The sequence below is a fragment of the Bubalus bubalis genome, chromosome 14, assembly GCF_019923935.1.
Source record: "Bubalus bubalis isolate 160015118507 breed Murrah chromosome 14, NDDB_SH_1, whole genome shotgun sequence".
In the NCBI taxonomy this organism is placed as follows: Eukaryota; Metazoa; Chordata; class Mammalia; order Artiodactyla; family Bovidae; genus Bubalus; species Bubalus bubalis.
In genome coordinates this window covers 70,779,240-70,986,171 of record NC_059170.1, presented here as the reverse complement: position 1 = coordinate 70,986,171, position 206,932 = coordinate 70,779,240, and the positions used below count along the sequence as shown (strand labels likewise).

General features: G+C 44.5%; 2 protein-coding genes and 1 long non-coding RNA gene across 7 annotated transcripts; 2 read left to right on the top strand and 1 right to left on the bottom strand.

Annotated features, from left to right (window-relative positions):
* Positions 1-6,341: 6,341 nt before the first annotated feature.
* Positions 6,342-128,703, top strand: TAF3 (TATA-box binding protein associated factor 3). 4 transcript variants are annotated; one of them, XM_025264493.2, is made up of 7 exons: positions 6,342-6,695; positions 12,436-12,678; positions 93,910-95,735; positions 103,236-103,318; positions 122,521-122,776; positions 125,753-125,859; positions 126,789-128,703. In XM_025264493.2, exons 1-7 carry the CDS (start codon positions 6,530-6,532, stop codon positions 126,901-126,903), a joined length of 2,796 nt encoding a protein of 931 aa, XP_025120278.2. In that variant the 5' UTR covers positions 6,342-6,529; the 3' UTR covers positions 126,904-128,703. The 4 variants fall into 4 exon arrangements, with proteins under 4 accessions (XP_025120278.2, XP_006078121.2, XP_044784191.1 ...); XM_006078059.3 differs by having other exon boundaries at positions 6,343-6,695; positions 93,907-95,735; XM_044928255.2 differs by lacking the exon at positions 6,342-6,695 and adding an exon at positions 6,783-7,244 and having other exon boundaries at positions 93,907-95,735.
* A 31,634-nt stretch (positions 128,704-160,337) lies between these two features.
* LOC123329276 lies at positions 160,338-163,932 on the bottom strand. Its single transcript, XR_006544670.2, has 2 exons — positions 163,798-163,932; positions 160,338-163,402 (listed from the first exon to the last, which is right to left on the bottom strand). It is a non-coding gene; the product is annotated as an uncharacterized LOC123329276 (long non-coding RNA).
* A 1,247-nt stretch (positions 163,933-165,179) lies between these two features.
* On the top strand, positions 165,180-185,992 carry GATA3 (GATA binding protein 3). Of its 2 annotated transcripts, none has more exons than XM_006075170.4 (6): positions 165,180-165,517; positions 165,945-166,577; positions 168,917-169,453; positions 174,534-174,676; positions 178,981-179,106; positions 183,830-185,992. In XM_006075170.4, exons 2-6 carry the CDS (start codon positions 166,337-166,339, stop codon positions 184,112-184,114), a joined length of 1,332 nt encoding a protein of 443 aa, XP_006075232.1. In that variant the 5' UTR covers positions 165,180-165,517; positions 165,945-166,336; the 3' UTR covers positions 184,115-185,992. The 2 variants fall into 2 exon arrangements, with proteins under 2 accessions (XP_006075232.1, XP_006075230.1); XM_006075168.4 differs by having other exon boundaries at positions 165,184-165,517; positions 174,531-174,676.
* The last annotated feature ends 20,940 nt before the right edge of the window (positions 185,993-206,932 follow it).

Below are 206,932 nucleotides of genomic sequence, written 5' to 3'. Positions count from 1 at the left end.
TACAAAAGACTACATAACTATAAAAAATATACATAAAGCCCATCGTCAACACTTTATATTACTCTTAAAACCATTAAGAAGAAGGTTGCCAGAGGAAGGTAAACTGAACAGAATCTCAGTGTCATTTTCTAGCTTCCCTGAAGTGATTTAAGAGCCATTTTGATTTCTGAGTTTTTGTGACACTTGTTTTCCTCTGAAAACTTAGGTCTCTACCTGCGTTGCTCTGAAATGTTGCCACGATGATTGTTAATAAGCATCTTTGGGCAAGTCTCTGCACATTTGGATGAATACTTCTGTGTACTTAATTGATCAGTGACTCAGACTGTGTGTTGGGTTGGCCAAAAAAGTTCATTTGGGTTTTTCCATAAGCTCTTAACATGGAGCATAAACTTTGGGGCAAATTGGGTTAGAATCCTAGTTCAGCCCTTACCAGCTGTGTGACCTTGGGTGAGTTAATCTTTCAGTTTTATCATCTGTAAAATGATTAAAATAGGACTTATCTTATAGGGTTGTTATGAGGACTACATGAATCAATATTTGCAAAATACTTAGAATCTGACATGGGATGAGTGCTGTAGCTGTTTAAATGTTACCCGATACACTTAAGTGATCATCATGTTTACTGATCTTGTGTGTGTTGCTGCTGCTGCGTCGCTTCAGTCGTGTCTGACTCTGTGCAACCCCATAGACGGCAGCCTACCAGGCTCCTCCGTCCATGGGATTTTCTAGGCTTAAAAGTACTGGAGTGGGGTGCCATTGCCTTCTCAGCTTCTCTGTGTTAGCACTCTTAAATTCTGAAGATATAATAATTACAGTCCTCTATATGTCTGGTTCAAAGACATAATAAAAATGTAAGCCTTTTGGGTATAGTGAAAGTGTTTGTCACTCAGTCGTGTCCAACTCTCTGCAACCCCATGGACTATAGCCTGCCAGGCTCCTCTGTCCATGGAATTCTCCAGGCAAGAATATTGGAGTGGGTTGCCATTCCCTTTTCCAGGGGATCTTCCCAACCTAGGAATCGAACCCAGGTCTCCTTCATTGCAGGCAGATTCTTTACCGTCTGAGGCAGCAGGTAAAAAAATCCCCCAATGAGGAGGACTTGTCTGGCAGTCCAGAGGTTAAGACCTACATGGTTCCACTGCAGGGGACCACGGTTCCATACCTGGTTGGGGAACTAAGATCCCATATGTCCCATGGCAAAAAAAAAAAAATATATATATATATATAATTTTAAAAAGTCTTGACAATCGGGCTTTATTAAAATTATCGAAATACTGAGGGAAGACATTTGCAATACAAATAAAATTTGAATATAGTTGTATTTTTTTAAACATCCACAAATCAGACAAAACCCACTTTTAAAAGAATGAGGTGAAAAACCTTAGTTTACAGTAACTTAGATGAATGTCCAGGGAATTATGGTGGGAATTCTGAAAGGTACACTCTATGATTCCATGTATGTAGCATTTTTTTATATGACAAAACTTTAAAAGTGGAGAATAGACTAGTGGTTGTCAGAGATTAGAGACAGGGGAGCAACAGGAAGGCTGGGATGGGTATCAAAGGGCAGTGAGGAAGATCCTTGTATTAGACAAATAAAAGACTGGACATCCTATTAAGATAACTGTCCTGGACTTTGCAAAAAAGTAAACGTCATGAAAGACCAAACAAAAAACCAACAAGCAAAAGACAAACAACTGGTGGGATTGGCCTACCAAGAGAGGAAAACGAATTTGCTGGTGGGCCAGTGGTTAGGACTCCAGCGGCTTTCACTGCCTTGGAACTGGGTTTGATTCCTGCTTGGGACTGACTAACCTGTAAGGCGCTTGGCACAACCAAAAAAAAAAAAAAAAAAAAAACCTAAGTGCAATGAATGAGTCTTGAATAGGTCAGAGATTAAAAAAAAAAAAAAAAGCTATAAAAGACATTTGGGAACAATGGTAAAATTTAAGAATGCTACTTCACATTGGGTCAGGGTGACTGTTATCAATCTTGTGTTTGCTTTATGTGATTGTTTGGATGGTGGGGTAATGGAAGTTGAGATACACTTCAAGGATCCTCCCTTCAGCTGGACGGAAGGAAGTATTCCCTTAGCTTCCGAGAATTCTGGACGCACACAGCCCTCAGCTGACAAAGCTCATTGGAACTGCCTCAGCTGGAGACCACCTTGCCCACGGTCATGGCTCCACTCCTGGGCAGCCCACACCCATGGCCTGATCACCGTGGGAGTAAAGCCATGCCCCCTTGCCTGAGCTCAGGATAGTTCTAAAGCTCTCTGTGGGGTTTGCTGAGATCTTTCCTGAGGATGGGCTGCAGCTCAGCATCTCCCTCCCCAGCTGGACTCCTTCCCTTTATCCAGGCAGTGATCTCAAGAGCACCCCTTCGCTAGTCTCCATCTCAGACCCTGCGTCTGAGATCTGTCTCAGAACACACCTTGGGGGCGGGTCTGATTTGGGACGGTGCTCACAGGAAGGGTTTGAGGGAGTGGATGCTAGGACAGGACTTGGGAGCTGGCTCAGCCCCTCGGCCACTACAAAGACTGCCTTGGGAGTGGCAGATGGAATACAGAGCCCCAGGCATGAGGTGGATCCCGAACGTGCAGGTTGGTACAACCCCCACGCTGGTTCCCTGGCTTCTGGGTAAGAACTGTGGCAGTGGGAAGGCAGAGGACAACTTTTTCAGACTGGTTAAACTGACTTAACAGGGCTTCCCTGATGGCTCAGTTGGTAAAGAATCTGCCTGCAATGCAGGAGACTCCAGTTTGATTCCTGGGTTGAGAAAATGTGCCGGAGAAGGGATAGGCTACCCACTCCAGTATTCTCGGGCTTCCCTTGTGGTTCAGCTGGTAAAAGAATCAAGCTGGAATGTGGGAGACCTGGGTTTGATCCCTGGGTTGGGAAGATCCCCTGGAGAAGGGAAAGGCTACCCACTCCAGTATTCTGGCCTGGAGAATTCCATGGACTATACAGTCCATGGGGTTGCTAGGAGTCGGACATGACTGAACTTTCACTTCCATTGGGGGTCGGGGGAGGTAGAAGTCAGTGGTACACTTAAAGACTTAAAGAAGTTGGTGTGTGTGCACACTCAGTCGCTCACTTGTGTCCAACTCTGCCATCGCTTGGACAGTAGCCTGCCAGGCTTCTCTGTCCATGGCATTTCCTAGGCAAGAATACAGAAGTGGGTTGCCATTTCCTTCTCCAGGAAGGAAATTCAATCCCAACCCAGGGATTGAATCCGTGTCTCCTTTATCGGCAGGTGGGTTCTTTATCGCTGGGCCACCCGGGAAGCCCAGGGGTTGGGGGAGGGGCAAAATAGGGGAAAGGGATTCAGGGGGACAAACTGCTATTATGAAATAAAACACAAAGATGTGATACAAAGCACAGAGAATGCAGCCAATATTTTACAATAACTGATGCCCAGTGTGACGGTGTTATAAGGTGGGGACTTGGGGAAGGTCCGGAGAGTGTAGCCCTCATTAATGAGATTAATGCTGTAATAAAAGAGATCCAACAGAACTCCCCGGCTCCTCCCACCTTGTGAGGATACAACCTGAAAATTCTGTGCCCCAGGAGAGGGCCCTCACCAGACAATGCTGATCTCAGATTTCCAGCCTCCAGAACTGTGAGAAATAAATGTTGATAAATGACCCAGTCTGAGTTACAGCAGTCAGAAGGGACTAATACAGTACAGGCTATCTTAATGCACTGCCCACTCCCCTGAAGGACTGAAGGCTTCCATGTTCCCTGGAATTGTCTCATATCATACGCTCTCCTCAGGTAATGATTTGCTAAAATGGGAATATAAAGGTCCAGCCCCTTTGTTCCAACTCAGGACAGAGGTGAAGGGTCAATCCCGAGTTAGAGCTCCCTATGGGATTGCCTGAGGTCCCTCTGAAAAGTGCATTGGAAACCCCTTTCCTTGTACAGGCGTAGACCCTAGGAGCACTTGATAAACCTGCAGGTTAATCTCCACCTCAGAATTGGAGAACTGAAGCCATGACACACGGTTATGGAGGGGAATGTCCTTCTCTGGGGAGATAGATGCTGGAGTATTTCTGGGTTAAATGTCAAGATGTTTGCAATTTATTTTCAAACTTCTGAAAAAAAAGTTCTATATGTATGGATGTATATAGTAAATGTGGCAAAATATTTATAATTGGTGAATCTAGGTGATGTGTGTACCTGTGTTTGTACTTCTGTTTCAATGTTTCTGTAGGTTTGAAAATCTCCAAAATAAAAGATTAAGGGGTTGAAACACACAGAGAGGCGATATAAGAGATGTAAAAGGAATTTCCAGAAGTATTAACAGAACATAAGAGGGTGTCATGAGATCCAAGAGTTTCAAAATGAAGATGAGTGTTCAACATTATCAAATGGCTACAAAATGGTCAAGCTAGGATAGGACTGAAGTGTCCTAGAGATTTAGCACCCAGAAGGTCCTTGATAATCTTGGGGACAGAACTGTCAGTGGAGAAAAACAAAGGCAGCCTGCCGCCTACTAAATTGCTCATTGTCTGCAGCTTGTCATTTAGCTGCAGTATCATATTTTCCATTCTGTTGGTTTACTGGGACTTAAAAAAAATTGAATATTAGGTTCAAAGTTCTGGAATGGTCCCTATAAGGAGAAGGTAGAGTCATGGAGCAACTCACAATTTATTGGGGAGGCACATTAACTCAAATACTAAAGGCACTGTGACGGGTGCAAGAACAGAGGGACACAGCGTAGAGGAGGGGAGGGGAGGAAGCAGCACTCCAGAAGCTCTTAGAAGAAAACAGCAAAAACGGGTCAAGACGGAGTAAGTGAGTCAATACAGCCTGGCTTCCTATAGGCTGAATCTAGCTTAAATGTAGGACTAGTTTGGCTTGCAAATGTATTCCCAGGACTTCCCTGGTGGCATGTACAGTGAATAAGAATTTGCCTGCCAATGCAGAGGACAGGGGTTTGATCCCTGATTCAGGAAGATTCCAGATGCCAAAAAGCAACTGAGCCCATGAGGACAACTACTGAGCCCACTCTCTGGAGCCCTAGAGTCACAACAACCGAAGCCAGTGCACCTAGAGCTGTGCTCTGCAACAAGAGAAGCCACCTCAACGAGAAGCCCACACACCACAATCAAGACCCAGCTCGGCCAAATAAGTAAATAGAATAAAAAAAATTTTTTAATGTATTCTCAATAGTTAAAAATATTGATCGAGCTACTGATCACAAAACCCCGATTCCTGCAGCTCCTTAAGATCTGGTAGCCCTTACCTGGAGCAGGGAATCTAGGGCAGGCAACAGTTCTTCATACACCCAGCTGGATTTTAGGACTTTCACCTCCGTAGGCAACTGAGTCCTCTGTTCTTCTGACAGATCCTAGACGCTGGTGAGAAGACAATGGCACCCCACTCCAGTACTCTTGCCTGGAAAATCCCATGGACGGAGGAGCCTGGTAGGCTGCAGTCCATGGGGTCGCTAAGAGTCCGACACGACTGAGCGGCTTCACTTTCACTTTTCACTTTCATGCATTGGAGAAGGAAATGGCAACCCACTCCAGTGTTCTTGCCTGGAGAATCCCAGGGACGGGGGAAGCTGGTGGGCTGCCGTCTCTGGGGTCGCACAGAGTCGGACACGACTGAAGTGACTTAGCAGCAGCAGCAGACGCTGGTGAAGGGAACACTGGCAAACTCTCGCCCAGCAGCATGCCACCCGTTTTTGTAAATAACATTTTATTGGAACCAGGGCTGCGATTTGAAAGAGGTAACCCGAGACAGGAAAGGGGCAGGGTAGTAGCTCGGATTTTTAAATAACTGTGTTAAAATACTAGTAATTTTCATTACGTTTTCTGCTGTCCCCTTAAATTGAAACCGGTGGTCAGCGCCACACAGGCCACACCTTACACCCCGCCCTATTGTGAAGAGTTGCCAATGACATGATTAACAGCTTGGACCTGATTTAATCTATACACTGGTAAACAGATTTTTTTTTTTTTTAGCAGAGGCTTGATTAGATCCGCAACTGGAAGTTTCCACGCCCCTAAAGCCCACCCTTGCACTCACAGCCTCTCGGGTTCTCACTACTCTCTAACACCCACATCCTGGTTCCTTCTTCGGGCCCTGAACCACTGACGGTGCCCTCCCCGGTCCCCTCCGAGCGAGTACCCCAGGAGGCCCCAGGCACCTGCCTCTGGCGCATCCCTCACCTGCGCCCCGCGCCGCCGTTTCCTGCATCCTTCCAGGCCCCAGAGTCAACACCGGGACCATCGCTCTGCTACAACGGGGCGGAGCTTCCGCATCGGCCCGCTCCGCACTCGGCTAGTGCTGCCTCGCCCCGGCGACCATCCAGCGGGAGGCGGAGCAAGCCCAAAATGGCGGCTCTCAGGCTGGCGCGCTCCGTGCTGCTGAGGCTTTGAGGTGGTCGCCGGGGGTCGGGGGGGGACGATTTCCCCGCCGCGGAGGCCCTGGAGGATGAATCGGGGGCCCTGCTAAGACTAGGCGGCGGAGGTGGAGAGAAGTGGCGGCACGGACTGCGTTGGAGTCCACGGAGCGGGATGTGCGAGAGTTACTCCAGGTCGTTGTTGAGGGTCTCGGTGGCGCAGATCTGCCAGGCGCTGGGCTGGGACTCGGTGCAACTGAGCGCCTGCCACCTTCTCACGGACGTGCTGCAGCGTTACCTGCAGCAGCTGGGACGGGGCTGCCACCGGTACTCGGAGCTGTGTGAGTACCGGGCTGGGGACGGGAGGCTGCCTGGCCGGTCACGAGTGACACCTCCGCGCTCCCCTGTGCTCTCCCGGCGTCCGGGAGGTGTTAGTCCTTCGCCCTCACCCCGCGATCGGGTGTCTTCTCGGCCCCTGACGCTCCTCCGCTCCCACTGCCCCTGGAAACTCGAGTCATCCCTCTGCTGCCTCTTCGCCAGCCGCTAACTTATCCCGCGTGCAGCAGGAGCCGGGTCCCCGCTCCCAGCTCCACACCCTCTGCCCTCCTCTCTGATCTGAACATCGGCCTTAATCATCGTCTCCTTTGGCAGCGTGCAGAACCCCCTGCAGAACGCCTTACAGCCTCTGTTAGTTTGGTCCTTTCCCTCCCCTTGCCCGCAAACTACTACAACTAGTTGTCACAGGCGCTCCGTCTACCGGCCGTTTCTTACAAGCCTGGCCGTTCTTCAGCTCCTGACAACACAGACTCGTTGACAGCTCTGCTGCGTTAGGGACACTGCCTCTTCTTTCTGCTTCTGTTCGTTTCAGGGGCAGCATCTCTGCGAACTTGGTCAGTTTCACTTATGTTCACTTTCACTTACATCTCAATTGATTTCCTCCTCCCCTGTATTTTTATGTCAGTGGTTATCAGAGTGTGCAAGAGAGATCATAGGCAGTTTACAAGGTTACCCAGGTAGTCTGGGCTACAGCAGATGGTTTTTAAGTGAATATCTGGTAGTATCTGCTCTTCAGTGGCTAAGTCGTGTCTGACTCTTTTGCGACTCCACGGGCTGCATCCCACCAAACTCCCCTGTCCATGGGGTTTCCCGGGCAAGAAGACTGACGTGGTTTGCCATTTCCTTCTCCAGGGGATCTTCCCCGGCGCAGTGACAGTCTGGCAGTCTCCTGCCTTAGCTGGCGGATTCTTTACCACGGGGCCAGGAGTATCTATAGCTGGTGGCATTTACAAAGTTGGAATATTTAATAGATGCAACACATCATCTCATTGATGGGAAGTCTCTGTGTGGAGAGGGAACTGACCCTCATTGAAGTTTTAGGGCATTATTTTTCAAGTGGTAAGCTGGAGAACTGGGTGAAGTGTTTCATGGAACATTTTGTTTTGTTAAGGTGGTTACCTCACTGAAAAATTGACACCCATGGATACACTTTACTTCTTAGGTCCCAATTTCCATTCCAACTTCCATGCTGCTGCTGCTAAGTCGCTTCAGTCGTGTCCGACTCTGCGACCCCAGAGACAGCAGCCCACCAGGCTCCCCCGTCCCATAGTGCTATCAAAATGACCTGTCAGTCACGCTATAACACAAATCTGACTGTGTCATTCTTAAAAATATTCCACTTAGTTACAGGCTGGGAATCTGAGCTCTCCAGCAGCACGCGCTTGCCTTTGTGAGCTCACATTTTCTTACTCCAGTACTCTTCCCTGGAAAATCCCATGGACGGAGGAACCTGGTAGGCTGCAGTCCATGGGGTCGCTAGAGTTGGACACGACTGAGCGACTTCACTTTCACTTGTCACTTTCATGCATTGGAGAAGGAAATGGCAACCCACTCCAGTGTTCTTGCCTGGAGAACCCCAGGGACGGGGGAGCCTGGTGGGCTGCCGTCTATGGTGTCGCACAGAGTCGGACACGACTGAAGCGACTTAGCAGCAGCAGCAGCAGCTGTCCTGTCACCCTTAGTCTGCAGCCATGCTGCTTGCTTTTCCTGAAACGCTTTAAGCCTGCCCTTCCTGCCTGCGTGCTGTTTGCTGGCATGTCCTTCACCCCCTGCCCACGGATAGTATGACTTCTGTTTTGAGATTCACTTAGGAAACTCATAATATCTCTTCTCATAATTCTGTGCATATTTCTGCCATGTTAACTGAACATCTTGTTTGTTTTTTAAATATATTTATTTGGCTGTGCTGAGTCTTAGTGGTGGCACGCGGGGTCTTGGATCTTCATTGAGGCTTTTGGGACCTAGTTCCCTAATCAAGGATGGAACCTGGGCCCCCTGCATTAGGAGCTCGGAGTCTTAGTCACTGAACCACCAGGGAAGTCCCTGAATACCTTATTTTGTAATCATCTGTGTATGACTCTCACCATCTCCTCTTCCCTCCCCAGGAGACAAATGTATTATATTTGTATTCAGTAACCTAGTATAGTGCCATAATATCATAGGCAGCCAGGAGATACTTGTTGAATAAATAACCTAACTGATAAGCCACCACCATGATAACTATTTAGTCGTTTAACTTTTTGAGTTTTAAAAATGTGTATCTTTGGACCGCTTGATTCACAGCCGTGTCAGATCTGCACTTGAAGCTGCCGAGTGGCTCGTTCACGGTTGTCTTGCATGCGCACCACCAGCGCATTGCTCTCTGCTTTTGCTTCATTTTCCTCCCTCCTCCCTTCCTGGCCCTTGAGTGAGTTTACTGTTACAGTGTGCGTGCTCCCGGTTATATTTTTTGCTCCCAAATTCCCTAAATGAGGATGGCTGTTCTGTACCTTTAGGTCAAAATACCCACAGAATACATAGTTTCCTTTCCTGAGACACAGAAACAGATGGGTGCTGGCGCTGCACGCAGCCAGGCGTCCTGGAGTCATGGGCTGAGCCTTGTTTTGCCTGCATGTGAACCTCGTGTGTAATTGCCCAGTCTCTGTAATGATTGTCTTACTTTTAGTGAGAATAGGATGATCCGGTTCATTACTCCCCATTGTGATCTGGTGACTTTTCAAAAATGCTACTTCCTGGTATACTTAACTGGTTACAGACTTTTCTAGGTTTTTTTTTTTTCTCCACTATTCTTATTTCAGACTGGAATTAGGTCCCCACTATGCAATCTTGTCTTCTGTTTCTGTATTTCTTTTGTCTTTCTGACACAATGTTTATTGAGCACCACTTATATATGTGCTACCTGATGGAGACGTAGGATTACTTAGGCATAATCCCTGCCCATAAGATGTGTTCAAGGGTGTCGAAATGTCAGTAAAAACAAAAGGATGGTATTTGTTCCTTTTACAAAAGATGCTCTTTCAGTAAAGCAAGTATCGAAAGTTACCATTAATTCAACAAATAGTACCTTTAAAAATTTCCCAAAGGTAACAATTTACCAAAGCACTCAGGAGCAGAAGTTTCCCTATGCACTCTATTGTACATTAAACAATGTGTCAGTTCAGTTCAGTTGCTCAGTCGTGTCTGACTCTTTGCGACCCCATGAATTGCAGCACACCAGGCCTCCCTGTCCATCACCAACTCCCGGAGTTCACTCAGACTCACGTCCATCGAGTCTGTGATGCCATCCAGCCATCTCATCCTCTGTCGTCCCCTCGTCCTCCTGCCCCCAATCCCTCCCAGCATCAGAATCTTTTCCAATGAGTCAACTCTTCGCATGAGGTGGCCAAAGTACTGGAGTTTCAGCTTCAGCATCATTCCTTCCAAAGAAATCCCAGGACTGATCTCCTTCAGAATGGACTGGTTGGATCTCCCTGCAGTCCAAGGGACTCTCAAGTCTTCTCCAGCACCACAGTTCAAAAGCATCAATTCTTCGGCACTCAGTCTTCTTCACAGTCCAACTCTCACATCCATACATGACCACAGGAAAAACCATAGCCTTGACTAGACGGACCTTTGTTGGCAAAGGAATGTCTCTGCTTTTGAATATGCTATCTAGGTTGGTCATAACTTTCCTTCCAAGGAGTAAGCGTCTTTTAATTTCATGGCTGCAGTCACCATCTGCAGTGATTTTGGAGCCCAGAAAAATAAAGTCTGACACTGTTTCCACTGAAAGTAGTGCACGGTATCAGCAGTAACTGCAGAAGAAATACAGAGACGGAGAGACGCATGCGCAATCTGGGTTCCAGGGCCGGCTTCACACGGAAGACGAGATTTAAGTTGAAGCGTGACATACAGTGGTGCGAGGTGGGGAGCACGCCAGGTAGAAGAAAAGCATAACCTGAGATAACAAAGTGGGATTCAGTGAGGCGGCCAGCTTGGCATATGTAACCAGTTCATTTGGAAGGTGCTAGAGAGAAGTGTTCGGAGAAGGCAATGGCACTCCACTCCAGTACTCTTGCCTGGAAAATCCCATGGACGGAGGAGCCTGGTAGGCTGCAGTCCATGGGGTCGCTAGGAGTCGGACACAACTGAGCGCCTTCACTTTCACTTTTCACTTTCATGCATTGGAGAAGGAAATGGCAACTCACTCCAGTGTTCTTGCCTGGAGAACCCCAGGGACGGGGGAGCCTGGTGGGCTGCCGTCTCTGGGGTCGCACAGAGTCGGACACGACTGAAACGACTTAGCAGCAGCAGCAGCAGCAGCAGAGAGAAGTGTTAAATGGAGAAAAATCAGGTGAGGGAGGGACTTCACAGATAGAGGCAGGAAACACTGCACACTGTGCAGGGGGAGGATGCTGAAAGTGATACTTGAAGACAGTTGCGCTGTCGGTGAAATGCACTAGAGATGCACTGGGGAGGGCTTGAAGCTGTGATGAGACGGGAGAGTGGGGACGGAGTGAGAGGGGAAGTGCCGAAAGCCAGGGCCCACAAGGATGGTGCAGGGGGAAGGACTGGAAGGTCTTGGGCTGAAACTGCACAAATGTGGAGGAATTCAAGAGGATCACATTTTTTTAGAGTGAGAAAAGAATAGTGCTTTTAATAAGGATCAAAAAGTTGAAAATGCCTGCCTGTCATTAAGGGGAAGAACAAGTATTCATTTTATGTATTCTCTCTTTTTTATACATCATAAAAGTAACCTGTACTTGTACAGAAATTCAGACTACAACATTCTTGAAGTTAGATGCGAGTCTCATGCTTCAGTTCTTCGCTTCCCCGTCTGCTGCTTTCAGCTCTGTAACCTGTTATAGTTGAATGTGTATCTTTCCAGAAGTTTTCTGAGTGGGTGTTAGCAAACATGCCTAGTTTTTGCAAACTGTGTATTATTCTTTTCCATTTTACATCATGATTTAATTTCAGGTAAACTGAATTTGATATGATTATAGGAGATTATAGTAAAAAAAAAAATATCAGAAATCTGGAACTGGAATTTTCATAGAAGTTTTAAAAAATGTAGAGACCTTAAGTTCTGCTAAGAGCAGGCAGAGAAGGAACCTCCTTTTCTAAAGAGAATCTCACTATATCTAATGCTTTATCGGTTTATCTCTACCCATTTTATATAGTATCTTCTAAATACATTTAAAATGTATATTTAAATTGCCTGTATGGTCTAAGTCGTGTCAACACATTTTCTTAGATTTAAAAAAATTTGATTCAGTGGTATAATCATTCAGCAGATGTTTATGGAGTGCCAGCTGTATGCCAACCACTGTTGTAGTTTCCAGCATTGTATCACTAACAGAGAGAAAATGGAATGGACATTTACCTAGCTCAGCATTCTACATATTTGATAAAAAATTATAACAAACATTTACTTTGTGTCAGCCAGTGTTCCAGGTGCCCTTGACCATCTTGAGTTACTTTTGAATTTAGTTCTGTACTGGCTGGTTGTTAGTGTGAATTGTCTGTGGTGTTCTGGCTGGTCATCAGATTGTATTTAAATTGACTTTCAGAGTCAGCTTTCTAATATTTAAACAATATGATGTTCTGTTGAAACTCTATTCAACTCTTTCCAATAACTGAGTCCTAAGTATATAGTATATTTGTTTCTGAGCTGCATATTTACCTAATACTTTTTATCTTAATGCCTTAAAAGATATTCATGGAATTTTCTTAAAATTATTTGCTCTGCTTTTGACTTTGTTTCAGATGGCCGGACAGACCCAATTTTGGATGATGTTGGTGAAGCTTTCCAACTCATGGGGGTTAGTCTTCATGAACTAGAAGACTACATCCACAATATTGAACCTGTCACTTTCCCACACCAGATCCCTTCATTTCCTGTTAGCAAGAACAACGTCCTTCAGTTTCCTCAACCCGGAAGTAAAGATGCAGAGGAGAGAAAAGAGTACATCCCCGATTACATGCCACCCATTGTGTCTTCTCAAGAAGGTTTGTGGGGGGTTTTGTTTCTTGCTCATGTATTTGTAACTATTTTAATGGGTGTTTAATCTGCTTAGGTTTTCTAACTGAATTATATAAAACGTTATGCTAACATATAAATTCTGGAAATGCGATAAAAATATTTTAATATTACTTACAAATTGTTCTAACCTTTAAGGCAACAAACTTGCAGCCGGCCTCAGCAGGCAGAGACCTGGAATCATCAAGGCATTCATTTCCTTTGTAAACTTTAAGTAGGGGAAAACCAAAGGTGACCTCAGAGAGAAGCCTGTCAGGAGACATAGTAAATGAGAATGGGATATTCAGTAAATGAGAAAAGCTTTGAAGCATAAAATTGGGGTGGTTCTCCCCATTTACTGTAGACGTGAGTTGGATGATACTGGAAACAGTGTGTGAATGTTCACTAATATTATGTAGATTTATCTGTATCTTTATGATGAGTAGAAATATTTATGTTTGGTCACACAGAATTTTTATTGCAAAATAATACCTACTCAGGCATAGTCAATCCTTGAAGAGTTTCTTTTTTCCTGCATGATTTTACATGTTGATCTTCTAGTTTCACTAAGATTCTAAAGAGATACATATGTAATTTGTGGTCTGTAATGCAGGTACAAAACATTTTTTCTTGTTAAAAAATGGAAAAGTTGCAATTTTTTTATTTTTTAAAATTCTAAAACCATAGATGTGCTTCAGGATAATGCAAATGTTGGCAGAAATAGCTTTATAACTTTTTTTATTAATGTGCAGTTCAGTGGCTTTAAGTGCATCGACCTGTTATTGCACCGGCACCACTGTTCATCTCCAGAACGTTTTCGTCTCTAACGCTGTAACCACTGAACAGTAACTGCTCATTGCCCCCTCCCCTCAGCCCTTGGCAGCCACCATTCTATTTTCTGTCTACAAATTTGACTGCTCTAGGTATTTCATGTAAGTGGAATTCTGCATATCTTTATCTGGCTTGCTTCACTTGGCATAATGTCTTCAAGATTCATCCATGTTGTAGCAAGTGTCAAAATTTCCCTCCTTAATTTTAAAGGCTGAACTATACCTCATTGTGCATATGAAGCCACATTTGTTTTCCATCCATTTTTTGATGGCTGCTGGGGTTGTTTCTACCTTTTGGCTGTTGTGAATAATACTGCTATGAAGATTGCAAATACTTGATGCCCTGCTTTTCAGTTCTTTGGGGTCTATACTCAGAAGAGGAATTGCTGGATCATATGGCAATTCTATATTGTTTGAGGAACAGTTTAGACATGGAAAACTATCATAGCTTTCTGGTTTGAGTCCCTTGGAAAAAGACTCTACTTGACAGCTTAGCACTTGTCTACTTAAAGTTCTTAGAGATTCAGTCCTGACTGAAGGCAGCAGTCAGTTTCATCAGTAAAAGTGATACAAAGCATGCCTTCAGTAGGTGTTCTTGAACCAAGTTCAATTAAGCGTCGTTTGTAGGGTCTTGCCTATAGAAGTTCCTTGTTTGTCCTCCTTTCCTGACTAATGGTACATTAACAGCACGGCTTGGAAATCTTCACACTTGGAAATCAGTCATTCCCAGTGTTCCTCAGTAGCTGCTAAGAATCTGTCTCCTCCACACCTTTGAATTTATTTGTATTTGTAACCTTTATTACCTTGGAGGCTGTCTTACTGTTTGTAACCCCCTGTGTAAAGGCGTTCTGTTTAAACCCCTCATTCCCTAATGTCTGTGTTCTTGATCTTAGAAACTTACATTTGTTACAGCTTCTCTAAGCACATATTTATTTTAATAACAAATGAATTTCAGTATTAACATCATCAAAGGAGGGTTTCTTGGGCTGAGGCCTGGTACTAACTGTGTTGAAAAGAACCCCTCTTCATGAAAGTAGCATTAAGTTAGTCTGTGATGTGTCCTCTTGTACTTTAAGAATAGCCTTTGTATGGCTCTGAAATTTTTTTTAGATGAAATGCCACTTAGAAGTATACAAGTATGCTTAAAATGCTACTTAGAATACACAAAATTTGAAATTGTGCTCAGAAGACATGAATGGTCATCAAATAATGGGAGAAAACGGAAGGCATTACATAGGAGGAAGCTGAAGGGAAGACACTGTTGTGAGTCAGTGGCACATTAGTGATTCTCAGAGTGATTCGTGTATCATCAGGGAGTTAGACACTGGTCAAGTGTAACAGCAAGACTGTGTGTGTTATCAATTGGTATGTGTTTGAGCTGGAACTACTGTCTTCTCCATATAAAGAGTTATATAGTCCATTTTCTCTGTGTACTTTGGAGCTTTCTAAGTCTGTTTTGTAGTTTTCATATCATTTTGCCTCCCGTTCAACCTCCTGTTTAGTAGTTAGATTGTTTAAATTGTTTTCTTTTTTTTTTTTTAATTTGAATTCAGGTTCAATTAATCTCACTTCCTGGTTCACACACAGATTCCTCTCTGGTCATTGCATGGCCTGCATTTATTAATTTGGAGAGTTAATTATTTTTAATATTGTAATAAACCCTAATAAGCTCACTACTCAGAACCAAAGCTGCTGCTGCTAAGTCACTTCAGTCGTGTCCAACTCTGTGTGACCCCATAGACGTCAGCCCACCAGGCTCTCCCGCCCCTGGGGTTCCCCAGGCAAGAACACTGGAGTGGGTTGCCATTTCCTTCTCCAATGCATGAAAGTGAAAAGTGAAAGTGAAGGCGCTCAGTCAGTTCCGACTGTTAGCGACCCCATGGACTGCACCCTACCAGGCTCCTCCGTCCATGGGATTCTCCAGACAAGAGTACTGGAGTGGGGTGCCATTGCCTTCTAGGACTTTGATTATAGTCTGTGCTTACCTTCTTGTTTCGTTTTTATGACACTCAAATTATATACAATGAAATTCTCTCAAAGTGATATGGTTATCATGTTTAAATACTGCCAAGGAAATGTAGTTAAGATAGCAGATTTGTACTGGGTAGTGAAGGAGAGTGAAAAATGATTCAGTGGTTTTAGCTACTGACTGCTCTCTGAAATTACAATAGTAAATTTTTGAGTTTCTCTTCTGGATTATTTGAAGCAAATGAAGAATCTTATGTTATTTGAAGTTTCTGCAATAGAAATTATAAACATTCTAGGAGGAAAATAATGTAAGCCTTGACCACTTCTTTTTCCAGCTAACACTTGTGGATTTTCTAAGGAGCAGAAATATTGCTGATTCATATAATGTGCATATTACTCATAAGGATATAGTAATGATAGGCAGTACAATAAGGTGCTTATTTAAAACCTTTTATTCAGGGAAAAGAACATAAAATACAGTCTTGGTTACTCAGTTTTTAATACAGCCACACAAGTCAACTTAGTAAGTCATTTACAACCTGAAGTCTTTTTCTTCCACTGCACAGCACATTGGAAGGTATCTAGTATTCTGGTTAGTGGTGCACAGTGTGCTACAGATGTGAACAACTTTGATAATAACATCTGTTCACCAAGTTTTTTGTTTTATTTTCCTAAGAGCCACAGGTATGGTCAGACTTTGGTCATAAAATCTTACTAGCAAAGTTCTGTCATGGGGCTACCCTCTTATCAATCTTTCAACCTGCTTCATGTTAAAAAAAGAGTGTGGGGACTCCCTCTGGTGATCCAGTGGTTAAGACTTTGCCTTCCAATGCAGAGGGTGTGGGTTCAGTCCCTGGTTGGGGAACTGTAGAAGAAACCTGGGCTTCATGGAGCCATTTAGCTGTGATTCAGTTTGTTACTGAGTTTACAGTCTCACAAAGTCACTTTACCTTTCCCAATGTCATTTCCATCATCTGTAAGGCAGGTATATAATACCTGCCACGAGAGTGATGGTGAGGACTGAGGGAGAGATTCTGTAAGACATTTACATAAAATAGGACAGTGCGTAACACATAATAACGCATGTTGGTCCCCTTCCCATCTTGCTGCTTCACTCTTGAGGAATTTCCTTTTCCCTTGAAGGACAATATACATTTGAGGAAGTGACTCAACAATAAGAATAAATCTAAAACAGTGTTAAGCACATGCTTAGAGGCTAAGGAGACACAGACTTAATAGCTGGGTTGGGGTGTGTGCTTCATGGAGGAGCTCTCTGACTGTCAGCTGTGTGAAGATGGGGTGGGAGAAGATGAGAGACGAATTCCTACCTGTTATAACTGATTATGTGTTTACAAGTGAAACCTCTTTGAAAGGATATTATAAATGTACATCCTGCACACACTGTTACAGTTCTGATGGCCAGTACCCAGTGTGTTTTACCCAAGAACACTACCCACCTGCCAGCCCACCATATGTATTTTCAGATTCACAACAGTAACATATTTTTCTTTTCCTGTTTTATTTGCCAAGGAATGTGTGAAAAATAGCATTCTCTTTCAGAGTCATTGTTCGGTTCTCAAAAGTATGGTCAGTAAATCACTGGTCTTCTAGGTGATCTGTTGATTGGTACATAATATTTGAGAAGGAAAAAAGAAATAGAAACCATTTACTATGCTTTACTTATTGCAAGAAACTTAACCTCAAACTAGGAAACTTGGTCAAGATACTGTGATGTTGCTACTTTTAGGGCTTTAAAAAATTTTTAAGTTAACTTTCTTTGAATAGATTTAGATTTATAGGAAAATCCGGTACCCAGTTTCATGTAATATTAATATATTACTGTGGGATGTTTGTTATGGTTAATGAACCAACGTTGATACATTATTATTATGCATTATTAATGTCCATTATCTTTAGTTTTTACCTAATACCCTTTTTCTGTTCCATCTGTATCATATGCCGTGTCTTCTTAGGCTCTTGTTGACTCTGACAGATTTCAAACTTTCCGTTTCTGATGACCATGACAGTTTTGAGGAGTATTGGTCAGAGGTATATAGGTGCCCCTCTGTTGGAATTTGTCAGGCTTTTCTCATGATTGCACTGGAGTGGCAGGTTTTGGGTGAGGAAGACCACAGTTGTGAACTGCCATTTTCATTGTATTAATGGTACATCCTATCAACACGAGTGATCACAGTTGATGCTGACCTTGGTCGTGTGGCAGAGGTAGTGTTTCTCGGTATGTCCATTCTGAAGGTGCCCTCTTTTCTCTCTTCCCACATTGTCACCTTTGGAAAGAATCCCCTGTGCGTAGACCGCTGTTAAGGAGTAGGAAGTTATACTTTCCCCCTTTAAAGGTGGAGTATTTCCACAAATTAAACTCTTCTGCAGAAATTGTTTGAAATTCTTATGCATTTGTCTCTTCTCTCCCAGGGCTTATTTTATGAAGCACTTTCAAAAATAAACATTTATAGGTTCAGAATAATTTTTAAAAGTAACACAAGCATGTTGGGAAAAAAAAATACTGTCCAAGTATATTCAGTATAAAACGAAAGGTCTTCCTCATCTTCCTCATACTCTCATTCGCCAAGAGTAATGTGTTTAAGGTATGAATCCTTCTATGTCTCTTAATAGGAAATGTTGTGACTCAAGGGTATGTGTCCAGTTCAGTTCCTACCATTTGTCTCTCAAGCTGTTGCTATCTGACTTCCTCCATCCTTCTCATGAAGTCGCTCTCATTGAGATCACCAAGTACCACCTGACTGGTTGACTTAAAGGCAGTGTTTATCCTTATTTACTGATGTATTTTTTTTGAGGAGTGGGTATAGCTTAGTGAATTATTACAAAGCAAATACCTTTATAAAGGGCTTCCCTGGTGGCTCAGTGGTAAAGAATCTGCGTGCCAATTCAGGAGATGCAGGTTCGGTTGCTGGGTTGGGAAGATCCCCTGGAGAAGGGAGTGGCTACTCACTCTAGTATTCTTGCCTGGAGAATCCCATGGACAGAGGAGCCTGGCGGGCTATAGTCCATGGGGTCGCAAAGAGTCGGCTTAGTCAGCTTAGCAACTAAACAACAAGCAAATACCTTTTAACCACCTCCCATTTCAGTGCCCAGAACTTTACCAGCCACTCCAGAGCCCCGCCGTGTGCCCACCCCTCTCTTTTCCACTTTTCTCGCTTTATTATAGGGAATGCTGCTGCTGCTGCTGCTAAGTCGCTTCAGTTGTGTCCGACTCTGCGCGACCCCAGAGACGGCAGCCTACCAGGCTCCCCCGTCCCTGGGGTTCTCCAGGCAAGAACACTGGAGTGGGTTGCCATTTCCTTCTCCAATGCATGAAAGTGACAAGTGAAAGTGAAGGCGCTCAGTTGTGTCCGACTCTAGCGACCCCATGGACTGCAGCCTTCCAGGCTCCTCCGTCCATGGGATTTTCCAGGCAAAATTACTGGAGTGGGGTGCCATTGAATACTGCTTTGTTTTTCTTAATAGTTTTATCAGTCGAATGTGTATCCCTAGATGCTTTAATTTCCTTTCACATCCACCACGGTTTTTTTTTTTAACTTCTCGTATCTTTTAGGTTTCTTTTAATCTACAGGCCCACTTCTAATTCCCTGCCCCCGCCTACTCCCTTTTCCCCCTTACAATGTATTGTATTTGTTGAGGAGCCTGGAGTGTTGGACTTTAGGATTTCCCACGGTCTGGATTTGCTATGTACTCTGTACTATCAGTGGTGCAGTTCACTGTGTTCTTTGAAATTGGCAGCAAGGATCTATAAGGACTGATAAGACTTCGTTTCCCTGCCTCTGGCAAGACAGATGTGGGTTTGTATCTATAGTGTAAGTTTTTGAGTTAGAGTTTTAAAATACATGGGTGTCTCCAGCTTTGCATTCAGCCCTTAAGTAGAGGTACATATATTTCAGAGCGGAGAGTAGAGGTTCCAGCACACACAGCTGTGATGGACTCTACTTTACACTGGACCAGGCCAGGATTCTAACGGAGAAGGCAATGGCACCCCACTCCAGTACTCTTGCCTGGAAAATCCCATGGATGGAGGAGCCTGGTGGGCTGCAGTGTATGGGGTCGCTAGGAGTCGGACACGACTGAGTGACTTCACTTTCACTTTTCACTTTCATGCACTGGAGAAGGAAATGGCAACCCACTCCAGTGTTCTTGCCTGGAGAATCCCAGGGGTGGGGGAGCCTGGTGGGCTGCCGTCTATGGGGTCACACAGAGTCGGATATGACTGAAGCGACTTAGCAGCAGCAGCAGGCCAGGATTCTCTTCCTGGTTGGAATGTTTTTCCTTTAATCTTTCGGGATTTATGAAAGTAAGAGCACACTTGCAATGTTAAAGTAGTTTGTGTGCTTCTAAATAAGCAAAGTATCTAATGCCTTAGGAAAGTATCTAATTAAGTATTAATTAGATTCTTAATTAGAAAGTATCTAATTAAGTATCTAATTAAGCATTTGGTATTTTACATACCTTAACCACCACATTTGTCTGTTTCTCCCTTCCATGATAGAAAAATATTTTGTTGATTTTAATAAAATTTTAGAAATTTCAGAAGTTTCTAATATCCACAGTTAGATTTCTTGGAAAATTTCCCATACGTAGCAGAGGGAAAGCTTGAGAGGTGAATAGGGCAATAGATGTTACACGGCTGACTTGGACTAAGACCCCAGTGTGAGTGCTTTTGTTGTATATTAGGATTTATTCTCTCTTGCTTTGTTGAATTTGAATCTTATCTGGAACAGTGCAGTAATTGCATTTTATTTAACTAATTAGCTGCTATGGCTGCATGGAGCTTTTCTGTTTCAGATAGAATAATACCAAGTTATTTGCTTCACTTACAATGGTGGTGTATCGATCTTGTGCCATTGGTGCTAAAGAAAATTCAGAATCGTATTTTCATTTATTTATCAAATAGCTATGAAGAGCCTACTGTCTGCCAGGCACACTGGTTATTTCGGGAGATACAGGGGTGTGTCTCCAGAAAGGGCCAACTTTGCCTTCCTAGAGTTTCTAATCTAAGAGGGTGTGGGAGAAAGACTAGAGTAATATTTATGTATGATTTCAAATTATGATTTAAATTATGATTTCAAATTATGCTGTTAAGGAATGAAGGACTTGATGACTGTGTTTTAAGTGGCCAGGATACGGTGATGGTGAGGGCGGAGGGTGGCTTTGAGAGAGAAGAGTCTGGGTGGAACTTGGTCATCCAAGGGGGAAGTGATGGGGCCTGGATTCTGACTGGTGACTCCATCAGAGGAAGGACCATTTTATTTCTGGTGGAGACTTTAAACTCTGCAGTCTAAATAAGAATATTGATTTCTTTTTTCCTGTGAAAGGGATTACAGTTCAGTAGGTGGCACTCTTTCCTTTTCTGTAAGTGTTTGATATCCAATTAAATGCCCCCCAAAGTTTTTAAAGTCTTAAGAAAAAGCATATAACTTAAACCATAGGTGGCTTGTTTTAGAAAGAAAGACAATAGCATTGTTAATAATTTATTGTCTCTGGAACTTTGTTAGAGCAGTTATACATTAATATATTTACTATTTGTTTTCTTTAAGGAAACTTTTGTATTTGGCCAACATTCCTTTTTATCATTTAGCAAAGACCTATATTATCCTTCCTGAAACTCCAGCTTTTCTTTTCAAAAATTTTAAATTATCTGTATCTATCTACCTTTCCTTCTGTTTTGATTTTTAAACATCTTCAAAGTCCCATTAGTAGATACTTTTAGTGTGGGCTTATTTTCCCCATTTTCACTTTCCCCTGATGTGTCCACCCATTTTCCATTTATGAAGAGAAGTTTTGGTTAATTGACATAGTTAATACAATTTGTATCCTACTGTGGTTTGAAAATTGTATAAATCTTAATTATGTTGAATTGGTTCACAGTGCTTTTCAGGTTTACTGTATGCTTCTACTTCTCTATATATTCATTCTGTTAATTTTGGAAGTTTGATATTAAAACTCCAACTAAAAATCTTAATTTATGTACTTAAAAATAATTGTTAATATAGAGTGGAACTATATGTAACCTTGTTCTGTATTTTCCAAGTCTCCTGTAAATGTGTTATCATACTTTCATAATTTAAAAAAATAAAAATTAAAGCTCTCTAATAGAGACCTGAAAAAAACTTCTTAATTCAACATTATTTATATTCTGCTTTTAAACTTAACATTCTGTTATCTTTTTTCCTAGTTCCTATTTTTATATTTACTTTTTTTTTTTTAAAGAATGTACCATAATTTACTCAACCAATCTCTTTAATTTTAGAGACTTTTACTGTTTTTAAGTATTATAATTTTGTCTCAAGTGTCTTTGTACATATTTTTCTTGTATATTATTTTTTATGATAAATTCCCAAGGGAGGAGTTCTTAGATCAAAGGTATGCACACATGTATGGCTTTTGGTATTGCACACTGCTTTCCAAAAGAAGTTACCATTTTATGATACTTTTATGATCATCATTTTATGATGATTTTTGTGGTTTGACCATACCAGTATGCTAGACGTCTCACTGGAATTGAATTTCAAAGTCTATTTTTAGAAATCTAGATTAAAATACATTTGTATTAATATATTTAAAATGGTGGGGAACACTTCTGTTTTTAGGTAAAAATTGGGAACTAAAAAAAATAGTCTCGGACTGGAGCGTGGCTATGTAACATGTTACCAACTGTCACTGTGATGGAGTCCTCCAAGTGTGTGTGTGTGTTTACCTGTGCCATTTAACGTAGCTTAATTACAGCACGAAGTTTTATATACTGTCCTTTCTCATTTAATAATTCACCTACTATGTGCTAGCCATCCAATAGTTTTTATTTGGAAACGGTGGCAGATGTCGGCGTGAACAGGAAATGTATACGATAGATTCAGAGGACTTGGTGTGGGTTTGTCATTCTGTCGTTGTGTTAGAAGGATGGGGGTGTGGAGATGCTGCGGGTTTGTTAGAGATTTTGATTTGTGGTGCTTACTTGGTGAATATCTTTGAGTATCTGCCCCATAGCAGTTATCTGTTCAGCTGTAGAGTGATGGTTGAGAGGTCTCGTCTGAGATGAAAGATGAAGAGTATTACTTATTCCATGTTGCTGGATAGTCTTTATAACCATCATTTTATTTTATTTATAAATTTTTTTGGCTGCACCACAGGCTTGTGGGATTTTTAGTTCCCCAACCAGAGATCGAACCCAGGCCCTACTCGGTAAGGGCGTGGAGCCCTAACCACTGGACCACCTGGGAGTTCCCTTTAACTGTCATTTTAAGTGACTGTGTGATGGGACACCCCTTAGTCTTGAAGATTCAGGCCTCTTCTAAGTTTTAACTTACATGAATATCACTGTAATACATGGTTTTATTCATACAGTTTTCGCAGTATTTCAGATTATTTCTGATTGACTTTTGAAAATTTGATTACTGAGTTAAGACTACGAAGTTAAAAAATTTTGATGAAATTCCTCTAAAAATATTGTATTAATTTACAGTACTACTAGTAATATGAAATATCCATTTTATTCCATCTTTCATTTAAAACAGTGTTTCTAACTTAATAGGTGATATTATTTACATTTAAAATTTTAAATTATTCTGGTATTAACATTTAACACAATTTGAGAAAAAGTGTTCTTAACCTTTGGGGTATTTTTAGAATTGATTAGCTCCAATTTTTGGTTTTGAATTTTGAGCAGTTCTTTTTATTTGCAAGGATTGGCATTTCATGGTTTTTATTCTTTCTTAGAGGTTGTCAAAAGCACAAAGAGAAAATTTATTTAATTTTTTAGTTGAATAAAACGCCTTCTGCCTTGCCATTACCATATGGGTCCATTGCACCCTTATATAAATTTAAGTTACAATATGGGATCTTATGGATCATATTTTCTGTATCTTGAAACATCTTGCTATTTAGTCATCATAGGTATTATTTTTTATGACTCATCATTACTCATCAGTTATTCCAAAATATGCTTAAAAATGGAGGAATATGAAATGCAAATATGCGAGTAAAATGGAAGAATGATGAAATCACCTAGATAAGGATGATCCAATAGTGAAATAAGTTGTCACTTTTCATTTTTCTAATTTTGGGGCCATTTTCTAATTCTGTATTCTGTTTCAAGAATGTGATTAAGAAGACTGGAAGCATCGTTCTAGCCGACTTTCAGGTTTAATTGAACACAGTTCAAAGTGCAAAATTTTTCATTTTCCATTTGGAAAAGAAGAAACTAACATTTCATAATTATTAGACAAATCAGAAATAAATGCAGGGCTAGCAACATTTTTTGCCTTGTTTTCGTTCTCCTTTTACTTATATTTCTGCAAATTATGTATAAAATGGCTTAAAAATATGAAGGTTCCACTGAGCCAAGATGTCAAATGGTAATTGTTATTTTTCCTGCTATCCTGAGGGTGAAAGTAAGAAACATTTGTCGGATTTAATGGTGCTATTATATTTGAACACTTCTCTTTAGTGTACGGCCCTAATTATGTCTTGACAGACACAATTGGGAATAGTTAGAAGGAACCAGTAGTTCTGGGCCAATCAGCAATGGAAAGGAAATCTCAGGAAGTCCCAGGGCCACAGTAGAGGAGAAAACTCACTTTTCATTTCCTCTCCTGTACAGCGTGTTCAGATTAACTTTAAAGGGGCCTGAGCTGTAGGTGGGAAGATTCTGTCCGCAGTCGAGTGTTACCTGTGTGTTGGGGCCCCTCTCAGCAGGCATCGAGTCGTCAGTGCACAGACCTTGCCAGGTCCCCTGAGAACTGCTTCATATCCTATTGCATTCAGTATGAAACAGGGATACACTTAGTTTTGCATTTAAAGGGTTTCTGAAAGTTCAACCTCCAGTGAAGGCTGGCAGTGAATTCATTATTATTAAAGCTGCTTTGTTGGGAAGAAAAGGATTGTTTAGAACTGTCCTCTTTGGTGTTACCAAAAATGCTCTGGGAAATTTTTTTTTTTAATGGCAAAGAATTCTGTATCTTTACATGTCTATATGGTACACATCGTATGTCTTCTTACAAATACTGTGCAATTGTTGCACCCACCAAAGTGGTGTTTAACCCGCCATGGCCGCGGAACTATCAGTATACACGTGTTTATAGTTTAACAATGGAGAAGGCAATGGCACCCCACTCCAGTACTCTTGCCTGGAAAATCCCATGGATGGAGGAGCCTGGAGGGCTGCAGTCCATGGGGTCGCTGAGGGTCGGACACGACTGAGCGACTTCACTTTCACTTTTCACTTTCATGTATTGGAGAAGGAAATGGCAACCCACTCCAGTGTTCTTGCCTGGAGAATCCCAGGGATGGGGAAGCCTAGTGGGCTGCCGTCTATGGGGTCGCACAGAGTTGGACACGACTGAGGTGACTTAGCAGCATAGTTTAACAAATGTTCAAGGTTTCCACAGATGTTCATGGCAGGGATTGTTCTTTCTTGAGACCTTTTTTTTCAACCTTGTCTTTCTAAATTTTAGTAGCAAAAAGGTGAAACACATGGTGAGTTTATATCAGACTTTGAAGGACAAGGGCCTGAAGGCTGGATTTGATGGAACTTGGCGAGAAACAGCAGCACTTAGATGCCCTGAGTGAGGTGCCACACACTCTTCTGAGGATCTTCCACATACTGCCTTACTTCATCCTCATCATAGCCCTGCCTGAGGATTAAGAGCTGGTGTTGGTCCTTCTTCTGCAGACGAGCAAACCGAGGTATAAGGGTGGTAGGGAACTTTTAAGATCACACACTAGCAACTGGGGGATCCAAAGTCTGACTCCAAAGGACTAGTTTTTTGTTTGTTTCTTTAAGTTATTTGAGCTCATTTTTTTATGCTTAAATTGTATTACTGTGATGTTCCCATTTATAAGGTTCAAATATCCATAATGAAGCTTTTGGTTACTTTATGCCACTGATTTAACCCTGTTGATTGTGGACTTCTGGGAAGACTTGAGGTTATTGTCTGAGTTGCCTGAAGCATCCTATGTAGGCTAAGTAAAAGAACTTATATGAACATATAATGTAACTCTATTTCTAGTGTGTAGAACAGTTGTTGTGGTTAATAGCATACAATTTCATTTAGTTCATAGTCTTTTATTATTATGTCCCTAAGTGGGCTCTCCAGGTGGCTCAGTGGTTTAGAATCTACCTGCAGTGCAGGAGATGTAGGAAATGTAAGTTCAATCCCTGGATTGGGAAGATGCCCTGGAGTAGGAATAGTAACCCGCTCCAGTATTCCTGCCTGGAGAATCCCATGGACAGGAGCCTGGTGGGCCACAGTCCACGGGGTTGCAGAGAGGCAGACACGACTGAACACGTATGCAAGTATTTCCCTAAGTAGTGTATGCTAACATTACAGCTATGTTGTTGTGGGCATTCATGATACCTTTGTTGTTAAAAAGGAGGGCGTTATTTAGACATGATTGGGAACCATCAAGCGACTGCCTTCAGGATCCACATCTCCTGATGAGTCCTGCCTGGGCCAGGGTGAATTGCTTAGCTGACAGTGAAACCGGGTGTTATTTTCTGTTTGCAGGGATGTACCTGTAGATTACATCTTTACAATGTTTTAGTTGAGAAGTACACCTGATGGTTACTACTCCTTTCATTGATTTGCTCTCATGAATGAGAACATTCATTATATTTGGGAATTGTAGGGCAACTCATGCTATTAATTTAGGGAAATCACGTTGGAGGCAATATCCATACCAGACATTAATTTAAAGTTAAAAATGGATACTATTTAAAATATTGACCTTGTAATACATATTCACTTATTGAATTCATTCAGCATGTACTTAGTGATTGTGTGTGCCAGTGAACAAAGAAAATACATATGAGCAGAACAGACAGCAGTTTTCGTCCTTGTAGATTTTATACTTTCAGTTCAGTCCAGTCGCTCAGCTGTGTCCGACTGTTTGCTACCCCATGGACTGCAGCACGCCAGGCCTCCCTGTCCATCACCAACTCCCGGAGCTTACTCAAACTCATGTCCATTGAGTCGGTGATGCCATCCAATCATCTCATCTTCTGTCATCCCCTTCTCCTCCCTCCTTCAATCTTTCCCAGCATCAGGGTATTTTCAAATGAGTCGGTTCTTCGCATCAGTTTTCAGCTTCAACATCAGTCCTTCCAGTGAACACCCAGGACTGATTTCCTTTAGGATTGACTGCTTTGATCTTCTTGCAGTCCAAGGGACCTCTCAAGAGTCTTCTCCAACACCACTGTTCAAAAGCATCAATTATTCCACGCTCAGCTTTCTTTATAGTCCAATTCTCATATCCATACATGACTACTGGAAAAACCAGAGCCTTAACTAAATGGACCTTAGTTGGCAAAGTAATGTCTCTGCTTTTTAATACGCTGCCTAGGTTGTTCATAACTTTTCTCCTGAGGAGCAAACGTCTTTTAATTTCATGGCTGCAGTCACCATCTGCAGTGATTTTGGAGCCCCCAAAAATAAAGTCTGTCACTGTTTCCCCATCTATTTGCCATAAAGTGATGGGACCAGATACCATGATCTTAGTTTTCTCAATGTTGAGCTTTAAGCCAACTTTTTCACTCTTCATCTTTTACTTTCACCAACAGGCTCTTTAGTTCTTTGCTTTCTGCCATGAGGATGGTGTCATCTGCACATCTGAGGTTATTGATATTTCTTCCAGCAATCTTGATTCCAGCTTGTGCTTCCTCCAGCCCAGCATTTCTCATGATGTACTCTGCGTATAAGTTAAATAAGCATGGTGACCATATACAGCCTTGAGGTACTCCTTTCCCAATTTGGAACCAGTCTGTTGTTCCATGTCTAGTTCTAACTGTTGCTTCCTGACCTGCATACAGGTTTCTCAGGATGCAGGTCAGGTGGTCTGGTATTCCCATCTCTTGAAGAATTTTCCACAGTTTGTTGTGATCCACACAGTCAGAGTTTTTGGCATAGTCAATAAAGCAGAAATAGATGTTTTTCTGGAACTCTCTTGGGTTTTCAGTGATCCAGCAGATGTTGGCAATTTGATCCCTGGTTCCTTAGCCTTTTCTAAATCCAGCTTGAACATCTGGAAGTTCATGGTTCATGTACTGTTGAAGCCTAGCTTGGGGAATTTTGAGTTTTACTTGACTAGCATTTGAAATGAGTGCAATTGTGTGGTAGTTTGAGCATTCTTTGGCATTGCCTTTTTTGGGACTGGAATGAAAACTGACCTTTTCCAGTCTTGTGGCCACTGCTGAGTTTTCCAAATTTGCTGGCATATTGAGTACGGCACTTTCATAGCATCATCTTTTAGGATTTGAAATAGCTCAACTGGAATTCCATCACTTCCACTAGCTTTGTTCGTAGTGATGCTTTCTAAGGCCCACTTGACTTCGCATTCCAGGATGTCTGGCTCTAGGTGAATGATCATACCATCATGATTATCTGGATCATGAAGATCTGTTTTGTACAGTTTTTCTGTGTATTCTTGCCACCTCTTCTTAATATCTTCTGCTTCTGTTAGGTCCATACCATTTCTGTCCTTTATTGAGCCCATCTTTGCATGAAATGTTCCCTTGGTATCTCTGATTTTCTTGAAGAGATCTCTAGTCTTTCCCATTCTATTGTTTTCCTCTATTTCTTTGCCCTGATCACTTAGGAAGGCTTTCTTATCTATCCTTGCTATTCTTTGGAACTCTGCATTCAAATGGGTATATGTTTCCTTTTCTCCTTTGCTTTTTGCTTCTCTTCTATTCACAGCTATTTCTAAGGCCTCCTCAGACAGCCATTTTGCTTTTTTGCATGTCTTTTTCTTGGGGATGGTCTTGATCCCTGTCTCCTGTACAATGTCATGAACCTCTGTCTGTAGTTCATCAGGCACTCTGTCTGTCAGAGCTAATCCCTTGAATCTATTTCTCACTTCCACTGTATAATCATAAGGGATTTGATTTTATACTTTAGTGGATAGAATAGAGAGGAAATAAGAAAAACAAATTATATAGTATTCTTGAAAGGGGATAAGTACTATGAGAGAAAAATAGGGCATTATGACGAGTAATGAAAATGACAGGGCTGGGAAGACAGTTGCAAGTGAAACTATGGTAGCCAGGTAGACATCACTGAGAAAGGGACATCGGAGCAAAAATGTTAAAGAAGCGAGGGAGGTAGCTGTGCAGGACATCTGGGGAAAGAGCCTTCAGCAGAGAATTAGTGCAAAGCCCTCCAAGGAGTGCATGTCTGGTGGGTTTGCCCTGGCAGTGAGTATGACTGGTATGGAATGGTGATGGAGGGGTAGAGGCAGGGAGAGGAGGTTGGGTAGGGAACTCTGGAAAGGAGCATCCTGGGAGGCTTCTGGTGGAGTCTCTGAAAGCCAGCCAGGGTGCTTCAGATAAATGGGTATTTCTGAGTCTGGGGCAGTAAGTCTACAGAGCAGCCTGGAACATTATATAGTTGGCAACAAGTTCTCAAAGATGGCTGGAATTAGAAGGGCTCAGAGGCCAGCTTAGAGACGGTCCCACTAACTGGTGTTCTGGTAGATGTTTCATAACCTCTTCCAAAAACAGAAAGGAAGGAAGGAAGAGGAAAAGAAAAGAATGCATATATATGCGTTCACAGATTTATCATACATTTTCCTAACATAAAAATGTGTAGTACACCATTTGCAAATAATAATAAAAAATAAGACTCTTAGTTGTAAGTTCTATATAATCATCTAGTTTTATAGAATGCTCTTGATTTTTGCTAAACTTTCATATCCATAACCAAGCTATGGGTGCAGCTGCCCAGTGGGTATAGTTCCAACACGCATGGTTGATGTTTTCCCTTATATTAACAAGGAAGACAAAAGTGAAGCAAATAATATGTGTTGAAACTTGGCTCATTTGTTAGTAACAGGAAAGACTCCTTTGCTGTTTTTATGCTGGTTTTTAAATGCTGGAAGAATATTTCCCCATTTGTTTGTGCTAATCTGCATTTTCAGCACTTTCTCCATCATCTTCCTTAGTCTAGACAATTAACAAAAATCCTTCTGTGTTTTATGATGTTTACCCATTTCCATGATGGAGACCTGGGTTTGATCCCTGGTTTAGAAAGATCCTCTGGAGAAGGGAACGGCTACCCACTCCAGTATTCTTGCCGGGAGAGTTCCATGGACAGAGGAGCCTGGCAGGCTACAGTCCATGGAGTTGCAAAGAGTCAGACACGACTGAGCAACTTTCACTTTCACACCTGATGTAAATACTCCCACCATGGCTGGGTTTCAAGCACTAAAGCGATGTGATGTTGGGAAAGAGAGCTGGTGACTAATGTTATTAATAATGTTTTCATCATGCAGGTGCAGTAGATGTAAATAACTCAAAGAACAACGTGATTCGGAGTGATGAATTTTAAGTCATTCATTACTTTTGTTTTTATATAATTTAATCAGTCACAAGTCTATATGATCTGATTTTAATTTAATTAATTTAATTTTCTCCCTTTTTCCAAGAGGTGTATATCTGGGAAAAAAATGTCACTCAAATTTTTAAAAATAGAATTTAAAATAAAGCCAGAATGTTTCCTACTTAAAGGATACTTGTCCCTAATCCTTTGTAAAGTGATAAATCCTTCTGAAAACCAAGTGACCATCTCACTTTCAGACTGAGAGACATTGATCTATATGTGTGTGTGTGTGTGTGTGTGTGTGTGTGTGTGTGTGTATATATATATGTATAAAATAAAGGCTCTAAAACCCAAAAGAACTCTTTTGAACTTTTATCTCCCTGGAAGGAAGATAGATCCTGCTTTGTATTTAGTATATTATGATAATGATATTATAGTTCCATCCCAAAAGGACTATGAGAACTAGAAATTCCCCTGTTAATGTTCTAAAATTTCTTTTGAATTTACTTCTTAATGGAATCAGATCCACTCCTCTTTCTCTTTGAGTAACAATCAGAGCAAGTAGGCACTTTGTTTCTAAGGTGGTATTATTTGGGTGGTCATGCTGGTGCCTAAAATAAGTAAATGTGGAAGAAAGGAAGGAAGATAAAGGGAAAAAAACAAACAAACAAGGATTAATGAAAATGTAGGCTCTTCAGCAAGCCGCCTAAACTCCCTTCTGAAATGGTGTCTCTCCTATCATGGGTACGTCACTTTATCCCATTAGCAGACTTGAGCTGCTTCTCACCACTGCTCTCACAGGCAGTGTATCAGGGAGCAGGTTCTGTGGAATCGGAGGAGAAGCTGGCAGGGTGCCTGCGGGGCAGCGCCGAGTACTCCCAGAGAGTCAGCGCCTTGGTGCCGGCGAGTCTTCGGGACGTCCAAGTGGACACTGGATAGGGTATCATTTGGGGGACCGTCACAGGACTCCACTCAGACTAGTTCTAGAGTTTTAAAAGGCATTTTGATTTTATGTTGCTTGAATTCTTCATCCTATTTGTGAGTTATTTCATGAAAGGGGAATTGTATTTTGATTTGAGGGGAATAATGACTTGTTTTTCTTTCACACGGGTATAAATATCATCCAAGGAAAGCTCTGAGCTTTCTCATAGCTTTTTTACACGACTGTTTACTTCAGCACCTTAAGCCATGTTTTGTTAAGGTTAAGAAAGAAAACCTAGGTGAAAATGAGAGAAATTACAAAACTACTATTAGTTTTCTAAATTCATTAGGGGAATATTCTGATTTTCAGCCATACTGCACCCCCGCGGCCTTTTCAGCATTTCTGAAATATGTTTTTTTTTTTTTTCCTACCAATCTTAGGGATTTTTCAGAAACTTTATCTACTTGTCAGTTGACTTATTTGAGGGGGAAGGTGGGAGTAGGGAAGAGTGGAATTTGAGGATTTATGGGGTTGACACGTTACAAATAGGTTTAAATGGCCTCAGTAGCGTATTAACTGTTGAGCTCTATTTTATTACAAATGAGGATGTGAGATAATATAACTGCCTTATATCCTGTCGCCTCATAGAAGAACTCCTCTTTCAATAGTAACTGACCTGGCTGTTAGAAGCAGTCTTTCCCCAGAGAATTTTAATGGTAGAATCGTGAACTCTTTATCTTTATCCTAAAGGTGCTGGTTTACAAATCATCAAAGAAATGAATGATATTACTAGAGATTTCCAGTAATTCTGTATAATTTGGACTTGGATTCTAGTTCTTTCACTGAGTTTACATTCAGTTTTTCTTCCTGGCACTTGGTACCTTAGACCCTCTCGCATAACCTAATCATTTATGTCAGATTTTCTGAGGACTTAAACCTGGAAAACAGCTTCTCTGATTGCTCTGAGCAACCTTTCCTAAGAGGTAAGGGAGGATCCAAGATATGTAGGTAATGCAGACATCAAAAGATGTCAATAAAGGAAACCAGACATCTCGAGTTCAGAGAAGGCAATGGCACCCCACTCCAGTACTCTTGGCCTAGAAAATCCCATGGCCAGAGGAGCCTGGTGGGCTATAGTCCACGGGGTCGCTAGGAGTCGGACACGACTGAACAACTTCACTTTCACTTTTCACTTTCATGCATTGGAGAAGGAAATGGCAACCCACTCTAGTGTTCTTGCTTGGAGAATCCCGGGGACGGGGGAGCCTGGTGGGCTGCCGTCTCTGGGGTCGCACAGAGTTGAACATGACTGAAGTGACTTAGCAGCAGCAGACATCTCAAGTTAATAAATTTAGTGCTTTTCTGTGTATGGGAAGGTGCGAGAGTCTGGGCTCTTTGAAATCATTCCTTTGAAGGTGCGCCTTGACTGTCTAGGGCCAGCATCCTGCTTTCTCCATCCTGAAGGATCACCTCGAGGTGCATGGTCAGGCCACCAGAGTGGCTGATGGCTTGGCAGCTGCAGCATCCTTGTTTTGCTGATGTGGCAGGTGACATTTTTTCTCCCACATCAGCTGGGCTACAGTTAATATCATTAACAACATTGATTTATTCTTGGATATATACTTAACTAGTTTTTCACAAGCTCTGGTCGTTCCTGACTATTTAGGATCACTCCAGACTTTCTTTTTCCAGTGTCTTGCAGACTGGAACATGGAACTAGGAGTCCGAAGGTTCTCACATGGGCTTCTTAATTCCTCACTGTGTTATGTTGAAAAGTCTTAGCTTATTAACTGAGTTCGGTCTTTTTGTTTCTTTTGACCCTCAGATACATCTTTTGTTAATAGAAGTTACTGTAGGGTTATTGTGAGTTTAATGCAGGTAACATAATGAGAATAGGGCTTAGAACCTAGTCAAGCACCCAGCTTTTTCGTTGTTTTAATATCAACATCATCATCCTCCTCCTCCTCAGATGCGCTGATACATTACAGCATTTCTTCATTTTTGTTTGTCTGTTGGCTTGATTAGATCATCCAAGATACAGCTTTGCTTGTAGGACAGAAAGTGGAAAAGCGTATGCGGAGTTACGGCCCTGGCTCTGCTGCTTGTCTGGAAGCAGTTCTCTTCAGGATGGAGAGAGGTGGAAAGCTGGGTGTCCTCAGATAGAAAGAGGTGAGCCCTGAGCAGCCTCTTCTCCGCCTCCCCAAACAACGAAAACAGGCTGCAGTTACTGACTTCACAGAGAAGCAGATTTACCCCCTGCCTTCCTTGTGTCTTCTACTGAAAATACTGTCTGACCGACGGTGGCCGAAGCCTTCCAGCCCGCTTGTTTCGCGAGAGGTGACGGCAGAGCAGCAGCAGTCTCGTGGGCCTCACACAGTCGCTTGTGGTCTGTGGTAGTAAGACTCTGACCTGCTGGGCCTTCAGGCGCTTGAGCATGAGGCGTGGTCTCTCGGTTTCTGACCGAGGCAGCGTCACCTTGTTGCGGCACTGCTTTTTGTGTGTCTGCTTTGTGAGTGGAGCCGGAAGTCGAGCTTCTGTTGGACAGTTAGGAACCAGCCAGCTTGTTCTGAGCATCTGCTCTGTGTTCACGGTGCTCATCCCCTCAAATACAGCATCTATTTAATCCTCAGAGCCTCACTCTAAGGTAGGTCTTCAGTCCTCATTTTAGATGGAAAACTGAGGCCCAGAGAAGTTAGATCCTTTCTCAAGTGGCAGAGCCAAGTTTGAAAGCTGGGCTTACGGGACTCAGGATGTGTCTGTTTTTAACCGTCTCTTAATTAATCTCGTATCAAACAAGTGTACATGATTAGTCAGGGATGCAGAGGGATTCTGAAAGTCTGAAATTTGCCGTGCTTTCACTCCTGTTTAAAGTCAGTGACCTGAGGCTTGTCGGTGGGGATGACACCAGAGCCTTGCTATGTGTGTGTGTGTGAGTGTGTGTGACTGTGTGTGTATACGCGACTGTGTGTGTGTGTGTGTCCCACTCGCATCCTCACCTTCTTCAGTCTTCATTCACATGTCACCTCCGCAAGACTTTCTGGAACACCACGTTGAAAGTCAGAGCCCTTTTCCATCCACACACGTCCTGTCTTCAGGTCCTGCCGTGTGGTTTCTGGGTTCCGAGAGGGCAGCTGTGATTACGGGCTTTTCCTGCAGCCCCTCCCAGATTGGGCTGTGAGAATAATAGGACCCATATTCCGACTTCCCCACTTCCTGATCCCACGTCCGTGGTGAGACTGCCTGCTGTTCACCTCATTCATTCACTCATTCATTCCTCCTGCCATGCCTTTGCCCTTGAGAGAGACAGGAACTTATTAACGCCATCCTCAGTTGAGAATGAGGTAAGCAGACAGAAGGAAATTCATTTGCCACTTGTGTTTCATTCCATTTTTAAAATTTTTCTTGGTTGAAAGTAGAGTAGCATTTCAGATGCTTTATAGTACTCGACAGTAGACTTTCTTGCTTTCCCATATGAAATTCAGGACCAGCCTGTAAATTTCTACATGAAACACTGCTGAAATTTGTGTTGGGACTGCATCAGGTCTGTAGACCAGTTTGGAGAGAATCGAAACCTTAACCCTGTTGAGCTTTCTGATCAATGGACATGGGTTAGTTCTTCTTTTATTTAGACCTTCTTTAGTTTTTCTCAGTGGTGTTTTGTAGTTTTCAGTGTACAGCTCTTATACATATTTTGTAAACTTATGTTTATAAAAGTGAATAAGTATTTCACATATTTGATGCTGTTTTACACGGCCTTGGAAAAAAAAAAAAAGGCTTTGTTTTTTAAAACAGTTTTAGGTTCACAGTGAAATTGAGCAGAAAATAGAGTCCCCAGCTGTTACCTGGGGAAGTCTGGTCTGGCTCATGCTGTTTTGCCATTCCTGGAAGCTGAACTCCAATCAGCAGTTTTTCCCTTTGGAAATGATATTTCAGAACCATAGTCTGCGCACTGGAGTGCTCCTTGCTCTTCGTTAGCCTGTCAATTCTGGTCTTGTATTTTCCTTTTTAAAAATATTTTGTTCTTTTTACTTAGACACTCAAAGGATTTCTTTTTTTGTTGTTGTTTTTCTAAGAAGTCTCCCGATTTTATCAGAATATCTTGGCATTGGTTGTTCTGGTTGATGTTCTCAGGTACATCTTGTCCTCTTTAAATATGTAGTTAAAATCTTCAGGAAATTTTTCTTGAAGTATTGCCTTTCTGTTGTTTCTATTCCTTTAGTTTGGTTTTCTTTTTTAGGACTTACTGTTAGCTGTATGTTGGGGCTTTTTTGCCTTTCACCATTTTTTTTTTTTTTTTTCTTCTTAATTCTTTCTAACCTTTTAACTACTTGATTTTACAATTTTCCTTTTCACTTTCTATTTCTCTTCAGACATCAGAGTTTATTTGCTCTTCTTTTTTTTGGTCTTTATTTCTAAAATTTTTAAAAAATTTTGAAGTATCTATCATCTTGTTTCTGAATTTTTTCTAATTCTCCTTTATGTTTTTATTTTCATAGCTTATATAATTTTCCAAACAATCCTTAGCTTGTTTTTAAATAGTATGTTTCAGTGCTGAACCGGAGAAGGCAATGGCACCCCACTCCAGTACTCTTGACTGGAAATCCCATGGACAGAGGAGCCTGGTGGGCTGCAGTCCATGGGGTCGCTAAGAGTCGGACACGACTGAGCGACTTCACTTTCACTTTTCACTTTCATGCATCGGAGAAGGAAATGGCAACCCACTCCAGTGTTCTTGCCTGGAGAATCCCAGGGACAGGGGAGCCTGGTGGGCTGCCATCTCTGGGGTCGAACAGAGTCAGACACGACTGAAGCGACTTAGCAGCAGCAGCAGCAGTACTGAACTGTTTGTTTTTTTTCCGTATGTTTTCCAGTTTTTCTTTCATTTTCAATTGAGTGTTAATCTCTTTCTCCCTTTTCTGCCATAGTAGCTTTGCGTGGGTTTTGACCTTGGTACTTCTTGGATGCTCATTTTTGTTGAGGTTCGTTTTCTTAGGAGAGGGCTTGGTTCAGATGGCTTTTCTGTCTTCCCAGGGCGCCCTCTTTTGGTCTGTGCATGTAGTGTTCAGAAATACTGCAGCTTGACTTCTGAGCTCCCCTTGCTGCTTCTCCTTGTCCACTTTGTCTGACTTCGTCTTTCTTTCATCTCTGTTGTCCCTGTTCTGTTCCAGTTCTGGTACCAGCCCCAGGAGGTTCTCCTGATTTCAGGGCCCTGTGCTGGGAGGGTGCCCCGACCTTCGCCAGCCCTCGCGGACTTCACCGCAGGGCTCGGGGCCTGGTCTGGTCTGGAGTGACCAGCGCCCCTGCAGTTTTAGCCGCTGTTCTCAGCGCGGCCCCTGCACTTTCCCGCGAATGTGTGTTGGTTATTTCTCAGGTTAAGTCCAAGGCTCTGTTGCTTGCTTCTACTTTTTCCATAACATGCTGATGATAAATAGGTCTTGTGTTTCTTGTATTCTTGTCCACATCTGCTTGTATTTTGGAATTGTTGGGGATACCCCTTAGTTTTCTTGTAAATATTATTCATGGGTTTCTGATTTTGCTATCTCATGGTTCTGCTGTTCTCATGTGGAGGTTCAGAGAGATCCCAAAATTATGCTGCTACTGTGTATGACCATTTCCCCAGAGTTTTCAAGATAATTTTTTAAAAAATGCAAATCATCCCAGTAAGTTTCTTGTATCGCTTTGTAATTTCCTCCCTTCCTTCCAAACCCCACCCTAGCATCCCTCCCTACCGTCGCTGCCCTGTGTTCTAGTCCTGTGATTTTTCCTTTTCTAGAACATCATACATGGAATAGTGCACTGTGTAACCTTTTGGGTCTGTCTTCTTTTACTTGGCATAATGCTGTTGTGATTCATCCCTTTTATATTTACCAGTAGCCATATTTTTATTGCTGAGTTGTATTCCTTATAATGAATATGTCGCCATTTATTTATCCATTCACCAATTGACGGACCCTTTAGAAAAGGTTTTGGTAAGTATGAATAGAGCTGTTACAAACATCCGTGTGTAGGTTTTTGTGTAGGGACATGAACATTTTGGAGGACATATATTTTCTCTCAGCCTCTGTTTTGTCTTTTCATTTTATTAACCATGTCTGTCAGGGAGCAGGCATTTCAAATTTTGATGAAGTCCATCTTATCTTTTTTTGAAAAATGATTTGTACTTTTTCTGTCTTGTGAAGTCCTTGCCTATCTCAGATCTCAAAGATTTTTTCATGTTTCCTTCTACAGGTTTTATAGATTTAGGTTTTACTTTTAGGTTTATGATCCATTTTGAGTTAATTTTTGTGTGTAGAGTGAAAATAGGTTGAGATAGTTTGGTTTTGTTTTGTGGGGTTTTTTCCCCTGGGGCATATAGATATCCTATTTTATTGCATCATTTGTTGAAAAGTAACCCATTCTTTATTGAATTGCCTCAAGTGCTTTGTTGAAAATCAGCTGACCATGGATGTGTGGAGATAAGACCTTTGATAAGACTTCCCTCCCCTGTTACAGGAGGGTCTGGTAGAAACGCAGGGAGATTCCTAGGTCTGAAGAGGGGTTGGCGGGGAGGCCCCAGTCATGAGCTTCTGAGTGATGAGCAGAGACTGGAGGGTCGGGCGCAAGAGTCAGAAGGCAGAGCAGGGTGGAGGAGGTGTGACCAGTGGTTCAGAGAGGGAGAGCGGGCCGGCCAGAAGGCACGGCTCGGCGGCTGAGCTGGCGCCCGGCCTGGTTGGAGACTGGTGGTAGGATAGGCCTGCCTGCGCTGTCTCGCTTTCGCTGTGCCTCACAGTTCTGTTGCAAGTCCGTGGAAAGTGGCGACGCGGTTCACCTAGACTGAGGGCTTTTCACAGGCAAGAGTGAGAAACGAATAGAAAGGTTAGCAAAGGTGTTTGTCTTGAACAGGCGAGCCTTTCAGTTAGCTCAAAAATCAGAACGCAAGACAGCACACCCTGAGTAGGGCTCTCGGCTGGCTTCCTCTCCATTTCATTCCCTTCTGCTCGCTGTAGGGCCTCACTTTTATGTCTCTTCACAGCGCTTGTTTATGCAGATGAAAGCAACTGTGACACTGTTTACCCCCCCATTTCCTGCACAGGTGCTGCCTTCAGCGCCCACCACCCCGCGCCCTGCCTCGACTTTCCCTCACAGCACAGCCTCTCGCTCCTTCCCAGTTTCTAGCTCAGAACTCCTGAGTCCTCCTCGTGATGGACATGCCAAAATAGCAATAGCAGTTTTGTTTGGAATGTAAAATCATTTTTGAAATGTCCCTCTGTATTTTCTAAGTTCCTGCAGTGTGCATGCTGCTGCTGCTGCTGCTGCTTAGTCACTCAGACATGTCCAACTCCGTGCCACCCTGTGGACTGCAGCCTGCCAGGCTCCTCTGTCCATGGGATCCTCTAGGCAAACGAGCTTCCAGGGGATCTTCCCGACCCAGGGATCGAGCCCCGGTCTCCTGCATTGCAGGCAGATTCTTTATCACTGAGCCACCAGGGAAGCCCGCACTGTATATATGTCACGTTTACGATTAGTGAACTTGGAAAACTAAACATAGTTTTTTACCAGACATCTCCTCCACACCATCACCATGCTGAACACTGGGCATGTGGCAGCAAATGGAACAGGCGGAGGGTCCCACGTCCTGGTGCTGGGGTTCCACCTCATGTGTGCTGACAGCATGGGAAAAAAGAGGTGCAACGCACATGTTCTCTGTGCAGAGATTTAAAGGAAGAGGTGTGACTGAGGCACCCTGGGGTGTCGGGCGGCTTCCTCCATGTGGGGCACATCTCGGCTGATGGCTCCCTGGTGATGGTCAGGGAAGAAGGTGCAGGTAGGAGCAAGCTCATGCCAGAGGGCGGAAGTAAGACTGGGGTTGTTTTCCAGACCCAGGAATGAGGCCAGTGCCTCTGAGAGGGAGCAGGCTAGAACATGCGGCCAGGGTCAGTCCCAATGTGGTATGTGTGGAGAAGAAACAGGACTTTAACTGCAGTGGGAACCCATCAAAGAGTTCCAAGTTATTAGAAAGAAAGCAGAGCTATAGAGAAGGCTGGAGTTGACAGATGAGTTGGAGGAGAACCTGGAAAGCCCATTTGGAAGCGATTTTGAAGAAAACCCTGCAGCGTTCAAGGCAGCAGGCTGATGCCAAGGAGGAGGGCCAGAAAGTTATTAATTGTCTGCTGTAAGATGTAATCTGCCCAAGATGGGAACTCCAGATCTCAGAGATAAATTCGGGTTTAGATCAGTATACAGTCTAAATCCCAAAGAGAGGAATGCAGTTTAGAGATATGATTTCAAGTGTGCATTTAAAAGCTGTTTTATATTTTAGAGTAAGGAACTAGTTCTTAGTCCCTTCTTCAAGAATTATTCTGCTGATGCTAAGGCTGAAATCCAGTGTTTAAATTTGACCTTAAAAACAAGTATTTCTTGACTCATTTAAAAATCACACCCTTGTTCTGAATCAGCCGGGAAATGGATTTACCGTTACCAGATCCATGGTGTTCGAGAATACATAGAGAATTTGAAGAACATGCTCATTCCACTTGGAGGAGGAAGGGTGGCTACTGGAAGTTTAAAGGTCAGGGGTACGGTCTTGCACAGCTCTGAACAGGGGGGAAGTTTGGTGTGTTAGTCACAGCAAAGAGTTGGAGTTTTATTATATTGTTTGACAAGTGAACTATTCTGAAATAAAATAATAGGAAATGTCAGTTCAGCAGAAGGAGTAAAAACAGCAGTAGCACAGCTCGCGTGATGGGGGAGTGGAGGCACGCAACACGGGAGTTAAAACCATAAGCTTTGTAGGCACAAGTCTTGGGTTCAAATTCTAGAGCAGATCTTCATAGCCATTTCACTGGATGAGTTGCTTTAGTGTTCCAAGTCTCATTTCCTCATACGTGAAATACACATCACAAATAGTTCCTACCTCGCGGGAAGTGGAGAAGAGGAAATGATGTAGTCTGTGTAAAGGTCTTAGTGCCTAATGTAGTTAATAATCACTATAATTTTGTTATCTGTTTACTCATAATCCATAGTGTTAGTCGCTCAGTCGTGTCCAACTCTATGTGATCCCATGGACTCTAGTCCGCCAGGCTCCTCTGTCCGTGGAATTCTCTAGGCCAGAATACTGGAGCGGGTAGCCATTCCCTTCTCCCGGGGATCTTCCCAACTCAGGGGTCAAACCCAGGTCTCCTGCATCTCAGGCAGATTCTTTACCTTTTGAACTACCATGGAAGCCATAATAATAAAATCCATAAGGAAAGTATTAATATTCTTATTTTGCAGATGAAAAATAAACTTTGAGAACTTTAAGAAATTGTCCTAAGATCACACAGCTAGGAAATGCAGAGGTAGGATGTAAATCAAAGAAGATCTGAGTTCAGAATTCATGCATTTCAATCTTAACCCCGTATCATCTTCTGTAAAGATCCTTCCAAGATTAGAATTCAGAGCACTGGTTTTAGAGTATAAACCAGCACATCGTAGAATGACGCCCCTATTTTGTTTGTTAATCTGAAGATTTCACACACTACTCTAATGTCCTACTTGTATTTTAAAAATAAAAACTTTATTATATAAGAAAGACACTAATTTTAGAAAAAATTTAAAATCCACATAAGAAAAAGAGGCATCACTTACAATCACATTTCATGATGGGAGCGGCCTGGCTTTTCCCCCCGGGTGTGTGTATATATGTGTAGTCCTTCCTGGTTCCTTTTTCCCCAGAGTAGGATCGCACCATGTGTCCTGAGTTCTGATTCGGTTTCCCTCCCACTCTCTGACTTTATGAAGCACGTCTTTCCGTGTCTGTGGCTGTATTCTGGTGGCAGCTGACATTATTGCAGTATTGCCCAGTATAGGTGTGCCATCAGTCCTTGTGGTAACCCTTCTGTTGTTTAGGATTTTTCACCATCTTAACAGTGCTTTCAGGAACATCTTTGGTCATATATCTTGTCTGCACTTTCTAATAATTTCCTGAAGAGAAATTTCTAGAGCAGCATCCCTGGATCAATTAAAGGATTGCCACACTTTTAAGGATACATGTTCCAAATTGCCCTCCAGTGAGGTAACCCCAGTGTCTCCTCTTAGCACGGGTCCGCTTCTTCCCTGTCACGTGGCCTCCATCGTGGGAGTTACTTTTGCTCTTTGCCAGAGTGGTGAAAAATGGCTGTATCTTACATGCCTTTGATTAACAGTGGCTGTGTTTATGACCTGTTTGTCTTCTTTTCATCGTAAATTGCCTCTTTTTATCTGTGCCTGACTTCTGAGTTTTGGTCAGCTCAAAGAAATAATTTTCAGGAATTTAAATTCTTGGGTAGATGGTGTTTGACTGCACTTTACAAATGTTTAAATTTAGGGATTTCATATGCACATCCTTTTTTCTTTTTTAAAGATCATGGGGGAAAATGGCAGATAGTCTGTAGTATTATACACATAGTAATACAGGTATCAGAAAAGGGCAACTTGCTCTTTTCTCCTGCATGTTAAATGAGGCATAACTTTGAACTCAGGAGTAGGAACTGTAAAACTCTGATCCCAGGAATGATGGACTGGGTCCTTTCCTTTTTGTAACCCATATCTCTTTCTTTAACTGTGAAGGTCTTAGTAGTCATCACTGTACTGCTGTGCTTTAAGGACAGACAGTTCTGACTCTTTCAGGAAGTATATCCTTTAAAAAACCCTCAGATCCTTCAGGATATGCTCCATTTTCACATCTAATGTAAGTCTCTGCTGCTTTCATAATTATTTCTGTTTCTTCTTTTCCAGTAGTCAGTTTGAATACAGTTTCTTTCCTAATTGAACATACTTCCTGGTAGTTGATTATAAAAGCGATGCTTATAAAGTAAATTGTAGTTTTTCTGTTGACGACCATTATAAAATTCAAAATTAACTGCTGCTGAGACATGCGGGTCTTTTGTTGAAGAAGAGTCAGGATGGTAACTGGTTAAACCACCAACCAAACCCTTTTCACTTGGAGTTTTAACCCCTGTCCAGCAGCAGAACTTGACACATTTCTGCCTTTTCCTCCTTTCCTCCAAGTCTGTTTCTTGGACCTCTCAACCCTCCCTGCCGCCCCCACCAAAAGCTTTACCGCCACCTGCCAGTTTCCTGAGTGTAGCTGCCTCGTTCTGACCCTGCCTGTGTCCCGTCCCGCTGCTGGCCGAATTTAAGTTGCTGAAAGACTGTATCCTGGGCATCACCTTTCTTGAAGCTCAGAGTTTCGTGTTATGTAAAACAAGTCAGTTTCCTATACAGTTAGAAGTTCTTGCTTGAACTGCTTTTTAAAGTACAGTTTCCACAACTTAGATTGTATGTGTCTGTGATGGAAATAAGCTGTTTAAAAGGAAAGACAACAGGAAAGCTTCTTCAGTTCTAGACACAAGGGATAGTTTATTTCTGCTAGAGATTAAAGTTGTAATATTAATACACTTAGGCAGGTTGAATGTGCTTGTCCTTAAACTTTATTTTTTAAGGTTTTCTATCTTCCAAATGTAAGATTTGTAAAATCTTACATCTTATAAAATCTAAGATTCAAAAATTTTAAAGAACCGTGTAACTTTAAGTCTCATAATCTGGTTTCTTGGAAATCAGATTTCATACATGGTTGAGTTTTTACTTCAAACACAAGAACTGTAATAGTAACGATATTTTGTTATTGAGAGCCATGTGCTAAGTAAACATAGGTTGTTAATTGTTGCTGAAACCCAGGGTATTCTTACAGAAACAGTAGCTGGTTAAAAGAAATAACTATAAGAATAAATATTTTCTGACGATAAGTTTATTACATATAACTTATAAGTTTATGACAAATAAGTATTACAAATAATTATGCTATCTTGATATTACAACATTTTATCCTTGATGGACAGAGTTAGGTAAAATTTATACAGTTAATGAGTGAAAATTTAGTTTCTTTTACTAAATATACAAGTTTTACATTAAGAAATATTATTTATGAATGATCCAAATATTTTGTTTTGTTTTTTACTTTTATTTGGCTATGCTGAGTCTTACTTCCCCCGGCATGTGGAATCTAGTTCCCTGACCAGGGGTTGAACCCAGGCCCCCTACACTGGTAGAGCAGTCTTAACCACTGGATCAACAGAGAAGTCCCCACATATTTTTAATATTTATTCATCATTAAAAAAAAAAATTGTCTTTTACTCAAATGGTATCGTTGTAAACCATACTTCTTAAATTTAGTTATTTTAAAACTCTAAATCTCATTAAGAAGCTTTTAAAATATAAAGTTAAATATTGATGTGTCACAAATAGAACTTATTTATGTTAAAGCAGCAAAATTTTCAGGAATCAGTCTGTTCTCGTATGGCTTTAGTTTTTGAGTAAAATGTTTTTTTCTTTGCAAAGTTCAGCACATACCAGTAGAGGGCACTGTTGTACTGCAGTAGAGGTGTTTTATTGATTCACTAACTCCCCCATCTGCTTTTGCAGTTTGGAAAGTGTTTTTAAAAGCAATGTTCTCTGTGTAATTAAAATCAGTTCCCTGTATAATTAGCAATGGAGCCTTATTCTTTGTGGCAGAGTTTGCAGATGGTTTTTTTTTTTTTTTTAAAGTCTGTACTGTTCTATAAGCCAGTGCCAAAAACTGTCGCCTATTAAAACACAGAAAGTTGTATTGTGGTTTATCAGCACCAAGCAATATTGTAGATGGAAATATATAAAATCACAGTGTTGTATTTAGGTGCTCAGAGCAAATTGTTCGATAGGGAACGTTTAAAATTCCTGGTTCTGTCTTGAGAAATAGCAGAGTTAATGTGCCATAGTAATGATGTCTTAGGTTCAGGTGCTCTGAATAATAATAGAGGACAAGGAATTCTTACAGGGTTTTAAAAAATGTATCAGCATTACTGTACTACTTTAAGAAACCACTGATCTACTTAGCCAATTCTCTATGTAATTTCTTTTTCGTTCCTCCTTAAAATGAAACACTATTGATGTAGATATTTAGCTGGAAAAATAGTGAATATTAAAGCACAATTAAAGTTACTCCTCTCTTTCTTAAAGGAACATAAATGTTACATAAAATGATAGTAAGTGTGCATTTGCTGCCTGGCTGCCTATGGGGGCAGAGAGGTTAGAGGAAACCCAAGACTGAATTTGAAGTTGTGTCAGGGCTGTGATTCATAAAATCATAATTTATCCATAATCCTAAAGTTGCTTAAAAAGGGACCTTATTTGAAATCAAATTATAGATTACTAGAGGTATATTTTTCAGGAACTTAAAAAAGTAGTAAAAATTTCATGTGCTTGAAATTAATTTCATTCTATACTTTAATGTTTGTAAAAGGAAAGTATTTGAGAATTAGAAATCTTAACGGTTTAGTTTATTTTTAAGTCTCTAATTGGCAGCCATGTGATATTCTGGAATTAACTAGCATTTTTTTCAAGAAGTTTTTTTGTATTTTTTTAAGCTTTATGTAATACTCTAGTTAAGGGTGTAATCGACTGTTGAAATTGTGTTTAATCTCAAAACAGGCCTCTATTTTAAAAGGTGAAAAAGGACTTGCATTGGCTTACTTTGTGTATCACAGACTTTGAAAAACTGAGTAGGTGATTTAGTGTTGACTTAGGCATTCACCCTGACAGTAAAATTGCAGGGGTAAAATTTGAGAGAGGAGGAAGATGGTTGAGGGGAGCTACCATGTAATTAAAAAAAATTTAAAGATACGTTTTATTCATTGGTCACTGCATTAGAATTTTAGAATATTTTGGTGGAATTGGAATCAAGTGTGAGCTGAAAATTGAAATGCCCCTTGACCAGGCTCTCTGTCATTTCCCCTAAATTTCTCTGACATCATAGAAGTCGGCAGAGGAGGACTTTGTAGTTTTCTCCCTTCCTCCCATCAGTCCCAAGCTCTGTGCTTTAGGTGCGTCATGAGGCAGACTGGATCAGGTATTTTGAAAGAGCAGTCACATGATGGAAGAATATATAGAGACTGTACTAGATTCTTGCTAGGAAACTAAAATATGTCAAGTCAGTTAAAGAAAGTAACTCAGTGCTTAATTATTCGTAGATACAGAGCTATTGTTTTCTCATTTCTTAGGACCACAGTGAGAGTAAAGCAAGTTTGCATTTTGTGGAAGCGTTTGTATGGCGCGCTCGAAGCTCCGGTATCCTCTCGGTAATGATTATCGCTGTGTTTTCCCCCAGAGAGGCCATCACAGGTTTTAGTCGAGGCTATTTGTATTCAGCAAGGTCAAGATAAGTTTTATCTCTCCAGATAAGTCAAGTGCATTAGGATCAATATGTAATAGTAAAATGCTCTGAAAATATTATTGCCAAGCTCTTAATGAATTTTTAAAGCTTGTGAGCTTGTCATATAAAATATACCTCTTACTATTTTTATTTATTTGTATGGAGCTCAGGAGTGCAATTAATTTTATAGGCATTTTAAAGGAAAGAAACTGAGAACAGATTAATGTTTTTAGAAATCCTTAATTGCCCTACATTTAAACCTGTACTGATGAAGTTTTAGAGGCTAATTTTTTTTTTAAGAAATGCAAAAGAATAAATATTACAATCCATTTATAAACTATGAGTATTAATTGGGTTTACCTGTTAAGATAATCGTTTTTATGAAGTTATATGTACCTTACCCCTGGGCTTTCCTATATACATCAGATGTCTGGTTGCTTGGTGGTAGGGGAAAAAAAACCTTACCTTATCAAGAGGTGATGGTATTTCATGATTTTGACACTTCTTTTCACACCTGGATATGAGCTCACATGTTGAAAGACAAAAAGTATTATTTTGTTTTCTGTGTTACTCGGAGGAATAGTTTTATGTCATGTGTTCATGAATATATTAGAAAATGTAGGCTCTAAAAGGATATGTTTTGTCTTAATGCTTTTTTCAATTATTTTTCTGTGGAAACAGCACCACAGTGTTAGGAGAAATGCTGGTTGAGGTAGTTTTCTTCCAAGGTGCAGATTTCTCAAAAATTTCCCCCAGATTGCTTGCCTACAAATGCCCGATAACTGCTGAGGCCACACCTGCCAAAGAAGCTGTATAGACCGGGCTCTGGTTCGTCTTCCTCGTCAGTAACTGCCTGGGTTTCATAGGCTGGAATTACGCCGTTCCTGCTCGTGTTTATATTTCTTAGTTCTCCAAAATGCACTGTTTTTCCTTTAGCCCTCAATTAAAGGTACAGATTTGTAAGTATTCCTTGTTTTAAATGACGCTTGCTTATCTGAGCCGTTAATTGAAATAAGGAGACTGAAAACAGTCTTCCTGCTGGTTTTAGGTATTATTTATCCGTCGGTATTTACACGGTAGTAAATAAAACACGCTGCTGCTGTCATAATCAGCCCCGCTTACCTTTTCCCCCTTCTCCGTACTTCACACACTGTTTATTTATTTAACCATTTAAATTGAAGGTAATATAAACATCTGGCACCGTTTCTGGAAACTGTAACCGTTTTCTTTGAAAGTTCCTATAAATGATGGTCTTGAAGCTTCACGTGTATTAATCTCTCTAATATAGGTCTACATTTCCACCTACTTAGCCATTTCTCTTTCTGGCTGAAGAATGACACGTTTCCATCAACGGTAGGTCAATTTATTTTATTGCTGGCTGATGCAGATTGTGTTATAACAGAGAGAAGGCCCAGCCGAGTGGAGGGAGCTTTGGCCATCTCCACCGAGGGCTCGCTGGGAGGCTCGGTGGAAGCAGGACAGTGCTGGCGTTCAGGCTGGGAGTGGGGGCGGGGGCAGCACGTGAGATAGAAGTTGACGGCTCTTCAACAGTTACCTTTGTAGGGTGGTCCAAATGCATTATTAACAAAGTCAGAGCCTTAAGAAATAGAACAATGGTCCTTTTTAAATATATCTAATTTAGTGAATTTGCCCACTCTCCCCCCACCTCTGGTGTCTAATTACTCCAAACAGAAGAGAGAAAAGAAATCCTTATCTACTGGCAGAAAAGTGCACTGCAAAAAGCACAGGTTTTTACTTCTCTTCGTGGAGAACCCTGTGTGAATTCTGCTTTAATCAGGAGGCAGTAAAAGCAAACTTGGTTTTAAAAGCAAATAAATTCCCCTCCCCCATAGGACTGTTTTAGGGACAGAATATAGTCAAACTCCAAACAAGCAATAGTAATCTCCTATTCCTCTTAAACTTTCAAATCTGTATTTACAAATAGAAAGCATTCTTTCTTTCCCTTCCTTCTTATTTATGGTTTGTGTCTTCTGTATCACAAGGGAGACCCCTAATGACTAAAAGGTAAATGTTACACGTGTATAAGTTAGTTGGTGAAATGATTGATAGTTTTCTTTTCTTTGTTCCCTTATAGTCAAAACATAGAAAATTTCAATAAGAGAAAGAGGAGACTGTTGCTCAGGGTTAATTTTCCAAAATAATGTAAAGTGTTTTATTTCTAATTCAAAAAGATTGTTACCAAAAAAATGTGCCTTGCCTGCACTGTTCAGGGGTCTGCATGTTCCTGACTGTGGACTTCGTCGTCTCTAATTTAATCATAAACTGTCATCTAGAGGTATTTTACTTTTGAATGAAATGGGTATTTTAAAGTGCAGATCACTTTGGGAGAGTTTTCCTGTTGGTTTCATAAGGATTGTGTTTGAAGGAACAGCGTGTTTATGGTCACCGTCGCCTCTGAAATGCTGTTGCCAGAAGTGCGTTAATTGTGCCCTTGGGAGAGAGAAGCCAGTGAGGTCTCACACGTCCCTGTGTGTGGGGGCTGGGCACGAGGTCATGGGCATTATTAACTGTTACGTCACGTTCTGTGCAGTTAGTTTTAATTAGCTCATTTGTAAATATCAATGTATTGTCTTAAAAGTCATAGAGCCTGTTGGTTACTTTCTTTACCTTTAAAATATAGAGCCAAAATCGGTTATTTTACTGAAATCTTTATCCACGTTTTAACTTTTCTGCCACCTATTAAAACTATTTTTCTCACCTCCTTCATAGATGTTTAAACTTCAGAGTGTACCCAGTTCTTCGTCCAGACTTTTTCTTGTGCTAGAAATAGGACAGTGTGGCTCACCTATCACTTCTGCTTTGGCTTGCTTCCTTTATCTTTAGCAAATCTAAATAAAACTGTCACCCTGATTTTCAAATCTCTCTTTGAACTTCCTTTACCCAAATTGCTCACTTTCCTGTCTGCTCACTATGTTTTTGTTTTTTGTTTTTGTTTTTTTTTTATGGAGACTCCACATCTGATGTTTATTTTCTCCTCTTTTGCTATCTCTGTTGTTTTTTTTTTTACAGCTTACTGCTTGTTGTTCCCTTTTTGTAACTGCAAACTTTGTTGAGAATCTTGTAGAAAAATGAGAAAATTGTCAGTCTTTAAGAGTCTTTAGGAGTAATTAATACTGAATTTATAAATTTTTTAAAGACACCTGAATTTGTAACTTTAGAATTCATCAGTAGGGATTGAGTGGGTAGTAAGGGTATAGATATCTAGGAGGTCTTTTTCTTTTTTTCCACCTTGGAATGTTTTTTACATGATTAATTTCTTGATTTAAAAAACTTTCAGTACAGTTGGTAGACACACTTACTAGCCCAGAATTGTCAGCAAAAGTTTTTAAGTTGGAATTTCTTGCTCCGTTCTTTAGACACATAGAAAAAAATTAAACTGCTTGTTTACTTAATTCCTAAATATTCAGAATATGAATGAGAATACAATATTATACCATAATGTATTATTCAGTTCAGTTCAGTCGCTCAGTCATATCCTACTCTTTGCGACCCCATGAATCGCAGCATGCCAGGCCTCCCTGTCCATCAGCAACTCTCAGAGTCCACCCAAACCCGTGTCCATTGAGTTGGTGATGCCATCCAACCATCTCATCCTCTGTTGTCCCCTTCTCCTCAATCTTTATTAGAATTTTCAAATACTCTTTTAATTAAAAAATAGAAATATATTTCATTTATTCTTATTATCTTACAGTGAGCGTGTCTAAGAATCGTAGAGCTGAAGAGACTCTGAGATTATAGTCCTTCAATGTAAGAAAATAAGGTGGTTCAGGCCCATAGTAATGAAGTCTTAAAAGCTAGTGACAAATAGAGATAATAGAATGAGGTTTCGTGGTTCTTATTTCACTTTTTAAAACTACATGATAAATTCAGTGTCCCTCTCTCCCCTTCAGGTGCCTTTTATACACCGGGTATGTTGTTTGAGAAGGTACTAGCTAGAGAGGTAGTTCCCATAGTGTGCTGACAATTCAAATATGAAATTTATCTGAGCTAATGTTTTTGTCATCTTGTCACAGTTTCCCTTCAGTGACTTTTACTGTACTTTCCACTGTGGCATTTATTCAGTAGACATGCGTGCATACTACCTACCACTGGACTGCAAGACGGTAGGTCCCAGGTATCATGCTTCTGACTTTCCCAGGCTATCTGTTATTCTAAAACATTCCTTTTAAAAAGAATGTAAGACATTTCATCTTGTGGAGGTACCCAGGAGCAGATCTTGGTTTTGTGAAGCACAGGGCTTCTACAACTCTAGGAGTCTTCTATAAGAAAGTAATATAAAATAACAAATACAAAAAAGCAGATTCGAAGTCCTACTGGCAGGGAATGGATAAATATAGTGTGGAATATTATATAGCAATGAAAACGATCTCTAACTACACACAGTGTAGAAAGCTCTCTCAAGCAGAGAGGCCGTGAAAGAAGCCAGACCAAACACAGCACTGCTTCTGCTCTTAGAAGAGTGTGTGGTGGTGCCTCGTGGAGGCTGGGAGGAACTGAAGTGTAGGACGCTGGTCATGCCCTTCTCTTGATCTGAGTGTTGTGAAAATCCATCAAGCCATATGCTGTAATATGTGTATTTTGTGTATGCTTATTATATTTTAATAAAAAGTTTTAAAAAATTAGATACAGAAGCCTTAAAGTGAAGGTGAAGTCTGACTCTTTGTGACCCCATGAACTGTAGCCTACCGGGGTCTTCTGTCCATGGGATTTTCCAGGCAAGAATACTAGAGTGGGCTGCCATTTCCTTCTCCAGGGGATCTTCCCGACCCCAGGGATCGAACCCAGGTCTTCCGCATTGAGGGAAGATTCTTTACCATCTGAGCCACCAGGGAAGCCCTTAGAAGCCTTAGTGGAACCCCAAATATTTTTATATACAGATTGATTAGAAAATACTTATTTGGTGATAAAACTTGAACTTTACATCTTTTATATCAGATATTTGTTTATACATTTTATAAATAAAAAGAACAAGACAACGCCCAGTTACTAGAGAGGTCTTTCAAAGCATTACAGACTAACAACTGGGTGTTTAAATGTAAATGAAAAACTTATCCTCGAGGAAGCATTCCAGGGTCAGGTTGGCAGAGAGATGAGATACGGATGAGATATGGCAGAAGGAACTCTGACGTGGGCGCCTTAGGCTTGAGTTCTAGTTTGGGCTTTAAATCTAATTCACTGTGTAACTCCTCTGCCCTAGTTGACTACTTTTTTTGTTTGTTTTTAATTACAGAACAGCATTTTGTGATTCTTAAGCAGAAATAACATCACTAGGGACTGTATATATTAGATGTTGATAGTCTTTCCTATGGGCTGTTCCTGTAACTTAACAGGTGTGCCATAGGTTGAATAATGGAAAGAAATAGTGAGGTCAGTTGAACAGCCATCGATTGGGTAATTACAGTGTGCTCAAAACTGGAAATCAAGCAGGTTGATTAATCCCCAAGTTTTCACAGACACAGCTGTTTCCTAAAGCGGTTGTTTTTCAGTCACTAAGTCGTGTCCAACTGTTGTGACCCCATGGACTGCAGCACGCCAGGCTTCCCTGTTCTTCACCGTCTCCTGGAGTTTGCTCAAACTCATTGCGTCGGTCCATTGAGTCAGCGATGCTATGCTACCATCTCATCCTCTGTTGCTCCCTTCTCTTGCCCTCAATTTCTCCCAGCAGATCCTAAAGTGGTGGGTGCATTATATATTTTGCTGGGTTTCAGGGAAGCAATTAAACATTTAAAGGTGTTTTTGTATTTAGCTTTTGAAAAATTAGATACAGTTGGCATTGTGCAGAAATCTACTTACCAGAGCTTGTCAACCAACCATTGGTCTCAGCATGTTGGGTTTGATGGTTTGTCTGGTCCAACACGTGCATCACACTTACCACATGTCAGTGCCAGGCACACTGCACAGCCCTTGCTCTAAGAAATTCACAGTCTTGTGATAGGATCTGACACATCTAGTCCATCTACTTCATTTTGTAATAGAAGAAATAATATTATTAAAAGACTGAGAAAAAAATCTTCAGAAGCAAGAAAATGAGAGTAAGAAGTTTGGTCTTTACATGCTACCATTAAAGATGGTACCTAAAGATGGTAGAAAGCCTTTGAAATGATTTAGGGGAAAAAGATTGTAACCACAGGGAAAGGCACGTAGGTTTGAGGGGTGAAAAATACCCGGGGCATAGACTGTGTCTCAGTGTAAGGAGGAATTGTCTAACAGGTACAGTTGTCTGAAGAGGCAGTGGTTCATATCCCAGGCTGGTAGGAGGAGCAGGGGGCCACTGGTGGGTCCAGGAACTGCCCAAGAGAGCACTTGAGGTTCTTGCAAAAATATTAAGCAGCAGCTGATTCAATATGTGAGATGATTTTGTTTTACTTTCTGCTTGGAGATCATTTCAGACTTACAGAAACTTGTAAGAACAACACAAAGAATCCCTTGTATTCTTCACTCATATTCCTAAAACATTAACATCTTAGCTCATTTACTCCATCATTCTGTTTGTGCTGCGATTCATGGGGTCACAAAGAGTCGGACACGACTGAGTGACTGATCTGATCTGATACAAACACACACATACACGTCTTCTTTTGTCTTTTCCTGAACCATTTGAAAGTAGGGTGCCAACAAGATGCCCTTTTACCAGTAAATATTTTGGTGTGTATTTCCTAAAAAAAGAGGGGGTTTCTGATACGTAACCACAATTCAGTCATCAGAATCCAGAAATTAACATTGATATAATGATATCATCTGATTTATAGGCCATATATTAAAATTATATCACTTGTCCCAGCAATATCCCCTGTAGCAAAACGAAAGGAGAATGTCTGGTCCAGCATCCAGTTAGGAATCACGGTTTCCTTATGAGGTTCCAGTGATGTGTTTTTGTCTGGAATCCCATGGAAGTAGTGCTGTGTTCTTCTTGTGGGCCGTGTGAAAAGCCCAGCAGTGTTGATTCCATTTTGATTTTCCTTGATTTTCCAGGTCTCTCCACTGTCAAGTTATTAATTTTTTCTCCGTTGTCGCTAACACTCTTGTGGGGAGATGCTTTGAGATGATGCAGATATTCTATCCACCACTTCTGGTGCCCACTGATGATTTTCACCCGGACCAGTTATTACCGTCAGAGTTGCTAGATGGTAAATTTCTAATCCATCCTTCTACATTTATTAGTTGGCATTCTATGCTAAGGGAGATTTTTCCTTCTTTCCCACTTATTTATTCATGTATTTATATCAGTGTACACTTGTGAATTTCTATTTTAGTCAGTGGTTATTTATTTTGGTGCTTAAATCTTCCCTGGTTTGGCCCATGCAAGCCCCTCAAGCTGCCTTGGTGTTCTTTAATATGTTCCCATCATTCTCGGAGGACTTCCCTCATAGCTCAGTTGGTAAAGAATCTGCCTGCAATGCAGGAGACCTGGGTTCAATTCTTGAGTCGGGAAGATCCCCTGGAGGAGGAAATGGCAACCCTCTCCAGTATTGTTGCCTGGAAAATCCCATGGACAGAGGAGCCTGGCAGGCTACAGTCCATGGGGTGGTGAAGAGTCAGATGCAACTGAGTGATTTAGCACAGCTATATGAAAAACAGTCCTCCTAACTAGATTTCAATTTTCATTCACAATTACTTCACTTGTTTAATATTTCGTTTGAAGGTATATAGTCAAGAGTTTGTGTTCAGAAGTTCTTTGGAGGGGCTGGAGGGTTATTGTTTAGCAGCCACGGGGAGGCTCTTTGAGCTGAGCACCTTCATGGGCGCTGCCCCGGTGGTTGTATTTGATGACCTGTCATCGGGCTTTTAGCTTTGAAGAACCCCTTCTAGGCCAGATCTTCTGCGTGTTGGTGCTTTGGGACAAGTCGGCCACTTTCCATGCGACCAACCGTCCTTCCCACCCTACGCTGTCCGCTTCCCTCCCCATATCCTGGGGTCTTGGCGTCACCTGGAGCTCTGGTCTCTCTTCTGTTTCTCAAGTGGATTCTTTTCTTTCTCCTGCCTCTTTCCTTTATCACAACCTTCCGTAGAATCCTGTTAATTTTTGTTTTATCCTGAAAATAAATATTTCCTCACCATATGTCATAACCAAAGAAAAGTGTGGGCTTGGCACTTGGAGAGGTCTATGAGAATCCTGACCTGGCCCCTCAGTAGCTGGATGACTCTCTCAACCCCTGTGAACTCGTTTCCTTATCAGCAAGATGAGGGTCATCGGGTCTCAAGGGGTGGCCATAAAAGCGAAACGAGGCCTCACATCTCCACTGTAGCACACAGCAGACAGCCAGTAAGTGTTCATCCCCATCTTACCCCCAGTATTCTCTGTACTTCCAACACTTACAGCCTGCTCTCTGCTCTCAGTAACTTCTTCAATCAGGAAGCGAAACTTACATTCCTGACATGAATAGGAAAATAATATACAGACCGGAGTCATCTCACATTGAAATTATTTTAAATACCTTCTTTAGGAGCATCTTTAAATTTTGCCTGAAACGTTCTCTTTCGTGTCAGGAAGACAAGCTGGTGGAGGAAATGGTCAGGGGAACAGGATCTAAAGCCATTTCTGGACAGTTCCCGCTGTGAAGGGGGTGCTGGAAAAATGAAGGTCCCCTGGGACATGCTGTCCTGTGTCGGGCAGTGCAGCTCCGAGGCCGGCGTGGAACTGCGCTTACAAACTGTGGCAGGTGTGGAGAGAACTTTTTGTGATCGCGCAGAGTCAAGAAAGGCTTTCTCCTCATGGTGAAAAGACTGCGTGTATAGCTCTTCTTCCTCTTCCCGTCTCTCTTTTCTTTTTTCTTTCCCCACTTCTGCTGCTCATAGGGAAAGGAAGCAGGAGGATCAGAGAGCAGAGCAGATGAAAATGCAACCTAAGACTTTTCCTGGCGATGACTGTGAACTGTTTAGGAAGATGAATTGACTGCCTGGGACTGAAACAGATAAGAACCCCGGGAGTGTTTTGGTGCTGAATCATCTGAAGCCTGAGAACAAACCTCAAGAAAGGCTTTTCAGTCCACCCTAGAATTGGGGTGATAAACGTGGAGTTAAGGATTAGAGAGGAAGATACCTGATTGTACCTTTAGGTTATTAAGATTCTTTATAATTTTAATTGGCCATTTAAAACAGAATGCCAGAGGAAATGATCGAGTTGAAAACAGAGCTTTGAAGTCTTTCATGCAAGCTCTTGGCCAGTGGTTCCAACTCCATTCCACAGAGCAACAATAGAATAACTTGGGGAGCTTTTTAAACTAGAGGTTTCTAGGCCTCCGAGTCCATATTGTAGAATGCCCCTGCCGTCGCGGTGAACTGGCCCACCTGGCCAGCGTTGGGTCCATTGCTCTGCATCTCATCACCTTGTGTTTCTAGCTCCTTCTCACCCTGCTTCCCCTGCCTGCAGACATGCTCAGATCTCTCCCATTTTAAGACAGACATTTAAAGCCCTTCTTTAACTTCCTCCAGGCCAAGGAGCACACCCCTTCTTTCTGGGTCTCCCCACATGTCCATGCTTCAAGGGCCACCATCTTCTATCTCATTCCCCTGGTAGATGCCTGTGGGGTCCTCTGGCAACTTTTTTTTTTCACTGTTCTCATCACCTCTCTCTCTTGAATTCTTATCAGTTCAGCCTCCTCAACATTAAGTCCACATTCTTCTCTGACCCCAAGGGCCCAGTTCTGATTTCGCAGTTACCCTTCCTGCTTCCTCTGTCCACCATACTGGGCCCGAGCAGTATTTCTGTAACAGAGATCTAGTTACTGCTCTACTTACAGTTCTTCAGATTATTTTGCCTTCCTGATAAAAATCACAGGCTTGTCCACGGCAGGTAGGACCAGCCTTGCTCTCCGCACCCATCCTCTGCCCTTTACTTGCCAGCCTGCAATGCTCAGGGGTCTCTCACCTGCCCGCCTTGGTTTCTTATGCTTCAGAGACCGCCTCCTCTGCCTATCTGCCTGCTGAACTTCTATATCCTTTTTAGGATTTAACCCCTTTCAAGTTCTCTTTGACCTCTCCTTGCTGGCCAGGCCTGGCTGGGAGCTGGGAGCATCCTGTCCCCGTGTCTGTGCTGGTCCCTTATCGCTTGCAAGCGAGCTTCTGCGTCTGCACTCCTGGTCCCAGCTGAGCCTAGAGAAGCTCTTATCAGACCTCAGTTGGTCAGTTCATCACAGAAAAGAAGTCAAAGCGGAGAATTGTTTAAAAGACAAGATTGACATGTGAGAACCTTAGCACTCGATATTCAGCTGAGACATATAAATGTCCCTCCACCTGTCTCTCTCAGTGGGGGTCAAGGCTCATCGACTGTTGGTTTTCTGGTTGGAATTTAACATGTCTTTTTGTGCATCAAACCCCCTCTGGTACATCATCGGTGATCTCCACTGTCACTTTCTTTAAACTGAAGTTAGAACTTTAAAAACTTACAAAGTAATCTGTGTAGAATCCATCTAGATTTTTAACTTCTAATCCGTCCAGTTTATTTTTTAAATCTCTGCCCACACTTAAATCAACAGACATTTCCCCTCCAGTGGTGAGTCTATATTGAGTCTTTCTGAACCATTTTGATTTAATTTTCATTAGAAACATGTCACTTTTTTGCATTCATATCTCCTTGGTTAATATTTAATTAAGTAACCTAGCTGCAATAACAAGTATAACTGGTGGGCACTAGTTTGAGAACAGCACAACTGATTTTGATAAACACATAGGTCAGCTAGTGGGGGCTAATATTTGTAAACATTGTAAGTGACGGGTGGAGAGTAGCTCCAGGCTTTACTCGCTGCGTGCTCTCTGCAGACTGGGAGTGTCAGCGGATACAGTTTAGAGAAAAAAATGAAGAGCATTAGTTAATCTAGTGAGTCACTTAAATGAAGGTTGAAGACTTTTGATATGAACAGAGTGATCTTTCTTTGGTTGGTTGCTGGTCATAATTTGTGCTTTTTTAGCCGCTTTTATGGTTTTGCCTATTTTGATACATGGGAGTAATTTTTTGAATGAATTTTAAGCTTTCATCATTTATTTATTTATTATTTGTACCCCAAGTTATTTTCAGCCAAGATCGGAAGATGCTTATTGTAAAAGACACAGATACAGATTACATTTTGTACACGTAACGATTAAAAAATCAGCAAATTATATCAATTTCAAAAAACTTAGTATAAGTTTAGTTATTTCTGATTATCTGTGAGCTAACTGCCCCATGCTGTGAACTAACCAGTAAATGTATTGAAAGGCATTGTTGATTCTTATGGTATACTACTTACAGAAGTAGTTAGAAAAACAATTTTTTCCCCTAAAAATAGCAGTAAGCTTAAAAAAATATTTTCTTCCCCTCTTTTTTTCCTCTTCACCCTCTTCTCTGTATTTTTGTTAGAAAGTTTTCTCCTTAAGATATTTGATTATGGTATATGGCAGCTAATTCAAGCATCTGTTTATCACTGCCTGGCTAGACTGAATGTAAAATTTCAATTGAATTACCTCCCCAGAGGGCTTTGAGCTCTTAGGGTAAAACACATCATTTTCTCTTTTCTCCCTGGGGACTGTCAGCAGAAAGAATTCATCTAAATAGTTTACATGCATTTTGAAAATGTTGTATCTGCTGGACTTAGCTCTGTTGTTTGTGGAACATTGCCAATATAAATGGAATAGCTACTTTGCTTGTTAACTCAAGCACAATGGTGTTATGTGGTCTTACAGTATGCGTATAAATTGTAACAGTGAATGACTTTTGCTGATAGTTAACTTATAACCAATTTTCATATTAACAAAGAGATTTTCATCTTTCAACAATTTAATTTCAAAACCTGGATGTTTAATCATTCAGTCATTAAATATTTATTAAGCAATTTCCATGTTTACAACTTTATTTATTAACAACATTCAGATATACATTGTAAATGCTTATTTTGTCCCTTTTCTCTGGAAGAGTTTTGGGTTTTCTGTGGACCTTAATGTATTTTGTAAGGGCTTGCTTGGCTAAGAACTAATTAATTGAGCTGAACTAAATATATCAATAATCAAATTCAGCATATTCTGTCTGTAAGCATCTGTAGTACAGACAGTGTGTATCAGCTCCTGAGTTTTCAACTTGGACTTTTCACTCATTTTTCAGATACCACTTTTATAAGAAAACACTGTTAATTTTCTTTATTCTGCTGCTGCTGCTGCTGCTAAGTTGCTTCAGTCGTGTCCGACTCTGTGAGACCCCATAGGCGGCAGCCCACCAGGCTCCCCTGTCCCTGGGATTCTCCAGGCAAGAACACAGCAGTGGGTTGCCATTTCCTTCTCCAATGCACAAAAGTAAAAAGTGAAAGTGAAGTCACCCAGCCGTGTCTGACTCCCAGCGACCCCTTGGACTGCAGCCTACCAGGCTCCTCCGTCCATGGGACTCTCTTCTTTATTCTACTTGATTGCAAAAAATTTACAAATATAAAATAAGATGAAAAAAGCAGAAGAAAACTTAATTGCTTTAGTTTTTCTTCAGCTACAATAAAAAGTGATGTTTCTTTAAAAGCAGCACAAAATATTTCATAATTTTTAAAACTATGTTAAATATGTTAAAACATATAAAAAATATGTTAAAATATTAAATCTTGCTGCTGCTGCTGCTGCTAAGTCGCTTCAGTCATGTCCAACTCTGTGCGACCCCATAGACGGCAGCCCACCAGGCTCCTCTGTCCATGGGATTCTCCAGGCAAGAACACTGGAGTGGGTTGCCATTTCCTCCTCCAATGTATGAAAGTGAAAGGTCAAAGTGAAGTCGCTCAGTCCTGTCTGACTTTTAGCGACCCCATGGACTGCAGCCTACCAGGCTCCTCCGTCCATGGGGTTTTCCAGGCAAGAGTACTGGAGTGGGGTGCCACTGCCTTCTCCATATTAAATCTTAACATGGTAAAATAGAATATATTGTCAGATTATTAAAACAAAAAAATTTTCACCTGTAATTATCAGTTCTGCTATAAAATTTAGGTTCTTTTGAGAAGAATCCCAACAGCCTGTGTGTCTGTTGGGTGATCCTTCAGTTGGTCAGTTACCCATCTTTTCTTTGAAACATCTAAGAACCTAAAATGGAAATAATTCATCGTTATATTATTTCAATATATTAAATTTTATTTTATGAATAGGCTTTAAAATACAGTCTTGGAGCACCTGAGATGTATATTGAGAAAGTTGCTAATTACTTTCAGAGAAAAGCATTAAGGCCTAAATTACAGAAAGAAAGTTTTGTTGCTTAACACTGAAGGTGGTTCAGATGGTAAAGAATCTGCCTGCAATGCAGGAGACTCGACCCCTGGGCCAGGAAGATTCCCCTGGAGAAGGAAATGACAACCCACTCCAGTGTTCTTGCCTGGAGAATCCCATGGACACAGGAGCCTGGTGGACTACAGGCCATAGGGTCGCAAAGAGTCAGACACGACTGAGCGATTAACACTTCACTTCCATGGGGAGAAGTGTTTTATCTATAGCTTTGAATTTGTCACTTGAAAGGTCTGTGCTCTTTAAGACCTGATAAACGTGAGAAGTAGGGAGGAGCCACACGGTGTGTGGGTTGCCGCAGTGTCCTGTGAGGTGACCCATCAGAACCCCTACAGAGCCAGGACCTGGCTTTACTAGACCGAACTTTGACCTTCTCAGGTACCTTCCTCTGTGCTTTGGTATCTCATCTGGCTTTTGTGCCTCAGCTGCTTGTTTCTCTTCATATCATTGATTGCATTTGTCACTTCTTTCTCACTCCCGTGGCGACCTCTTTCCTGGTCATCTTCTGCTCCAGTTGCTGCCATTTCCTTCTCATCGATGCCCTGACTTCCAGCATCAGATCCAGCCTATCTGATGTGTGTATACAAGGTTATCTCCACCTCCTCCTCGTCCAGCTTCAGCTTCCTACCTCTCTTTTGCCCAGGTCAACTTTTTATCAGATAGTGTTACTCCTTAATAGGAGTTTTCTTATATAAATTCCTTCTCATAATTAAAATATCGCCTCTTTTAATATTTCTGTATACACCATATCTCTTTAATCATCCTTCTCAAAGAAACCCTTGAAGAAAAACAGAAGGAAGCAAGGGTTAGTCTTCCTCTATCTGTAACTGAATGCTATTGCCAGCCGAGTAGGTACTAAGCTCAAAATACATATCTTCTCTCCAGCCATAATCTCCTTGCCTGTATTACCAAAGGAATTGCACAGTTAATTTTACTAGGCCTAAAATCATCCTTTCCCTTTTCCATTTTTATGTTGTCTTGTAAACTCTCAATTGATGATTAGCTGTTCTAATGAAGGCAGTGGAATGCAATCCACAGCTGTGATTACTCTCGATATTTGACTTGGGAATGTTGCATATCTCACAAACTTCTTCTTCACCTAACCAGTATACACTGTTCAGTGTTATAAATAGTGTCCCTACTGTCCTTAGAGGCCTTAGCCCTCAAGGAATGTATTTGATCATAAGAGCAAAGAAGAAGAAAACAGCCACAATGGTAGAAAATGGTAGAAAATGACAAGACAGAAAAACAAAAACAACCGGGTCGTTGTTGCCTGTGTGTTGCATCTCAGTGCTGCCTGGTGTTGGATGTGGGAGAAGAGGTGTCCCGTCTCCCTAGCAGGAGCGGTGTGCTGGTCCCTGGATGGGCAGTGGACACTGAACTGGTGGCCATGGAGACACGGTTTGCTGTTGGTCAGTGTTTTACAGTGGAGTTCATTTCTTGGAAACCTGTTTTCTATTCATTTATTCAATCAGTTAATGTTTATTGAGCCTAATGAGCGTCCCTTGGACAGCAAGGAGATCAAACCAATCAATCCTAAAGGAAATCAACCCTGAATATTCACTGGAAGGACTGGTGCTGAAGCTCTAATACTTTGGCCATCTGATGCAAAGATTCAACTCTCTGGAAAAGACCCTGAAGCTGGGAAAGATTGAGGGCAGGAGGAGGAGGGGACAGACGATGAGATGGTTGGATGGCATCACCGATTCAATGGACAGGAGTTTGAGCAAACTCTGGGAGATAGCGGAGGACAGAGGAGCCTGGTGTACTGCAGTCCGTGGGGTCGGAAAGAGTCAGACACAACTCAGCGGCTGAACAACAGCAACAATTAGGATCAGTTCAGTTCAGTCGCTCAGTATAAATATGTCAAATTAATCTATGATTTTAATACCTTTGGTGGGGGCAGGAGAATTGGATATGGACAAAAATGAATCCCTCTTTAATTTTTCCATCTTGATTCAGAGATTCTGCCTTTGATTGTTCAGTCATGAGTGTTGATCTTGCTTCCACTGTAAAGCTCAGTTTTTTGTCACAGAGGACCAGGTTACAGCGTGGTTCCTTTCTAAGCCAACAAACGTAAATGTCTGTTCCATGTGCAGTAGTGTGCTAACTCTGGGGAGCCAGACTGGAGGGGCAATCTGTGGCCTCAGGATGCTCCCCAGTTCTGCTGATGTTGAACACTAAGAAACAGAGAGAAAAAATGGAGGGAGAACTAAACATCCAGTGGTAGGAACATGCTCTGGGCTGTAATGTTAAGTAAAAATAGTGTGCAAACTCTTTAGTATGATTTCAGTTAAATATGTGTAGAAAATAGTAAAAGAAAATGAAAACCCTAATTATATTAACAGTGATCGTTCCCCTGCCGGCAGATTGTGGAATTTTAGTTATTTTATTTTAAACTTTTTACTTTGTATAGGAGTGTACCTGTTTAACAATGTTGTGATAGTTTCACGTGGACAGCTAAGGCACCGAGCCATACATATTCGTAGATCCATTCTCCCCTAAGCTCCCCTCCCATCCAGGCTGCCACATAACACTGAGCAGAGTTCCATGTGCTGCACAAGAGGTCCTTGTTGGTTATCCATTTTAAAGATAGGAGTGTGTACATGTCCATCCCAAACTCCCTAACTATCCTTTCCCTCCATCTCTTCCCACTCCCCAGCAGCCATAAGCTCATTCTCGTAAGTCTGTGATTCTGTTTCTGTTTGTAGGTAAGGTCGTTTGTATCATATCTTTTTAGATGGAGTTTTGGTAATCTTAAAAGAAAAGTACCTATAATTAGGGTTGCCTTTTCCATTCATTTTCTTCAATTGACATAAAAACTAGCATCTACTTATATCACTGCTTCTTTGTTTGCCTCCCCATTAATTGTCTGTTGGAATATTTTGGAGAGAAGTAGATAGTATTTGCATAATGGTGTTAAGTTTATCGTTGTTTCGTCACTAAGTTGTTCCAACTCTTTGTGACCCTATGGACTGTAGCCCACCAGGCTCCTCTGTCCATGGGGATTCTCCAGGCAAGAATACTGGAGTGGGTTGCCATTTCCTTCTCAGGGGATCTTCCCGACCCAGGAATCTGACCCACATCTCCTGCGTGGGCAGACAGATTCTTTACTCCTGAGCCACTGGGGATGCCAGAGTAAAAAATCCACGGATGGGGTAACTTGGCTAATCATCTCTGCACTCTTACCTTTACCTAAGGGCTTTAATTTAGCCACTGCTTCCCGTTCCCCCCATTATTTCTAATGGCTAAAGTAAGCCTTCTAAGCTTTAAAAGAAAAAAAGCCCAGAAAACATGAAGAGTCCAATAGCTTCATATACAGGTGTTGATGGATTACACTTTTAATAGAGGTTTTTGTTTCGCAGTCATGTGAGTGACGAAATACCTAGAATACTGCATCATTTCTAGGGGTTTTGATTGATTTGGGGAGCTAGGATGTTACAGATAAGATGGATGACTGTTTTATATGCAACCACCCGGATGGCTGAACAGCGAGGTGGTCAGCCAGCTGCTCTTGTGTGACTCTTAAGAGGAACCAGGAAACAGGCACAAACATTACAGCGCTGGCACCTGAAAACGTGCTGTGTCGGCTGAGATTCCGTCTCAGAAAACAGAAACTTACGAAATGGTTCAGGTCCTTTGAGTTACTACAACAGAAAAACATTTTTGTAGAAATGGTCACGCATAGGATGTATTTAAGAAGCAGTGACCCCAATTTTTAGGGAGATTTCATAGGGAAGGTACATCTACTTGTCGTAGGGTCTTGTTTGTTTTTAACTTATTCTGTTTTTACAGAAGTTCTTTTTCTCTTCAGAATTAATATTAACAAAAAAAAGATTTTGATTGGGAGCATGTGAATTTTATCCTCAGTTAGGAAGAAATCATAATTTTTTAAATCATAGCAAATTCATCGCAAAATAATTCACATTTAGGATCCCTGTTAATCTTTAAAATGATTTCTTAAAGTCATGCTTCATAAAGTAGTAGTGTATATAAATATTTATAATTTCTTTCAGCAGGTTTATGGAAACTTTCCAGATGTTCACATTTTTTTTTTAAGACCCAGACCAATCATCCCCAAATGAATTTTTGGCTTGCACATTTAAAGTTACTAAGATTGTTACATTTGATTATAATTCACTTAAGAATGCCTCATATTCTAAAACCTGTTTTCTTTATGGGGATTTACTTAGGCGTGTACTGTCAGTGATATTATTAAAGCTATTTGTAATGGAGTCTGAATACTACACCAAATGTATAGCCTTAAGGTAAAGGAGAAAAAATACTAGAAGACGCAAAATTTTGAAAATAAACCATCCTTGGAGTGTTGCCACACTGAGGCATAGCCCATGCCTCAAAAGTGAGAAGTCTGTTTGAGTGAAGTTAATTACCCACAGGGTGCATGTTGGTCACTCTTTAAAATTCTTATAAAAACAAAGAAATTAATTATCCAGCATAAAAAACGAGCCATACTCTTTCTGGCAAACATTCAATTAACTTTTTAGTGCTTGCTACTTAATGTTGTTTTTGACCAGCCAACCATTGAGAACGACTTTCCTTTGAAATTGGGCTTGAGTGGAAAACAGCGTTGCGAGTAGCTGTTCAGATGGGAGGTATCACTGGCTCGTCAGCTTCTTTCCCATAATCTGTGCATTCAGGGGCTAAGGTTATATGTTAGCCTCACTGTGCCGTGTGCCTGGAGCCCAGTTATTTTGAGTGTTTAGTGTTTAACAGAGTTAACCTGTCAGATCTACTGGGAATAATCAGAAAAATTCCTAAATTAATATTTCATATTAGAACATTCCAAACATGTCATAGCTTGAAAAAATTTTCCACCTGATCAACTAAGGCTGGTAACAGTTACATTAAATTTTTTTTTTTTGGAAAGTAAGTACTTGCATTGCCTTTCTTCTTTTGTCAAATTCCTCTTTCCACTCAACTCTCCTTCAACTTTTCCTTCTGAAGTTACTGTTTCAGTGTCTTGTCTTTAATTTGCATATTGGGTGGTAACATTCCTCTCTATCATGGGCACATAACCCAGAGGTAGAACACACACAACATCCAATAATGCCCACGTTTAAAGAGAGCAGGCCTGGTTCAGTCGATATCCTTTCTGACAGAGCCGTCAGAGACAAGTTTAACCACGGCTACACGATTCCTGGTCAATGGGAGAACTTGATGTTTGCCCATTAAGATTACCACTCTGAAGCTCCCTTCTCCTTTCAGAGGTAAACTTTGAAAAAACCAGTAAAATGTTGAAGGATTTAGGAAGGTGGCTGTTTTGGGAAAACCTAAAGATTTCTGCTGCATTGCTGTTGATTTGCCGTGTGAAACCAGGGTGGCACCGACGAGGACATTGTATTCTTCTGTTGATCTCTTGTGGCTGTTTGCACCTCCAGCCTGACAGCGTGTTTCAAATCTGACACTGCTCATGTGCCATCCAGCCTTTCTGCGACTCTGGGCTTTTCTCCCATGCATATTGGGCTAGAGTTTAGGTGACTGTCTCTGGGCAGAAAAGTGCTCCTTGGGCCAATCGGCTTAGCCTTCTGTAGACTCGAATAGCTTGAGTAGCTGTTCGCAGTCTTTGTGCTCCCAACCCAGGCTCTGGCACACGGGGGTACCAGCGCATGTGAAAGCTCCGGGGATAAAGCGGTGGGAGGCATGTCCACATCTCTGGCTGTTGTGCTGTCGCCTTAGTGCTCGGGACACCAGAAGGCCCGGGGTCCTTCCGGAGTCTGTTGCTGGGACCCCACTTAGAGGACAGTTACCATGCTCCTGAGATTGCCTGAATCCAGTGCTTCAGAGTATGTGTGTACATCCCTGCTGGCAAGCGAGGTGATGTCAGGTGACAAATGAATGTTTAGGTTTTTTTTTTTTAATTTTAACACATACTACAAAAATAGTGGTATTGCCATTCTTCCCTGGAGAAGGAAATGGCAACCCACTCCAGTATTCTTGCCTGGAGAATCTCATGGACGGAGGAGCCTGGTAGGCTACAGTCCATGGGGTCGCAGAGTCAGACACGACTGAGCGACCTCACTTCACTTCACAAACATATAATTAACACAGGATTGGGTGATTTCACAGGTGTTATTGTTTATAACAAGGATAAAATGGGTACATAAGTTCGGGCACTACTGGTAAAGAACCCGCCTGCCAATGCAGGAGACGTGAGAGAGGCAGGTTCCACCACTGGGTCAGAAGATCTGCTGAAGAAGGGAATGACAACCCACTCACCCCAGTATTCTTGCCTGGAGAGTCCCGTGGATAGAAGAGCCTGGTAGGTTACAGTCCGTGGGGTCACAAAGAGTCGGACACAACTGAGCACACACACAAGTCAAATATTAGCCAAATTTTGAGAGAAATAAAGGGATAGTAATTCACGTGTCATACCAATACTATAGAAGAATTATAAAGGTAATGTACAAGTACCAGAAGTTTGGGAAATACTGACTCAGCTGAACCACAGGTAAAAAGAAAAAATGAAATGGTTTTCCCCAAGTCAGGTGGACAGTTTGTAGTATAACCCTGTAGTGTCTTATCCTGTGTGTTGGCTTTTATGAACTGATTGTGCCTCAGGGGGGAATGCAGTAAGCTCCTGGAGCTGCCCGCTCTCTTCCAGAGCTGCTGTTTCAGGTGGCTGCCAGGTCTCCTCTGCCTCTCTGCAGGGAGGGAATTCTGCTTTTCTGCTCCCCACACTTGCTCCATGTGGTTGGATTCTGCGTTGCTTTATGTTTTAAAATCAGAAAATAAATCGCAGTCAGCCTAACTCCTAGCTGGGAAGGAAACCCTGTGAGTATCTTTCTTCTACCAACTCCGTTTCCTTTTCCAGAATATTCAGCAGGTTAATTATTTTTGTGAGTTTGGGTATATGGGTGGGTTGTATTAGTGTTTTCTAACTTTGGGGATCATAGAATATTTTTTTTAGAACCTAGGACCTTGAGTTTATCATTGACTTGTTTTCTAAAAGGGTTGGAAGTCTATGTTAGAAAAAAAACACATATCAAATTGTATTCATTAAGGTTAAGCTGCAGTCATAAAAAGGCCAAATAAACAGTGGCTTAAATAAGACAGGAGTTCAGTCCCCGCCACTCCCAGCATGGCTGGTCTAGGCCCACAGGACAGCTGTCTTCCCCAAAATCCTTGGGGAACTTGGGTTCTTGCCACCGTGTCACTGGGTCATCTGCTAGGAGAAGTGCCCCAGTCCACAAGGCGGGGGAAGCTGGGTCACTGCCCTCGGGGTGTCCCCGAGTCCAGCGGGGCTGCTTTGACTCGGCAGTGACCCTGACGGTACCACCCTGCCATTCACACCACTCAGCCCTCCCCTCCACCCGGCTTCCCCAGAGGTTGTGAGGTGGCATCTCCAGCTGGACCACTGCAGGTGCCTGGGAAGAAGGTGAGAATGAAGTTGTAAGGGACAATTAGAGCTGTTCCACATGCATCCTTTTAATACATTTATCTCCCCGGTACACTTTCTCATCACAGAGACGGTTCTGAATCTTAGTGTGAAAGCAGATGTTGTAACAATGTGGAGCCGTGAAGGGTTTTGGGCAAGAAGGCAAAATGATGAGATTTGTGTTTTAGAAAGAGCGCTCTGAAGGCAGAGCAGAGGTTGGATTGAAGCTGGAAAAGATTGCAGGGAGGGAGCCAGTGAAGTGAGCTCTGTTGTAATCAGAAGTTGGAGGAGCACCTGCTAGAAGGCGAGGGCTCAGCAGATAGTTGGGGCTTAGCAAGGCCAGTGAGCCAGCGTCATCTGGATTTGCCCTGTGCCCGCACGTGTAGGTGAGTCCCTGTCAAAGCCTTTCCCCGTTTCCAGCCTTAATTCCACTCTTCCCTTTGCTTCGCCATCCCATAGCAATATACCTTTTTTCCCCAAAGCAGGTGCCACAGACTCCTGCCTTTCTGGACCAGGAGTTGAGGACTTGGGGAAGGAGCCTGTGGGTGGGGGGCAGGACCTTTGAACCCGAGGGTGCCTTTCCTGTCAAAGACAGTGGGCAGCCACTGCTCAGCCCAGCTGATTATCCTCAGGCAGGAATGCAAGCCCTGCATCGCCAAGTTTTTCAGTTTTAAAAACAGAAACCAGAAATGTCCTGGTTTTTAAGTGTTGGTAGCTTTCAATACTCTAAATTCTCACAATAGCTATTTCATGGGGTGGCCATGAAGATTAAATGGGTTCATAAATGAAAAGGTCTTTTAGAGTAGTACTTGATAAATGTCATCTGTACACCACAATTGTCTTCATCCCCAAATTCACGTCGACCTTCTTTTCTACTTCTGCATTGCCAAGAGCTACCGAAGGAAAATAGCCATGAAGCATCCAGACCTCACTGTGCTTCCAGAGTCACGGAGCACAGAACGAGACGGAAGCGAATATCAAACATTGTTCAAATCACAGGACCCTTTCTTCTGCGAACACTGACATGGAAACCTGAAATGTAAGAAGGATGAACTTGGAAGTATTCTGTTGGAAGTGGTTATAGGGAACTGAATAGAGCAGGGGTTCTTCCACTTTAGGTCAGAATCACTTAGAAGGCCTATTAGAGCTCAGATTTCTGGGGGCTAACCCCAGAGTTTATGAGTGAGTGGCTCTGGGATGGGCCCAAGAATTTTTGTTTCTAACAAGTTCACAGTGCTACTGGTACTGGGGTTGGGGAACCACAGCTGAGCCCTGTGCTTCGAGGTTACATTTTTACGTCACTTGTCTTGAATCTGAGCAGATGTGTTGTCAGTGCTTAGCCATGGCTGTGGGCTCCCCTCTTCCTCAGATGCCTGTTGTCTGGAATGTCCGGTGGTCTAGACAAAGCCTGGTCCACCTGCCAGCAGTAGCAGCATCACCTGGAGCTTTTTAGAAGTTCAAGTTCAAGGGCCTCCTTCCAGACCTACTGAACCAGAATCTCTTGGGAGTCCAGGATCTGTGCTTTTTAAAAGCGTTCTGATTACATGCTGAGGTTTGAGAACTGCTAGTCCTACTCAGGAGTTGAAGGTGGCTTACAAAAAGCCTGTGGGTAGAACTGTGTCCCACTTTCAGGACTTGGTCCCCCCCATTACTTCCCACCCCTTGGAGCCACAAATGAACAGCCGCAGATGGTAAATGAAAAGCTCTGGTTCCACCAGGAGCTTCCCTGGCCTTCAGTGTTCTGTCATTGGATAAACTGCTGCATTGGCTAACAAATGAATTTTAAAAATGATTAAAATTATGGGAAATGAGATGGGATGACAGTCCAGTTATATAGAAAGGGTGATGAATTAAATTTTAGAAATATTTGTGGTTGATGACTGCAAATTTAGGGCAAAAGGAAACTAGTATGATTTAATACTCTAGCATATGCCAGGTGCTTTATTGGGTCACATTTAATTCTCTTAACAGTAAAGAGAATTACCATTGCAAAGCAGGCGAGGATGTCCTCATTTGAGAAGAGGAATCAACTGGGAATGGGCAGAGGCAGGATTTGAACCTAGGTCTTTATGACACTGGGCTTCCCTGGTGGCTCAGTGGTAAAGAATCCGCCTGCCAATGCAGGAGACCGGGTTTGATCCTTGAATCAGAAAGGTCCCCTTGAAGAAGGAAATGGCAACTCACTCCAGTGTTCTTGCCTGGGCAATCCCATGGACAGAGGAGCCTGGCGGGCTACAGTCCATGGGGTCACGAGGTCGGACACAACTGAGTGACTAAGTCACAGCACCTTTAGGACACTAGAGCCTGTGCCCATTGCACTCTGTGATGGCAATCATTCCATTGAGCCCCCGGGGCCCTCATCTCCTCCTGATGCTGAGCATTTAGTTTGTACCCACTGAATTGTTTCTGCTTTACGTGGCAGAATGTATCTAATACAAAATATATATTGCATAGTATGACGTGCTGCAAATAGGTAGTAGTAACTACTGCAGCATAACAATGCCTGAATATCAGGAATTTTGAAATTCCTGCCATACTTGGTGAATTTTTAGCATGTTTCTGAGTATAATAACTCTGAGTATTAAGTTAAAATGACTTTTCAGGAACATTAACCTAACTACTAACCAAGAGCTAGAAATAATTTGGTGGATTCTGACCTGAATTTAAATATCTGTTTTTATGTGGAATCATGAGCCAGGTCAGAATTTTAAAAATATACCATCTGTAAGTTCAAACCAGGAATGATGCGTACTTTCTTAAGTGGGGCATAATTTTCATTCATCCCACAGATGTGTTTAGGTGGACTTACACGTATGTTTAAAAAATGTTTAAAAGTTATTTTCTTTTGTTGCCAACGTTTTTAAATTGGATAATTTTTTCCATACCACATAACTTTTTTTTAGATCTTTCCTTGAAGACTGGAAGATCAGAGCACATTGAGCTCCCATCCCAGGAAAGGCCACAGTTGCTCGCACTGTCACCCGTGAGTTCCTGTTAGGGTTTAGGATGACGACTTTTTAGGCTCCCGAAGTTCTGTGTCACCCTGAGTTTATGAATGCGGCGTAGCTTTTGAAGCCCCGGTCTCGTTGAGTGTCTGAGTACTGCTGTGTCAGAGTGAGTGACTAGTTCGTAAATCGTCCCAGTGGAGTCCTTTCACTTAACCCCAAAGTGTTTGGTCTGGACACTCCCCAGTAGGAACTTGTTAAAGCACCACACAGAATAGAAACCTGGCTCTCGGTCACCCAGCTATTAAAGTTTCCTCTGTTGATGGATTATTCCATGATGTCTTTTTCTTCAGGTAATTAAAGTAGATATTCCAGTCTTGACCATGTTTTTCAGTTGCATACACACAGAAACTAAGTGTGGAATATTCAAAAACTTTAAAAAGGTTTTCGTTATGGGAAGTTTCAAGTAGAATAGTGTAATTAATTAACCTCATGGAACCATCACTCAGCTTCAGCCCATTAGTTTCATACGTGGACTGTAGCTATAAAATGTAATAAAAAGAAGACATTAATTAATTTTAAGAATATGAGAACTGGATTAATTCTGAAAATCTAAGTATATGTGTTGATATATCTACATGTATCTCAGTTTAGGTAGTTTGTTTTAATAATGAACACTATGTCTGTTACATAATTTTCTATTTAAAGTAACCTGTAAGCCAGCTGAGCTGGTGAAAGGCATGTCTTTCATATCAGGTGAGATTTTGCAGTATGCTAATTTAATTTGTGAATCTAAGTTTAACTGCAGTTAAAGGAATCTTTTAAAAATTCAGTTTTACTCTTGTGTTTATACATTCAAACTGTCATGTATCTCGTAGTTTTAAACCAACTCACGAGTGTGTGTAGTTTTCTGTTTTTCAAAACTCCTGCTTTCTATTTTGTTTACTATTTGAGACATATCCTGTATCTTAAAACATAATACATAGTTCTGAAGTAAGTTGAGTGACAAAAAGTAAGTGAATCGGGTTTATACTTATTTGTCTAATTTTCTTGAGAAATACAGGCAGTATGTTGTATCCTAGGAAACTCTTAGGCTTCCGAATGATAGGAGCCTGGGCTCTCGGCCCCCCGACTGCTGACCAAGTGCACCAACTCAGCAGATGCTCGCTGCATCCCCACTGTGTGCTCCACTCACAGAGAAGTGCATCAGCGAACAAAACATACCAGGGTCATGCACTAGTTCTGCCGGCATTTTAGTTGGCGAGATGGACTATACTAAAGTAACTCAAGAGACATTTGACAGAATTTCAGATAGTAGTATGGAGAAAGAAAATAAATGAGGACTAAGCATGATGTGAACCCTAAAAAAAAAAAAGAAAATGGCAATCCGCACCAGTGTTCTTGCCTGGGAAATCTCATGGACAGAGGAGCCTGGCAGGCTACAGTCCATGGGGTTGCAAAGAGTCGGACACGACTGAGGGACTAAACACCACCAGATAGTAGTAAGTACTGTGAAAAGAATGAAGCAAGGAAGGAAAGAGGGTGAGGACGGGGAATCCGGAGAGGCGGCACTTTGAATGGAGCCGTCAGGGTGGCATCAGAGCAGACCTGAGCAGACAGTCCCGGTGGATGTCCCCTCTCCCACCGCGTGTGCATTTGAGGTATAACATTTCAAGCAGAGGGTGCAGCACGGGTGCTTGCTGTGGCCTCACAAGAGACGGGCTTCACGCCTTCTAGGATAATGCGGTAGCCTGTGGCAGCACAGGGCCTGCAGCGGCTGGTAGGAGCTGAGCGTGGAGAGGCTGGTAAGCCACCATCTAGAAGGGTTTACCCACGTGCTGAGTTGCATCTGACTCTTGCAGCCCCATGGACTGCCCACCAGACTCCTCTGTCCATGGGGCTTTCCAAGCAAGAATACTGGAGTGAGTCGCCATTTCCTCCTCCAAGGGAACTACGTGACGCGGGGATCAAAGCCTCATCTCCCGAGTCTAGTTGCAGGGACAGATGGATTCTTCCCCACTGAGCCACCTGGGAAGCTCACTGAGTAGCATAGTTATATGATTTACATTTGTTATCTTCTAATACAATTTTCCCTACATGAGACAGTTTTCTGGTAAAACTCAAAATTTAACTGCATATATTCCAAATACATTGACATATATTATTATACAGAAATATTGAGAATAGGAGCCTTGAAGTCTAGTTCCTTCGTATCCTTTGTGTGTGTGCTCAGTTGCTCAGTCCTGTCTGACTCTTTGTGACCTCATGGACTGTAGCCCGCCAGGCTCCTCTGTCCATGGGATTCTCCAGACAAGAATACAGGAGTGGGTTGCCATGCCTTCCTGCAGAGCATCTTCCTGACCCAGGATCGAACCCGAGTCTCCTGCAACTCCTGCATTGCAGGTGACTTCTCTACCGCTGAGCCACTGGGGAAGTCCCATGGAAGAGTCTGGATCTCTTCTAATCTAAAGGCAGTTTTGATCAAGGGAGGGGCATCATCTCATTTGTGCTTTGGTGAGATCACTCTGGCTGCTGTTAGGAGACTAGCAGGTGGGGTCAGATTAGGAGGCTGTTAGCAGGCAGCGGGAGAAGCAGTTGAGGTGGTGGAGTGGCCGGCTCATGGACTGAGTGAGGGTGTGAGGAGAAGACTCTGACGCCAAGGAGAAAAAAGGCATTTGGAAAGGACATACTTCTGAGAAATTACCTAAGATGAAAACTGAAAGTGGATCACTGGATTTGGCAGAACAGAGGCCATTGTTGGCCTTGACTAGAGTGGTTTGGGGGGAGGGGTGGGGATGAAAGTCTGATTGGAGGAGCTTGAAAAGCAGATGGGAGGTGAGTAGTAGAGAAGGCCAGCAGTGGGATTTCAAAGGGTGTAGACAGGACAGCAGACACATGGGAGGGGGCAGGCCCAAGGAAGGTCCTAATGTTAGTTTTATTTTGTGTTTCCGATTGGAGATGGCATAGTGTTTGCTCCTAGGAAAAATCTGCTGGAGAGAAGTCAGTTGGTGGTGGCAAGGGAGCGTAAGTGGAGGAGCGGAGTCTTGGAGCAAACCAGCTGGCTGGGGAAGAGGAGGTGCTGGTTGCTCCCCTAGCGACACAGCAGAGTGAGAGGCAGTGAGAGCCGGGGAGGGAGAAGGGGGATAGGGCAGTGTGAAGACACAGGCGAAGGCATGGCGCGCTCTCCAAGGCGGATGGGAGAGAGGGAGAGCTGGAGGAGTGTAGCAAGGCCAGGCAGTGCTGAGGGCCCATTTGCCACAAATGGGTCCATGTCCAGATAGAGTCCAGATGGAGCCAGCTGGTTAGAGGCTTGGGGTGAGTGAGGACCTGGGATGTAAGCAGGGATGGGGTTTGGCCAGGTGAGTGTGTTGATGGCAACGGGCGCGAGGGAGTCAAGAGCCTCAGGTGTGGTCTGAGGCGGCCGGCCTGGGAAGCAGGGATGGAGAGGGTTGGTGGGGGTTACTAGTGAATCACTAGTGGGTCAGACTCCACCATCGTCCTTGGGTTACAGTAGGGTTACAGACGAGGCTCCATGCAGTCGGGCAACAGCCCACCAGGATGGGGCGCACGGGGTGCCGCTCCTGTCATTCAGCCATTGAAACCATTACGTGGATGTTGCTTGGGTCACTTGAATAGAGGTGGAGATAATAAAGCAGGGACGAGACTCTCCCCAAAATGAGGAGGCCTAACTCCTTGGGCCGGAGATGAGCACTCTAGAAAGCGGTCATGATGCTGCCTGATGATGTTGCTCCGCGGGGAACGTGGCAGAGGGGGAGGATGGTGGGGAAGCAAGATGAGGAGAAGGGACCCAGCTCACCGGGGACAGCTGGCATGCGGTCCAGGGAGAGAAGACGGCACCAGTTGAAACTGCCATCATGGGCGTGGTGTCCCCTGAGATTCCACAGAAAGCTCGGGGAAGCCTTGGCAGAAGACCCTGGTCCCACAAGGGACTCTGCTCGTGACGCGGTGTGAGCCCAGAGCAGTCGGGGCAGATGGGGCCAGAGAGCCGCACGGGAGCGAGCAGCCAGGTGACGATGGATGGACATCCGGGGAGGCTCAGCTTCAGAGGTGAAAGGAGGCTGACATAATAGGGGTGTCCTGTGAGGTGTAAGCCATGCTTCCATCTGGAGCTGGGAGCCGATTGTCTTGCTTTACGACTACGGGCTCCTTATGGGGTTTGTCTCTTCTGCGCCCGGCCCCAGCGAGGTGGACGGTATTGAGTGTGGCGGCCGAGGGACGGCCCCACCAGGAACTCAGTGGTCCTGCTTCTGTCCCACAGAGTACGTGGACCTGCTGTTTCTTGGATTAACTGTACACGTGAGCAAGTCATAGGGCCTTCCCCAGCCTCAGTGTTTTCACCTGTAAAATGGGGATACGTCCAGGCTTGCCTGTACTTAAGATTTAGAGAGGATGCATACATAGAACCCGGCGGGGTTTGGAGTTAGAGCAGTGCTGCGTGACGTTTCCCCTGCATGTACAGAGAAAGGCATTGTAAGCATTGCTAGTCCTTGCTTGTACTTGATGATGGTTGGTTCATTTATTAACGTTATCCTAAATATATGCACATATTTAAATCATGTATATGCGTATATTCACACACACACACACACGCACACACGTATCTATGTAATACTTCGGTCATTTGTTGGGTTTGCCCCCGACCAGATGCATGCTGTGGGAATTGCATGATCCCAATCTCTGTTTACAATGTTGAGGTTTTCATGCTGTCCATTTTGTTCCGAGATATAAATGATAAAATGCATTCCTAGCCATCTTATCCCCAATAAAGTCATATTGATTTTTGTGTAGCGTATAATGAAATAGAAAATAATCTCCTGGTGTCTACTCTGTATTATTCACAGAAAAAATTTCTAAAGAACAAGTCTGCATTTGTACAATATAAATGCCTTATCTTGTTTACTTGACATAAACTGGCATTTTTGAAGGCAGAAGGGAGATAAAAATCACAGTTAATTGTTGTCCTTCTTTAACATAATACGGCTCAACCTGAAAAGCCTTTTGATTTGCAGGTAAAACATTTTTGAAATAAAGCTTATCGTTTCACCATATATTTTAAGGAAACACTGTGGCACTGAATCATAGTGCAACTGTTTTTGTCAATTTGGAAACTTAATAATTTTGTTAGCAGTGATTTATACTGTAGCTAAAAAGCTCTTGGTGGTTTCCCAAATCTTAAAGCTAACTGACCTTGCATTTGAACCCAGCTGTAATGTAAACATTTTCTTGAGATGGCAAGGGCTTGGGCCAGACAATCTGGAGGATATTAGTGGTATTCTGTTTGAGGGAAGTTGGAATCCCCAGATAATTCTCAGGAGCTCTTTTTTAGGTCAGAAGCTATCTTGGACATTCTGCATTTCTTCATTCTTTCTTGGTCTTGTTAATAATGCACACTGTTCCTCTTGGAAATCTAAACTAATAAAAGACATACCTTATTGAAGCAGGACAGTAAGTGTAGTTTTATTTATAAGGTAGTTTTTCTATCCTTTCCACATTACTTAGTTGCCTAAAATTAAGAGTATTCAGACTACCGCGCTTGAGGTTACTGCCCTACTGGCTTTAAAAATTCCCACTTAGTATTCTGTTACTTATCCAAAATATTCTGTTCAAAGCTAAAACCTACATCAATTCCCTTAGACACCAACCCCCTTTTAAAAAGCCTTTCTGAGACAAACTGAGCAGTTTTTCCAGCTTCAGGTCATGACTCATTAATGATTGTTAAGTTAGTTTAGTGGGTTGAAAACGCATTAAAATTTTTTATAGACTTCTGCACCCAGAGTGAGGGCAAGTATTGTCTCACGACACTTTTGCTGTACTTATACATAGATGTGTGTGTATAAGTGTGAAGATGTAGAATTTTTTTTACTGTGGCTTGCCATCAAAGCTTGGAAACTTACTACCAAGAAGATTTCAGGTAAAGGTTTCATAGTTCTTTTTTTTTTTTTTTTTGTAAGTTTACATTTCAAGATGAAAACATCTTGAGTTTTCAGTTCTATGGCCAATACTATTGTTAGTTGAATATTTTAGAAGTTTAAAAGACAGAGACATTTTCTGTTATTTTGAAAGTGATTTTTATTTTCTAATTTGGACATTATCCTATGGATCAAGAACTGAAATGCCAGAGCTAAGCAAAGACCATGCTTCTCTTAATTCAAGAAACATTTAAAGATCTCATACCAGGTGATAGATGTACTGAACTGTATAAAGTATAGTTTTCCATCTCCCAGGAAATCACAGTCAAATTTTCGTCAAGCCTATGTTGAAATATATTTGTGTTCATATATGTTTTATTTTTTTATCTTTAAAAATGGTGATCTGTTTACTTAGTAAGTTCAACTCTTCACTCAAACTCAAATTATTACAAGGAATATTTGTCCCTGGAACCTTGTCAGATTTCTCCAGGCTATAATTGAGTATTGATACTTATTCCTGCTTGAATTTTTGTTCTGCTTATTAAATATACTGTCATTGAATTAATGTTAATTGTTGAATGGTTTTGGACTAGATTTGAATTGGGGTCCCAATATGGTGGATGTATTTGCTGCTTTTTCTGGAATCAGATGAGGATGATTTGTGAATTTTAAACTTGTGCAATTTTTCAAGTGTGATAATTGTCCTATTTAATCTCATCCCTTAATTTCTCCAGACGTCTCTCCTCTTTAGGAGACAAGAGATGATAATCACGGAGAAGGCAGTGGCACCCCACTCCAGTACTCTTGCCTGGAAAATCCCATGGACGGAGGAGCCTGGTGGGCTGCAGTCCATGGGGTCGCGAAGAGTCGGACACGACTGAGCGACTTCACTTTCACTTTTCACTTTCATGCATTGGAGAAGGAAATGGCAACCCACTCCAGTGTTCTTGCCTGGAGAATCCCAGGGACGGCGGAGCCTGGTGGGCTGCCGTCTATGGGGTCGCACAGAGTTGGACACGACTGAAGCGACTTAGCAGCAGCAGCAGCAGGTGATAATCAAGTAGTACTCCAGATAGCAAACAGATGCCTCAGTGTCCAATTTAAAATAATATAATATGCAAATTGCCAAGACATTATAAATGACAGTGTAGCGATTAGTAATAGCCGGCTTGGTGTTTTTATGTCAAGTACTTTGCGGATAAAAGTACAACATAACTGAGGTAATGACTGTGCCAGGCAAGTAAGACTTGTTGGTTCAAAGCACTTGTTCTCTATCCTCCCTTAAATAATCGCTTTTTAAAGCAGATGACTAGCAATCCCCTGATCATGGTTTATTACTTAGTTATTCCTGTTTCAGTGTATATTTTGATTACTTACTGTCCATAGTGAAGGACAGGGAAGGCTGGTGTGCTGCAGTCCATGGGGTCGCAGAGTCGGACACGACCTAGTGACCAAACAACTGCCAGTTTTATATACTGGTACATAAGAGAAGTTCTATTTTAAAGCAGTATTCTGGAATAATACTACTACTCCTTGAAACATTAAGAAACCAGTTCATTTTGTCTCAGCCATATATCACTTTAGAGAAAACAAAAGCAGATTAAAATTCCTAATTGGAGCAGTGTATTGTTCTGTCATAAATAATAGGTTTATTAGGAAACTTGTATCTCCTAGCATATACATTTAAACCACTTAGTAACATTAGGTTCTTTTAATATGTGTAAATCTTCCATATAAGATTTCTCGTCAGCCTATCCAACAGTTATTTCCTGATACTACCTTTATTAAAAGTTTTTTCTTTCTATGTGAGTAAACCCAAATCATTAAAATGAGCGTCTTTGTCTAAATCCTATTATGATTATGACAGAAATCTCCAACAGCAAAACAGTTCAGGTTGAAGGCTGACATTTTATATCCTTGATTCACGCTGTATGAACCAAAATAAAGAGTCTGCAAGAGCAGAGTATCAGATGTAATTGAAAATTGCTTTGTGTCACATCTTAAGTAATAATATATGGTTTATGTGTCTGTTTATTAACCTCTTTGTCATGGGTTCTGAGTGTGTATGTCATGAAAACGGACTCCTGTGTACTTTGGAGGAGGGCTTTGTTTATTACTGTAATCTGTAATATTACTTGCATGAAAACTAATTTTAATTTTTCTCGTGTTTACCACATCTTTATGTTTAAAGCAATCTGAATGAGCTTCATTCATTATTTTCTTCTGACTTTCCTCTTATTTTTGGAGTTAGTATTACTGTGTTTTCTGTGTAGTAAAAACAAATCTTGTCTTTTTCTTCCACCTTTAGTTGTCACATTAGTCCCTGTTGACTTAATGTTCATCCTGAATTAAATACAGTAGTTGATGCATGATAGTATATATTTTTAAGGAGTACCTTCCTACTTTAAATATAAATAAAATGTGGACCCTCTTCCCCAGTTTTTTGGATTCACTATACAAATACTACTATAGTTGATAGTTCATTGTATTTGAATAATTGGGAGGAGAATTAAATTTTTGCACATGTGATTGGTTCTTTATACAAAAGTCAAGGTTAGATATCTCAAACAAGAAATCTATATAAAGTTGACATTTAATGTAGTGTAATAACAAACTGTTTATTTTCATTTTAAAAATAAAGGACCACTCCAAGGTATAAAGTATATGCCATACTTGAAGTTTATGAAGTTTGATAGAAACATTAAAACTAGGACAGTTGAACTATGCAGTTCACAATATTTAGCTATAATTTTATTTTAAAAATTCCTTTCTCTGTCAGTGTGAGGAAGTTTGAGTAGCTCATGCTTAGTGTTTATTAATTACTATTTTGTACTTCGTGCCAGGGTGTTTGAGAGGCGAGGAGGGATGGAGAAGCTAAAGCTGGTTTTCTTGTACATGAAGTTTGTTTCATTTTGTGCTGACTTGATGAGAAAATATTTGGTATAAAAACACTGAAGAAAGTGACACTCTTCTGCTAGCATGTTCTGATTTTAAAGTACATCCAAGCAGTCTTAAGCACTTTGTCCTGTCAGGAAACTGGTCTGCCTTCGTGTCTGTGCTTCGTTTATCATTCAGGAATTTGAAGTTCCCTTCCAGCCTCGGTCGTTAAGCCCAGTGACCTGCCTGTCAAACCATAACAAACATAGAAGTCAAGCTTGTGGGTCATTCACACAGCTTCATGGGACTATGTCCACTTCCTTTCTCTTTAACCTTTTTCAACACCAAAGTCATTTGTTTTGGTAGAAGTGAAGAGTGTACTCTCTTGGTGGTGACCCTGTAAGTGATGAAGTATTCTTTAAAAATCTATTCAGGTTATTTTTTTCTTTTTAAAAATGCACAGCATTAAAGAAAGATTGGAAGGTATAAAAGAAAAACACCCATAACCTTGTACCCCAGTGCAGCTGTCTATGCTTTTGGAGGGGGCAAAGGGTGAAGAGGAGGGAAATCAGAATTAAAACTTTGAGGAGAAATCCTAGTTTTCTAGTTGTCTCGTTAGTTTCATACTATCAAAGGACACGAGTATGTCCAAATCTCACCGAAAAGGTAGGCTGTTGAGAAATCATAGCTTGCTAAAGAGTCTGTTTTTTGAGTAATCATGCCGATTTAGTTCTCTGCTGCTTATCTTACTACTGTTTCACTCAGACTAGATAAATAATTTTTTTCAAAATTAACTTGTTTGAATGCACAGGGCACCCAGTTGTACCCCCGAGGAGACCACTGAGGTGTGAACTAATATTGGCAACCTAGCAAGCTTCCCGTGAACCTTGGGGTAAAGCACCTCTTATGTTGATTCATTTTAACTTCTTAAATGTATTATTAATTGCCGAGAATTGTAGTTCTTTATTGATCTTTGGAGGAATTGTGTTCTGCTCTCACAGTTGAACAGAGAAGTTCACATTTCCTCATGTATGACCCCGTGGGTCCCTGGCCAGTCAAGACTCCACGTGGTCCTTGACTTCTTTACAGGTCCCCAGCGCCTAGGATAGTGCCCTCCCAGGGTACAGGAAGCACTCAGTAGCTGTCAAATGAGCTAATTAAAACAGTTATACACAACAGAATTACCCTTGACCTGAATCTTAGGTATGGGGGGGGGCATCCATAAATGGATTTTCCATGAAATTTTACTTTTGTATCAGAAATGCCATTTGAATGCATCATGGACATTTCCAAATTGTATTATGCCTTGTATTAATTAATACTGGAGTACTCCATCCAAAATACTTCACCTGCTGACTCAAGGATGCCATTATGAATAATAATTGGTGTAATTCCTATGTGGGCAAGCAAAGCTTGTGGGACTGCCTTTGTGTTAATAACCGTGACTTAGAACAGATAAAAACTAATATTCTAATGGCTTTTGTAGATCTGCCTACCCACAGTTATCTGGGTAATAGCCCAAGACTGGCTCCCTTTCTCTTATCAGGAAATGCAAATGATCTTTTGGGCAGGTAGTTATTATTTAGTAGCTTTTGTTTTCAGGTTCAGAGAACTGTCTGGAAAATCTAGAAAATCAGGATTTTTCTTTCTTTCTTTCTTTTTTTTTTTTTTGGATGGTTGACCTCTAGAGAAGTAGGCATATTATAAAATAGGTTACACCATGTAATTGAAGGCTTATGATAAAATTTTCATCTCTAAAGGAGAATTGTTTTTCTAGAGTTTTCCATTTGTTTGCACTGTTTGCAGTGTTTAGTTATCATAAGCAGCCTTTAGTAACCATAAGCAAAATTCTCATAAACTTGAATTTAATGTAATAAAACTACATTTGTTCTGCAGTGCATAGTAAAGGGAGGCTTTTGGGGGGGGTTGCCTTTCAGATTTTTCTCTTTCTGCACTTTATTCCACTCAGAAGGAATTAATTTCTAAACATTAGAAGATGTTTTATACCAAGATAGGTCTTCCTGTAACTAGAACTACAAAAATGTCTTCATTTTCATTAATTGAGAGATGTAAGTTTTTTTCTGTTTTTGACCGCCTTCTTCTACAATCTCTTATTGATTGGAAAATGTTTTATATTGAAACAGGTCTTTCTGTAACTAGAACTACAAGAATCTCTTCATTTTCATTAATTGAGAGATGTAAATTTCTTCTCTATTTTTGATCACATTCTTCCACAGTCTCTATTATTGTTATCAGTTCAGTCCTTTCCAGTTCAGGATGACTGTGAATTCAGACGAGCACGAGGAAGTGGTTCCTCTGGGATTCAGGATTATGTGTGGCATTTTGTTTTGCTTTGTTTTGTTTTGATGTTCCACATTGCTTATCTGTGTTTTCTACTTTTCTGAAATAATAAGCCTATATTATTTAAACAATACATTACCAATACATAAGAGTATAGAATACTGTTTATATTCATTTAAGAGTTGGGCTTAATTTCATAGTGGTCTAAAATAATAAGATGCAAATTTAAAAAATGACAAGAAAAGGGAAAAATAAACCCAATGTAAAAATATCACCCAGCATGATAAACCCAAGTAAGAAATTAAATTTCTGTGTAAATATAAAGGATATAGCTTAAGAGAAATCCTAAAAGGCTAACAGTTATATAGGCAAGATTTTTAGGTAGGAGTCAGTAGATAGAAAAGGAAAAAAATGGGCAAATATGTACCTATTTGAATTATGTGTAACTGATTCTTGACCATCAGTGAATGGGTTGTGAAGGTCACGTATTCACTAAGAAACAAAGTTCGTCTAGAAAAGTAAGTTTGAATAATTAATTTTATAGTTAGTAATACTATAAGTGTGCATAATGCTGATATCCATTTTCTTAATACTGTACAATTAGCATAGGAAAATATGGGGGTTGTATTTTTGTAGCACATGTAATACGTTAATATCTCTACCGGGGAAAGAGGTCTTTATCTTTAGAAATCTCACAACTTTCTGTTTCCAGAACTGTGTCCACCAAACCCGTGGTAGCACTACAGATACATTAATAACATGGAGAACCTGATGTGTCCATCACCAGCTCATATTAACAGTAGCATCGCCTGGCTCTTCTGGTGGTTTTTGGTTTTCTTCTTTTTCTTTTTTTTTAAATTTAGGTGTTATGCTTGATTAATTCACCTAGTAACTCATGTAAGTTAAAAGGTATCAAGCATTTATTATGTATCATGCATTGTCTCATTTATTTTGCTTCTCACAGTAACTCATAGTTGGTTTTATTATCATTCCCATTTTACTGATGATGAACCAGAGCATGAAGAAGTCAGGTGCTGCTGCTAATCCGTGGCAGACTTGGGCCTCGATCCCCAAGAATTCTGTTCTTAATCACTATGCTGTTTATGTTTCTGTTGACTGTAAAGTTCATTTACGACAGAGTCCCCTTTCTCATCCTGGGAGAGACCTTCCGTGGATACTTGAAATTGTGATTCACCGTGGACTTGGGTCCAGGGAATTTCAGCTCCCAAGCTAAGTTCTCATAGACCATCAGAGCACACCCTCAGTTGTTCCACATTTCTAATTACAAGAAGACTTTATAAATAAACAGAACATGGATTATCATGGTGGTTCTAAAACATAAGATGTAATTATAACTTGAAGTCTTCAAAATGGAAGATTAAGAGCTCATGTTTTCAAATCTTAGATGATGACAACATTGTACATCCTGCAGTTTAATTTTGCCAACTGATCCTAGACCTTCAGGCACCAAGTCTAACACTGGATACTTATTTCCTTTGTTAACAAACCTTCACGGGCAGTTCGAGGTACAAGATACAGAGAGATTACTAGATAGTCCCCACCTTCTCAAAGAGGCTGCTAGATATAAATTAGTATTTGTTAAACTGAAGTTGAACTGAATATAACAAAAGAGAATTTCAGAAAAAAGGAAGCGTGATCAGCCTTTACTCATCTAGAGGGCAGGCAGGAAGAGGAGTCTTTGTAGTGAGAGGTGAGGAAGTTACAAGGAACCAGAGAAGGGCATTTCAGGCAAATGGTTGGGGCACTTAGGAAAGAGTTGAAGAGTAAATAAGTGGTGAACTGGAATAATCAGGGAAAAACTCCTTTTTTGGAGCGATTTGATGAAGGACTGGGCACCCTCTTCTGTACTCTGATGGTTCCCTAGCTGAGCTCTCATTTTCTTGTGTGTCTTCCCTGCTCGACTGAATTTCTTGGGGCTGGGAAATGCCGGTTGTCTGAGTTTTTGAGATCTTGGGTGTTTCGTCATCGAGAAGGATTGTGAATGTGTTTGTAAGCAGTGAAGAAGAAAGACAACAGTGTATGAGGAACGTGGCTCTGTGTTCCTGCTTTCTTAAACAACATTTAACTTTAGAACATTTTTTTGTTTTTAATAGGTCCATTTCAGTTACATCTTGTCACTTCCCCCAAAAGTGTCACATTGAGTATAGCTTCAAGGAGTCGGGAACATTTGTAGTGAGGTCAGTTTCTTCACACATGGGGTTGTGTCGTATGACTCCTCTTCAGTTATATTTCAAAAGGTGGCAGGTTGACATTTTTATTAAGTTCTGTGGTGTTCTATTAGTTACCTTCTTATAATTCATAATTCTGTTTTGGAAGAAATCCCTTTGAGAGTCAGAGAAAAGGAGTCAGCCTTAGACATCCATGGTGATACTACATTGCCTTTTATAGTTCTCTGTAGGGTTTCCCATATACAGTGAGTCAACAAATATTACTTATCTGAAGAGATACTTTAAGGTAAACATTTTATTATCAAATATATTTTTAATCCACTTGCTTTAATTGGATTTCATTGGCATATTTGTAAGACTCATCTCTGGGAGTTCAGGGATTTTTTTTCAGCCTAAAATTATAGCACTTATTTTTCAGCCAGAAACATTTTTTAGTGTATTTACGTGTTTGTATGATGTTGCTTCACATAGATAGCAGGACCATGTTGATGTGAACAGGATATTCATTTTGATGTGCCTATAAACCCTAAGCTTTGTCTTTCTTTAGTTAAACCAGGTTCTAGAGAAAACTTCAAGGATTCTAACCAAGTCCTAGGTTATACCACCAGAGACTATCTTGGGGGCCAGTCTGTTCCAGACTTCCCAGTGGGGGCTGCAGGTGGAGATCCCGAGAGGAGCTGGGGATATGGTGACCATGAAGTGGCCCCATGGGGATGAGGTTATAGTGGGTTATAGCCTCATGGGGATGAGGCTATAGGGCTCTAAATCTGATGTTTTTGGAAAGGCAGAACATTTAGATCTTTAGGTTTTTATTTTCTTGGCATTTCTGGATTCTCAAATCCTGGCAGCTAACTGGAAATATTTAGAAACATTACGCACCCCCTTCCGTTTGCTGCCCCTACCCCCGCAAAAGACACTTCTAGAATCTTCTTCTCTCAACAGGACTGTGACCACCTGTCATGGTCTCCATCACCTGACTCAGGCCCCAGTCATTCCCCCACCCCTGGGCCACCACGATTGCCACAGCTTTTCTCTGTGCCCCTGTTTCCCCCCGTCCCCACCAAGTCTGTTCTCAACACAGTGGCTCTTGGGGTTCTGCTGAGACCACGTGTCAGCTTTTGTTCTTTTTGTCCCACGAGCCTGCTGAGTACTGTGCCCAGGCTCTGGACTGTGGCTTTTCTAGGCTCCTGGAGCCAAAAACCAAATGTCAGGCTCACCTTCTGGTTCTTCTTCTGGATCGCAGTCTGACAAATACAGGCTTCCAAGTAACTCTCTGATGGCTTCAGAGAGATGGAGAGAGTGGGAGGTGGGAGAAGCAGGGCTGGCAGGCAGGTCTTCTCTGCACGGGCTCACCGGCTGCAGCCTTGGTGGCCACTGCCCCAAGCAGATCTCCTCCCTCTGATTTGCTCACGTTTACTTTCTGTTGGACAGTGCTGCTCTTACTGTTTGTTTCTGAGAGCCTTGGCACTCTGCTTAGTTTTTATTATTGCAAACTGTCTTATTTTAAATGATACATGTGTTTCCCTACTTGTAACTTTCCCATAGATGAGCATTTGGAAGGTCTTTTACTTCAGTCCTTAGCACTTGGTGCCCAGTGTATAGTAGGTACACAGCAGACTGGTGAATGGAAGCTCCCCTTTTGCTGAACTTTTCTACATGGCTTCCAAACCTTTCACCACTCTTCATGTCACCCAACACCCTGCTAGCTTACGGGGACATCTCTGAGCTGCCAAACTCAGACACTCTCCAGTTTTCTCTGAGCTCAAAGCTTGCAGATGGTAGGTGCTTGGTAAATTAAATGCATGATTTGTGCCTCTTGGGTTTTTTTTTTTTTTTTTTTTTTTTTTTTCCTGGTGCCTACTAGAGTTCTAGAAGAAACTGTTGCTAAGCTGCTGCTAAGTCGCTTCAGTCATGTCTGACTCTGTGCGACCCCATAGATGGCAGCCCACCAGGCTCCCCCGTCCCTGGGATTCTCCAGGCAAGAATACTGGAGTGGGTTGCCATTTCCTTCTCCAATGCATGAAAGTGAAAAGTGAAAGTGAAGTCACTCAGTTGTGTCCAACTCTTAGCGACCCCATGGACTGCAGCCTACCAGGCTCCTCCATCCATGGGATTTTCCAGGCAAGAGTACCGAAGTGGGGTGCCATTGCCTTAAAGTAAGCAAACATGAGCTCTTAGGGTTTTCAGCTTTCTTCAGGATGCATGTATTCCAAAGCAGTTTCTAGTGAATTTGGAATCACTGTCTCTATCATTCCCATCTGTTAGTAAGGGTAATCAAGAGCTGACGTAACTGATGTGCTTTATTTGGAGGATAAGCAATGAAAAAAGACATATTCCCCCTTTGTAGACTATGTTTGAGTCTGTTGACCATCCTCAGGTTCTTTGTACTTTGAAAATTGGGTGGATTTTCTTGTTCTGTCTGCAGTTGATACTAAGGGGAGAACACAAGACTGTGAATCTATTCATGAAATATGCTTTTAAAGTTATTCACTTTTTTTTTATGTTGCTGTATGTGAGAGAAAACAGAGGTAAAGAGAGAAACTAACTTATTTAGGCATGATTGTTAATTTTCTTTTTATTTTCTGTCTACTTATTGCTTTGGATAAATATACTGGAATACTGCCAAAAATTCAGGTGGCTGAATACTAATTTTGCTGAAATTAGATGGAACAGCCATCCCCTGCCAATTTTCTGTCTAAATTATGCAGAAATCTGACTCTTGCAAGACAGAAATCTGGTCAAAAATAGAGTCCTAATTTTCTATTTAGTCAGTAAGACCTTCAGCAGACTAATTGTTCTTGTTTAAGCTTTTCTTTTTCAGGTAGTGAAAGAAATCCAAGAAAAAGGAAATCCAGTCCAAGTTACTAGCCATTTCTCTCCTGTGACCCAAATGTAGATTTGTGGGGTTAAAGAACATGACATTCACAATTTGTCTGGTGCAGAGCAGCAGTGAGCCTCAGAAAACAATTAGTGCATCTTTCAGACATATGGTAGTTACTGAATAATTACTCAAATAATGGTCAGTAATGGAATACAAAGGGTTATCTCTTAGCTAATCCTCGAGTAATGGAATTGGTGTATCTCTGATTTTTCTCTTGGCCTTCCAGGGTTCAGAAGAATGAGACAAAAGTGATTATGGGAACTAGAGGGAGCCACTGGAGGCCGGCAAGGAAAAGGAGACCTTATCTGAAGCAATTAATCAAGAAACTCATATTGTGGGACAATTATTCAGAGCTAATTCTAAAATAGCTTCAGAGCCCCAGGTCTTGGGATATTTCTTCCAGAATTTTGTCAAGGTCATTTAGAGCACAGGGACAACCCTGCGTTAGAATAAAGGTTTGGTTAAAAGCATGTATACTCCCTGCCTAGAAGCCTGTGTGATGTAAAAGCATAGCGTCAATCATCAACTACTTAAATGTAGTTGTTGTTTTTTACTTTATTTTTATGGTGGCAAACTGCAAAATAGAATGAGGTACCATCCCAAGGGTAAACGTCCTTTCCTGATGCACTTGCTTTAAGTACGTTGGCCTCTGGCACGTGCCTGTTTGCTTCACCGTGTAAACTGGGAAAGGAGGGCTGATGTGCAAGTTCAGTGACTTCTTACATGTGTGTAATTTCATATAATAATTGATTTTCTATTGAGCGTGGTTGTGTTAAATCTGACTAGTCCTTTAGCATTTTTCCCTCGAGTGGCTAGAGAACTGTTATTTTCTCAGGAATCTGGTCTCAGCCAATATGTCACTTCCTCAGTGAATGTTTTGCCTAAAATAGCCCTTTCCCTCCCCAGACCTGTGATCCTGTTTTATGAACTTCTGAGCACCTAATCACTATGAAATATTGTTTATACTTATTAGTTGCCTATCCACTCTACCGACATGTAAAGTCTCTGGGAAGGGAAACCTCATCTTTTGTTTACTTAGGTCTGTGTGGCCTGCTGTATATTGATCATAATAAACATTTGCTGGGTAAAGGAAGGAAGGAATGAATGAATGAAATGGCCTTTATCTTGTGACACTCTCCTTACCCTACTGCCCTTCCGCTTTCACCTCCGCCACCACTGTTTTTTTGGCCATTCATGGGCAGGTGCATGGCTAGCAGGAAGGACATTTGGGTTGTGCATGTTTCTGAGTCCAAACATGGGGACACCCTGCCTTCTTATTTCAACTCAGACTGTCGACAGGTGTGCTTTATCAGTCTATTTCTTGCCATGCTTCTCGCATTTTTGGCTTGTTGTTGGTGATTCTGCTCTCCAAAGTGGCCCCCAGGCAGGATGCTGGCTGGCGATCCCGAATGCAAGAAGGCTGTGCTGTGCTATATGGTGAGAACAGAGCAGCTCCATGCAGTCGTGGTTACAGAGCCATTGGCAGTGAGCTCACTGTGAGTGAATCCACATATATATTAAATGAGATGCCTTTAGACAGAAACACACATGAAACAAGATTACATATTGATCTGCTGTCAGAAATGTGACCAGAGCCTCTGAGGAACCTAGCCTTGTATTTCCTCTGGGAAGAGTGGTTCAGTTTTCACTAATTTAGTATTTGCAGCCCCTTTGTAGAACATAACCACCATGGATCACACAAATCTACTGTTCGTGTGAACACATAGTTAACATGTTGCTATGTGGCAAGCTACCTCAGGGATCAGTGGCTTAAAATTACAACTGTTTACTCACTCACAATTCTGCGAGTTGGCATTTGGGGTTGGCTCAGCAGTGCGGTTCTTCTGCTGGGCATGGATATACTTTTGCCATCAGCTGGTGATCAGTGGCCTCCTTTGTATGTCTGACGAGTGTGACCGGGGCTCTGAGCGATGCGTTTCTCACCTCCCAGAGTCTAACCGAGGCTCATTCGCACTAGGGGTTTGCAGGTCTCCCAGGAGCAGCAGGAGGGCAGGCCCTAGTCTGCAAGTGGTTTTCAGTCCTCCACTTGTGTCACTGTTGCCAACTCTGATTCATCAGCCAGAGCAAGTCACGCAGCCACCCAGATCAAGTAGGCTCCACATCCTGCCAAGACCTAGAGTCACCCATAGAAAGGGCATTGGGGCAGGGAGGAAGGGGTCCCTCTGATACTCAGAAGCCAAAGAGGCAGTGCTGACTATTGCCTGGAGTGGGCAAGAAAGGAAACAGAAATTCAGAAAGACTAAGCAACCACACCACCAGTGGTGGGCAAAGGCAAGTCACACATGTCTGCATGATGGCAGAGTTTCTGTTCTCTATCTCTTCCCTTCTGATAGACCACTGGCTGATTTGCCTTGTTTGACTAGCTCTGGGGATGGAGAATCAGCAGTAAGATTAGCCTCATTGCTACAGGAGAGCAACAACTGCCGTCATCTTTCTTGGAAAGGATTCCATACCCTGTGCATAGTCTTACTGTTGTGAGTATAAGAATGTCCTGGTGGGAGTGACTTGTGAATGTGTGGGGCTCGATCTTGGATTTGATCTGCACGAAAGGCTTACATCCTGGGATATGGAATCTTAGTTGTAATAGAATTTATTCTGAAAGACTTAAAGGCAGATGATTAAAATATTAGAGATATTGACGTTGTCTGAAGAGATCTCCTTGTATTTATTTCTTTCAAAAAAAAATGCACAATATCGCCATAGCTAGGCCCTATTATGCTGTTGTAATCATAGCTGCACCAAGAAGGTGATTAACGATAGCAATTTATTGTATCTGAGGAGGAGAGAAAATAGGAGATGTTGTCGTTATCATAAATCATATCATAAATAACCCAGAAGAAGCACTCAGAGCGCCCGTGTGGTGTCAGCAGCCAGCCCTCTCAGGCATGCTCGCCCAGGGTGTAGCCATAGAAACCCCAAAGTCATACTGTTATCTTGGCCTCGCTGCAGTTATGTGATACAACACTATTAACATATAGATTAGGCCATTTATAATACCAGGTGTCATTTGAGGTTGGCCTGCTTATATAGCATTTTAGTTTTTTATTGTACCAAATGTTAGTGAAAAAAATGCTTTTCTGCAGGTCAGTGTATATATAGGTATTTGTAATGCATCAGCTTCACTCTGCTGTTAATTTATTGTGTTATTGATTGGTTGTACTGTATGAATTGTCATGGCCTAATTGTCTTGTCTTTGCTAGTAATTTCATTTCTTTTTCAGGTAAATAGCTTGGTTTTGAAAATACCTACCCACTCATACATGTTGAGCTGTGTTTTAAAGGGTCTAATTTCAGTCACGTTATAGATAAGACAATTTTTAAAGTATCTTGTGAAGAGACAGATGGGATGCAGAAAAATTTTTTGGCCTCATTTGGAACTAAGAGAGAAAATGTTGGCTGGACTGGGTGGTTTTAATGCTGCTGCTCTTCCTGCATTTCCAGGTGTCCCATGTCTGCCTGTCATTCTCCAGCTGCCCAAGGTCTTTGTCCTCGCCCCACAGCATCCTGCTAGAGCCTGGCCCTCCTCAGAGCACCCTGGGTACCAGACCCTCTCGATCCTCAGCATTCTATCAAATTGCTTCACTGAAGTTTCACTTACTCAGAGTCTCCTTACCTCAAAAAGTAGGGTAGACTCAATCATTTGTCAGGTTTACAGTCTTAAAAATATTCTGGCAGCAGCATTTTTAAAAATACAGCCCTTATCCAAGACATGAATCAAGTGGTCAGAATGCCAAGCTCTGAGGCATGTGATCAGAGAGATATTAGGAGCAGAAAGGGCTCTGTCCTGCCCTATAGAGCACCCCCCTGCATGTGGAGATGGCCCTAATATTAGAAATCTTCAGTTCTTCGAAGCAGGAGTCAGATGTCAATCTTATATTTTGCAGATGGGGAGACTCAGGTCTGAGAAAGTCAGTGGGCTGTGCTAGGTCAAGTTGTGGCTCTGGAAACAGGCCCCAGAGGCAGTTTCCATCAAGCTTCCTCTCTGGTGGGCCTTGGGGTTTCTGTTCCCATGTCCCTGGATGTGACAGCTTGTGTACCGTATGCCAGTGCCTGCCACGGCACTTGAATCAGTGGCCACACAATGTGGTGGCTTCTTCAGGATAGGAAGTCATGTCTCATTTGACTGTGTGTTCCTAGGGCCTAACATGCTCTACTGGTGTTTACAAGGCACTTGAAATGAATAAATGAGTGATGAGTAAGGAGTGAATGAATGAATGTAAGTAGTTTTAAGTCACTCCAACTGGTTGTAATAAACATAATATATAGAAAGATGTTTTCTGAAAAGCATCCATTTTAAATCTTTTCATATCTATTATGAAAACATTAGTATGCATAATCTAATTAGTGGGAAAGTTTCTGTCATTGTTGCTAGAAATTAATTTCTGCATGTACATTTCTGAAAAACTACATGAAATCTAGTTTTAAGTACATTTAGTTTTTGGTGAGATGGACAGGTAGCATTTTATTGTCCTTATAAAGTTCAGAAGCACAAGTATATTTTCTGCTTGAAATCATGCATCTGTATAGTTAATGAGATAAAAACCTTTCATGCCCATGCAAACAATTTCCTAACATCCATCATCTTTTAAGATTATAGTATTTCTTTAAAGGCATTTATTATTCTGGTTTAAAAGATTTTTCTTAAAAAAAAAAAAGATATTCTGAATCAATATTTTTAATAACTTAGAAGTGTGTTAGTCATTCAGTCATGTTAGGCTCTTGTGACTCTGTGGACTGTAGCCTGCCAGCCTCCTCTGCCCATGGAATTCCCAGGCAAGAATACTGAAGTGGGTAACCATGCCCTACTCCAGGGCATCTTCCCAAACCAGGGATGGAACCCTGGTCTCCTGCATTGGCAGGCGGGTTCTTTACCACTGAGTCACCTGGGGAGCAGGTACCCTTGCACATGTTAGACCAAAAAGGAGGCTGCAGAGAAGTTTGGTGGAGAAGCATGTTTTGCTCGTCACTCCCGTGGGAAATGTAGGAAGTGTGGATTATTTATTTGTGTCATCAGTGAAGGAAGTTGGAGTGGTATTTGTAGTGTCTCCCCGACTCCTCTTAATATCTATGGAATTTTTTAAACAATGGACATCAATATAGATCCATTTGTTTTCTTACATATCATTAAAAGAATCTGACAGTTGTTCTGCATTAGCAAAATATTGATTTGGTAAGTATGGGTAAAAGCTATTTGTGAGTAATTTGTAGCACTTAGAACTTTTCTATCAGTTTGAAATTATTTCAAGTTGAAAAATTTTCACTTGACTTGAGATCATTGATTGTTTAAAGAGATTAACTCCATCTTTTTCTGCATGTTGTAATCTTCTGCTACCAATTAAAAATATTTTAAGTGATATTTCTAACTGTGCAGATAAATTTGTGCTGAATCATTCATATGGTGCCTGCTGCTGCTGCTGCTAAGTCGCTTCAGTCGTGTCCGACTCTGTGCCACCCCACAGACGGCAGCCCACCAGGCTCCCCCGTCCCTGGGATTCTCCAGGCAAGAACACTGGAGTGGGTTGCCATTTCCTTCTCCAATGCATGAAAGTGAAAAGTGGAAGTGAAGTCCCTCAGTCATGTCCGACTCTAGCAATCCCATGGACTGCAGCCCACCAGGATCCTCCATCCATGGGATTTTCCGGTCAAGAGTACTGGAGTGGGGTGCCATTGCCTTCTCCATATGTTGCCTATTGTTCCCTTTTTGACAAATGAAAAAGTATTGTTATATATGGACAACGTTTGACAGAATGAGAAGTTACTTCTTAATATGTCAGGTTTTTACTTAGATTGGATTATAGTGTTCACACATTTTAGTGAATTTATATGAAGAGTAAGGTTCTTGGTAGAGTAGACATGAATCTCTCCCAGTAATTTAACATTAAAGAAAAAAATACGGGTTCCTACCCTGGTTTCTGCGTTGTTCTTCATATGTCATCTTTTTTAATGGCCTTTTTTTCCTCTTAGAAGTGTAGGACTTACATCATAATTTATGGGAGCCCTTGATGGATGACAGTGCTAGCAGTCAGTTATAACACACGTCGGCATTTTGAGTAAACCCTCTCACAGACAAGAATCCGATCAACAGTCATCACTGTTACCTTTAGCCAAATCTTAGCATAAGCAGGAAGGGAGACACCAGTTTTGTAAATAATTCTTAACCGTACCTTTGGCAGCATGACCGTAACACTTGTGCAGAACTAACCTCCTTGAGTAAAATTTCTGTTACCCTTCCAGAGTCTCCCCGGCAGCTCCAGACCGCTCTCACCGCAGGATAGTTGTTAGGGCAGATGGCTGCAGTGGTGGCCACTTGACCTGTAGCTGCTGACTCCAGCCGTGCCCTGTTACGTGGTCTTACAGAGATTATAGTGAGGAGAGCTGGTTTTTTTTAAATCTTCTCAAAAAGGATTGTAAAGTCAATTTTAAAAGGTATATCTCTATTATTGGTCATTGTTATTATTTAGTAGTTTGAATACTTACCCAACTCTAATTAGCAATTATTTTTCACTGTCCTCACAAGATAAGCAATACTAGGGTGTCCCCATCTTCTGGATCAAGGACCTGAAGCACTGAGAAGTCAAAAAGAACTTATTTTAAATGTCACAGTAATTTTCCTTGAACTGTTTCTTCCCCCCAATATTTGTTTGTCACATGAATACGGAAGAGTCTTTCCCTCTATTTTAAACATTTTTAAACAGTAGAAAGTGAGTTCTCAGTTCTCTGGAAATAATCTTTAAAATACTTCTCATATCAAGTAACATCACCTGTTTGACTTTAGAGCACAGCTTCTGTTCTTGTATCTATATTTGTGTTATATTAGAAAGAGTTGTGACTCAAATTTTTTATACTATTTTTTATACCTTTGTGTAGTAACATGTCAAAAGATCAGGTATCTTGTAATATTAAACTTCTGTTAACCGAATTATATGCTATTTTATAATACAGCTGTTTTCATGGATAAGTATAGGAAAATGCTAAAAACCACTTTTAGGGTATTTTCCAGATTTTTTGTGAATTGTGCTCATTACACTCATACACACAATGAGTACTTCATTGCCATTCACCTGTATTCAAGCCGAAATTAACCTGCAAGAGGGGGTTTGGGTGACAGTAGAGAATAAACCATTCAGTAGCTATTATATATTTATCTTATTCCAAACTCTTAGACCACAGAATTAAAATAACTCATGTAATAGAAAACCAGACACTAATTATGCAGAATCATCAGTTAAGTCTGTTTGAACAAGCATAAGCTAAATCAGTTGTATTCATTTGTTTGAACTTTGTAATATTTAAAAAATAAAATATATTTGCTCAAGTGGAAAACTTTCAATACCAGAAGAATGGATAAATAAGCATGGTACATTTTTACAACAGTGAAAATGAACTGACTACAGCTACCTGCATGGACATAAGAGATGCCCAGAAACATAATGTTAGGGGGGAAAAAAAGCTGAAAGGTATTGTAGTATGATACCACTTACATAAAGTTCAAAAACAAGTCACTGCATACAAAAGTGGTAAAACTGTACAGGAAACAAGGGAAGGATAGTAAAAAGAAGAGGAGTTACCTGGAATGGGGCGGAGAGGAGAGGGGAGAGCATCCATCAGAAAGTAACCAAGGGGCGTCTCGATGGCGCTGCTAGGGTTGTCTTCTTGAAGTTGGGTGGTGGTTTTACAGGTATTCATTCATCGTTATGCTTTATGCCTTGCATGCAGTCACACTCTCTGTTATGTATCTGTTTCTAATTCAGAAAACTGTTATAAATATTTTCACACTTTCCTGTTCTTATTAAAGCTTAAGTCTTTCTCTTCCAGCAAAATCCCCTCTTCCATTTTGATTAATTTTGATGCCACCATTGACGCTTTCTTATAAAATCTTTAAGCACAAAATATTTGTAAATTAAATTAATAAAAAGAAGCATTTGTGTTTTTAAGTATTTTTATAATTCATTTATATTCCTCTAAACCACATAAAACTTCTAGATGCATACAAGTTATTAGGGACTTGAAATAAAAAAAAAGAAAATTAAACATTAAAAATAAAATAACAGAACTGGAATGATCCTCTCTAGCTTGTGGAGACCCACTTTGGATCAAGCATTATGTTAAAAAATTTTTTTCACTTAAATGTAAGCAGCCATCATAAATTTTTCTAATACTTTCTGAGGTTCTTATACAGTTTCCTTGTGGCCCCCTCCATCTCTGTGTCATCTGTTCTTTCATCCTGTACTTCTCCATTCGCAGTCTCCAAATACCCAAAATGCTCCCTCATTCGTCAGGTCTTTTCCAGGTCTTTGACACGGAGGTAGTCTGTTTCTCCTTTGAGCTGCTATGAGGCTTTGTCTTATGGTCCTGATCACTTTCTACAGGCAGTCCACCTACATGGTGTCTCCTGCTGAACTGTAAGGGCTTTTAGGTCGTGGTTTATTCCTGACTTCCTCCAGCAGCCCTTTCAGCCTTTATCATCGTGCATGGTAAATGCTTGGTTAATATGTGCAGAAGGAAAGAATCTGACCCCACAACAACTTGGTCAGGTTGGCAGGGCAGGTGACATTAGCCCCTTTTGAGAGGTCAGAAAACAGCCTCCAAGAGGTTGAGAGACTGCCTCAGGCCCATTGCTCTGCGATGCCTGAATGCCTGTGGAAACACCGTATCTCTAAGGCCAAGCCAAGTGTCTTCCATATCGCCACACTACTTCTCAAAGTGGCTGTCCCTAAGTCAGCAGACGGGAGGAAGAAGTAGCATATGAACTATTAAAAAGTATTCTTTTCTGTCATTTCTGAGGTTAGTAGTTTACATGCTAGCCTATCTCTTGGTTTTTAGAAGGATGTGTGTTGGGGGGGCATGTACACAAGAGGAAGAGAACAAAAAGAGAAAGGGAAAAGTCAAGTTGGGAAAAGAATTAAGGAAGCAGAGGGCAAACAAGAAATCTTTAGCAGACTTCAGATCCTGCATTTAGGGCCACGTTGCTCAAAAGGAAAACAGTTCGTGTGTCTCCTGTCGCTGGTTGCCACTCCTCAAAGACGGCATGCGTGTTTGGAAGGTCCTAGAAAACTTAACAGCTCTACTCTCTAACAACTGTCAATAATTTCCTTTATTTCCTAGAAATCATGTTTGAAGCATTGGTTTTTTTCCCCCCTTAGGGTATTTTTTTAAATATATATATCCTAATAACACTTCTTTTTTCTTCCTTCCCCAGAAGAAGAAGAAGAGCAGGTGCCCACAGATGGAGGCACGTCAGCCGAAGCCATGCAGGTTCCCCTGGAAGAAGATGACGAGCTGGAGGAGGAGGAGATTATTAATGATGAGAACTTCTTGGGTAAGAGGCCTCTGGACAGTCCGGAAGCTGAAGAAATGCCCGCGATGAAGCGGCCACGCCTGCTAAGCACCAAGGGGGACGCCCTGGACGTGGTGTTACTGGAGGCTCGAGAGCCACTCAGCTCGCTGAACCCCCAGAAGATCCCTCCCATGCTGTCCCCCGTCCACACCCAGGACAGCACGGACCCAGCTCCTCCATCACCAGAGCCGCCAATGTTAGCTCCGGTGGCAAAATCACAGATGCCAACCACAAAACCATTGGAAGCAAAGTCGTTTACACCCAAAACAAAGACTAAAACCAGTTCTCCAGGACAGAAGACGAAATCACCCAAAATGATTCCGTCACCAGCCATGGTTGGAAGTCCTATTCGGTCTCCAAAAACCATATCCAAAGAAAAGAAATCTCCTGGACGTTCCAAGAGCCCCAAGAGCCCTAAGAGCCCCAAGGTCATGAGTCACATTCCCCAAGTACCTGTCAGACCTGACACACCCAACAGGACTCCTTCAGCCACAATAAGTGAGAAAATCAGTAAAGAGACTGTTCAGGTGAAACAGATACAGACACTGCCTGATGCTGGGAGACTGAACAGTGAGAGTCAGCTCAGAAAGGCTGTCGTCACCGACAAGACCATCGACGACTCCATTGATGCTGTGATCGCACGGGCTTGTGCGGAACGCGAGCCCGATCCTTTCGAGTTCTCTTCTGGGTCTGAATCAGAAGGAGACATTTTTACCAGCCCTAAGAGAATTTCAGGTTCAGACTCTGCTACCCCCAAAGCCTCCACCTCCTCCAATAATTTCCCCAAGTCTGGGTCCACCCCTCTGCCTCTTTCAGGCGGAACTTCAAGTTCGGACAATTCGTGGACAATGGACGCATCCATCGACGAGGTGGTTCGGAAGGCCAAGATGGGGACCCCTCCCAGCATGCCCCCCAGCTTCCCTTACATTTCCTCCCCTTCGGTCTCTCCTCCCACCCCCGAGCCCGCGCACAAGGTGTATGAGGAGAAACCCAAACCGCCGGCCTCCTTGGACGTTAAAAAGAAGTTGAAAAAGGAACTGAAGACGAAGATGAAGAAGAAAGAGAAGCAGCGAGATAAGGAGAGGGACCGGGACAAAAGCAAGGAGAAAAGCAAAGAGAAGGAGAAAGGGAAGGAGAAGGAGAAAGACAGGGAGGCCAGCAAAGAGGCCAAGTATCCCTGGAAGGACTTTCTCAAAGACGAAGAGGCCGATCCCTACAAGTTTAAGATAAAAGAGTTCGAAGATGTGGATCCAAAAGCCAGGTTGAAAGATGGGATTGTGAGGAAGGAAAAGGAGAAGCACAAAGACAAGAAAAAAGACCGAGAAAAGGGCAAAAAGGACAAAGAGAAGCGGGACAAAGAGAAAGTGAAAGAGAAAGGCCGCGAGGAGAAGCTGAAGGCCCCCCCAGCCCCGCTGGTCCTGCCCCCCAAGGACGTGGCGCTGCCCCTGTTCAGCCCCGCGGCCGCCATGCGCATCACGGCCGTGCTGCCCTCCCTGACGCCTGTGCTCCCCGAGAAGCTCTTTGAGGAGAAGGAGAAGCCCAAGGAGAAGGAGAGGAAGAAGGACAAAAAGGAGAAGAAGAAAAAGAAAGAGAAAGAAAAAGAGAAAGAGAAGAAGGAAAAGGAGAGGGAGAAAGAGAAGCGCGAGAGAGAGAAGAGGGAGAAGGAGAAGGAGAGACACAAGCATGAGAAAGTAAGCACTCTACCTTTGGGGCCCCGTTTGAACCCTGTCCTGGTGGAAAGTGCAGGTAGAGCCAGCAGCGGTCTGTCTGTTCTGGATGTAAATCACCCACGGCTTAACTGGAAGCTGGTCTGTAATGTGTTTACAAAATTTAATTTTAATTCTCAAACCCATAAACCTGTCATCAGCCTCCCCACTCCCCTGCCCTGCCCCCCATACACCAGAAAACGTTCAAAATTCATAAGCCTGAGAGGAATCTAATCCATAGGCCATCATATCTCTGTTAGCCACACTAATCTCTGGCCAGTTTAAAAAGATCCGTACTCGTCAATTGTAAATAGTATTTTTTTTTTTTTTTTGTAATTATCAAGTCTGCTGCATACCGATCTGTACCCAAATAGTAGATACCTGGGAAAAGCTGGACCTAGTTTTCTCAGAGCGGGCGAAACCATGGCCCTGCTCTCCTAAGAGGACAGCAAGGCCCACAGGTCCTCGCTCCCTGACACGGCTCTCTAGTTGGTGAGCCGTTTTGCAAGTATTTAAGGTCATGCCTGTCTTCTGCTTTCTGTAACATGTCTTATCCTTCTGTTTTCTGCTTTAATAAGATGAGGACACGTCTCTTGAGTATCTAGCTCATCTGACAGCCTGGTTAGTGGGGAGAAACTAATGCTGAATATTTTCCATGTAAGTAGCTCAGGCTTCCATAGAACACAGTCTAAGAAACCGATGTATCCATACATCCTGCAGTTTGTAGCGGGAAGGACCTCGAGCCCTGTGGCACAGGGTGTGACCTCTGCCTTGATAGCTTTGCTCTCGCCCCTCCATTCTTTGGATTACAGCGGTTGACTGGTTGATTAGACAATTTCTTTTAAACTTTCTTAAAAAGTGTCCAAGTATTCCTGCTGCCATACATGCAGACCCTCACAGATCCTCTCCCTGCCCTCTGGGAGCATCCCTCTTTGAGGCTGGCTACAAAATCATACCCAGTAATATTTCCCACATGGTAAAGTGTGCTGTATTTGACCTACAGCAGCTCCATAATCCATACTTTTGCACTGATTTTCATTTCAGACTTAACTGGGGAAATTAGTTTAGCTGCTGAGCTAACCAGAATAATCGCAAATTTTCCTGCCTAACTTTATTCTTTCTCTGTTCCCCTTGGCTATTATTCTAAGATATAAAGAAGTAGAGTGGAAATTCTGAAATTAATAACTGAACATCAGCAGGTTAACAAGACATAGAAATCCAACTCTTTTTTTGTCCATTTTTGAAATTGCTTTATTATTGCATTATTTTCCCATGGTACCTGGAAGTTTTAAAGCACTTCCACGTGCCTTAGTTTCTCCCCTGACACCCATGTGACATGGGTCCGGTGGGTATTGTTATAACATGTATGGATGAGACATAAACATGTCTCGTGTTTATGGATGTTTATGTTTATGGATGAGAAACAGCCTGAGTGACTTGTCCAGGATTGAGGTCACAGCCAGCAAGAACCAGGTCCTTTACACACAAACTTGACTTCCCATTTTGAAATGTTTACAGCAGTTAGCCGCTTGTCCGTTAGATACGTAGAAACTTGGCAGAAGAGCCCTTAGCAAATCAAGAGTATGGTTGCTTTCACCATCTCAAGCCTGGAAAGTCCATGGTGGGGGTTTCAGTGGCCACTGTGACTTGAGTAAAGCGCATCAGGTTAGCTGGTAAAACGACTCCTGCCTTTGGGAAGGACCAGTCCCTCAGACCATCGTGGTTGGAGACTCAGTTACAAGCCACACAGATTTCACCTAACAGAGGTAATCAGGCCCTTGTATCAGTTTTGATGGTTATGGAGCAGTTTTTAAAGATAAAAACTTATCAAAATCAGCCATCAGGGCTTTAAAATTAATAAACGTTGCTGTCTCTGGAGGTCAGCCCGAGTTCCCACCCTGACCTTTCCAGCCTGTGAGCTTGGGCGCCTGGGCACATGGGTGAGAGTAGCTCTCCTCACCACGTCCCCTGGGGCAGCCTGCTGCGCCTCACTAGTCGTCTTACTTCTGCGCACATATAAGACTGAGTGGGGCGAGAGTGGTCTCCCCGGTTCGAGCCTCTTGACAAAAGGTCCCAGGTGTCTTTCTTTTCTGTGTTAAGTATACTGTTGACTCATTTCCATCATGTTCTCATCAGCTTTGACAATGAACTAGTGAAATGAGGGGCTTTCAGTAAATAAAATCTAACCTCAGTAAGAAGGGGGGGAATATTCCCTTCCTGTTTCTTGTAACTGTCTGTTCCACAAAGAAACTAGTAACTTCATGTTAAATGAGTCTGGTTGAGTTTATAGACGCTTCCTCAAGCCCATGCCCAAGGCTCTTGAGGCAAGAACTGAACTCTTACTGAGAGCCCGAATCCTGTTTCACTCTCCCCACTGGATCCCACTCGTTATATACCTGACCACAACCGTAAATCTTCTGACCATCTGTTTAATAGTTTAAACAGTTTATCAGTGTTGGCTGGACTATGTTTCTGAATGGAAATAATGTAAAGACCTTCATTGTTAAGAAAGACAGCAGAGTGGTTGCCAGTTGGAATACTTGAGCATCTAAAATTTTAGGTTATTAAATTCAGCTTTCCACCAGTACTATTTGGGGTGTTTTTCTGATATATTAGCATAGATAGATATCTGAACCAGTGCTGGCTGAGCTTGCTGCCAGTGGCACACATATATAGGTGTGTGTGTGTGTGTGTTTAACGAAAGAAGTTTAACATTAAAAAAATAGAAAGTAAAAACTTGGCCAGATTATATTGACAAAGCTGCCCATTACCTTTGCAGAAAGTCCCTGTCAGAAGATAAACTTTAAAGCTGGAATGCATGAAAGAGTTCCAAGATAGAATTTAAATTTAAACTGATTCTTTATAGATAAGCTTTTTAAAAATCCACCTCTTTGCTTCAAGTCAGGATTTTAAAAATAAATTTCCCCTTTAAATCTCTTGAGCGATTTTCATTTTTTGCAAGGCCGCACTGCTGGTGTCCTGGAAAAATGGAGAGTTAGAGCTTTATCAGTTGGTGCCCTGAGGTATGTGGCAAAGAAGCTAAATCCTTGAAGATTAGCAAAAAAAATGCAGCACATGGCAATAAGGGGCTTATATGACGACTAGTATTAGTTCAGGTGAAAGAAGTATTGCTTATACATAAAACTGGACAAATCCACTGACAATGTATTTTTAGTTAGCTACAAAGGAGTCTTATATTACTGGACTTTGCTTCTTTAGTGAATTGGGAAGCTTAGTAATCCACTGTAAATGCTCTTCCACCCGCCCCAATTCTCAGCATCAACTAAAGTACTCTTCTTTTATTTTAACCCTTACAAGCTCCTCTTTCCCCTGGATTTTGGCTTCATGCCATTAAAAGATGGTGTCAGTCTAACTGTTCAAGAAATCGAAGCCATTGTCATCCAGTGTTGATTGCCACGGGATGGGCACATGAGAAGTCATTGCATGATTGTAGGAAACGTCCCTGTGTTTTTATCTGGGTGGCTGCTCAGATAAAGTCAGTGTGAACAAAGGTCTGGAGAGAAATTTTTATTTAGAAAGTGTGCTTTCTCTATCGACATTGTTAGCATCCTTACTAGTCTTTTTCTATGCTTGCTTGAATTTTATCTTTCAGTTAAATCTACTTTAAGAATGAAATGAAATTATTTAACTGTTTTTCAGTAGGGTTGCCATATGTCCTGGCTTGCCTGGGACAGTCCAGTTTACACCTGTTACATGGTGTAAATAACAGCTCCTGCTTTCGCTGTCAAAGCTCTTTCTGGATGGGGTAGTCACCCTAATTACAGGGAAAACTTTGAGCCGAGGTAACAGGTTCTGAGTCGTTCATTAATTCAGCAATTTTACTAAATATCTCTTGTCCTCAGGGCACATTTATACCATTTTTAATCTGACTTTTAAAATAGCCTGCATTTTTGTTTCCTTTTGCTTTTACATATTGTATCATTTAACTTTTTAAAATAGTAGGTTGTAAAAAGACCATGCCTTGATTCTTTTTGTCCTGCCAAGTCAATGCAGTCAGCCTCAAAAAGCCAGCAAGTTCAGTTGAATGGAGGTGAGGCCAACATTCATCTCAGTTTCCATGTAAGCTAGTTTGTTTTCCATAGGAGAAAAAACTGTATTTTACAGTCTACCCTAGCCATCTCACAAGTACGTGTCGCTCATCATAAAAGACATTGACAAAGAAACTGAATAGTTCCCTGTAGGATATCAGCATCACCAGAAGAAAAAGACCCAAACTATGTGGCAAAGAGTCACAAATAGTGTGGTGAAACAGAGGATGAATTTGGGGGCAGAGAACTGAATTTTGGTCATTTACTTACTATGTAACTCTGGCCAAACCACTCAATCTTTCTGAGCCCTCAGTTACATGTGAGTAATAATTCCATCCACACACCTTAGAGAGTTATGGAGATCACGTGGGATTGTGTGTATGAGACACACTTGGTGGAGTGCTGTGCAAGTAAGTTGGAATTATTGTGCAGTGTGGTAATAGGAATGGACCCGAGTAAAGTGAGAAGCATAATGATACTAAAGAAGATTTTTTAAAAGGGCAAACAGCTTTATTTTTTTAATAAAGCTTAAGGGGTTTTAATAATAGTATTGTGGGTTGAAGGAATATGGAATATTACTTCTAATACTAGCATCGCTTATGAGTGTATGTGTGAGACCCTAAAATATTTTAGAATTGAAGAAATTTAGGAACTTTATATAATTTTTCATTCTCTGAATTAAAAAAAAGAAAAACTGTATTCAGTCCTAGTTTTGCCGTTTTTGTGACCTTAAAATAGAAAAGGAAAAGGAAACAGAAAGAACGGGAAAATGGTTGCTTCACGTATGATCATTCTGTCTGTAAAATGGAAACCATAACACCTGCCCCACCTGTTTGTTAAAGAACCTGAATGAGAACATCTGAAAAAGAACCAGACGTAATGCCTGGCAAGCATTAAGTGTTTTAAAACTGTTTGTTTGCTTGGGACATACTTATTTTCCCAGAGGTAACAGAATGGTGAGAAAAATATAGAAACCTTAGTAGTTTACAAAATAGGCTAGACCATTGGTTCTCAGGTTTGGGTTAGATATAGACGTCTGTGTTCAAAGAATCAGAGAAAGTGAATTCAGAGGTTTTTCTGTGGGTCTCTCTCTGCCCCCGCCCCAGTGACCCTTGGTCCCCGAAACCTCGAGGAAACTACTGGATTAAGAATCGGCCAAAAGTGAGACCATTTAGAGGAGCAGGTTTTTGTGGGGAGACTGATAAGATTTAGATGTGGTGAAATCTTTATAGAGTATTTAGTTGAAAATGTCCAGCAGACAGCATTATATTCTGGTGTTACTTCCAGTCAGTGCTGGTCTAGAGAGGGTGATTTTGAAGACATGACATATTGAAAACTTTTACGACGGAATCCATGAATGTGAGTGAAGTTGGTGTCGGGTGACAAGAGGAGAGGACCCAGCGAGCAAAGAAGGACTTTGTTCGGGTCAGGGAAGGAGCATGGTGAAGATCTCAGTGGAGCAATAGGCAGGAACACTAGGGAAGAGTGAGTGTCTAGAAAGAGTGGCTTTAGTTGGGCCAGAAAGGAGAGTGAAGTTGGGTGAGGAGTGGATTTATGGAGGTGGTGAAGTCAAGACTAGAACATGTGAGAGGTCATCAGCTGGAGGGTAAAGGGGAGGTAAGTGTTTGAAATGAGAGTTGAGCCCATTAGAAAGCTGGAGGAAGGCAGAGATGCCGCAAATAAGGAGGAAGTTTCTTTCACAGACTGGAGGAGACGGACTCTAGTGTAATTGTGGGTGCAGACATTTGTAGGGAATGGAAGGAGTTGTGCCCAGTGGTTTCAGCATTTTTTTCCTGTGGGGTTTGATGAGCAGAAGGGGAAGGAAATACATGGGATGGGTCTTAAAAGCTGTAAATGTTTGAAATCATTGCTTCCGATCAATTCTTAAAATATATCTTAGGCACTTCTGTGTCAGACCCTACAACAGGCACTGGGAAATAGCAATGCACAGAGCAGGCATGGTCTCCACTCTTATCTAGTTTAGCAGAGAATCCAAATAGGCAGACAGTCTTAAAGGCACAGATGAAATTCGAGTTTTGATGGCAGAAGCTGGAGCAGTTTTACATTTTTTCTTTGGAATTAGTGCTCTGGGGAATGATTTCAGATTGGTCCTGGACAAATGGTGAAATGACTGAGAGGCAAGGAGTTGAGGGTGCTTGCAGGATAAGTGGGTCATTCAGCAGAGGTTGGTTGAGTACCTCCTGTGTGTCATGCACTGCTCAAGAGAATGAACGAAGTCATAGGTCTTGATGGGACCGTGGATTTACAGAAAACAAACAAAATTCAAGAAGGGGACAGGTTAAAACATACAAAAAATGGTAGATTTGATCAATGTGCAATATATTGGTTCTGTGAGATACTATTGGGTTGACCCAGAAGTTCCTTTGGGTTTTTCCTTAATATCGTAGGAAAAAAACCATGATGAACTTTTGGCCAAAGGCAATATATTGAGCACTGTGTTATAAACTCCTTCCCCTTTAGAACCATTGCACAATTTCTTTTCTTAATTTCTCTTGAGCTTGAATTACATAAATCAGAGGTTGGACCAGTTGTCGCAGTGACTAGCAGCGTCCTCCTGCCAAGCCAGGGATGTTGATGCCTGGCAGTGCCTGGGACATCTGCTCAACAACAAACCACCCCACTGAGAATGCCAGTGAAAACCCTGTCGAAAAACTGTGGTGCAGGTGATCATTTGAACTGCAGGGCTTTTTCTCATTTTGTTCATTTAAAACACTGATTTTACTATAGAGGATCTTCAAGTCAGAAATTGGGAAGAAGCCCTTTCAATACCATAGTTGATTTGTATGTTCCTTTTCTGATTATTAGCTCAACTATTTGAGCTGGTATCTTCAACTTACTCAGCAGTCACTGCCTTCACCATGAATCGTTTCTGAGTAAATATGTTTTGTCTCTTACAGTATTTTAGATCACTTTTCTACTAGCAGCCAAAAAATGAAGCAGTTCAGTGCTGTAATCACACTGGGTGGGTCAGTTCTCTTATATGGCATGATAAACGTAAGATGAGCTTAATGTTTTTCAAGACCCATAAATTTTATCTTATAATGAAGCTCTTTCTCCAGTTTTTTGCCATTATATATTAAGTCTGGCAGTCACATAAATGTTGCACTGAATGACCGAGGCAACAATTCTTATTTAAAAATTCTGACAATAAAATCCAAGAAATTAATCAAAATTAAGCAAATACAGAAATAGCTCCCATATTTAAAGTGTTTAAAATTGGGGGAATTTCTCATGATGCCTGAGTGTTTGAGAAATGAAAACTAAAGAGCCCCAGGTTAGCTTTACCTCTAGCACCTCAGCCACATTTGAAACTCAAAAGCCTATCAAGTTTGTGGGGATGAGGAAGTAGGGGAAAAGGGAGGTGGTACTTCTGTTGAGAAATGTGTAATTGACTCTAATGTACTGTCTTCGACAGATCAAAGTGGAGCCCGTGGTCCCAGCCCCAAGCCCCGTCATCCCCAGACTGACTCTCCGAGTTGGAGCCGGCCAGGACAAGATGTAAGTACTGGCGTTGCGGTGTAGAGGGCACGAGTTGGAACTTAACGTTCATTCCTCTTCCCTAACGGGTTAGAACTCTACGGATCTTTCCAATGTGAACATGTACAATCAGGCTTCATTCTGAGAAGTCTTCATTCTCAAATGTTTATTGGTTTCTTTCTCAGAGTAAATGCTTACTGCTTTATTCAACATATAGGAGCCTTTCTGCCCACCCCCCACACCCCCCCACCAAGCCCCTCACCCCAGTTCTTCTCTTCTTTTAAAGACTAATACAGGACATTGTTTCTGCTTAGTTTGTGAGGCCCCGATTATCTGAAAAATAAGAAACTGTATTGAATGGACTGACTGCCCACATTACATCCAGGTGGATGTAGTATTAAACCTTCTCAAACGTGTGTTCTCTGTCACCAGGACGAAGAATGAAGATTCTCTTCCTGCTCAGATGGCACATGGTTTTATTCTGTGTGTGCATATAAAACAAGGATAATGCCAAAAGCTTGGTCAAGCACTGTATCAGTGACAACTGAAGTCTGAATTATCCACCCTTTTTTTTTAAGAGAGAACTGGAAATGTAGACCTGGTGCTTACTGTTTTTTTTCTTGATTTCATGGAATCATCACATCGGCCTATCCTTCTTCAAAGTAAATTTGTTGGCTGTGTTTCTTTTATTCATTTTTGTGATATGAATTAAGGCTTACAATGCTCTTATGTGATCCTCATAAGGTGATGAACAAATTTACAACCGTATTTTTTACCAGTAAAGCCTAAAGATGGATTAGTTTACATCACAAGCAATCAAATGTTATATAGAAAATAGCTTACAAAGCATTTAACTTTCATTCAATTTTTAACCATAAAGATCAAAGTAGGAGCCATGAACTTATTTGTTTAGTAGGTAGAGTAGACAACAGCAAGTTTGCTTTGCATTCTCATCATTCGTTCCATCTTAGAGTTTGTGTGTTGGACAAGGCAATGGCACCCCACTCCAGTACTCTTGCCTGGAAAATCCCATGGACGGAGGGGCCTGGTGGGCTGCAGTCCATGGGGTCGTGAAGAGTTGGACACGGCTGAGTGTCATTTTCACTTTTCACTTTCATGCATTGGAGGAGGAAATGGCAACCCACTCCGGTGTTCTTGCCTGGAGAATCCCAGGGACGGGGGAGCCTGGTGGGCTGCCGTCTACGGGGTCGCACAGAGTCGGACACGACTGACGCGACTTAGCAGCAGCAGCAGAGTTTGTGTGTGGCGTGTATTTTATGCAGCCACTGCTTCTGTTAATTCCAAATGTAATACCGAGAAAAAGTCCAGCGTCATTCCTATGAATGATGGTGTAGGGCAAACATGGCCTTCTAGGAGAATGTGTATTCTTCTGAAGATTGAAAGAAGAAAATCTGGTTAGCGCTTTTCTTGCCTAAATTATCTACGTAATTTCCACATTGCTTGTTCTGGTTGTGCCAGCAGAGACCCAGACAGTAGGCTGTAGTATTACTGACAAGCTTAGAAAATGGACCAAAAGTACCATAGATTGAGCTCTTTTTAAACCAAATACTGTGCTGGTGCCCTGCTATCTTCCCTACAAAAATTGTAATCATGTCCTTATCCCTCAGCCATTAGCTAGTTAGCACAGGGACCCAACCAAAGTACCTGTACCTGCCATCTCCTTAGAAATCCTGTCTTGGGTTCATTTCTCTGAAGGAAAGATACTCTTACCTATCTCTGGACAAATACTCTTCTCTCCATTCATATTTTATTCCAGTTTTGTCCTAAATCACCATTACTTCACCTTTCCTTACACATACAAGTTCAGCTTGCTTATTCGTTTAGAGGAATAAGGTTTTTAGAAAGGCATTAATAGTAGTAATCTTCACATCTGCCGTTAAGCATCTTTCAGTTATTCGGTTGACTAATTCCTTTCCCTCACAATAAATCACTCATATACCTAAGGTATTGGAAGTTGTGAGAAATAGATCCTGTGACTCTGGAACAGAATGTCCAGTATTAGGGAAATTATAGTACCCAGACAGTCTAGACAAATTGTTCTTGAAAGTATAACATGTAATGTGAACTTTCTGATATTTAGGAAATAACTCCCATATCATATGAATAATCAATCATTTGACCAAAGTCAGACCCAAGGAAATATATACTTATAATAAACAAAGGACACGACTGAGCGACTTCACTTTGACTTTTCACTTTCATGCATTGGAGGAGGAAATGGCAACCCACTCCAGTGTTCTTGCCTGGAGAATCCCATGGACAGAGGAGCCTGGTGGGCTGCCGTCTATGGGGTCACACAGAGTCGGACACGACTGAAGTGACTTAGCAGCAATGAACAAAGGAATAAATTAAGTGGAATATATTACATTTTAAACTTGAAAGAAAAAGAGGCCCAAGTCACATATTGTTGTTCAGTTGCTATGTCCCGCCTGACTCTTTGTGACCCCTTGGACTGCAGCACACCAGGTTCCTCTGTCCTCCACTGTCTCCTGGAGTTTGCTCATGTTCTTGTTCATTGAGTCAATGATACAATCCAACCATCTCACCCTTTGCTTACCTCTTCTCCTTTTGCCTTCAATCTTTCTCAGCATCAGGGTCTTCCAGAGTCGATTCTCTGCATCAGGTGGCCAAAGTACTGGAGCTTCAGCTTCGGCATCAGTCCTTCCAGTGAATATTCAGGGTTGATCTCCTTGCAGTCCAAGGGACTCTTAAGTCTTCTCCAACACTGAAATTCGAAAGCATCAGTTCTTCAGCACTCAGCCTTCTTTATGGTCCAGCTCTCACATCCATACATGACTACAGGAAAAACCATACCTTTGACTCTATGGACCTTTGTCAGCAAAGTGAGGTTTCTGCTTTTGAATATGTTGTCTAGGTTTGTCACAGCTTTCCTTTCAAGGAGCAAGAGTCTTTTAATTTTATGGCTGCAGTGACCATCCGTGGTGATTTTGGAGGCCAAGAAAAGAAAATCTGTCACTGCTTCTATTTTTTCCCCTTCTATTTGCCCTGAAGTGATGGGATTGGATGCCATGATCTTAGTTTTTTGAATGTTGAGTTTCAAGCCATCTTTTTCACTTTCCTCTTTCACCCTCATCAAGAGGCTCTTTAGTTCCTCTTCGCTTTCTGCCATTAGAGTGGTATTATCTGCATATCTGAGGTTATTGATATTTCTGCCGGTAGTCTCAATTCCAGCTTGTGATTCATCAAGCCTGGCATTTCGTATGATGTACTCTGCATAGAAGTTAAATAAGCAGGGTGACAGTATACAGCCTTGATGTACTCCTTTCCCAATTTTGAACTACTCCATTGTTCCATGTAAGGTTCTAACTATTGTTTTCTGACCCACATACAAGTTTCTCATGAGACTGGTAAGGTTTTCTGGTATTTTCTTTTCTTTAAGAATTTCTACAGTTTTTTTGTGATCCACACAAAGACTTTGGCAGAGTCAGTGAAGTGTAGTCAGTTAAGCTAAAGTAGATGTTTTCCTGGAATCCCCTTGCTTTCTCCATGATCCAAAGAATGTTAACAATTTGATCTCTGGTTCCTCTGCCTTTCCTTTTTTTGTTTTTTTCATTTTTGGCATTTAGTTCAGAAGAAATTCAAAGAATCGAGTGTCCCTACTATAACAAATCACTTTTCATTTCTGTTTGCTTATTTATGTGAACAAGATTTCTCAGTGTTTCCATTCATCAATATTAGAAATAGAAATTGATATTGATAACACAACATTGTAAATAAACTATACCCTAATAAAAACATTTTGGGGGGTGGATTTTTATCTTTTTTAATTAATTTATTTTAATTGGAGGCTTGACTTTACAATATTGTAGTGATTTTTGCCATACATTGACATGAATCAACCATGGGTGTACATGTGTCCCCCATCCTGAACCCACCTCCCTCCCCACCCCATCCCTCAGGGTGATCCCAGTGCACCGGTCCTGAGCACCCTGTCTCATGCATCGAACCTGGACTGACGATCTATTTCACATATGGTAATATACATGGTTCAGTGCTGTTCTCCCAAATCATCCCACCCTCTCCCTCTCCCACAGAGTCCAAAAGTCTGTTCTTTATCTCTGTGTCTCTTTTGCTGTCTGGCATATAGTGTCATCATTACCATCTTTCTAAATTCCATATATATGCGTTAGTATACTGTATTGGTGTTTTTCTTTCTGGCTTACTTCACTCTGCATAATAGGCTCCAGTTTCATCCACCTCATTAGAACTGATTCAAATGCATTCTTTGTAATAGCTGAGTTAATGTTCCATTGTGTATATGTACCACAGCTTTCTTATCCATTTGTCTGCCGATGGACATCCATGTTGCTTCCATGTCCTAGCTATTGTAAATAGTGCTTCGATGAACATTGGGGTACACGTGTCTCTTTCACTTCTGGTTTCCTCGGTGTGTATGCCCAGCAGTGGGATTGCTGGGTTGTATGGTAGTTCTATTTCCAGTTTGTTAAGGAATCTCCACATTGTTCTCCGTAGTGGCTGTACTAGTTTGCATTCCCACCAACAGTGTAAGAGGGTTCCCTTTTCTCCACACCCTCTCCAGCATTTATTGTTTTTAGATTTTTTGATAGCAGCCATTCTGACCAGCGTGAGATGGTACCTCATTACGGTTTTGATTTGCATTTCTCTGATAATGAGTGATGTTGAGCATCTTTTCATGTGTTTGATAGCCATCTGTATGTCTTCTTTGGAGAAATGTCTGTTTAGTTCTTTGGCCCATTTTTTAACGGGTAGTTTATTTTTCTGCTATTGAGCTGCTTGAGCTGCTTATATATTTTTGAGATTAATTCTTTGTCAGTTGCTTCGCTTGCTTCTTCTGCCTTTTCTAAACCCAGCTTGTACATCTGGAGGGTCTCAGTTCACATACTGCTGAAGCATAGGCATAGCTTGAAGGATTTTGAGCATTACCTTGTGAAATGTGAAATTAGCATGTGAAATGAGTGCAGTCGTATGGTAGTTTGTACATTCTTTGGCATTGCCCTTCTTTGGGATTGGAATGAAAACTGACCTTTTGCAGGCTTGTGAGCACTGCTGAGTTTTCCAAATTTGCTCACATATTGAGGGCAATACCTTAACAACTTCAGCTTTTAGGATTTGAAATAGCTCATCTGGAATTCCATCACCTCCATTAACTTTGTTTGTAGTAATGCTTCCTAAGGCCCACTTGACTTCACACTCCAGGATGTCTGGCTCTAGGTGAGTGACCACACAATCATAGTTATCCTGGTCATTAAGATATATTTTTTGTATAGTTCTTCTGTGTATTCTCACCACCTCTTCTTAATCTCTTCTGCTTCTTGAAGAAATCTCTAATTTTTCACATTTTATTGATTTCCTCTATTTCTTTGCATTGTTCATTGAAGAAGGCCTCTTACCTCTCCTTGCTGTTCTCTGAAACTGTGTATCCAGTTGGTTAGCTCTTTCCCTTTCTCCCTTGCTTTTCACTTCTCTTCTTTCCTCAGCTATTTGTGAGGCTTCCTCAGTCAATCACTTTGCCTTCTTGCATTTCTTTTTCCTTGGGATGGTTTTGATCACTACCTCCTGTACAGTGTTACAAACCTCTGTCCATAGTTCTTCAGGCACTCTCTTTACCAGATGTAATCTCTTGAATCTATTTGTCACCCCCACTATATAATCATAAGGGATTTGATTTAGGTCATACCTGAATTGGCCTAGTGATTTTCCCTGCATTCTTCAATTTAAGCCTGAATTTTGCAATAAGGAGCTCATGATCTGAGCCACAGTCAGCCCCAGGTCTTATTTTTGCTAACTGTATAGAGCCTCCCCATCTTTGGCTGCAAAGATGCAAAATAATCCAGGGGTTGGTGATGGACAGGGAAGCCTGGTGTGCTGCAGTCCGTGGGGGTTGCAAAGAGTCGGACACAACTGAGTGACTGAACTGACTACTGATGCAGAATGATCAATCTGCTTTAACTATTGACCATCTGATGATGTTCATGTGTAAAGTAGTCTCTTGTGTTGTTGGAAGTTGTTTGCTATGACCAGGGTATTCTCTTGGCAAAATTGTTAGCCTTCGCTCTTCTTCATTTTGTATTCCAATGCCAAACTTGCCTGTTATTCCAGTTATCTCTTAACTTCCTACTTTTGCATTCCAGTCCCGTATGATGAAAAGGACATCTTAGAAGATCTTGTAGGTCTTCAGAGAACTGGTCTACTTGAGGTTCTTCAGCATCAGAGATTGGGGCACAGACTTGGATTACTATGTTGAATGGTTTGCCCTGGAAACAAACCAAGATCATTCTGTCACTTTTGAAATTGCACCCAGATACTGTATTTTGGACTCTTTGATGGACTATGAGGGTTACTCCATTTCTTTTAAGGGATTCTTGCCCACAGTAGTAGATATAATGGTCATCTGAATTAAATTCACCCATTCTCATCCATTTTAGTTCACAGATTCCTAAGATATGGATGTTCACTCTTGCCATCTCTTGCTTGACCATATCCAGCTTACCTTGATTCATGGGCCTAACATTCCAGGTTCCTCTGCAATATTGTTCTTTAAGGCATCAGACTTTACTTTCACCACCAGGCACATCCACAACTGGGCGTTGCTTCTGCTTTGGCCCAGCCTCTTCATTCTTTCTGGAGCTGTTAGTAATTGCCCTCCACTCTTCCCCATAGCATATTGAACGCCTTCCCACCTGGGGGTTCATCTTCCGGTGTCATATTTTTTGCCTTTTTATGCTGTCCACGCTACCCTCGAGGCAAGAATCCTGGAGCGGTTTGCCATTCCCTCCTCCAGAGGACCACGTTTTGTCAGAACTCTCCACTGTGACCTGTTTTGTGTGGCCCTACACGGCAAGGCTCATAGCTTCATTGAGTTATGCAAGCCCCATTGCTATGAGCAATAGGATTTTATATAAAATACAACATAATCAGTAAAGCAGGATCTTTTTGTTTGTTTTTTGTTTTTTTAAATCTAAATCCATGATCAACAACCTACAGCCATGGGTCAGTCCATCCCACTGTGTGTTTTTATGGCTCGGCTGAAAGAAATTAAAAGAAGGATAACACTTTATGACACTTGAAAATTATATGAAATTAAAAGTAATCTTTTATTATTGTAGTATAGGGATCATGGCTTATTCCTTGGCAGTTATGATGGAAAAGAGACAGTAGATTCATATAAACATGCCTTTATGTAGTTTGTATTCACCTGGGGCTGTAATGATGCTCTTTTGAAGTGGAATTAATGAGTAGACTAGGACTCAAAGAGGGGTTTGAATAGTCTAGGGGGAGGAGTTTATTTCTGAAGAACAGGCAGGGAGTAGAGTCTTTTGAAACCATAGGAAAAAGAAAACACTTTACAGGGTTCAAATTATACCCTCTTGTTGGAAGATCTCTAGGACAATATTTAGTTTCTAAATCTTATATAAAGAAATGATGCCTCTGACCCGTGATCCAGGAAAGTGCTTTGAGGTTGGACTGTTTCCTGTCTTCTCTGTTATTGTTCCTGGAAGCCAGACAGAGGGCCCTTGTCCCCCTTGATTGAACGTTCCTGCCGAGTGTGGTTTGAAGGGTCTGTGGGGATCCAGTGCCACCTCCTGATTGTGTTAAAGTTCAAGGTGACTCCAAGCACCTCAGATGCCTTTAACAGGTATCCCAGGAATGAGGACCCAGAGTTCCCCTTAGTCTATATTGAAGAGGAAACCAAAATACTGATCCTGAAGTTACAGACTCAGCATCTGTAGCTTGCAGGGGTGGTGTGAATGGGAAGAAAGAATGCATTCAAATAAATCAGTGAATAACTGGGTCTGGCCTGATGGCCAAGCTTTGCCGTGATGCCGAGAGAGCAGGTAGGTTTAGCTGGCCTGGGACCAGCGCCTAATGTCATATTGGTCAGGTCAATACGGATGCTTTTGAGGTCCCCCTGGACTTATGTGCCCGAAGGGACGGTGAGTGTCCCTTGTGATCAGAGGCGCTATGGGCTGGCCGAGTGGCAGCTCAGTCACCATGTTACTTATTGTCCCAGGCTTGTCATTTATGAGTCAGTTTATTTTGAGTAAGCCTAGGAAAATTGGGCTAACTTTTAGTGTCTGTGCATTTTGTCATTTCTGTGAAGGATATAAACAGAAGACAGTGGTGTAAGCCAGGGAGCATCTGAGGGGTGGGACTGCTGAGACAGGATTGTCAGAAGAGACATGCGGAGCATTAACTGTGTGGTTATATTTATAAAGCTTAAAATTCTATTAAAGGAGCATCTCATTTAAAAAGGCAACTTGAAGTATTGGTAGAGTATTAAGAGGAAAGGCCCTTGTATGTAGATTTGAGGATAACAGTGGTGGTTGGGGGTTACGGTCTTCCCCTCCTCACGTTTCTCCATGTCTCTTTAGGCTCTCCTCTTGCTGGCGCTGGGGAGGTGGGTCTGTCCTTTTCTCTGTCTGTCCTGTGGCTCTTTTGGTGGCGCGGGGCCGAGTGGCTGTCCTGCCACAGTATCATTTGGTCTGGTTGGTGGGGCTGCTATACTGGAGAATTTTGGAGCTGGTCCTGCTCTCAGGGCACTGCTGCCCTGGCTCAGAGAGCTCACCAGGGACGGGTAATGAGTTGGGCCCCTCCACACATCCAGCCGGCTTCCCAAGTGGTGCTAGTGGTAAAGAACCAATGCAGAAGACATAAGGGACACAGGTTCAATCCCTGGGTCAGGAAGATCCCTTGCAGGAGGAAATGGCAACCCACTCTAGTACTCTTGCCTAGAGAATCCCAAGGACAGAGGAGCCTGGTGGGCTACAGTCCAAAGGGTCGCAAGGCGTCGGACACAACTGAGTGACTTAGCATACACATATCTGGCCATGCTCAGTCATTGTTCCAGGTAATACCCGATACTGTATTTGGTCAAGTGACCCAGAATTGTTTTGTGTCACTTTCATGAAAACAATATCATTACCATTAATAATTCTAAATTTTCTTTTGGCTGAGAGGACACAATAGATACTCTCTGTTACAAGTTTAATCCTTTTCCCCAAATGCGCACACTTTGCCAAAGTACTTTTCATTGACCACTTTACTGCTGGCAACTAGAGTTTTCCTTCTGCAAATACTTTGTCACCATAGCCATGAGTATTATCAGATTTCTTACAATTCAGGAAATTCTTTCATTAATCAGACCTCTCTTAGCAGAGGTGCTGAACATTGGATGCTTTCCTTTTCCTGTAAGTAATTCAGTTTTTTGTTGCAGTTTATAGAGTTTAGTTTATGCCTGGGAGGAGGCTTCTTTTTAAAAAATTTATTTATTTTTAATTAAAGGATAATTGCTTTACAATATTGTGTTGGTTTCTGCCATACATCAACCTGAATCAGCCAAAGATACATATGTCCCCTTTCTCTTGAACTGAGGCTGCTTAATAGATGTAATTTCTAAATTATCTATATATACCATAAAAATGGAAGCTAAAACTTTTTGCTCATTAATCCTGAAAAATAAATGGTTAACCTTTAAAAATGTAAAGCAAGTATAGATATTTGCTGTCTTTTCTGTGATCCAAACTTTTCTGATTAACTCTTTTTGACAGTACAACCAGAAATAGAGGATAACTATGCACAATTACAAAAGTAACCATTTAAAATATTTTTAAAGAAGGTAAGCATTTTATGTTCTTATGTAACCAGATTTAACTGAAAGACATTTAATAGGTAAAATGTGTATAGTGGTATTTTAGTGGCAAGTTCTTTAGAAAAATAATAGCAAATTATTTTTATTTCACTTTCTGCATATTTTCCTACACTTAAAATGTTGTTTATTCGTATGTAGCTTTTTTCTAGTTTAAATAAATTTAAGAGTGACTTAGAGAACATAAAATAAAGATACTGGAAAATACAAGGAAACCAAGAACAAGGTAAGGAAAAAGAAAATTTGTACATCAGATATGATCACGACTTCCTAGCAATAAGGGCAGAGTGAGATATATTTTTTTAAAAAGAAGGTACCCCTTAGTTTCTCAGGAGAGAACATTTTTCAAGATGCTAAATTTGAAGTTTTATTTCCATAGGAACCTAATGGCAAAATAGCCGTCCTCCATAGCAGCTTTTACAGCAGATAAAAGGTGTTTTTTTCTTTGACTGTTTCTTAGACCAACCCCTAGTCCACGGATGTAGCCTCGGAGCACACGCAGTGCAGGTGCTTCATAAAGAGTCCTCCCTTCTCCAGCTGAAACACTTCTCATGCGTTCTATTAGTCAGGACTCTGGGCGCAGTAACAGAAACCCTAATCAAACTAGCTCAAACCATGGTTAAAGCGATTTATTTGACTTTAGGCAAGGTGACTTTAACCAAGGTTCAAAAAGTGTCATTAAGACTCTGCTCACTTTCTTTTTCTCTCTCTGGCTTCTGTGTGGAGGCAGAGATGGTCCCAGTTGCTCTTGGCCGGCGTGGTTGTTTCTGTACTCATAGGCTGAACCCCCCCAACTTGACAGCACCCCTTGTTGGGTCCCATCCTGGAGCCAGCCAGCCCCAGTGGGGGGGGGGGGGTGGAGCCCTGTTGGAGAGGGCTGGTAGGTTCCAGAAGCAGAGAAGGGCGCTCCCACTGGGATAAGGGGGAGGGGCAGGCAGAAACGATTGATATGCTTTACTTTTATGTAGAGAAAGGCAGGCAAGTTCATGTTTTAATAAAAGCATGCTGAAGAGGCAGAGCAAGGGAGCTTGTTGTTTAAAAAAAAAAAGATGATTCTTTAGAAATAAAGTTCAAGAACATTTCAGACCATCGTCCCGTCAGACTTGGAAGGCCTTTTGTTCTTCTATTTTTAATTTGTTTCCCTTGCAGTAAAACTGTCTGCTTTGATTTAAAAAAAAAAAAGACTGAAAAGTGTTGATAGTTTTCTTTGTTTTGCCTTGGTTAACTTGCCGCTGACACAGAAACATTTCATAGGTATTTTGCCTGTATGAGAAGCTATCTAACAAGAACAGTGACCCCCCAAAAAATTAATAAATAAGAACAAAAAACTTAAGAATGACTGTATTTAAAATCTATGGCAAATAACTTATTTTTAATGCTAGTGAAATATGGTACCATGACAAATGAAATTTCTTAGCCGCTGAACAATGAGAACACAAATTGTGGGTGGTAGCCATTATTCTTGCTACTTTTTGTACTTATATTGATAAATTCAACAGACCCAAACCCATATATCTCAGTTATAATTCCAAGAGGAAGCAGGTCATTAACATTTTTCTTGCTCGGGTCTTCAGCCCTTTTCTGATATTTTCCAGACTGGGAGGATCTTGACCTTCTTAGAGCACTCTCTCTTTTTTTACCCAGCTAATGTTTAGATGAAATCCCCAAGTTTGATTTCTTCCCCTGACACATGGTAGTTTGTCGACTATCGCCAAAGATACACTGTATCCAAGAGGAAAAAAAAATAGTATGCTGTCAGAAAAACTGGCTTCAGGTTTTGGGAAATGTTTTTACTACCCAGTAAAACAAGTGGAAAGATTATAATCAAAGCATTTCCATCTTACTTGTAAACAATTACAGCAGTCCTTACACGGATGCCACATTAGAAGACTGGGGAAAATTTACTGGATTCCATTCTAATGCAATTAGAGCTAATTTTGTTCTTTAAATGAATAAAAGGTCAGCTAGTAAATCTAGCTTATCTTGCGTCCAGACTTCAATAAATTGTTTTATTTAATTTGTTGTAAAAGATCTTATCCTTAATGGGTCTAGGTCTTATTTAGTTCACTTAGGTTTTAAAATATTTATGACCACCTTTTTAGATATGATTTGAATGATAGTTGGAAAGTTCCTCCCTGCCGTGTTATCAAGGCCCGGGATCACTAATTGAGTGAATATAGGAAGGTACTTAAGATTTGTTATCTAGAAAAAGCTGATGTGAGCTTCCAGAATTTAAATGTTCTTTAACCTGTGACAGGCAGAGGTAATTTAGCTATATCATGGTAACCTTTTGGATACTGTCTTACCTATAATTTCCCCTAAAGATCAAACTACTTGCACTTCTAGTGTTTAAGGAGAATGTATCCCTCCTAATGAGAACATTCTTATTATTACTGATGACAACACAGAAAATTTAAATCCTTCGCATCCTATCCTTCCTGTCGTTTTATAGGGCTGGCTCAGATGGTAAAAATCTGCCTGCTATGCAGACGAGTTTTGATCTGGGTTTGATCCCTGGGTTGGGAAAATCCCCCTGGACAAGGGAATGGCAACCCACTCCACAATTCTTGCCTGGAGAATCCCATGGACAGAGGATCCTGGCCGGCTACAGTCGTGGAGTTGCAAAGAGTTGGACACGACTGAGCAACTGAGACTTTCACTTCAATATTAAAATATTTCCGTAGGGACTTTAGGGGCACAGTGCGATGTTTCTTCCTCTCTGTCCCCGCCCTGGCCTCCTTGTGAGATGAACACTCGCGTCCCAGCCCGACCTCTGTGTCGGAGAACCCACACGGGTTGGGTTCAGGGACTTGTCCCTGCAGGGACTGACTGGCTGCATCACCCCTGTTTGGATTCACTCTTCCGGGTTCCGGAGCCCTTCCCCTCCCCGCCTCCCCCCCCCCCCCCCCCCCCGCCCCCGGCCTCCTTTGTTACCTCCTCCCCTCTGTATCTTCTTCTCTTCCCTTCTCCAGTCTTCCCTTGGGTTCTGCCATCCTGACCCTCACACACACACACGCCCACTAGCCTCCCCTCCAGGTGAGGGAAAAGTCATGTAGATGCCTCTTCTCATTTTCACTTTTCAAAACGTATTCCTTATATGGACTTTCTTCGAATTCCTCCCCTCCCTCCCCCACCCCCCAATTTTATTCCTCAACTCACCACATCCTGGTTTCTGCTCTGGAAACTTTCCTGAAGCTTCTCATTAAGATGATTAAATGCATCCTGAGACAAATGCCGCAGCCCTGAGACTTCATCCTTCTGTTCTTCCAATACCTTCTTCCCCCCACGCCCTTTTTGAAAACCTCTAGTCCTTGTTTTCCATGACAGGATGCTCTCTTTCTCCATCATTGCTTCTGTTTTTCTTTGATCACTTTCTCTTCTTGCCCTTGATCCACCACTGTGTTATTTCTCCCTAAATTTTCTTTTTTGTTCTTTTCAAAGTTAGGCGATGATGATTGCCAAATCTTTCCTTCCAGCTCAGATTTCTCCTTAAGATGCGGCCTAGTCTGCCCAGTTACCTGCTAAAAAGCCCAAGTGGGAGGACCAGAGAGGCATTTCAAACATGTGCTTAGAATCTTAATCAATCATTTCTGCTTCTTTAGCCCACAAAGGTGGAAGTATATATATATGTGTGTGTGTGTGTGTGTGTGTGTGTATTTATTTCTCTGGGCTTCCCTGCTGGCTCAGGCTAAAGAATCTGCCTGCCAAGCAAGAGATGTAGGTTTGATCCCTGGGTTAGGATGATCCCTGGAGGAGGAAATGGCAACCCACACAGTATTCTTACCGAGATAGTCCCATGGACAGAGGAGCCTGGTGGCTGCAGTCCATGGAGTCACAAAAGAGACATGACTTAGTGACTAAAACAGCAACAGCAGCATCTCCATATGTAGCACAAGCTATAAATGTATGTTTTTTTCATGCTGTTTACAGAGGAAGGTAAAAGTTCATGTAAAGCATGATCATTTTGGATAAAGACACAACAGCTGTTGTCAAAGTTTAATATATTTTAAAGTAGTATCGTTGGGTTTTCCAAGCACAACCTCAGTCATAACTGAATATTACAACACTACAGTGAGACACAGATCCTAATCACAACCTTATTCATTTTTCTAGTTCACTGAATATCATCTTCCTGCTTTTAATGTTTTCATATAACCGGGATGTTATTTAACCCTACAATGAATGAATGAACGAATGAATGGGTGCTTGCTCATCTTTTATAGTTAACTTGCATACTTTCATGTATAAGCACCTCATCCTCCTCTGTAGACTCCTGGCCCAGAAAGTATTAAAAGTGAGGTTTCATCAGTCCCGACTGTTCAGTTTCATTTGGTTTGGCTTTTTCTTATTGAAGGCACCCTTTCTTTGCTGGAGAGAAGCAGAAGCTTTTCTAACATCACAAAATCTTTTACAAGTTCTGACTCCGGGGAATTTGTTTTTTTCCAAAAGAACCCTGGCCTTGTCCTGGAAAACACCTTCATGGTCTTACATGTTTTAAAAATTATTTTGCATTTGAAAAATACTAATTTTGATTATATACATAGTAAAACTGTCAGAAATACACTTGTGCAAGCAGCAAATTTGGATCAGATGTTGTGTCTTCTCTCAGGAACATAGATATAAACAATCATAACAGAAGGTAGAAAGTGTGAAAGTCTGTAAGAGATACATCTCAACTGATCCAGATGTTCAAGTTGATTCCTTCCAGCCCAGAAGGCTCAGAAAAGACTTGGGTGGAGCTGAATTTGAGGAGAGTCTCAAGTGCTGTCCTCCTGAAGTCACCTGAAGTCAGTGTGTATGTGTGTGTGTGTGTGTGTGTGTGTGTGTGTGTGTGTGGCTGGTTGTGTCACCAACAAGATATACATTGAGGTTCATTCTTTTCTGTTTATTTTTTACTTGTAGGCAGTTTTATAACTTAAAATTTCTGGATGTGTAAGACATATCCTTGCCTCCAAAGTTGAGACTGTATAATAAGATGTATTCAGAGAAGTCTTGCTTTCCATCCTATCCCTCCGCTTTTATCCTCATGGCCCTACACCTTACCATTTTTGTTTCTTTTTTAAATTATCTTCTTGTCTATCTTTCTGAAAATACTGTGAAGAAGTATACATTTTTATTTATCTAAGCACTCTTGTCCTTCTAGGCCATTTTACAGATTTTGAACGTCTGACAATAGAAGTCTAATCACTTGGGGATCTCCTTTGGAAAGGAACACTCTACAGTGGCTATATTTTCCTCTAATTACTTCATGCAATCTGTTTCATTTTTCAAATAGGTCATGCCTGAATTAAAAGATAAAATGTTTGCCACTTGGTATGTACTTGGGCTATGACAAGATAAGATGATGTAAATATTCAAGAGGCAAGCCATGAGCTTGAGGAATTAACTGCATTTGCAGTTATGTGCTAATTATATGAGCACTCAGAGTTGAGCTGTAAGGATCAAGAAGAAGAAGGATAATGACTGATTTGAAGAATCAACATAACACCAATTCTCATAATTGTCTTTGAGTATTTGTTCCTTTTGATCACATGTGAAATATGGAAATGACTGTGTTACAGTTCGTTGTTTTAAGTCCTGATGCTCTCAAATATAATTTCTCCTAAATTCTAGGTACTTATTTTTGTTCCTAATTGAGATGAATTAAATACTAATTAAATACTTGGTATATTAATTTTCTATTTCCACATAACTAATGACCCCAAAACTTAACAGCTAAAGCCATAAACATGTATTACTTCCCAGTTTCCCGTGGGTCAGGAATTTGGGGTGGTTTTGACTCCAGTCTCCATCAAGCCACTGCCCTGGGCCTCGGTCACTGGGAGGCCTCCCCAGGGCTGGAGAATGGCCTGTGGGCTCACAGGGTGCTGTGGGCAGGAGGCCCCACTGGCCGGTCACATGGGCCTCTTCCTAAGGCAGATTCAGCATCGTCATGACTTAGCCTCGGGCTTCCCCAGAGCTCTTGATCCGAAAGAGAGCAAGACAGGCGCTGCAGTGTCTCTTGTGACCTAGGTGGACGTCACGTGTAGCTGTTTTACAAGAGCCCGTTAGCAGCCGTCCAAGTCAGAGCCCACCCAGGCTGTGAGGAGACTACCCCAGGGCGGGAGGGGCTGCTGCGGGCAGCCTACCGCTCTTGGGCCTAGTATTTCTGGGACTTTTAAAAGAAAAGTAAGAATGCAAAACTGTGATGTCTTATAACCACTGATGCAACAGCGCTGGTACGGCAACCACACTAATACACAGCGAAAGCTCAGGGGTCTCTTTTTGGTGAGGAGGCTTAGTTTACAGTACACCATGGGAATCTGTTTCATGTGTGTCCAAAAGATGCACAGAATTGCTGAGATTGATCAGAGGTTTCAATATGAAGAAGAAAAGCAAGTTAGAATCCCAGGGACGGGGGAGCCTGCTGGGCTGCCATCTATAGGGTCCCACAGAGTCGGACACGACTGAAGCGACTTAGCAGCAGCAGCAGCAGCTTTATCAAAGTGAGTTTTCTCCAAAACATCGAACAACTTCCCTGTTGAAAAACTGATGTAAAATTCACGGAGGCACTTACAGTAGATTTTACCTATGGCATCATTTTGTTGCCATTTTAAAATGGCTCTTGGCTTCTAAGGGCGAGTAAGTGAGCCATTGTGAGGGAACCTGTGAACTTCGAGCAGTGAGTAACCTCCTATTTGGACTTTGATTCTGATGGCTGGCCTCACAGTGTTTGTGCACAATTGCTGACTGGTGAGGATCTTTAAACTCCCCCTGGTAGAGTTCCGGGGTGGGAAGAACAGAGAAGGCAATGTCTGAAAGTAGGAAACAACAAAGGTTGACGGTGAAGACCAGTGGGAACCCAAAATTATTTTTACGATGATCAGATTAGGTTGAGGGATGACAGTTTCTGTTACAACTGAGGAGAAGTTATATCATGTGATACCGTTAGCTATTTTTTGATAATGTTCAAAACTAAAGCCATAATAAAAGAGTTGTTCTTAAAACTCTGCCTCCAGTTACCTCAAAAGTAATGGAGCAGCTGGAATCAACAATAGCTTTCAAATTCTCATCAGTTTTCTTGTGGATTTCAAAAGAGTTGGGAAAGGCAGGTCCCCTTAGAGCCTGTGTAACACCAGTCTGTATGCAGGTCAGGAAGCAACAGTTAGAACTGGACATGAAACAACAGACTGATTTCAAATAGGGAAAGGAATACATCAAGGCTGTATATTGTCACCCTGCTTATTTAACTTATATGCAGAGTACATCATGAGAAACGCTGGGCTGGGTGAAGCACCAGCTGGAATCAAGGTTGCCGGGAGAAATATCAATAACCTCACATACGCAGATGACACCACCCATGGCAAAAAGTGAAGAAGAACTAAAGAGCCTCTTGATGAAAGTGAAAGAGGAGAGTGAAAAAGTTGGCTTAAAACTCAGCATTCAGAAAACTAAGATCATAGCATCTGGTCCCATCACTTCATGGCAAATAGATAGGGAAACAGTGGAAAAAGTGAGAGACTTTATTTTCTTGGGCTGTAAAATCACTGCAGGTGGTGACTGCAGCCATGAAATTAAAAGATGCTTGCTCCTTGGAAGAAAGGTTATGACCAACCTAGACAGCATATTAAAAAGCAGAGGCATTACTTTGCCGACAAAGGTCTATCTACTCAAAGCTATGGTTCTTCCAGTAGTCATGCATGGATGTGAGAGTTGGATTATAAAGAAAGCTGAGTGGCAAATAATTGATGCTTTTAAACTGTAGTGTTGGAGAAGACTCTTGAGAGTCCTTTGGACTGCAAGGTGATCCAACCAATCCATCCTAAAGGAAATCAGTCCTGAATATTCATTGGAAGGACTGATGCTGAAGCTGAAACTCCAATACTTTGGCCACCTGATGCGAAGAACTGACTGATTTGAAAAGACCCTGATGCTGGAAAAGATTGAAGGTGGGCCGAGAAGGGGACGACAGAGGATGAGATGGTTGGATGGCATCACTGACTCAATGGACATGAGTTTGAGTAAACTCTGGGAGTTGGTGATGGACAGGGAGGCCTAGAGTGCTGCAGTCCATGGGGTCACAAAGAGTTGGACACAACTGAGCACCTGAACTGAACTCCAGTCTGCTCTCCTGGAGGCAAAAAATTAGTACATATTTTGTCTCATCAACACTGAGTACCCACTGTAGTGTTTTTTCTTTTGCTATTCAGAAAATTTGAATGAGAAATATATATATATATATATCTTTCTCAATATGTGCCATATTAAAGGAGTAATTAATTGAACTAGAATAATTCAATTGAATTGGAGGAACAGGCATTTGGAAGGATTATCTTTATTAGTTATTTTCATGAAAGTGCCATTTCTCTAAATTGGAAAATAAGCAGATTTATTCTGGTAGGTATTTCTGAGACCTCAGGTATTGCCCCATAAACTGATCAGCAGTCTGTTTACATCCATTGGCTTCACTGCTAATGCTAAACCATTTTCATGGGTACCATTCACAAGCCTTGAAGGTAAGGGAGACACTAGATCTTAACTCTCCTTTTCAGAAAAAAAGAAATGATAATTACATGACATGACGTGTTAAAGGTATTAGCTGAAGCCACGGCAGTAATCAGATTGGAATATACGAGTGTGTCAAACTGATGCATTGTGCAGTCAGACTTACATGAGGTGACCTGTTGATTGGATCTCAGTTACAAAAAACTGAGGAAAGCTTGTTACCAATGATAAATATAATGTGAATTGTTTATATACTTGAAATGCCTAAAACAGCAGTGGGGTGCACTGTTTATGGGTATCTGCAGAAAAAACTCAAAGAACAAAAACATGGAAACACACCTGCTAGCCGGGGGACAGTGGACCCTTCTGGAGGAGAGAAGGGGAGAGACCAGAAATAAATACACTTTCTCTATAGTTGATATATACTGCCCCCTGCCAAATAAAGGAACTTTGTATAGACAAAAGAAGAAGAAATAGTTTGAGGACCAAATGGGCAGGCCTCAGTTCAAAGCCTGCCACTCATTTGCCCAAACTCCTTTCTCTCTCTACTCCTGTTTCCTTGTTTATAAAACAAGGGTCACTGCAGCTTCTTTGAAGTTGCCCTGAGGACTGAATGGGGTAATGTGTGGGAAGTACCTAGTATAACACCTAACTGCTTAGAGGTGCTCAGCAGCTAGTGCTTTTAAATGACTTGCGTGAGGTCACACCCCAGCCTGTGGAAGACATAGGGTTTGACCTCAGACCTCCTGGTTCTGAGTCTAGTTCTTCTTCCCCGGCTTGGGTTCTCTGAAGAAGGCAGTGTTGATGCAGAAACAGAGCAGTGGGCAGCTCTGACCACGGAAAGGAGCTGGAGCCCCTGCCTGTTTCCCGCTGCCCAGCCTGTCTCCCTGCCCTGATCGTGGAGAAGCCGCTTGGGCAAGAGCCTTGCAGCCTGAGCTCAGCCTCTCTCTGAACTCTCTGAGACGTGTTTCGCTGCTAGAAGAATCAAGTGATTGTGCCATCGTGTTTGTAGCTACCTGGCTTGACTAAACTGTGTGTTTTGATTTTTCCGTTTCTCTCTTGTTGACAGTGTCATCAGCAAAGTGGTCCCAGCCCCCGAGGCTAAGCCGGCGCCTTCTCTGAACAGACCCAAGACGCCGCCACCCGCCCCAGCCCCCGCCCCGGCCCCCATGCACGTCACCCCTGCCCCGGTGCCTTTGCCCCTCCTGGCCCCGGCCAGCACGCCCCTCGCCGGGATGCCCGCCCCAGCCCCTGCTGCTTCGGGAGCCGCCAGCTCCAAAGCCCCCGTCCGCAGTGTGGTCACGGAGACGGTCAGCACTTACGTGGTGAGCTGCTTTCTGTTTTGGGGAGTATTTAAGAGAAAGTCACTTAAGACCTCACTCTTTGCTCATGAAAATGTTTCCAATTAAAAAAGCAGTGTCAGATGTATCATCATTGAATTTCAGAAGCAACTCTTCATGACTGGAAAGGCATGTTCATTGCATTTTCAAGCCTTTGGCTGAAAAGTATTGTGTTAGGATGTTTGCATAGTTAGTCTCCATAAATAATGTCAGAGCATTGTTTTTGTTACTCATCATTGTTTTGGAATATAACTATATATATATAGATATACACATACACACAAACATATATACAGCACAATCAGTGTATAAATATAGAGGTGAATAGTGACAGTCAAACTCCTCATTGACTTTCTTGATCAAGCAGTGATTCACTTCAGAGAATTAGCATGACATGCACACATCTCATGGGCCAGCCGCTCTTTCTGAGCAGGAGCACTAATTATAGTATCTCCCTGGCTGAGGTCCAGGACATATCAGGGCCTGCAGAGTGAATGAAAATGAACCTGTCAACCACAGAACTTCCTGAGTCCCAGGAAGTCTTCAGGTGGAAAAACTCACCTTGACAAATGTGTTCACACGGTTGTCATGAGGTCGTTTTCCCGTTTCATGCCTCCTCAGTACTGTCAGGTCTAAGTCAAGCCCTGGATTCAGCTGAGTAGTACAGAGGCTCTTTGGGCTCTGTAGTGCGGCGCGCACGGCGCACGGGCGCACGGGCGCATGGCGCACAGATTCAGGCGCGGGGCGGTCCTCAGTGAGCTGCCACCGCGAGACCACCGAGTGTGTGGCCTGAGATGCGTCCGCCTGGTGGTGGCGCAGATCTTCCAGAATAGATGTGCCTGGGAGGCGACAGGCTCGGACTCCTTCCGTTGTCGTTAAAAATCGTGCAAGTATTACATTTCTATACGGGCATTTTGAAAGGAAATTTCAATGAATCATTAAGTGTTTGAGGCACTATCATGATACAGAGGATAAGAAGAAAGTCTCAGAAGTCTTCAGAAAGGATATAAAGACATGAAATATTAAGGAGAAAATATTAAATTGGCAATTCAAGACAACAATGGAAGACATGATACAAGTATCTGCGGTCATTAAATCAGTGCATTCAAGGACCAGCTGCCACAGGTGTTTAATTGAGGCCACGTCACCCCAAGATGGGTAAATCGAGGAGGACTTTATGCTTGATCTCCTTGACCTCCATTTCTTCAGCTGTAACCAGGAATTGTTAGACTAGGTGATCGCTGTGGTGTGTTCTAGCTCTAAAATCTGATTCTCCAATGGATTTTTGAGTCAACTCCCTGGAGATAGATCAGACTTGCATAAACAGCGTAGACGAAAAGCCTCTGTCCCCTCAGAGACACTCTGTAGACAGAAGACAAACTGTGTGATTTGAAGGAAGGACACAGGCTGATTTTGTTGCTGCCCAAACTGTGACACTGGAACTGGCACTGACATTCCTTCAGCTCCAGTCTCCCCATTTCTAATCTACCCAAACATTGTTTTAGGAGGATGAAACCAAGTCAGGTGTTTTCAAAAGAGCCTAGTGAACTGCAAGGGGCTGGGCGCTGTAGCACATTTCTCATGTCGCAGGGTCACGGCCTCCTAACTTCAAGAGTCAGCAGCAGGACACGGCATGCATGGCAGCTTCAGGGTGCAGGGTACTGGGATGGCCTTCACCCCAGACAGCTGGCACAGGCCGACTGGTGGTCTCTCTGCTTGAAACTGGAGACGAGGCCCGAGTCGGGGATGTGGCTGCCCACAGATTTGTTCAGGAAACCTTTACAGCCTTGTCTGCTCTTGCAGAGACTTTCCAGAATGGCAGACCTTAAAATAGTTAGAATTCCGTGAGTTAGAATGAACCGTCTCTGCCCCCCATACACCCATCACACAAACACAAAAAACCGTTTTTCTTCTGCACATCCAGTCAGTGTTGTATCTGAATGTACCAGGAGAGACTACAGCTTGCAAAATCAACTGAATGAAATTATATGCTGTGTGATCAGCAAAACTTTAAAAAATTAACTCTTAGTTATTGCTGGCTTTGAAAGCCTGTCATAGAATTGTCTCTTCCAGATTGGTCTTGTTCATGTGGAATTAGAGGAGGTGGTTCAGTTGGGAATGCTGCTTATTTGGAACTGCTAAGTCAAGTCCAGAGCACAGCATATTTTTGCAAAATAATGTGAAAACGTGTGGCTCTTTGGCCTCCTGCGTCCCTTATTTCATTTGCCCTTTAGTTGATTGTACTTTGCTGAAAATGTCATAAAGGGAATGGAAAGTTACTTAGTAACAACTCTTTTATATCCTTGATCTTATCAGCCAGTTCAGGAGGAGGGTTTGGCTAATAAGTAATAAGGCGATATATGCACATCAGCCGTATTTATTAATCCCAGACCTGTGAATGCAGTGGAGGGAACAACACAGAGCTGAGCTAGGGAGCTTTCAGGAGTATCAGGCATTAGTAGTCATTCGGAACCTACGTGTTTGAGTATTTTTTTAGATAAAGGTGACTGTAGGTCACATGGCTCACAGAAATGATTATCAAATGTTTTGTTTTTATGACTTTCAAAAGACAGTTTAAAATAGCCATTAGAAATGTCTTGGGGGTTCCCTGACGGCCTAGTGATTAGGACTCGGCACTTCCGTTGCCAGGGCCCAGGTTCAATCCCTGGTCAGGGAACTAAGGTCTTGCAAGCCATGCAACATGGCAAAAAAAAAAAAAAGTAGAAGAAAGGTCTTATCATTGAACTCTTAGTAGCATTTTTTTTCCCATGTGATGCCAGGATAGTGAGGACCACGATCACAGCTTTAATAAATAGCTCCTGGGTTGTTCGGTCTGTTCATTTAGTCTGTCAATTTATTAGCTGCACAGGGTGCAGTAATCCTTGTAATGCCCTTTTTGGGATTTCTTTTTTCTCAATGCCTCTCTGGTTTCCTTCCCCCCCACCCCTACCCCCACCCCAGATCCGAGACGAGTGGGGAAACCAGATCTGGATCTGTCCCGGCTGCAACAAGCCCGACGATGGGAGCCCCATGATCGGCTGTGACGAATGTGATGACTGGTACCACTGGTGAGTCCCCTGCGGGACACGGGGGCAGAGGCTCAGCACACGTGTGGCCCCGGCCCGTGCAGGCTCTTGTCCCAGGGCAGCTCGTCTCCCAGGAAGAGCGTGTGGAGCAGAATCCCTGTGCCAAGAGAATGGCGTTCGTATTGTTTCCAAAAATTAGTCTTTAGACTGTGGCTCTTCAGCCTAAATTCAATGTGTCTCTTAGCGCACGTATTCTTTAGAAAGGGAAAAGGAGATACAGGGGGTTGGTTCCCTTCCCTTTCTTGTCAGTCATTTTCTGTAGCAGCTGCAGAAACACTGAGGAACCCCGTAAACACTGCCATAAAGTGCAGGGGTACAGGGGCAGCGTGGGTGGCTTCCCCGGCTCCTCAGCGCCCTCCCCAAACTGAAGGCGCAGCATCAGGACGCATGCAGACCTCGCTGTGTTATCTTGAAAATATCAGATATGAAAAGATAGGCATCCACTTAGTCACACGCTATACAATGTCTGAGATAAAAACAAAGCCATGGCTCAGAACAATTAGACTATTTCTGGATGAAAGGATGAATGAGCTAATTAATGTCTCCAGCAGGGCCTGGGGAAGGGGCTCGTGTAAGGTGATCACCCACATGCCCAGCAGGAGTGCAGCAGCGTCTGTCCGCCAGAGCTGGTGACTTGGGTGTCCGGTAAATGCACCTTGAAAGTGAAAGTCGCTCAGTCGTGTCCGACTCTTTGTGACCCCATGGACTATACAATCTGTGGAATTCTCCAAGCCAGAATACTGGAGTGGGTAGCGTTTCCCTCTTTTAGGGGATCTTCCCAGCCCAGGGATCGAAGCCATAAACCTAACAGATTACTGAATGATGTGAAATTCCTGAAGAATGTAGGACAGGAAGATGTGTGTCGCTGAAACCTGTTTGTCTGAAATGCCTTTTGCTTGGTTCCCGTGTAGGCCCTGCGTGGGGATCATGGCCGCCCCCCCGGAAGAGATGCAGTGGTTCTGCCCCAAGTGCTGCAACAGGAAGAAGGATAAAAAGCACAAGAAGCGGAAGCACCGGGCACACTGATGCCTGGAGCGGGGGTGCCCCCCCCACCACCCACCGCATCACCCCGGACGCTGAGCCCGGCCAGACTGAGGACAGAACACGCGCCCCCCCACCCCCGGGGGCTCTGCGAGGGCCCCCGCCGAGGGCCACGTGGTCGCCCCCGGACAAAGACTCTCATGCACGGGGCGGGGGGGGCCTCGCCTCCGTTTCCTATTACCAGTGACAAGTATTATTAATAAAAAGACTATAATCTTCCCTTTCGATTTTCCTCAATTCTCTCCAGGGCCTTTTCCTTAAAGGTGTTAGCTGAGAAGATGGCGTGTGGCCCGCCCTGACCGTGCCCGAGGGTGACGTGGGTCGGCTGTATGTGTCTCCAGCCTCCTCCCCTCTGTAGTCAGATAATCGTAATCACATGAAAGAAAACTCCAGGGGGAGTGTCAGTAAATATTTTTGTGATGAAAAATATATGAAGCTTTCCCCACCGCACCCCCTGTTTTTAGTACTAACATGTAAAATGTTCAGGCTTTTTGTGAAATACCTTATATTTTTTAAGAAAAAGGTTTCTATCATGTCCTGTTGGCTCTTCTGCGGTTTGTTTTTGTTGACTCTCCCACCTGTCCTCTCTCTCTGTCGTCCCCCAACTCTGCCCTTTCCTCCAAACTGCTGGTGGTCTTCTCATGGCTTACCCATCTCATCAGCTTGTAGGAAAACTCTGCACACCAGGAGATCTCCCCTAATGTAAATAATAAATATTTATGAAGTAGTTATTTTTAAAATTTTTTTATCGTGTTTAATTCTGGCTTTCTGTGAAACGCGCTGCTGTTTCAGCCCCGTCTGTAATTACTGCTGTACATAAGCAAAGAAGGCTGGAAAAAGCCATACGTACGTTCAAAGTTACCTACCTTGAGCTGAACCCTCGCAGAACACTGGGGGGAGGACCTGAGCAGTTGGAAGGAAAACAAGGCGATTTAAATCTATGGCTTATGATTTGAAATTGTTTTGTTATCTCTTCTATTTCTGTAAATTTCTTTGACTTCCTTTTGTTTCAAAGGACATGTAGATTCCCCGAAAGTAAAAAAAAAAAAAATACTGTAGCATTTTGTGTTTATATTGTTTTATTTCTGCAAATCTGTTCATTGATATTGTGGTTTAAGGCTGAAATGAAGTATATTATGCAATTTTTTTTTAAAAGAAAACTCATCAAATTTCAGGGTATCACAAAACTTTATTATATTACTATACTGCCCACTATTTATTATATGTTAATAGATGTCTGAGAGATAAACCAAATATTTTATTTTTAATGTAAAACATCAAATTTAATTTTATTAGCATATTTTAGCAACTTTTGAATAAATATGGACTTTTACTTGATTTTGAAATAACCCCAACTTGGGCCAGTGTTAATGGATATCTTGAATGCTAGAATATGGGCTTTGAACCTAATACAAATATATTAATAGAACTTGTGATTTTTTTTTCAAATGCCAAGTAAATTGATATTAGTGTATGAATTAATCATATTTTAAAACATATTATGTGGTTAGAGAAATGAGGTTTTCTGCTGTGAATGTTAAATTGCAGAGCGTCACCCTCTTGAGTGCAGTATCTCATTGCCCTCCTTGTTCTAGAAGCCAACATTTTTCTATGCCTACAAAGAAAGCATCTATGTTGAGATACGTGGTTTTGTTCTATTAATTTGAGATCATCCTAAATACTTTATACAATATTTTCACATGCACAGAATCTACCCCATTAGTGCTTTTTGGAGAGGGATGAGGGTGGGGAAGTGCAAAATAAAGGATTATTGGCTATTTCATAGTTTGCTTTTCCATTTTCTTTACTTAGGATTTAGTTCCTCAAGGCATGGTCAGTGGATCTGACCTTGCCACATCTAAGTGAGCTGGTCACGCCACTGAAATCAGAATGCAGTGCCGATATAGAACTTTCCCCCAGTCCCGCTGTCTGAGAGACCTCAGCCCACAGGACACTGAAGGAATTTCAATCAGTTCGTTGTCTTTTGCTATTTCATGGTTGCTTTCCTAAATCCAGTTCATGATTTTATAAATGGCCTTTGCAATAATAAAACCAAAGAATCACTTTCAGGGGGCCGAAGAGCTCGGGGGATTAGTAATGGAATACAGAGCCTTTCCCCTCTGGGCCAGTGAGCTGAATCCAGTCCAGGCCACCAGAGACTCGGAGTTGTTACCGTCTTCTGACTGTTCAGCGGCCTGTGTGAAATGGGCTGGTGGTCTCCGTCTCTACCAGATGGCTAGCCATACACCAACCAAAAGGGGTCCAAGAAACTGCAAAAGGAAATGTAGATTAGAGAATAAAACCCCGGTGTTCCGAAGCAGAGTTAGAAAGCTGGGCTGAATCACCCCGCATAAAGTTGCACTGAAGAAAGAGTTTTACGGACGTCACGAAGAAGATGGGGAGGAATTCACTCACCCTAATGCAGTCGAACTAAATAGGGAAATGAAAACCCTGTATTGGACGAGAGGAGAAGGGTTATGTTGGGAAAGATGATGGTTTTAATCAGAAAACCTTGAGGGGACCCATGCAGTACAGAGTGGGTTTTGAGGGGTGGGGCGGGGTGGGGGGGTTGGACTGGAAAATTCAAGGCATTTTGGGGGTCTTTTTTAAAAAAAAACTTTTTATTTTGTATTGGGGCATAGCTGATTAACAACGTAGTGGAAGTTTCAGGTGTACAGCAAAGGGACTCAGCCATACATATGCATGTACCCATTCTCCCCGGGCTTCCTCCCATCTGGGCTGCCACGTAGCACTGAGCAGAGTCCCCCGGGCTTTACAGTGAGTCCTCGTTGGCTACTCACCTTCAGTACAGCCGTGTGTGGCATGTCCATCCCAAACTCCCTAACCGGCCCTTTTCCCCCACCCTCTACAACCATAAGTTCATTCTCTGTGAGTCTCTGTTTCGTAAGTCCATTTGTATCATTTCTTTTTAGAGTCCACATATAAGGGATGTCATATGGTATTTCTCCCTCTCTGTTTGACTTACTTGACTCAGTATGACACTCACTAGGTCCATGCATGTTGCTGCAAATGACATTATTTCATTCTTTTTAATGGCTGAATAGTATTCCATTTCCATATATACATGAAATATATATATACATACACACCACGTCTTCTTTATCCATTCATCTACTGATGGACATTTAGGTTGCTTCCGTGTCCTGGCTGTTGTAAACAGTGCTGCATTGAACACTGGGCTGCAGGTATCCTTTCGGATCATGTTTTTCTCTGGATGTGTGCCCAGGAGTGCGATTGCAGTGTCATACGGTGGCTCTGTTTTTAGTGTGTTAAGGAGCCTCCCTACTGTTCTCCACAGTGGCTGTGCCGATTTACATTTCCACCCACAGTGGAGGAGGGTTGAAAGAGAGTGGGTTTTGACTTTTGAGGGATAAGAAGATCACAGAGCAGCAAGCATTGGAAAAACTGCCAGGACTGAGCAAATGTGATGCAAAAGCACAGAGGGTGTTTCCTGTGGGAGTGGGACACGTTCCCCTCCCCCACGGGGGTCAAGGAGCTCATTTCTCTGACTGGCAAGCTGCTTGTCTTCTGAAGGTGTCTGCACCAAAGCGCAGCGAGGAGCCCTACCCTCCAGATAACTTGTGGCTCCAAACGTCCTGCAGAAAATCAGAGGGCATCGGAGCACTCGGGCCCCGTCGGGCTTTTCGCAAAGATAAAACATAGTGCCTCGCTCCGCGGTATCACCTCAACCGCCTTTGTTCTCCCCTGAATAGGACGATTCAACAAAGACCCTGGTAACCAAATTAAAGTATAAAATGAACACTGAGATATGGAAACCTGGCCGGTGAGAATGCTAATGAATGAAGTCCACTAAAGACACGCGGGCTAAGTTTTCAATACAAATAGTTTTATGGCCAGTCTCTCCAGATTATAGCAGTCTTCTTTAGAAGTCCAAGTCTAGAAGTAGATAGTCGTCCCAACTGAAGAATGAAACAGATAATGCTCTGAATAACGTCTCTCCACAATAGTATCTGTCATTCTCTTAGGAAACTGTCTTTGTGAACCCTGCATTTGTCGTGGCCCAAAATATCTAAAGAAAGTATTAATCCCCAAGTGCCGGCCAGGAGGTGACACTGGGAATCAGATATTCCAGCGGATAGCTGAACCTTTTCTTCTTCCTATCAGGCAAACACAACATTTAGTTTACATGTGAGGTAGTCAAACAACCACTGGTTACCTTGTTTCATTCCAGACCACTCAGCTTGTAGGTTGATTTCTAGGACAGTTAGGAACACTTTGATTTGTTTGTTCAACGTTAGCTGGACACACTTCATGGAAACCGCAAACATGCAGAAGGGGGCAAATGTGTGTTAGACCCAAGTTCAGTTTTCCTCCACCATCAGGCCTCCACCGTTTTGTGCTTGTTCCCACAATATTCCATGTATTAACTTGCACTTCACGGACTCCCAAAGCCCCTTCTGTATTCTTTCTCTACTTCTCTCCACATCACCTTGCTATCATCTTAGACCACAGTGGCTTTTCATATGGATATGCTTTGAAATGTTTATATTTAGAATTTATACTTTGAAATGTTTATATTTAGAACAAAATATTGAAAAGCTTAGCGAACAGTTAACTATTCTGGGAACTAGCAGAGTTGACAAGATATGAAAAAATTCATTTCTTTGTGAAGAGATGGATGCCACAAGACATAAAGGTGTGGGGGTTTCAGAACTGAATCATTTTAGATATTTCCCCCTTAGCAATTATCTCCTACTCTATCCTTGGAACCTAGTCAAGATTTTGTTAATCTTTTGAAGTTTTGAGGGAGTTTGTTTTTTTTTTTTTTAGCTTGGTCTTATTTTTGATTGGTGAAACGTTTTAGAATGGAACTATCTTAAGCAAAACTACACAAAACTGAAGACTCGTTGGCCTTAATTAGTTAACTACTGCCAAATTCAATGATTTGAAGAAAATGTTTGTGCTGATTCTAGGGTCTCATTTAAATCTATGATAAAAGTAGTCATCAGTAGTCATTCAGTTACAGATCTAAACACAATTTGAAAAAAGACACATAAAGAAGATATAAATTTAATGCATGCAGCTCATCAACCAGCCTGTAAGCACTCCAATGGGGGGCCGTGGATATGGCCAATTCTATTCAATTTCTAAATTCAATTCCGTTTCTAAACATTGGTAAGAATATGGTAAGTCAAATATATTGTTATCATACTTCCAACAAAATTTGACTTGGGTTGTTCTTCTGGAAGTGAGCTTGATTCCTAGGAGTCAGGGAGGTAACCTGCCCATATCATAAGGAAGATCACCGTGTGGTCCACCTAAATGTTTTCAGATTCAGATTTTTACAGCTCTGTGCTATGCTCTGCCCAAAGTGAAAACAAAATACTAATAACCTCACCCATGGCCTGTTTCCACGTGGGGTGTTTGTGGAGAATGACATTGGAGAGGTTGTTAGCTGAGCTTCGGGAAAGTCGCGTTCCACACGTTCTGCGGCAGCTTCCTTGGGAAGCTCTGATTGCCTCCCTGAGTGTTCAAAGTTCAGGAAAAAAAGTTTTTCCTCATACTTTTTAAAAAACTATATAGGTGTTTATAAATGTTTTTTCCTCTCTTATCATACTTCCTTGGTGAGACCACATTGCTGCTGCTGCTGCTGCTAAGTCACTTCAGTCGTGTCTGACTCTGTGAGACCCCATAGACGGCAGCCCACCAGGCTCCGCTGTCCCTGGGATTCTCCAGGCAAGAACACTGGAGTGGGTTGCCATTTCCTTCTCCAATGCATGAAAGTGAAAAGTGAAAGTGAAGTCGCTCAGTCGTGTCTGACTCTTCGTGACCCCACAGACTGCAGCCTGCCAGGCTCCTCCATCCATGGGATTTTTCCAAGTAAGTGTACTGGAGTGGGAGACCATGTTAGTGCTCCTTTAAGCAAAACTTTTCTCTGGGCATTTAGCATGACAGGATGAACAAAAAGTTGATCTGCACATATTATATTAGGAATATATTTATACTCATTCTAATATATTCATTAGATTGATTTTTCTTGAAAGGTTCCATCGTTTGAGTTTATTCAATTTTAGATTTAATCTTTGTTCCTGCTGCTGCTAAGTCGTGTCAGTCGTGTCCGACTCTGTGCGACCCCATAGACGGCAGCCCACCAGGCTCCCCCATTCCTGGGACTCTCCAGGCAAGACCACTGGAGTGGCTTGCCATGGAGTGGGTTTCCATTTCCTTCTCCAATGCATCATAGTTCCTGGGAAGGTTGTAATTTTGTCAACTTACAGCTTTTTTTTTTCCAATTCAGATTTTTTTTTTCTTTAATTCTAGAGAGGAACAAGCACAATAATACTTAAAACTTATGTAGAGTTTTAACAAATGACAATAAAGTGGTGTCAGGATGACTACCTCCCAGATCAGGAATAAGGCTTTTACAGAGATTCAGGAGATGAGGGTTCGATCCCTGGGTTGGGAGGATTCCCTGGAGGAGGAAATGGCAACCCAGTCCAGTGTTCTAGCCTGGAGAATCCCATGGACAGAGGAGCCTGGTGGGCTACCGTCCGTGGGGTCACAGAGAGTTGGCCGTGACTGAGCTAAACAACAGTGCGGTACTTGAGGCACCTGAGTCTCTGCTGCCATTCCCACATCCACACCGCTCTCTCCTGACAGAGGAGCCACCATCCTTGGCTTTATCAGGGTCTCTCCTGACTCTCCCACCTTTGTGTTCATCCCATTTACTCGATGCCATTTTTCCTTTTTGAGGATTTTATATACAAGGACTCATGCTATACATAGTCCGATGTCTGTGTTGGTTTACAGCGTCTTATGGTATGATGTTCCTTGGTCTCGTGGACCTGAAATTGAAACTTGGTCAAACAGGAGTCAGGACTGGCCATCTTTCTGTGCACTGTGGCTTGGATCCATTTCTGAGGTGTGGAGCACGTCTCTAATGTAATTCTCTGTCGTCTCTCTCTGCAATGCTGGGGACACGTCTCAGGGCACGTCTCAGGGCATCTCTGTATTCACACAATACGGGGAGATACCTAATGGTGTTTTGGGGGATGTGTGTGGATGTGGCTACATGCAGGACATTCTGGGCCCCTTCTTAGTTTTTGTGAATGTTGACATTTGTTGTTGTTCAGTTACTAAGTTGTGTTTGACTCTTTGCAACCCCATGGACTGTATAGCCCATCAGGCTCCTCCATCCATGGTATTTCCCAGGCAAGAATACTGGAGTGGGTTGCCATTCCCTTCTCCAGGGGATCTTCCTGACCCAGGGATTGCCTGCATTTGGCAGGCAGGTTCTCTACCACTGAGCCACCAGGGAAGCCTGGATGTTGTAAATAGCCATGTCAGAAGTAACAGAATGAAGGAGAGAAGAGGAACTGGTCATTCAGAAACCTCCTTCTAGAGAATTCACTTTCTAAAAGCTAGAACCCAAACAGTGTATGAAAAGAAATAATCAAAATATAACCTGATGAAATTTTTGGAGGATTTGAACTCCTTCCACATGGTGAACTTCCTTGTAATACAGGCAGGTTACCTCCCTGACTCCCAGGAATCAAGCTCACTTCCAGGAAGAACAATCCAAGTCAAATATTGTTGGAAATATGATAACAATATTTTTGACTTACTGTATTTTTACCAATGTTTAGAAATGAAATTGAATTTAGAAATTGAATAGAATTGGCCAGACCTATGGCCCCCCAATTGGAGTGCTTATAGGATGGCTGATGAGCTGCATGCATTGAATTCATATTTTCTGCTTTATGTGTCTGTTTTCAAATTGTGTTTAGCCCTTTAACTGAATTTTAAGGAATCTAGGCAGCATGATGGTAGCCAAGAGCACATTTTTTTTTTTTTTTTTTTTTGGTCAGAACCTGGATCTGAATCCTGGCTGTGTTGCTCAACTGCTAAATGAACTAGAATAAAATATTTAATTTCTCTAAATCTCAGCTTCCTTCTCTGTCAAAGGAGAATGAGAATGTCTTCTTTTGATAATCGCAAAAATTGAACGAGATCTGATGCAAAGCATTTAACACATGGAAAGAGCTCAACAAATGGGGGCCATAGTATCTACTGTAGGAACTCTTTTTTAATCTGTTACTAGGTATTATCTTGCTCTTCCAGTAATTTTTCAGTGCTCTATGAATTCTGGATTTACTATGAGACTCAGATTCTGGATTTTGATATCCCATTAAAGCGTGGTCTTGGCCAGCAACCCCACTCCTGGGCATGTACCCTGTAAACATGAGGGCTTTAATTCAAAAAGATACATGCACCCCTGTGTTCACAGGAGCGCTGTTCACAACAGCCCAGACACAGAAGCAACCTAGACACCCATCAAGAGAGGAATAGATAAAGAGATATGGTACACATGTTCAGTCACTAAGTCGAGTCCAACTCTTTGGGACCCCACGGACTGCAGCACACCAGGCCTCCTTGTCCTTCACCACCTCCTGGAGCTTGCTCAAACTCATGTCCATTGAGTCGATGATGCCATCCACCCATCTCATCCTCTGACGTCCCCCTCTCCTCCGGCCTTCAATCTTTCCCAGCTTCAGGGTCTTTTCCAGTGAGTCCGTTTTTCGCATCAGGTGGCCAAAGTGTTGGAGCTTCAGTTTCAGCATCAGTCCTGCCAATGAATATTCAGGACTGATTTCCTTTAGGACAGACTGGTTGGATCTCCTTGCAGTCCAAGGGACTCTCAAGAGTCTTCTCCAACACCACAGTTCAAAAGTGTCAATTCTTCAGCACTCAGCTTTCTTTATGGTTCAACTCTCACATCCATACATGACCACTGGAAAAACCATAGCTTTGACTAGTGGACCTTTGTTGACAAAGTAATGTCTCTGCTTTTTAATATGCTATCTAGGTTGGTCATAGCTTTTCTTCCAAAGAGCAAGCGTCTTTTAACTTCATGGCTGCAGTCACCATCTGCAGTGATTTTGGAGCCCCAAAATATAATCTCTCACTCTTTCCATTGTTTCCCCATCTATTTGCCATGAAGTGATGGGACCGGATGCCTTGATCTTCGTTTTTTGAATGTTTAGTTTTAAGCCAACTTTTTCACTCTCTTCTTTCACTTTCAGCACGAGGCTCTTTAGTTCTTCTTCACTTTCTGCCTTAAGGGTGGTGTCACCTGCATATACAATGCAATATTACTCAGCCATAAAAGAAAGAATGAATAACGCTATTTCAAGCAACATGGTTGGACCCTGAGATGATCATACTAAGTGAAATAAGTCAGAGAAAGACAAGTATTATATGATATCACTTATGTGGAATCTAAAAATAGTACAAATGAACTTGTTTACAAAACAGAATCAGATTCACAGATAGAAAACAAACTTATGGCTACCAAAGGGGAAGGAAAGGGAAGACTAAAATAAGAATTTGGGATTAACATGTACACACAGTACTATATAAAAATTTATAAACAGCAAGAACCTACTGTATAGCACAGGGAATTCTACTCAATATCTTCTGATAAACTATAATCAGTTCAGTTCAGTCGCTCAGTCGTGTCCGACTCTTGGCGACCCCATGAATCGCAGCACGCCAGGCCTCCCTGTCCATCACCAATTCCCGGAGTTCACTCAAACTCACGTCCATCAAGTCAGTGATGCCATCCAGCCATCTCATCCTCTGTCGTCCCCTTCTCCTCCTGCCCCCAATCCCTCCCAGCATCAGAGTCTTTTCCAATGAGTCAACTCTTCGCATGAGGTGGCCAAAGTTAGAACTGGACATGGAAAAACAGACTGGTTCCAAATAGGAAAAGGAGTATGTCAAGACTGTATGCTGTCACCCTGCTTATTTAACTTATATGCAGAGTGTATCACAAGAAACGCTGGGCTGGAAGAAGCACAAGCTGGAATCAAGATTGCTGGGAGAAATATCAATAATTTCAGATACGCAGATGACACAACCCTTACCGCAGAAAGTGAAGAAGAACTAAAGAGCCTCTTGATGAAAGTGAAAGAGGAGAGTGAAAAAGCTGGCTTAAAAACTCAACATTCAAAAAATGAAGATCATGGCATCTGGTCCCATCACTTCATGGCAAATAGATGGGGAAACAATGAAAACAGTGTGAGACTTTACATTTTGGGGCTCCAAAATCAATGCAGATGGTGACAGTAGCCATGAAATTAAAAGACACTTGCTCCTTGGAAGAAAAGCTATGACCAACCTAGACAGCATATTAAAAAGCAGAGACATTACTTTACCAACAAAGGTCCATCTAGTCAAAGCCATGTTTTTTCCAGTGATCATGTATGGATGTGAGAGTTGAACCATTAAGGTGTGCGCTGAAGAACTGATGCTTCTGAACTGTGGTGTTGGAGAAGACTCTTGAGAGTCCCTTGGACTGCAAGGAGATCCAACCAGTTAATCCTAACGGAAATCAGCCCTGAATATTCATTGGAAGGACTGATGCTAAAGCTGAAGCTCCAACACTTTGGCCACCTGATTCGAAGAACGGACTCACTGGAAAAGACCCTGAAGTTGGGAAAGATTGAAGGCCGGAGGAGAAGGGGACGACAGAGGATGAGATGGCTGGATGGCATCACTGACTCAATGGACATGAGTTTGAGTAGGCTCGGGGAGTTGGTGATGGACAGGGAAGCCTGGCATGCTGCAGTACATGGGGTCGCAAAGAATTGGACAGGACTGAGCAACTGAACTGAACTGAAATTAAGGAAACCCAACTTTCTGTTAACCAAGAGGAATTTCTCAGCACCCTCTGAATGTGATCCAGACGGAAGAGTGTGCTGGTTTCTAGAGCACCCCCTAGTGGAGGATCTGCCATTGCACCCTTTCCCCATGTGGTTAGGAATCTCCCACACACAAGCGTTTCTGTTCTAGGGTCACTGCATTCAGCTCTCTGCTCAGACCGTGAAGATGGATACGTCTTTCTTTTCACTTCTGCTCTGTCCAATGTAGGGGCCACCGCACATGAGTTGTGGAGCATTTGAGACACAGCTACTGCAGCTAATAAACGGAATGTTTAATTTTGCTTAATTTTAAAATAACATTTATTTAGTAAAAATTTTGCTTATTTGTCTGAGCCGAGTCTTAGTTGTGGTGTGTGGGATTTTTAGTTGAGGCACGCACTTGGGATCTAGTTCCCCAACCAGGGATTGAACCCAGGCCCCCTGCTCTGAGAACACAAAGTCTTAGCCACTGACTGGACCACCAGGGAATCCCTAGTTTTAATTCTAACTAATTGAAATAAAATAGATATATTAATTTTAACAAAAAATGTTACAGTAATTTTTAAAGTAACATTTAAATTTTAAAGTAATTTTAGCCAGTTGAAATGTAGATGAGCACAGGCGGCCAGTCGCTAGCGCATCACTGCAGCTTTGGGACACGCATGACTGTGGGCGCTGTTGGCTCCTTCAACAGAGCTCTGACCGTCTACACAGCCAGGAAGCTCTGACATCATTGCCTCGTTTTCTGAGCGTGTGCCCAACTCTCCCCAGGGCCTCAGCCCCATCAATTTGAAACAAAGAGGTCCCATGAGATCTACCTGCTCCTTGTAGCTCTCACATTGGGCTCGAGACTTGAAATATTATAAATAAATTAGTTCCGTTTCAGAGGTAGTGATACATCAAATCTATCCACTGTCTGTTACAATGTCAGGTCCATACGTGTTGTATGCAAGGAACCCCATCAGAAACGCTGACTTGCCCTCAGCATTAAAAAAAAAAAAAGTATTTATTTATTTATTTGACTGCACTGGCTGTTAGTTGCGGCATATGGGATCCAGTACCCTCAGCATTTTAAAGTGTGGATTTATTTTAAAAAACATTAAAAAAAACATGGGCTTACAGTTAAAAAATTGAAATAAAACCAGGATACAAAAAATAAGCACTGTCTTCCAATTAAAAATAAATTTTAAAAAAGTAAAGCAATGATCCTCCAATTAAAAATAAATTAAAAAAATAAGCACATTGTTTTCAGGCTGTTTACGTCTCACAAGAGCACATTTTTAGGAAGAACAGCAGAGAGCATGTCTTTAGCAGGCATAACGGTTGTACAGCGGAGGGGTGGCAGAGTGCTACTGCCCGGGTGGGTATATTCCCTAACGTTTCCTGCACGGGAGGATATTCTTCAAGGTATAGAGGCATTTATGTAGCTTTACTGTCAATAGACGGGAAAAGGCAAGAAAACATAAAGAGTTTAATGTTTTCAACTTAGTAACAATTTCTCATTGAGTCCATACTTTATGTATCCAGGAGTCTTCTCCTATGTTCAAAATGGCAGTTCTCAGTGGTTTGTATAAGATTGAAGGGAACTTTTTCTACTACACTGATTCAACCATTAACAGGAACATAGCTGTTCATACGTGTACACTGAATCCATGGACGTGTGAACTGCTTCCATGTTGCCTCTAGCATCTTGAGGATAATACAGAACCTTTTAACAGTTACTTCATTTGTTGGATGGTTAGTTATTTGTTGGAATGTTTTTACAGACAAACCACTGTCACTGAATTTTCTTTCAAATCACTAAAAACAACAGAGAAGTTTTGCTTATCAATTACAAAATACTCAGCCCTCTTGGAGGGCTTCAAATTACCCAGACTGCCCAAACCAAGCTAGCCCATGTTTCAGTTCGTGGTCACAGACAATACAGCAATTTAATGCAGCAGAAATCCTGACCGAATTCAAAAGACAGTATTTCTGCCATAAGAAGTTTATTCACCTCCTTTCCCAAAGAACTGGCTAATGCTGAGAACACCCCACGTTGTCTCTCAGAGGTCTATGGATACAGACTCATCTGAAGGATGTTTATATAAAGATATATGGTGTGATTACAACCTACAGCTCACAACTCTTCCTACATCAACTTTCATGTGTAATTTTCAAAACTGTGGCGTTTACAGACACAAAAGTCACATCACATGGCCATCAATTTGAATATGCATCATGCAGTTGGAAATAAGAATCTGGCTTCATTAAGCTGTTACTCATGTTTTGCTGGTGCTCAAAGGTCAGAAAGAAAAGCAATAATTTGGGGAAATAGTAAGCGAAGGCCCAGGAGAGCTGTCTGGTGCAGGCACTGCTCAGGTGCAATGGCAGCTCGAGTCACTAAAACAAACTCAGCCCAACCATTTGATGGTCTTGGCTGGCACTGTCTGAATTTTTTTTTTTCCCACAAGAAAAGCTGGTCTTTCATATTAAGTAGAGTCATGTCAGAAACTGGGCAAACAATCTATTCAAAGTTCAAGTGGAGACGGTGCCCCTTAGGTAAAGAAGTGGCAGAAGTTTAAAAAAGTGTGCCATGGCTTCAGAAACTTGACTGTTGAAACTCAGGTGAGGGTACCATCACTTTGAGCCAGAAAGAAAGGAAGAAAGATTAATCATGTTGTACCTAAGCCAACCCACTAATCACGAATACAAAATAGAGTGCTAAGATATGAAGGCTCTATAGACCTGCCACTGAAAGCTGGATGTAACGGTAAACATTCAGAATTCCCTCCCCCTGTCTCACACCTAATCTGATGGAGCCACCCAATGGCTTTACACCAGGGTAAAGGGAGCCGGCTGCCTCGGAGTCTGGACAGGCTTTGAAACGGCCTTCTATTAGAAACCCGCGGGAAGTATCTCCTGGGATCGCTGGGGTGCTTAGTTGCTTCAGGACGGCTGCTTGCAGCCACCCTTCAGTGAACCCCATGGTAATGGAAAGCACCACGTGACCCTCAGGTCCACCCCGTCTCTGTTTTCAAGGTCTTTCCTGAAAGTTGGCCACACAGATAACCTGGTTTCCATGCTATTTATTGCCCAGGAAGGAGGAAGGGTTGAGCCCAAGCCCTTGGGGATGTGAACTCGCGGTTCCAGGGAGTCTAGGGCATCAAATCTGATGCTTTCAGGACCGAGCTGCCCCAGAGAGTGAGCCCAACCAGAGCTTTCTCTTAGAACCAAAAACGGGCCTGAATTACAATAGCTCTTTCTTATTTGTGACACATCAGGGGAAAAAAAAGACAGACAGAAAGCTTTCCCTAGTACCTTAGGACATATTTAACCTGTGGCTTTTGCAGTCATTTTTCTACATTAGAACAAATTCCACTTCATATTCTTTTTATTAAAAGAAACATCATTTCATCTGAGATCTCCATTTACTGGTGGCAAATTTGGGTCACTTTAGAGACCCAGAGTCGCTTCTTCCATCAAATTTGTTTAGTTTGCAGGTTGAGGAAGATTATTCAATCAGGTCAGACGCCTCACTCCTCCTAGCATTTTAGCAAAGATAAAACTCAAATGATGCTTTTTAGTAAAAAAAAAAAAAAAAAAAAGATTTCAAGAAAGGTAACAGTGGGATGATCATTTTTTCCAATAGCACACAAGTTTGGTCTCTTTGGAAGCAGGTTTATGAAATAGCTGCCTTCCACGCACTTGTAGGATTTCATTTGGGGTGAGTTCTGGACACAGCCTGACTTGGGGACCCATCGATCTCTGGGTCAGGAAGAGTCCCTGGAGGAAGAAATGGCAACCCACTCCAGTACTCTTTCCTGGAGAATCCCTTGGACAGAGGAGCCTGGTGGGTTACAGTCCATAGGGTCGCAAAGAGTCAGACACTAGGTAAAACATGACGTATCAAGACATCGTTTAAGACAGTGAGAAACCTACCTCTTTAGCTTTGAAAAATAAACCTTTATGCAGCCATCAGTTTTGGATAAGACTTTGCAACTTCCAATATGTTGACAGATGGGCCATCTCTGGCCACCATATTCCTAACAAATACTGAGGAATATTTTTGAAAATATTGAAGCATTTTCACCTGTTTGTAGCTGCTCCAAAAACATTTGCGTTGATTTCCCAAGGTTCTGCCACTTTTTGGTACTAGATTTCATTCTGTAAAATCCAGTTCCTCCCTCAGACCTGTTCCACTTGCGTGAGGTTGAAATACAGCAAACCCTGAAAAAGTATCAAAGGTCAACTTGGTTCAGGGGTTCAGCCGATGATTTAAATTATTTAGTGAAAATTGGGCACGGGTGTACTATCACATAGGTGGCCTCACACTCAGAAAATACTTCCTCTTCATTCAAAAGAGCTAAAAATGTAGGTCCCATTTCTGGCACTTTAAATAAAGTTCCCCGTCGCAGGATTATTTATCATGGTTAGCGGTTGCCATCAGTCATGAAAAGTTAACGAAGACCTATTGGGTTTATCTATAGGCAGCTAAACAAACATATCTTGCTCTCCTGTTATCTTCTTGTTAACAAAGCCCTATCAGGGTGTTCTCAACATCAGCATTTACTGCACAGGGGCCTTTATCTAGGATGATATATAGGGAGCCCATCAATTAGCGTGAGGGTTTGTAGATACCTGCCATATATTCATGAGGGCAGCGGCTTCCCCGTCTCTTGCCAACACAGTCACGGCGCAGCGTGGTGTTCCAGGCGGTGTCACCGCTTGCCTTCCGGGCTCTGGTTGATTTCTGTCGCGGCCGTGAAACTGTCAGAGTGCCTTTGGTCCAGGCAGGGATGTGCCTGCGTCGTAGCCAGCGACCAGAGCTGCTGCTCTCAACACGCTCACAAGAGCCCAGGGGACCAGGGTCCCTAGCAGCCATCGTGAGAAAATGCACAGAGACACAGGAGCCTTGGTGTAAGTGTTGCTTTTGCCTAAGCATTTGGGGGTGGGGGGAAGTATTACTCAGTTGCTGTATACAATTTGAAATTATTGAGGCAAACACTTTAGTTCCGGGCATGTGGCTGTGTCGGGGGTGGGCAGGGGGAGACCTGTCATCAGAATGGCACGTGGAATCTCTAACTCCATTCATTCTGATGTCGCTGCTCCTCTGCGTGAACCATCACTGGTTCCCCAGTGCCCACCAGATAAAGCCACTTAGCTGGACTCCACAGTTCACTGGCCTGAGTTTTGACCCTCCCACTCCTCCCCTGCTCACGTGTGTTAAGCTGATTCAGTTGTGTCTGGCTTTTTGCGACCCTATGGACTATAGTCTGCCAGGCCTCTCTGTCCAAGGGATTCACCAGGCAAGAATACTGGAGTGGGTTGCCATGCCCTCCTCCAGGGGATCTTCCTGATCCCAGAATCAAACCTGATCTCTTACGTCTCCTGCATTGACAGGCAGGTTCTTTACTGCAAGCGTCACCTGGGAACACCCCCCACCCAACACCTTTCTCATCCTTTCTCCAACCCTCCAGGCCCTTTCCCCACCCCCACCCCACTCCCATCCCAGTGCTATTGAACTTGCCTGTTTACTTCTGGAAAATCTCTTCCTTGCCCGCCCTGCACTGTGAGCATCCCAAGAGCCAGATCCAGCTTCCCAATTGGGTGAACATGTGGGGACACGCCCAAGCCTTCTGTCTTCTGTTCTCACACAGCAGGCTTTTTACAGACTGCTTATTGCATCTCAAGTGATGCATTTGCTTGTCCTTCCCCGTCCCTCTACCTGGGCACAGGGACAGTTTCCTCTGTCTCAGAGCTTAGCAGGGTGCCCACCAGGCAAACACAAGGTTACAGGAAGGAAGGATGAAGACACAGAAATACTCCAGTAACCCCACAGACATTCCCCAGCATACACTGAGGTCTCCTGGAAGAAATGAAGCCCCAGTGATGAGGGCTGGGGTCGTGACCAGACAGGCTGGGTCACCTGTGAAACGGGGATAAACCTATCTTACAGGGGGATCGGAGTTTAATAAGCATTATTTCATAACCGATGTATTTTACGATGGATGCAGATGCTGTTGTAACGTCTCCGGATTGCTGCGGCCTTTGGTGTAAGTGGCCCGGCTTCCTATAACCTGGAGGGCCCTTTCCTTAGAACAGTTTTGTCAGTTTGGTTTCCCCCGAGATAACTCAGGTGGGTGATGAGTTTGTGTGGCGTGCGGTGCCTTCCAACCCGCAGAGATCAGGTGGCCAGACCTAAAGCCAACCCCTCAGCCAAGACCCCCAGGGCCACCGAGCATGCTGGCACACTCGTCACCTCCATGACCAGCCTGAGTGCACTGGGGTCTAGCCCCCGAGGCCTGTGGACCTGCAGTCCTTCTCCTCCCCTTCCTCAGGTGCCTCGAGCCCGAGCCAACCCTCACCCAGACTCAGGCTTCTACCACCCTCCCGCCAACACCAGGCACAGTTCAGAGGGGGGACATGTGACCTGGCTGTGACCCTCGGAGCCCCGTGCGGAGCAGCCAGGACAGGAACTCTTTCTGCTTCCTCCTGGCTCCGATCCCAGCCCCCCAAAATGCACTTTCCGTGGCTGGGATCTCCTTGTAAAAAGTGAGACCAGCTGCCTACACACAGCCCACTTCCTGCAGGCTCCGCTGGGCCACTGCCGCCCACCCAGCCGCGTCTCAGTTCCCCAACCTGGCGCCCTCTGCCCGGGGCTCTAGATTCCGGGACCCCCACACCCCCTGGGAAGGCTGTGGCTGAGTTTCCCCTCTCCAGATGCCTTTACTGGGGAGGTCTGATCCAGGATGAGCCGGCTGACCCCCGGGGAAGGGTCCCTCCTCACCCCTTCCCCAGCACCCCCGTCCCGCCAGATCACAAGCCTGGTTCGGGCGCCCCCCACCCCAGCCAGGTGCATTCCCCACGGAACAGGTGATGTCACCTCTGAGGCTGAACAAAGCAATCCCTCTCTCTGGGGACAGAACGGAGTTGGGGGGCACCAGCGCAGATGGCATCCCCTCCAGCCTTCAGCATCGCCTATGGGATCTTGACAGAAGGTGGGCAACGCCGGGCTTGGGGAGGGACGTTGACCCTTGCAGCCCTCTGGAGGCCCTGCTGCATGCTGAGCTGGGAGCCGGCCCCCCAGACCTTTGCCTGCCTCCAGGTCTGTGCTCCCTGCTGGCGCCTTCAGTGCAGGGAGCCATCCCCCAGCCAGCCGGTCCTGGCGGGGGAGAAGGATAGGGACAGGCTCCAGGGGACAACCCCGGCTGTGGGTGAGGCAGGTGCATCCTCTGGGGGGACCTCAGGGAGCTGGGGTTCAGGTGGGGAAGGCAGTGAGGGGGCCTGGGGCTGGTGGAGGCCTGTTTCCTCCCATCAGGTAGAGACGCACTCCCTAGGGCCCCTGTGGGTCTACTCCCATAAAAAATAAAGACTGGGAGGGGCCAAAGGGAAGCAAAAGAAAGGGAGGGAGGAAGTGGGAGAAGATGCAAGCAGTGGCCACGGATCCAGGGCCCTCTCAGCTGCCCTGTGGCTCTGGGGAACTCCCGCACAAGGAAGACAGGTGTTTGCTGTGTTTGCCTTAACCCAGAAGGGGCTGGGGTAATAATGCTCTTGACTGACCGCACCAGACAGTCCGGGTCTTCCACTCCCCTCCCACCAGCCCCAACCCCCGGCCAGAAGTCTGGGGACCCAACCACTCCTGTTCCTGGCGCCCCCGACGTGCGGGGCCAGGCCGGAGCCTGGGCGCCTCGCCTGCCCTTTTCGTGGCCAGAATGGGTACAGAAACCCACGAACCTCCGGGCAGCTAGCTTTGGCGCCCCGGCAAGCCCAGGTCCCCAGGCGGGGAGGAGAAAGGGGATGTCGGCAAGGAGGGACTCCAAGAAAGGGGGGCGCCTGCATAGGAAGGCAGATGAAGTCCCGGCCTCCCCGGTGGAGGTCGTGCGGCCAGAGAGGCCGGTTCCGGCTGCACTGAGACGCTGCCCCTGCCTCTTCTTATCCCCGAGGTCCCAGAAGTGGCGTCAGAGAAGACTCAAAAGGCAGATGGGGAAGTAGGGGGACCTTTGACCCCCGCGCGGTGGTGGCGGGTGCTGAGTGTCCACGAGGGGCCCGCGCCCTCAAGAGCAGTGGCTGCCAACGCGGGGCCGGACAATGATACCTCACTCCCCCGTACAAGGGCAAACTAATTTCTGTGTTGGGGGGAAAAAAGAGAATAAAAGTTTAATAAACGTGTGTGCTGTGTTGTGAATGACTTTGCGACGACCTCTGTTGCAAATGGCCTATGCATGCGGAATAATGGTCTCCTTGCAGAGAGGGAAATAGCTTAGCGCTATCGTGGTTGCCTCGGTAACCATCAGAGTCCCCATCTAGCAAGAGAGAAATGAGTTATGAAAAGGCTTGAGTGAAGAAGGGATTAACACATGATCCCAGGGACAGTGTGTCAATCAAAATCAACTGAGAAATTACACTGCTCTATTGGAGAATTTCTCTCCACAACCCGAACGCTAGTGGAGTTGGGCGCGCATTTCTCTCTCTCTCTCTCTCTTTTTAATTTGAGAAAGAAGGGGGAAAGTAGCATCGCCATTAGTCTTCATGACTATCGCTGAGAATTACACCGAGGAGAGGGACTCACCAAGAGAAGGGTTATTTAAGTAGACAGCGCCACCCCTCCCCCGCCAGCCCACCCGGCACTTCCCGGCACCTCGCTCGTGGTTAGCCACTCCCCCACTACCCCGCGCACAGACCCCCAACCCTCAGGCACCGTACTGGACAGCCAGGGTCCAGGCGCTCGGCCTCGGACAGACCCCGAACTGCGCCCGAGGGGTGGGAGGTGGGGGTCTGGGGGAGTTGATGGGGTCGGGGGGTGAGGCCGAAAGGATAATGGAGACCTGGGTGCCAGTCCTGAAGCCTGAGCAGCCTCCGAAGCAACGTCTTGCCGCCTGCCTACTGTCTCCACCCGATATTCCACTCAGGGTTCGGGAAAGTAAATCATCAAATCATCAAGTCTGGTGCCCATACTCCCCGCCCCACCCCACCCCACCGCGGCCGCGGTCTCCTCCCCGTCCCCCCTTCGCAGCTTCGGAGCACAGGCTGCGACGCCCGCGCACAAAGATCGGCGCACGTGCAAACGTCCCCCCTCCCCCGCTTGCGCACGGAAACCCGGGTTTCAAAACTAAAGGGGAAAAAAAAAGACACCGTGAAATCCTAAGGAGCGGGCTTGGGTTAATCGATTACTAACCCGGCGCGCGGTGCAGCTGAAGACTGCGTCCGCTTGGACTTCCGCTCTGGCTCTGGAGTTGGGAACTTTGAAAGAAACCTCAATTCGCAACCACCCCCCCCCCCCCCCCACTCCGCCTTTCCTCCCCCCAAAGAGGATGCTCTCTTGCAAACACTCAAGAGGCGCAAGACTGCGCAGAGCGCGCCTAAGGTAGACAGAGGAAGGACGAGCCGGACTTCCCTAGACGGCGAGCCCGAGAATAATCGAATAATCGAGAACAAGTGCTGTTGCTCCAGGCGGCCAAGCTCGGGGTGGGAGTAGGGTGGAGGGGGGCACCCTGCAGTTGCACTGGGCGAGTCGCTGCTGGAAGTCTGTCTGGTTAGCGCCTGTGGCCCAGACTGGGGTGGGGGGCAGTGCTGGGGTCTCCAGGACGCATTGGGGTTGCGGATCTGATCCCCTTTCCCCGCACCCCCCCCCCCCCACCGCCATTAACCTCCCAGGGCCCGCAGCCTGCTTTTTCAAAGCAGGAAGAAGGGACCGTGACCATCCTCTGGTCTTGCCCCATCAATTTGGCAGACGGCGACCCTGAAGCCTTGAGGCAATACAATGATAGAAGGTACACGTTGAAGGGCCGGACAAGAGCCCGATGGCTTGGCTTCGCTTTAGAAAATTGGCCTCATTACACAAAAAAATTAAAGTTTTTTTAAGGAACTTTTCTCCAACCGAGAACGTTGCTTTTTGCCCTGCGGCGGAGAGGAAGTGCGTGGAGGCGCCCTCAGCCCCACGAGTGCCTGCGTGTCCTTTCCACTAAGTCTTCATTCACTCATCAAGTTCATCGTCATTCATTCATTCACCAGCCCTCCCTCCGCCTGTCTTACTCCCTCTGGAGTCCCATACAAGTTTCAAGTCCCGAGCGCCCCGCGCGGTTAACTAAATCGCCTTGACCCCGGCGCTATTTGATATTCGTCTCCTTGACACTCATTTGGGGGCTCGGAGCAGCGACGCAGACATTGGACAAGTCCAGCCTGAAACCGAAGCCTCACGGAAGGGGGGACGGAGAGAACCTGAGAGCTGGAAACTCGTTTCTCCAAAGGCTTTCGGGACATTTTAGCTCGGCTCCAGGTCCTCGGAGCGCCAGGGCGCCGCCAGTGCGGGTGTAAACGTTAAATGTTAGCTATTTGTTCCGATGATTGGCATGGAAATCGACTCTTTCTTGTCTTCTTTTTTACCCCCTCCGTCTGCCTCTTTCCTTTCCTTTCTCCCTCTCCCCTCCGGATTCCCACAAATACTAATTCAACCAGTGGCTCCTCTAATCCTCCCGCCCTCCCACCCTGCTGCCACCCAAGTCAGAAGACTCTTGGTTTGGGGGAAAAGAACACAGCAATGACTGCCCAGGCAAGGGGCCACTTTTCTGGTTTCGCTCCACTTCTGGAGTCGACGCTATTTAGTGCGACCGACTCCCCCCTCTCCTTAACCCCTTGTGTCATTTTTATTTTCATTTTCCCCCTTCTCTTAATTTTTTTTTTTTTTTTTTTTTTTTTTTTTGCTGGGCTTTCATTTCTTTTAAACAGCGCTGGAGGGAATGAAGTGTTAGTGGTGTATTAGAAATTCAGGAGTGCCCTGGTCTCTATTAACAGAGACAAACAGATGAGCAGATAAAGGTGTCGCCTGGTTTCAAAAGCTCCAGTTTCTGCTTGAAGGGAGCAACCCACCAGAGCGTCCTACTCGGACCCCGGATGGGCAGTGACTGGTTTCCCAGAAAGGGAGGAAGGGCCATACCCTTTGAGGCTGGATGCCAACCGCAGTCCCCTACCTATGTTCCAGATCTCAGCCCAGCCCCCAAACCGCACCCTTGCGTTCTCTAAATAAACCTATTCATTCCAGACTCCCCCATTTCCAGAGGCTCATCCTAACCCTCCCACCCACCCCCATGGTTCTCCGTTTCTCTCATTTGTTCTGTCAGTACCTATACCTTCTACCATCATAACCTTTTCCAACTGTGATTAGTGAGGCTTCATTTGCCCCACTCAGCCTTCTCCCTACACCCTCCCTCTGCACCACCCCCACCATCCTTCTTAAAAGATTTTGGAGCCCAGGAGATAAGATATGCAGTCCTCTATCGGGAATCCTATATTATTAAAGATCAAACGTAGCATCAATGGAAGACCAAATGCAGAGAGAAACAAAAGGAGGAGACTAGGAGATGCTCATCAGCTAATTACAGCTGCAAATATTATGCAAATTTATCTTGGCACAGAAACGGAGAAAGCGAGTTTAAGTGCGGAGATAATGCCGGAAAATTGAATGTTCATCTGGCCATGGGAATCGGCCCAGCAGGCTCCACTGGTCTGTTTCATCTAGGGAAGCACCATTTTTATACTCCTATCAGATTATCTGCTGTTCACTGGTTAGGGTCGAGAAATTAATATTACTTATAATTGATACTTGAAATTCTTGGAGTGATGTGTCCTAAAGAGAGGGAAAAGAGAGCAAAAGGAAGAGGGGGAAGGGATGAAGAGGGGGTCGGGAAGGAGAGAGAGGGGGGAAGGAGAGGCAATCCCAAAGTATTGGATACAGAATCCGGACCTAGTGGACCTAGTGCGGTCTAGGTCCACTGAACTAAGGCTGGCCGAGGTGAAGGGAAAGAGAAAATATCAGAAAGTCAGGTCTCTCTCTGGGACCACCTGCCTAAAACCTGAAATATCTTTATAATCAAGCTTCAAGCTTTTAATGATTTGAGTGTGTGGGGTCACGTTCAGGAATGGAGACTTGACTTCAGAGCTGAGAACCTAGCCTACATGACGAAGTGACACAGCAGGACACTTTGCAGATCCGAGCAGAGAAAGAGAAGTGGTTCTGGCTCCACAGACACTCACCCCTGCTTCTGCCCCAACTGTATCCCCATTTCCTCCATCTTTACCAGCCTGTCTTCAACTTTCTTCAATCTACTCAAGAACTGTCTAGGAAATTATATTCCCAAGAAACAAACTTCCATATCCTCACACTTCATAAGCAACTATTCTTAAGTGTAGGGTAGGAAGGGAGACAGCAGAAACTTCAGTGCACAGAAAAGAATTCTTAAGCCAGAAAGAAAAACACCAATACAGTATACTAACGCATATATATGGAATTTAGAAAGATGGTAACAATAACCCTGTGTACGAGACAGCAAAAGAGACACTGATGTATAGAACAGTCTTATGGACTCTGTGGGAGAGGGAGAGGGTGGGAAGATTTGGGAGAATGGCATTGAAACATGTAAAATATCATGTATGAAATGAGTTGCCAGTCCAGGTTCGATGCACGATACTGGATGCTTGGGGCTGGTGCACTGGGACGACCCAGAGGGATGGAATTGGGGAGGGAGGAGGGAGGAGGGTTCAGGATGGGGAACACATGTATACCTGTGGCGGATTCATTTTGATATTTGGCAAATCTAATACAGTTATGTTAAGTTTAAAAATAAAATAAAATTAAAAAAAAAAATCAATTCCTCCTCCCTGCCCCCCCCCCCCACTCCCAGCACAAAATCTAGTACAACCCAGAGCAAACGTGGAGAATGTCAGATGCGCATTATTCGGGTGCAAGCCATCCAATTACCAAGAAATTATGATCTGACGTCAGGAGGAACAATTGGAGAGCGAATATGTATGAATTGCCTTTCACTGGTTTGCATATTTGCAACGATTGTTTAATCCAAGCAACCAGAAAGTAATCAACAGGCACAAAAAGCTTAAAGAGCAAATTACTAGTGACTCCTGCCCCTTCTTACTTCCTGAAGCCAGGAGGTGGCTAGTGCTGTCTGGGGTAGGGAGGGGACGCTGGTGTAGCCTTGGATTCTGAAATCAGTCCTGAAAGAAGCACAGAGGAAAGCCTGTTGCGTTGGGATGGCTTTTGTTCCTTGGGCTAGGGCAAAAGACAAAAGAAACAAAAATGCCAATTATTGTAACTAATTAACCATTAAATGAGATAGATGTGTGTCCTCCTCTCTCTAACTCAAAAATGGAAGGAAGATGGTAAGGGTAGGTGGAAGAGAGAGCAGGCGATCCACCCAGCCCACTGCTCTGAGGAGGGAAGGAAGCCTGTAAAATTCTGCATGTGTTAACAGACAAAGCCAGAGGAGCTGACAATATATAAAAATATATACCCTTAAAAGAAAGATCAGTGAATACCAAAGAGGAATCTGGAGTTGATTTTTTTTTTTTCTTATTTACTAAGAATGGGGCTGGAGTGGCCAGAGGTCAGAGTGGGAGCTGAGTGGGGGCAGGAGATGGCAAGGAGTGAAGAAATCTCTGAAAAATTAACATTATTGGTATCTCTCTATATAAAGATGCAAATGGCATTTTATCTCAACTCGGCTCTGTGCTCTCCTCAGTGTTTATGATTAATTATCTCCTTTTTCATAAAAATAAATCATGTTAAAAATTAGGATCTAGGTGCTGGGGAGAAACTAAGCCCAGGTTTCAGGTCGATCTTGTTAATTTCAGCCTGAAATTGACACACTAATTAAAGAGCACCGTGGTAAAGCCGGAGCAGGCAAGATTATACCCAGCTCTTTTTTTTTTTTATCAGATCTACCTTATATTTTCCCAATTAAAAACTGCAAAAAGCAGTTTCATTGCCCCGGGATAAAAAATAAGGGCCCCCTTTCACAACGTCGGCCATCACTTTCTACCATCAGATTCATTGTGATGTATTAGATGCAATAAATTATCCCATGTAACAAAACATTGGGAGCTGAAAGGCAGATAATCTGGAAAGCAGAGATAAGGATTCATTATTCCAAATCATTATGAATCCAACGTTGCCTCTGACTTCTTTCTTAATCAGCTCCTCTGATCCTGGATATGTGAGCAGTACAGATAAGGAAAGAGTCGTTTATAATTCTCCACCTCGTCTAATATTTTAAAATAAAGTCAGAGGCAAGAAAACGCCATAAAACACTGGTGAGCAGGCAAGCGCCGAATGAAAAATCACTTCCATGTTATTATATCCACAGTAAGATTTAATTAAAATTCTCCACGTTCACGTGCTTTATTTTCAGATAGGATTTTTTCCCATCACGTAATAATTGATAGGAATTTGCAAACGGGGCTATTTATTTAGGGCGCCTGGGTGGAATAGTTCTTTTTTTTTTTTTTTTTTTAAAGATTTCCAGTCATTGCTTTGTGAAACTTTCATTTGAGACATCCATGTTCTATACCATCCAGGCCCCCACCACCTACTCACCCCCCAACCAGGCTGAGTTTTGGTCAAAGAACATAGGCAAAGTACCCGACCAGAAAGTTGAGTTTAATAAAAATGTTCTGTTGAAAAAGAAAAATGAAAGAACTGACTGTCCCCACGCTAGACATCTGTTTACTCCCTCCCAACACCCCACCGTACACATTTATAATAAAATAAATGTCAATGAATGGGCTTGAAAGAGTGGAACTTTTAAACCAAGGCTAATATTGAGTGTGTGTTTTCATCTGGCAGAGAGTGAACTTAGGTGAACTAAGCCAGTCTAAGGGTATACACAGGAAGGTAGACTAATGGAGAAGGGGAATGATGCTGTAGGCTGATAGGCAGGAGGAGAAAAGATTTTCTGTGTTTTAGGGAAAAGAAATGGGATGTGGGAAACCTGGAAGAATAAATATATGGTTCCTCCAGCCCTGCTCGGAACAACTCTAAGTGGTGGCACGTTCTTAGAAAGACTGGAGATTCTGCCAGCGATTATTTCTTCCTACGGGGTCTCCTTTTTCTTCATCCAACAGGTGAAGTTCCTATCTGTGCGGCCATCGCTGAGATCCGGGGACATAGTGTTTCCATTATCTGTTAGTCATTTACTGATCCATCTTCCACCGCCACATGCCCAGCGACTTCCCTTTATGTTTAAAATCCAATCAAATGCCTTAGCTTGTGGGGTTGTGGTCCAACCCACCACGGAATTGAAAGCAGTCGATGCTGGTGCCAATTAGAATGGCATGGTTGCCTCCAGGAAGAACCCCAGACCCAGCACAGTCCCCAGGCCCTGGAGCCACACAGAACACTTCTCCTCCTAGTTCAGCCTCTGAATGCCAACTCCAGGAAGGAGGATCACCTGCCCTGGGTTAACGGGCTAAAAGGCCGGTGGTATGTGCTGGGGGTGGATTGGGATGGTGAAGAGACAGGGGTGCAGGCACAGGTGAGCTGCCCCTGAGTGCCCTCTGTATGTGCCAGGGAGCTGGGTTCCTGCCTTCCAGTCCTGGGTACTCACCAAGCAAGGACATGTCAATAAAAAGGCTCATTTTTGAGTTCTGAAACCTTGGGAGGGAAGTCACTCTCTCTCCTTGGACTTGTTAAGATGGAGCCTCTCCCAAGCACCTGGGGATCCGAGGCCCCTCAGCTTTTAACACTGGCAGTTGCTCCTTGAATAAGGGAGGGTCTTTTTTTCTGTCTCTCATGAGCACAAGTATACACACACACACACACACACACAAGCACAGAGACCTGAACCACAAATCAGCAAGCCAGGGTGGCAGCTTTTAAAATTCAGAAAGTGACTTGTAGCTTCATTAAAGTCACATCTTTACCGTGTGCAGGGGCCAGTGTCCTCGAATCTCAAATTAATCTTTAGCCCCTCTGGATAAGTGACCAGCGTCTTTCCTTCACTTTGTTTACTTCTCAGGATAAATTGTACCCTTTCTTCACTGGCTGCCCACTCCCCCCAACATCAAATTTCACCCAGCCATCCTGGAATAATTCTCTCCTGGATTCCTAATTAGCAGCACTTTCCACTGCTAAGTCCATCAAGATGACAAGAAATGCCCAGCTGGTATTCTCAAAATCTTGCCCCTTACTGGACATTGAATTCAAAATCGGTTATATTTTAATTAAGTCCTTTGGATTTTTTTTTTTTTAAGCCCCAGTATCTTTGGTAGTCGAGTGTCCTTAAATTAAACCTTCTTTTGCTAAAGGTAGAATTGGGGCGACGGGGGTGATGTGTGCAAGCGGTCAGGTTTCTCCTTCCCTTAACCAGAGAGTCACTTTAAACCGGAGACGAGCAAGTGCCCGCGTCAGCAGAAAAGGAACGCGGGCAGGGGCCGTCAGACCGGCCGGAACCAGGCGGAGGGTGGCAGGCGCCCCCCAGGGACAGGGTGACGAGCGTGTGGGTGCTAGGGGTGACGGAGAGAGCGCGAGCCTGGGGTCGGCGGGGGCGTGGGTGGTGTTGCAGGGCGGGGATCCAGATGCTAAAGGTAAAAGGCTGGCAGGTTGGAGGTGACTCTGTGATGGGGAAGGGAGGAGATGAAGGGAGGAGACCCTCGAAAGGGCGCAGAAGTTAGAGGGGAGATGCAGAAACAGGCGAGATGGGGGGCACAGCTGACATCCAAGTCAAGGAGACAGATGTCGCCATCTGGGTGGCCGATGACCCTCCCGGGCCCGGGGGGGGGGGGGGGGGGCGGGTCTTGTTGCCCACAAGGCAGGAGTGAAGAGGAGCGAGTGGCCGGGGAACCCTGAAGGGCTCCACCCTCGGCCGCCCTCCGGGAACAGCCCGCGGTTCCCTGACTCCCGCCGGGGCAACAGGTTGGGGGAAGGAGTGACCTCTCCCTGACGCCCTCGAAAGGCGCAGCCGTGCCGACTCCGCGCCTCGGCGCCAGAGAACGTGGCTCTGCCGCTGGGTGGCGGCAGGCAGGAGGGCCAGGGCCGCCGGCGGGGGAGGGGCTGAGCCGTGACGCGAGGTGGACCTCGGAGCTTCCTCGGGGGCAGGGGGGCTCCCGGCTTGTCTCCTGGCCATCTGTGCAAACGATAAGACACCCCGCGCCCATCCCGCATGTGGCTTAAACCTGGACCCCGGAGGATGCTGAGCGAGGCGCAAAGCGGGGCGTGCTGTGTCCAGGTCCGGGGGCCTTGAGCGGCTGCAGGCAGGCTAGGATCCGAGGCGCAGGCAGTTGCCCTTCCCGGATCCGGCCGCCGGCCGCCGGGGCAGCGCTGGGCACCTGCCCGCCTCGGCGCCGCCCCACCTCTGCCCACTCATTCTGGCCCCGCTGACCAATGGCCTCGTCCTCGCCGTGGGGAACACTCACCCATGAACACTTGGAACCGTCACATCATGCCACTCCCTCCTACCGAACTGGTTCCAGCCCAAGAAACTTCTTGACTTCCTGGCCCAGCGGTGGACACATTTTCTTTTTTATTTCTCCCCAAAGATTGATTTATTTTTAAAGTCAGTCTCCATATTCCTGTTGTATAAATATTGTGAAGGGAAAACTCTACCTGTCAAAACAAATGGACGCTGACCTTTCTACCCCAATGTTTATGGAGTTTCGTTTTACTCTTGCAGAAATTTTATTCATGGCAGACTCCCTCTGTGGATTATTTTGATCTCCACCCCCCAGCCCCCTGCAGAAGTAGGGATGGTATAGGAGGGGGGCTCCTGAGGCTGAGGGCGGGAGCTTGTTCCCTCTGGTGGGTAGACGAATAAGATCATTTTCCTTCTAACATTTTATCTTCAGAGTGACCTCTGATTCTTGCTCCTTTGTCTCACTTTTCTAGAAGGTTAATTTCTCCCAGAAGTCTTTTTGGAAAGAGTTGGGACCCCTCGGGAGACTCTCCCCAAACTTTTACTTAGTGGGTGCACAAGTGCCGCTACTTCACATGTTTTATGGCCTCCATGAAGAGCTAAGTTGTAGCCAGCAAGCCCAGAGTGAAGTCACTGACCTTCCTGCTTTTCCTAACTTTCCCTGGCCAGCTGTGGCTAGAGGTAGTGGAAAGTGGATTGTATTCATTTTTGAAGCGTCAGCCTATACAGAGCCTGGTGGAACAGTCAGATGGAGGGGTGGCGGGTAGGGTCTGGGAGGCTGAGACCATGGCCTAAATGTGGCCATGAGGTTTACCTCCAGATGCTTTCTCTGGGTCTCCACTTCCAAAGTGGGAGGGAAACTCTTCAAAAGCTTTTCTATCTATGGTTGCTGGTGACCCAGTCCACACTCCTAGTGACATTTACAGTGTTAATTCCAGCCCCGCCAGAGACAGTGGACTTTGTAGGCACCAGGGGGCTGGTCACATTTCAAACAGTCTTTCCTCATTCCCCCAGCTCTGCCGGTGTCACTTACTCCTGATGTGCGGCGTGCCTGTTTGCAGAAGGGGGGTGAAATTCATTCCTCCCTCAGCCTCTCTCCCTCCCTTTCCCTCTTCGCAACCCGGAAGAGCTCTGCTCTCTACAGTGAGCAGGAGGCGGGGGGAGGGGGGTTCCTAGGAAGGATGCACATCACCCTGGTTTTAGTTCTCGCTGGAAGCCTGCGTGAGATGCCGTAAGCAGCTGGGGCGGCGAGGACCGCGGCAGCGACAACAGTGGTCAGGTCTGCCTATCATTTCTGCCTTCAGATCTCCAGCAAGTCAGGAAAAAAACAAAACAAAACAAAACAGCTGGCGGCGGAGAGCAAGCTACCCAGGTTAGTGAATATCACTATCTTCTGTCTCTCGCTCTGCATGGGCTTTCCTTGCTTCACGTGGAGAGAATTAACAGGCAGTCTCCGCTCCAGAAGAACAGCTGCCCCTTGAAGAAAATGAACTAGACCCCAGTCCTTGTTCTTTCTGGTCCCTGGAAATCTTTGACTTTCTGCAATGACCTTGGGAGAGTGTGGTGTGTGCATGTGTGCCTGTCCATGTTTGGAGGAAAGAGCCAGTAGAACTAGGCATGTGGAGAAAAAATTAAGCAGAAAAATAGGAGAGGATGGTAAGTCTCGGGAAGGGATGGATATGTTTTCCTCTTCAGGGAGGGCAGAGGGTTGAGGAAAGAACCAGTCTGAATGAGCAGCTCAGCCTTCTCCCCAAGGTGGCTGTGGAGTGTCAATTTCATGTTTATTTCCCTCTGCCCACAAGTGCCCCATTAGGCTCATTGTCTTTGAATACAATTAAAGAAACAGCTGTGGCTGTGGGTTGAAAGTTGGAACCCAGATGTGTGAGCATCTGACATCCCCTGGGGAGCTAGTGGCTGGCAGGCACCTTTGATTCCAGAAGCACCCTAAGGTGGGTGAGAAAACCGAAGCCTGGAGAGGGTGCTAGGGAACTGAAGAATGGCAGGGGCAGAGGGAACTAGGATTCTACTTTCTCCAGGGACATTGGACCAACAGACCTCCAAGAAGTCACTCGTTGGGAAGCAGTTCCCAGTGAAGACAGATAACGTTACAATGCAAGGGAAGTTGCATTCTCAGAAAGTATCTGAACAGGAGAGTATCTGAGCACAAGAGTTGCTTTTATTCACCTTTCTTTCCTCTCAGACACTGTGGGGTGCTTGGGAAGTGGACATGGGTAAGTCTGTCCTGAGCAGGGATGGAAAGGAGTCTAACCTTCAGGATCTCCGCTCCGCTGGGTTCCCAGTTCACCTGTGCTTTTTGTCTTCTTGCGTCACCCACATTAACTCGAGTGCTGGGGTTCTAGGTGGGGGTTGAGGAACTTTAAAGGGACAAATAATAATAAAGTAACATTTGTAGCCCTTTCATCCCTTAGTGCTTGTGGCAGAAAAGGTGCGGGGAGGGCGGCTGTCGGTTGCATGACAGGCTTGAGGTAGTGGGGTACCAGCCAGGCTGGTAGAGTCAATCCAGGAAGGGTCCTGGTTAGGAGATGCTTGCAGGACCAAATGGCTGGTCATGGGGAGTAGGCTCACCATTAAACCTTTAAAATGTGTGATCCTGAGGAAATGAATTGTTTGCTGCCCATCTGAATCTGGGGTGGGATTCAGCGCCCAGGGCAGACAAATCAAGACCCAGGTGGGTGTAGGGTCTTAGGGGCCCCCGTACCAATTTCCTGGGGCCAGGCAGGAGGCCCAGCCCTCAGCGTTGTCCCGCCAGGCCTCAGGTTCCTAGCTGGAGAAGTCAGCTGGGGTCTGAGAATCTGGCTGAATGGCTCTCTGGACACAAGCCCCACACCGCACCCCGCCCCTCCATGCACATCCTCCCATCTACACTAGAATCTCCACCAGTCCTGGGGAATCAGAATTGGGGTTGGTCTTTTCCTGCCAAAAGCCGGAGACTGGGAAGCTGCCTTTTGCTTTATTTGATGTGGCCATCCTGCCTTTTGCCAACGATATATGAGGTGTGGGTGAGTCCGGGGGTGCAGTAAAGAAAGGGGAGTGGGCGCCTCTAGGGCGCATCAGCGGAGCCTCTCTAAGGCGACGCCCAGCAGCGCAGGGCCACCCAGAGAGGTCGGGAATGCGGCAGGGAGCCGGGTGGCTGAGAGCCGCTTTCTCGGAGGTTAAGGCAGTACATGCCGGGAACCGCGGGAGGTCCTGAGAAGGCCGTGGGGCTGAGTCCGAAGGCCCAGCCCTGTCCCGCAGCAGGCTATTCTAACCATTTCTGGGCTGCGTTCAGGTGTGGACTCCTAGTCCGAAGGCTTTCGCGCAGAAAAGTGCATCCTTTTGTGGTACGTCTTTGTGTGCGGACCAAATATTTCTGATCAACTCTTTTTCTTAATGGTGGGAGTAACTAGTGATTGCTTTACCCACTGCAGGGAGCGGGCCAGGGGAGCCCCAGATTTGAAGTCCGGATCTCCCTTTTTGCTTCGGGCAGCTGGGACTAGAGGTGGTGGCGGGGATGCGGCTGTTGGAAGGACCAGAAAGAAACGTGGCCCAAGGCGCTGGAGCGGAGTTCTCCCTGGGTGTCCGTCGCTGCGGGTGTGCTGGTACACGTGTGCGGTTGCAGTTTTGTTTTATATAACAAATTGCTTGGGGTCCGCGAGGTGGGGGCAGCGGAGAGCCTAGCGCGAGCCGGGCCCGGAGGGGAGAGGCGGCGACTGGGTGAAGTGTGAACCCCTGAGAGCCGGGGAGCCCCCCAGATTTTACCCGGAGGTCTCTAGCGTGTCCAAGGAAGACGCGGACACTTGGTGCGTTTAGAAGCTCGCCTCTGCTGACTCCTGGTCGGCACAGATTACCTTTCTCCATTTCCCTGTCCGGGTCATGACGTCCCCAGCCCTCAAAGCGCACTGTCATTGTTCAGCAATCAACACCCCAGTTTTCTGGCAACTCTAGAAAAGTAAAAAACACAGCAGCCCCAAGAGAAAGCCCTCCTCTTCCTGAAATGTCAAAATGAAGTGGTCGGAGGAGAGTTGGCCGAGGCTAGCGCCGGGTTCGGGGCTGGCCCGGGGCTTCTAAAGGTGCGGGGCGGTGAGGCAGCTGCGACAAAGCGGGGACACTGGGAGGCGAAGGGAGATGGAGCCGGCGCCCCCCAAATGCGAGGGCCTGGAGTTGACGTGGGTGGATGCCTCACGCTGACTCCTTCCTCGCCTGCGGGGCGGCTGCTCCCTTCCCTGGGTGTCTCGAAGGCTTCAGCCGTAACCTGAGGACGCCACACCGTGAGAGCTTGGGTTTAGGCGCTGCGGGCGCTTTAGAAAGTCACTGGTGGTGCTGGGTGGGACACGCGGCCTGTGCCCGCGGACACACCGCGGGGACCTGCTGGAGCACCCCCCATCCTTTCCCTTCTCTCTTGGTTCCACCTGTCTTCTAGACCCCTAAAGCCAGGAGGGAGGGAGTGGTCGGAGGTGCCCCCTTCCTGCCGGGTGACTCGCAGGCCTTTCGATCCACCCCATCAAGGGGAAATCTTTCTCACCCATCCAGCCTGGGGGCTCCCCCCGTGGCCAACCCCTCTGACATGTGCATTGGTAAACTCGAAAAGAGAAATCCCCTCTCCTCCCCCCCTTTCCTCTACACCCCTACCCACCCAATTTTTATCTAGCTACCATCAGGGTTTTTCTCAACCGGGGAGAAAAGCGTAGCTTCACAAGGAGGGTCAGGATCCCTCGAAGCTGGAGGGCCCGGCCTGGCGCTGGGGGCGGGTTCTAGGGGGGCGGGTAATCTTCTGGCTTATCTTCTCTCGGACTTCTCTGGTAGCCCGTTCTGGCCCAGGCGGGTTTCTTTCGAGTTTTAAACGGTGATAGATGAATAAGCGAGGAAAAAAAAAAAAAAAGTAAATCTAAACCACATACCATCCCCAAAGGGCTGGCTCATTTTCCTGGGCTTCCTGGGCCTGGGCGGGTGGGCGTTGGAGCCGGGAGAAGCAATGCGCGAGCCGCGAGCGCTTTTCGCCTGCGTTCTCGCGGGTTTCCCCCTTGCTGCTTCTACTTCTAGCATCTTTCCTTTGCCAGTCTATTTTGGGATCCCCTTTATTCTGCGTCCCTGCTGGCTAGCTGTATTTCATTTGAACAGCACCGTCAGCACTGCCCACCGCCTGCTTCTCTCCATCATCCTGTGACCCCACTGTCCACTTTCTGCATTTCAGTTCATGCGGGAAAGAGAAAGGGGGCTTGAGAGGCGGCAGAGCTGGAGATGTCGTGTAATATGTGTTTAGCCTGCGCTGTCTCGGACGCGGCGCCCGAGCGGGCTCCCCCGCCGTTTCGCTCGCGCAGCCGGGCCTGGCGGTGGCGCCTTGAGCCGTGTCCCCCGCGTAACCCTCTTGCCCGGCAGCCGGCGAGCTGTTTATACAGCTTTACCTGTGCTATTCTCGTATCCAGTAGAAATCCTCGCTCGGCCACGGTAACCTAATCCGAGGGCCGAGGCAGGGAAGGGGGTGGCGAGGCGTGCTCGGTGAAGAGCGAGGTGTGTACGCGCGAGAAGGGGGTTCTCTCCTTTGCCCCTCCTTCCCCGATGGGGATGGAAACTGGGATGGTTCGGGTGATCGAGATGGGGGTCCGAGGGCTAAGAAGGAAGGAGGCCGTTTTCCACGTCCCTGTCCTGTTTGCTTTTCTCCCTCTAACAGGTAATCGGGGACCCAAGCCGGACGCGTGCTGCCTGTAGGCGCGGCGGTTCCGGGGGCGCCCCGCGGGGCTAGCGAGACCCGGGACGGGATCCTCCCAGTCCAGGACTAGGGTGAAAGCTCTCACTCCGCTTTCAACTTGCCCCTGGAGAACTCCCACATCTAAGGCTAGACTGGCAAGGCAGGGAGCCGGCACTTAACCAGATCTTCCCTGCAGGGCCAGCCACTTCTTCCAGAGCGCCGCAGCCGGCGCACGGAATCGAATTAAACGCCTCTTGGCGCTTATTGTCTCTCGCTAATTGCTCCAACAATGGCCACTATAAAAATGGAGACACCCAATTAAAGGCCTTGCCGGACCGCGCTGGGCTCCCGGCGACGAACTGGCCACCGGCCTGGGGCTTGCAGACCTCCTGGGCGCGAACGGGACTGGTGAGGGGCGCTGGCGCCAGCCTCGGCACCTCTGGCCTCCACTTCCTCCCCAGACGCACAACGATCGCGGTCGGTTCACACCATTTTTATTGACCGATCGCAGCCCAGGAAGATTGATCGAGCTGGAAGGGACTTCTCCTCCCCCAGCCCCAGCTCGCCAGGGCCTAGGGGCTGCACTGCAGTTTTTGGCCTTTGCTGTGGCTCTGCGCCCTCCCTGCCCCCCAGCCCCGCAGGTTCCCGGCCTCATTTCTGTCTTCAGCGGCGCGGCCGGGTCCGCCCAAGCCGGCGCCGCGGCTCCGGGGGGAGGGACGCGGCGGCGCGGCCGGGCTCCGCTTCTTTCTCTCGCTTGCAAATATTTGCTGCCTCGCTGGAAATCCGACTATATCGCGCGCGCTCCGCTTGCAAAGTCCTTAAGTAAACACGCTCAAATGACCGCCCCAGGCGGCCCGAGGCACGCTCACTCCCCCTGCACGGGATTAGTAACTTTATGACTTCGACCCCGAGGCTGGCTTTTCTGGTTACCCTCGGTGGGCCGCGCGCGGGCGCCCGGGGCCGCTCTCCAGACACCTCGGCCCCGCGGAGCTCGCCTGGACGCGCCTGTCGCCAGGCTCGGGTGGGTGACGCTGGCCACGTGGATCTCCGCTCTCTGGGTCCTGCGACCCCAGGGGTGAGCCTGGGGCGGGGGGCACGCTCCTCCTCTCTACGCTACGGGCTCTGGCTCCTTTGCGGGATTGGGTTCCCCACTTGGATCCGATGAGAGCGTCTGAGCTCCCGGGAGGGCGGGTGGGAGGGACCTCAGCTGGAGGGCATGTGTTTGGGAGTGTGTGTGTGTGTGTGTGTGTGTGTTGGGGGGGGGGGGTCCCAGCTTACCCCGACCGAGGAGAGAAAGGAAGGCTCCATTTCTTACCCTTTCCCCAAGAGGGCACACACACCCCGCTCAACTTGACGCCTGAAGCAGCCGCTTCGAGGCCTGGCGTTTCAGATAGGCCAACCGGCTCCCGCCGCCCCACGCTCAGCCCGGGTACCGGTTCCGGGCGACCGGGGATGGACGGTAGACGCGCGGTCGCCGTCTCGGCTCCGGGATGCTCGCCCTAGGGGTCCCAGGCATCCAGACCTCGGCCAGCCCCTTGCCCTGGAGAGGGAGGCCTAGCGCTCTGCAGGAGCCCAGGGCCCTGCTGCGGCGGCGGCGGCGGCGGCGGCGGCGGCGGCGGCGGCAGCATCCTTCTAGGTCTCCACCTCGCTTCCCTGACCCGAGCTCCGCCGGCCGCTCCCGGGGAGGAGAGGAGGGACGGGGGCTCTCTAGACCGGTCCGGGCCGGGGTCCTGGATAGGAGCCCGGGACGGGGAGCAGGGGGGGCTTCAGATCTGCAGGAGGGCGCTGAGGCGTTTCCGCAGGAGGCTGGGATTAGCTTTGCGGGCTAGGGCAGAGGGGGGCTCAGTACCACCTTTTCTTCCCTTCACCGGGCCTCGAGCCCCCACGCTCCCCCCGTCCGCCCTCAGAGGAGGAAGCCCGGCCTGCATTTGCCCGCGAGGCAGGTCAGGCAGGCGCCGGGCCTGGCCTAGACTCCCGCAGCCCGGCTCTCCGCCTCAGGCCACGCGCCGCAGCCTCTCTCCCGCCTGGCTCCCTTCCCCCTTCCTTCCGCGTGGGTCCTGGGGCCGACCTCGGCCCTCCCTGCTCGGTAGACCCCTCCTCTCCTTTTCCCTCCCCCCAGCTCTGTGCTCCTGGCTCTGGGGTTGGGCCCGTGACGTCAAACCCAGTGTGGCGTCGGCGAGACTGGCCGGCGCGGGCCATCAAAAGAGCAACGTCCTCTTTCCCAATTACCCACTGTCAGTCCGGGAACAGGGGCGGACCGGCTGGGAATTAAATGTTAAATACCCCCTACAGGCTGGCTCCATTACACCGGGCACCCAGCCGCAGGCCCCCACTCCTCTCTGCCAGCTCCAAACCACCCAGACCAAGAAGGGGCCTTCGAGATCTTTTATTTTTCCAAGGGTTGGGGGTGGCTCTTCAGGTCAGTGCAGCCAGACTTGGTGCTCGTGATTTAATTAAAATGAATAATACCTCCCCCCAAAGTTTGAGCATTATCAGAGGCGCCACTACACCGGAAGGCCTCCTTCTCAGGGATATTTTCTCTTTGTCTTTTAAAATCGGCTTTAGCCTCTGAAGTTAACGTTTTCAAGTCCTGGCGTCAGCAGCGTCTCTTTCCGAGGATGGGTCCCTTTTATTTCCTGGACTTTCAGGTCTTGGCGCAGAGGACCAAAGAGCTCCGTTTGGTATTTTCCGCGTCGCTTTGAACTGGGGTCCGGCTAGTGTCGGCGGGTCCTAGATCAACGCGCAAAGATGCCCTTTTCTTTTCTTTTTTTCCGCCTCTGCAGCCATCCTTAAGCTGAATCTCGGGACTTTTAGCAACAATGTGTATGAGTCCGTTGTCCTTGTTTATGGAGCGGTTTCCGGTGAATGTTAGAAACTAAATAATTAAAAGGTTTGGAGAGCGCGGTGAGCAGGAGAGGCTGCCAGCTTGACTGGCCCTAGAGAGACGTGGTCAGAATGAAGGAAAATCGATGCTCCTTTACTGGGCCGCCCTAATAAGCAGGGACTAAGTGGGCTCAGGAGAAACATGGGGAGGGGGGTTAATTTAGGGACTTTCTTACCGTTTCGTGTCTAGAAACTCAAGCTGATGTTTCTAACAAACATCTAACAAACGTCAGCTTTAAGAAAATGGAGACTCAAGAAAACTTCCACGTCAGGAAGAGCCACGTTTCCACTATTTCTTCCAAATGAAATTTGTTAGTCTTTCTACGAGGATTGTATATTAAAAGCAGGACAGCCCCCCCCCCCCACCCCCGCCCCATACACACACCGAGTTAAGGTTGAATATGGATGGTTTTCTTTCACCGCAAGGAAGGAATCCTCTAGCACTTACTTTCAGGGATGGTCTCTTCTATGTTGACTTTTTTAGGTGTATTTGTAGGGAATTGTCACGGGGTGGGGTAGAGAAGCGAAGAGGGAATAATGCCTTCCAATTGAACCCCAAATCAAACTGTCAGTACCGTCCGTGGGAAAGCCTGCGGGAGAACCCACGCTCTCTCCTTGCACACATTGCCCTGAGGGGAGCCGCGGGTGGAACCTTGAGACTTCGCTTCCCGCCCGACTCTAGCACACCCGGGCCGCTTTCTGGGGCCAGACGGCTGCAGCAGCCTGAGCGCCGCTAGGGGATGCAGTGGCTCAAAGCACCGAGACCGGCCGGGGAGGTTGCAGCCCGCGGGGCCGTCCAATCGCGGCCGCGCCGCAGCCTCGCGCGCTGATTGGCCCCTTCTCGGCCCCGCCCCGGGCGCCCCGCCCCTTCGCCGGGCTGTCTCTGATCTCTGCTGCCTCCGCCCGAGGCTGCGAGGCCGGACCCAGCGAGTCCCGCGAGCTGCGGGGCCCCGGGGAGGTCGCCGCAGTCCTGCCCGGCGGCCCGGGTGGGGGCCGCAGGAGGGGGCTGGGGAAAAACGCCGGGAGCGGGAGTAAATAGGGCTCTGGGCGGGGAAGAGGGAACAAGTTGGGTAACCGGAGCAAAGACCCGAGTGCTTGGGGAACCAGAGATTCTCGCCTCCCCCCCTTTTCATCCATCACTATTGTTACTCTGGTCAAAAGCACGCATTGATTACGAATATTAGGTCTGGAAGGGACAGCTGCAACAGCTGAGACATTCTTGCCAGGGGCTTGTGAACGCCAGAGGCTGGGCAATGTACACCACGACCACCAAAAAGTTGCCACCGACATTTCAATCAAAGTCACATTCCGCCCCGCCCCCGACCCTCCCTTGACCCCCCAACTCTCCCCCGCCCCCCCCCCCAGTTCCTCAATTTCTTAGGCAGTTCTCAAGAGACGCATATCTCCATGTATTCTGACATTACATTTTTTTTTTTCCTGACCACTTTTACTTGCAGAGACCTCACATCAATAAACGACCCAATACCTTGGAATGAATGCAAAAAAAATGTTTGCTCATTTAAAAAGTCCGAAAAAGAAGGGCCGTCTGTAGAATAAACTTCATGAATGGGGCAAACCGGTGTCCCCGGTACGGAATAATCCATCGAGCCGGAATGAATTGGCAGGAGCCGGAGCCACATTTAAAGGGCCAGAGCGCGTATTCCCTCCTGCCCGCCCCCTCCGCCCCGAACCCCCTGGCGCGCCTAGCCCACCCTCCCCGCGGCCCCTCCGCCCGGGCTGCCCTCCGCGGCGCCCCTTTCCGGTCAGTGGAGGGGCGGGAGGAGAGGTGGGGGTGGGGGGGTGAAGTCCTGAGCGGGTTTGGGTTGCAGTTTCCTTGTGCTGGGATCCTGTCCCCTCCTCGCCAGCGCCAGGCTCCTCCCCCGGCGGCGCGGATGACACTAGAACCTCCTTAAGTTCCGTCGCGCCACAGCTGTCTGCGAACACTGAGCTGCCTGGCGCCGTCTTGATACTTTCAGAAAGAATGCATTCCCTGTAAAAAAAAAAAAAAAAAAAAAAAAAAAAAAAAATAGAGAGGGAGAGAGAGAGGAAAAGAGAGAGAGAGGGACGGCGAGCGCGCGAGGCAGAGCGAGCCACGCAATCTGACCGGGCAGTTTCTGCTCTCCCGGTCGCACGCCTCCTTCTCTTCCTCTCTGCTCCTCGCTACCCAGGTTGGTACTGGCGACTTTTTTTTTTTTTTTTTTAAACTTTGATTTGTTTTCTCTCTCCATTTGGGAGAACTTTAAAGCACGGAAAACTCAACCCTCCTCTTTCGGGGAGTTTCTGGAGGCTGGAAAGTCGGTCCTGGGACCTGGGTCCCCGGAGGGAGGGAGCTGTCGTTCAAGTGGGAACCGCTCAGTCAGTCCCGGGATCCCGGGAGAGCCAGGCAGCTGGGGATGCGCTTGGGAGACGTCGGGTCCTTCGCTGCCTCCCGGTTTTCCGAGCTCCGGAGGGGGCGTGCGCGAGTGCGCGCGTGTTAGCGTGTCCCGGGGGCGCGGGCGCGGGGCAGGACGGCTTGGGGGGAGGAGATGCCACTTCATAAACTCAGGTGCTAAGTACTTAGGATCTCATCCAGGTCTCCCCTTCTCTCCTTTGCAGGTGGCCCAGAAAGACTCAGTCTTGGAGCCGCCGAGGAGCCCCCGGTGAACAGGAGCCTCACTTGCAGAATTCTAGCCAGTCCTCGCTCCCCTTTTACAATTTGGCCCGTTTTTGTCCTCCCGTACCTAATTTTGGGAATTTCTTTTTTTTTTTTTTTTCTTCCTCTTCTTCTCTTTGCTAAACTACCCCGCAAAGATTTATTTTTTAAAAAAAATCTCACTTACTCACCTTTCCTTCCCAGCTTTCCCATTCCCCCACTGAAAACAAATCCTTAAACGACCCCCGCCCCTCCGACGGCAGGAGCACCTGCGGAGCCTCGGAGCCCCCGACCGCCCTCTCTCTCCGCGCGCGGGTTCCGGGCCCGGCGAGAGGGCGCGAGCGCAGCCGGGGCCATGGAGGTGACGGCGGACCAGCCTCGCTGGGTGAGCCATCACCACCCCGCGGTCCTCAACGGGCAGCACCCGGACACTCACCACCCGGGCCTCGGCCACTCCTACATGGACCCGGCGCAGTACCCTCTGCCCGAGGAGGTGGATGTACTTTTTAACATCGACGGTCAAGGCAACCACGTCCCGTCCTACTACGGAAACTCGGTGAGGGCCACTGTGCAGAGGTATCCTCCGACCCACCATGGTGAGTGCGCCCTGAGTGCGAGGACCACCCCTCCCCCGACCGGCTGTCCCGGCTCCCCGGGTCGGGGAGACAGGGAGGGACCAGGGGGTGGGGAGAGCCGGCCAAAGCGCCCCCCAAGTGCCGCTGCTGCTCCATTTAAAAAACTGGGGCCCGGAAATGGGCGAGGAAGGCGTCTCGATCGTCGCTAGAGTCTGTTTTTCAAAACAGTCGCAGCAGGCGCCTTTGCGCGGCTGCGGCCCGGGGGCCTGGCGCTCACCTGGCGGGCGCCGCGCGGCAGCCCTCTCTCCCCGCGCGGCCGCGGCTTTTGGGGCCTGGGAGGTCCGGGGCGCCGGGAGAGCCGAACCTCCGCCTCCGCCGGTCACCGTTCCCCAGGCCGGGCCTCCGGCGCGGGCCAAACTTGGCTGGGGCTTAGTTCTTTCTAGGGGCTTCGCACCCCCATTTATCCAGTGGTTCTCTCTCGGGGGCTTCTGCCGGCGTGCCTCGGTGTGTTTCTCCAGCACATTTCCAGAAGGGCCCAAGGAATGTATTTATTCCCCTCGCTGTGTTTCGGCCTTTCCCTAAAACTAGTGCATTTGGTTTTTAGGCATATCTCCTGACTCCTAGGCTCCGAGGAAGGGGATTCTGGTGCTTGACCAGGTTTTGGTAGTAAAACTACCATTTTAAGTTTGAGATGTTTGGGATTTCCTAGATTCCCGCCTGCACAGAATTTTCCTGCGTCTATGCTTTTTGGTTGCCTCCTTGCCTGCTCCCGGCAACTCTTGCCTTTCTCTCTCCTCCTGCCTGCAACTGACCCATAGGGTCCCAAAGAAGATTTAGGATCCATCAGGGTTTCCTTCTATGAATGCAATTCCAGTATTTTCTTTTTTCTTTCTCTTTTCATCTTGAGAAGTTCGGGGGAATTCTGAAATGGTAAAGAGAAACCCAGCCCTATGTAGTTGAGGGGGAAAGCTTTCAAACTTTCCATCTGTAAGTGGGTTCCCAAAGAAAAAGTAAGAGCAACATTTTAGGTGGAGGAACTGTGCGTTGCTCTCCTGGAGATCCGCCCTGGCTGCCCTGCTTAGGTCGCAGGGCTGGGACTGATGACAGAGCCCCTGTGGGAGCCGGCGTTCTCACTCTGCTGTCACCAGGCTTTAAACAATTGTTTCTGCAGAGGGGGTGCTCTTTGCCCTCGTTCTGTGCACATCAGCAGTTAAGTGGAAATGAGGTAAATGCAGCCTTAATATTATTTACTATACGACTTCCTGCATAATGTGAAGCATGACCCTCAGTGTTCAGAGAACTCTCCTTCCCCCTCATCTCCCCTCCCCTTCCTCTCTCTGAAGATTTTAGTTTCAGTATTGTTCTTAATGGTTAAATAGAATGTCAAACGCTGAGACAGGTACTGGATTAAAAGATCAATAAGTGTGTGGATTTGCACTTGCCGTGTAGACTTACCCCTCTCAGAGTGTCTTTTGGTCTGAGTTAGGGCTGCCTTATGGCTCTGTATTTTAAAGGAGGGCTCAGTTTACTGCGTATGAGTGAAATAGACACAGAAACTGGAATTTTGTGTCTCTGGGGCTCAGGTGAAAATTCTTATATTACCCTGGTGGAATCACAACCTTAGGGTTGAGATGGGCCTGGTTGTTTTTTTTTTTCAGTAGGATTTGGGAGGGTGACAAAGGCAGACAAAAGTGCCATCCCAGGGTCTAGCCTTGGAAACTTTCTCCAAAAGCCTGAGCAATTAATTTTCCTGCAAATCTCATTTCAGGCCTGGTCATTTATAAGCCAGCAGTGAAGTAGGGGTACATGGAAGTCACCCTAAAATGGTCCTTCCCCTCTCTTCCAAGCCTTATCCTTCCTGCTCTGGGCCTGGGCGGCTGGGTCCGAGTGTCCTTCTGGTTTTGAGTGGTCCTGCAGCCAGGCTCACCCCTTTAGGCCTCATCCCTCACAGCCCACCCTCTTATCAAGCTGCCTGGGATTAGGTCTAGGCTAGGGGCCGCTGGGTCATTGAAGGAAACCAATAAATCAAGTCAGGTTCCAGAGAGGGACCTCGGGGCTGTGATTTAGAAAGTGTATCTGGAGAGGCCAAGAAAGCCAGGGCCCCTTCTTGCTCCATCGCAGCAGGTCTCAAGGGTCAGATGTAGGCCCTTGATTCCCTGGATCTGGTGGGACCTTGGTGTAGGAGACAGGGGTGAAAGGGGTGTGCTGGCCCAGGTACTGCTGGGGCCAGTCTGTGTTGAGGTTGTCCTGCTGCCGGGGTGAGGGGGGGGCAGGGGTGGAGGGCACGAACGCCCCCCAGTGCCTTTGGGGGCTGCTCTCACCTGCCTGTGTCTCTCTCTGGCCCCTTCCCTCCCCTACAGGGAGCCAGGTGTGCCGGCCCCCTCTGCTGCACGGATCCCTGCCCTGGCTGGATGGTGGCAAGGCCCTGGGCAGCCATCACACCGCTTCGCCCTGGAACCTCAGCCCCTTCTCCAAGACGTCCATCCACCACGGCTCCCCGGGGCCCCTGTCGGTCTACCCGCCGGCCTCGTCCTCCTCCCTGTCGGCGGGGCACTCCAGCCCACACCTCTTCACCTTCCCGCCCACCCCGCCGAAGGACGTCTCCCCAGATCCATCCCTGTCCACCCCGGGCTCCGCCGGCTCGGGCCGCCAGGACGAGAAGGAGTGCATCAAGTACCAGGTGCCGCTGCCCGACAGCATGAAGCTGGAGTCGGCGCACCCCCGAGGCAGCATGGCCACCCTGGGAGGGGCGGCGGCCTCGGCCCACCACCCCATCACCACCTACCCACCCTACGTCCCCGAGTACAGCTCTGGACTCTTCCCGCCCAGCAGCCTCCTTGGGGGCTCCCCCACTGGCTTCGGGTGCAAGTCGAGGCCCAAGGCGAGATCCAGCACAGGTAGGAACCTTCTCTCCCCCAGAGACCCTTCCCCCCTTGCCCCCCAGCCCCCTTCACAATCTGAAATCCCAGGCAGGGACGAGAGAGCCGCCTTCCCAGTTCTTCCATGGGGAGAGAAGGATGTGTGTCTTGTCTCGGTCCTGTCTTCAGAGCAGAGGGCAAGTGGGATCTGGTTGAAAAGGCCCCCTTAGAGCTGGAGAAGGAAAAAGATAAACAAAAACAAAGCCCCATCTCCTGCTTGTCCTGCGGGGGTACTGGTGGGTGCTGGCGGTAACCTGTAGTCAGTTTGCAAGCCCAAATGGAAGGCGAGGGAATAAATCTTTAGTGTTTAATGCTAAAACGAAACCTCCTGAAACCCAAACAAAACAGGTCCCTCCTCTGACCCCCCTGGCCTCTGTGTCCTGGCTCTCTCCCTCTGCTCAGCTCAGAGGGGGTCAGGCAGTCACCGGAGGACAGCCCTTGACACAGACATGTATAAATAAAGTATGTGTATATTTTTCGTCGGGGGCGGGACCCTGGCAAAAGCAGGACACACATTCTCTGCGTGGCAAAGGGGGCTCGAATCCTGACTTCTGGGTAGAGAGGGGAGCTCCGCCCTGGGGAAGCGGTTCAGTGACGATCAGAAGGACTTGTTACCTGCAGTGTCTTCGGCTACTACGGGGAGCCCATTACTAGGCAGGGGCAGGAAGGTGTCTGACGACCTACTCCCCGATTGATCTGAAGCCAGAGGGGTTAGGAAGGACGGAAAAAGATTCCCCAGGTGCCTGTCTCTGCTTTCTCTGCTCATCTGCTTACAGAAGAGCACCCTTCCCGCCGCCCCCCCTAAAATTGAGCTGCATGTGTGGTGTAGAGGCTGGCATGAAAGGAAATGCAAAGCCCACACAAAATATTTTTTTTTTTGTTTTAAAAATAAAATAATCCACTACCCATGTCGAAGTGGCTGAATCAGAGTTGGGGGTTCTTTGAGATGCCTTTTCAACGTATTCCTTTTTTTCCAAGATGGTTTTGGGAAGATTGGCGTGTCTCTTTGGGAAATATCCATTTCAGAGTAGGTGTCTGTCCTGGTCTGTCCTAACTGGCTACCCTCCCCAGCCAGTCTCTCTACAGACTCTGTAGACACTGAAGTGGTGGAAATCGCTTGTCTTTTCTGGATGAGACAACCAGTCTTGAAACAGAGCTTGCAAAACCCGGGTTTAGAAAACTTCCGAGCGCGAGGGCTATGGGCGCCCCAGTGACCATGAGATCAGTTTCCAGGGTTTTTTTTTCCAGGGTGACATTCACTCCGACTGCCTGGGCAGGACTGTCTCTATTTAGTTGATATGTTTCAGCTAATCCAATTATTTTCAGACTGCTGCACGCGACAGTTGCATTGTTTATCCCGAGCCAGGAACTTCACTAGAGCCCGGATGCGGTTAGGCTGACAGAAAAACTCAGACCTGCATGTTCAGTACATGAAAGTCGGCCGAGGGAGAGGGAGGCGGCGGGAGGAAGGGAGGACAGGCAGGAAAGCGGGGAGCGGAGGGTCCCCCGAAGCGCAGAGGGGGAGGTTGTTGATCAAGGCTGGACGGCTGCTGGCAATAAGAGCCAAACCTGTGCAGTTTTGAGGTCAGGGTGGGATTTTTTTTTTTAAAGTTCTCTTTTCTGGTAGGGCTGAAAAGTTGGGGGGAAGATCGTGGTCTCTGAGGCTGGGGTGGTGGTTTGTGTGGGGGGGAGGGGACAGAGTGACTTTTCCAAATGCCTTTGGTCCTCTGCCCTCATTTTGGAGTTTGATTCCCCACCCCCCCACCCCCCACTCTGTTGTGCGCACCTTGAGCCTGTCTTTGTCACTTTCCTGGAGACTTGGGACATTGGGGAGTGGTGGGGGAGAGGGTTGTGGTTTCCCTAAACCAGAACCAGGGGCACCTATATACCTATTTTCTTTTTTTGGGTTGGGGAGAGAGGAGAGGAGCCGATTTAAATTTGGCTTTTGACTTCCTCCTCCCTATTGCTTTCTCACAGTTTGAGAAAAAAAAAAAAATCCTGGGCCGCACACCTGGGCAGCGAGGGAGTTGGGACTTTCGGGAGTGTGGTGCATGCAGGGGAAGTTTCCAGACTCCTAAGGAGGGTAGAAGGGGTGGGAATTCCTGAGAAGGGGACTCTCTTGGTTTTTAGTGGTTGCTTTTTTTTTTTTTTTTTTAATTTAACCTCTTCTTCACAATCGCCTGAAGGAGGAGCCCAGAGAAGAGAGGGTTGTCGCATTTTGGAGAAACGGTTGAGCTGTGGTTTAGAGCACCTATTGCTTCTAACGCCCGGGCTGTCGGGCTGGGATGTGTCTTTGCAAACACGAGACTATAAGCCGTTTTTCTTCAGCAGGGGAGGGGGGGACCAATTCTTAGCTCTCCCCGGCTCCCCTCCATCATGGGGCGTGCCACTCCCCCCTTTTTCCTCTGCAATATCCGTACCACTTTCCATCTAACTCCAGGCTCAGGCTTACAGTCAGAGGCAGAGGGGTGTCTGAAAATGGCTGTTGAATGCTAAGAGGCCTGCGGTTGTCACCTTAGCGCGAGGTGTCTGTCTGAGCTGCTCACACTAGGCACTGAGCGCGGAGAAAGAGAGCAGGAGACAGTCAGGGCCTCCCTAAGGAAAACTGGTTGTTTGCTGAAGTCACAGATTAGAGGCAACAAGGAGAGAAGGAAAAAAAAAATAATAAGAGAAAACCAACACGAGGCAATCGCGAACTTGCCGAGTGAATCAAGACAGAAAATTGCTCTAGTGTGCAGAGCCTCGCTGGAGAGGCAACCGTTGCTGGCTTTCAAAGTCCCTCAGAAAAGGAAGCTGTCATCCTCCCTGCCGCCTGACAAAGGAAAGGAAATCAGACTGATGGTGTCAGGCGGGGACATCCCCAGCCCAGGTGGCCCAGGTGCCTGGGAGTGGGGCAGTCCAGCCCAAGCTAATGGTGATGGAGGAGGCTTGGGGTCCAGGAGACACCCCCAAAGGTCTGGGGGGTGAGACAGCAGGGAGCCTGAGGCCCCTGTCTTTGCAGGTGGGGGAGTCGGTATGGGCTGGATAGTGGGCATGGCTACCCCCAGGAGAGGCTGAGTTGGGCCGGTGGGCATGGCTGCCCCCAGGAGAGGCTGGGCCTGCCCCGGGGCAGGCAGAAGGGCTGGGGGGCCCCTGGCTGCCTGTGGCCACTCCTCGCCCACTCGCCCTTCCCTTCTTCCTCTGCGCCTCCGCACCTTCAGCGGCCGCATCCCTCCAGTTTTGACCCCAGAGCAGAGGCGTCTGCTTGTGACTCAGCCCAGAGCCTGCTGGGTGCCTTGCAAGCCCTCCTGGCCGCTTAGGGCCATGCTCGTGTGGATCATCATGGGGCTGCTTGGAAGGCTCTCTGTAGACTCCGCGTTAAGAACCTTTTTGGTAGGGGGAACAAAAAGTGAAATCTCGTTACTCCTTCACTTTTTTTTTTTTTGAGAAAAGCAAAGTGGATGAAACTCCTCAGAGTACCTCCAGCTTGTAAAAGGAGGCCACAGCCACTTTCATTTCCAAAAGTCCGTTTCCTTCCCCAGAGCCCGTTCCTGGAGAAGAGCCCAGGCTCTGGGGGTGTCCATTCCCTGCCACCCCTCATGCTGGGTCTGGGGCTTTCCTAAACCTGAGCAGGGCCCCGGGCCCTGGGCTGGCCTTGCCCTCCAGGGGCAGTTGGTTCCCTCCCCCACCCCCATCCCGTCTTCCTGGTAGTTTGGGGTCAGCTGATTAATCTTTAAAAACAACTGTTAGGGGCTCATCTTTCCCACCATCCCCAAGCCTCCCCCCAGCACCTGGGAGATCCTCCTGTTCTTGAAGGGACTGGCTCCGGTTGGCTCCGTCTGGGAGGGCTGTGAAGCTCGTGTGTCTTCCTCAGGGGAATGAGCCCCCTAGGAGTGGGGCAAGTTCTCCCAGAAACCTTCCTCGGCTTCCTCCCCCTGCAGAAGTTCAGAAGAGCTGGCAGGCAGCTCCTACAATAGCATCTGGAGGGCTTCCCTGTGGGGGCTTCCCCTCTGGGGGCTTCCCCTCCAAAGGTGGGCCCGGTCACTCTCCAACCCCTAGAGTGAGCGTTGTTCCAACCTGGCCTGGCCGGTTTTTTTGTTGATTTTGTTTGTTTGTTTTTTTGGAAAAAGAGCAACTGCAGGCAGGCCTTGGTTAATGAGCCGACGGAGGGCCTCCCTTCCCCCTCCCCAAACTGGCCCATCCTCCTGATCCACTCGTCACCTCTTAACACTTCCCTTGGTTCTGTCTCCCTTCCCCCATCTCCAGCTCCCTCGCCTTCAAGACGCCTCTGTGTGTCTCTCCAACCCTTCAGACTGGAGTCTCCGGGGCTGGAAACCCACAGAAAACCTGGGCCTTTTCTAGAAAGAGAGATGGTGGGGAAGGAGTGGGCCCTACGGGGTCTTCATCTTTTCCTTGCTAGCCAGGGACGTTTACAATTTCATTGGAAGTAAAACCTAAAGCCCTCACTGCTAAAAATCAGTCAGCCAATTGATCCATCTGTTCATCTGTTTATTATCTGTTTTCTCGATCTAGCCATTGATGAATCTTTCCTTTGGCCTCATCCTGATAGTCATTATTTAATCAATCTGTATAGACAGACCTGGTGATGAGAATGGATCATCTTTGTTTTCCTCTGAGGGAAATGAAAGGGGTAGTTAGCTTTTGCCATTGTCCGGGGCTCAGGATTTTCCCAGGGAACTGTTTCAAGTTGAAATCCGCCTTCCTCCTGGGCTCTGCTTCATCTTTCCCATCGAGTGGGGCCAGCCCTGGACAGGTGTCTGTTGCTTCTGATTCCCGTGTCACTTCTTGGGCCAGGGAGCTGTGTGTGTGTGTGTACGTGTGTGTGTACATGTGTGTGCCTGTGAGTACATACATGCATGTATGCATACATGGGGATGGTCAGGCCATGAGAGGGCTGAACAGTCATTCTTTTTCAAGGGAGCTGGAGGTGAGAAAGTTCCGCAAAAGAAGAAAAAGAGGAAAAAAAAAGTTGTCTATTTAGCTTTCTTTCCCTAATTCTGCTGGTAGCTTTTTCGTGTGTCTTCCGTAAGTGACTTATGTGTGATGTTGTTTTCAGAAGGCCGGGAGTGTGTGAACTGTGGGGCGACATCCACCCCGCTCTGGCGACGAGACGGAACCGGGCATTACCTGTGTAACGCCTGCGGGCTCTACCACAAGATGAACGGACAGAACCGGCCCCTCATCAAGCCCAAGCGAAGGCTGGTGAGTTGTCCCTGGGGCAGCCCTGACCTGACACTCTCCATTTTGTGTCTTTAATTTCCCCTCTTCAGGAACGAGAGCTTTCTGCAGGAAATTGGCAGGACGGCTCAAAATCGTGTCAGCTGGCTTGGGGTAGCTTTCCCCTTGTCTTTGTTTTTTCTTTTTTTCAAATTAAATATACAGGAAAGTGTTCTGTCTCTCTCTCTATCGCCCCCTCCATGGTTCTTAAGTCACTTACCACATTTTTAAGGATGCTGACTTCTGATTTATCCAATCTTAAATATCTTCGCTGATAGAATGGTTGCTTTAACGGGACCAGGGTGACGGATTGAAAGTGTGTTGATAGCCACAGTTTCACAGAGAAGGTTAGTAGGTGGGTGGAGGCTCCTAGGTGCCACCCAGAACTTGTTTTTGGAGTCACAGAAGGGGTCTCCCAGGAAGTGATGATGGTCTCAGTGCTGCCTTAGTGCCCCGGGTGAGATCTCATGTGGCCAGGGCTGTAAGATGAATGGGGCTCATTAACTGCATTGCACAAGCAGCAGCCAGTGGCCTTTGTGGAGTTTTTCTTCTTCCGTGGTCTGTAGAATTGAGGAATTGCCACAGGTAAACACAGGGGAAAACTGATTTCTGTCCTGCTCCCTGGTCTCTCCTAGCATCTAGTCTGATTTTCCCTTTGAACTCTCGCCAGCCCGGTGGCCGTTTCCTCTCTCCCCCTCTTTTTTCCCTTTCTTAAACCTCTTGACCCCTAGGGATACTTGAGAAAACCTGGCACAAGCAAGCACATATAAGGAAAACTAGCAGGAGAGGTTCGTTTGCAAACTTGTCTTTGGAACCTCAGGCCAGATTGAATAGCAAGTGTATGTAACAGACAAATAAAAGCAGGCTTGGCAAATGATAACTCTAACCACAGTCAAGAGATCAAAATGCTTTTTGTGGTGGTGACGTTCACCAGGTGGAGAGGGGAGGAGGGGAATTTCCCCTTGCCGATGAATGGATGAAGTAGCATCCCTCAGATTGTAAGGTGGACCCCTCCAAATCCTCTGCATTCTTTTAAAAGAATTATTTGTTTTCCTCATTAGATTTTAGTGCAAATCAACACCTTTCACATCCTCTTCAGAAGAATGAAAATCTTTCTAGGGATGGCCATGCCCACGTGACTTTAATTTTTGGCCATCTTAGGTCTCCAGGCTTTATTTTTTCTGATCTTTGCCCCCGTCTCCAGCTTTCTCAACCTTCCTCCGACTTGTCCCCATGCTCTTTGGTACTTTTTTTTTTTTTTCCTTTCTCTCATGTGCAAAGCTAACTTCCTAGGAAAAAGCTGCCGGATATCTGAGCTCTGGAGATAACTCATAAACAACAACTCAGCTTCCCTAACCTAAACATCAAGATGTTTGAACGTATCAGAACAAGACGTTGTTTGAAAAAAAAAAAAAAAAAAAAATGACTGGAGGTGTTGGTGCAGAATGAATATGATCACACCACAAAAGAATGTTCTGAATCACTCCAAACCTGGCCTTAGGAAAAAAAGAGAGAAGGGGGGGAAAAAAGAAAAGAAAAAAAGGAAAGAAAACTAACAACAAAAACTTTCTTTTTAAAATAAATCATGATATCATGATAATCAGGCTCTTTTTAAAAGGTAAAGAAGAAATAGAGAGCAGTAAAGTCTCAGACCCCGTGGTTGTTTGGTTGATGAGCAAGAATGCATTTGACATTTTCTCGAGGTTTCTTCTGTCTGAGGTGGATTGCCTAGGAGGGCTAGACTTGCTAAAATGTTATATAGTTTTGTCCTCATTCATCTTTCGTAAGAAATCTCTAGAACTCTGAGTAATAATCGCTTTTAATTGTAGAGTTCCTTTGCTGTCACATGTGAAGCTGTCTTTTCTTTCTTACTCATCTCTTCTGGGTGGTTTTATATTTTTAGTTCCATAGAATTCATATGCTCCAGAGAGACACTGGGGGCCCATTCAGGATATATATGCATATATTTTTAGTGCTTAGATGTATTTGACTTCTGAGTATCTAGAACTTCTTTTTTTCTTTCCTATATTTCCCTGTCTCTCCTTCCCGGCTCTGTCTCTCCAGTTTGCAGTTTCTGCTTTGCACTGAAGACCACTCCACCCCTTGGTAGATGCATATCTAACACCAAATAAACTCAGGCCATGCCGGAAATAGGAGAAGGGAAGACCCATAGAAATTTTTATTCCTAGTGGTGGAGGATTTTCATAAATCTCTAGCTTGCTTTATCAATACACTTTGTCTTCTGCTAGTGAACCAAACAGTGTGACTTTCAGAGCTTCCGTATAAATTCACTGAAAGTCTGAGCTTGCTTAGATTCATGATATCGTCAAGACACTACAAAGGACTATACCACGAGGCTCGTTACTCGGAACTCTTATTTTGTTGGCTGATGTTTTGTGCTTGAACCATCCCTTTCCAGTTGTTGGGCTGAGAAATCCGGTGCTTGAGTAGATATTAGTCTGTTGTATCCAAGTATTTCTTTTAAAGTGTAGAAAACCAGTCCAGGATGATAATAATCATCGGATGGTAATGTAATTGTCAAAATCCTTAAGCATCAATTTCATAACTTCATTTTCTTCCCAAAAGTGTACAAGAACACCAGTTAAGTCTTAAACGATCATGTTTCATAAAGGCGGGTGGACAGAGGCTTGTGGAATGAGAGACAGCACTTTTGGACTGGGGTGAATTATTTTCCAAATGGACTACTCAAAAGTAGAACTTTCTCAGTTACGAGGGAGAAGGGCTGTGTTTCCTTTTTAGTTCCACAGAACACAGAAACTAAGAATTACTGGGGGGGAAAAAAAAAGCAAAAAAAAGTGCCATAGCTCTGGTATTTAAACCTGTAGAAAAGGGGAGCATCTTTGGGACAATTTAGTAGCTTTGAAAGGAAAGGAATCACCCTGGTTCATTCAGAATTTCCTCCGGGTTTTCCGTATCTGGCCACTTTGAGTGTTTGGCTCAAGTTCTTGCTGGATAAAATATTGATGGAAAATCTCACCCTGATCCTTGTCATTTTGTTCCATGCTCTCATAACCATGCCAGAATTTTCTTGATCACAGATAAAGAGCAGCTAAATTCTTTCTCTTTCTCTTGCCTTTGATAATGTTTTTGAGTCCAGGGACAGAAATAATTTTCCAGTTGAAAATTTATTTTTATGTTACAGGGAGTAGTGAGGAGATGAGAGGGGTTACCAGGGACCCACCTTCATTTTCTTTCAAAAGTTTTTGAGCTTAAGTTTATTTTTTTTCTGAGTATGGGTGCAGGGAATAGTCCCCTGATGCATTTAAGTACGTCAAAAAGTGAAAGAAAAATCTCCCTTTTAAAGGAAATGAAGGCCGTGACACAATCAAATAATGAAAATTCAGCTTGGGACTGACATCTGACCTGTGACCATTTGGCTCTGTGAAGAGCGTATAGGAAACTTTCCAGGGAGTCAGATGAATTGAAGGCAGAAGTGGGGCCCATGTTCCTGGTGGACTGCAGAAGTTGTTGTTCTTCTTAGTTTGTCTCATTAACTGAAAACCACTTAAAGAGGATGAAGATGGCTGTCACCACGAGTTGGCCGAATCTGAAAGCCTGAGCCGTGCACATTTAGGATAGCTGCAGATGGGCTGGGTCTGGCTCACTTATGGTGTTCTGGTTTGGTGCTCTCTCTCTGGCCCGCCCCATGTGTGTCAGTCACATGTGCACAGACATTCTCTCACACTGTCAGCACCCTGCTCTCCTTATTATCTAGCAGTTCTTGATTTGGGATCTAGAAGGCACTTCTGATGCTTGGGTTTCCTCTTCCTTGGCTGTTAGTCTCTTGTGATGACCAGTATCCTTGTTGAGAGCTGTTTTTCTGGGGAGTCACTCTTCGAAAGGACCTCCTAGAGGCCGGGTGAAGAAAGCCACAGAGAGCTTGGTACCCAAACATGTCTGGTTAATTCCAAAAATTATTGCAACCCATAAAAATGAAACATCTGGTAGACTTTGTAGGAGGTGGGGATAGCTTGTGATTTAGAGAGGTAGGGTCAGCTTTCTGATCCTCCCAAATTCTTCACCCCGGGGGACAGCAGGCTACCTACTGACCACCAGCCCATGGTCTGATCTACTCCTAGGCCAGTGGGTCAGCTCTAATTTTCCTCTTGACACAGCTTTTGGGGATCTTTATTACTTTCATGTGGGCCACTTGCTAGTTTTGATTTCAGTGATAATTTTTTTCTTTTTTTAAGTTGGTCTCCGTGGTTCTGCAAACCCATTTAACATGTGTTTTGATTTTTATCCTCCCCTGTCTACCCCCTCCCCAGTCGGCAGCAAGAAGGGCAGGTACGTCCTGTGCAAACTGTCAAACCACAACTACGACTCTGTGGAGAAGAAATGCCAATGGAGACCCTGTCTGCAATGCCTGCGGGCTCTACTATAAGCTGCACAATGTAAGTGTCCGGGGGTCCCACCCCCCAGACAGTCTCCTTCGGTTGATGCACAGTGCATGGCATTCCCCTTCTTGATTTAAAAAAAAAAAATTTTATTGGCATGTAGTTGATGTGCAATGTTGTGTTAGTTTCACATATTCAGGAAAGTGATTCAGTTATACGGATACATGTATCTGTTCTCTTTCAGTTTCTTTACCTGTATGGGTTATTACAGAGTTGATTCATGGGGTTGCAAAGAGTCGGACACGACTGAGCGACTGAACTGAACTGAACTGAGTAGAGTTCCCTGTGCTCTACAGTAGGTCCTTGTTGATGATCCATTTGAATCACACAATGAGGAGCCTCAGAAAAATCATTGCAGGAGGATCCAGTGTGGGAAAGGACTGGGCACAGCGAAGCCTTGTCAAGACTGAAGGGTTTAAAATAGGTCGATCCAACCTCTTAGTTTGTATTGGAAACAGAATGCGTGGTGGACCTCGTCTGGGTTTTTAAGGGGGAAAAAAAAATCTTCCCCTTAGCAAACCAAAAAAAGTTGCCAGACATATTTTGATGTTTTCTTGCATTTTAAACTTTTTGCAAAAAAAAAAAAAAGAGTGTGCCAGAGAGTGGAAGAGAAAGGTAAATAGGATTGTGATGCACGATGCAGGAGTTCAGGGTGATTCAGTTACTGAGTGGTAGAGAGCTTGGCATAACCTGTGCTGTGAATTTTAAACGGATTCTCTGTATAAAAGAGACGAGATGAAATGGCTGAGATACTTCATCTGCTGAGTTTGTCCTCCCCGGGAGAACTCCTGCAAGGCAGCCTGCGGAAGTTATCCTTTCCAGGGAAAAGAATGCCTTTTTCCTTATAGATCATATTAGCAGAATGATAATTGCCAGTCAGTTACGTGGATTTGGCCATGTCAGTTTTGATCTTTCGATTTGGGGATCCTCCCATTTTGTAATATCTCTACCTTTAAAAAAAATTCAGCTATTTTTTTTTCCCCCTCGTACAACTCTGGCTGACAGGCTGTGACCCTAATGATGCCTGATGTTTATGTTAATCCCAGAGAAAGAATTTGTTCTCTCTCTCTGTCTTTGTCTGTCTCTCCCTGTCTCTCTCATATCATCTCTATGGTTCCGTCTGGTTTTCCTGAAGTCTCTTGGCCAGTCTGACTGGCAGAGTCTGGGAGTGAACTGGGGACAGGCAGAGGGGTTTGCTCAGAGCCATCCTGGCAGTCAGCGAGTCTTACCCAGAGACACTTGCGAATTGTGGAGGAAGATTTGCTGGTTAGAGTTTTTGAATCTCAGGAGAACTTCCCAGGGTAACCTTAGCAATCTAGTCCTTTGGTACCTCTTGGGAATGAGTTGATTCCTGGGGACCCTGTAATACACCCCCCTGCCAGCATGTCATCTCTGCTTGATACTCAGGGCTTGGAGCTGATGGAATGAGGGTCTTTTTACAATCCATCATTTCTCTCTCTTGCATCCCTAGATTGTGGTCTGTGTACATTTATCAGTGATGAAACCCCAGGCCTGTTTTTGCTTTGGGGAATTTCCTTGCTCACTGCCATGGAGAGAAGCAGATTTGTGATTAGAACCTGGAAGGTTTGGGGCCATAGAGTTCCTGTGCTCACCCAATGGTAGTCAACAAAATGATTTTGGGGGTGTGATGTATGGTTTGCAAAGAACTCCTGTTGTTTGACAACATCTGAGCCTCAAAGAGTCCCATGATGTAGACAGGGCAGAAATTATTCTGATTTTGTTTTACTTGAAAAAATGATGATTCAGAGAAACAAGGATGAGGGTGATGAATCAGAAGGGCCCAGATGGATTTCTGAATAGCGACAGACCTTCCAGGGAGATCAGGAGCTCAGGACCACTGGGGACAAGGGAAGAGTGAGCCCCTTCTTATTGTAGAATATACCAGAGATCTGTTGGGAGTAATGGCTTGTGTGTGTGTATGTACTTCTTTCTGATTTCCATAGAAGTATAGGAATTATGAGAAATGAACCAGCTATAAATTTCTTTGACTGCTCAGCCACAGTGAGATGTGATCTCAGTTGTATCTGATTGAAAAGCCATCTATTTCTGAAAGATATGCTTTTCTCATTAAATCCAAGAGAAGTCAAGGGCCCTTCTGCACTGCTTACTCCCACTCTATTCTTTTTCTTTTTAAAATATTTATTCATTTATGTGGCTGTGTTGGGTCTTAGTTACATCGTGGGAGATCTCTCATTGTGGCTCACAGGTTTAGTCGGTTAGTTCTCCAACCAGGGCTCAAACCTGTGTCCCTTGAATTTCAAGGTGGATTCTTAACCACTGGACTACCATGGAAGTGCCCTCACCCTGTCCTGGGCCCCAGTGTCTGGGAGATAGACGCGTGCTCATCCTCCAGAGTGGTTTTTCTGCCTTCTCTGGTTTAGTAAGAATTCACAGAAGGAGGCGGATTTGTTGTGTATTTAACAATAAGAGATACTAATCTATGAACATTCTCATCTTGTTGTGTTTTGTTCTGCCCATCGAGATACCAGGCATGCCCTAAGTTAGCTCCTGTCTCCTTATCTAGGTGTGTAGATAACTACCTCTCAGTATCAGTGCTGGGACTAGTTATCTGGCTTTGTGTGGCTATCTGTGTAACTAGATATTATATTTAGATACCTGGCCCTGTATATCTAGATATCATCATGAAGAGCATGTGTCTAGGTGATATCTCGGGGGAGATTTGATGTGACAGTAGATTCCTATCGCCTCTGTAGGCTGCATCTTTATCTTGATTATAACTTTGAGGAAGAAACCCTGAGATGTTCTCTGAGCAACAACCTTTCAAGTCCTCTGCCGTCACTCACTTGGCCTTCCTGTGCAAGGGGCAGAGCTGGGGTCAGCCCCACCCCGAGCAGGTCTGCACTCCTGTCCGGGTGACCAGCTCAGCCCCTAGAAGCCGTGAGTTTGCTGCTCCCAGAAGTGTTATCAGCAGCCTGGCCCTCTTGACTTCTGGGTTCTCACTTCCTTCACTATCTCTTTCTAGCTTTTGGAGCAAACAGGCAGATCTTTGAGTCGTGAAATCTTCTTTTCCTCCACTCTTGAGGACCCTGGAGGAGGAAGTGGTTTCTGCTCCAAGGAGTCAGGAATGACTAAGACCTTCCCCCCTTGAGTCCCTTTGCCCATTTCCCTGGAAATGGGACTGAATGTGTGGTTGGTTTGGTGTGTGGGGCAGGTGGCTGCTGTTGAGGTCTATCTGATTCTGACTCCTCGAGGGGAATGATCTTAGTTTGCTTTGTCAAGTTCCCCCACCCCCACCTTAAGCAAATGTGTATTCAAAACAAAACATGTGGGGCTTATCAGGAAGAGAGTGATGCTATGCTGCCCTGAAGACAAGAGCAGCGATCATGAGAGTAGGTGCTTGCCTTGGTCTTTTTCCTCAACTTCATGCTTGGTCTTTTTTTTTTTTTCTAAATCTTTTGTTTACCCTGGAATTGTATTTGTTTGTTTGTTTTTTTAGCCACTTGGAGTATGGGATGTTAGCTCCCCGCCCAGGGATCTAACTCTTACCCCCTGAATTGGAAGCTCAGAATCCTAACCACTGGACTGCCAGGGAAATCTTTCATGCCTAGGCTTTGCTTTTTAGGAGGAGAGTGCTTTCAGGCTAGCACAGGGCTTTGTACCCCCTAAGTGAATATTAAATTCTTGTGGACTGGTTGTTTCACTGCTCATCTAGTTAGAAGTGAGTCGTCAGGACCAGGTAGAAATTGCAACTTCATCATCACAGTTGCTATGGCGGGGGCAAGAGGTTCCCTTTTTCAAGACACGTTATGTTAAATTCCGGCCCCAGAATGTACAAATTTCAGGGGAAGATCTTTTTTTCCCCTGTGTTTAAAATGACTTAAAAAAATTTTATGTCTAATGGGAGGATAATTGCTTTACAGTGTTGTGTTGGTTTCTGCCATATAACGCCATGAATCAGCCATAAATACATACGCATGTCCGCTCCCTCTTGAACCGCTCTCCCACCTTCCGTCCCAGCCCGGGGTGGCCACAGAGCACTGGCTTGAGCTCTTTGTGCTATGCAGCAGCTTCCCACTTGCTGTCTATTTAGGGGGAGATTTTACATCACCTCTTGTTTCAAAAGGCCATTAGAAGACAGGCAAGCAAAAATTACTTTGAAGCAGTCTGGGCTTCTCAAGGCAGAGAGACAAAACCCTTAAGATCGATTGCCTAGTGGTGCCAGAGTTCTAAGTCAGATTTTGGACCAGTAGACCAGATATATTTCCCTCTTGAAAATCCCTCCCTTGCCTCTCTTCTCCTGAAATTGTGTAAGGCAATTCTAGGAAGAAGACAAGTTATTAGATTTTAGTGAAGCAGAGAAATACAGCCATCTTGGGTGGCTCAAGAGTATGGTCCTTGGGGACAGAAAGTTCCCTGAGACCAAATTTCCCCCCAGTGATTGGTGCAAATGAATAAAATGAATAAGCCCTGCTTGGAACATCTTACCTGGGGCCTCTTGGCTTTTGAAATTGATAGCAGCTGAGACCCGCCCCCCCCGCCCATCCCCCCATCGCAGAACCCTCACTTGCAGAACTCTGGGGTCTCTGGGAAGGAGTCAGGGGGTGTGGGGAGGAAGGGGCCCCCTGAAAGCAGATCCCTGATCTGGGGTGGTCAGAGGAACCTGTGCCTGGGTGTGGAAGTCTGCCCCCTCTCAGAGCCAGCCAAAAAAAAGTAAAAAAAAAAATTGATCTCTGTTTAGATTAACAGACCGCTGACTATGAAGAAGGAAGGGATCCAGACCAGAAACCGAAAAATGTCTAGCAAATCCAAAAAGTGCAAAAAGGTGCACGACGCGCTGGAGGACTTCCCCAAGAGCAGCTCTTTCAACCCCGCCGCCCTCTCCAGACACATGTCTTCGCTCAGTCACATCTCGCCCTTCAGCCACTCCAGCCACATGCTGACCACGCCCACGCCGATGCACCCGCCGTCCAGCCTCTCCTTCGGACCTCACCACCCTTCCAGTATGGTCACCGCCATGGGCTAGGGTCCCTGCTCGAGCACCACTCACAGGGTTCCAGGCGAGAGTCCCTCCGGCCCCCCTTCTACGTGCATTTTCGCAGGAGCAGTATCATGAAACCGAAACTCGATGGATCTGTGTGTTTTTGCAGGCATCAAGCAACCTGATGTTGTGGCCACTCGGACAACGCATCCTACCGTGGTGTCTGTGTTCTCACTCCCCGAATCTGGATCCCATTTGTGAATAAGCCATTCAGACTCACATTCCCTATTGAACAGGGTCTCTCTAGTGCTGTGAAAAAAAAAAAAAAAAAAAAAGTCACCGAACATTGCATATAACTTATATTGTAAGAAATACTGTGCATTGAAAGAAGAAGACTTGATTGCCTCTCGGTCGCTGTCAGGAAGGCACGGAGGACGCCATGCCTTTGAAGGACAATGGGGGGAAAATAAAGAGTGGCGATTAAGAAGAAACTAGGTCTGATATCCAAATGGACAAACTGCCAGTTTTGTTTCCTTTTCCTGGTTACAGTCGTTTGATGCATTAAAAGAAAAAAAAAAAAAGGAAAAAAAAAAGAAAAAATTTGTAGGCAAATCATTCGTTCAAAGCTGTGGGCCTCTGCGTAGGAAATTCTATTACTCTGGGCAACGTGTTCCACTCTCAGGTTGCCCTGGAGGGTTCAACTAGACTTTCCTGGGCCTTCATGCTTTGTGAACATGTCCCTGTAATTGTTGTTTGTATGTATAATTCAAAGCACCAAAATAAGAAAAGTTGTAGATTTATTTCATCATATTATACAGACTGAATTGTTGTATAAATTTATTTCCTGCTAGTGTTAAGTACTGCTTTTTTTTTTTTTTTTTTGGTTTTTTTGTTTCTATTTTAATATTTTCTTCTTCTCTCCATTTTTGGTTGAAAAAACTGGGTGACGTTCAGTTGACCTAAGGTGGTTGTGCTCCACGGGGCTGACTTTTTTTTTTTTTTCCATTTTGTTTCTCGATGATATTTATTAAATAGCTTCTAAGGGTACAAGAGCATATGTCCTTTGTCCTTCTCCCGCAGCCTGTGCTATGAGGGTAGCAGTGTATGAGCTACCCGCGTGCATGTCAGCGGCTCAGGCCCGCCAGCCCTGGGTCCTGAGAGCAGCCTGGCTGAATGTTAGCGCCCGTTGTGTTCTGTGTTAGTGATCACTGCCTTTCATGCAGTCTGTTGGAATAATAATATAAAGAAATGATAAAGTTAAAATATTTAAGAAACAACCAAATAACATCGTATTAAGAGTGGTGGCCAAGCTCTTCTAGAATCTGGTAGCTCTAGGTAATTGAAGCAAAAGGAGTTTAAACAAGATAACAGAGCCCACTTGTGTTCAGCTACACAGTGGGAGAGAATGCAAACCCCAGACAGGAACATCGATGTGTTTGGGAAACTGGGCATCTTGGGAGCTCGCGATGCAGCCCAGAGGAAGGCATCCCCCGGGGCTGGAGGAAGTTCTGTGGTCCGCTCTTGAGTTGCTCTTCCCTCCTCCTTGTCTGGCCTCGAGGAGATCTTGCCAGAGAAATGGGAGGATTTCCTTGTTGAGATTCTCAGGCGGGCAGGTTGCAGCTGAGATTCCTCATGGTTCTCTGCAAGATGGAGAGGAGCTGGGCTGGGTCTTGAGATTATGTCTGTTTTGCTTTTCTACTGTTGAATCACACCACAGTGAAGGGTGGATTGGAATGTTTGCGAAACATGAAATAACCGTTTTGTAACTTACGCTGTACAGTTTCCTTTGACTCTGTTGACAGAATGTGTAACCCTGGCACACATTTGAAGAATCTCTGTTAATTGCCTCTCTGCTTTCTTAGCAAATATTTCAAAGCTAAAGCTCAATGTTGAAATAAAGAAGTAGAGAATTACTGACACGCATGTGAGGATCTGCCTGGCTCCTAATTCGGACGTGGTTTCCCGTGACTCCTGAAGCACCCAAGGCCGTGGGCCGTGGCCGCCTGTTGCCCTCGTAAACTTGGGAGCAGTTGTGGCTGGAGAGTTCCAGTGTCTCAGGGTTTGCCACTTTTTCTCTCCGTACAGATTTGAGCTGATGCCCTTTCACCTTAAGAACAGGGAGTTCAAATTCTTGACATTCTTGGGGGTGGGAGAAGGGCAGGCGAGAGTGGGGGGCACACATAGAAAATTCCCAAACTCAACAATCGAGTTACATTTTGTTTTAGGTGCTGCAGCCATAAAGGCACATTGGTTCCTCTTCCTTTTTCAGAGAAACATCATTTTATCATTCAATACCTGGATTTAACATTCTAAGATAGTTCTGGAAGATGATGCAGAAGATTTAAAAAAACTATATTCTCCAGTTTCTTGATCAGAATGTTATCATATGTTTTCATAGTTTTTAATTATTTTGTTCTTTCTTTTTTTTCACTTAAAAAAGACACACTAGAACAGTGACCCTGAGAGGGGGTTTCTTCTAGAAAAACAGAACAAGATTGTAGATCTAAAATCCTGCTCCAATATTCTTGAGTAAACTGTGCCCCTGATTAATTTTCCATCTGTTTCTCCCTCTCTTTTGAAATAGTTGCACTTAGCTCATCCATGGGAATATATGGGCACGTTTGGATTATTTCTTGAAAACATTTTCAGAGCCAACACAATACAAAAAAGACAAACTGCGTAGTTATTGAAAGATTTTGCTATGTATGAACTCTTCAAACACTGGACGTTCATGATGTAAACATTTTGAATGGAAGTACTTCTTTCATTGATTCAGCAGATACCTATTGAAGATCTAGGTTGAAGTCCATTTAAGAGATATTAAAAAAAAAAAAAAAGCAGTGTAGGAAATAGAGAAACCAAGGCTCCAGTGTCTCAGCCTTATGACATTTACAGGTTATTCCCCTTTGAAACGAATGACGAGCTGTGGTGAGGTTCCTGGCTGGGCCTCGGTGTTGGTCGCCAGGCAGGTAGAAGGCGTGACGCAGTGGGAACACCCAGAGTCTGCTTGCTGAGAGCAGTGTCTGTTTTCTAAACCTTTGAAATTAGAATTATTTTTAGTTTAAAAATATTTTTAAAGCTAACTCCTCATCAGGGGACATCATTTTAGGATTTCTTAGGTCTAAAAACAGTTTGAAAGCAGCCAGTTTTCCCCAGGTAGAAAAGGACATCAGACCCAATTTCAGGAAAACACCTGTTCCTTAAACTGAAACTCAGAAACACCAGTGGCATCCATTCCTGGCTGTGACATCTTCCTCACAGTGGTGAAACTGTCCCGTTTACCTTCCAAAAATTTAGAAGCATCACAACTCCACATTCTCCTGCATTCCATCCTCTGTCCTCAACCCCGAATCCATCCCGAAATCCTCGAACCTTTTTGTGATCCTTCACAGACAAGCAGGCGTTACTAATACCCCTTCCATTTCCAAGCTGAGCAGAGATTAAAGTCTTTTTTTTTTAATTAACATTTTTAAAATCACAGAAAGGTGCAAAGAAAACGCCTGCGCAAGAGCATTTTATATTAGAGTTTTATCTGGAGAGCAGAAATGTTAACCAGGATCCAGAATAGCTGAGTAATAATACACCAACCCCTTCCTGCACTTTCAGATGAAATGAGCTTCTGAAAAACATTTTCATTTTCGCTTATTCCAGCTTACTCAACCGGTGTGAACACACCCTCAGATTGGGACTCGTCTGCTCTTCTTTGCAAAAACCCAGTAAAAGGAAAACCTCAGAATTCAGAGAAATTCACTGATGGTTTGAGACGTGTGACCAGCACACTCTTAGGAGTCTGGGAACTTGGGTTTCATTCCTGGCTGTGCCACTAACTATCAAGGTGACCTAAGGCTATTTGTTTGATTTCTTTGAAGCTGGGCTGTTTGTTTACATCATTAGAAGAGATGCTAAGACTCATATGAGAAGAAAAATGCCACGATTCCATTGGATTTTTAAAATATTTTGGAGAACATCCTTTACTAGGAAAGACATCCTCACACCCCCCAGTTAAAATCTTGAGCAGACTATCCTAAGAGCCTGCAGCGGGTACTGGTTCGTAGAAGTCCAGTTGGGTTGGGGGTCATTCCACTCCCATCTGTCCTTACTACTATCTTGCGAAACACAAATTAACTTGTATTTTGTGACTGTCACCCTGGGACAGGAGTTAGTGTCCCAGCCTGCAGATTCCCAGCTCTTTCTGAAATGTGTCCTGGCCCCTCTTGAGCGGAATACACAGGACTTGCTTGTCCAGCTGATGTTGGCAGCATGGTTCAGATTTCAGCCAATCCATTGTGTAAAGAAATTCTGCCTGAATAGCTTACAGCCTATTCTAGGGAGATAGCCAGCGCCTAGCCTTTCTTTTTCCTTGTGCTCTCTCTCTTTCTCCATCTCTCTCTTTCTCTTTGGAGAAGAGGATCAGCAGAGAAGATAGGTCAATATTCCCCCAAAGCTGCTCCTTTGGGGGTGCTCCGTCCAGCTTCTGCTTTCTCTGAGCGGTTCCCCCCTCACCCTTGGCCTTCTTTGCAGGGGATCCTGGTACATTAGCCACATTGTTTGGGGTGTGTTTTTACAATCCCCTGTCATGTCTGTGCGCACAGTTTGGCGTGGGGATTTGGAGAGTGGCCCCCTCCCCTGGCCTGCCCTACCCCATCCCACCTCCTCGGTCTCAGGCTAAACAAAAGACATGCAGTACGAAGCACTGGGCTGAGCTGCTGGGGCCCAGCAACAGCCCGGAGGCCTGCACCCACCTGGAGGGAGCCGCAGGTTCTGAACGACACTGGGCTGAGCTGCTGGGGCCCAGCAACAGCCCGGAGGCCTGCACCCACCGGGAGGGAGCCTCAGCTTCTGAACGAAGCAGCCCTGTGCCCAGCCTTGTGCAGTTTAGGCACGTGGCACGTGAAGACACACAGGGCCGCCAGCTCCTGGCCCCGGGTCCCAATTCGGCGTTGTCCCAAAGGGGCCCCCACTGCAGAAAGATGGTGTCAACTCCATGCCAAACTACCAGGGTGTGTTCAGTCGCTCAGTCGTGTCTGACTCTTTGTGACCCCATAGAGTGCAGACCGCCAGGCTCCTCTGTCCATGAGATTCTCCAGGCCAGAATACTAGAATGGGTGGCCATTTCCTTCTCCTGGCAATCTTCCTGACCCAGGGATCGAAACTGCATGTCCTGCATTGACAGGTGGGTTCTTTCCCACTGAGTCAACAGGGAAGCCCAAACTACCATCCCCTTTAAGAAATCAGCCAATTTGGCTTGACTTTTTTTTTTTTTTTGGAGGGGAGAGGCCAGTGTGCATAAGGAAATTCCAGAAAATTGAAGTTTTTTTTTTTTCCCTGACTACAGAATTGACCAAACTTGTAAAATATCCCTCAGATTTTTTGAATTAATTAAAAAAAATTTTTCCCCCAATTTTTTTTTTTTTTAAAGCAGAAGACACAGGATTTGGGATGCTGCTGTGTGAATGGGCCATGTGTGGTCTCTGGTCTTTGTAAGTTTTTTTTTTTTTTGGCATAGACCAATTTGAGATAGCATATTGAAAAGCAGAGACATTACTTTGCCAACAAAGGTCCGTCTAGTCAAGGCTATGGTTTTCCCAGTGGTCATATATGGATATGAGAGTTGGACTGTGAAGAAAGCTGAGCACCGAAGAATTGATGCTTTTGAACTGTGGTGTTGGAGAAGACTCTTGAGAGTCCCTTGGACTGCAAGGAGATCCAACCAGTCCATTCTGAAGGAGATCAGCCCTGGGATTTCTTCGGAAGGAATGATGCTAAAGCTGAAACTCCAGTACTTTGGCCACCTCATGTGAAGAGTTGACTCATTGGAAAAGACTCTGATGCTGGGAGGGATTGAGGGCAGGAGGAGAAGGGGATGACAGAGGATGAGATGGCTGGATGGCATCACTGACTGGATGGACATGAGTCTGAGTGAACTCTGGGAGTTGGTGATGGACAGGGAGGCCTGGCATGCTGCAATTCATGGGGTCGCCAAGAGTTGGACACGACTGAGCGACTGAACTGAACTGAAATGAACTGAATTTTAAAGTCTTTTTTGAATTTGTTAGAATATTTGCTTGTGTTTTATGTTTTGGTTTTTTAACCTTGAGGCATGTAGGATCTTAGCTCCCAGACCAGGAATAGAACATGAGCCTCCTGCATTGGAAGGCAAAGTCTTAACCCCTGGATTGTCCGGGAAGTCTGTGATCTGGTCTTTTGAATAGTTGGTCAGGAACCGATGTTGGAATCCAATGGACTGGGAGATGGGGCTGGATGGGGAGGGGGCTTGGGTAGAACCTGTGCTTTCTGAGGGTCATTACAACTCCATCTCATAAATTGGGAGGGGTTGTTGAGTAAAATCCACCTGGTTAATGCAGCCACTCCCTCCTCCCTGGAGGGCCCAGAGCAGACCTGTCTTCTATGAACTTGAGAGCTGAGTGCATGAAGCCCTCTGCCCTTCTCCTGGAACATTTCAGGGCTTCCTGGTGGCCTCAAGCTCAGTCTCTTCCAGAGAATTCCTCATATCCCAGTTGTCAACCCATGACGTTCACACTTCTAAAGACCCCAGGATCCCTGACAGTGGCCTGGAAACACGGGGGCCTTCTAGAAGGACAGGGGGCAGGTCACTGGTCCCATCTGGCTCTCGTGGCTCATGTAGACTGGATGATAAGAGGACTGAGAGTGAGAGCATGGCCTGGAGGCTGCTGTACTGTACACGTGGGCTCTCCAGCAACGCTTCAGTTCAGTTCAGTTCAGTCGCTCAGTCGTGTCCGACTCTTGGTGACTCCATGAATCGCAGCATGCCAGGCCTCCCTGTCCATCACCAACTCCTGGAGTTCACTCAGACTCAAGTCCATCCAGTCAGTGATGCCATCCAGCCATCTCATCCTCTGTCGTCCCCTTCTCTTCTTGCCCCCAATCCCTCCCAGCCTCAGAGTCTTTTCCAATGAGTCAACTCTTCATGAGGTGGCCAAAGTATTGGAATATCAGCTTTAGCATCATTCCTTCCAAAGAAATCCCAGGGCTGATCTCCTTCAGAATGGACTGGTTGGATCTCCTTGCAGTCCAAGGGACTCTCAAGAGTCTTCTCCAACACCACAGTTCAAAAGCATCAATTCTTCGGTGCTCAGCTTTCTTCACAGCCCAACTCTCACATCCATACATGACCACTGGAAAAACCATAGCCTTAACTAGACGGACCTTTGTTGGCAAAGTAATGTCTCTGCTTTTCAATATGCTATCTAGGTTGGTCATAACTTTTCACCGCCAAACTGCAGAGGGAAGATAGCCCAACTGTGAGTGAAGTCAACCCTCCTCTTCAGAGCTTTGCAGCCTCTTTGGGGAGCTGAGATGTGCCTGAGAACCATTACACTGGTTCACTGGCGGAGCAGGTTCAAAGGCTCAATTCTCTGCCTGTAACCAGGAGAAGAGAGGACTTCCCGTCTTAATTGGATCAGGGAGCCTGCAGCTGCCTCTAGGGCTCCTGCCCTGTGATGAGTGGTGGCCTGAAGGCCTGGAACTGGGAGCTTAATTCCCTGTATCCCTGATTCCATCCGAGGACTGATCATCCTGATTATTCTGATTATGAATCCACACTGATTATCCAGTCTGGGGATCAATCAGGCCCTTTCTGCAACATTTATTTAGAGAGATTGAAGAGCTAGCTTATTTCTCAGCCTGCCCACTGGAAAATGGGGAGGAGAAATGAAAACACGTCTGCCAGCCTGCCTGACTCGTCACCAGTAGCTCTGATGAAGGTACCAGTTTTCAGCCCCAGGTGAGGGCTGGGGATTAGGTGTCTGCTTTCTATTACCACAGATAGAAGAGCTGGCAGGATGTTCACCCTCAGAGCCAGCTGGCTGGACTGAGGTGAAAGGAGAGGAGGAAAGAAAGAGGCATGTATCAATCCACTTTTTCCATCTCTGAGGTCTTTGGAGGTACACAGTTGGCCCTGTTTCCTCGCCGTCATGACCTGGGAAACTGAAGATGGAGGGACATATCCGAGTTACCCAAAGATGCAGAGAAGCCTGTCCCCAAGGGCCAGTCCTGGGCTGTGGGGTGCTGGTGTGTCTGCTGTCAGACTTGACAGTAAATGACAGAAAAGTCCACACTCTTAAGTCTCAACACGTCAGGGAAATGCTGCTTCGATTTGCTTACTGCTGAGAAAACAATGTTTGATATCTAGACAAAAATACCCCTGTTGAAAGATGTCATTTTGATTTCACATCCTTTAAAAAAAAAAAAAAATCTACTTATGTATTTGGCTGCCCTGGATCTTAGTTGCAGCACTGGGAATCTTTGCTATGCCATGTAGGGTCTCTTAGTTGCTCCCAGTGGGGTCTAGTTCTCTGACCAGGGATCAAACCCGGGCCCCCTGCACTGGGAGCGTGGAGTCTTAACCACTGGACCACCAAGGAAGTCCCTTGACTTCACATCTTAAACAAAAATTCCCATTCCTGTCCAGGAACGTCTTAGCCTCATGCTCTGCTCCCATCAGCCACTGAATTTAATGTCAGTAACGTGTGACAAGAGGGAGTCCCGGTTTGATCCTTGGAATCTCCATGGAGTCTCACAGGAGACAGACAGCTGGAGTTCAGTGAGAAAAGATGCTCACTGTGGGCCCAAGTTTGCAAATCAATACAATGTGTTGGCTTGCTTGGAACTTCCCCATTTTGTTAAGGATTACGTTTCTACATGGTTTGCAGACTAGATGTTAATCAGTGGCTGTTGGCCAGAGAGGGCCAACCCCACCAGCAAATAAATGCATTTAAGATGTTGAGAGTGACCGTTGAGGAATATGTGCATGGAGACCTGGAGAATATGAAACCAGTTAAGAACTCAAAGGTCATTTTGTTCAGGGCAAAATTCTTGTGCATGGTGCTGACAGTTTGCCCTCTGGGTGTTTTCAGAGCTTAAAGGATCAAACTCGTCCACATGAAATATGGAATGTCTAATACAGAAGCCTCGTGCACGCCTTCAGCCCAACCTTTTGGCCCTGTAATTAACATGGCTTCAGCTTCCTGGTGGGTACCAGCCTGCCTACAGCTCTGCGTAGGTATGGCCTTGCGGAACTCACGGGCTGGTGCCTCCAGAGGAGGTTTAAAGAAGGCTCAGTTCCTACAGCAGCATGGCAAACTCCACCGTCTACAGCTTCCTTTGGGCTACAGGCAGGGGAGGGCCTCTTTTTCCACATCTGAGATTAGTTCCCAGAGACCAGGAGTCCCACCCAGGAGGGTCTGAGAATGGCACTGTCAGATGGACCTGCGAGCTAAGAGAGAGATCTCCTTAAAACTTAAACCAAGCACAAGATTCCCATGGGAATTCTAGGTTCCAGGGATCACAGAAAATTTGGGGGCAAAGGGGCTTTTTGATGTCTTTCACCACCTCAGGGCTATCTGTCGAATAATCCTATCAGCTAAGGCATGAAGTTGCCACCTCATCTGGAAAGGTAGCAATCATTTTAGTGCGTAAGGAAATCGCCATCAATAAACCAATGGTATATTCTTCCGTACTTCTATATTTGGGGGCCGCCCTAAGTGTTGAGCACTTAATGTATGCTTGATATATGTGCATTTGTGTGTTAAGTTGCTTCAGTCCCGTGCAACTCTTTGTGACCCTGTGGACTATAGCCCGCCAGGCTCCTCTGTCCTTGAGATTCTCCAGGCAAGAATACTGGAGTGGGTTGTTGTGCCCTCCTCCAGGGGATCTTCCTGACCCAGGGATTGAACCTGAGACTCTTAGATTTACCTGCACTGGCAGGCGTGATCTTTACCACCAGTACCACCTGGGAAGACTGCTTGACATATGCCTCTCATTTAATTATCCCAATGACCCTAGGCTGTAGGCTTACTCTTTATCATCCCCAGTTTACAAAGGAGGACAGAGCTCAGAGATGCTAAATAGGCCAGGAACACTCAGCTTGCCAGACTCTAGAGCCATTGCTGCTCTAGAGTCCCTGCTTCTCTGAGAGCCTCTCCTCCTCAACCGAAACCAGGAGCTGAAGAAAGGGCGCTGTGCTCCCATGTCCTCAGGCTTCGGCATTGTGGGGGAAGCATTTTCCATTGGTTTGTTTCTCTGGTGGCTCAGCCGGTAAAGAATCTGCCTGCAATGCAGAAGACTCGACCCCTGGGCCAGGAAGCTTTCCCTGGAGAAGGGAATGGCAACCCTCTCGAGTATTCTTGCCTGGAAAATCCTATGGACAGATGAGCCTGGTGGGTACAGTCCATGGGGTCACAAAGAGTTGGACATGACTGAGTGACTTTCACTTCATTTTCCATTGGTTCTTTAGGCTGAGCGATTCCTCTTACAGTTTTTCCCTTAAAAGGCAGCCTAACCATTTACCCTCTCTGCCTAGAGGTTGAGTCACTTGCCCAACATCTCACAGTGGACAAAGGTCAAAATGCAGGTGAAAACTCACAGGCGTGCACAGGGCCGGTGTCCCTCGGGGAATGTTCTGAACAGAGGTAGGTTCTGTTTAAATCCGGTTGCTTGTGGTCACTGGGGGTTTTGGCAGGAGCCCAGCATAATCTCAGCATGGAAGGTCTGGTTTTGGAATTGGTTTCAGAAGAGGAAAACTCAAATGGGAAAAGACATGTGCACCCCAGTGTTTGTAGCAGCACTACTACCAATAGTCAAGATGTGGAAACAAGCCAAGTGTCCACTGACAGAGGAATGGATGAAGAAGATGAGGGATATACAAACATACAACAGAAAACTGCTCAGCCATAAAAAATGAAACAAGGCCATTTGCAGCAATAGGGATGGACCTAGAGATGATCACACCAAGTTAAGTCAGACAAAGACAAATATTATATGGTGTCATTTATATGTGGAATCTAAAACAGTGAGCTTATTTACAAAATAGAAATGGACTTACATAGAAAACAAACTTATGATTACCAAAGGGGAAACAGGAGATGGGGGATAAGTTAGGAGTATGGGATGAACAGATGAATACTGCTATATATAAAACAGATAAGCAAAAAGACTTTCACTGTATAGTGTAGGGAGCTCTGGGGCTTCCCCAGTGGCTCAGAGGTAAAGAACCTGTCTGCAATGCAGGAGACCTGGGTTCGACCCTGGGTGGGGAAGATCCCCTGCAGGAGGGCATGGCATCCATTCCAGTATTCTTGCCTGGAGAATCCCATAGACAGAGGAGCCTGGCAGGCTGCAGTCCCTGGGGTCACAAAGAGTCCGACAAGACTGAGCATGTGTGCACACATGCTCAGGGACCTATATTCAATACCTTGTCCTAACATAAAATGGAAAAGAATCTGAAAAAGAACATCAGTTCAGTTCAGTTCAGTTCAGTCACTCAGTCGTGTCCGACTCTTGGCGACCCCATGAACTGCAGCACGCCAGCCCTCCCTGTCCATCACCAACTCCTGGAGTTCACTCAGATTCACGTCCATCGAGTCAGTGATGCCATCCAGCCATCTCATCCTCTGTCGTCCCCTTCTCCTCCTGCCCCCAATCCCTCCCAGCATCAGAGTCTTTTCCAATGAGTCAACTCTTCTCGGAAAAAGAACATACCTCTATCTATATCTGAATCACATTGCTATACACCTGAAACTAACACAATATTGTCAATCAACTATACTTCTATTTAAAAAAACTCCCCTTCAATGACCGAAAAAGGATGTGATTTCCCATTGGACGACCTGCAAAGCATGGTCACTGCCTTCAAAATTGCTGGCTTGCCCACAGACTGAATAGCGGGGTTTCAGTCCTACTTGGAGACCTGCCGCTCTTAATTATGTCTTGGAGGTAAAATGTAACCCAACTAATCACAAAACACTCAGTCCAATAAAATAATCCACTTTTTATAATGGAGAAATTAACCAGTGTTGAGCAGCAGGGCTTAAGGAAACTGCCATAAAATATAATTATGATAGTAATAATATAAAGAGTGGTACATGGAACATAACCTACTGCCTTTCATCCCAGATCTGAGGGTGACTGGCTAATGTTAATTAATACTACCTGACCAGTCAGAACCATGTGTGGGTCTAAGAAATAAAGCAGGACTTCTTGTTTGTTTGTTTGCTTTTATATAAGTGGCACACTTTGGCTTGGCCAAAATGAAGATGGAAATGCAACATAGGAACCTCTGTCTGAGGACCTGAGCACCTTTTAAAGTCTTGTATTGGAGCTTCTAGGACTGGGATCCCATACTCCCTGAAATTGTCAAGTCTTTTGTCACTGTATTCCTGCGACATTTGGGTCCTGAGGGGGATTGGAAGAGGATGGATTTAACATGGTTCCGGCTCCCTTTGGGGTTTTAACAGAATTATTTGAATGATACCTATCAGGGAATGGCAGAACAAATAGAAGCATTCATGACCGACCCAAACTAGATAGAAGCCCAATTGACTGGCCTTTCAGAGGTATCTAGGGGCCTTTTCCAAAAGCAGTGATTGAACAATGAAAGAACCTGCTGTCCCAAGGCAATGATAGGCATATAGAGGCTGCCAGTGACCAGAAACTGGCCAAAAAAGTCGAATTTCTAAATGCCTGTCTGTCTGACACATCCTTTAACATTATTTATTTATTTATTATTTAAAAAATTAAAAAAAAAAACACAACACATTTTATTGGAATTCGGCTTGTCTGAAACACCTTGAAAAAATCCCTAGAATTTTGAGGATTGGTGGAGCCATAGTAAGTACAATTCAGGTTTTCGTTTGTACATTTCTCTGTCAGTGTTGTAAAAAGGTAAGAACTAACATCATCAGGATGAAAAGAAATGAATATCTGCCCAAGGACTGGTTTGGATCCTTCAACTTCTCTTTTCTACCTCTTGGAACCATTTGGTTTATGACTGAAAGGGATGAAAAATGTCCAGAATTTTTGTTAGCATCTCAGCCTTGGTTGTAACTTTCACTTGTTACGTAAGCCCAGACAAGGGGCTTACTTTCCTTGTGCTAGTTTCTTCATTTCAAGACCATGGAATATCATGGTAATTACAGCTTATGAGTCCTTAGGTGAAGGGTGTATCAGTGGGAAAGCATTGGCAGCTCTGTCTTGGCCTATTTTGTTTTTCCCAAGGTTGTTAGTTTCGCCAAGGATGAGGTCAAGCTGTTGGACAATACTGAAAAGTACTAGAGTGCTGTGTGACGCTATGCTTTAACCCAACGTATAAAATACTCTTGGCATCAGGAGTATGATACTGGCAGTGTGGATACCAGCCTGGACGTCAGCCCTGAACGTATTCAGGAGGAGCCTCAGAAAAATAAGCGAATTAAAGCCAACATGATCAAGATGTTGGCCTCCAATTATAGGATCAGGTTCAAGTTGTGCAAAAGTAGATAGTCACAAAAGTAGGTGTTTGTGCTTGTGCCTCAGAGTGTGTGTGCCGACATGTTTGTCCATGGATGGGCAGGTGTTTGCATGTTTGTGTGCTTATCTTTACAGTCCCAAATATATAAATATAAATATAAATTCATGGAATTCTCCAGGCAATAAGACTGGAGTGGGTAGCCCCTTCTCCAGGGGATCTTCCTGATCCAGGGATTGAACCCAGGTCTCCTGAATTGCAGGCGGATTCTTTACCATCTGAGCCACCAGGGAAGCCCAAAATATAAATTGGTTTAGGTTTATTCATGATCTTGAACTGGCCATGTCTTTTTCCTCTTGCATCAGAGAAACTATCAGAAGCCCAATATTTAGGTAGGAAAGAGAACGAATTTCAGGGTTGCCTTCTCCTTAGGTAGGGCTAAGTTTTCTGCAGCAAAAAGCTGGCTCTGATTCCTTGGTGTTTGGATGGGGGCTGACATGTCAAGAGCTCTAAGAGCCGATTCTTTCTTGGGCAGACAGGCTTTGTTCTGGGTGTAGCTGCTGGCCTTGGGCTCCCGTGATGCTTCCTGTGGCCTCTGATGTGGCCTCTTATGGATCCTTTAAGGGTTAACCGATGATCTGACCTCTTATCTAAAGAGGTAAGAACTGTGGTCAGCCATCACATAGACCCAGGTCTCTGACTCTCCCAAATCTGAAAGACTCTCAGAGCCCTAGAGTGGATGAAGAGTCACATTCTTTCTCCATTGCATGATGGGAAGATGTGTTTCCATTTGAGCCAGGCAAACTTTGATGACACATCACAGCTGGGCATGCATAATCATTCAATTACATCCTAAAGGAAAAAAAAATTCAATGAAGGCATGAAGTATTCACTGTGTCGTAGACATTGGGCTATGCCTTTAGTGGAGATCTGATGGTTTGAAAGGTGCAAAACTTCAAAACTGAAAATGAAATGATTCAGACACATTAAGACAAACAGGTTTGACTGCTTCTCCTGCCCCTGGTATCGGATTGACTCGTGGCTGGAGCTGATTAATAGCAGTGGCAAGTTCCATATGAGTGGCTCTTCATAAAGAGAATTAGTGGCGGCACAAACTCAGATATTCTGAAAAATAGGCACCGAGGCTAAGTCTCGGGTCACTCCCAGAGCTTAAGTAGAGCTCACAGGAGCAGAATTGCTGACTCATACATTTTTTTGATCATAGAAAATTTATTTTCTCATTTGTAAAATGGGGATTTCTATGAAGATTAGATGAGATAACACAGGTAGAACATTTAGCTTGAAAAAGTGAAAGTGAAAGAGTCACTCAGTCATGTCCAACTCTTTGCGACCCCATGGACTGTAGCCTGGGGATTTCTATGAAGATTAGATGAGATAACACAGGCAGAACATTTTGCTTCAGTTCAGTTCAGTCGCTCAGTCTGGCTATTCAACAGATGGTGGCTGTTCTTAGTGTCATTAGAAAGGCTCAACCATCTGTATGTTTAATACATTTCAAAATTATGTGAAAGATAACAAGTGTTGGTGAGGATGTGGAGAAGATAGAAACTTCATACATCAAAAAATTAAAAATAGAATGACCATCTGAGTCACTTCTGGATATTTATCCAAAAGAAAGAATATCAAGGTCTTGGAGAGATATTGCCTCTCCTGTATTCAGAACATCAGTATTCACAGTAGCTGAGATATGGGAACAACCTACATGTCTATCAACAGATGAATGGATAAAGAAGATGTGCTCCATGCTTATAGTAGAATACTGTTCAGCCCTGAAAAAGAGAAAAATTCTGCAATCTATGAGAACAGGGATGAATCTGGAGGATGTTATGCTAAGTGAGCTAAACCATCATAGAAGGACAAATACTGTATGGTTCTACTTATATATAAAGAATCTAGTCAAATTCACAGAATTGAAAAGTAGAATCATGGTTGCCATGGGCAGGGGAGGGGAGTTGGGGAGTTACTCATCTATGGGAATAAAGTTTCAGTTATTTGAGATGAATAAGCTCTAGAGATTGCACCTAGATTGTACAACATGTACTAGAGTCCATAATCATATGCTGTAAGGTTAAAAATGTGTAAGAGGGTAGATGTCATGTTAAGTGTTCTTATGACAACAAGATAAAAAAATCAGTGAGGACAGAGAAGTCAATTAAAAAAAGAAAAAGAAAATGATGCTGATGCTGCTATGTAGATGTCTGTCAAAACAAAGATGTCTATGACCGAGATGTTTGGGTCTAGAACTCTGTAGATTCAAGGAATGATCAGAACATTTTTTCCAGCTGTAGAACTGAAAGATGCTTCCTGAGAGATGGCACCAGGCAAGACTCAATGCTCAAGAACTAAGACGTGGTCTTGAACCTTCAGGGGGCTTAGAATCTAGGAGGGAAGATGAATCATGTCATGAATAACCATGCTTTTTTTTTTTTTTTTAAACTCTGATAAGGAAGGTGCAAGGGAACCAAGGAAGATGACAAGGAGTGGACCAAGGAAGCTTGTGGAGAGTAAGCGTCATTTGGACTGAGTTTGAGGGAGAGCAGGATTTTCCTGGGCAGAGTGAGGTGAAGGTCAGAGCACTGTGTGCAGAGGAGAGCTATGGGTGGAGGCAGGTAAGGAGGAAGGTCTTACCTGGAGTCGCCCTGGTTTCTAACTCTGTGGAGGACACGTGGAAGCTAAGAAGAGATGTCAGGGCCAGATTATGAGTGGCAGGTCAGAGAGCAGGGGCTTTCTTTACTCCTCAACATGGAGAGATGAAATGTAGAGGTGTGGTCTGATCACAGCTTTATGTTTGATGACAGAAAGTGGATGAGTTAGTGGGAGAAAGATGGAAGAAGAGACACCAGCTGGGGGGCCATGAGAGGTACTCAAGTAGAAGGTAATAAGTGGCAGCTAACTCAGGACAATAGCTTGAGGAGTTGGGGATGGACAGGAGAGATCTTCTGAAGGAAAAATCAGTCAAATCTGGAAACTGGTGAGATGAGATGGGTGAGGTAGAGTGAGTGTCTACACAGGTGTTTGTTCTCTGCTCTACTCATCTGTGTGGGACACCTGGCTTCTTTACGCTTCTGTTATAGGCGATGTGTAATCCATGCAGTCAGGCATGGAAGGGCAGCCTTCAGCAGCCATGGCCTAGTGGCCATGTATAGCCCCTGGGCCACGTATCCCAGAGTGACATTCAGAGCTGCAATTCTATAAGGACACAGAGCTGGGCTGGTGAGAACATGAACCCAGATGATGGAAGCCTGTCGATAATCTTGCATCAGTCTAGAAGAATTGAACACTTGATGGAAGAAGACCCTCAGGTTCAGATTTAAAGCCATGTTCAGCATTGGCGGGGTCTTTGGAGTTAATCTCAGGAAGTTGAGCTGAAGCTTTGAAGGACCCTGTAGGAGAGAGAAAAAAGGGAGTCGTGACTGTGGATTGAAAGCGTGGAGACTGGACTCTGAAGACCTGGATTCAAACCCATGAGGGGCTGCCAAACAACTCCGTAGTCTCAGGCCCTCAGCCTCATCATGGGTAATATGGTCACATCTAGCTTAAAGCTTTACTGGGGAGATAGAAGAGATAGTCTGCAGAAGGATGGTCATCATAACACACACCTTACAAACATCATGTGATGTCATAGTTGTTTGTTTTGAACGTTTGTCTCCCCCCCGCGCTGGGTGATGACTTGCTTGAAGGCAGAGGCCTCTGTGTCCTCACAGGACACCTTATCAATAAATAGTTGTTGAATGAATGTGTCCCTGGACATAAGCAATGAGCACTCGTGAAGGGCTCACGCAGCGGGTTTGGTGCACACGCTATCCTACAAATCTTCACAGCGGCTTGACTGGGGACATACAACTATTATTTTACAGACGCTTTGGCCAAGGAAGGGTCCATGAGCGGCAGCTGGCTGGTGGTGGAATGACCTCTTAGCCCCTGTTCTGAGCTGTCTCGGGAGAGACGCTCGGGGGCGGGGTGAGGCTTCCACCGAGGAGGTGGATCTCAGGGCAGGATCAGCCACTGTGAACCCCAGATAGGAAGATACCGCATGGGGCGTGTCCCTCTCGTAGTCTTCAAACTGTATCTCCCGGAGAACCACGGAAAGAGAGGGGGCCTCTCGGCCTGCAGTGTATCAGTTCAAAAAACGGTTATGAACGATGGGCCCTAGGAATCCCATCCATGAGGGTGGCAGGCGACCCTCCTGGGGGTGGGGGAAGGGAGCACTGTAGTGGGGCCAGGTGAGCCCAGGGTCTTGGAAAGCTGCTTGCTCCCAGGCTGTGTGATGAATGGGGCAGCGGAAAATTCCTCTCTTGGCTTATTTTTTTTTCCCCCTGAACTGAGAACTCGATTTAGGAGCCGTCAGCGCCCCAGGGTGATCCTTTCCCATTCGTCAGGACTCAGAGCGCTCCCCCCTCACCGGGATGGGTGTCTGCAGATGGGCCAGGTGGGGGCTGGACCTGCTGGCGGCTCCCCAGGCTCAGGCTCCCTTGCCCTGGGGTGGGGGCGGGGGCGGGGTGGGGAAGGGGCCCTGGGAACGTGAGGCTGCCATCGTCCAGGCCCCTCGGCGTTCGGCATCTTGCTCCATGGAATGCAGTCCTACGGGGCAGGAGCCAGAGCTGAGCACCACAGGTTCCTTGGTGTGGGATTACAGTGTCCTGCCCTTTGAGTTGCCCTCCTGTGCCCTGTTTCAGAAAGCAAGATGGTGTCTTCCTTTAAAGAACTCCAGAAATACGCCCCCAAATGAACAGCAGTTAACAGTCTGGTGTGGTGGTGAGGGCTCCTACTTCTTCGTACTTAACTTGCCACCGTCCCCGCAGGGATTCATGAGTTGCTGCAATAACCGGAGAGCACAAGGGAAACTCTGGCAGGATGTTAGCTTCCTCTGAGCTCTCCCTTACTCCTGACTGTACATTTTTATGGGGAGAAGGAAAAGCTGGCCTCCCCCTTCCTCTGTATGGACCCCATCTGGGTTTAAACCCTTGGTCCTTTAATTTTATAGCTTCATCTAAGAAAATCTCAACAAGGGGCTTCCTGGGCAGTCCATTGGTTAAGAATCCATGCTTCCAGTGCAGGGGGTGCCATTTTGATCCCTGGTTGAGGAACTAAGATCCCACATGCCTGGAGGCCAAAAAACAGAAGCATGAAACAGCAACAATATTGTACCAAATTCAATAAAGACTTTAAAAATGGTCCTCATGAAAAAAAAATATTTAAAAAAGCCCCAGTAGATCTAAAAATATTAATTAGACTCTGGGGATAGGTTTCGTCTCAATCGATTTCTGACTTTCCCTTCCTTTTTATCAATCCAAGACACTCCCTCTCAGGCCTTCCCACTAGAATGGTGCTGCTGAGGATTAGTGAATATTTGTCTTTGGATACCATTTATTCTTCACCATTGGACAGGCTTCCTTGTCCATCTTGTTAATAATTGCTCTCCTTTCATGAGATTCCTCAGAAAACTTTATTTGGGGACATGATGGTCGGGGCTTTGCTCTGGTGAAGATGGAAGAAATTAGGAAGGAAGCGAATCCATCTGATTCATTTGCCCAGTCCACTCCTCCCCCAGTGCTTCCTTCCCGTCTCTCCCAAAGTAACGTCCCTTATGGAATCTGAGCTGTGCTTGGAGTAAAGTGGGGATTAGCTTCCAGAACAGACAACACACTTCAGTTTACGTAAAACTGATTTAGGAACATCGGGAGGCAGTATTATTTGCTTTGCAAAGAGATGCTTTGCTAATAGAAAGGATTCACTGTAGGATTACTTACTACTGCCAACTTCCTCGTCCATTCAAAGGGCATCACTATAAAAATTCAATATACATACAATAGTGCAGAATTTGTGGGGAGTAAGGCATAGTTGCACTTTTCTGAATTATGATGAACCCCAATGTCACGTTTCTCTCTTTCTTTTGAAACTCTGTGAACATGTTTTATCCCCAAGACGATATTGCTGACAGTATAACTCATAGTGTAGTTGGCAGTGAGGTTAAATGCATAAGCTACATGCTTACAGCAGTATTCTGTATGCAGGCTAGGAGAGAAGGGCTGACTAATTATACTAATGCTAATATCAATAGAGCTAATGTCTTCTTCTTAAGCTGTAATGCCAGTTTAGTCAATTCCTAGTGTGCGTTCTTTGGTTTTTGTTTGTTTTGGACATTGTGTTTATCCTTTATTGAAATATTTTGTAAAAATACCAATATTAAAATGATGTTTTCTATGCACAGGTATTTATTTTATTGTAATAATAAAGAGGATATTATAGAAAATTTATAATACACAGACATGTCTAAACCTTGGTTTGTTGTTGTTTTAGTCGTTAAGTTGTGTCCGACTCTTTTGTGACCCTATGGACTATAGCCTGCCGGGCTCCTCTGTCCATGGGATTTCCCAGGCAAGAACACTGGAGTGGGTTGTCATGCCCTCCTCCAGGGGATCTTCCCAACCCAAGAATTGAACCCATGTCTCTTATGTCTCCTGCTTCAAAGGCGGGTTCTTTACCACTAACGCCACATGGGAAGCCCTAATACTCTGATTCAGTTCAGTCCACTTCAGTTGCTCAGTCATGTCTGACTCTTTGCAACCCCATGGACTGCAGCATTGCCAAGCATCCTTGTCCATCACCAACTCCCGAAGTTTATTCAAACTCATGTTCATTGAGTCAGTGATGCCATCCAATCATCTCATCCTATGTCGTCCCCTTCTCCTTCCACCTTCAATCTTTCCCAGGATCAGGGCCGTTTCAAATAAGTCAGTTCTTTACATCAGGTGGCCAAAGTATTGGAGTTTCAGCTTCAGCATCAGTCTTTCCAGTGAATATTTAGGTCTGATTTCCTTTACAATGGACTGGTTGGATCTCCTTGCTGTCCAAGGGACTCTCAAGAGTCTTCTCAAGCACCACAGTTCAAAAGCATCACTTCTTTGGCACTCAGCTTTCTTTATATTCCAACTCTCACATCCATACATGACTACTGGAAAAACCATAGCTTTGACTAGAAAGACCTTCGTTGGCAAAGTAATGTCTCTGCTTTTTAATATGCTGTCTAGGTTGGTCATAACTTTTCTTCCAAGGAGCAAGCGTCTTTTAATTTCATGGTGGCAGTCACCATCTGCAGTGATTTTGGAGCCCAAGAAAATAAAGTCAGCCACTGCTTCCATTGTTTCCCCATCTATTTGCCATGAATTGATGGGACCAGATGCCATGACCTTAGTTTTCTGAATGTTGAGTTTTAAGCCAACTTTTTCACTCTCCTCTTTCACTTCATCAAGAGGCTTTTTAGTTCCTCTTCACTTTCTGCCATAAGGGTGGTGTCATCTGCATATCTGAGGTTATTGTTGTTTCTCCGGGCAATCTTGATTCCAGCTTGTGCTTCATCCAGTCCAGCATTTCTCATGATGTACCCTTCATATAAGTTAAATACCCCGATCACATGAGTACAAATTGATATACACTTGTCAAATGTAATTTGATAACATGTTTCAAAATTTATAATTTCACCCAGTGAATCTGTTACCAGTAATTCATTTTAGAGACATGCTTGTGCATACAGACAAAGCTAGTGTGTGTTCTTGAACAAGTCACATAGTCCTCGACACCTCATTGTTCATCTAATTGGAGTATGGCCTGGATAGTCCCTGAAAGTCCTTCTAGATCTGCTTTCTTTAGTCTTTGATCACATTCAGCTGTGTGAATGGGCAACGAACGATCTTTTGGGAATTACTCAGCGATCTTGGAGTTCTCTTTCATCTCATTTTAGTTCTTTTTTTTTTTTTTTTTTAAGAAATTTCACAGGAGAATAGAAACAACCTTTCTAGAAGATTGTCGTGTTTTATTGTTACATCCTTTAAGGAAGGACTTTAGAAGGTTAGCCTAGATTGACCCAACATTAGACACTCCCCTTCTCTCGGCAGGAAGGACAGGGACGTACGTTCTCAGCTTGACTTACGGAACCTTGACGAGAAGACTGGTTATTAAGGCTGCTGGGCTGAGGAAGGTGGGTCAGATGGAGAGGAAGACCAAGGATGTTCCACCTCCATAATGTAAGATGTCTCACTGCTTCACAGGCAAGTTGTGGAAGAAGGCATGCAGCCTGGGGCTTAGTAATGAGGGATCGTCATTGGAAGGGACCCCCCAAACCCTGGTTGACTGCTTCTGGGGAGATGTTCCCTTTACCCAAACATCTAGTTATATTTCAGCGGAAATAACTGGGGGGCCGTCTGGCATTTCAGCTCAAGTTTAGACTAGCGGAGCATGGTCTGAGCTCGTTCATGTCCAGGATAGAAGGGTCATGAGCCCTAAGAGGGGCCCGAGGCACAAAGGACAGCATTTTGCCCATGTCTCTCCCTCATTGCCTGTTCCCCCTTCTCTTCTCTGTCACATTTTCTGCCCAATCCTATCCTGCCGCTGCTTCTTGTTTCCTTTGCTGCTTCTCCGACTTTCTGTCTCCCTAAAATTAGAACCATTTTTGGTCTTTCAAAAATTACAATTATTTTTAAGTCTTTGGGTGGATTTTCTAGGCAAGCACACTTTTGTCATCACTACCGATCACGTTTCACCTCCCTTTCCCCCTTCCTCCACCCATACATCTCTGCCAGCCTCCGAGGGGCCTTCCTCGGGCCATTTTCTCCTCCATGCTTGCCTTTTATCTGGGAGATTCATTCTGGAAGGTTTAGAGCTTCTGGGTTCCCTCTGTTTCCTTGAAGAGGGCTTCCATGAATCAATTGCTTTCTCCCAGGGAAACATGACCCTTCCCGGGTCACAAAGAAGCAGCCCTTTTCTGGAGTTGCTGGGATGGACTGGGAGGTGGCAGGTCATCCTGTGGGGGATGATCACAATCTCCCTGGGATTCCTCTCCATAGCCCTGGACTCGTGGGGCCAGGAGGAGGGGTCCATGGACACACACAGTCAGCGTTTCCAGGAAGGGCCCTCCGTGTGTCATTCATTCTCCTGATGCTATCCCTTCCAGATCTGCTGTACATGTCGATTCTGGACCTGAGGTTCTCCTTGAAGAACTTTTAGAACAGATCTGATGGTTCTCCCCTACCCTCTACCTTGAAGAATCCCCTTTCCTCTTCCTCCCCAGTGAGGGGACCACTCCCCAGGTAGGGGAGAAAAGGGATGCTCTCCAGAGTCCTGTGTGGTCCAGGGTTGGATAAGATTCAGGAGCAGGGACTCAGAGATTTGATGGAGCCAGAGCTTCAGGGTGGGTTGTAAACCTAAGGAACCAAATCGTGAGCTCTTAGGGCTCATTCATTTGGGAAGGCCCATATGGGAGGTTCAGAGCTTCTGGGTTCCCTCTGTTTCCTTAGAACATGGCTTCCTTGAGGCCACAGCTACCTCCTGAAGGGTACTGGCTGGCACCAGATTTGAGGAAGAGGACTGGGGTTGTGGAGGAAGCAGAAGTTACCAGGAGCCCTGAAGCTCCTTGGAGCTGGTGGGGCTGGTGGGGAAGGAGGGTGGGCAGCCAAGGTTGGGGTTTAGGGGCCCAGCCTTCTCTCTGGGAGAAGAGTTGGGAGGAAAGGGCCCTCCCTAGGCCATCAGCCCTGGGGGGCCCGAGGGCGCGGCTGGGACACCTCCCTCGCCGCCCACTCCCA

What these genes read in the sequence shown, in the direction of transcription:
- GATA3 (XM_006075168.4), top strand. Translation starts at nt 166,337, where the DNA reads ATGGAGGTGACGGCGGACCAGCCTCGCTGGGTGAGCCATCACCACCCC. An exon ending in CAAGGCGAGATCCAGCACAG is followed by an intron (nt 169,454 to 174,530) that starts GTAGGAACCTTC and finishes TGTTGTTTTCAG; the next exon opens with AAGGCCGGGAGTGTGTGAAC. An exon ending in TCAAGCCCAAGCGAAGGCTG is followed by an intron (nt 174,677 to 178,980) that starts GTGAGTTGTCCC and finishes CCCCCTCCCCAG; the next exon opens with TCGGCAGCAAGAAGGGCAGG.
- TAF3 (XM_006078059.3), top strand. Translation starts at nt 6,530, where the DNA reads ATGTGCGAGAGTTACTCCAGGTCGTTGTTGAGGGTCTCGGTGGCGCAG. An exon ending in AGAGACACAAGCATGAGAAA is followed by an intron (nt 95,736 to 103,235) that starts GTAAGCACTCTA and finishes TGTCTTCGACAG; the next exon opens with ATCAAAGTGGAGCCCGTGGT. An exon ending in AGACGGTCAGCACTTACGTG is followed by an intron (nt 122,777 to 125,752) that starts GTGAGCTGCTTT and finishes CCCCCACCCCAG; the next exon opens with ATCCGAGACGAGTGGGGAAA.